Raw genomic sequence first — 265,238 nt, forward strand, 5'->3', positions numbered from 1 at the left:
CCCTTCCAGCTCTAAGAGTGCTAAGCAAATTTACAACAAAACCAGACACTGAAGTTTCCACCCATGGAAATGTCTCCATCCCAAATTTTAGCCCGAAGATGGGTTCATACAACATGCCACATTCAAACCCAAGAAAGTCCATATGGTTTGGAGCAATCTGTAGGCCAACCACTACAGTTTTAAACTATGTTTTATGGCTTAGTGGGCAATTTATTGTTAAACACATCATGGTCTTGATATTATTTCCATAGGGCCTCTTTATTCCAACAGTTTTCACTATTTTTTCCCCTGTTGATGGTGAGAATAGCACAGTCCAAAACTCCATTGCAATATCTTGACATACGGACAAATGTTGAGCAATGATTCATCTAAAAAGATGGTGTATTTCCATACCGCTTCAGATCGTTCATGCAAATGCTTTTGATATTATTATTATTGCCATTTCTAAACAAAACCCTTCATTCATTCCCAGAAATCTATGGGGAAGTAGAAGACAAGCAGCTGAGAAGGCAATATAATAACTTGCTTGTAGATAAAAAGGAAATTACACTTTTTCATGAACTGGCACTGAATATTGTATTATGTCATCTGCATTCTTTAATTATAGCCCAGGAGACATGAAAATATTTTGCTGAACCCTGCCCTCACTGTCTGTTTAATTAAAGGCTTGAATATGCATCCTAGTTTATGGGGGAAACAACACACATCTTTCTCTTAATCTTTCATAACAGCACCTTGGATAATAAACGCCGAACAAGAAGCAGCATTTAACACAGTTCCTTCTTGAGAAGCAAGAGCTTTTAAAGATCTATTATGGGCATTTCACAGGCTATAAAAAGCCTTTTAAAAATAATTATGGACTCTGAACTGTCATGGCTATGTTGTGCATTTGCACATATGTGCATCGACAATCCCTTACAGCTGGAGGCCTCTTACAAGTTGAGGCCAGAGGAAGCTCCATTGATGAAGACCATGCAGTTGGGAGCGATGAGCTAGAATCACACATCCCTGTTCAGTTAAATGTGATTTGTTTCATCAGCTGGAGTTACACAACATGCTAAACCGAAAACAAAGCAAGCCCACACGAGGACTGTATTCGGTGGCTAGGATTCCCCGAACAATAGGGTTTGTGCTGATAGAAGAGAATATTTGTAGCTCAGAGTTGAACTATGAGGTTCTTGGTGCTCTCTGAGCTTGGTGGTTTTCTTGCAGATGTTTCATTATCCAACTAGGTAACATCATCAGCAGTGGTGGTTTTCAATTTTTTTTGCTACCAGTTCTGTGGGCGTGGCTTGGTGGGCATGGCATGGCTTGGTGGATGTGGCTTGGTGGCCATGGCAAGGGAAGGATACTGTAAAATCTCCATTGCCACCCCACTCCAGGGAAAGGATACTGCAAAATCCCCATTTCTTCCCGATCAGCTGGGACTTGGAAGCAGAGAATAGATGGGGGCTAAGCCAGTCAGAATTTTTACTACCGGTTCTCCAAACTACTCAAAATTTCTGCTACTGGTTCTCCAGAACTGGTCAGAACCTGATGAAACCACCTCTGATCATCAGGGCTAGAAGCAGGAGTGAAATCTAGCAGGTTCTGACAGGTTCTGGAAAACCAGTAGCGGAAATTTTGAGTAGTTCGGAGAACCAGTAAATACCACCTCTGGCTGGCCCCAGAGTGGGGAAGGAATGGGGATTTTACAATATCCTTTCCCTGAAGTGGGGTGGGAATGGAGATTTTGCAGTATCCTTCCCCTGCCACACTCACCAAGCCATGCCTACCAAGCCACACCACATCCACCGAGCCATGCTCACAGAACTGGTAGTAAAAAAAATTGGATTCCACCATTGGCTAGAAGGAAGTCAGTTTTTGTTGGGAGTGCTGTTGTGGGTTCCTTGATTAGGCTGTTGTTTATTGTTAGCTTCCTTTTCTGAGTTGGTAGCCCTTGACTGGGATAATGTTTGTTACCTGATTGTTGATCCAGTGATAATTTATGGTGTTAATCTCTGCTAATCTGGGTATTGATTGCTGGTGAGGAATCTTTTTCATTTTGGTCTTTTGAGTGCCTCTTTTGAATCTGGTTTGTGCCGCAGAAATGATGAGCTTTGCTGAAGCCTATACATGAGGCCCTTCACTTGGGTAAGAGGATCTTTGCAACATAAAACACTTCTTCCAGAGTTTAACAAAGCTCCAAATCAGGGGTCCCCAAACTTGGCAGCTTTAAGACTTGTGGACTTCAACTCTCAGAATACCTCAGCCAGCTATGCTGGCTGGAGAATTCTGGGAGTTGAAGTCCACAAGTCCTAAAGCTGCCAAGTTTGAAGACCTCTGGTCCAAATGAACATCTAGGTCCTGGCAGAAGCCCATTTCCTCCCCCCAAATCAATGCCACTACCCCATTATTTAAAAGCAGGGGTGAGGGCTATGTGCCATTTGGTGAAGAAGCTTTGGATGGGCGCTCCAGATAACCAGGTGTCCAAGCAAAGGGAGTCTTCAAACATTTGCAGGGACCTCCGTGTGTAACTGGCTTTGTCAGCTGGCCATTATTTCTCTATCTGAGGTCCCTTTGCTATGTCATAGATGGAGCTTGTCCAGCAATCCATCATATTTTTTGTAGCAGGCTGTATCCCCGAGCAAGTGAAGTGAATTATGACTTACGGCCACTTCCGTCCCCAGGGGTGACCGACGTGACAGGCAGATGCATTGCAGAGCTGCCAATTAAGTGCGGGTATTGTTTGATGTCCTCAGTAAATTTCACAGCCAATTTGTAAAACAAAAGGATTATGGCTTATGCATCATGACAGAGAGCCGTTTTGATGATTTCCATAGATTGCAAGATGAGTAAAAAAAATCGCTGGCAGAGAAGGATGAGTATTGGCAATTGTGTTGAAGCCACATGGGCTGAAGGATAAATTGTAGCTGTAAGACACTTCAGTAAAGTTCAGCCATTGATCACCGGAATAAGTCATTATGAAGAAAGAGCGATTATCGGTGTTGTTGTTTCAAAATAAATAAATAAATGACAGTGTTAGCTCAGCTCTGCCTATTACCTACCCACCCCATTTCTAGGGGGTTTAACAAAAAAAGTACTCTTGTCAATTATTGGGTACTCAAAAACTCAAGATAGACACCACTATAATAAGTTGTCCAAACGTGCTTTGTTTTCAAGAGGCAGCTGGTCTTTCTTCAAAGAAACGTTTGAAGACGTTTCATTGAAGACGTTTCGCTCCTCATCCAAGAAGCTTCTTCAGCTCGGAAGCTTCTTCCGCTCGGAAGCAGAAGGGGGGTTTGGGACAGTGGCATCTGATGGGTATTTTTCCATAGAACACCTGAACAGTACTTTTCTATCCTGACTTCACAAATCTCAAAACGCTTTTTTCCAACACATATTTCTAAATAACTCCTCCTTCCAACTTCTTGGCTAATCGGAAGGCCAAGAAGAGTTGGCCTCGGGATCACCACGGATCAGATGGATCTGACTAGGGATGAGCTTCAAAAAATTTAGCAAGGGGTCCTCTGCCTGGCTGCTGGGTGGGCGTGGCCAGGGTGGGCGTGGCCTGCACCATGCTTCTAGAAAATGCATCTACTTTTTTTTCAACGCACTAGCCTTTAAACTAAGTTCTGACAGATGAAGTTTTCTCAAAACAGCTCAGCAGCATAAAGATTGTTGAGGCAAATATAATTGTGTTAAGGACAGTGTGCATTATCTCCCTATGTGGGTCAGCAATAAGACCCTGAAGCTTGATGAATTCCCTGAACATACTAAGAGAGAAAGCCGAATTTAAGCCAGACGTCTTTGCCATGAGTCAAGGTTCCACAGCAGACCTATAAATATTATTCTGTGGTGCGTGGAAATAATCTCCAGAAGAAAACAAAGATGCTGCCCTCACCCTTTGCAGGAGACCACTATAAATGACAAGTTTTTATTTCCAGATTCATTATTCTCAGCATAATGGAGGGAGAGAGGGAGAGAGAAGAGAGAGATACAGTAGATATATATATATATAGATTAGCTATATATATATAGAGAGAGAGAGAGGGAGAGAGAGAGAGAGAGAGAGAGGGAGGAGGGAGAGAGATCTAGATATAAATATTTAGATATACAGTAGATATAGATATAGATAGAGCTATAAGATAGATAGATAGATAGATAGATAGATAGATAGATAGATAGATAGATAGATAGATAGATAGATAGATAGATAGATGATAGATAGATAGATAGATAGATAGATAGATAGATAGATAGATAGATAGATAGATAGATAGATAGATAGATAGATAGATAGACAGACCGACAGACAGACAGACAGACAGACAGACAGACAGATAGATTGTAGATGTAGATGTAGATATATCGATATATGAATGGATTGGGGTAAATAAGTAGGGGAAGAAATCTTCAGCAGTTTTTGTATTTGTTTGAGGGGTACCACAAAGAAGAGGAGGTCAACTTATTTTCCAAAGAAACCAGAAGGCAAGACAAGAAACAATGGATGGAAACTAATCAAGCAGAGAAGCAACCTGGAATTAAGGAGAAACTTCCTAACAATGAGGACAATTAATTTACCTCCAGAAGTTGTGGGTGCTCCATCACTGGATGCTTTTAAGAAGAGATTGTACAGCCACTTGTCTGAAATGGTATAGGATCTTCTGCTTGAGCAGGGGGTTGGACTAGAAGATCTCCAAGGTCCCTTCCAGCTCTATTCCGATTAAGCTATTCTCCAAAACACCTGAAAGCAGGACAAGAAACTATGGATGGAAACTAATCAAGCAGAGAAGCAACCTGGAATTAAGGAGAAACTTCCTAACAGGGTGGACAATTAATTAGCCTCCAGAAATTGTGGGTGCACATCACAGGAGGTTTTTAGAAGAGACTGGACAGCCACTTATCTGAAATGGTACAGGCTCTTCTACTTGAGCAGGGGGTTGGACTAGAAGACCTCCAAGGTCCCTTCCAGCTCTATCCTGATCGATTGAGGATGTTCCTGGTTTCTATTTTCAACCACTCAGGGTACAGTTGAGACTGAAAGACCGACATTACCCATGCTGTGCCTACACCTCTCTCCTCGTCTGTGAGAATCCAGCATTCTTGACTAAAGAGCAAACCGGGGTTCTTCCCAAATGACTGGCAAGAGTGGTGAAAAGCACAGCTTCTCTTCTGTTTTTTCATAAGTACTGTTTTTAAGGCTCATAAAGGCCCCTGTCACAGCCTCTGGCAGTTTAAGTATGCTCCGCTTGTCAGACCTATTAGAGAGACAATAACCATGATTAGAAGGTGACATGCCAAAGGCATCAGTCTACCATTTAAAGTGTCTTGGCAAAGATGAATTCAAGGGGGGAAAAGAAGAAGAAGAAGAGAGGAAGGAAGGAAGGAAGGAAGGTTCCCAGCTGTACAAATCAAGGATGCTACTTTTCCTGGCAAGGTAATGCTACAACATTTGCATTTTATTCCATTTAGCTAAAAAGACCAAGGGGAATCGTAACAAAGCTTTATGGCTGCAATTCAAAGACACACAAAAAAGTTCCTTCCAGCTCTGGATCTTGGCCACTTCCACACAGCCATCATTTCTATTCCCCATCAGACCCTTAAAAATTATTCACCAAAGGCTCAGGGTGGATATGCAGCCCGTCAATCACCCTTACATATTTAAACAAACACTATTGATTGATGTGAAAGGTAGGAGGTTGTAGACAGGTGGATTTGTGCTAGACTGGGGTTTTTTTTTAAAATGCTCGTCTCATTAAATTCCAGCAGTTTGAACGTATGAACTTTTTAAAATATTGTGTGTGTGTGTGTGTGTGTGTGTGTGTGTGTGTGTGTGTGTGTGTGTGTGTGTGTGTACAGCTTTTAAAAAATTAGCTGAATACTGAGGCACGAAGAATGGCTGTAGCATAACATTTCACTCTGCTTCTGTGGAAATTGATTTCGGAATGATTATCTGTTTATCCTTCCAAGCTGCGGCATTAGTAGCCCTGGCCGGTTTCTCTCAGCTTTTACGTGTGAACCAGTAGTGGGTTCTAACCGGTGTAACCTCTGATTCCCATCGTGCATGCGTTTTGCGTGCATGCGCTTCACACAATTACATTGATTTTCTGAACAGCCGAGGCAATCCAATCCGCCTTTCAGCTGGGCTAAAAACAGAGGAATAAAGGTAGGCATAGCGCAGGGGTGGGCCGGGAGGGCCCAGATGATGGTTGGGGCGAACTGGTTCGCTGTCACTTCAACATCTCCGCTACCGGCTCTCGCGAACCGGGGAGAACTGGTAGCAAGCCACCACTACTGTGGACCAATTCTTGATGCCACCTTGTTTTAAATGGCAAGGATTGACCCTTGTCTTGCCTTGCCTTTTATTTTTATTTTTTTATCCAATTTATGAGCAGTATCGCAGCCTAGTGATGAAGACGCTCGCCTCCCACTCAGAAGGTTGAGATTTCAATGGAAGGCAGCAGCAGAAGTTTCTCTCCTTGGCCGCAAAAAAAAAAAAAATATCTGCTGTGAACTTCACGTGGTGTCAGGAAGGGCCTCCGGCCAGTAAAGGCTCAGCTCCATCCAATCGCCCCAACTCTACCCTGAATTAAGGGATTAAAAGGTAAAGGTTCCCCTCGCACATATATGCTAGTCGTTGCTGACTCTAGGGGGCGGTGCTCATCTCCATTTCAAAGCAGAAGAGCCAGCGCTGTCCGAAGACGTCTCCGTGGTCATGTGGCCAGCATGAGTCAACGCCAAAGGCGCACGGAACGCTGTTACCTTCCCACCAAAGGTGGTTCCTATTTTTTCTATTTGCATTTTTACATGCTTTCAAAACTGCTAGATGGGCAGAAGCTGGGACAAGTAACGGGAGCTCACCCTGTTACACAGCAGCACTAGGGATTCGAACCGCCGAACTGCCAACCTTTCACTTGACAAGCTCAACGTCCTAGCCCCTGAGCCACCGTGTCCCTGAATTAAGGGATTACAGGGTCATCAAAGGGGGGGTCTTATTTATTCAATTTATTGACTGCCCACCTTACCATTGAATATCTCTGGGTGGCTTACAATATTAAAAATAAAACTATACAAATAAAATGCCACATAAGTATAAAAATACAATAGCTGAAAGATGGGGAGGGAAGCAGTAGGATGGGCAAAGTGCAAAACACTAAAATGAGGCTCATTAATAAATATAGAAAGTCAGTTTGGTGTACGTATTGGTTAAGGCATCAGGGTAGAAACTGGGTGACTGTACATTCCAGCCCTGCCTTAGCCACGAAATCAGCTGAGTGACCTTGGGCCAGTCCCTCTCTCTTAGCCCTAGGAAACAGGTAATGGCAAACCACTTCTGAAAAAAAAAAACCTTGCCGAGAAAACATTAGGGAGTTATCCAAGCAATTGCCAGGAATCAAAAACTGACTTATACACACATACATACACATAATAAATATAAGAGGTTTATAAAAATAGATCCACATGATAATAAAACGGGGATTAAAATGAAATATGAGGAAACAGCAGCCTGGAAACTACTCAGTAGAAGAAAGAAAATGCAAATTCATAGGGAGGATAAATCATGCAAGATCCAGTTTGAATCATTGTTCAGACTCGGAAAGTGAATTGATGGAAACGTTTGTACACCGTGCCGAAGTCGGCTAAACTGCTGAATCAGTCCCAAGGCATATGGGAATTCATCTACTGCATTTAAATTGATAAAGTCTGAAGACCTGATTCCAGAGAGTGATCAAATCAAATGACCTGCAGACTGAATCTTTCCAATGAAAGATTCTAACAGTCCTTCAGATCAAAACAAACTCAGTTAATTTACTGCCTGCATTAGGAATAGGGATACATTCATTCATACATACATACATACATACAAACATACATACATACATACATTTGGCCAAGTGTGATTGGGCACGCGAGGAACTTGTCTTCGGGGCATAAATTCTCAGTGTACATATAAACAACAAAGTGGTAAGTCAGATCACAGATCATAAATCACCAGATACAATCATAAATCATAAGATGCAAACAACAAAGTGGTAAATCATAAGATACCAATAGGAGAAGATACTAGGAAAGATGAGAAGATGAGATGTATATTTCACCACGCCTGCTATTGGTGGTGCCATCTTGAAATGGATTATTTTATGAGATCTCCTCTACTCACCCAAAGCTTCTGAATTGATAGTCAAGTGCTGAAAAACTGAAGGAAGAAGGACAGGGAAAAAAAAGGCCTATGTACAGTTTCAAGAAGACTTCATTATTCTTCAAGGCAATTCCAAAGCAGTCATAACCTCATTGGTTTATGGAAATCCATACTTCGAAATCCACAGCTGGAGGAAATCCTTATTATGCCCAACCAAAGCATCATGCTTTCAAGGTTTCAGATTAGGACTACAGACCTAATTCTTGATTTATCTTCCTCTTTTTCTTAGTGTCTTTATTTATCATGCTGAAGAGTTTTGGAGAACGTGAAAGCTTGTACACCTTTAATGTTTCTTGACCGGCTTTACTAATATCACCCAGCTATGGATTGTGATAGACTATTGTTTACTCACACATCTATTGGTGTGAGATTGCCACACTGACATTAAATGATGTGCCATCAAATTCCAGAAACATTTATCAGAAATGGCGTAGGGTTGTCTCTTGCTCGAGCAGGCGGTTGGGCTAGATGACCTCTAAGGTCCCTTCCAACTCTTCTTGTTCTGTTATTCTGAAACATGAGCTCATTCTGGCCATTGGGGACTCACACACTTAAAGAAAAGGTCATATAATTTAGACCTCTTTGTATAGAGACCTCCTACTTTTTTTGTTGTTACCTCCCTTTTTTCAAAACCAAGAGGCTACCCATAATTTCCTATACATTCCGAAGTCCTCTGATTTAGTTGTGAAAATTCCTGGCATGATAATGAGCCAAAATGTGACAAAGCATCAATCAAAGCAGCTGATGGCTTTTGACCTTTTTCTAGGTTCACTTTCATAGTTTGAAGGTAGGAAAAGGAGACAAGATTTGACAGATGCTGTGCTTGGAAAAAACCACTTAGTCAATTTAATTCTGGTCACCTATCTGAGTAACTCAAGAGAACTACTTCAGCACATTTGAAAGTTTTCATTCCAGGAGCATCTCAAGATAAAAGTCCCAGTCCCTGGTGACACCTATTGTTTCTGCTCATGTACCCCGGAATTGTCAAGCCAGGGAAATCAGAAATCCAGGCCGTTCAAATGAAGATAATAGCGTATTGCAAGCTGGTGCTGTCTATAAGAATCTGAACTACTAACAGTTAAAGCAAATTGGCGGTAGATAAGATTCAACAGAATTCAAGGTGGGCTGAACTTCAGTTTCTTGTGGGTGCGAAGGGACTCCAGACTGATGACACATTTGACCCCTTCCCTCCCTCGGGCTCAGCTTGGGCATTTCCTACAAGAAGCTAGCAATGGATTGAAAACCTACAATCTCAAAACCTCATAAAGGTTTATTTCTTCGGATTGCAAAATCATTGAAAACTGTTGAAAGGAGAGAAGCAATCCATTCCTACCTTCAACAAACCCGTTGCAAGTATTTAGGAAAGCATAAATGAAACTGATCCCTGTTGGATTTGACCAATATGATGGTTCTTTATTGTCAATCAGGTATTCTGGAGACACCAACACCCAGTCATTTCCCACCATTATTTCTTGAAATGGGATAGATTGGTACATATTTGTAGAGTCACCTCTTCAGATAATCTGAGAGACCCCTCCCTCCTCCTTGTTTTGTTGTTATCAAATATAATAAATTATCTTTGTGTGTATCTTCCCTCACTAGTTTAGATCTTCTGCCATTGTGTTATTTATTTTAGCCTTTAGGAACAGCCTGCATTTTGTATTTGTGTATGAAAACTCCAACTAGATACTGTTAAAAATTAATTTATGAGGCCGTAGATGAATGATACAAAGCAAACGCTTCCATCTTCCTTTCCCCTGATACACAGAAATAGTTACTCCTGTTCAATGGTGGGATTCAAATAATTTAACAACCGGTTCTCTGCCTTAATGACCAGCTGGGTAGGCATGGCCATGATGGGCGTGGCCAAGGGTTGTGACAGGCAGCACTCGGCCTCCTGCACCCCCACCCCTTTTTAGGCCTATTAGGCCTCCCTGCAGCCTCCTGGGAGCAAAAACAGGCCATGGGGGGGACACCTGGAAGACGCGGGGAGGGGAGGCACCAGCCAGCAATTTAACAACTGGTTCAGCCAAAGTGGTGCGAACCGGTTGAATCCCCCCACTGCTCCTGGTTTTGTGACACGCCATGACCTCAAAACAGTTTCATTCTTCTGACACATTTACCTAATATAAGAGTCTGGATTCCTGGTTTCAGAAGTTTTATCTCTCTACACCACTTCCAGAACCTGCCAAGGTTATACACACACAATCAAAACAATTGGGAGAGAAAAATTAACACCTTTGCGTACAAGATATTTCCCTCTGCTCCAAATGGATAGAACAAAAGTTTATTGTGCAGGGGCTTTTTTGGCATCTTCTACTTCTTTTAATATAAGTCTCCAGGAATCAAAGTTATTACTATAGCACAACCAGCCTAAGGCCAAGAAGAAAAATTGGCCTGAACTCTCACAAGCTCTGTTCCCGGGAACTTTTTAGGAACTCCAGAATCTCTTTTCGTAAAATGGAGAGGCTAAGGCTCCACAATCAATTCTACTGTCAGAAAAGGTGGCCCTTGTGAAGAGGTTTTACCATTAACCAAACAGCATGTTCTCAAACATCAGCCAAGCTCTGTAGATCTCATAAAGCAGATATATATAGCAGATATATATGTGTGTGTGTGTATGTATGTGTGTGTGTGTATGTATGTGTATGTATGTATGTATATCTATATCTATATCTATATGTGTGTTCGTCAAACGTCGCCAAGACACTTCCAATTTTACGCGGGAAAAAACCCGAATAACCAAAGACCTACATATATATATATATGGCTTTATGGTTATTTCCATGGATTCTTCCTGGCAACAGCGTATGAATCCTTGTTTCCTTTTGAGATCATTTTCTCCTTCAATTTCCAAATTTAGCTTCCAGCGCTGAGATTTCCTGATGGGATCCCATCCACCTACAAATCAGGTCGAACTCTGCCCCTCTGCTGGTTCCATAGTCAAAATGTATCTGGTGGTCTTCATATCGGACAGTTGTTGTACACAAGTGTTGCAGGGGTAGGATTCAGAAGTTTTAGCAACTGGTTCTCTGCCCAGTTGCTGGGTCGCCGTGGCCATGGTGGGCGTGGCCTACTCTGCCTCCTGCACCATGGAGGGGTGTTTTCACCCTCCCCAGACTCCGGAGGGTTTTCTTGAGCCTCTGGGATGACAAAAACAGCCTCACCTGGGCTCCGGAGGCCTTCCAGAGGCCAGAAATAGGCCCTTCCGGAACCTCTGATAGGCCCATTTTTCACCCTCTCAGAGCCTCTGCACAGGCCTTGCATGAAGACTCCTGGGAGGGAAGGGGCAGGGTGGGTGGGGTCAACCAGTCCTTGCAACTACCAATTCAGTGAACCAGATTAAAATTAACATCTGGTTCATCCGAACCAGTCCAAACTGGTTGAATCCCACCCCTGAAGTGTTGTCAAGTGATGTTCCTTTGATCCTTTTCTTCTTAAGGTGAAATATTTCAGATGGGTCTACACAATCCCAAATGGGATGATTCGTGTCCTCATCCAGAAGTCACCTTTCCCAGTCAATTTAAAGCAATCTCCCATACATCCAACAAACAACCCCAAAATCACAAACGACTGAAATAACTTGGCAGAAGACAAAGCTGCCAAATCTCCTATGCACCACAGGAAAGGAGGGAAAAATGATATTTGTTAGCAACTTTCTGCCTATTAGAAAGAACCTTGAGTTGTCTTGGCATAATCAGCTGCCATATGGAGTGAGGTGTGACCTATGTTAATTTTCTAGGTATCAAGAGAGTTGGTTTAATCTTACCCTCTATGATGTAGTGGGAGTAATGGCCCATATGGTCACGTAGTGATATAGAAATGTACAGTTTTCTTTCTCTTGCTTCATTTTTTTAAAAAAAAATTATCCAAAAGAGCTGATTATTTTCCCCATCAAAATAAAATAAAAAGGCCCTTGGGTGGTTTGGCAGTTAGCAATTTGCTGTAGGCAAGTTTACAGAAATCAAAGTTGATAAAGTTTGATCATTCTAGGACTATTCCATATGGGGAAGGATCTGAATAAGATTTGAGGGAAAGCATATATGTGTGTGTGTGTGTGTGTGTGTGTGTGTGTGTGTGTGTGTGTGTGTGTGTAGGTCTTTGGTTATTCGGGTTTTCTCCCGTGTAAAATTGGAAGTGTCTTGGCGACGTTTTGACGAAGTCTCATTCGTCATCTTCAGGCTTCAGCTTCGTGCTTCTGGGAGCAATGTGTGATTGCAGCTGTTTCTTCCCTTTTAACTGAAACAGACACTTCCAATTTTACGCGGGAGAAAACCTGAATAACCAAAGACCTACATACAAACACCCGCGAAAACCTCAGAAAACATATATATATATGCAGGTTTTGGTATATTCGGGTCTTTTCCTGTGTAAGATTGAAAGTATTTAGGCCTAAATACTTTCAATCTTACACGGGAAAAGACTTGAACATACCAAAACCTCCATACATATACCCGTGAAAACCTACAAACACACACACACACACACACACATATATATATACATATACATATATACATACACATAAACGGACAGCGATGAGGCTGAGGTGGAGCCACAGCCATCAGGAAGTGAGGTGCGGACTCCAGAGCCTCCAGAGACTGATAGTAGTGAGGCAGAGGAACAGGAGGAGCCTGTTCCCAATGCACGCATGAGAAGAGCCCGGGAAGGCAGGCGAAGAGTGGCGAGGAAAGGCTGGCAAGGCGCTCCTCGATGTGAGTGACATCGAGTTGGCCACGCCCACCCAGTCACATGACCATCTTGCCACACCCACCCAGCCATTCATTAGGCAGATCATATTAATCGTCCACAGGATTTAAAATGATGAACTTAATGGAGTCCGAAAAGTTGGTGACCCCTGCTGTAGAACATTTCCTAATGCTGTTTCCAAGCAGCACTACGATGCACAATTTTATTACAGCGTGTACTAAAGAAAGAAGGCGCATGACTTCCTTGAGAAGGACTCGTATCAAGTTACCAGCATGTCATCCCTTCCCAGCAGAGTTCCAATCAATATCAAGTAATCACAGATCACTTCACATAGATCTCCGTGTCAATGCCTCAGCCGAATAAGATGTTACAGCTCCTGCCAACCTTTCTGGACTTCACGGGAGCCTGATTTTCAAATAACAATCAAGTTACATCAAGTCCCGATGACTTCGCTGACACTTGGTGAACCTTCGTCCGTGCTCCAAAGGATGGCTTGTGAAAAGGGTCAGACAGGAATGACCTCTAACAAAGAGATACAGTTACCTATCATCGGTTGGGTAAAAAGATAGCTCTGTTGCCCATCCACCCACCCACCCATCTCCCCTGAACTCCAAACCTTGATATTTGTCTTCTGCACGTGGACTTTCATATTCAAGGTTTGGTTTTTGCCACCATTCAGCGAAATTGTTTTTGGAGTTGTTGAAAGAGGATGGTGACTAAGGAGGTGGACAATGGTTTGGCAGAACCTTGTATGGCAGCATGATAATGGCTCGCTTGCTTGTTTGCTTGTTTATATATCAACTTTATTATCCTCTATAAATAGCTCAAGGTGACAAGCATACCAAATACTCCTTCCTTCTATTTGACCCAAAACCACCCAGCTGGCTTTCAGACCTAAGGTGGGACTAGAACTCCCAGTCTCCTGGTTTTTAGCCTGGTGACAAAATTAGCTCTCCTAGTACACATGTACAATATGTGCACTACTATCAGACTTTCCATGGATAATTAGGATTTTCATATATACCATCCACTTTTACATTCAACCATCTCTCTCCTCTCTCCTCTCCTCTCCACTCCTCTCCTCTCCTCTCCTCTCCTCTCCTCTCCTCTTCCTTCCTTCCTTCCCTCTCCTCTCCCCTTTCTTCCTTCCTTCCTCTCCTCTCCACTTCCTTCCTTCCTTCCTTCTCCTCTCCTCTCCTCTCCTTCCTTCCTTCTCCTCTCATCTCCTCTCCTTTCCCCTTCCTTCCTTTCTTCTCCTCTCCTCTCCCCTTTCTCCCTTCCTTCTCCTCTCCTCTCCTTTTCCCTTCGTTCCTTCCTTCCTTCCTTCTCCTCTCATCTCTAGTCCTCTCCCCTCCCCTCCTTCTCCTCTTCCTCCTTCTCTCCTTCATTCCCTTCATAACAAACTGACTGAATTTCTCTCCTAAATTAAAGGAAAATCCCCACTTTAATGTTCCAGGTCTGCACCCAAACCCATAAATTAAGGTCCTAAATGCCCCACCCAAAGTCCTTGCTAAACATTTATGTGTAATATAAGAGAAGGAGGAAATCCAGGAAGCATGGTTCTCTTAGCTTTATTTAATTCAGTCAGGAAGGATGGACTTTACTTTTTGTCTTGACATCTTCCTTTTTGTCCTAGCCTTCCCTATTCTGAAGAGTGTGACTCCCCCAGAAAGCCCTCTCAAAGCCCAGTCAGAACCCTTGGCCTGGAAAAATATGCACAGCCCTAACTTGAAATGTACTGCTGATCACATGACAGCCTGAGTTGGGGCATGACCTATTTTCTTTATTTACTTACCAGATATAGTGCCTTCAATCCTAAAACCCCAGAGCAGTTTCCAAAAGAAATTAAATCCAAGATAGGCAATTAAAATCTCATTAAAAGGTTCTGTCGGATTACCCCCAAAGTGTTTCTTTAGCCAATATTTGTACATCTGAAAACAAATGCACAAATTTGCAGAACGACATCTTTCCTTTCCAGGAAAGCTGGCCTGCCTTGGAGGATGGCTGAGAGCAGGTTAGAGATCAAGAGTTGGGAAAGGGGAATAAATTCAGAGTTATATCCCATAGTGAGCTTCTGAATCCGAGCCAGGTCTTGTAGCCAAGAAAGAAAAAACTCCAACCAGAGAAAGAACAGTTCTGAGTGAAACTATTTAGATTTAGAGAGGGGAAAAGGACAAAAAAAGAAGAAACCATGAAGTCTAAACTGGATAGGGTAGAATAGGGGAGAGGAGAGAAGAGAAGAGAAGAGAAGAGAAGAGAAGAGAAGAGAAGAGAAGAGAAGAGAAGAGAAGAGAAGAGAAGAGAAGAGAAGAAAAGAGATCAAGTGTTTCTGATGCCTGAGGAAGAAAACAGGTGATACCGCAGTCAGAAAAAACAGTGCCCAGAAGGGAAAAAACTGTTTAACCCACATGCAAAAACAGATGATAGGATGTGATTCGGGGTGGAATTCCATGCGGAAAAATGGTTTTCCTTGCAGTTTTTAAAAATCGAGTGTTTCTGGTCACCCAGGAAGAACACTCATGATGTCGCAATCAGAAAAAAAGGTGCCCAGAAGCGATTTTTTTTAAAAAAATGAGTTTTATTGAATTTTAACAACTAAACAATTCTTATTCAACTCTTCTGCATGACTGTGACCATTTACATATCATCGCACTAGTATTCACCTATTCTCTATATAATTTTACTAAATCTACTATCTATTATTTCCCCTTTTTTCGATTTTCGATCCAATTATAAGATTTCTCCCATATTACGTAAAAATCCAAATCCATCAGTCCTTTCAATTCAAGTGTCATTTTGTCCATCTCAGCGCAATCCAATACTTTTCTAATTATTAAATCTTCAGAGGGTATATTTAAGCTTCTCCAATATTGTGCAAATGCCAATCTTGCCGCCATTGTCATATGTAGAACAATATATGTTGTTGTTGTTTTCATATTTCCTTTTCATTATTCCTAGAAGAAACAGTTCTGGTGTGTATTCTATCTGGAAGCCTGTTACTTCCTGTATCCAACTATATATTTTCATCCAATATTTTTTTGTTTTGGAGCATAACCACTATGTATGAGAGAAGGTACCTTGCTTTTGTCCACATTTCCAACAATTGGGGTTTAAATCTGGATATATTTTTGCCAATCTAGAAGGTGCCAGATACCAACAGTAAAACATTTTATATTGATTTTCTTTGTATTTTGCCAATCTGGTTAGTTTATAATTTTTGTTACAAATTATTTCCCAATCCTCTAATTCGATATTATGCCCAATATTTCTAGCCCAAGCTATCACAGCTCCTTTTACTATGTCTTAAGCTCTATCGAATTCTAGTAAATAATTATAAATTTTGGTTATTAATTTTTCATCCGGGCCAATCAATATTTTGTCTAATTGTTATGGTGGAATTTCAATACCGTATTCATCTTTATCTTTTATATATCTTAATTTTAATTGTAAGCAGGGATGCTCTTATTTTAAAAAGTTTTTGGTATGCAGCTAGCTGACGCATCTTGCAAAAGTATAATGTACAAACCCAGTATACACAACCCTTGTGAATGGCTAGGGGACCTTTCTGCAATGAAACAAGGAATGTTTTGGTTTTTTTTTTAAATCGGCCTTTGAAGGCCAATTGAGGTGGGAAAAGGTGAGTTATAAGAAAGCAGTGACATTGCTCAAGGACATGGAACTGAAAATGTTCAGTTCTTTTTGCAGATCTTTTTTTTTTTAAACTGAACAGAGACTGAAGGGTTTTGTTTTGTAGCTTGTTTCAAAAAAAATCAGTGATGTTGAATTTCACAGCAACCAAGAGGGTCTTTGGAGAGGATAACAATGGGCTAGAGATTGACCGCTTTGGGTTATAGCCAGGGGTGGGCTTCAAAAATTTCAGCAAGGGGTTCTCTGCCCAGTTGCTGGGTTGGGCGTGGCCATGGTGGGCGTGGCCTAGTCAGCCTCCTGCACCACAGGGCTGGGTGGGAGGTGTTTTTGCCCTCCCCGGGCTCTGGAGGCTTTCCTCAAGCCTCTGGAAGGGCGAAAACAGCCTCCCCCAGGCTCTGGAGGCCTTCTGGAGGCCAGAAATGGACTCCTGGGATGGGAGGGGAGGGGTGGGAGAAGCCAGCCAGGAGTGGGATTTGGGGGTTATCTGAACTGCACAGAATCTTAGGTAGAGGTTCTCCTGAACCCCTGCGAACCCCTAAGCAGCCCACTCCTGGTTATAGCATATATTATCCAGCCCAAATGTGGCTTATTCACTAAACCATAATTCATCAAGGATTGGCTTAGCACAATATCAAACACTTATAAGAGACTCATCTGACGCTGTGAAGAATGATAAGAAATAGACTCTCAGAGTTGACCTCTGATTCCAAGCTATTAAAGACCCGTTGTGATCATTGTCTGCTTGTATTGACGGAGTACATCCACAACCATGAACAAAGAGACACAAGCTTAACTCCCACTGTTCAAGCACTCGGTTGCCATGATTACATATCAAGGGAAACTAATATCCTTCAGTGACAATCAATTGTTGGAAGCACATCACCAACCTATATTGATTTCTCGGTTTATTCCAGAAAGGAGCCGAGAACAAGTTGAACCTCAATGAGGGAGAAAAGTACAAAGCAAGAGAAATAGAGAAGATGGTTTCCTATCCCTTCAACTCATCCTATGGCTAAAATTCCAAAGTTCTCCATCGTGCCATGTACAGACTATGGACATATGGGCTTAGATTATATGAGGGATGATAGTAGAAACCCTGACAGTGGCTTCAGTGGTGGGATTCAAAAATCTTTACTACCGGTTCTGTGGGCGTGGCTTTGTGGGCATGGCCAGGGATGTGACAGGCAGTACTCGGCCTCCTGTACCACCCCTGGGAGCAAAAATGGGCTATGTGGGGGACACGCTGCCCCCACGCCCCCCATTTTGGGTCTAGGAGGCCTCCCTTCACTTACCTGGGAGCCAAAATGGGGCACATGGGGACTCCTGGAGTGGGCGGGGCGAGAACAGGCAGGGCCAGCCAGCAATTTAACTACCGGTTTGCCCAAACTGGCTGAATCCCGACACTGAGTGGCTTCAATCATCTTGAGATGAGGTGGAGTCCACCTTGCTGAATATTTTCAATGAGAGAATGCATAGATATGTTGAAGGGTTCTTGTTTGGATTCCTGAACCCAGCAACAGGGTCAAAGTGATGAACTCAGTCCCCTCTCTCCCAGTTCTGTCATTTCATGATTTCTGCTCTTAAAATAGCTTGGCTACTTTGGAAGCTGTCGATGTATATAGATGGTCTAGAATTGATTAATCAATTTGGCTGATTGATTGACTGATAGATCGATCGAGATCTACCAAATGACAGCTTTTATCTAAACAGAAAACAAACAAACAAAAACCCCTTTTTTAAAAAAAAAAGTGACTAAACAACTATCCACTTTATCCAGCAAGGCATAGATGATTTGATATGCCTAGCTTCGAAAAAGCTGGCACTGAATTTCTATGCATTCCATATATAGTATTAGAGAGAGAGAGTTCTCTAAATGATTTTAATTGTGATTTTTTTTTTATCATTTCAATGGCACACAAGTATACTACGATTCTTTCAATTTAGGGAACAGTTGTACCCACTGAAAGGGAAACTACTGCTGGGTGAGAATTTTAATGGTTCCATTGCAGGGGTGAAATCCAGCAGGTTCTGACAGGTTCTGGAGAACTGGTAGCAGAAATTTTGAGCAGTTCGGAGAACCGGTAGCGGAAATTTCGAGTAGTTTGGAGAACCGGCAAATACCACTTCTGGCTGGCCCCAGAGTGGGATGGGAATGGAGATTTGCAATATCCTTCCCGTGCCATGCCCACCAAGCCACACCCACCAAGCCATACCCATAGAACCATAGTAAAAAGATTTGGATTTCACATTGTTCTATTGGTTTGTGGTAAATAGTCAACCAATCTCTTCCTAAACCTAATGAAATTATAGATATTTAAAGCGTGCAATGAGAAAAAGAGGAGAAGGGCACATTGGCTTATTTTAACCAACGTTGGCATGTGAGCATCTGTCGAACTTCAACCCAGATCCAACCTTCCACTTGCAGCCTGTGGTGGCCAGCCCTTGGGAGTTGGACAGTTGAATTAGTCTTACAAAGTTTGCAAAGCACACTTTATTTTCGCTCTCCCAATGTCTCACATATCCCACTTCATTGTTTCCCGCTTATATTAATAGTGTTATGTACCAGGTAAAACAGTTTTGTGGCTCCCTCAGGATCCCAGGAAGTGCAAATCAGATGAGTCTGCGGTCCTTCTGCACATAGCAACTTGCTGAAAGCCATTTCGGGATAAGCAATGGATAAACAACCAGAGCACTCTTTTAAAAAAAACAACACAGCAGGGCAATCATTCTGTCCTCTCCTACTTGGGGGATGGACCAAAGAAAACTTCTCCTTATATAACTATCTCATTGACCTCTGCAGAAAGCTAAGAAATTCATTTGCTTTTTTTTGGAAAATATGAATTAAATCGTCAACCATCAAGCATTTTTAGGAAGAAAACACCCCAAATCCTGTTTTCACTTGGAATTACCAACCCCGTGCTACTGATATTTGTCATGGTGGCTCAACAGACCAATGCAGTCTGTTATTAACACAGCTGCTTGCAATTACTGCAAGTTCAAGTCCCACCAGGCCCAAGGTTGACTCAGCCTTCCATCCTTTATAAGATAGGTAAAATGAGGACCCAGATTGTTGGGGGCAATAAAAGTTGACTTTGTATATAATATACAAATGGATGAAGACTATTGCTTAACACAATGTAAGCCACCCTGAGTCTTCGGAGAAGGGCGGGATATAAATTCAAATATAAAAAAATTGGAGTATGGAAAGGCTGAGTGCCAAAGAATTGAGGCCTTTGAACTGGTGCTGGAGAAGACTCCTGCAAGTTCCATGGACTGCAAGGCGATTCAACCGGTCAGTCCTAGAGGAGACCAACTCTGACTGCTCTTTAGAAGGCCAGATCCTGAAGATGAAACTCAAATCCTTTGGCCACCTAATGAGAAGGAAGGACTCACTGGAGAAGAGCTAATGCTGGGAATGATTGAGGGCAAAAGAAGACGGGGACGGCAGAGAACAAGGTGGGTGGATGGAGTCACTGAAGCAGTTGGCGTGAGTTTAAAGGGACTCCAGAGGATGGTAGAGGACAGGAAGGCCTGGAGGAACGTTGTCCATGGGGTCGCGATGGGTCGGACACGACTTTGCAACTAATAACAATAACAATGGAAAAACACTGCTTGAACCCTTTCTTCATTTAAAGTTGACCCGATGCCAAAACGTCTAAAGAGCAAAAGAACAATGCCATTGCCTGGAGTGCTGGAATAAACAAACACAAGGAATAAATTTACACAATTGTCATCACGGTTGAGAGTATCCAATAAATTCAGTTGATTTACAATCTTCCGGCTTCTTCTTCTTCTTCTTCTTCTTTTCTTCTTCTTCTTCTTCTTCTTCTTCTTCTTCTTCTTCTTCTTCTTCTTCTTCTTCTTCTTCTTCTTCTTCTTCTTCTTTTTTTTTTTTTTTGCAGAGTGAGAAATCTTAGCAGTCACCCAAGTTTCCCTTGGCTGCCGTCCCAAATAGAAATGCTCAGAAGCAAAACTGAAAAGAGCATCATTTGAAAACTGACCTTGACTCACTAGGGCAGGGGCCTCCAACCTTGGCAACTTTAAGACTTGTGGACTTCAACTCCCAAAATTCCTCAGCAAGCTTTGCTGGCTGAGGTATTCTGGGAGTTGAAGTCCACAAGTCTTGAAAGTTGCCAAGGTTGGAGACCCCTGCACTAGGGTGCCTTCCAGGTGGATGGAATTTAACCCCCAAAACATGGCCAGTCACAAGATGGCTTTTGCTGAGAATTCTGGGAGTTGAAGTTCAGACCTCTAGAAGGGCACCTCAATTCAGCAAAGTCTGCTTTAAAGAAACATCTCTCCCCTGTTCTACCATTTGTCTTCCCAACACATGAAGAGAAAGGAAATTCTTGCGGGAAAGGAGAAAATTATATGTCAAGGGATTTTTGAGTTATGGAGCCAAGAATGGAGGGAGAATATGTAGAAATTCTTCTCCATTTCAGATTTGGATATGAACTGGAGAATAATTCACGATCTTGATATGTGTGGAAGAATTCAAGATTAGCTTGCAAAGTTCTTCTCCAAAGCCCACTCAGGATTGGGGAAATTTATTAGCAACCCATTAGGAAATGTTAGGAGCTTCTGAACTTAGGTATGATTATCTATCTATATCTATCTATCTATCTATCTATCTATCTATCACCTATCTATCACCTATCTATCTATCTATCTATCTACCTATCTATCTATCTATCTTATCATCAGCTATGTAGAGAGCATTAGAGAGCATTTCACCGAGGCAGCCTTCGTCGGTGCCATCTTTTTTCTTTTTTTTTTTTGTTTACATTTATACCCCGCCCTTCTCCGAAGACTCAGGGCGGCTTACAGTGTATAAGGCAATAGTCTCATTCTATCTGTATATTTTTACAAAGTCAATTTATTGCCCCCCCAACAATCTGGGTCCTCATTTTACCTACCTTATAAAGGATGGAAGGCTGAGTCAACCTTGGGCCGGGCTTGAACCTGCAGTAATTGCAGGCTTTGTGTTCTTAATAACAGGCCTTACCAGCCTGAGCTATCCGGCCCCTAGTTAATAATCTTGGAGATTATTTCCCTCAACACTGTCAAACTATTTACTAAATTTGCACTACTATTAATCTTCTCATCGTTCTCATCACCAATCTCTTTCCACTTATGACTGTATGACTATAACTTTGTTGCTGGCAATCCTTATGATTTATATTGATATATTGACCATCAATTGTGTTGTAAATGTTGTACCTTGATGAACGTATCTTTTCTCTTATGTACACTGAGAGCATATGCACCAAGACAAATTCCTTGTGTGTTCAATCACACTTGGCCAATAAAAAATTCTATTCTATGTATGTATGTATGTATGTATGTATGTATCTATCTATCTATCTATCATCTGTCTATCTATCTATCTATCTATCTATCTATCTATCTATCTATCTATCTATCTATCTATCTATCTAATCTATTATCACCTATGTATCGATGTATCTATCTACTGTCTGTCTGTATATCCATCTATCTATCTATCTATCTATCTATCTATCTATCTATCTATCTATCTATCTATCATCTATCTATCTATCTATCTATCTATCTATCTATCTATCTATCTATCTATCTATCTATCTAATCTATTATCACCTATGTATCGATGTATCTATCTACTGTCTGTCTGTATATCCATCTATCTATCTATCTATCTATCTATCTATCTATCTATCTATCTATCTATCTATCTATCTATCTATCTATCTACCTACCTACCTACCTACCTACCTACCTACCTATTATCTACCTACCATGTATCTATGTATCTATCTAACATTTATTGTCCATCCATCTTACCATAACGTAACTCTGGGCAGCTCACAGACATTAAAAAAAAACCCAAACGTCTACATTAAAACATGAATAAGTTAAAACCAAAGATTAAAATCTAAAGTCACGTGGGGAGGGTGGGGCAGGATGACGGGAGGTGGGATCTGTTATTAAGTCGATCAACCATCTCCACAGTGCTGTTCTCCCACTGGCCAACTGCCAAAGCCAGGTCTTCAGGCCTTCACAAAAGGATAGGAGGGTTGGGGGGCCAACCTCACACAGGTAGGCAAGACATTCCAGAGGATAGGACCCACAGCAGAGAAGCCCCTGCTCCTGGACCCCTTGGACTAACGGGACCCACAGCATGCCTCTTCGGCTGGCATGAATGGGGCAGGCCAACCCCAGTGTGATGAGACGGTCCCTCAGTTAAACTGGACCCATGCCCTGAAGGGCTTTAAAGGTGATCGCCAACACTTTCAATTGCACCTGGAATTTTTACCTGCTCCACGGTAACTACGACTTCCCCCCCCCCACAATTCTTTATAGATGGGGCTCAGTTGGCATCTTTCCTGCATGTAATCAATTCACCAATCAATAAACTGGAATGCAATTCTTCGGGGAGGTTTTATGGACTTCAGTAGCATGCTTTCAATCTCATAACCCTAAGTAAATTGTCGGTGCATGTATAAGATTTGCCTGGTTCCGAAAACTCTTAATTTTTTTTTTCCTATTACCCCTGGTCATAAAATGCAGAGAAACAACAGAGAACAAAACAAACTTAAATATTCCTTTACAAATCAAATGATATTAGACAGCGGGGAAAGGGAGGTAACATCACAGCTTCAGCTTTAAAAGCGGGGGAAACATACCAAACACGGAGAGAATAAAAACATTCTTTGAAACTTCGTGTCGGAAGCAAAACGGGCCAGTCTTCCCTAAATTAAATTACACCTCTCTATTAGCAATACAAATTCGGTATATAACTGAACCATCATGCATCTAAATGACAAGGTAAAAAAAACACAAAAAACAACACCGCACTTTAGACAGAGACTTGATCAAGACAAAAGCGAATCCCGCTCGCTCATATCTAAAACATTCTTTCATATATTTTTAATAAAACAACTGATTCAAATTCAAAACCGCCTTCATAAATCAAACATTATTCACCACACGAGGTTTCAAGGTTTCCTCCCCATCCCCACCCGCCCCCACCTCACTGAAGCATGCCTGTCTCTAAAAGAAGAGTCATTGGTGGTGGCTTCTAGAAGTGTGTGTGCGCGCGGGTTTGTCTGTGTGTGTTTCACATGAACGCTTGAGGTTTTATGAAAGGTTTATTGGATTTCATCGTCCCTTAAGGGGAAACCCTTTTAAATGTCTCCACAATTATAAGACTAATAACACTTTCGCTCCTAAGACACAGCCTTGACTTGACAAAGATAAGAAACTGGAAGTTACTCAGTCAATACAAAGCTATTAATCTCTGTCACCCGGCTGTCAGTGCATCCCAGAAAAAAAACAATGTCGTTTCTTGACCTATCCGGAGTTGTTCGGTGATTTTATTCAAGATGTCACTATTCATTGGGACGGGTTTTGTCACACCTGGACTCCTCCAAGAGACCCCCTCTGTTCTTTATCTTGACTATGCTGACACCCTTCAGATAGTGGTAGTTGGTTTCAGACTCAACTTATTGTTGTTATTTAGCAGTTTATTCATGGGTAGAAGACTTGGGGAAATAAAAATAGCTAGCCCCTGCCAATAAGGGAGAAAAATGGTGAGGCATCTGGAATTTATGGCTTAGCATAAATTCAGATACAGCCAGGGGTGGGGCTGCTGGGGGTTCGCAGGGCTTCGGGAGAACCTCTAGCTAAGATTCTGTGCAGTTTGGAGAACCCCCAAATCCCGCTCCTGGCTTGCCCGTTCCACCCCGCCTCTCCCAGGAGTCCCCACACGGCCCATTTTGGATGCAGGTAAGTGCAGGTTGCATATGGAGGCTTGGGGAGGGCAAAAACTAGGCCTACTGGAAGTTCAGGAAGGCCAGAAACGGGCTCTAGAGGGTCTCTGGAACCTGGGGAGGCCGTTTTTGCCCTCCCAGAGGCTCAAAAGGTTGGCTTAGGGCCCTCCCAGTCCCTAAGCCAACCTTTCAATGGTTTATCATCACCACTGTAGCCAATCCTCCTTACTATTAATCTCCCTACTATTAATCTTCTCATTGTTCCTGCCGCAATCTCCTTCCATTTAGGACTGTATGACTGTAACTTTGTTGCTTGTATCCTTATGATTTATATTGATATTGTTTCCTGATTGCTTATTTGTAAACTATGACTATCATTACGTGTTGTACCTTATGATTCTTGATGAACGTATCTTTTCTTTTATGTACACTGAGAGCCTATGCACCAAAGACAAATTCCTTGTGTGTCCAATCATACTTGGCCAATAAAAAATTCTATTCTATTCTATGTGCACCAAGACAAATTCCTTGTGTGTCCAATCACACTTGGCCAATAAAAAATTCTATTCTATTCTATTCTATTCTATTCTATATGCACCAAAGACAAATTCCTTGTGTGTCCAATCACACTTGGCCAATAAAAAAATCTATTCTATTCTATTCTTACTATTGGTTGTCCTCTTGTTCATCTTGCTTTCACCTTTACCATGTGTGAATGGTTCCAAACCCAGATGGTTAATCGTTGAATTTATATTAGATTATGAATGAGGTCCTACAATTCAGGTTCACATCATTTGTGAATGTTTGTCCCTGCTTCATTCTCTCAAGGGTCCTTTAAGTGAGAGACGGAGGAAACCACGTGTTCAGAGTACATATTTTTAGGGACCAACCTAATTTGTATGAATTAACCTAAGAAGGCAAATTAGAATATAGCGATCATTCAGATTCTGCCCTTCCTTGAAAGTTGAAATATTGGAGGAACTGCAAAAAAATAATAATTGTATTTTGGTGAATTGCCATGTATAATATGCTGACCGAACTTTGTTCCTGGGGTTGGGATACCTAAAACAAACGCAGCATTTGTCAACATCATACTACAAGCCAGGGGTAAAATGTTCCCGGTTCCGACCGGATCATGCGATCCGGTAGCGATTGTGGCCGGTGGTTCAGAAATCCAGTAGCGATGGAGAAGCAAAGCTCCGCCCACCCGCCCAGGTGTCATTACTTCCTGGTTGTAACCAGGAAGTAATGTGTTTTTTACCTTCTGCGCATGCACAGAAGGTCTGCGCGTGAATGTGATGCATGTGACATGTGCACTTCAGTAACAGAGTTGTTAATGCCTGGAATGCACTACCAGACTCTGTGGTCTCATCCCAAAACCCCCAAAACTTTAACCTAAGACTGTCTACTGTTGACCTCAGCCCATTCCTAAGAGGCGTGCATAAGAGCACCAGCGTGCCTACCGGCCCTGTCCTAATGTTCCCTTAATTGTATTCACGTTATGTATTCAATTCAGACTAATACTTATATATATTATCTAATATGTACTCGACAAAATAAATAAAATAAAAAATAAATAAACAAAATAAATGAAAGCTTGAGTGAGCCAAACATAGCTCATTCGATTTTTGCAAATGCACGCCTTGAGATATAATTACAGAAGCCTGAAAAATAGGAAACGATCTAAATTAACAAATTAACCAAGAATATTCCGAAAACAAACCTTCTCGCCTTTTTTTTTCTTTTAATTAGGGAATTTAAATAAAGGAATCGATGAATAAAAATGTGCGCCGAGCGAAAATCTCATTAAATGATTGATTATTAATAAGTTATGAATAAGGATGATTTGTCCCTGCGTTTCGTAAGACTGCCATTTTGCCTCACCCAACCGCTGAAACATGGCAAAATCGATTGAAACGATACAAGATCCTTCCCCCCCAAAAAAAGAGACTAGCCAGTTGAGGGGGTTTTAGCCATTCCAAAATTAGTCCCAGATGATGAGGAAGGAAAGAAAGGTGGAAGAATTTTTTTTTGAGTTACCACCACTACTACTACAACTACTACTTCCTCCTCCTCCTCCTCCTCCTCCTCCTCCTCCTCCTCCTCCTCCTCCTCCTCCTCCTCCTCTTCTTCTTCTTCTTCTTCTTCTTCTTCTTCTTCTTCTTCTTCTTCTTCTTCTTCTTCTTCTTCTTCTTCTTCTTCTTCTTCCTAGAATATTCCCGCAGGTGCAGGGTTCTCTTTTTGGATCATTGAACGCCACTTTGCACAGTCAACTGCATCTCAGGGCACAAGCCCACAGCTTGCATATCTTGTATATCAATGCCAGCCATTGACTTCTAGTTGATAGGCAGTCTTGGCCAGGGTGGAAGGTGGCCAGGGTGGAATGGACACGTCCAGTGGTGGGATTCAGCCAGTTCGCACCACTTCGGGAGAACCGGTTGTTAACTTTCTGAGCAGTTTGGTGAACTGGTTGTTGGAAGAAATCATGAGGGCAGAGAACCAGTTGCTAAATTATTTGAATCCCACCACTGGACACGTCCCTTTGGACGTGTCCATACCAGCGCAGTTGGCCTTCTCTCATCTTCTCTATAATTTGGTGCCTCACCAAAATGTTGTTGAATGGCGTCATTGGCAATGTGGTCAAGAAGGGAGATGCCTAATATCCAAGGGAGCCTTCGCATTTCTATGGCATGGAGATGGCTTTCGGTCCCTGTTGTTGCTGCCCAGCATTCAGTGCCATACAGTGCAACATGGCGGATGCTTGTCTTGTAAATCTTAGATTTAAGACAGGTTGGTCACATAACACACTGGTGAGTAACTGGAGGGGGGGAATTTTCCAGTTACGTCAGTTCCTAATCATATTTTTTATGTGCTTCCATCACAAAATGCCAGCATTCTACCATCAGAATTAGATGATATTCCAGAATCTGAACACAGTTAGGAATCAGGGGGCTGTTTTCAGAATTCAGAATTTTGAAGCTGGCCTTTATTTTGTTCTTACATTAAATCCCTGCTTTCTGATCCCCTTAAAATTTTTGATCCCATGCCAGAGACATGTTGGAGCTTGACCAAAAACTATTTTAAAGCTTCTTTGTCTACGCAGCTGTCATTTTTGCTTAGGCTCTTGGGCTCAAATTAAAAGTCAGAAGAGGGTGGGTTGAATTCAGACATGGAAAAAATCTGGGATAGAACGAGCGCTCGCGTTCAAATATTCAAAAATAATAATGATGATAATTCCCAAGAATAGCATTTTTCCCCCATCCCCAACTGTAATTTTTCTGTTTTCTTTTAGAACTATACATTTGTGTTTGTGTGCTTTCAATGACATTTTTTCAGAAGTGGTTTGCCATTGTCTGCTTCCTAGGGCAAAGAGGGAGTGACTGGCCCAACATCACTCAGTTGGCTTTGTGCCTAAGACAGGACCAGAATCTCCGGGTGATTGGCTCAAAGCCATCCAGATGGCTTCCTTGCCTAAGGTGAAACTAGAATTCACAGTCTCCCAGTTGATAGCCTGGTGCCTTAACCACTACCCAAACCTGGCTTTAAAAGTATACTTGAGTTGTTTTATTTGTATGAAATGAATAAAAGTTGCTGTTTTTCTAATTTGCTCATTTATTGACTTTCCAGGGTTATAAAGCTGCTCTGGGCCACAAGCTCTTCAGATGTCAATCAAATATTGCGTTTCAGGTCATACAGAAAATTAAAAACTCCATTAAATGGAAATATAATCAAAGGGCCTTAATTAAATTAAATGAAAGTCAGAAAAGAATGTAACTGGTTTGGAAGAACTGAAGGCTCTATAAACAGGACTGAAGACGTAGCAATCTTCTATTTAGCCTTCCTTCCTTCCTTCCTCTCCTTCCTTCCTTCCTCTCCTTCCTTCCTTTCCTTCCTCCTTCCTTCCTTTTTTCCTTCCTTCCCACTTCCCTCTTTACTTCCTTACTTCCTTCCTTTCTTTCTTCCTTCCTTCCCCTCATTCCACCTCCCTCTTCTTTATTCCTTCCTTCCTTTCAAAGGAGACAGATATAGATAGATGATAGATAGATAGATAGATAGATAGATAGATAGATAGATAGATAGATCGATAGATCGATAGATCGATAGATGATAGATCGATCGATCGATAGATGATAGATAGATAGATAGATAGATAGATAGATAGATAGATAGATAGATAGATAGACAGAGATAGAGATAGAGATAGAGATAGAGATAGAGATAGAGATAGAGATAGAGATAGAGATAGAGATAGAGATAGAGATAGAGATAGAGATAGAGATAGAGATATTTTTAGGAGATGCCAGAAGTGGAATGTTACTTTCCATCCTCCAAAAGTAGAAAAAAAATATATCTTTCTGCCTTCAGATATTTTGTCAATTCCTTGGAGGACAATTAGAAGAGAAAAAGATGAATCTGGCCCTTTTAACAAAAACCGTAGAGGCAATTATTCTTCACATCATAGTATAATTTAGTCTCATTGATTTCAGAGCTCAACTTCAAGTATGATTAAGTGTGGATTTAACCAAACACATAACCTTTCTTAAGGAAAAAATATATAAAATAAATTGATTTGTATTAAGAAATTTCCTCTCTTTTGGAAGGAACATTTATTGTCCCGTTTCTCATCCTCTCAAGAGTGATCAAATTTGAAGATATGCAAGAGAGTCTTAAATTCATCGCCTTAGGAAAGAGGCCTTTAAAATATCAGAGCATTTAAATTTTTAGTGTGTGTTAATGATTTGGGCACCGCCAATATTTCACTGGGTAATGAGTTAATTTGGAAGTTGTGTCATAAAAGCGAAAACTCCCCAAACCGTTTTTCCGTTTTTTATTGGACCAAACCTCCAAGCAGGTCTGGGAAGTTTCCTAGTTCTGGAGAACATAAATCAGCGCTGCAGCCTATGTAGAAAAGTAATGTCTCTCTTTCAAATGGCTGTAAGGAAAATGGCTCCATCTGCTTGCTACTGAGTAATAAATAATGCCATATAAATGGATTTTAGAATAACTGGGAGGGGGAGCTGTGCCTTTTTAAAGGAGGCTTGGTAGATGTGTGCGGGAGGAGCTGTTTCTGAAGAGTCACCACCGTCACAATGGATTCGCAAGCCAACCAAATTACTTCTGCCCAAATTTGTCCCATGTCAAATGGATCTAAAGATCTTTGCTTTGTTGCCTGCATTCATACAATCTGCTTATTCTGCTTAGAGGATGACCTATTGGCTGTATTGGCATGATATGTTAAACAGACTGAGTGTGGTGGCCTGTCGGCCCTTCCAGCAGCTGAATCAGAGGAGGAGGAGCTGTAGGAGTCAGCATCAAGGCAACCTGAGAGCTCTGAGGGGGAAGAGGGAATGGAGCTGGCCGAGAGAGAGACAGAGGCAGAGTGGGCCATCCATCAGCCCTCAGCTGGAGAGTGAACAGCCTCCAGGTCTGGAGGTGGCTGATGAGGAAGAGGAGGAACAGCTGGGTCCAATGCCTGACGTGTGGATGTGCAGAAGGCAGAGGAGAGGAGAGCAGTAGAAATCTATGGGCTGGTCCTTGGGATGGAAGAGCCACCACTGCTAGCAAAGCCTCACCCTAGCTCTTGGGATAAAAGGCAGGGGACGGAGATGAATAGATGTGGCAGACAACTATTCATCTTCTGGACGGATGGACTTGTTAGCCTGAGGTGAGAGAGAAACTTTTTGCCGGGGCTTCCGGCGCTCCTAATAAAAGAATCTTTAAGTTCACTTCAGAGAGTTGTGATGTTCGGGGAGCTGGGTCAGAACCAGGGGTGGGTTCTACTTACCTTTACTACCGATTTACAACGGGAGTGCGCGTGTGCGCTTCGCTTCGCTCACTCGTGTGTGCACACTTCTGCGCATGTGCAGATCGTCCATAATGACGTCAGGGCGGGTGGGTGGCGCCTCCCACCGCTTTTACTACCGGTTTGCAAGAACCAGACTCAACTAGGAGCAACTCACCACTGGTCAGAACACTGAGCTCGATTGGCAGCTTTGTGCTTCAGCATATTATCCAAAACCTGCAATACTGCATTCTAACCACTGTTCCACTACGGCCATCATGGTGATCTTCAGGCTATGGGACTGTGGCCAGCTTTCCCTTCCTCTCATTATTCATAGAACAGCCCACCCAAACCATCTGAAACCCAGCAGGCATTTAATTTAATCTCTTGGTTGCATTCACTGTCCATTTTTGTTTATGGGATTGCAAGATGGGGGTTCGTCTAGTTTTATATATATATATATATATATATATATATATATATATATATATATATATATATATATATATATATATATATATATATATATATATATATATATATATATATATATAATTTGGTTTCTCCTTTCCTCTCTCACACATAGAGAGGAGTTTCACTGGTCCGGGGAGATTTGACGGAGCAACAGATCTATATATTAGCTGCAATTAAAGAGTGGACCAGAATGTGTTCTTCCCAAGAAACCCTCCATGCCTGAATCCATCCAATTAAAAAAAGACGGTCTTTCAAATTAGTTAGGGTGGCCAGGTGGGAAAATAGAGTTCCATTCTCCCAGCTTGAATTGTGTGTTCCATGCCTCCATGTCTTCCTTTGGAGTAAGCTTCAGAAAGTGTAATTAAAGTTACGTGCTGGCAAGCCAGTGCCCAGATTAGGTGAGGGTCAGAGAAACCTGAGCTTGGGTTATGAGGTTTTTGAAGCCAAGCAGCCCAGAATGTGAAACAAAGGAATTGGATTATGTTTTGAAGCTAAGAAGATAAAGGTTTAGAAGGCGCAGCGCATCCTTGGTTCTATAATTGTATTTCGCAGAATTATTTTCGAGACCCATCACTTTCTGATCGCTTAAAAGTTTCCAGCTTTGCACCCCTCATGCTTCCATAATGTTTATAGGATAACAGAGTTTGGAAGGGACCTTGGACGTTTTCTAGTCCAACCCTTTGCTCAAGCGGGAGATCCTATATCATTTCAAACAAATGGCTGTCCAAGGTGTTGGTTACCACCTTTAAAGCGCTCCATGGCTTAGGACTGGGTTATTTACAGGACCGCCTACTGCCACCGTTTGTCTCCCACCCACCCATGCGCTCTCACAGAGAGGGACTCCTTAGGGTGCCATCAGCCAAGCAATGTCGGTTGGCGACCCCCACGGGAAGGGCCTTCTCTGTGGGGGCTCCTACCCTATGGAACAAACTTCCCCCTGGACTCCGACAACTCCCTGACCTTCGGACCTTCCGCCACGAGCTGAAGAGGTACCTATTTTTCCGCGCAGGACTGGCATAGAATTTTTAGATTTTATTATTGGGTTTTTTAATTTTTAATTGGGTTTTATGGTTTTAAATGTATTCTAAATTGGGGCCAAATTCGAATAAGTTTTTTAATTATTATTTTATTTGTATTGTGTTATTGATTGTTGTTTTACCTGGCTGTAAACCGCCCTGAGTCCTTCGGGAGAAGGGCGGTATACAAATTAAATTATTATTATTATTATTATTATTATTATTATTATTATTATTATTATTATTATTATTATTATTATTATTAAGCTCTTCTTAGAAACCTCCAGTGATGGAGCACCCACAACTTCTGAAGGCAAGCCGTTCCACTGCTTAATTGTTCTGTCAAGAAATTTATCCTTCGTTCCACGTTGCTTCTCTCCTTGGTTAGTTTCCATCCGTTGCTTCTTTTCCTGCCTTCAGGTGCTTTGGAGAATAGGTTGATCCCACTCTTCTTTGTGGCAGCCCCTGAGATTGGAAGGGGTTGCCACATTTCCAGCTAAGACTTACAGCTCTGATAGTCATCCCTTCCCACTTCTGTTCTATTGTCTTGCCAGTTCCTTTGACCTCTAAATAAATTGAATTTGGGTTAAAATTGCACAGATGCTGATTCTCCATATTTATACTGAAAAGACAAAGCGCTCAGAAGAAGAATCTCGGCATGCTCTACAAACTGGATTCCCCCCAAATGCATTAGCAGTTGTGTTTAATTTTTATTTAGTTCCCTTTTTTCCCCCCTTTGACACAGGAGCGATTGTAAAAGAAGAGCGTTCTTGGGAAAATACTCATAATTTCAGTAAGAGACCTGCTAACTAGGGCTAAACTGTTCATAATCTGCTGGTGAGGTGGAGTATGTGATAAATAAATACATAAGCAAGCAAATAAATAAATATGCTTGTCTTCATCTTGATTATTTTTCAGTAAGGGTTAAATTCAGGGGTGGGATTCAGCCGGTTCTCACCTATTCGGGAGAACCGGTTGTTAACTTTCTAAGCAGTTCGGAGAACCGGTTGTTGGAAGAAATCTTAGTGGTTTTTTTTCCACTTTACAGGGCTAATCCTGTAAGGAAGGCAGAAAGGAAACATTCTGGTGTTTCTAGCCTCATCTTTATTGCCCTGTTTACAGAAACTGCCTCTCTGTTTAACCCTTATTACATTGTAAAAATTAGGTGAAACACCTATCGACACGACCCACATGGTCATGTGACCATGTGGGCATGGCCAACTCAACGTCAGTGACGTTGAGTTGGCCATGCCCACATGGTCACAGGACCACCGAGCCATGCCTACCCAGCTGATCATTACAGCAGAGAACAGTTTGTTAAATTATTTGAATCCCACCACTGGTTAAATTCAGTTTCTACAAATCTGTATCGTGATGGTCACGTCAATAAGTAAATTCCTTATAGAGTTATCAGAGATGGCTAAATTGACTGTTTTGATTAAAGAAAAAACAACAACCACAAATACCTTTATTTTTACTTGGAAACCACTTCTGGACTTTGTGCTTGAGGTGGCAAAAAAACCTGAAACTTTGATTTTGGGTTTTACCGATTGGATAGATTTGTTTTTCTAGAAATGGCTAGTTTCTATGATTTTGAAAAAGTAAAAAGATGAGGATAGATGTTAATGCCTTATTTTACTGCATCAAATCAGTGATGAAATCCAATTATTTTTTTTTACTACTGATTCTGTGGACGTGGCTTGGTGGGCATGGTGTGACTTGGTGGCCGTGGTGTGACTTGGTGGGCGTGGCAGGGGAAGGATACTGCAAAATCCCCATTCCCACCCCACTCTGGGACTAGCCAGAGGTAGTATTTGCTGGTTCTCGGAACTACTCAAAATTTCCGCTACCATTTCTCCACAACCTGTCAGAACCTGCTGGATTTCACCCCTGCACCAAAGGAGTCGGAAGTCAATGCCTTTGTTTTTTTGTTTTTTCCTTTCCACCACTATCCACTATGCGGTAATTTCCCTAATATTTACTTTCATATTCTCTTTGTATGTCATCTTATAAATTAATAAAAACTATACAAAAAATAAGTAGATTCCTTTTCTTTTTTTAAAAAAAAATGCAAAAGTGACTGCTACATAGCAGTGCTAAGAAAGGATATTCTTTTTCAGCATTGGTTTTTCACTGTTTCCAAGCAAGCAAACGACCTGCTTTTAATCCTTAGGAGAAGCTCTGGGTGGCCATGGATGGTTTTTTTCTCTCTCTCTGCTTCTGATAAGTTTCCATAGTCTGAAATCCCATCTACATGCACAATGCATCCACTATCTTTCCCCGCGCACGTGCCTGGGGCCTCCTGCATCCTGTTTTGGCTTCCAGGTTGGTGCAAGAGACTTCCCAGGCCCAAAACGGGGTGTACGGGGTGTGTGCAAACCTCCAAAATGCAATGTGAGTGCCCCCTGTGCATGCGCCCCCGCAACCCCATGCATGCAAACGAGCATGCCCCATATGCTCCGTGCCCCCCCCCCACAGGCATGGCAAAGACCCAAAGACCAACTGGCTGGCAGGAGGTGCGTGCGTATGCACGGTAGAGCTGAGCTGGGGCGACGGCTGGCGTGCCCGGCGACATGGTTCTGTGCGCCACCTGGAGCACGCGTGCCATAGGTTTGCCATCACAGCTTTAGACCCTAGAGACCCACCATTTATCAACAATTGGCTCTGGATTGTTTAGGACAACAAACGATTCCTGACATCAAAGTCTTTTTTTTTTAATTTATTTATTTATTTCATTTTGTCACAACAGTATATACAATCATCAACATAAACAATAACCCATCATGAGAGAAAAAAGTATGTATAAGTAAAAGTATAAGTAAAAGTATGCATATAATACTATAATGAAGGGAACAATAGGACAGGAACGGTAGGCACTTTTGTGCTCTTATGCACGCCCCTTATAGTCCTCTTAGGAATGGGGTGAGGTCAATAGTAGACAGTTTTTGGTTGAAGATTTTGGGAGTTTGAGAAGAGACCAAAGAGTCAGGTAGTGTGTTCCAAGCGTTGACAACTCTGTTACAAAAGTCATATTTTCTGCAATCAAGTTTGAAGCGGTTGACACTAAGTTTGAATCTATTGTTTGCTCTTGTATTGTTGCGACTGAAGCTGAAGTAGTCTTTTACAGGAAGGATACCTGGACATTTCTGCGTTAACAGTCTCCTTAGCTCTCTTTCACTTCTGCCTTTTTTTGATTTGTATATGTCTTCCGGCTTGCCCTAAGGTGACCTTCTCAGATGACTTCTCCTTCAGTTGAAAGAGAGAAGTTAAAACTCTTTTAAGTTTATTCTAGCATTTGCCATCGGCAGAACCACTAGGGTTAAAGTAGCCCACTTATTTGCTTTTTTTTTTTTCCAATGAGTTTTAATTTAAAGGATGGAACGCCCCAGTTATTTGCTTTATCGCTTGCCTTCTCTTCTGACAGTTGCACTAACAGATCTGGTTCTATTTATGCAATGAAATTTATGAGACTTTACCATGGGGAAAGCTCATCTTTCTGCCAACCCACGTCAGCAGAATTATAAACCTGTCAAAGCCACAGTATTTCCAAAGTGACCTATGCTGGCTGTAAAAACCAATGCAAATGCTCCAGTAATGTATGACAAGCAATGAAACAATTCCTGGAGAATAATAATAACACTGCGAAATAAAAGAGGGCCATATTTTGGCATCTTTAGAATAATGAAGGACTTCTACACCAGCTTCATTGAGCTCAGTTAAATATTGCACTAGAGAGATTTTCTTTTTTAAAAAAGATCTTTGCATTTAGAGGATCAACATTAATTTGCCTTCCTTTTTTCTCTAAGGTCAGGAAGAATTAAACTTTTACTGCCGATAAGTAGAAACCACTAATTTTTGAAGTCTGCAAGGCTTGTCACCATAATGCCGCCTTCAGCATAACCTGAGTATAATTCATAAAATCATCTGCTACAACGTCCTTCCTGTCGAAGACTACTTCAGCTTCAGCTGCAACAATACACGAGCACACAATAGATTTAAGCTTAATGTGAATCGCTCCAATCTTGATTGCAAAAAATATGAAAATATAACAGAGTTGTTAGTGCCTGGAATCCATTGCAGTAATCCAAGTGAGAGGTAACAAGAGCATGATGACAAGCATGCTCTTTGTGACAAGGAGTCTGTTTCTAGCTTCTGTTAAGGTTGGGTCCGAACACGATCCTTCAAGCATACCAGAGATACCTCTGGAGTTCTTGCAAGTTTAGTAGGTATGAAATCATGGTTATTGTACTAAATTTCTCTTTAGGGCTTTAGAAGAATCCCATTTGTTGGGAAATTGCCAGCTAGGCTGGAAGAAAGGAGGAAGGGGTTATATGAGGGTCTAGCTTGGAGTCCTTGCACAGTCACCAACTGCATAAGGTTGATCTCCATCAAGATTCCTGAAGCCTTATCTGGTCAATCCCAGGGGAAGGTGAGAAGTTTGGTGAGATTCTTTTAATATAGATGGCAAACAATAAAGTTACTGATTTGTGCTCTTCCCGAGTAGTTCTGATTACTCGCACCTGACACTGCTGGTCCTTTCTGAGAAAATATCAAGTTCCAGAGCAAAATTGGAAACAATTCAGAAAAATGTTTCTAAAAGCATATTTAAATACTTAACATTTAAATTAACTTTTATTTGCTACCTTCATTTTTCCTCTGATTCTTTTTTTGCCCCCTAAACATACACCTATTTGCTGGTGGCCAAAAGTCCAAGTATTCCAGTATTACATATTCTAAATATTGTCTACCTAGGCATATTAATTATAGAAGAGCTCCAGGATCTTCCAATGAGAACCAGATACCCAAAAGTAATTAGTATAAAGCCAGAAGCAAGAAGTGAACTCAAAGATAAAACCCAGTCTTTATTCCCATCCCTTTGAATGGAAATGCCTTGCTAATAGAACGGAGTTCCATGAATAGCAATAGCACTTAGACTTATATACCACTCCATAGTAACTTTACAGCACTCTCTGGGTGGTTTACAATGTCAGCATATTGCCCCCAATAATCTAGGCCCTCATTTTACCAACCTCGGAAAGATGAAAGGCTGAGTCAACTTTGAGCCGGTCAGGATCAAACTCTTGGCAGTGGGCAGAGTTTGCCTGCAGTACTGCATTCTAACCACTGTGCCACCAAAGGCCCCTCAAAGCTTTAGCTATGGCTTCACCATCTTTCTTAAGGCTTCTACCAAATTCTGTTTCATTTGACAGACGACTGAAGTGACTAAAGAAATGACTGCAGAGTCATCACAAAGCTACAGAATAAAATAAAATAAATGAAATAAAATAAAAAACAGGCACGAAACTTGAGGGTTCCCCCCCACAACCTTTTCTGGTTCTTTAGAAGACAGGTCCTGGAATATCTTTTATGGAACATCAGCTGTAGAGAAGATAATGGATGAGTTTGCTTTTCTGGCATATTGCAAAGGTATACAATTACATATGGCTTGGCAAACACACACAAAGACACACACACAAACACACACACTGCATGCCAAAGTTTTGGGCACGACTCCAGAGATTCATTACATGTTTCATCTGAATAAAAAAATGGGGGAGGAGAGTGAATTATTCTTTACATGGCTGGAGAGGAACTATTTAAATTGAAATGTTTGAAACTTTGTTTTATCTTCTATAGTTGTCTGAAAGAATATCTTCTTCAATGTGCCACTCAGATCTGCAATAGGACTTCCAGCTTGGAAAAGTCAAAAATGTTCACCTTTCAATTATTTCGAAAGTCAGATCTGAAAAGAAAGGAACGCAATGTTTCATTGTTACCAGGGCTACTCGGGACATTCACCATAAATACATTATTAACTAACTTGCTTTAACTAATGTGTTGTCAAGGAATCCAAGGTAAACTTCTGAAAATTACATTGAGGCCTATTAACAGTTCTAAAATAAATCTGTGCCGCTTCTACTACTATAGTCTGGATGGTGTGCGTTGACCTTCAATCTTTTCCAGCACCATCTTTTTATGTTTTCATAGAATCTATAACGCAAAGGTGAAAAGGAATGTACTCGTTTCTCAACAGCTTCATTTCATATTCTTGACCCAAGATGTAAGTGAGAACATAACTGTCCTTCCAAATTTACATGTCTCCAATTTCTGCAATGCAATCTTTTAAAAAATGGGTATAAATATATATATATTCCATTAGTGAAAAGTTTGCACAGATCTACTTAATGCTAGGGAGATTAGCATGTGTTTGAACAGGAGAAACTGCTTGCTAAGATCAATGTATATATAAGACAAAATTGCCTCATATTTTTAAAAAAATCAGTGAAATGGAAACAGAACAAAATGAGCGAAATCAAAAGCCAAGATCAGCCTATTCCAAAATGATATTACTAAATCATATAATAAGATTACTCCCAATCTACCTCCTCTTATCTAGATTTTATACTCCAGAATCTTTTCTAATCTACTAATACACTCCTTCAATATACGTTGTGTCAGTTCCCCCCCACGTTCAAAAAAATAAAATCAGTGGTAGGATTCAGACGGTTCGCACCTATACGGGAGAACCGGTTGTTAACTTTCGAAGCAGTTTGGAGAACCGGTTGTTGGAAGAAATCTCCTTTTGTTTTTTTCCCATATTACAGGGCTAATCCTGTAAGGAAGGCAGGAAGGAAACATTTTGGTGGTGTTTCTAGCCTAATCTTTATTGCCCTGCTTACAGAAACTGCCTCTCTGGTTAACCCTTATTACATTGTAATAGCTAAGGCGAAGCGCTCATCGACGTGAGGGATGTTGAGCTGGCCACGCCCACAGGGTCATATGACCACCAAGCCACGCCTACCCAGCTGGTAATTAGGGCAGAGAACCAGTTGTTAAATTATTTGAATCCCACCACCGCCTATAATGTGATGTGAGAATATCTTTAAGAAACAAGAAGAAGAGCTACAACGAAGATAATGGTCAGATAAGAGAAATCGGAGTCTAAAATAGGAATGTAATTTGAGAAAACATCTTAGGCTTAATTCTCTCTCGTTGTCTTATACATAAAACAAAGGGAAGGGTAAACGCTTTTAAATTTGCAAGACTCTGTAACTGTAACAAAGCTATTAAGTTAGTAGTCACGACTTCAGTTCTGTAGTCCAGTCTACTTCAAAGGGCTGACACAAAGACACATAACTGGGTCTAACTGCAAACAAACACCACTGCAGTGGTACCTCAACGTTAATTGGTTCTGGGAGGCACAATGAGTAGCAAAAATGATGAGTACCAAGCAAATGTTTCGTGTAAGGAATAATGTAGTGAGTCACAAGGCAGATGACACCGACAAATTTTAGCTTGTCTGTTGAGAATCAAACAAACGATGAGTACCGGGACAAAACGTTCACGTCAAAATGCGTCAAGTATCAAATTTGATGAATTTCAAAGCAGTTGAGTACAAAGGTACCACTCTACTTTGAAACCTCTAAAAAAACCATATTTCTATTGCAGGAGCTGTGGTACAGTTAAATTAATGTCACCCCTGCAAATTAGCTCCATTTCTGAAGGCCCAGCAAATCTCTCTCTTTCTCTCATTTTCTAAGATTATGGAGGATTTGTGTTATATTGGCAGAACTACTGACACCTACATCTTTAGATTCCACATCTCAGCAAGCAAAGATTAATTCTATTAAATGATTAGGTACACTGGATCTTTGGTAAATGCTGTGAGGAACTAACCCCATCAGGGCACGTGATAAAACTTAAAATGTTAAATACTTAATCTTTTTTTTTCTTCTTATGCATTTTCTGATAAATGACAATTAGATGTCTCTCACCCACGTTCTTTACACATTTGGAAAGTTTGTGCACTGCTGAAGAGCTAGGTTCAAATTGGTGGGTCAGAAGCATGAAAAAAAACTGAAGTTTTGTGGATTGTAAGTTATATATAAAGAAGATGCAACAGTAAGGGTGAAATTCAACTAAACCTTACAAAACAATACAGGGATGGCACTCGTTAAATGTATCTTTTTGGAATAAAATCCATAGAGTGGAATTTTTGAACAAAAGGCCATTCTGGGGATCACAAGCACAGATTGCTCACTTTGGCAGAACTTGACTTGAGTCGGACACAACCGGACAGGGGAAACTTTCACCTTTAAATAGACAGTAGAAAGTTGCAGCTTGACTTTTGTGAGCCATGACTGAAGGAGAGGTGTATTCCGTAATAAAGATGTTAGTCTTTTTTTAATCCAATCTTTCTTTTTTCTTGGACAACTAGATGTCATCAGTAAGGCAACTTTGGTACAAATTAGTTTTAATTCTGTTAGGAAATTCTTATTTGTCTAACTAATTGGCCAGGCAATATAGAATAGAATAGAATAGAATAGAATTTTTTATTGGCCAAGTGTGATTGGACACACAAGGAATTTGTCTTGATGCAGATGCTCTCAGTGTAGATAAAAGAAAAGATACATTCATCAAGGTACAACATTTACAACACAAATGATGGTCAATATATCAATATAAATCATAAGGATTGCCAGCAACAAAGTTATATAAACCAACTATGTATGTTTGCAGTAAGAAAGGCATTATATTGCTTTAAGGCTGTGCTGCATCATCATGCATTCTGATTGGCTGAGCTCTGTAGCCAACGATGGTGCTGGAGAAGACTCCTGCAAGTCCCTCGGACTGCAAGGCGATCCAACCGGTCAGTCCTAAAGGAGAGGAGGTCAGTCCTAGAAGAGACTGTTCTTTAGAAGGCCAGATCCTCAAGATGAAACTGAAATACTTTGGCCACCTAATGAGAAGGAAGGACTCACTGGAGAAGAGCCTCATGCTGGGAAAGATTGAGGGCAAAAGAAGAAGGAGACGACAGAGAACGAGGTGGCTGGACGGAGTCACTGAAGCAGTCGGCGTGACCTTAAATGGACTCCAGGGGATGATAGAGGATAGGAAGGCCTGGAGGAATATTATCCATGGGGTCATGATGGGTCGGACACCACTTCGCAATTAACAACAACAACAATATGCTAGATAAACTTGGGAAGAAAGGTTGATAAAATGATAATTTTCATGGATATCACTCCATGCCAGGGGTGGGTGGTTGGGATAGTCCCTCCTATTCTAAAAGATGCACAAAATCTCCAGAAATTCTGATTCAAAAACATTTACGGCCCGCAGCCATTCCGATTCCAAACATATGCGTATGCCAAAATTCCCTTGGAAAGAGGCCCATTTGTTCATCGCAAAAATTGTTGACAAACCAGGCAGTTGAAAGGTACTGAAGTGATTGCCGCCTGTCTCTTTTGACTGATGCGTCTATAGGAGACACACAAAAAAGCACAGGCTTACAAAAGGCTGACCTTGCGCTGTGGGTGATCCGTCTTCATGGAACCTGTCATGTTCACACAAGGATCAATTTCAGACAAAAAGAACCAGGCCTGTAAAACAAGAGGTCCTTGGACATCCTTAAAGAGGGGGAAAAAATGTTTAAAAGCTTGGGAAGGATCTCACCTTACAGATTTTAAAAAAAAAAATTGGCACAAACCCCTGGCTGTTTTCTTCTACCTTCTAAACTGATAAACATGAATAAAGACTCCCCAGTCTGTGGATTTCCAATATTTCTCCCACACACACACACATCTTTTTTTTTACATCGTGGTGACCAAAACTGGATGCAATATTTCCAAGGGTGGCCTTACCAAGGCCTTATAATTAATTATAAAAATAATTAATTATGATTAGGGGACTGGAGGCTAAAACATATGAAGAACGATTGCAGGAACTGGGTATGTCTAGTTTAATGAAAAGAAAGACTAGGGGAGACATGATAGCAGAGTTCCAATATCTCAGGGGTTGCCACAAAGAGGGAATCAAACTATTCTCCAAAGCACCTGAGGGTAGAACAAGAAGCAATGGGTGGAAACTGATCAAGGAAAGAAGCAACTTAGAACTAAGGCGAAATTTCCTGACAGTTAGAACAACTAGTAAGTGGAACAACTTGCCTGCAGAAGTTGTAAATGCCCCAACACTGGAAATTTTTAAGAAGATGTTGGATAACCATCTGTCTGAGATGGTGTAGGATTTCCTGCCTTGGCAGGGGGTTGGGCTAGAAGGCCTCTAAGGTCCCTTCCAACCAGTGGTAGGATTCAAGTAATTTAAAAACCGGTTCTCTGCCCTAATAATTTCTTTCAACAACCACTTTGCCAAACTGCTCAGTAAGTTAACAACCGGTTCTCCCGAAGTGGTACGAACTGGTTGAATCCCACCACTGCTTCCAACTCTGTTGTTGTTGTTGTTGTTGTTGTTGTTGTTGTTATAATATAAAGTGGGTATTAACACATCACGTGATCTTGATTCTATCTGTTTTACATGGCATCGGGATGACTGTCTCCAAAGAAACTTGAAGTTGTCATCGAGTTTGGCCTTCAGAGCGTCCTTATTAAAAAAGAGATGAGTTTGATTGTTATGTAGGTTACCCTCAAGGAGTTCTTTTCTGTTTTTGTGATGCCCTATCTAATTCTGCATACCAATAGGAAGACGAAGGGTCGAAATCCATGGGATGATTTAATTGCTTTTGTTTGTTGTTGGTTTTTCTTGTTTTTGTTTTTATTTTAGTGAGGGTAAGCTGTTTTTATGTTTTGCACACATTGACAGTTCGAGCCGAGATTTCTCTCTGGATTCTGAAGTGGTATTAAAAAAAAAACCAGAGCAGACAAAACAGATCTGACGGGAAACATTGACTGATGTCCAATATTCACTTATTAAAGAATATAAATGAAGCAAGGAGGGTTGAAAGCGGATTTGATACGTCCATTTGGGATCATTTTTTGGAATGACAGGAATAGCAGCATATTATTAGATGCCAGAACACTGTTATTCTGAGCGATGCCAAGTGAATCGATATAATTCTGTCAGGGTGGGCGAAAAAGGAAGAGCTGAGCAAAAATAAAGAAGCATGCGTTGCCAGAATTTTAAAAAAAGAGGTGAGATATCCAGCGTTTGTCATCGTTGCTAGTCTTTTAGGATGAGGTGGAGGTAGGATATCCTTCAGCCAGTAGATGCTGAAGTCCTCGGCTTACAACAGTTCGTTTAGTGACAGGTCAAAGTTCGAACAGCGCTGAGAAAAGTGACCTATGACCATTTCACACTTATGACCCCTGCGGCATCCCCATGGTCACGTGATCCAAAATCAGACGCTTAGCAACTGATTCAGATTTATGATGGTTGTAGTGCCCTGGGGTTACATAATCCCCTTTTGCGACTTTCTGACAAGCAAAGTCAATGGGGGAAGCCAGATTCACTTAACGACCGTGTTGCTGACTTAACCATTGCAGTGATTCAATCAGGACCCAATTAGAATAGAGCTGGAAGGGACCTTGGAGGTCTTCTAGTCCAGCCCCCTGCTCAAGCAGGAGACCCTATACTGTTTCAGACAAGTGACTGTCCAGCCTCTTCTTAAAAACCTCCAGCATTGGAGCATTTACAACTTCTGGAGGCAAATAGTTCCACCGATTAATTGTTCTCACTGTTAGGAAGTTTCTCCTTAATTCCAGGTTGCTTCTCTCCTCGGTTGGTTTCCATCCATTGTTTCTTGTCCTGCCTTCAGGTGCTTTGGAAAATAAGTTGACCCTCCCTCTTCTTGGTGGCAGCCCCTCAAATATTGGAATACTGCTATCATGTCACCCCTACTCCTTCTTTTCTCATCAAAAAAGGTCATAAAAGTACCCACCAACTCGGCATCCCAAGGGCAGTGGTGACGTCACTGGCTAATCCTTTAAACCCGGAAGCATCACGTGCTTCTGACAAGCATGCAATGAATAAACAAACAAACAAACAAACAAACAAACATTCTAGCAACACTTAATCAAATTGGGGTTGAGAAGTATAACTGGAAGTCACCAAAATCTGATTCTATGCTAATTCCATTCCATCTCTTATGGAGGTTTCTTGGAAACGTTAAACAGAGGTGGGAAAACCCTGGAGTCTCACAGCAACTACCCTGGTACAGAAGGAACCCTGGGCTCAAATTTCCTCCTCCCTAGCGCAGTCTACCCTTGCCTCCATCCTATTTCCTTGGATAGACTTTTCTCCCAGAGAAGTCAGAAAACTGCTTCTGCTTTTTGTTGTCTCGCTCTCTTGATTGACGACAAAGTTGTTGTCTTCTGCTGTCTTGATGGATGAGCTTGCCTTAATATATCGTACCATATATAATCTCAAGCAGATACTACAAGCTACAAGTAGACATAGTAACACAGAACGGGGAGATGGGGGCGGGAACCGTACAGCAGGAATGATGCCGCATTGCATGATAAATTCTTCTCGCTATTATAGGGGTCGCAGGTGAACATTGGTGGCATAGATGCCCTTTCCAATAGCAGCTGTCACACTTCATCCCACCCAATCCGTTCTTTCCTATCAAAAGGTTTAATGCAACACGTCAAAGAGCCCCTATCTTTATTCTGAGTAATTAAGGGAGAATTATTGGCAGCTATGTAGGAGCCAGCTAACCAACCCATTCCCTTCCCACCAGAAGGAAGTAGATAAATCACGAGGAATAATGTCAACAAACTCCTGTGAACATCCAAAAACCCGCAGTGAAAGCAGATGGCAATAAAAGCAATGAGATAAAACAGCTTACTGGGAGTTTACCCAACACAAATGAAAACAAGGCATGTCTCTGTGTAGTATATGTGTGCGCGCGCGTATAGGTATGTGTATAGGTGTGCATGTGATATTTGTATGTGTGTATGTGTGTGGATAGATAGATGATAGATAGATAGATAGATAGATAGATAGATAGATAGATAGATAGATAGATAGATAGATAGATAGATAGATAGATAAATGAGAGAGAGAGAGACGACAGATAGACAGAGATGATAGAGATAGATAGATAGATAGATAGATAGATAGATAGATAGATAGATAGATAGATAGAAGATAGACAGACAGACAGAGAGATGAGAGAGAGAGAGAGAGAGAGAGAGAGAGATGATGGATAGATGGATGGATGGATAGATAGATAGATAGATAGATAGATAGATAGATAGATAGATAGATAGATAGATAGATAGATATAGACAGACAGACAGACAGACAGACAGACAGATATAGATAGAGACAGATAGATAGATAAATGAGAGAGAGAGAGACGACAGATAGACAGAGATGATAGAGATAGATAGATAGATAGATAGATAGATAGATAGATAGATAGATAGATAGATAGATAGATAGATAGATAGAAGATAGACAGACAGACAGAGAGATGAGAGAGAGAGAGAGAGAGATGAGGAATGGATAGATAGATAGATAGATAGATAGATAGATAGATAGATAGATAGATAGATAGATAGATAGATATAGACAGACAGACAGACAGACAGATATAGATAGAGACAGATAGATAGATAAATGAGAGAGAGGGAGAGACAGACAGACAGAAATGATATAGATCAGTGATGGCTAACCTTTTTGCTGTTGCATGCCAAAAGTGGGGGGAGCCCGGGGGGGGGGAAATCGCACATGCACATGCCCACACCCATAATTCAATGGGGCCCGTGCCCCCCCATGTTCGCCCCCCCACTTTTGGCACATGATGGCAAAAAGGTTACCGGTGAGCCTGGTCGGCCCATTTTTTGCCCTCTCCAGGGTCCAGAGGCTTTCTTGGAGCCTGGGGAGGGCGAAAATAACCTTCCACATATCATCGGAGGCTCTCTGGAGGCCAGAAATGGCCCATTTCCTGACTTCTGGTGGGCCCTGAAGCCCGAAAATCAGCTGACTGGCATGCGCATGTGTGCTGGAGCTGAGCTAGGTCAACACTCTTGTGCCCACAGATATGGAGGGAGATAGATAGATAGATAGATAGATAGATAGATAGATAGATAGATAGATAGATAGATAGATAGACAGACAGACAGACAGACAGACAGACAGACAGACAGACAGACAGACCGATAAATGAGAGACAGACAGACAGACAGACAGACTCAATGGGGAATCCAAATTCACTTAACAACCAGGTTACTAACTTATCAACTCCAATGATTCACTTAACAGCCGAGGCAAGAAAGGTCATAAAATGGGCCAAAACTCACTTAACAAAAGTCTCACTTAACAAGAGAAATGTCGGGCTCAGTTGAGGTCGTAGGTCGAGGACTACCTGCACTTAGAAAAAGGAGTTCTAACTACGGTGCGAAAGTGCCCTCCTTAAGCAACTTCATTTACACTTGATGGTCAAAAAGAAAACCTTCGGAGGTTTTGCAAAGCCACAAGACCCTGAAGTAAGCAAGGGACCGGTTACAAGAAAAGCAGGTTAACTGCAATTAGATGAGCTTGGAAAATAAGTCGAGTCTCTTCAGAGCTGAAATGTGCTGTTACAGAAAGAAGCAAAGGAAATTATTTTACACGGGGAAAGTTTCTTTGCCCTGTTCTGCACTCTGAGAAATAAAGGAGGCCGCTTAAGAGGAGCATATAGCATACCCCAAATTTCAAACAGCATAATTTCCTCTTGCAATCTGCATATGGACATTGGAACTCAAGGCCACTGGATGGCATGATTTGCCAGAAGTACAGTTGATTCATGGGAAAATCCACGGATCGTGCTAGGCATAAAAAAGTCAAAGTAACTTAACTTGACAAAATAAGTGGGAAATGAACTCGGAATAGCGCCATCTTAATCAGGCTAGGTCTAAGTCAGAGTGTATCTTAATTGTGTTAGATATCAGGTGAAGTAGAGAGGGGCTTTTCAGGATCCCAGGTTGTTGTCTTGTAATGTACATAGAGTGAAATTTGCATTTTTTCAATTCCTGGAGATGCTAAACTGATTTTTTTTATAAGGAGACCCCTGAGGATATGCATGATTTTAATCTTAATATTTTAATATGTTTTAACATTTTCTTTTGAGAGCAGACATCAGAATTTCATTTTTTAATGTGTCCAGTGTGTTCACAGAAAAAAATGACAGTAAAGCTTATCTTATCTTATCTTATCTTATCTTATCTTATCTTATCTTATCTTATCTTATCTTATCTTATCTTATCATCTTATGGGCCATGATGGCGCAGTTGTTAGAACGCAGTACTATAGGATAATTCTGCTGTCTGCCAGCAGTTCAGCAGTTTGAATCTCACTGGCTCAAGTTTGACTCAGCCTTCCATCCTTCTGAGGTGGGTAAAATGAGGACCCAGATGGTTGAGGGCATCAAGCTGACTTTGTAAAACTGCTTAGAGAGGGCTGTAAAGCACTGTGAAGCCGTATATAAATCTAAGTGCTATTGCTATTGCTATTGCTATTGCTATTGCTATTGCTATTGCTATTGCTATTGCTATTGCTATTGCTATTGCTATCCTATCCTATCCTATCCTATCCAGCTTCCATCAGGCTGGCACTCTGTAGGTGCACTGGGAAAGTGTGGGGAGGATTTCATTAAAACGAATTATTTATTTTTATCCATTTATACATCCAGCTAGATCACAATGTATTAGCTCAATGTTTCTTTTCTTCGCTCTCTTTTTTTTAATCTCCAAGGTCCCCTTCCCAGTCTTAAAAATTATGGAGGCTCCCAAAAGAGATTTTTGCTTTTTATGGTTTTTGTGTATTGATATTCTATCAAACATTCCTCCTTGGCATCTCTCCATCTCTTCCGCGCTGTGCCCTCAGTTTAACTGACGAGCACGCAAGATCTCACATAGGGTGATCTTCTCCAAAAGACATAACAAAAGGCTTAATCAAGTGTGACTTGTGAATGAGTTGCATATCCTAGCAATTTAACTAGATGTATCTGGAATGAAGGGAAACTAGCATCTGCTGAGGCTGGTAAGCAGGGAGCTTTATATAACTGAAAGAACGTGGTTAAGGGAGAAACGTTCAAGACAGGAGTGCAATTTGTATAAGAAAGTATTCTAGAGAGCGAAGCGTGCCTAAGATCAAGTAAAGATTAGCTTTCTTCCAGAAATTGTGATAAGAAGCTTCAACTTCCTCATCTCAAAGGTGCTTTTGCAAGAGGCAACGAGACTGTTTTTTCCCCTTGAGGAAGAAGAGGTTTTACTACTCATCTGAGAAGCTTCATCAGTTCTGGCATTCATGGCTAAAGCAGACTAGAAGTCACCATCTCCTGCAGTGGTGTGTTGCTACCGGTTCGCCCCATTTTGGGTGAACCGGTAGCGGGAGGCTCCGCCCACCCGCCTGGACATCATCAAATACGCTCTGCATGTGCGAGCGAACCGGTAGCAAAAGTAAGTGAAACCGACCATTGATCATTTGGTGATTGGCCCAAAATCACCCAGCCAGCCTTCATGCCCAAGGCAGAACTAGAACTCACCATTTCCGAGTGATTGTTCCCAAAGTCACTCAGCTGCCTTTCATGGCTAAGGCGGGACTAGAACTCATCATCTCCTGGTGATCAGCCCAAAGTCACCCGCCTCGCTTTCGTGTCTAAAGCAGGACTAGAACTCTTCTGGTTTCTAGCCTGTTACCTGAAGCACAGGACTAAACTGCTTCTCCGAATAGAAACGTAAAGTTCTCCCAGGGAATTATAGTTTGGGGGAGAGGAGGTTTAATATCATCCACCTAAGTTGCCTGCTTTGATTGCCCCTGATTCAGTGGTGAGATTCAGCCAGTTCACACCTATTTGGGAAAACCGGTTGTTAACTTTCTAAGCAGTTCGGAGAACCGGTTGTTGGAAGAAATCTTATTTTTTTTTCCACTTGACAGGGCTAATCCTGTAAGGAAGGCAGGAAGGAAACATTATGGTGGTGTTTCTAGCCTAATCTTTATTGCCCTGCTTACAGAAACTGCCTCTCTGGTTAACCCTTATTACATTGTAACAGCTAAGGCAAAGCGCCCATCGAAATGAGTGATGTTGATTTGGCCATGCCCGTACGGTCCCATGACCACCAAGCCACGCCTACCCAACTGGTCATTAGGGCAGAGAACCGGTTGTTAAATTATTTGAATCCCACCAGTGCCCTGATTGTGCACTGCAGAGGGCTGTTAAGTGCTCGTGCCTCCCCCATCCCACCCAGCCTGTCCTTTGAGGATCATGCTTTGATCGCGTTTGCCGTATAAAAGCTAACCGATGTTCTCAAGTAGCTGAGCTTTTACTGCCACGGGCCTGGAGGCAACGGATGACCTATTAGAAGAATTCCAGTTGACTACTTCCCTCCTAGCATTGAAGAAGAGATGCCAAGCATGTTAATTCTGGGGGTCACTTGGTGTTTGTGAGAAGATTGATCTTTACAATACATAGAGGACTCTCCCTTCCTCTCTCTCTTTTTCCCTAATGGTGTCTTTGCCCCGTCTATAAAATATATGTGCGCGCTTTTAATTTTCTACCGTTGAATTTCAAATAGCGATAAGATGCCCTGAGCTGGAAAGAGGTGGAATAAAAAAAAAAATGTTGCAAATAAATATGCACCACAAAATCTGATTAATGCAGCGTTATTGTAAAAGAAAATAGATATTTAAAAATATCACAGACCTTACTTATCATAATATCATAAACCTTACTTTTATAACGGGAGCATAAAAGAAAATACTTACTTAGTCAGCCAACGTTTCTGAAGCTCTTGATGTTTAGGGATGACCTTGTTTAAGAGAAAAGGCAGTAGGGTACCAGCTTGTGGAAGATCCATGGTTGTATCGCCTTCACTTTCACATTGGATGAGCAAGGACTCCTGGGTAATTTTGGGAGACAGCCAGTCGGTTACAGCTGGATTCTGCTCATATGATGCAGAAAGCCACAGGAGAATTACTGTCCTACCATCTTATATCACTATTGTTGTCAGCTCTTTATCCCGAGTTAGAAGTCCAGCTGAGCACATTATATACAACATTGTATCGCTAACTAGGGCATACAAAACCTTTGCCAGACCAGTTCTCGAATACAGCTCATCTGCCTGGAATCCACACTGTATATTGGACATTAATACGATTGAGCGGGTCCAGAGGTATTTCACGAGAAGAGTCCTCCACTCATCTGCTCACAATAGAATTCCCTATGCCACCGGACTTGAAATTTTGGGCTTGGACAATCTGGAACTGTGCCGCCTGTGATATGATCTAAGCACAGTACACAAAATTATCTGCTACAACGTCCTACCTGTCAATGACTTCTTCAGCTTCATCTCAATAATTCATCGGCAAACAATTGATACAAAGTCAAGGTAAACCACTCCAAACTTGATTGCAGAAAATGCAACTTCAACAAGAGTGGTCAACACCTGGAATGCACTACCTGACTCCATTGTTACATGCTCTAACCCCCACAGCTTCAAACTCAAACTGTCTATTATGGACCTCACCCCATTCCTAAGAGGTCCGTAAAGGGGGCGTGCATAAGCGCACCAGCGTGCCTACCGTCCCTGTCCTACTGTCCCTATTTATTTTTATTCATTTCTTTCATTCATATCCATGTTTATATTTATACCTGCTAACTTGCACATGTTTGACAAACTAATAAATACAAATACAAATACACAAGCCTGAAAACCTAATACCTATTTTGGATTTGCAGAGCCTGAAATTTGGAAGTGAAGGATACAATTTGGTACAGTAGTGTCTCATTACTCAAGGTTAATTGGTTCCAAGAGGTGAGTTTAGCATCAAAATCGATGAGTACCAAACACTTTTTTCCCCATAAAGGAAAATATAGTGAGTCACAAGGCAGCTGACATTGACACCTTCTAGCCTGTGCATTGAGTACCAAACAAATGATGAGTACTGAGACAAAATTTTCATGTCGAAATGTGTTGCATACAAAATTTGATGAGTTTCAAAGCAGTTGAGTACCAAGATACCACTGTATTTACCAAATTCCATTTTGATATTGAATAGATCTGCTTATCTTGGATGTATTTGCTGGTTGCCTACTCTGAATATATTCTTAATTTCCCACATATATTAAGGTGGGATGTACTGTAGAATGGTAATTGGAGAAGAACCCAAGCTAGTCTTTCTTTTTAATATTTTTTTATTTTATAAACAAACAAACATACAATACATAATCATTTAGTGTATCAACTAGATGTTTCTATTGTGTCTTCTTCTTCTTCCTCCTCCAACCTTCATCATTTCTTTATTTTTCTCATTTCTTTATTATAACATTCTCCCCATACTTCATTTATTATAACATTTTCTTGTTTACTATTAATACATTTATCTATATCTCTTCTCTAACCAATTGTAAAATTGTCTCCATATCTTGTAATATTATGAATCCTCTTTTTCTTTAATTATCAAAGTCAGTCTATTCATTTCTGCACAATCTAATATTTTCTTAATTACTTCAACTTCTGAAGGGATTTTCTCTACTTTCCATCTTTGTGCAAATACTATCCTCACTGCTGTTATTACATGTATAATCAGATATACCTTTTCTTTGCTAATTTTCTCTGGCAGGATACCTAATAGGAACAGCTCAGGTTTTAAATAAGTATGTTGTTCAAGCATTTCTTCTAACCATTTTTTAATTCTAATCCAATAATTTCTCACTTCTGGATATGTCCACCACCCTCTGCAATGTGCAAGAAAAAAACAATTAAACCATCCAGAAGAGGTGGTTGTCCAGACTTTCAAAAACCTCCAGAGATGGAGAAGCCACAAACTCAATAGGAAGACCGTGCCAACTGCTGTACAAAATATGCCACTCTAGTGTTGTTTGTTTCTGTCCCATTCTTTCAGTGCTGCCTATCCAACAAGTAGAGTAGTATATCAATGAAGTGCAGAATTAAAATCTGTGCAATAGACTCTTGGCTATAGAAACATTTCTCTTTTACCAAATTCCATGTGTAGCTACCTCTTGACCTCATTTCCTCCATTTTAATCTCTCCAGTCAACAACCTTTTACCATTTCCCTTTTAACAGACTCTTGAAACAGGTTTTTACTCAGGGGTGAAATGCTCCCGGTTCAGACCGGATCGCGCGATCCGGTAGCGATGGGGGCAGGTAGTTCGGAGAACCGGTAGCAAAAATCCCTGCCCCGCCCCCCCACTGCCCACGCCTCGCTGTTCCTCTTCTCTGTCCCTGAAGCGCTCGGTGATGATATAGCTGCAAATGGCCTTAAATGAGTGACGCGGCACTTCAAAGGGCCGCACTACAGCTGATTAGCACTGTAGGCATCTAGTAGACCAGTGCCTCTATTTTTAAAGAAGGTAGACCAGTGCCTGCCAAAAAAAGGCACTTGGTAGACCGGGGCCTCTATTTTTAAAGAAGGTAGACTGGTGCCTCCCAAGTTTTGTATACTTTATTATTTTTATTATTTATTATTATTGACCATGCCCATTCAGTCACCTGATCACCAAACCACACCCACCAATTAAGCCACGCCCACAGAACCTGTAGGGAAAATTTTTAGATTTCACTCCTGTTTTTACTCCATGTTTAAGTTCCAGAATGATTCTATTGTTATTTTAAATCCCCCTTGGGTTATTATTGTGTAGCCACCTTCCTGAACCGTCTTTTTTTTACAGTAGATGAACTTGTTGGAACAACCTTCCATGGAAGGATTCTTCTCTCCTGCTTGTTTCTCTTCCTCTTCCCCTTTTCTTTCTGGAGATTGTCTTTGACAACAGTCATTGGAGAGTTTTCTCTAATTAGCATGATGGAGAATTAAAAGGTGCAAGGGCAAGAGACTGCGGCAGGAGAATGACTTCTTAATAAGCATGAATTATTGGCTGTCCCTCCCTTTCCAGCCCTTGTCCTGCCCTCTCCGTCTCCGCCTGCTGCTTATTATAAAACAAGCTAAATTTGGGAGGGAGAAATTGTTGGTAGGGGACAAATCCAAAAAATACACAAAAGAGCAAAATAGAAAGAATCGAATGCCAAACTGGCACCCACTGAGTTCTCTGCCATGCCAAAAATGCTCATTAGATCTGCTTGAACAAAGTGTGAGGAACACACTGGTATGGCATCTGCTGCTGAATGTGTTAGTTTTGCAATGATGTATCAATGATGGATCTACAGTAGGGATCTTCTCTCCTCTCTCCTGTCCTCTCTCTCCTCTCCTCTCCTCTCCTCTCTCTTCTCCTCTCCTCTCTCCTCTCCTTTCCTCTCCTCTCCCTCTCTCCTTTCCTTTCCTTTCCTCTCCTCTCCTCTCTTTCTCCTCTTTCCTCTCTCTCCTCTCCTCTCCCCTTTCTTCTCTTCTCCTCTCTCCTCTCCTTTCCTCTCTCTCCTCTCTCCTCTCCTCTCTCTCTCCTCTCCTCTCCTCTCCTCTCCTCCTCTCCTCTCTCCTCTCTCTCTCCTCTCTCTCCTCTCCCCTCTCCTCTCCCCTCTCTCTTTCTCTCCTCTCCCCTCTCCTTTCCTTTCCTCTCCCTTTCTCCTCTCCTCTCTCTCCTCTCCCCTCCCCTCTCCTCTTTTCTTTCTCCTTCTCTCCTTTCTCTCTTGTCTCTCTCATCCCTCTTCTCTCCTCTCTTCTCTTCTCCTCTCCTGATATTCATAGTTCAGAAGAAACACTACTAAATATCCATGTCCAATAGCATGTTAAAAACCAATATTCTTTATTTCATGAAAAAAACAAAAGAACTCAGGTTGATTGGATCGACAGAATGGCTAATCCAATATCTTGGTTTGGAACCTGGTTTGCAATAGTTTTCTCTCCATGCTGGGTCATACCAACAGGACTTCAGAGATATCTTGTCTTGGAACAAGAGTTGTTCTTTTTTTTTAGGCATCATGACTGATAGCTATCTTACCTCTCCCCCCACCCCTACATTTGTCTTCCCCCTTGCCATTCATTTCACCCAACCCATCACCAGGTCATGTTGATTGCAAATTTCATGAATTAGCCTTTCCAAATCCAATATCTTCTAAATAGGTTGGGTCTATATTTGTCAGAATTCTCATATCTCCTGGTCAATTGATCCATCGTGACTTACAAGAGAAATTCCATGTTCTACAATAACCCTAAATCGAGGACTACTTGCACCTGCTTTTCATCTTTCCTTCCCAATTGTGCCCATTTTATTTCCCAGTGTCTTGGTATGATGTCCAGCAACATACACCAATGTCAATGTTTCTCATCTTGCTGACTGGGGAATTCTGGGAGTTGAAGTCCACACGTCTTATAGTTTTCAAAGTTGAGAAACACATAGACCTATGCACGTAGAATACAGCTCGCCTGTCTGGAACCCTCACCACATTTCTGACATCAATACAATTGAACATGTCCAGAAATATTTTACAAGAAGAGTTCTTCATTCCTCTGAAAACAACAAAATACCTTATCCCACCAGACTTGAAATCTTAGGCTTAGAAAACTTGGAACTCTGTCGCCTTCGACAAGACCTAAGTTTAACTCATAGAATCGTCTATTGTAATGTCCTTCCTGTTAAAGATTACTTCAGCTTTAATTGCACTAATACAAGAGCAACCAATAGATTTAAACTTAATGTTAACCGCTTTAATCTAGATTGCAGAAAATATGACTTCTGTAACAGAATCATCAGTGCTTGGAATACTTTACCTGACTTTGTGGTCTCTTCCCATAATCCCAAAAGCTTTAACCAAAAACTGTCTACTATTGACCTCACCCCATTCCTAAAAGGACCATAAGGGGCGTGCATAAGAGCACAAACATGCCTACCGTTCCTGTCCTATTGTTTTTCTTTTTTCTTCTTATATATATGCTTATACCTCCTAATATTTCCTCATATATATGTTTATATATTAATCGTTTCATAGTTCCTACTACTATATACTATTAATCATTTCATAGTTCCCATCACCAATCTCTTTCCACTTATGACTGTATGACTATAACTTGTTGCTGGCAATCCTTATGATTTATATTGATATATTGATCATCAATTGTGTTGTAAATGTTGTACCTTGATGAACGTATCTTTTCTTTTATGTACACTGAGAGCATATGCACCAAGACAAATTCCTTGTGTGTCCAATCACACTTGGCCAATAAAAAAAATTCTATAAAAATTCTATTCTATATACTATATAATCTTTTTTGTATGATACTTATATATATTGTTGTGACAAAATAAATAAATAAAATAAAATAAATAAATATGCCATCCTTGTGAGACAACCCAAACCTGTCAGGTGGCAGGCATTCCTTTGTTCCTGACCCAAACCAGCAAAGCTTTCTTGTTTGGCATGAACTGGCAACCCATTTTTACCAGCCTGGCACTTTGCCCTCTCAGGCCCAAATCAGAGCATGTGGGCTTTGCAAAATCAAATCAAGACAAGCAGCCACACTTTTCTAATCCATCTGTGCAGCTGCTGCTCCCCTGATTTGCAGCCCGACTTGGCGTTTTTTTTCCATGGTAAAAAGAGGGAGTAACTCATTTAGGCTGAATAATTTATGCATATGCAAAGCACGCAGCAGCCAAGAGCCAGAGAATTATGCCCTCCGGCCAAAATTACTGGTGGTTAATAAAAAATTATTTTCTTTTCATAGATCTTCAATTTGCCGATTGCTCTCTCACATTTTCTTTTCTTGGGTGAGATGTATTTTACACCTAAATGATCATCGCGTTGTGCAAAATGCTTTCAGCATCCTTCTTCCTTTCTTCTGAAGGTTTCGGAAGGAATAAAATGGAGAGAAGGGGGACAGTTTGTGGGAGAAGTGAGATGTCTTTGTGAAAGACATTTTGGGAGCTCTTTCGCTGGCAAAAGGGAAGGTGACTCGATAGAAATGAAATCACCTTTCCCAGACTGTGGGTTGGAGCTGGAGGACGTTCCTCGGTACTTCGCAAGCAAAGAAAGAAACAAAGAATGGGCTTGCCATCCTAAATTTAGGAAGCCACCAGAGGTGAGGACTTCTTCCCATACCAGACAAGCGAGTTGGGAAATTCTTAGAAGGAAAAAATCCAGACATCTAAAGGGGATCCTAATTGGGAGAAGGCCAGGTCAAGGAGATCTGGATTGAAAGGGGAGACCCTACTGACAAATTTCCTGAGTGTTAGATCAATTAATCAATGGAATGACTTGCCTCCAGAAATTGTGGGTGCTCCATCAACAGCGAAGGGAAAAAAAGCCCATACTAGTCTTCTTAAATCCGAAGTATGGGAGATACTAAAATACACCGCCTTATTGATCAATCTGATAGAATGGCACGGTGGCCTACAGGTGGAACTCTCGCCTCACAGTCAGCAGGCTGAAAGTTCGATCCTAAGAAGAGGCAGATATTTCTCTCTGAGCACAATGAGAATATATCTGCTGAAAAAAAACCTCCACATTGGCAACAGGAAGGGCATCTGGCCAGTAAACACTCAGCTCAGATGCCCAGACTTTAGCTCCCTCCCATATTTGGGCAGACCTGGTGCTTCGACAGAAAAACACTTAATCTCTCCCCTGGCTCAGCTGATAAAGGGAAAAGAACTTGTGGCTCATAGGTTAATACAACTGCCTAATATGTAAGCAGCCCAAATTCAAATCCAAGTAAGGGTATGGCTAGCTGATGAGAACTAAATAGCTTGAAATAGATCTATACTAATCTCCCTTTATTTCTTTATCAGCAAAATTTGGTTATATATATATATATATACACACACATACACACACACACACACACATACATACAGTGGTGGGATTCAGCCAGTTCGCTCCACTTCAGGAGAACCGGTTGTTAACTTTATATATATATATTTGTTTTCTGAGGTTTTTACGGGTGTTTGTATATAGGTCTTTGGTTGTGAAGATGACAAATGAGACTTCGTCGAAACGTCGCCAAGACACTTCCAATTTTACACGGGAGAAAACCCGCACAACCAAAGACCTATATATGCATGCCATTTTGACATTTATCTATGGCACCTCTACAAAAAGTTAGATTCACTCCAGTCTAGGACCAGAAAATGGTTTATTCTGTTCAGAGATAGAATAGAATAGAATAACAGAATTGGAAGGGACCTTGGAGGTCTTCTAGTCCAACCCCCTGCTTAGGCAGGAAACCCTACACCACTTCAGACAAATGGTTTTCCAACATCTTCTTAAAAACTTCCAGTGTTGGAGCATTCATAACTTTTGCAGGCAAGTTGTTCCACTGATTAATTCTTCTAACTGTCAGGAAATTTCCCCTTAGTTCTAAGTTGCTTCTCTCCTTGATTAGTTTCCACCCATTGCTTCTTGTTCTACCCTCAGGAACTTTGGAGAATAGCTTGACTCCCTCTTCTTTATGGCAGCCCCTGAGATATTGGAAGACTGCTATCATGTCTCCCCTAGTCCTTCTTTTCATCAAACTAGACATACTGATGTTCAGTTGGGATGAGTTATGGCCATTTAACTAATGAAATGATGATTTTTATTACAGTTGAGTAACTGTGATGGAGATCCATATTTATGATCATTGCATGCATTGTTTCTTGGATAATGCAACAACATTTTGCATTGTGCTAGTGTGACTCGCAGTATTATTGCAGCCAAGATCAACAATTCAAAAATCTCTGCAGTTAACAAAAAATGCAAGTCTCTAAGAGCAACATTTCAGGAGCCATTCTCCCAAAGCATACAAGTTTGTGACTTATGTTACTTTACCCTCTTCCCTGCCTGGCTGTCTCGATCTGATGGACGATGCCTGACAAGAGGAACCAGATATCACCAAAAGGTAGGTATTAAAGAGATCAAAGGCAGATGGATGCCTTGAATGAATGTTTCTGTGGCTGCTTAATATTTCTGTGAGGGATTGAAGTTTTGCTTTGTTTTGTTTTTTTACTTTTACTGTACATGGTTCTGACAAGACTTCATTTCTTTAGCATCGTTTCTGCTAAACATCTTGAGAAATGCTCAGCTTTGATTCTAATAGAGGCCTGTCCAAAGAGAGGTGGAGGTAAACATAGTGTGTCTAACGGTACAAAAGCATCGCCGGTGAGTCCAAGAATGGAACACACCCGGTGTGTCTTAATGGAACATATCAAAAGAATCAAAAATGCTGAGGTGGTAGACAACGGCGTGGGCAGAAACAGCTTTTAGTAAGGGTTAAGGGGGATCTGAAATCAAGAGGATACAAGGACCCCGTTCAAAAATTGCCCTATGATTTTATACTTTGGGAGACGCTATAGCAATTATTCCCCGCTAATCTACTTTCCCTCAGTTTTAGGCACTACAGCAAATGAAGGCAAACATACACCTCTCAGGATAATGTTGCAGGATCCAATCTGGGTTGGTTATGTTGTGTCTTGTCCGCTCTCACCGCAGCCGGGGTCTGCTTATCTGCTCCCGAACACGGAGGAATGTATGCCTCCCGGCCCCAGTCCTGGCTCCATGCCCAGACAAGCTGCAGAGGAGGGAGCATCCCCCGGCCCCAGCCCTGGCTCCATGCCCAGGCAAACGGAGCAGCTAGACCCCTCCCCCTCCTCCACAGCATGTGAGCCTGAGGAAAGTTTACTTCCAACAACAGCTGATTGGAGTGACCCTCGCATCAGAAGATTGGATAGGCGGAGGCAACAGAAGGAAGGGAGGGGCAGGCCTTAATGAGTGCTGAGTCATGGAGCCACACCCCATGGCCTATATAAAGGATCTGCTTTCTGGCAGTCTCTGAGTCAGGCAAAGTCGAACTTATCTTGCTGAAGTCACTTACTGGTCTCCTGCCTGCTCTGAGGACTTTGCTAGGACTTTGGACAGAGCTGCAGAGGCAAGCCTGATTCGGATTTCCCTGACCCGGCCGTCAGCGGAGGAGTGGGACATGACAGGTTACTAAAACCAGAGGTTTAGTCTTCCAGGCTTTTGGATACATGCTCCTAAGTATTGGTAAGCTGGTAGTAAATCAGCACTCCTGTTGACTGACAAAGGGTTCATTTCCAGTGGTGGGATCCTTCTGGTTTAACAATTGGTTCGGTGATTGCGTGCTTTGCGCACCCGCACCAGATAGATGTAAGTAAAGCACAGAGGCGGGTAGGCCCAGCTGATCGTCGGAGTGAACCGGTTTGCTCCCAGCTGATCGTCAGAGCTACCGGTTTGCCTGAACCGGTAGAATCCCACCCCTGCTTGTTTCCCAGGCTTCAATCACTATTTTTGTATCTACTCGTCAAACAATTTTAGCAGCTGCAAAATTGGATGAATGCCCTTGTTCTTTGCAATATGTGTTGTGGTCCACTGGCAGCCTGCAGAGCTGGCAGCAGAGTCAGACAGTGAGGAGGTTGGTGAGAAACATGGGCCAGTCCTGGAGTTTGGGGAAGGTTTGGACAAAGGCTCTGCGTTAGAGGCAGAGAAAGGGCCATCTGGGAGTATGTGCTGCCTCTGCTCAGTTTAAAGTCGGAAGCTCTGTTTGATTCTGGACTCTGTGTGGCTTTGCCAATAAGGTTTTTGACAGCGTGTCAAGGGAGATAAAGGTGCCTTGTCCTGAAGGACTCTTTACAACTGTTTGGGACTCACCCAGTGGTGGGATTCAGCCAATTCGCACCACTTCGGGAGAACCGGTTGTTAACTTTCTGAGCAGTTTGGTGAACTGGTTGTTGGAAGAAATCATTAGGGCAGAGAACCGGATGTTAAATGATTTGAATCGCACCACTGGACTCACCTGTGAATGATCCAAATTCTGTTGAAGTAAAAGAGGTTTTTGGGACTACTCATGTGTTTTACCGACTCAGGAAGCCTAGGTCAGAACAATATGAGGCTACCATGAGTTCAGGTTTCCACTCGCTTGTGTTCTTGTAATCTGGTGGTTCACTTCCTCCCCATTTGTCCTACATAGGTTTATGCACTATAGTTTAAGAAGTAATTTAATCGTGTGGATCATAAGCAGATAGGGGTGATAAAGACAGTGGAAAGACCTGGATAAGTTCTAAGAAAAGGATGAAAGAGCTGGTCTTGAGCAATTTCTTCAAATATTTGAACGATCGTTATATCGAGAATAAATTAGATACATTGTTTTAGAGGAAAGTATCAGACTAATGATTTCACATGACCCAAGAAATACTTTAGGCTTGAAATGAAATATTCCAATTTCATTTTAAATCATATTTTATTCCAATTTCATTTTAAATTGCATTTTATCCAATTCCATCTTAAATTGTTTTTAATCAGACGTTAGTAATAATTTGTGTCTGGAATTCTGCACTTTGATATTGCCCAAGGGCTAATCAATAAACTTAACTTAACTTAATTTAACTTAACAACTTAACTTAACTTTAGGTTAATTTTTAGGATCATGCACGATTGTCTAATCTCAAAAAGTAAGTGCTTAAATGCATTTGATTTGAAAGTGCACATTCTTCCATCTATTCTGGCTCACTTTTTACACTCAGAATTGTCTTGGAAAATTTAGTGGCGTGTGCAGCCTGAAGGATAGATTCCATTCCAATCTACCCGTTAAATCCGGGAGATTTGGTTTATGTCAATTCATGCCCATTTGCAACCTGATTGAAAGAGAGTAGAGCATCAGTAGGAAATAGGATATGTTATTTGGAGCTCACGAAAAGATCAGGGTGCTGGAGGGAAAAAAAATCAAGGTAAATATAGTGGGGAGGGAAAATGGAAATAAATGAAGAAAGCAAAGAAGATGGAAGGAAAAAGGAGCGATATTTTAAAGAAGAAACAGACAAAGGCAGTAGAACAGATTGAAAAGCTCTTTTCTCCATGGGATACCACTGGTCCATCACTGGTACATGATTAACTGGAATCCAACAACATCACTGGAGACATTGAACATTCAGCTACCAGACTTAACAAGCACTGGACATTACACATTACAAGACAATGATTGGTCTCGCAGGGCAAATTCCAACCCAGCAAGATTGTACGGTGTAGTCAATTCAAAGCCAAATTAAGACAAAGCCTATTCATCATATCCCTTGATTGTCCTTGTAAGCTGGATCGCATTCAGCTTCCCTGCCCTCTAATCCTAAAAGAAGAGCTAAATAATAATAATAATAATAATAATAATAATAATAATAATAATAATAATAATAATAATAATAATAATAATAATAATAATAATAATAATGGTTGAGAATTGGCTCACATTTTCAAGGATGACTTCCTTTGTTAGCTTTCTGTCTGTCATTACCACCAAAGATTTGGGGGGATGGGGGGGGCAGGAAAAGATTCGGTGGATTCAGATCACGATCAATGCTAACTCGATCGGGATGATTAATTTGTTTAGAATTCATTGTACTACAAGATTTAGAGCGGGAGATTAAAGAAAATGCCGTGATCAAAAAGCGACGTGTAATGAGTAGGGAATCGATACAAATTCCTTTATGGACACTACTGAATTCCTGTTCATCGATTGGAAATACACATTCCACCGTTAGTTGCTATTTGTAGCAAGAGAGAAGGAAGAAAAGCCGAGGTACTTTTGATCCGTGCCCTTGAAGCATCATTATCAAGCATTCAAATAATACGGTATGTAACAATTAATGTAACAGCTGCTTCACTACCTCCGTTTGTGGGTTGGCCACTGTGAAAAGAAAGAGGTATGAAATGAAACCCTTTTTAACCAGGAACCTATATACCCTTAATAATAATTATTTTTTAATCAAGTTTCTTATTTTAGATTACATATACATATCAATGCGTGAACAGTGTAACACCTGGGTGACATACATTTCAGTACAAATAAAACAATATTAATAATCATAGTTATCACATTCATCCAGCTTATATAGTTCTACTATTAATACACATTTATATCTAATTATAATCTTTCTTTATTTCATATTGTTTAAACATACATAATACTACCGCTGTTCAATTTCTAAACCTCTTCTTATCATTACCCTTATCTTATCAAAATGTGTATACGAATATCGCTTAATAATTATTGATGACTGCACTTGCCTGTACTTTAATAACGTGGTTTTTCTGAACAATGGCGGCATTCAGCCGGTTCTATCTGGTTCCGGAAAACCGGTAGCGGTGGTTGCTGGAGGCTCCGCCCACCCACCTGGACGTCATCACATCCCGTTTTTGATGCTCCATGCATGCGCAAAAGGTCCTGTGCATGCATGGAGGCAGCGCGAAAAAGTGAAGCGCGTGAGGGCGTGCTCACATTTGCGAACCGATAGCGAAGGTAAGTGAATACCACCCCTAGTTCTGGAGAATGTGGGACCTCGAATCCCATTATGAGATCCTAGACCAGCGGTTCTCAACCTGTGGGTCAGGATCCCATTGGGGGTCGAATGACGATTTGCCAGGGGTCGCCTAAGACCATTGGAAATATGGGAAGTATACTTGCGAGTCGAAGAATCGCGCTCCAATGGTTGACTCCACAAGCCAGCTGCAGGCTCTTCAAATCACTAGCCGGATTTGGCTTCAGGTGCGATGAATTAAAAAAGAGAGAAATCTTTGCTCTGATGTCTCCTTCTCAAGCCAGCTGCAATCACTCCCAATCGCTAGCCTAATCTGGCTTCAGGCGCGATTAACTTAATAGGGGAGGAGTCTCCACTTTAATGTCTCCGTCCTCAAGGCAATCGCAAGCAGTTCAGATCGCTAGCCAATACGGCTTCAGGCACGATAAATTCAAAACGAAAATAATTTTACGGTTGGGGTCGTCACATCGTGGGGAATTGTATTAAAGGGGTCGCAGCACTATAAAGTTTGAGAACCACTGTCCTAGACAGTGGTGGGATTCAAATAATTGAACAACCGGTTCTCTGCCCTAATGACCGGCTGGGGGGGGGCATGGCCACGGTGGGTGTGACAGGGCGTTGACTCAAGCCTTCCATCCTTCCAAGGTAGGTAAAATGAGGGCCCAGATTGTTAGGGGCAATAGGCCGATGGCGTAAACCAATTAGAGAGGACTGTAAAAGTGCTATGAAGCAGTATACAAGTCTATAGCACTATTGCTCTTTGCCCCAGCAAATTTATGCATTTCAACCAGCAAAGAAGGAGCCCGTTGAAAGATGATGGAGAGGAGTTTGGAACGAAGTGGGGTCCTCTTTATCTGTCCCGGTGACAGAAGTAGCAGAAGGGATACTAATTAGATGGTGAATTATGAGCTTCCCATGGTGCACTGCAGGGGCATTAAAAACGAGGGTAAGTTCTTGGGGTGGGGAGGGAGGATGCGTTTTATTTTGTTTGGTGATGGTAGTCCCAGTTTAATATGTTCCCGTTTCTAGGTGAACAGCAGGGGATGGGGGTTCCTTTTTTTTATGATTTAATTGTTGCATAATTACTGGCCTAAGGTTGCCTATTGTTAAATAAAACTGCTGAGACACTAATGTTTTATGGAACAGTACACGCAGCTAAAACCGTAATATATTTTCCTGAGTAACGTGGACTTTTTAAAAAAATCCGGAAAGGGTCTGACAAGCTAAGATATCTTAGGAAGGAGCTTTTTTTCTTCTCTCTTTCTCTTTCTCTTCCTTTCTTTTAATAGAGGGGGGGAGATACAGTTACAGTTCAAAACGTCCTGGAAACTTACACTTCATTTTTTTTAGAGCTAAAACTATTTATTTATTTATTTATTTATTTATTTATAAAACTTCTTTATTTTTTCACCTCCCACTTTGAGAATCTCCTTCCTCTTGTATCCAGTGAACAAAAGTCGAATATTTGTGAGGATTTCAGATTTTGTTCCTCCATATCTCGACACCTCCAGAGGGTTCCCTTTTGGTCCTTTCCAATGGTGACCAGATATTTAGAATTTAGAAATTTAGAAGTGTTGAAGCGAAATCATACGATGAAGAAAAGAAATGGGGGGACAGGACAACTGTCTTTCAGTATATGAAGGACTGTAGAAAAGGGATGTGGTGACTCAGTGGCTAAGATGCTGAGCTTGTCAATCAAAAGGTCGGCAGTTGAGCGGTTCGAATCCCTAGTGCCGCGCAACGGGGTGAGCTCCTGTTATTTGTCCCAGCCTCTGCCAACCTAGCAGTTCGAAAGCACGTAAAAAATGCAAGTAGAAAACAGGGACCACATTTGGTGGGAAGGTAACAGCGTTCCGTGCGCCTTTGATGTTGAGTCATGCCGGCCACATGACCACAGAGACGTCTTCGAACAGCGCTGGCTCTTCGGCTTTGAAATGGAGATGAGCACCGCCCCCTAGAGTCGGGAACAACTAGGGCATATGTGCGAGGGGAACCTTTACCTTTTTAGAGCAGAAAGAGAAGAGAAGAGAAGAGAAGAGAAGAGAAGAGAAGAGAAGAGAAGAGAAGAGAAGAGAAGAGAAGAGAAGAGAAGAGAAGAGAAGAGAAGAGGGTTTATCTTTCCCCCAAAGCACCTGAGAGCAGGATAAGTAAGGACAAATTTTCTGACAGTGAGATTAATTAACAATGGAATAGCTTTGCCTCCAAGAGTTATGGGTGCTTCATCACTGGAGGGTTTTTTTTTAAAAAAGATTGAGCAACCATTTTACTGGAATGCTTTAAAGTCTTCTTTCTTGAGCAAAGGTTGGACTAGAAATTCTCAGAGGTCCCTTCTAGCCCTATAATTCTACGTTCTATTATATAATAATAGATAGACCTCTTGCATCCTGGACATAAATAGTTTCAACTTCTACCCTCAAAACACTGCACACCAGAACAACTAGACACAAGGACAGTTTTTTCTCGAACGCCATCACTCTGCTAAACAAATAATTCCCACAACACTGTCACACTATTCACTAAGTCTGCATTAAGAATAGAATAGAATAGAATAGAATAGAATAGAATAGAATAGAATAGAATAGAATAGAATAGAATAGAATAGAATAGAATTTTTTATTGGCCAAGTGTGATTGGACACACAAGGAATTTGTCTTGGTGCATACGCTCTCAGTGCACAGAAAAGAAAAGATACATTTATCAAGAGTCATAAGGTACAACACTTAATTATAGTCATAGGGAAACAGTCAATATAAATATTAAGGATACCAGCAATAAGGTTACAGTTTTACAGTCATATGTGGGAGGAGATGGATGATAGGAACGATGAGAAGATTAATAGTAATGCAGACTTAGTAACTAGTTTGACAGTGTTGAGGGAATTATTTGTTTAGCAGAGTGATGGTTCGGGAAAAAACTGTCCTTGTGTCTAATTGTTCTGGTGTGCAGTGCTCTATAGGGTCATTTTGAGGGTAGGAGTTGAAACAGTTTATGTCCAGGATGTGAGGGGTCTGTAGATATTTTCACAGCCCTCTTTTTGACTCATGCAGTATACAGGTCCTCAACGGAAGGCAGGTTGGTAGCCATTGTTTTTTCTGCAGTTCTAATTATCCTCTGAAGTCTGTGTCTGTCTTGTTGGGTTGCGGAACCAAACCAGACAGTTATAGAGGTGCAGATGACAGATTCAATAATTCCTCTGTAGAACTGGATCAGCAGCTCCTTGGGCAGTTTGAGCTTTCTGAGTTGGCACAGAAAGAACATTACTATTAATCTTCTCATCATTCTTATCACCCATCTCCTCCCACTTACGTCTGTATGACTGTAACTTCTTGCTGTATCCTTACGATTTATATTGATTGTTTCCTAGTATGATTCAATTGCTTATTTGTATCCTATGAATATCATTAAGTGTTGTACCTTATGATTCTTGATGAATGTATCTTGTCTTTTTATGTATACTGAGAACATATGCACCAAAGACAAATTCCTTGTGTGTCCAATCACACTTGGCCAATAAAGAATTCATTCTTTCTTTCTTTCTTTCTTTCTTTCTTTCTTTCTTTCTTTCTTTCTTTCTTTCTTTCATACATACATACATACATACATACATACATACATACATACATACATACGGAAGAAGATTGGGGGTCACACTTTGGAAACGTAGTTTAGGTCACCGAAATGTCACTTGCACCACTTGGGGAAAAGACAACTGAAGCATGTGGTCTTATTTGTGCAGACAAACACACACATACAATATAGTTTACCCAATTTCTGTTCATGTTTTTATATTCTTGTTTTTATGGTGTTATAAGCCACTCTGAGGCACTCAGTAGTGAGATGGGCAGTATGTAAATTGAGTAAAATAAAATAAAAGATGACAGAAAAGAGTGGGTACTTTTGAGCTCTCCAAATGCAATGCAGATTTCCTTTTTTATATTCTTGTTTTTATGGTGGTGTAAGCCACTCAGGATCACTCAACAGTGAGATGGGCAGCATGTCAATAAAATAAAATAATAAAGTAACATTTGAGATGCTTCTTAGGTCTACAAATGCAATGCAGATTTTTCTCTCCACTAGAGAAAGAAACAAACAACATTCTTAATAAAAATGTGAAATAACCTTGGAAAAAATACAATTCTCTCCCATTTTCATTTTGCAATGGAATGGTTTATTATTTACCACCAACATTCCCCAAAAATAATTGTTATTAAATGGGATGCTTCGTTTTGGGGAGCGGCAGTAGGAAGTATAGCAAAGTAGAGACCTTAGAACCTCTGTGCCAACAAGGCTTGGTCTTATTCAACTCTAGAATTGGCTTTCAGCACCAGACATGTGATCTAGGACCATGAGACTAGAGGGATTGTGCTGCGTGGCAGAGGCTAAGCCAATGGATCTGATTGTAGAAGGCACTGCCAAGGCAAAGCTAAATTCTCTAGAGTGCCACACAACTGGCCAGTTCAGAAACTGCTTTGCCAGCTGTGCCAACACTGTTGGATTTGAATAAGTTGTAAAACTGATTAGAGTGGAGAGGACAACCTTAAATGTTCCTCTTTCTCCCCCTCCTCCTCCTCTTTAGTTCTCTTTTTCTTTTTCTCCTCCTCCTCCTCTTCCCTCTTCCCCTTCCCCTTCTTCTTCTTCTTCTTCTTCTTCTTCTTCTTCTTCTTCTTCTTCTTCTTCTTCTTCTTCTTCTTCTTCTTCTTCTTTTTCTTCTTCTTCTTCTTCTTCTTCTTCTTCCTCCTCCTCCTCCTCCTCCTTCTTCTTCTTCTTTTTATTTTATTTTGTCACAACAGTATACGCAAACATCAACATTAAACAACAACATATCATATAAACATATGTATACGCAAAAGTATGCAATAACTATGTTAATTTGATATAATGAAAAGGAACAATAGGACAGGAACGGTAGGCACTTTTGTGCTCTTATGCACGCCCCTTATAGTCCTCTTAGGAATTGGGTGAGGTCAATAATAGACAGTTTTTGGATGAAGTTTTTGGGATTTTGAGAAGAGACCACAGAGTCAGGTAGTGTGTTCCAAGCATTAACAACTCTGTTACAGAAGTCATATTTTCTGCAATCAAGATTGAAGTGGTTAACATTAAGTTTGAATCTATTGGTTGCTCTTGTATTATTGCAATTGAAACTGAAGTAATCTTCTTCTTCATCTTCTTCCTCCTGCTCCTGCTCCTGCTCCTGCTCCTCCTCCTCCTCCTCCTCCTCCAATACTAATACAAGCCTAGGGTTTGACAGGTTGCTACTCCTTTCCGCAGAATGCAAACATATACCTCTTTCATGCGGTATACTTATAAAAGGCTACAGTTTATATTACGTGTCAATGCCATTATTCGTCTTTAAGTGCAGAGTGTCTTCAGCAAATATTATGACAACCCAGCACTGGTGATCATTGCCTCTGTAAAGCCAAGCAAGAAGAAAGAACGTGCTTTCCTAGAACAAGGGGGTCTGAGCATATAAGTCATGCTGGTATTGTCTTCTTTGTACTCCTGTATCTAAAAGGGATGGAATTGTTCAGAATGGAAAGCTCCATTTCTTAAGCAGAAGGACAGGCTGTAAACATGCCCTACAAAGCTGGGGGGGGGTGGAGGGGGAGAATCATCCATTAAAACAGAATGGAAATGCTTTGGTGTCTCCCCCCACCAAGCCCCACCCCCCGCCCTCCTTTCAATAAAACAGCCTTGTAAGGCAGTTGCCAGGCTATAATTTAGAAGTGTCTTTATGGCAGAAAGAGAAAGAGATTCGGGAGATATTGAACAAACAGTGTAGAGCACATCTGAAATGCAAAAATTGGTCCCCGCTTCGTCTTGTATCTGGAAAATGTCAAGGAATTTTAATGCTTTAATGAGACTATCAAGCCTTGAACAGCTTGGCTGTAACATTTTCACTAATTGCCTACAATATTTACTTGCTTTGAGTTTTTTGTCCTTTAAAAGAAAAAAACACATACACACAAACACACACATCCCCCAAAAAAAACCTACAGAAAGGCCAGAGTATCGAGGATTTTCAGTGAATTAACTTTTCAGGAATACTAGAAATGGGTCTGCATCCAGTCAAAGCCATCATGACATCACTTGAGTCGTGCTACTATCTTGCAAATGATATGAATTGTGCGACTCATGTCATTTCAGTCACATCGGTTGCTTACCATAGTTTGTATGGTGACGTCACCACATCGGTTGCTTCATTTGCAGGAAGATAGCAGCGTTCCAATACCTCAGGGGCTGCCACAAAGAAGAATAGAATAGAATAGAATAGAATAGAATAGAATAGAATAGAATAGAATTTTTATTGGCCAAGTGTGATTGGACACACAAGGAATTTGTCTTGGTGCATATGCTCTCAGTGTACATAAAAGAAAAGATATGTTCATCAAGGTACAACATTTACAACACAATTGATGATCAATATATCAATGTAAATCATAAGGATTGCCAGCAACAAGTTATAGTCATACAGTCATAAGTGGAAAGAGATTGGTGATGGGAACTATGAAACGATTAATAGTAGTGCAGATTCAGTAAATAGTCTGACAGTGTTGAGGGAATTATTTGTTTAGCAGAGTGATGGCCTTCAGGAAAAAACTGTTCTTGTGTCTAGTTGTTCTGGTGTGCAGTGCTCTATAGCGTCGTTTTGAGGGTAGGAGTTGAAACAGTTTATGTCCAGGATGCGAGGGATCTGCAAATATTTTCAGAGGCTATTCTCCAAAGCACCTGAAGGCAAGACAAGAAGCAATGGATGGAAACTAATCAAGGAGAGAAGCAACCTAGAACTAAGAAGAAATTTCCTGATAATGACAACAATTAATCAGTGGAACAACTGCCTCCAGAAGTTGTGAATGCTCCAACACTGGAAGTTTTTAAGAAGAAATTGGACAACCATATGTCTGAAATGCTAATAGGGTTTCTTGCCTAAGCAAGGAAATTGCGACTAGAAGACCCTTCCAATTCTGTTAGTCTAGTCTAGTCTAGTCTAGTCTAGTCTAGTCTAGTCTAGTCTAGTCTATGATGACTTCACATTGGTTGCATTGGTTGCATGATAACATCACCATATTGGTTGCTTCATTTGCAGGATGATGTCACCACATCAGTTACTTCATTTGCATGATGACATTATCACATTGATTGCATTGTTTGCATGACATCATCATCATATTGGTTGCTTCATTTACAGGATGACATCACACACACATGATGACCCTTGCCTTCCTTCCCCCATCATATACTCTTTCCTCTCTGGTACCTGCAAAACCTGACTATAAATCAGTGGGGAAATTCAAATTATTTAACTACCAGTTCTGTGGGCGTGGCTTGGTGGGCGTGGCTTGTGGGCATAGCTGGGGAAGGATACTGCAAAATCCCCATTCCCTCCCCACTCCTGGGGAAGGATATTGCAAAATCCCCATTGCCTCCCCACTCCTGGGAGAAGGATACTGCAAAATCCCCATTGCCTCCCCACTCCTGGGAGAAGGATACTGCAAAATCCCCATTCCCTCCCCACTCCTGGGGAAGGATATTGCAAAATCCCCATTGCCTCCCCACTCCTGGGGAAGGATATTGCAAAATCCTCATTGCCTCCCCACTCCTGGGGGAAGGATACTGCAAAATCTCCATTCCCACCCCACTGTGGGGCCAGCCAGAGGTGGTACTTGCTGGTTCTCCAAACTACTCAAAATTTCCACTACCGATTCTCTAGAACCTGTCAGAACCTGCTGGATTTCACCTCTCCTACAAATCCTATTGACTGGCTTTACACAGTAAAAAAAAAATGAGTCAACTTCTTTTGAATCAGGATGCTGGGGGAGGAAGAGAGCCAACAAACAAGCATCAGCTCAAAAACGGCTAAAGAAAATAGATTTGTTTCATACACATAAGCCAATTTTTATGGCAAATTCTGGAGAGAGAGAGAAAGAGAGAGGAAGGGGAGGGAGAGATTTAAGGAGTACAAAAATGCACTTCCATAGAAACAGTGTTTATCAATAAAGCTCGTGGCTTAAAAATAAGAGGACCATTCTAACCAGGGATTAGAATAAAATCCAAATATAATTGGAGATGGGCAACTATGGGTGAACCAACAGATTTGGAATTACTGACCACGATTGTTATGACTTGCATTTCAACTCAACAGACAGAAAGAGCTTTTTACTACATGAGGTCGTCTACCCTCAAACTTTCCTCTGAAACGGTGTGCGTTCTGCCTCATAATTGTCATTCCACCCAACTGCAATCGAGGAAAGGCTGTCTCATCCCTTTATTTATTTATTTATTTATTTATTTATTTATTTATTTATTTATTTATTTATTTATTTATTTATTTATTTATTTATTTATTTATTTATTTATTGTTTCAATTTCTATACTGCCCTTCTCCCAAAGGACTCAGGGCGGTTTACAGCCAAAGTAAAAACAATTAGTACAATTTTTAAAACCAGTTTAAGGAAAATTTAGAGTTGGTTGAAGAACTTAAAACCAATAAAACCCCTTATTAAAACCCCATTAGGCCAGTCCTGCACGGGGAAACAGAAATGTTTTCAGCTCGCGTCGAAAGGTCCGAAGATCAGGGAGTTGACAGATACCTGGTGGTAGCCTGTTCCAGAGCGTTGGTGCCCCCACAGAGAAGGCCCTCCCCCTGGGCGCCGCCAGCCGACCTTAGTCCCATAGTCTACTTTTCCTGGTTACAGTGCAGAACGTGCATGCTTTAAATAAATTAGTAACAGGATAACAGAGCTGGAAGGGACCTCGGAGGTCTTCTAGTCCAACCCCCTGCTCAGACAGTAAACCCTATACTAGTTCAGACAAATGATAGGCCAGTCTTTTCTTAAAATCCTCCAGTGATGGAGCAGCCACAACTACCAGAAGAAAGCTGTTCCACTGATGAATTGTTCTCACTGTCAGGAAATTTCTCCTTAGTTCTAGATTCTAGGTTGCCAAGACCCGGTGGCCTAGAGGTGGAGCTCTTGCCTCACAATCAGGAGGTTGTGAGTTGGATCCTAGGTAGAGGCAAATGTAGGGTCTCCTGCCTGGGCAGGGGGTTGGATTTGATGACCTGCAAGGTCCCTTCCAACTCTGTTAATCTGTTGGATCTCTCCTTGATTAGCTTCCATCCATTGCTTCTTGTCCTATGATTCTTGGAATTTCCAACCACCATGCCTGTTGACTGGCTAAGAATTCAGGACTTGAATACCCATCACACACTTGGAAAAAAGATATCTTAAGAGCGGGCTCTTTTTTTTGCCTGTTGGTGTAAGAGAACGCAACTTTTCCTTTTATGCTCTTTCAGTTTGCAGGAATTGCTGCGTGGTGGTGATGCACTGGTATTCCAAGAGGTACAGATACAGATTAACAGAGTTGGAAGGGACTTTGTAGGTCATCTAGTCCAATCCCCCCCCCCAAAACAGGAGACCCTGCACCATTGCTGACAGATGGCAGTCCAGTCTCTTCTTGAAAGCCTCCAATGATGAAGCTCCCACAACTTCCGAAGGCAACTTCTGTTCCATGGGTTGATTGTTCTCACTGTCAGAAAATTCCTCCTTATTTCCAGGTTGAATCTCTCCTTGTTCAGTTTCCATCCATTGTTCCTTGTCTGGCCTTCAGGTGCTTTGGAGAATAGCTTGACCCCCTCCTCTCTGTGGCAGCCCCTCAAATATTGGAGCACTGCTAGCATGTCTCCCCTGGTCCTTCTCTTCCCTAGACTAGCCATGTCCAGTTCCTGCAACCATTCATTGTATGTTTTAGCCTCCAGTCCCTGAAAGTATGGTATGGTGTGGTATGTATGGGCAGACTAAGCAAAATAGACAGATATTCATCTTCATGGAAATTTTAATGCATCTTTGTACAGCTGATTTTTAATAACCAAATGAACAGAGGGTTGTTTTTTTTAAAGTGAAAGTTGCTCCATCTCAAACAGGGTTAACACCAAAGACAAATTCCTTGTGTGTCCAATCACACTTGGCCAATAAAGAATTGAATTGAATTCTATTCTATTCTATTCTATTCTATTCTATTCTATTCTATTCTATTCTATTCTATTCTATTCTGGCTGCATAGGGTCCTCATGCAGAGAGAGCTGCTGATCCAGGCTTCTCGTATTGATATTGGAAAGCATGCCACTTGCCTAATAGAGCCGCAAATCCTTTTTTGCAGAATGCTGAACAAAAACGAGCAAAAAGAAAACTTCTAAGAGAGGGAGGGAGGGAGGGGGAGAGAGAGAGAGAGACTCAGCAGAGACAAAAATAAAACTGCAAGACTCACCTGAGATGAAAACGAGTTTCGTTATCCCTGACAAACCACTAGGGTGCCATTATAAATAACTACATAAGTGTAGTTCAATTGTCCAATGCAACAAAAGGGCTTCCATGCTGTCACAGTAGCTCCTGTTTGCGAGAGGCCGCAAATTCCTGTTTTATTTCTTTGTCTCTTTCTGCAGCTGATAGCTGGCCTTGGACCGGTCTGACATTGAAAGAGTCTTCTAGAGTCTCAGGGAGCAAACTGGAAGACCTGTTGAGCGAGGTGACCCTGGAGAAGTGGGGACAACATTATGAACTTATAAAAATTGGTGACGAGAGGCTGGATCCTGGCTGGCAAAATCTCTCCAAGGAAAGGAGAGAGAGTGGGGTTGCCCACATAGACTCTGGATAGCTGCTCCTCAGGAGGAGACTGCAAGGACCAAGGTTATAGAATTTTCTTTTATTGGCCAAGCGTGATTGGACACACAAGGAATTTGTCTTGGTGCATATGCTCTCAGTGTACATAAAAGAAAAGACACGTTCATCAAGGTACAACATTTACAACACAATTGATGGTCAATATATCAATATAAATCATAAGGATTGCCAGCAACAAGTTATAGTCATACAGTCATAAGTGGAAAGAGATTGGTGATGGGAACTATGAAACGATTAATAGTAGTGCAGATTCAGTAAATAGTCTGACAGTGTTGAGGGAATTATTTGTTTAGCAGAGTGATGGCCTTCAGGAAAAAACTGTTCTTGTGTCTAGTTGTTCTGGTGTGCAGTGCTCTATAGCGTCGTTTTGAGGGTAGGAGTTGAAACAGTTTATGTCCAGGATGCGAGGGATCTGCAAATATTTTCACGGCCCTCTTCTTGATTCGTGCAGTATACAGGTCCTCAATGGAAGGCAGGTTGGTAGCAATTATTTTTTCTGCAGTTCTAATTATCCTCTGAAGTCTGTGTTTTTCTTGTTGGGTTGCAGAACTGAACCGAAGGTTAAAATTAGCTGGGATTTCCACCAAGATAGCTTTTTCCCTACTATGCGGAATATATGTAGAACTCGTTATGACTACCGTATTTTTTGCAATGTAAGATGCTCCAGAGTATAAGACGCACCTTATTTTGGGGGTAGGAAAAAAAGAAAAAAATCTGCTTGAGAGCTCTCCGTTTGGGAGGCTGCAAAGGGTGGGGGCTGGCAGGTGGGCAGAGCTACATTCGGTGTATAAGACACGCCCCCAAATTTTCACCCTCTTTTGGGGGTGGGGGATGCGTCTTATACTCTGAAGAATACGGTAATTTAAGTGAGTGTTTACACTGGGAAATTTCCAGATTAGATCAGTTGATAGTTTCCAGATCTAGCAACTTAACTTTTTACTCCTCAGCATTTCTCTCTATTACTATTTACAGAGCCCTTATTTTCCAAAACTTCAGACGGCAGGACAAAACAAACAAACAAACAACGGATGGAAACTAAACAAAGAGAGAAGCAACCTAGAACTAAGGAGAAATGTTCTAAGAGTGAGAACAATTAACCAGTGGAACAGTTTGACTTCAGAAGTTGTGGGCGCTTCCAACACTGGAGATTTTTAAGAAGAGATTGGACAACCACTTGTCTGAAATGATGTAGGGTTTCTTACTTGAGCAGAGGTTTGGACCAGAAGATTTCCAAAGTCCCTTCCAGCTCTTTTATTCTGTTATTCTGATATTCAAATATAGGGGTTTTGCTTGCTTTCAAACAGATTGTAAAGGTTTCTCTGAGCCTTTAAAATCACTGCAAGTTTAAAACATCTGGAGATTCTTCCTTTAGCTGGAAATGGTCAGCTATAACTCCTGCTCATCCAAGTGTAGTTACCAAGAGAATGAAGACAGGTCTGCCCTAGTGAACTCGGAGATAAATGGGGTCCTAAAACGGCAAGTGTTGAATTGTCAAGATTTATGTGACTTTACAAGACCTTTTCTATTTCAGTAAAGTAGGTAAGGAAGCCTAAGGTGGGTAGGTAAGAAATCTTCTGAGGTGTGTAATCAACTGTCAAAGGTTTGAGAAAAGTTAAACGTTCCTTGAATCTGTGGAAATCATTCCACATTATGTCTAAATGGAAGGAAGGGGTTGATCATCTCAAAATGTTGGCATTATAATATGAGCCACGGTGGCGCAGTGGTGAGAGTGCAGTACTGCAGGCTACTTCTGCTGACTGCCAGCTGACTGCAATTTGGCAGTTCGAATTTCACCAGCCTCAAGGTTGACTCAGCCTTCCATCCTTCTGAGATGAGTAAAATGAGGACCCAGATTGTTAGGGGAAAATATGCTGACTCTGTAAACTGCTTAGAAAGGACTGTATATACAGTAAGTCTAAGGGCTATTGCTATTGCTATAAAAAGGTGATCAGAACCCTTTGCTTTGTAATACAGTGGCACCTTGGCCCTCAACTGCTTTGAAACTCATCGAATTTGCTACTCAACATATTTTGATGTGCAAATTTTGTCCCAGTATTCATTGTTTGTTTGGTACTTGATGAACAAGCTAGAGCTTATTGGTGTCACTTAGTATTAGTATTAGTATTTATTGGATTTGTATACCGTCCTTCTCCCGAAGGACTCAGGGCGGTTCACAGCCACAATAAAACAATGACAATGTACAGATAAAACAATTGTTAAAAAACTTATTATATGTTTGGCCGAATTTAAAACATTTATACCATTAAAACCCCATAAAATTTGTATCAAATATAAATATTAAAATTTAAAACTATTTAAAATTTAAAATTTCTAAGCCAATCCTGCACGAATAAACAAATACGTCTTCAACTCGCGGTGAAAGGTCCGAAGGTCAGGCAGTTGACGCAGTCCAGGGGGAAGTTCGTTCCAGAGGGTAGGAGCCCCCACAGAGAAGGACCTTCCCCTGGGGGCCGCCAGCCGGCATTGCTTGGCGGACAGCATCCTGAGAAGTTCCTCTCTGTGTGAGCATACGGGTCGGAGGGAGGCATTCAGTAGCAGTAGGCGGTCCCGTAAGTACCCTGGCCCTTATTCACTTGGCTTGTGACTCACTATATTACTCCTTCTTGGAAATATTTGTTGAGTACTCATCCTTTTTGGTACTCAACGTGGCTCCCAGAACCCATTAACATTGAGTACCAAGGTACCACTGTATACATTGCACACAACATGTATAAGTGAAAATAAATTGGAGCTTCAACCATCCCAACTGTGCCTGCCATTTTGACTTTGTTTACAAGATGTATGTGGTCACCTATTTTGCCATATGGTTCTGGACAGCTAAAGCATAAATAAATAAATGATGAGACCGAATATGAATGCCTCTATGGCTAAGCCTTGACCTTAGCAATGGGTGACACTTTACATTTCAAAAGAGTCACGCAGAGGTCTGCTTGCTGGAATAGCCTTCCCTACAGGAAGATGTCTGAAGGCATGGCCCACGCTGGAGATCCACTCGTCAGCGATCACTTTGATGAACAGAGGGGGCTACATTTTAAATAAACCCATTTCGTCTCAGGCAGACTGGAAGCTGTTTGAGGGCCCTCTGCATGAAAAATAGCATAGAGATCTGACAAGGAGAGGCATAAAATAGAATGCATTAAAAAAAAAAAGCCATAGTTGGCTCCAAGTTCTAAATTGAATGAACAATTGAATGACACAGTATATACCAGGACTTTCCAAACTTGGAACTTTAAGAGTTATGGGCTTTGACTTCCAGAATTCTGGCTGGCTGGTTGTGAATGCTCCAACACTGGAAATTTTTAAGAAAATGTTGGATAACCATCTGACTGAGATGGTGTAGGGTTTCCTGCCTGGGCAGGGGGTTGGACTAGAAGGCCTCCAAGGTCCCTTCCAACTCTGATGTTATGTTATGTTATGTTATGTTATGTTAAATTCTGGGAGTGGAAGTTCACAAGTCTTCAAATTGTCAAGTTTGGAGACCGCTAGTATAAGGGGCGTGCATAAGAGCACTAGCGTGCCTACCGTCCCTGTCCTAATGTTCCCTTTAATTCATTTTATGTGTTCCATTCATGCTTCTACTTGTATATATTATCTAATACGTATTTGACAAATAAATAAATAAAATAAAAATAAATAAATATACTGTAGTATCCAAAATGGAGGATTAGAATTGTTTGCCTTTAAAGGGCTGTTGAGTAACACATACCGTTGCAATGTGGCATTCTGGCCCACCTATGCAATGCACTCTACCATACTTCATCCAGGATAGTGGTTGTGCAAACATGACTTGAACATGGTCGATTTTCATTTCCTTCTTTCCATCTCATTTAAAATAAAAATTGACACTTTCTTGATTGCTTGGGAGGGAAGTAAGGCCACATACCAGAGGCGGGTTTCGGCAGGTTCTGACCAAATCCTGGAGAATTGGTAGCGGAAATTTTGAGTAGTTCAGAGAACCAGTAGTAAAAATTCTGACTGGCCCCGCCCCCATTTATTCTCTGCCTCCCAAGTCCCAGCTGATCAGGAGGAAATGGGGATTTTGCAGTAACCTTCCCCTGGAGTGGGGAGGAAATGGAGATTTTACAATATCCTTCCCCTGCCATGCCCACCAAGACACACCCACCAAGACACACCCACCAAGACATGCCACGCCCACCAAGCCACGCCCACAGAACCAGTAGTAAAAAAAATTGAAACCCACCACTGCCACATACAGTACGTGCAGCGGTTTGGGCGAACTAGTAGCAGCGGCGATGGGAGGCTCCGCCCACCCACCTGGACGTCATCAAATACGCTCTGCGCATGCGAACCGGTAGCAAAGTGAAACTCACCACTGATACATGACCCACCCACCCAGAATTCAACAGCCCCTTTAAACCTCTTGCAGCTCACTAGTTTTCCACGGACATTAATTATGGAAAACGGTGAATTTCCGTCCACTGATCCAATGGGGAAAAATAGTTGATTTCCCAGCACGAATGGCAGCAGGAAAACTATCCATTGTTCGCGGGCCAAGTTTCCATTCTGACCACAATGTACCAGAAAACAAAGTGGTCCATGGAATGGCCAAGTGTCGGACACGATTGAATGGATAACATCATCAGAAAACAAAGCAATCCATGAATCCAATGCACAAAAGCAGCTTTCAGTCATAATTCTCTATTTCTGTCCATGACAATGTCCAATCAATTTATAACGATTACAAATATCATGTGAATAAAGCTATGGTAACATCACCATCTTTTCTTTCATAGTTTTTTTTTCCCAAGCACAGTGCATGTGTTATGTTGGATACACCACACCTCTCCCACGCTGAGTGATGGATATGTGTTGTTGGGTTTAGCCAGCTGATACCAGCTGGCCTTGTGCTGCAGCCAACTCATTCATTACAGCTACCTCGGTGCTCCGAATGAGATTCATAGACCAGGATCTTTGGCAAAACCCCTTTTATGAAACAGACTCACAACTGTTTGTTTCTTAAATTTATTTGCTGCCTGTCTCATCGCGGGGCTATTCTAGGCGGCTTACAATAATAAAAAGGAAGAAGAAAAAAAACGAAAAGGCACATCAACAGGAGTAAAATAATAGAACAATAAAGGAAAAACCCAACCAAGGTTTAATATAAATACATCAGTGTGATAACTAAAAAGATGGATGGATGGATGGATGGATGGATGGATGGATGGATGGATGGATGGATGGATGGATGGACGGACGGATAGATGGAGAGTAGAGAGCAAGGGGTTGGGGGAGGTGGATCCTGCCCTTAATCTGGCAGCCACCTCCAGTGTGGCTTTGGTTAATTGTAGATTGTTTGGTAGTGTAAGGTTCATTTATTAATATGTCTAAGCTCATAACTGCCAATCAAGAGACTTAAACAGAGGCTTGAGTAAAATAACATTTAATCTTGATCAAGCTTAAATGGTTAGCTGTTCCAAACACATACAAGATACATGCAGGGAAGAACTACGAATTCATGAGAGAAAGCCATGTCCTCTTATACCCAAAAAGTCATAAATCCTCAACTCTGGCATCTGCGTATTCTGGAATCTGGTTTGCACGTTCCCATAGTAGAAGTCAGTGAATGTAATCTAACTCTAGGCAGTGTCGTCTTTTCCCCCTTTCGTCTTCTTAATTACCACTTGATTTCCTGGAGGATGACATACACGTTCTCAGCCAGAGTGGGGTGGGGAGAGATCAAATGATGGACTCTGACAATTTCCAGAGACTGTCATTGGGATGAGGTTTCATTGGGATGAGGTTTCAATAACAATTCAGGAATTTAGCCAGTGTGACCTCAATAACCATCCATGATGGCATATTTATGTTCTAACCACAAAAGGGCACAATATATATATATGTCAGTGTTATACAAACAAGAGACCAGTCAGGTATACAAGACATCAAATATCATTAGCAGGTTTTCTACTAATCCTAATTCTAGTATTTCAGTATATATGCTCCCTTCACTAGGTTGCGCACAATTTTTTCCATGGGGGATGAGACCACACATTATGCAGGGAAGAAGTTCCCTGAGGATGAGCTCAGGAAGCAGTAACAGAATTGGAAAGGGACCTTGGAGGTCATCTAGTCCAACCCTCTGCTCACGCAGGAGACCTATACTAAGGATTCGAACTGCCGAACTGGCGACATTTTTGATCGACAAGCTCAGTGTCTTAGCCACTGAGCCACCTAGTCAGCTAGTCACCTAGTCAAGCTCGGAAGACTAAACCTCTGGTCCCAATGACCCACCCAGATTGGATCCTGCAACATTATCCTGGAACACATATATTCATCTTTCTTCATGAGACCAAATAGGCTACAGGTAGTCCTCAACTTACAACTGTTCCTTTAGTGTCGTTGTTTTCAACGGCATTGAAAAAAGTGAGTTATGTCCATTTTTTTTTTACAATTACGACCTTTGCGGGCACCCCAATGGTCACGTGACGTGATCCAAACTCAGATGCTTGGCAATCGGCTCATACTTATGACCATTGCTATGTCCCAAGATCATGAGATCGCCTTTTTTTTTGACAACCTTTTTTTTTTTTAATTTGTATTTATATCCCGCCCTTCTCCGAAGACTCAGGGCGGCTTACACTGTGTCAAGCAATAGTCTTCATCCTATTTGTATATTATATACAAAGTCAACTTATTGCCCCCAACAATCTGGGTCCTCATTTTACCTACCTTATAAAGGATGGGAGGCTGAGTCAACCTTGGGCCTGGTGGGACTTGAACCTGCAGTAATTACAAGCAGCTGCTGTTAATAACAGACTGCATTAGTCTGTTGAGTCACCAGAGGCCCTTCTGACCTTCTGACAAGCAAAGCCGATGGGGAAGCCAGATTCATTTAACAACCGGGTTACTAACTTATCAACTGCAGTGATTCACTTAACAACCATGGCAAGGAAGGGCGTACAAATAGGGCAAAACCAATGTCTCACTTAACGACAGAAATGTTGGGCTCGGTGGCGGTCGTAAGTCAAGGAATGCAGTACCGCAGGCTGCTTCTGCTGACTGCCGGCTGACTGCAATTTGGCAGTTCGACTCTCACCAGGCTCAAGGTTGACTTGGCCTTCCACCCTTCCGAGGTGGGTCAAATGAGGACCCAGATTGTCGGGGGCAATAGAATGACTCTGTAAACCACTTAGAGAGGGCTGTAAAGCACCGTGCAATGATATATAAGTGTAAATGCTATTGCTATTGCCTGTAGATATTTTTCTTTCTTTTAGAATAGAATAGAATAGAATAGAATAGAATAGAATAGAATAGAATAGAATAGAATAGAATAGAATAGAATAGAATAGAATAGAATAGAATAGAACTTTTTATTGGCCAAGTGTGATTGGACACACAAGGAATTTGCCTTGGTGCATATACTCTCAGTGTATATAAAAGAAAAGATACGTTCATTAAGAATCATAAGGTACAACACTTAATGATAGTCATAGGGTACAAATAAGCAATCAGGAAACAATCAATATCAATATAAACTGTAAGGATACAAGCAACAAAGTTACAGTCATACAGTCATAAGTGGAAGGAGATGGGTGATAGGAACGATGAGAAGATTAATAGTAGTGCAGACTTAGTAAATAGTTTGACAGCGTTGAGGGAATTATTTGTTTAGCAGAGTGATGGCGTTTGGGAAAAAACTGTTCTTGTGTCTAGTTGTCCTGGTGTGCAGTGCTCTATAGCGTCATTTTGAGGGTAGGAGTTGAAACAGTTTATGTCCAGGATGCGAAGGGTCTGTAAATATTTTCACAGCCCTCTTTTTGACTCGTGCAGTATACAGGTCCTCAACGGAAGGCAGGTTGGTTGCCATTGTTTTTTCTGCAGTTCTTTTTTCTGAAGTTTTTTGTTTGCGTCATTGATTGGCTCAAGTAGAAGGAACAGTCTGACTAGGCTGGCTCAGCCTTCCAGTTGGGTTGAAAGCAGGACTTTGTCAAGGCTGACTTATTTGGGCAATATCCATCCATCCCATCTTTGCAGCTGCTAAATCACAGCAGAGAGCAGCATGGCCAGCGTTAAGGAAAAGGGGGCCAAAGAGTATAGCGAGAACGAACATGTGCAGCTCATGATTAAATGGATGCAGCTTTCACGTTTCCCACCCCTGATATTGATGGATTCTGACGCCTGCAAACAGATTTTTCTTGTGCTTTCTGCTCTCTTCCCCCCCACCCCCACCCCACCCCCGTAGGTTAGAAGGTTTGATGGACGACAGAAGTCTTCTGGTCCATGGAAACCGCCCAACGATATTTTATAGGCATGTTTGGGAAGACTTCGGTTAAACGTCAACAATTGGATCAAGAGGCCTTGAGTCACATCGCCTTGATTCGGGAGAAGCAGGGAACGGAGCTTCTTCTCGCAAGGCGCCTCTAAGAGGAGAGGTAATAAACTGGAAGTGTTTAAATTGCCAAAGTTCATCAAAGATCACGCCCAATGTGCTTGTTTACGGATCAAAGAGAAGCTTCAGCCAGGCTGGCTAAAACAGTCTTTTGTAGAGGTTGAGAGAAGGTTCTTTGGCAGCAATAACGCAGAAAACAGGAAGAAGAAGATGATCCCTCGCTCGAAAAATCACAGCATTCAAAAGAGAGAAGGTGTCTTGTTTTGTTTTTTGCCTTCAGAAGATATGAATGGCAGCTGAGAAGAGATGCTGCAGAAATTCGCTGAATTTGCATTTTCTGAATGAGCCCAAGATTCGGGCTCCCCGTTCTTTGATAGCTTGTTTTTTTTTTTTTTTTTCAGTGCTCTCCAATAAAATAGATGCATATTAATTCGCAAGTTTAATTTTATTGACGAATGGATATGCTGACTCTGGATACCTGCCCATCTCTCTCTCTGGATATTAAAGGTTGTGTGGAATGCAGAATGTTTTCCTTGTCCTACATTGGTGTATTCCTCTGCAGCAGTGGTGGGTTTCTACTGGTTCACCCCGGTTCGGGTGAACCGGTTGTGGAGGCAGTAGGAGGCTCTGTCCACTTACCTGGATGTCATCCTGCTTTTAACCAGGAAGTAACCTGTTTTTTACCCTCTGCACATGTGCAGAAGGGTTTGCGCATGTGCAGAGGGGCCGTGTGCGCTCATGACGAGCACGCTTGCACTTCCGAACCGGTAGGGAAGGTAAATAGATTTCACCGCTGTTCCAAGGTCCCTTCCAACTCTGTTATCTGTTACTTCTTAGGATATCCTCCCACCCACCTCCCTCTTAAAAAATGATTTCTTTCATATCTAACCCTGGTAAAAATCTGCTTTGTCCTTTCTTCAAGCTTTTTTGCAAAATATGTTTTTTGCTAGCTTCTCCTCAGCACTTCTTAAAATATCTCTTGGAAGTATTGTCAACCTGCCTGGATGGTGGGAGATGCTAGAAGGTGGCAGGATGACTGTTACTTTTTTTTTCTTTTTTTTTTTTGATGTCCTCCTGGCCATCCTTCCAAATCCTCCTTGGCTGCTTGGATCTCAGGTGGTGGTGATGTCCAGTGAGAAGACTGCCCTCCTGAGGTCTTCTACTGGAAGTGAATCAAACAACGGGAAGATTGCAGAACGTTAGACAAATGCCTGCATAATGAAAAGGAAGACTGGATAGGGGACTCCCTGGGTGCTGCCTTGTAGCTAAATAAAGGCAGGAATGGCCAGTGGTGGGATCCTCCTGGTTTAATAACCGGTTCGGTGATCATATGCTTCACACAAATGGACATGCTTTACATGCATACATGCACAATTTGAAGAAATCTTCACTTCCGTGTTTCTTTGGAGGAGAAACACAGCTGAGGCGCAGCAATCTGCTCTGCCAGGTGAATCAGCTGAGGAGATAAAAGTAGGAAAATAGCATGGGTGGGTCCATCTGATCGTCTGGACAAACCGGTTCACTCCCAGCTGATTGTTGGAGCAACCGGTTCGCCCGAACCAGTCCGAACTGGTAGAATCCCACCCATGGGAGTGGCTCTCACAACAGTTCTTTTAGTGACGGTTTAAAGTTACAATGACACTGAAAAAAAGTGACTTATGACCGTTCCCTTCCAACTCTGTTATTCTATGTTGTGATGTTGCATCACCCACAGGTCTGTAAGGGGTGAAGTTTGCATCGTGACCTCACATGACCCGTTTCCTAACTCTTCCCACTTCCACTGGTCCTTCTGCAAATGCCTAAAGAGTATTTTCCAAACTTGGCAAATTTAACACGTGTGGACTTCGACTCCCCAGAATTCCCCAGGACAGCTATGCTTCTGGGAGTTGAAGTCCGCACGTGTTAAAGTTGCTGAGAAACACTGCTTTAGCTCTCATGTGATTGGCTGTCCAGCTATTCTCCCAAATTACAGAAAGCTTGCATTGGCAATATACGGCGTAAAGTGAATTAAAGGGGTTTTTTTTTTTCTGTTTTTCACAGGAGAAAAAATATTGCAGTGATGATGGGGGGAATCATGTTATAAGGCAGTTCCATTGGAGAGTAAAAATGTATTTTAATAAGACAGAAAACATATAACTGGATTAACATGACGTGAGCTCTCGGAATAGCGACAGTGTAATTAAGTATGTGTCTTACAGCTTGAGACAATAAAAGCAGATTTTATAGACCCCATGTTTAGTTAGCCATGTTTCCTCTCTTCTTTAACCAGATTCCTGTCAGAGAGACAGAAAAATAGAGAGAGAAGGAAGGAAGGAAGCGATGTTTACGTAGAGCTGGAGGGAAACGACCAAATATTGATTTGAGGAAGAAAGGTTTGGATTCAATAACCTTTTCCCAGTTTGTAAAAAAAAGAGAGACATACAAACAGGTATATACTTATGTACATATGTAGAAGCCAATTCTGGCATGGGAAAAGTGAGGTGAATGTGGAATTTAAATTTTCAAGACAATGTTTTAAGTTACGATTGTAAGGCTTCCAACAAACTATTTCATTCTTTTAAAATGCCTTCCTTAACTTACTTACTTACTCACTCACTCACTCACTCCTCCTTCTCTCCTCCTTCCCTCCTTCCCTCCCTTTCTTCCCTTTCTTCTCTTTTCCTTCCCTCGTCCCTTCCTTTTCTTTCTGTTCCTCCTCCCTTCCTTTCTTCCCTCTTCCCTCTCTTTTCCTCCCTCCCTCCCTTCTCCTTCTCTCCCCTCCCTCCCTTCTTCCCTCTTTCTTCTCTTTCCTTCCCTCCTCCCTTCCTTCTCCTTCTGTTCCCTCTCCCTCCCTCCCTTCCTTTCTTCCCTCTTCCCTTCTCTCTCTTCTCCTTCCTTCCTTCCTTCCTTCCTTCCTCCCTCCCTCCCTCCCTCCCTCCCTCTTTTTTCCCTTCTTTCATCTCTCTTTTCTTTCCTTCTTTCCTTCCTGTATGTACGATTGCAAAAATGCACAGGAAAATTTACTGAAGGCCAATGAAAAATATTGAAAGGTTTGCAGTGGGGCTAAGCAAAATAGTTTTCTCTGGATGGCTTTCCATACAGTTTGCAACACTGAGCTCCATCCATCCATCCATCCATCCATCCATCCATCCATCCATCCATCCATCCATTTAGCAGCACAGCATATTAATCCTTCCTTGCCTTTATTTGTTTTCTTTTTCAAGCACTTCACTGCCTGTTTGGCTCATTGGGAATTCCTCCATGCGAGTCCTTACCTCTCCCCAGCCAGTGGCATCCTTCCTTGCTCCACCGTCATAGAAGACAAGTTGCTTCTTCATGCAAAAGATTTCCCCAAAGAAATTGTGGATTGCTGAAGCCTGGGACCTTGTGAACAGAAGTGGGCTTCAAAAATTTCTCTGCCCGGTGACTGGATGGGCGTGGCCATGGTAGGCGTGGCCTAGTCCAGGGGTCTGCAAACTTGGCTCTTTTAAGACTTGTGGACTTCAACTCAGCTTTGCCGGCTGAGGAACTCTGGGAGTTGAAGTCCACAAGTCTTAAAAGAGCCAAGTTTGCAGACCCCTGGACTAGTCGGCCTCCTGCACCACGGTTCTGGGAAGGTGTTTTTGCCCTCCCGGGGTTCCAGAGGCTTTCTTCGAGCCTCCAGGAGGGCAAAAACAGCCTCCCCAGGCTCCGGAGGCCCTCTGGATGCCAGAAATGGGCCCATTTCTGGCCTTCCCAAACTTCCAGTAGGCCCATTTTTTGCTCTCTCCGAGCCTCCGCATGCCCCCTGCACTTAACTGCATCTAAAATGGCCTGCATGTGATCTCTTGGCAGGGGAGGGGAGGGGTGGGCAGGACGGAGTGGGGCCATCCAAGAGTGGGATTTGAGGGTTCTCCAAACAGCACAGAATCTTAGCTAGAGGTTCTCCCGAACCCCTGCGAACCCCCCAGCAGCCCACCCCTGCTTGTGAATCTCCATAGAGCTAAGAGATGAAATAAAGAAATAATTTTATCCTCCTTCAGTGTTGTCATTTCTAGGCGAACCCAGAGTTGGCACTGTTTCTATCTTTACATTGTGCTTGGACAAAGGACAGGTTTATAGTATCCAGGTTTTATTTTTGTGGTGTTTTTGTTTTTTTCCTTTTAAACCCATTTAGGATTCAAAATAGTCTAGTTCCCTTTTTAGAAAAGAGAGAGAGAGAGAAGTGTGCCCCTTGTCAATATTAAGCTGCAGCCATAAATGGGGAGGGGGGGTCTTAACGCTCCCCCCCCCTTCTCTTCTCTCTTTTAACAAGTATATCACAGCTGCTAAATCAAGCATTCCTAATTGGTGATTTAGCTAAAGACTCCTAGAGCGTATTCTGACCCTGAATTGTTGCGACTATTATCGCTTCTTGAAAAGGTGTCATTTTCCTTTTTATAGTGTCTTTGTTTCTCAGACTGTCGCGAAACAGAAAAGCGGAGATACACCAAGCATATAAATAAAGCTGGCCAGGTGGAAGATTCCCACCCTACTCTTTTTTTTTTTCCAGAGTGATCATCTGGAAGACTTTTCAGTGGTGGGGGGAGGGCATCTGGTCATAGACATAGACACACACACACACACACACACACACGCACACACATACACACACACCACACACACACACACACACATATTGTTCTGCTCACATAACATGTTTCCCCGTGGCTTCCTATCAGAGCTGGTATTCAGCTGGTTCATGTCGGTTCACACCGGTTCGGCCGAACTAGTAGCAGAGATCATGGGTGGGGTTCCTCTTAGCTCTTAGCTGCCTTCTCATGATCATTTCAGCATTTGCAAACCAAGAACTGGTAGCCCTACTTAAAACTAACTTTCTTTCTTACTTACTTACTTTCTTTCTTCCTTCCTTCCTTCCTTCCTTCCTTTCTTTCTTTCCAAAGAACCTGGGGCCAGGGGGATTATGGAGAGAGGTGGGCTGCTTTAACAAAGAGGCATTAGACTCAAGTAAGGTTAAAATGCTTCTTCCAAATCTTTTTCCAAAGCGCACATAGCTACAGGAAAGATTCACTTCCCTTTCTTGAGGCATTTAACTGTTAAAGGATTTTAGTATTAGGCAGAATTTTGTTTTTAATCTTTTCTATTGCACGTGAGTTTTATTTGATGAGCTGCAGTAAATGTATAATGAGAAATATGCTGGGAGTATAGATTGACTGACTGGCTGACTGACTGACTGAATGAATGAATGAATAAATGAATGAATCTGGGATGTCGGTTATTATTTGAAAGAGAAAACGGCTCACCAAATATCTCATAGAGTTTAATGTCAAAGCCTGCAAGATATGATTTTGCTGTTCGTGGGATAGTTGCTCTGAGCTTTATGCATCTCTTTCCTTTTAATTTTAAAACAACCACTTTGCCATCAGGGTTTATAGTTGCATTGATAATTTAAGTGCTTCTCGGCTGATCTAAGCGATCCTTCCTGTCTCATATAAAGGCCACACATGAGACTTTAAATCTGACATATGTCATGGCTGGGATGATAAATCTGAACTATCGTAAGCGATCAGCTACTCAGACTGGGATGGGTTTATTTAGCATGACAGCCAGACTGGGATTTTGACTTGGCAGCCCCAGAGAAACCTTGATTCATGAACCAAAACCAAACAGACTCACCTACAAATTCCAGTTTTGTGTAGCCTGCACCAGAAGTAAAACAGCTGCTTGGGTCATCCTGAGTTAGGATTCAATTCTCCCAAAGGTGCTTTCTTTCAAACATGCAACTGGGCTTTCTTGTTTTCGCTGGAAGACATTTTGCTTCTCATCCAAGAAGCTTCTTCAGTTCTGATTGAATGGTGGCGAATGGAAGGATTTATATTCCTTGCAGTCATGCGGTTGTTGTCACTCTTTCTGAGAGCCGTGGAGGCCACTTGGAGATTTATCTGTGCCCGCGGGGTCACCTGAATTCTCTAGTCTGCATTTTTTCCCCCTGGAGAAAATGCAATCCATCCATTCAATCAGAACTGAAGACGTTTCTTGGATGAGAAGCGAAACATCTTCAAGAGAAAACAAAACAAAACAAAGGAAGTCCAGTTGCCTTTTGAAAGAAAGCACCTTTGGGACAACCATGACCTGGATGACTGAGAATCTCCATAGACCTCTGATGGGGAACCTATGGCATGCATACCAGAAGTGGCACATAGAGACATCTCTCTGGGCACACGGAGCCATAGGCCCGTTGCTCTTCCGGGTTCCGCCGCACCAGCCAGCTGGTCTTCACGCAGGCAGGAGTGCCAGAAACTGAAAGAACAGTCACCAAGTGCGCATGCGCACGCCTGGAAGATGATCTTTTGGTTTCTGGCATGCACATGCGTGCTGGCCACCAGATCTTCTGGTTTCTGGCTCACATGCACACTGTCAGTTTTGGAAGGCAATTTTCTTTTTGCTTCTTAACTGCCACATATTTTAGCTGGGGAAGTTGGGTGGGGGTTGTTGTTGGAGCGGTAGAAAGTTAGTCATAACAACATGCCGTATTCAAGGACATCCAGCGTCTGATGTAGACTGCCTGAAGATTGTATCCAGTTGAGTGTGAAGAGTTGATTGGACAAGGTGATGAACTTGTGGGTGTGGGGTAGGGCTGTGAACTGTCAACTGGGTTTGGAAAACCTGGAAGCTTTCAGTTTCGGTTTTTCCCAGCTGTGCCAACATGACATCTCTAATAAATTGGAACTTTGAGGAACCTCAAGCCTCAGAGCTTTATTTCGTTGGGGGTCTTCCTTGGAACCCTGACACGCACATGAAGAACAGCTCTCGTGCCCAAAGACAAGGAGACAAGATCCCGGTGGTCGTTCCCTAGGGGAGCGGAGCTGTCAGCCAGGAGGGGCGGGGCGGGGCTTCCCTCGCTCCCTCCCTGCCTGAGGGAGCTTCTTGTGTGGCCCCAGTCCTCCAGCCCATATTGACGTGGAACCACGGTCCGTAGTGCTTAGCTGGATCAGACACCCCAGAAGAGCAGCAGCAGCAGCGCTGCTTGTTCTCGGTGGTGAGCGAGTGGGGACAGCAGTTCTCCAGAATCCCGGCCGCAAGTGGCAGGGTGAGAACCGCTACGCAGCTCTGCAGCCCCAGGAGAGTAGCAGGGGCAGCGCTGCTTGTTCTCGGTAGTGGGTGAGGGGGCATTGCATTATGGTTGTGGGCACATGCACATGTGACACCACCACCCCCGCGCTCCCCCCGCTTTTGGCACGCAACAGCCAAAAGTTTAGCCATCACTGCGATAAACACTTAAGATTCAATTGTTGAGATTTAGGACAGAAACCTGCTTATTATGTACTTCCATCCAAAAGCCCAACACAAACAACAACGGACACCTATTATAAACAAGATGTGGGAAATACCGATTCTCCCCCTCTTCTTCCATCCCACAGAGGTAATTCTCTCGCAGATATTTCGCTAGCTCTGCTGATGTAAGCACAATTAAAATTCAAAGACCTGAAAATTCTAACGCAACCGCCAAAAATTTTCAGCCTCCCATTTCCAAAGCGGATGTTGCTTTGCATGCCAAATGCATCGGGTTAAAAATATCAGAGCGAAGAGGAGGAGCAGGTATGTGAAAGGCAGAGCAAATGAAGTTTTCACTTGCTTTTCCTGACAGAGTTAAGACGTCTTCCATTGGAAGGAACTGACAGAAGACAGCAAGACTTAATCGTTCGAAGATACATTGCCTGTTGTTCAGCACAATTTCAACTTAGTCAAGTTTTCTTTCTTTGCACCTGTTTGCAGGGTGTCTTCTGCACTTCCGGGCCAAGGTAACAGGTGAAGCATCAGAAACTTGGATTCAGCATTTCACAGGAATCTGGTGATTGTCCTAACATCTTGTGTAAACCAGTTCATTAGATTACACCAGAGGTAGGAGTCAGCTGGTTCTGTCCGGTTCGGGAGAACCGGTAGTAGTAACTGAGGGAGGCTCCACCCGGACATAATGACGTCCTATTTAGTCAAGTTTTTGAGGTCAGATGCATGCCCAGAAGGGGCATGCATGAGCAAAGAGCATGCGCAGAAGGCTGTGTGCATACACGGAGGAGGCGCATGCGAGCAAAGCATGCGCGCATGCTTACTGTCAGTTTTGGAAGGCAATTTTCTTTCTTGCTTCTTAACTGCTACATATTTTAGCTGGGGAAGTTGGGAGGGGGTTGTTGTTGGAGCGATAGAAAGTTAGTCATAACAACATTCCATATTCAAGGACATCCAGCGTCTGATGGAGACTGCTTGAAGATTGTATCCAGTTGAGTGTGAAGAGTTGATTGGACAAGGTGATGAACTTGTGGGTGTGGGGCAGGGCTGTGAACTGTCAACTGGGTATGGAAAACCTGGAAGCTTTCAGTTTTGGGTTTTCCCAGCTGTGCCAACATAACATCTCTAATAAAGTGGAACTTTGAGGAACCTCAAGCCTCAGAGCTTTATTTCGTTGGGGGTATTCATTGGAACCCTGACACTCACATTTGTGAACCGGTAGGGAAGATAACTGAATCCCATCTCTGGATTACACTATCATACAGTGGATTGCTTGGTCATTGTATTTATATCAGAAGCACCGAGGTGTTTCCAGGTTGAAATGACATTGCCGTTGTCCAAGGCCCACCCAATTGGCGGCTCCTTTCATGTCTCCATTAATGAGCCCACCAAAGTAGTACCTATTTATCTATTTGTGTTCACAAACTCTCGAACTGCTAGGTTGGCAAGAGCTGGAGGAAATGATGGGAGGTCACCCCGCCACCCAGCAGCAACTGGGTCTTGAACATGAGTTTGCAGATTGTCAACCCAACATTCGAACCACACGTAAGCCACCGCACACCTGGATTGGTTGGTTTAAGGAGGACACATAGCAAGGTATAGGAACATAACCATTGTATTTTGCTAATAGATTTTAATCTATCAGTAAAAATATTATACAAAACCCTTTTTAATTAATAAAATTCAGTTTAAGAATGGAAGCTGGAGTATTTTTAACCTTCTGTTTAGCATATGCAGGGCCTTTAGGTTGAAGAAACCCATTTGGAATTCTAGGCTCAGTTTAGCTCCTGCATCAAAATTGCATTTTAAAATATGCAGATTTGTTTCAGCCATCAAAGCTAAGGCTTCTTTTGTAAACAGACAGAGAAGGGATGTGTTTGTGTATATATTTGTGTTCTTTTCCAGAAACCTGACATTAAAAAAATACATTTTTTTAAAAAAAGAACCATAAGTGGAAATGGAAGAAAAATATTTCCTTCAAATGCAATTCTGTAGGTCAATTGTTTGGCTAATCTTTCATCTTTACTGCTGCTTTAGGAAATACGGGGTATGAGGCAATAAAGATGGATATTTATTTATTTAGTGCATGGCATGTCATACATGGGCTAGCAATACGTGTGTGTGTGTGTGTGTGTGTGTGTGTGTGTGTGTGTGTGTGTGTAGGTCTTTGTTATTCGGGTTTCTCCCGCATAAAATTGGAAGTGTCTTGGCGACGTTTCGACGAAGTCTCATTCGACGAAGCTGTAAACTTCTCCTAAAAGCACGAAGCTGTAAACACCCAGCCTGAAGATGACGAATGAGACTTCATCGAAACATCGCCAAGACACTTCCAATTTTACGCAGGAGAAAACCTGAATAACCAAAGACCTACATACAAACACCTGCGAAAACCTCAGAAAACATATATATTTGCTCCCAGAAGCACGAAGCTGAAGCCTGAAGATGACGAATGAGACTTTGTTGAAACGTCACCAAGACACTTCCAATTTTAGGTGGGAGAAAACCCGAATAACCAAAGACCTACATATGTGTGTGTGTGTGTGTGTGTGTGTGTGTGTGTGTGTGTGTGTGTGTCTTTGGTTATTCGGGTTTTCTCCCACGTAAAATTGGAAATGTCTTGGCTTTCATCTAGATTAGCATCACACATTAAAATATAAATGTTACAAAGATCTATGTTCAAATACCAATGTCTAGGCCATCTAACCACTGAAACGCAGCCTCTTTTATATTTTTAAAAATCATACACTGGACCAGTATATGCCCTCAGCTTACAACTGGTCACGTTGTGATCTAGAACAGGGGTCTCCAACCTTGGCAACTTTAAGACTTGTGGACTTCAACTCCCAAAGGAATTCTGGGAGTTGAAGTCCACAAGTCTTAAAGTTGTCAAGGTTGGAGACCCCTGATCTAGAGTTTGACATGGGACCCCACAGACACACCGAGGGGAGGATATTGTGCCCCATTTATACATCGAATCATGTGAGGTGCAAATCCTATTCAGGATTGTGTGTGGCCATTCAAAGCTGGACACTTTTTTCTGTGGGGTCATTTATATGTCTTCCTAGGACAGGGCATTCAGCAACCCATTTGGCTTTCCCTTGGGAACTAATGTTAAAATTGTTGGGCAGATGTTGTACAACTGCCAGTTGTTGGGTAAATGTTGCACATTTCTGATCTAAATATCCCTGACTGTATCAACCCCCATTGAATTTGAATCAGCGGTGGGTTTCAATTTTTTTTACTACTGGTTCTGTGGGCGTGGCTTAGTGGGCGTGGCATGGCTTGGTGGGTGCGGCTTGGTGGGCATGGCTTAGTGGGCATGGCATGGCTTGGTGGGTGTGGCTTGGTGGGCATGGCAGGGGAAGGATACTGCAAAATCTCCATTCCCTCCCCAATCCAGGGGAAGGTTACTGCAAAATCCCCATTTCCTCCCAATCAGCTGGGACTCGGGAGGCAGAATATAGATGGGGGGTGGGGCCAGTCAGAATTTTTACTGCCGGTTCTCCAAACTACTCAAAATTTCCACTCCCGGTTCTCCAGAACTGGTCAGAAGCTGCTGAAACCCACCTCTGATTTGAGCCTTCCATGCTGATAAATGAGGAAGGTTGGCATACACTAGTAGGAGTAAATTGTTTGTAATGTTTCTGACGGATATGCTGGTCCCATACAGAGAGTTGGGGGATAGGGAGAGGGAGAGAGAGAGAGAGAGAGAGAGAGAGAGAGAGAGAGAGAGAGAGAGAATGAGAACAAAGAACCAAAACACTATCATAACAGTAAGATGATGAGTAGAATAACAGATTTGGAAGGGACATTGTAAGTCATCTAGTCCAACCCTCTGCTCAAGCTGGAGACCCGACACCAGTGATGGTTAACCTTTTCCGGACCTAGTACCCAAAGTACCCTCTGGAACGAACTTCCCCCTGGTTTGCGTCAACTACCTGACCTTCGGACCTTTCACCGTGAATTGAAAACGTACTTGTTTATTCAAGCGGGACTGGCTTAATTCTTAATTTTTTTAATTTTTAATTTTTTGAATTTTAATAATTTTAAATCGGGGTATTCTGTTTTATTGGGACAAATTTGACAGTTTTAAATTTTTCGGCCATTATAGAATATGTTATTTTAATTTGTTGTTTTAAAATTGTATATTGTATTGTTTTAATCTGGCTGTACACCGCCCTGAGTCCTTCGGGAGAAGGGCGGTATAAAAATCTAAATAATAAATAATAAATAATAAATAAATAAGTGCGTGCATGTGCATGTCCATCCGAACCACCAAAATACAATACATGTGCGGGCCCTGCACATGTGCCCAGCCGTCCATGCATGGATGCGTGGCTCCCCGCACACACCCCACCCTTCCATGCATAAATGACAGAGACCCAAAGATCAGGTGGACGGCAGGACGCGTGCGCACATGCACAGCAGAGCTGAACTGGGGTGACGGCTCGCATGCCCCCAGAGAGGGCACTGCATGTCAACTCTGGCATGGGTGCCTAGATTCGCCATCATGGCCCTTCACCATTTCTCACAGATGGCTGTCCAGCCTCTTCTTGAAAGCTTCCAGTGATGATGGTAGAGCAGCCTACCATCTTCGCCAATCTTTCCCTGTCTCCTGCGTTGGTATATTTTATTTTTCTTTTCCATCCTTTTTGTAGCCCTGTGTAAATTGGGCAAAATTCAATTCAGCTTATTGATTAACTCAGCAAAATCGATCTCATTTGATTGAGACATTTCAGAGACCGTTATTGAAACAGAACGATTCTACTCGAATTTCCAAATTGATTAAGCAAAAGCCTCTTTGAGCGTGCATAAAAACATCTCAATTGTCTAAATTAATTTGGAGGCATCCAACTGGATTGACAATTGGATTTGACTTTGATTTAGAAAGTTAATTGGATTCAGGGATGCCGTCTGGAGATTGGTTCACATTGCCTTTCATATTGAATTTACCAACACAAAATTTGCATATTGTTAATAATTTGTCCATCGCTGTCCATGGCCCAAGTAAAAGGAATTGGTTAGGGAAATCCAAATTACTAAATAACTCTTAGCAATTACATTTTCACTGATCAGCTTGGTTGACTTGAATGAAAACTATTAATACACCAAACCATTTCAAGGAAATATTTTAAACTGGCCTTAGGTTTGCAAGCAGTCCAGAGCCTTCATTACCAACCCTAAAAGAGGCCCCGTAATAATTTCTGAAATATAAACATGCTTTAATGCTAATGAAATTGAAATAAGGTTAAGCTTTCTTTAAAATATGGTTTAAGAAGAGACTGTGATGTGTAAAGCAGGGGTGAAATGCTCCCGGTTCAGACTGGATCGGCTGATCCGGTAGCGATGGCGGTGGGTAATTCGGAGAACCAGTAGCAAAAATTCCTCCCCCCGCCCCATGCCCACCCAATCGCCTGGTCACCCACTTTCCCGCTTCCCGCTTATTTTAAAAAATGCCTTTAAAAGGTTAAAAAAAAGGCTCTCAGTCATGTGCAGCCAGCGAACCGGTAGTAAACCGGTTCAGATTTCACCACTGGTGTAAAGAGACAGATTATTCTATAGTTGACAAGTTAGACTTTCTTCTAAGAATTGTTTGGAGAAGTAGCTTTCCCTCCAAAGAGTTGACTTTATCTGAGAAGCTGAGAAGCTTCTAGCTGTGCTGTGTCATTATATCCAGTCCTGTTGGTTCAACTGAGGTTCTGCTAGAGAAGGGCCATAAATCAGGAAGGTTCAAATATTAGATATTTGAGTTTTGAGCTGAGGAAATAGATCAAGGGTGGGCAACTAATTTTCTCAAGTGGACCGCATGCGAGATTAAGACTCTTGTGGTGGGCTAAACCAATAACTCCCAGCCGCACTCCATCTGCTCACTCACAAGGCTGCACTTCAACTGAGGCAGCAGTGAATGGCCGATTCCTGGTCGCCTCATGTGTTGACCATTGCCATCATCTCCTCAGGCTGCTCCAGGAGAAGGGTGAGCCCTGGGACAATTGGCCACAGGGACAATTGGCCGCAGCCACCTTATGGGACACAATGGGACAATTGGCCACTCCAGTCACTTCACCTCAGCGAACCCACCACAGCATCCCCTCCTGGTACCCCAGCTCCCCACTCCAGGATAGAAATAGATAGATATCTATCTATAGAAACTGGAAGGCTTTGAGTTCCTGTCCCACCTTAGCCATGAAAGCCAGCTGAGTGACATTGAGCCAGTAAGGTCATACTCTCTCGGTTCTTGCCAAGCAAACAGCTTCCAAAATCTTGCCAAGAAAACTGCAGGGACTTATCCAGGCAATCACCAAGAGTCAGCACTGCCTCAAAGATTATTGTTCTTAGTTGTGAAGTCGTGTCCGACCCATAGTGACCCCATGGACTATGTTCCTCCAGGCTTTCCTGTCCTCTACCATCCTCTGGAATCCATTTAATCTCACGCCTACTGCTTCAGTGACTCCATCCACCCACCTCATTCTCTGTCATCCCGTTCTTCTTTTGCCCTCAATAGTTCCCAGCATTAGGCTCTTCTCCAGTGAGTCCTTCCTTCTCATTAGGTGGCCAAAGGATTTGAGTTTCACCTTCAGGATCTGGCCTTCTAAAGAGCAGTCAGGGTTGATCTCCTCTAGGACTGACTTGCAATCCAAGGGACTTGCAGTCCAAGGGACTCGCAGGAGTCTTCTCCAGCACCAGAGTTCAAAGGCCTCAATTCTTTGGTGCTCAGCTTTCCTTGTGGTCCAACTTTCACAGCCATACATTGCAACTGGGAAAACCATTGCCTTGACTATACACACTTTTTCTGGCAGGGTGATGTCTCTGCTTTTTAGTTTGCTGACTCAAAGATGCAAACACACAAAAAACACCCTCCACTTTTGTGATCTGAATATCCCTGACAGTATCAACCCCTCATTTCTGCACTGATCAAGATAATGGCATGGTTCTCTTTGTGTTTAAAATGGGGTGGGGGGAATACCGTGAGTGAAGATGTTTTCTTTTTTTTTCCCCTGTAGGACTCCAGTCTATAAAAGGTTGAGTGTTTATTGCAGTGATGTTGAGAAATGTAATTCCAGGGGAAACAGGGAGGAGAGGTGTATCTAGGAAACGTTAAGAATTCAAGGGCAGAGGGTCCAAGGCAGCACTTTGTCATGGTTAATATAATGCCAAGGAACATTTTCTTTCATAAACAAGCCCAACTTCTCAGCAATCCTGTGACTTGCTTAGTGCCTACCTTCTCTAACCATGATCTCGCTCCTCATGCAAAGCCTTTGTTTCAGTAACCATTGAGTTAAGGTCAACGTTCAACGGCTTCTACATGGAAAGTTTTCTTTACTGCTAAGATGATGTATGGTCATGCATGTGAATCACAGAGACGTTTTTATCAGACATGTTTATTCCAGAGGATTCATGCAGAAATTACTGGGGGAGGAGCCAAGAAAAAAAAGCAGAAAGCTGACATCTGAGCTGATTAAAAGAAGCCTGGCCTTAAATCATGTTTCTGTTGTGGTCTCCCAGCAGCCTTCGGAACTGGCAGTGGAATCAGACAATGAGGAGGCTGGGGAGGACAATGGGCCAGTCCTGGAGGCTGGGGAAGGCCCAGACGAGGGCTCTGCATCGGAGGAAAAGATGGGGCCAGGGTCATCGGGGAGCAATGCACGGACTCTGGAGCCTCCAGAGGCAGGCAGCAGAAAGGCAGAGGAATAGGAGGAGTCTGTTCCTAGTGCATGTATGCGAAGAGCTGCCAGAAGGCAAGAGCAGCTAAAGCAAAAAGGACGACTCAGGAGTAAGGCCAGGAGATGATTGGCCCCTCCCATAAGGCTTAAAAGAGCAGCAACAGCTCTTGGGTTCTTTGTAGGAAAGCAATGTTGCTACAATTGTTCCTAGTCAGCATCTCGTTTCTGAACTTCATGAAGCTTTGCCAAGAAAAGCCTTTGGCAGGGTGCCAAAGAAGACAAAGGTTTTGTGATAAGGCCCAAAGGACTTTTTCTGAAGGATTTTGTTTTGGACTTAATTTGGACTAAGCTGAGAATGAAGTAATTCTCAGCCGTTCTAATAAAATATGTTTGTTTAGGACTGATTGTGTCTGGTAATAACTACTTGGGCCTCGGTCACAATAGTTCCCAGGTTGTGAATGAAAACCCATCTCTTGGGATGAGAGAAAGCTCTCTTCGTTCTCTTAATTCTTTTCCACTTTCCATCATCCACCAACTAGTAAGCAATGCTGTTAACTTTATTCTAATGAGGTCCTTCCAAGGATTATTAGGGGCCTCTGCGGCTCAGACTGCTAATGCAGTCTGTTATTAACAGCAGCTGCTTGCAATTACTGCAGGTTCAACTCCCACCCGGCCCAAGGTTGACTCAGCCTTCCATCCTTTATAAGGTAGGTAAAATGAGGACCCAGATTGTTTGGGGGCAATAAGTTGACTTTGTATATAAATATACAAATAGGATGAAGACTATTGCTAACGTAGTGTAAGCCACCCTGAGTCTTTGGAGAAGGGCGGGATATAAATGCAAATTTTAAAAAAAAGTAGACAATATTATAAGCTTGCAGCCCATCATTCCAAAGACCTTCTCAGGGCAAGTGGTTGATGCTCAAGAAAGGCAAGTAATCTATGCACAATGAAGTCACTGTTCCAAACTAGAAGATCAACGAGTAGAAGGACAGACCTATCTGCATCCATCTTGGCCTCTCATTCCAAGCAGTCGTTTCATCTCATTGTCCCAATGGTGCTTTTTTCAAAAGGCAACTGGACTTCCTTTGTTTCTCCCTGAAAATGTTTCACTTGTCATCCAAGAAGCTTCTTCAGGTCAGTTCAGAACTTCTTGGATGAGAAGCAAAAGGTCTTCAAGAAAAAAAAACCCTAAAAGATATCCAGTTGCCTTTTGGAAAAACACCTTTGGGACAACCATGACTTACATGACTTGAGAAACTCCATAGATGTTTCATCTCATTAAATATGATAGGCTTCTCATACCTTCTAATCTAGGACGAGAAACAAAGCAGAAAGAGGACCTGATCCTTGTTCATCAAATGAGGTGACAAAGGAAAAGTGAAATTGATGTTTATATAACATGTGGCTCTTGTTCAAATAAAGTTGGATGGCTGCATTTGAAAGAATCAGGGTGTGGAGAAGAAAAATGGAACCCTTCTGTAGTTGGCTGGATAGATGCAAATGAACTTGTTTACTTCTCAAAATGCTATCAAGATCCCAGAAGGAAGGAGCAGTCTAATTCCTTTTCTTTTTCTTCCTTTAAGCAAGACAGATTGCTTCGATGAAAATGTTTTTTTTAAAAAAAAAAAACAATCGGCAAGCACAAAAGGATACGTTTTCATTAAATAGCAGGACTTTGCTACTCTTAGTGGTTTCGTTCTATGAATTAATCATGGAGAATCCAAAGTGCAAAAAAATAAATAATAACAGAGCTCTCTGTGGTCCTGACATAACAAAATGAGGGTCATGGAGAGTATTTATGGTTAGCAATGAAAAAGGTCTTGTATCTGAAGGAGAAAACTGAGGTGTGTCACAAAACCGGTTGTTTAGAAGATAGAAACCATCAACCACCATCTGGCAAAGATGATATTTTGGACACATGAGTGGGGTTAGTGACAAGATGACAACTTTCTAGACTTGAGACTCTAGAAAGAATGCAGAGAAGAGCAACAAAGAGGATTAGGGGACTGGAGGCTAAAAGATATGAAGAACGGTTGCAGGAACTAGGTATGTCTAGTTTAATGAAAAGGACTAGGAGAGACATGATAGCAGTCTTCCAATATCTCAGGGGCTGCCACAAAGAAGAGGGAGTCGGGTTGTTCTCCAAAGCACCTGAGGGTAGAACAAGAAGCAATGGGTGGAAACTAATCAAGGAGAGAAGCAACTTAGAACTAAGGAGAAATTTCCTGACAGCTAGAACAATTAATCAGTGGAACGACTTGCCTGCAAAAGTTGTGAATGCTCCAACTCTGGAAATTTTTAAGAAAATGTTGAATAACCATTTGTCTGAAATGGTGTAGGGTTTCCTGCCTGGGCAGGGGGTTGGACTAGAAGACCTCCAAGGTCCCTTCCAACTCTGTTATTATTATTATTACTATAAGATGTTGATGTCTGCCAGCATAACACTCATCTGACAAAAGTTGAGCTAAGAACTAAGAATTAATTGGTGTCTTCTGTGGTGACACACTGGTGTGCATGTGCAAGCACACCAGAGCTGGCTGGCCTGTGCAGGCACACCAGCCAGCATGCGTGCATTCCAGTTTGGGCCGTCGGTCCTGAAAAGGTTCACCAACACTGTTCTAGACAGTGAGAACAATAAAGCAGTGGAACGGCCTGTCTCCAGAAGTTGTAGGTGTTCTAATACTCAAAAGTTTTAAAGAAGAGATTGGATAGCCACTGGTCTGAAAAGGTATAAGGCAGTAATATCTAACCTTTTTGCCATCATGAGGCAGAAGCAGCGGGGGGGGCACATGCCCACACCCATAATTCTATGTGCCCCGCCCCCACGCATGCACATGACCCCCCTCCCATGCTCCCCACGCTCTTGGCGTGCAATGGCCCAGTAGGCCCATTTTTCTCTCTCCAGAGCCTATCTAGGAGTCTAGGGAGAGCAAAAACGGCCTTCCCCACCCCCTGGAGTCCCTCCGGAGGCCAGAAACAGCCCATTTGCCAACTTCCGGTGGGACCAGAGGGCTGTTTTTTGCTGTCCTTGGGCTCCAGAGACTTTCTAGGAATCTGGGGAGGGCAAAAACGGCCATGAACGGAATCCATGGCCCGAAGCAAAGATTGACCCTGGTTAATGGAAGGCTTTGTCTGGTTCCTTTTCTATAATTTTCTCTGCCACAGAATCATTTTTACACCCTTTCTGAATGAAAGCCTGAAACAAGAAGAAAGAAAGAAAGAAAGAAAGAAAGAAAGAAAGAAAGAAAGAAAGAAAGAAAGAAAGAAAGAAAGAAAGAAGCACAGCTCCCTTAATCTGGGTAGTGAGAGAAAAGTGCAACGATGAACCTGAGCTATTCTAAAAAGGATGTCACCCGTAAAAGATCCTCAAGATTTGTTAATGAAACCAGCATTATGCACGGCAAATGGTATTGCTACACAGCTTTTATGTTACTTGCCATAATTAGCCAGACCGAAAGAGACAGACTGATAAACTTAGTGAACGTGTTAAAACAAAAAAAAAAAGGTAAGTTAAATGTCTACATTGCTACCTCTCGCTCCATGTTTCCAAACAATCAATTAATACCAAGCGACGTTCAGCCCAGGAAAAAGGCATGCTGGATGTGAATGAGTGTGCTCAGGAAGCATCTTAATTAAAATATAAAGGTGGCTAATCAAGGCGTAATTAAAAAGCGGGTGGCAGGGTCTCTTCTGGGCTCTGGAAACTGGGTTACAGTGAACAAACCTTTGGCCTCCGATGAACGCTTAACTTTCAAGCATGCATCTTTTCCAGAAAGAATCCACAGCGGCTTGGTGGTTGGTCATTATACAAAAAAAGCACCAAGAATTTCCACTCAGCTACCTTCTTCGGCCTCTTGAAAGAGCTCCACTTCTCTTTTTATTCGAGGCCCTTCCTAATTAATTAGGAAGCGAATTAACTCCTGGTGGCCGTAATCTAAACTTGACCAAGCCACACATTTTTCTTCTCCTCTCTGCAGTGATAAAAGAAAGAAACTTCTGGAAGAGGAAAGCATCTGCTGAGCTTTAAGAAGCAAAGGATACTGGCGGAGGAGGAACGTTGTGCATGTTGGGGTCCAATGTCCAGGAATTTTACTTAAAGGTCCAAGGGAAGGAGGCTTACTAGGGAGGCTTTGAAGAATCATTGCAAGATGGAATTAATAGAAATAGCCCTTACACTTACGTACCACTTCACAGTGCTTTACAGACCTCTCTAAGCAGTTTAGGGTCAGCATATTGCCCCCAATAATCTGGGTCCTCATTTTACCCACCTCGGAAGGATAGAAGGCTGAGTCGACCTTGAGCTGGTGAGAATCAAACTTCTGGCAGTGGGCAGAGTTAGCCTGCAATAGCACTTAGACTTATATACTGCTTCCCAGTGCTTTCCAGCCCTATCTAAGCGGTTTACAGAGTCAGCCTCTTGCCCCCAACAATCTGAGTTCTCATTTTACCCACCTTGAAAGGATGGAAGGCTGAGTCAATCTTGAGCCCCATCAGGATCGAACTCCTGGCAGTGACCAGAGTTAACCTGAAATAGCAATAGCACTTAGACTTATATACTGCTTCCCAGTGCTTTCCAGCCCTATCTAAGCGGTTTACAGAGTCAGCCTATGGCCCCCAAGAATCTGGGTCCTCATTTTACCCATCTCGGAAGGATGGAAAACTGAGTCAACCTTGAACCTGGTGAGATTTGAACTGTCAAATTGCAGGCAGCCAGCAGTCAGCAAAAGTAGCCTGCAGTACTGCACTCTCACCACTGTGCCATCTTGGCTCATCAAACCAACCTTGATTAAATTAAGTGGCCAGATAAGTCTAATCCAAAGGAGGCAGTATGGTCACCACATTATAAAAAAGATATTGGCTCTAGGGAGATGGCAGAGAAGAGCAACAAAGATGATTAGGGGACTGGGGGCTAAAACATATAAAGAACGTAATCAGAGCTGAAGAAGCTTCTTGGATGAGAAGTGAAACATCTTCAAAGAAAAACCAGAAAGTCCAGTTGCCTCTTGAAAAAGCATCTTTGGGACATACAATGAACGGTTGCAAGAACTGGGCATAACTAGTCTGGTGAAGAGAAGGACCAAGGGAGACATGATAGCAGCATTCCAATATTTGAGGAACTGTCACAGAGAAGAAGGGGTCAACCTATTTTCCAAAGCACATGAAGGCCAGAAAAGGAATAATGGATGGAAACTGATCAAGGAGAGATTCAACCTAGAAAGAAGGAGGGATTTTCTGACAGTGAGAACCATCAACCCATGGAACAGAAGTTGCCTTCAGAGGTTGTGGATGCTTCATCAGTGGAAGCTTTCAAGAAGAGACTGGACAGCCATCTGTCAGAAATGGTGAAGGGTCTCCTGCTTGAGCAAGGATTGGACTAGATTGACCTACAAGGTCCCTTACAACTCTATTATTCCGATTGTGATCACTGTAGTGTGAGACTAGACAAATATCTGGGAGCTCATTCGGGATTTTGGAGGCCTTTTAGTCGTGTTCTTATAAAATGGCTGTCCTTAGAGTGACTAACCTTGTCACAAAATGGCTGCCACTGGGGAGGCACAACTAGCAACAAAATGGCTTCCGGTCACTCAGCATCTACGTACTGGACATGAGCAGCTGGTATCACTCCCCGCTATCTAAAAACACTGTTTACTGCTGCAATCTTTTCTCAACAAAGAGAAAGACTCAAGGAAGCTTAAAAAGAGATGTAAATACATGCAATTTTTTTTTTCTTTCCTGTCTGCAGATTACCTGAAGTCCTTACTGCATTCCAGAACAAGGGGTCTCTCCTCCGACCATTTATGAAAAACCAAATCCTTATTTAACTAAGGGTCCTTTTGAAGAATCGAGCAGATGAATGGCTTCCCGGGATGCCAGAGGCAGCAGCTTCTGTTCAGCATCCAATCAATACCTGAATGGCTCTTGCATTCTCTAAGATCTCAAGTGAATCCTTTCCGCTCCTTTCTTTAACTAGCTTAGATGTTGGGCCTCGCCTTTTGATCGCTTTGTTTGAGGCGGCTGCACATTCCTTGCCTTTGTCCTTTGGAAAGCCAATCGAGATCTAAGGAAACCTGGGAGAAACCAGTTCAGGAGAAGATTTTACTTTTGGTATAGGTGGGTGAGTATAGGGAGTGTTAATTAAGCTGTGGTTATTTGCCAGTTTCTCAATCCAGGAACTTAAATTAAACTACATATAAACTACATCCCGGACAGGGGTGGTATTCATTTACCTTCGCTACCGGTTTACATGTGAGCATGCACACAAGCGCACATGCTATGTTCGCACACACCACCTCTGCACATGCGCAGAGACTTTCATGTATGCGCAGATCATCAAAAATGGGACGTGATGACGTTTGGGCGGTCCCGCAACCGCCGCTACCAGTTCGCCCGAGCCAGACAGAACCGGCCGAATACCATCACTGATCCCAGATATAAATTGTTTCAACTTCTACCCTCAAAATGATGTTATAGGGTATTCCGTCCCGAGAACGAATAAGAGGTCCGAGGCTATGATAATTAACAGGCTTTATTGTTAGCCAATATTAACAACAACACTCAGAGCCAACATGCTCAAAGAACAGCAACAACGTTCCCTCACTTGACAGCTGCTTAAATAGTTAGCTGTCAAGTCTGAAGAACCACTCAGGAGGCAGCCGGGTTCCCGCTTTTTAGCTAGCCGCGTCTTGACCAATCAGCGGTGGCTAGCAACAGGCAAAGGCTCCTCGGGTCGTAACTCCGAGGACATAACATAGGGCATTGCACACCAGAAGCACTAGACACAAAGACAGTTTTCCCCCCACATGCCATCACTCTGCTAAACAATTAATTCCCACAACACTGTCAAACTATTTACTAAGACTGTATTACTATTATTTTTCTCATCCTTCTTATTAACCTATCTCCTCCCACTTATATAACCTTGCTGCTTGTATCTTTATGATTTATATTGTTTTATTTAGTTTCCTAGTATGATTTATGTTGATTCTTTACTTAGTATCCTATGACTAAGTGTTGTATTTTATGATTCATGATAAATGTATTTTATGATGACTATGATCATGATTTATCACTGATAGCTTGTATGTATACTGAGAGCTTATGCACCAAAGACAAATTTGTGTCCAATCACACTTGGCCAATAAAGGATTTGATTTGATTTGATTCGATTCAGTTCCATTCTATATAGTCCTTGACCTACGATCATTCATTTAATGACTCTTCGAGGTTACAACAGCTCTAGAACAGGGGTCCACAACCCCCAGGCTGCAGCCCACTACCAGGTCACAGCCTGTCCAAAACCAGGCCATTGGACAAATGGGCAAGCACAAGCACATGAAGCTCCATTTGCACGAGTGGACGGCACTTGAACTTCCACAGATAGCTCCATTCATGTGAGCTTCACTTCACTTCACACATGAGCATAATTGCTCTCCACTCAAGCACCATCCATTTGTGTGAGTGGAGCTTCGTGTGTGAGTGCAAGTACCCTCTGCCTGCATGCAAAGTTCCATTTGTGCAAGTGGACAGCATGCACATCCTGCTTGCACAAATGAAGCTGTATACACGGCTCATGCACCTGCCACTCACATGCCGGGCCACCAAGCTGGAAAGGTTGGAGAGTGCTGCTGTAGAAAAAGTGACTTACAACCACTTCTCACACATACAATGGTCCTGTGAGCCACGGTGACGAAGTGGTTAGAGTGCAGTACTGCAGGCTACTTCTGCTGACTGCCGGCTGCCTGCAATTTGGCAGTTCGAATCTCACCAGGCTCAAGATTGACTCAGCCTTCCATCCTTCTGAGGTGGGTAAAATGAGGACCTAGATCCATCCTTCCTTCCTTCCTTCCTTCCTTCCTTCCTTCCTTCCTTCCTTCCTTCCTTCCTTCCTTCCTTCCTTCCACAGCCTGGAGTTTGATCCTGATTGGCTAAAGGTTGACTCAGCCTTCCATCCTTCTGAGGTGGGTAAAATGAGGACCTAGATCCTTCCTTCCTTCCTTCCTTCCTTCCTTCCTTCCTTCCTTCCTTCCTTCCTTCCTTCCTTCCTTCCACAGCCAGGAGTTCGATCCTGATTGGCTCAAGGTTGACTCAGCCTTCCATCCTTCTGAGGTGGGTAAAATGAGGACCTAGATACATCCATCCTTCCTTCCTTCCTTCCTTCCTTCCTTCCTTCCTTCCTTCCTTCCTTCCTTCCTTCCTTCCTTCTACAGTCAGGAGTTTGATCCTGATTGGCTCAAGGTTGACTCAGCCTTCCATCCTTCCAAGGTGGGTAAAATGAGGACCCAGATTGTTGGGGGCAATATGCTGACCCTGTAAACCGCTTAGAGAAGGCTGTAAAAGCACTGTGAAGCGGTATATGAGTCTAAGTACTATTGCTATGGCTACAACCATCACATCTTGAAGGTTGTGTGATCAAGATTTGGGAATTTGGCAACTGGCAATACAACTTTGTATACTGATCTAGAATCAAAAGCGGAGGTTAAAAAAAAGGCAAGATGGGGGTGATAGTCCCATAACCAAAGCTCTGCTTCTTTCTATGTGACAATAACACACACACACACACACACACACACACGGAGGAGTCGTTGGTTTCATCACACTTCATGAGTGCTTTTTAACCATTTTTGATCCCCTGCAGACCTCGATGAGAACAAGATCTTATTTTGTAAACTCAGAATAGCAACTGAGTTTTGTTTCGTTTTTGTTTTTAAAAAGGTTCTCCTGGAACAAACTATTGACAAAGCTAGTGACCTACAAATTGTATTATTACTTATGCTTTCTGCTCCGCTAGAAAACTTTAATTGAGGGGTCCTTGATGCTAGATAATGTCATGAGTGCTAGAAGGGAGGGGATAAATACAGGGAGAAGGAGGGGAAGATGATGGAGGAGGAGGAGGAGGAGGAGGAGGAGGAGGAGGAGGAGGAGGAGGAGGAGGAGGAGGAGGAGGAGGAGGACGACAATTGCAGAATTTTTGGTACTCTCTGAGCTTGGTTGTTTTCTTGCAGATGTTTCACTACCCAAACTAGGCAAAATCATCTGTGCCAGAAGGGAGTGTCTGATAGATTACCCAATTAGTATCCTCTTGCCAGCTTTGATGATGTTACCTAGTTAGGTAATGAAATGCCTGCAAGAGAGCAACCCAGCTCAGAGAGCACCAAGGACCCCTCATTTCAGCCCTGAGTTACAAATATTCTCCTTTATCAAAACCCCTACTTATTACATACGAACCATATCGTATCGCTGCACACCTCCTACCTGCCCTGAAATACAATAAGTGCATTAATGCATCTCCTAAAGTTCATGAAGATATCTGTGTGACGGATGGACTGCCCTTGAAAGGAAAAGTGTCTGTATAAATACATGAAGCATCAGGAAAGGGGCCGCACTATATCAATCACTTTCATACGTCTATATTACTGGAGAAAGCAGTAGTTGTGGTTTTTTTTTCTACTGTCAAAATGGTGAGGAGTTGGTTACACCACTGGTATGATTGAGAAGTGACATTGGGCATGCCGTAGTGCCACTCTGATTGGACAAAGCCTCATTTTTAAGAAGCGTTTTTTTAAAAAAAAAAGAAAGAAAAGAAGATCTAAATCATATTTTATCCTTAAGACGTCTGTAAGGCAGCTGCAGTTTTGTCATTTTCTTTAGACTGTCACATCTTGAAAGCTTATTTTTGGGGGAGAGTTTCTATGATGCTGTTTAAAAGAGGAATGCAGAGATTATTGCATTTATTTATATTTTATTTAATCAATGAATAGGCCACGCATCTCATATAAATGATGCTTTTGATACGTTTCTGGGCGGGGGGGTGGGGGAGGAGAATGACTGACAATGGTCCTGGGGGCAGAACAAAAGCTACCACACGTTAACTAAATTAAATTAAACGCATTCAAAATAGTTAATATGCTCCATCTCCATGAGTTTAATATTTCCCTCCAGTCAGAGGAAAATTATTATTTGCTGACAACTTTCTGAGAGTGACATCAATGTTTTGGAGGTTTCAGGAATCGGTGGGATCTCAAACAATGCACTCTTAGAATAAAAGGAACCACATTAATTTATTTAAAAAGAATAAAAGAATAGAATAGAATAGAATAGAATAGAATAGAATAGAATAGAATAGAATAGAATAGAATAGAATAGAATAGGGTAGGGTAGGGTAGGGTAGGGTAGGGTAGGGTAGGGTAGGGTAGGGTAGGGTAGGGTAGGCAGGGAAGGGAAGGGAAGGGTAGGTAGGGTAAGGTAGGGTAGGGTAAGATAGAATAGAATAGAATAGAATAGAATAGAATAGAATAGAATAGAATAGAATAGAATAGAAGTTCAGAGAGAGAGGATTTAAAATCATTGTTGTTGATCGTGGCCTTCCTATAATAAAGATGGAAGGCAGAATCAGCACCATGGACAGCTCAAAGAAGACCAAACTTCAGCTCTCTGTTTTATATTATTCCTTCATTGAAAAAAATCACTGCCTTGGAGCAAGCATTATTTCATCTTTCATTCTAGATCTTAAAAGATGGTTTTTTTAAAAATAGAAACTGTCTTGTGAAAGCTCAGTCCTAAAAATCATTACTGAAATGATTATAAATAAATACAATGTAAAACATCGCAGAAGTTGGAGGAGTCCTGCATCTCCTAATAAACCTGTTGCCTGGGCGCAGAATCCTATAGCCAATCCTAAACCCAAGATGTTCACCATTCTAAGTGCAGCAGGTCATGACTTTGCCTTATCAAAAATTAGACAGTGTCCAGGAAGATTATTTTTTTAAGACCTGAACTCGGTATCCACAATCTCCCCCCTCATCCCTGGCTGGAAAACAACTGCTACTACTACTACTACAACCACAACCACTACCAACCACATAGAGTTTGAAGGCATCTAAAACAGCCAGCTTTCCAATCGTAAGACCAGCCTTAAGTTTGAATTCTGTTTATGCTTGTACAACTCTTATCACCAATAAAAAAAAAAAGTATGTAACAGTATCTACTGCTATAGGAATATCAGATAGAATAAACTGGGCTTTGTAGCTAAAACTCACAGTACAAAACTTTTTGTAGCCAAAAAAAAAACACCCCAAAATTCAAGGAAGTATGCAATGCTTGCCTCACATTCATCTGCCCAACAAGTTCAAGTTATCTTGAGAAAGGTTAATCACTGTGAGTTAATAATTCATTTTCAGTCATCTTCTTTGCGGTATATATCAAGTTGATATTAACCTCTGCGTAGGCTTCAAATGCCAGCCTTTAAAAATAATAATAAAATAATAACATGCCCATACAAAGGAGGAGGCAGAAGTTGTTTTTGTTTTAGCTGTGAGTTTTTGAATAATTGATCAGCAAAGCATCCCTATCTTAGATTAGATATCTGACTAAACACAAGATTGAGGGTATTTTTGATCCATACCCAAACTGACCAATCACCCCTGTAAATAAAATGATAATAGACTCTAGAAATGCTAGGTGGGTAGGAAGCAAAAATGCAAAGGCATGGAAAGCAGAATTATTCATCCACTTATTTCCACAACCTTTCAATTCTCAGCCTTCCTTCCATCAATAATTGCTGTGCAGTCAAAAATATACAATAGCTTGTTATTGTAGTAATTCAGATTAATGGATGGGGAAAATTTGTGTTTTAAAAAAAACACAATAGAAAGAAAAAGACATACTTTTTGTCTTTCTTGTTTATTCGGGAACATTTCCAGACCATTTATTATTAAAAAGAAATCTGAAGCGGGTTACGGAATAAAACATGGCAAAATGTGAAAGAATAATCAAACGAGTCCAAACTGACAAATGGGGATTTAATAGAGTAAAATAGATAAGCACGAACCAGGCCTCAGTAGCACTGCCTGGCCTTGCCTGTTCGCCTTCTAAAGGAATGCCTTAAGCCTAATGCTCAGTTGTATCTCTGTGATCGGTTGTCAGCTGTGTAACTGTGTTGGCAGGGAAGTTATGTGAAGCATGAAATCTGTAAGGCAAAGATGGTGACCCTCAGTAGAATGTCTCTCAAGAGTTAATCTTATAGTAATAACAAGCTTGTGAAGCTGACAGATAATGACTTGCGGACATCACTCAGTAGCCTCCACACCTCAGTGAGAAGTTAAATCTGGATATTCCTAGTCTCTTCATGTTTTAATCACTCTACCTTAAAAGACGTTTAGAATAACCTCTGAGGTCTTCTAGTCAAACTTCCTGCTTAGGCAGGATATTCTACACCACTTCAGACAAATTGTTATCTGACGTCTTCTTAAAAACTTCCAGTGTTGGAGCATTTACAACTTCTGCAGGCAAGTTGTTTCACTGATTAATTGTTCTCATTGTCAGGAAATTTCTCCTTAGTTCTAAGTTGCTTCTCTCCTTGATTAGTTTCCACCCATTGCTTCTTGTTCTACCCTCAGGTGCTTTGGAGAATAGCTTGACTCCCTCTTCTTTATGGCAGCCCCTGAGATATTGGAACACGGCTATCATGTCTCCCCTGGTCCTTCTTTTCATCAGACTAGATATACCCAGTTCCAGCAACCGTTCTTCATATGTTTTAGCCTCCAGTCGCCTAATCATCTTAGTTGCTCTAAATGAAGCTCTAAAGGAAGGGGAGCTTCTGGATATTGGATTTTCAGTTCTGAGTCAATGGTGGATCTTAAGAAGATCAACCACCTTCTCATCATATCTGCTGGCCTTCACTTCCAATTTGTGCTGCAAAGAACACATATAATATCCTTTGACCAGCATTTCCAGTAACATAGAATAGAATAGAATAAAATAGAATAGAATAGAATAGAATAGAATAGAATAGAATTTTTTATTGGCCAAGTGTGATTGGACACACAAGGAATTTGTCTTGGTGCATATGCTCTCAGTGTACATAAAAGAAAAGATACCTTCATCAACATTTACAACACAAATGATGGTCAATATATCAATATAAATCATAAGGATTGCCAACAACAAAGATACAGTCATACAGTCATAAGTGGAAAGAGATTGGTGATGGGAACAATGAGAAGATAGAAAGCAGTAGTCCACCACTATATTTTAGAAATCGTGTTTTATGCCTGTTATCCCATAAGTTTTGTGTTCACATCCCTCACAATCAACATTTGCTTTAAAGATTCTTTACTGAATAAACCAAGTTCATTGGCTTTGTGCCATATATTGAGCAAAAAACCAAAGTACATCTAGTCCTTGACTTACAATCATTTAGTTTAGTGACTGAACTTACAACCGACTGAAAAAAGCGACTTATGACCATTTTGCACATTTAGGACTATTGCTAATTGCTTAGGACAAATGGTCCATTGCTTAGGACTATTGCTAATTTGATCACATGACACCCTCCCCCCCCCCAATGGTCATATGATCAAAATTCAGATGCTTGGCAACTGGCATGTATTTATGACGGTTGCAATATCCCGGGCTCATGAGATCCCCTTTTGCAATCTCTCCAGTTGGCTTTCAACATGCAAAGTCAATGGGGGAAACCAGGTTCATTTAACAACTGCATGATTCACTTAGCAACTGCAGTGATTTACTTAACAAATCTGGCAGAAAGTTTGTAAGATGGGGCAACTTACTTAGCAACTGTCTTACTTATCACAGAACATTTGGGCATAATTGTGGTCATAAATCAAGGACTATTGTAACCATATTCTGGTTTAACATAAAGAACAGATGTTGACCCTGGGAAAGAAATAAGTCTTGATGGAAGAGGGAATAAGATAGTGCTCTTCTACTAAGCAAGAAAATGGGCATTTATTACTCTAAGAAGCAGAACGGCACAGTTTAATTCTCAACCTCTTAAAGTGCAGCTTTGCATGTTCTGCAGAGCCACCAAGCAGTAGCTAGGCCAAGCTCACGGCACAGACCAGATTCAAGAGTTTAACCCGGGGCAAAATTTTTCTCAATGTAATCCTTTCATTAGCCAAAGGACGCAAACGTCTTTTGCAAAAGACATTTTTTTGCAAACGTCTTTTGCAAAAATTCGCTTTTTCTTTCCCACTTTTGATCAAGTGGGTTTTATTACCGACATCAATGGCAGAGGCTAACATAAACATTGTCTTCAATACGCCGTACTTATTACATCTTTCTGTGTTGTGCGCTTATTCCTCCTCCACTCACCCCCGCAAGGGGAAGGGGGGGGGAGAAATCTCCTTTAATGTGTTTGGATGGATAATTGCTTCCCTTCCCATAACCTCCTTCAGAAAACGCGCATGCCAAATTTACTCTTCAGAAGGCTGAGCGAGTCTCTGAGGTCACTGAGAAGAAAGACCCACCTAGAAAGTAGCAGCAGGGGTAGGAGAAGGAGAAATGTCTTCGCAGGAGTGATCTTTTAGATAATATCCACCATACAGAGCATCCTGGGGAAAGCAAAGGGGGAAAAAAAAAAGAAAGATAGAAGAGAGGGATTGATGTGCAGAAATTCAATAGCCTAGCAGGGAAGGAAGTTGCTCTCCCAATCACAAAGAAGAAAAGACACCAGGATCATGGAAAAATAACCCAAGCTGAACTTCACTGGAGGCAGGAGAATCGCACACACTTTTATTGTTGCACTTCTTACTAATATTCGCAAACCTGTGCGTTAATCCTAACAAATGCGCCTGGCATTTCATGACTATGTCTTTAAACTGCAAGCTTACCAGACAGGGAGTAGAGTAACATATGCCTGTCCAGTGGAAAGACTCGCCTCCAGAAGTTAGGGGTGCTCCAATGGTGGAGATTTTTAAGAAAAGGTTGGACAGGCATATGTTTGAAAATCGCAGCTAGCAATAGCCCTTAGACTTATATACCGCTTTATCATACTTTACAGCCCTCTCTAAGCCGTTTACAGAGTCAGCGTATTGCCCCCAACAATCTGAGTCCTCATTTTACCAACTTCGGAAGGATGGAAGACTAAGTCAACCTTGAGTCGGTCAGGATCGAACTCCTGGCAGTGGGCAGAGTCAGCTTGCAATACTGCATTCTAACCATTGCATCATTTCAATTAAAATGTTTCATCAAACTGACTAACGAGAAATTATTACCCCATGTGTACCCAGTAAGTTCCTCCTTTTTGTCAAATTCAGAAGCAACTTTGGGAGAGTCTAAAAAGCAGAACACAAAGCATGAAGGCTTCAGAGTTTATGATGTAAGGCAATAGCAATAGCACGTAGACTTATATAGCGCTTTACAGTATACTCTACAGCCCTATCTAAGCAGTTTACAGAGTCAGCCTCTTGCCCCCAACAATCTGGGTCCTCATTTTACCCAGCTCGGAAGGATGGAAGGCTGAGTCAGCCTTGAGCCCAGTGAGATTCAGTAGCTTGCAGTATTATATTCTAACCACTGTGCCACCACGGCTCATGTGCAATGTGCAAGCCTAGCCATTATAGTGTGCAAACTATGATTTACGGTTTAGTGCATTGTGTGAACCCAATCACAGGTTATTCAATAAATCAGAGTTTTTTTAAAAAACAACAACAACACTGGCTTAGCACAACGGGGATATCTTGTAACTAATTATCTGGATGCAACGAGGGCCAGGTTTGGACATTTTTCTCTGTCTTCCTGTTTAAAATGCAACTTACAGCAGAATGGGTGTATTGAAAGCCTGGGTCTGTTCTCAGACACACAATAACCATATACACTGAAAGTCAGGATATCAAGAATACATTCCAGCTTATTTCTCTTCAACATCTGATTTTTCTGCTGGTGGAAGAGGTTTCTGTGCGTGGGGAAGACAATGAATTCAACCCAGCCTTTTCCACATATGTACACAGTTCCATCAGTTAATCTGAACTGTAAGGAAGTCAAAATCATCTTTTGCAATATCCTTCCTATAAAAGACTACTTCAGCTTCAATCGCAATATTACAAGAGCAAAAAATAGATTCAAGCTAAATGTCAACCGCTTCAAACTTGATTGCAGAAAATATGACTTCTGTAACAGAGTTGTTAATGCTTGGAACTCATTACCCGACTCCATAGTCTCTACTCAAAATCCCAAAATCTTCAACCAAAAACTGTCTACTATTGACCTCACCCCATTCCTAAGAGGACTATAAGGGGCGTGCATAAGAGCACAAAAGTGCCTACCGTTCCTATCCTATTGTTCCCTTTATCATATCAATTTGATATAGCTGATGTATATTTTTTACATATATGTATATATTTTCTTCAAAATATGTTGTTCTATCTATGACAATTGTTTGTGCATACTGTTGTGACAAAAAGAAATAAAAAAAGAAGAAGAAGAAGGCAACTGTTGTGTCCTTCAGCAGCCTATGGAGCTGGCAACGGAGTCGAACAGCGATGAGGCTGAGGTGAGCTCCAGAGCCTCCAGAGACTGATAGTAGTGAGGCAGAGGAACAGGAAGAGCCTGTTCCTAATGCACGCATGAGAAGAGCTGCCAGAAGGCAAGAGCAGTTCAAGCAGGGAGGACAACTTGGAAGTAGGGCCAAGAGATGATTGGCCCCTCCCATAAGGCTTAAAACAGACCAGCAATGACGTTTGGGCTTTGCCGGAAAACAATGTTGTAGCTGCGCTTCTGCTCCATCTTCTGCTTCGTCTTCTACTCCGTCTTCTGCTTCATATACGTCTTTGTTTTTATGGCTTCTGGACGTTTGCCAGGAAGGGCCTTTGGCAGTTTGCCTAATTGGACCAAGGTTTGCGAGGAAGAACGACGCTGGGAATGAAGTAATTCCCAGTTGTTTGAATAAAGTTTGTTTCGTTTTTCCACGGATTCAGTTTATTACTATCTACTTGGGCCTGGGTCACAACAGAAACATGTTTCTATTTCAATCTGTTTTTTATTATGGTCAACAGACCAGTTTTACCATGTTCTTATTTATATATACATATATACACACACATACATACACACACACACACACACAATTTAATTTTTGGTTGAAAACTATGCACCCATGCTTTACTTTTTTTGGAATAAATACCATTTATTCTGCACATAGGGACACCTCTTTGTACGAGTATCACCTGATGGAGGTGCTTCATTTATCTGGAGATGAATTTATGGCTAGCAACAGTTACAAGAGTCATGGAACGATGCATTATATTTTATGGTGTAAAGTCAAAGGTTAAACTTATTATTGCTCGTGGCAGGTCAACCTTAACCTCAGAATTAATGCCCTAAACAAAACAAAAATGAAATTTAGTTAGTAACTACAACACTCAACAGGGTAAGGGAAAAAAAAAACAGTCTCTAAAGAGTTATGGTAGTGACATGATGCCCCCTACTGGTTCTTATACAATATTAATCAGGATGGGTCTTTCCAAAAAAAAAAAAAAAAAGGAATCCCTCCTGATAAATCCATTTTAGACCCAGATTTGGTGGGAAAAGACAAAATACCGAACCAAAAGCGTTAGAAAAGAGGAGTCTGATTTGTTCTAAATCGGTGTGGATCTGAATGTGTCTACTCAAAAGTCCGTCTCATTATGCATCAGTTCAGATGCACATTTTGTGTTTGCCTGCTAAGGTAGGGTTTTCTTGAGCTAACCAGGTTTTCTTGTTCAGAATTAGAGATGCTAAGAATAAAAGAGACATTACCGAGAAGAGAGGAATTGAGGGCCCTTGGTCCATCTCAGGAGTGAGGGATCACCCTACCAGATCAAACACTGATATCCTTACACGTTCCCAATGAAAACCGTTTCCTGGTCTACCTTGCCTTTTTTTTTTCTTGGCCGGCCAGTTGTGCCTGCAAATGCAAAGCTAAAACGAGGCAGAACCTTAGCGCGACACACCATACGGTGAAACGCCGAGGCTTTCTACACATCCCCAAACAGACCTCCCTGTGTGAACGCTGAGAAGCCAAGTCAGCGGATGCCAGAACACCTGCAGGTTTTAATACCTAATTAAGGCGCTTCGAAAAGTGCTCCAAGCACCATTCTTTAAAACCAGATGTGCCGTCCATTAATTAAAATTGCTAACACCCAGCCTCTGAGGCCACCGAGACTATAACCGAGGGGGAAATGTTTGGCTGCTCTCTCCTTTTAAATATTCATGATTTCCAACACCACCCCAAGCCCTTAGCAACCGGGTTAGAATATCCCAAGGCAAAATCAGGGAATTGTTTTGACAGCATTTCTCAAGCTGCATCCAAACTGGCAGAACTGGGCAGATTGAACCTATCCTGGCAACCCAATCCGGCTTAAATAAACACCGTTGCCACCAATGCCTTGTAATGCTTAGAGCAGGGGTGTCAAACTCAAGGCCCGGAGACCAGATCCAGCCCGCGGGCATGGGACCGGGATATTTATGGGGCCGCCTGCTGCCACCAGTAACCTCCCATCGACCTGTGCGCTCCCACAGAGAGGGCCTCCTCAGGGTGCCGTCAGCCGGACAATGTCGGCTGGCTACCCCCAGGGGAAGACCCCCCAGGGGAAGACCCCACACCCCTCTGTGGAGGCTCCGGCCCTGTGGAATGAACTACCTGTGGGGCTATGTCTTCTCCCTGATCTTCGGACCTTTAAGCACGAGCTCAAAACTTTCTTCTTTCACCAAGCAGGGCTGGCCTAATGATAAATTTTAATCGAGGGTTTATTAGTGGGGTTCTTAAGGGGTTTAATTATTTTATAATTTTTTACTTATTAATTTTAAATTTTCAGCTTATTGAATCAGATTTTTAATGAATATTGTATTTTAAATCTTCTTGATATTTATGTTTGAGTCTTCGGAGAAGGGCGGTATAAAAATACGAAAAATAAATAAATAAATAAATGCGTGGCCGACCTGGAAACAGTGGTCTGTGGTGCCCGTGATCCTCCTGAGCCCAATTTTCACTGACAGAGGGTTGCAGGAGGCCGTCGCAACCGAAAACGAAGCTCGGGAGCCCATTTTCGCTGGCAGAGCGCTCAGACCGCCATAGTGATGTCGAGCTGGACACGCCCCCACCCCTCCCTTCCCTGAGGTCAAACACAACGGTGTTTGATTCAGCCCTCAATGAAATCAAGTTTGATACCCCTGGCTTACAGAGTCTAGGTCAGGGGTGTCAAACTCAAGGCCCACGGGCCGCATACAGGCTCCGATGTGGTCGGATCCAGCCCGCGGGGCCATCCTGAACTACCCAATGAGAAGAGGAAACATGCCAGCAGTTTGGGGAGTGGTGTCAAGCTGGCCACGCCCACACCAGTGGAGTTGCTACCGGTTCTCCCCAGATCAGGCAAACTGGTAGCGGCCGCAGCAGGAGGCTCTGTCCACCACCCGGACGTCTCTGTGCATGCGCAGAAGCAAGCAAGCGCCCACGAGTGAACTGGTAGCAACAGGATTTGAATCGTACTACTGACCCACACAGTCAGCCATACACGCTCCCCCACCCTCAGGTCAACCACAGACCTGATGCGGCCCTCAATAAAATTGAGTTTGACACCTCTGGTCTAGGTGTTGAATTCACCCTTCTTCCCTCTAAGGAAATCCTATTTTTCCCAGCTGAAAATGGAATTCCTCCACCACCACCACCAGGAAATGGAAGCATACATGGGGCAAACTCCAATCACAGATTAAACTCTCTGGGTTTAGCAAGGCTAAAAGTAGAATGTCAGGTTGGCATTCATTTTATGGCTGGAAGCTGCACTGGCTCCATATTAACAGCTGATGGCAGCAACAGACTCAAAATTAGCCTGTCAAGAAAGTCAGCAGCAGTGGCAGTGAAAGTACAGAGGAAATGAATTAAGAAGAGAAGCTGGTATCCATGTCCTGTATTATCTTTGCATCAGGTATATTCTGTTGACAAGAACACAGCAAGGACATATCAATGCAGTTGACTCAAATTCTTTGCTTTTAATCTGATGGATATCAGGACAGGACAGGACAGGACAGGACAGGACAGGACAGGATAGGGTAGGGTAGGGTAGGGTAGGGTAGAATAGAATAGGATAGGATAGAATAATAATAATAATAATAGATTGGGATAGAATAGGAATATAGAATAGAATAGAATCTGGAAGGGACCTTGGAAGTCTTCTATTTAGAATAGAATAGAATAGAATAGAATTTTATTGGCCAAGTGTGATTGGACACACAAGGAATTTGTCTTGGTGCATATGCTCTCAGTGTACATAAAAGAAAAGATATGTTCATCAAGGTACAACATTTACAACACAATTGATGGTCAATATATCAATATAAATCATAAGGATTGCCAGCAACAAGTTATAGTCATACAGTCATAAGTGGAAAGAGATTGGTGATGGGAACTATGAGACAATTAATAGTAGTGCAGATTCAGTAAACAGTCTGACAGTGTTGAGGGAATTATTTGTTTAGCTGAGTGATGGCCTTCGGGAAAAAACTGTTCTTGTGTCTAGTTGTTCTGGTGTGCAGTGCTCTATAGCGTCGTTTTGAGGGTAGGAGTTGAAACAGTTTATGTCCAGGATGCGAGGGATCTGCAAATATTTTCACGGCCCTCTTCTTGATTCGTGCAGTATACAGGTCCTCAATGGAAGGCAGGTTGGTAGCAATTATTTTTTCTGCAGTTCTAATTATCCTCTGAAGTCTGTGTTTTTCTTGTTGGGTTGCAGAACCGAACCAGACAGTTATAGAGGTGCAAATGACAGGCTCAATAATTCCTCTGTAGTAATTTATTTTATTTATTTATTTTATTTGTTACAACAATATACATAAGCATCACACAAAAGATTATATAGTATATAAACATATATATGAGGAAATATAAGGAGGTATAAGTGTATATATATATAAAATATATAAAATAGGACAGGAACGGTAGGGACTTTTGTGCTCTTATGCACGCCCCTTATGGTCCTCTTAGGAATGGGGTGAGGTCAATAGTAGAAAGTTTTTGGTTTTTGGTCCCCACCCCAAAAAAATCCATTCCTCAAGCAGGATATATATCCTTTCTGATAAAGTTACATTTCCACCGCCCTCCAAGAATATAACTCCAATCCACCCCGGTTCACAACGGCAGCAACAAAGCCCCGCCCACCGCCTTGCCCTCACTCAACATGCCGGCCTGGACTTCCCTGCCGGGCGGGTAGACAAGGACGCACGGAGGGAGAGGGGCGCGCTTTGCGTCTGGCGGTGACGTCGGCCGCCGGCCCCGCCTTCCCTGTGTGTCGCGTCGGCGCTTCATGGTGACGTCACGGTTGCGAAGCGATGAGGCCTAGGCGCTTCCGGGGTGAGGGAGACGACGGCGACGGCGCAGGGGACTTTCCCGGGCTGTGGCGGCGCTTGGCGGGCCCGAAGCGATGGGAAGCGGCCGCGGCCGCCGCCCCCGTCGGTTCTCCTCCTCCTCTTCCTCCTCTTCGCCTTGTTTTTCCCGGAGCCGCCGCCGCTTGAGTCGCTCCGGCTGCGCGGGCCGCGGGGCGCCTCGCTAATGGCCGCCTTCCGCCCCTCCTCAGCCGCGCCGTCGGAGGAGCAGAGTCGCCTCGGCGGCGGCGGCGGCAACAGCAACAACCACCAGACGGTGCTGGATGAGTTCACGGCGCCGGCGGAGAAGAGCGGCTTCCTGGAGCGGAGCCGCGGCGGCCTCGAGCGGCTCTTCGGGGTTCGCCTGGCCTTCGTGGAGGCGGCGAGCAGTGGCGGCCCCGGCGGCTGGGTTCCCTCGGCCACCGGCGGGCGCCGGATCTGGCTCAGCCTGCTGGGCGAACCGGAGCAAGTGCGCAGCGCGAAGGTAAGGCCGGACGGGGCGGGCGGGGGGGAGTTGTGTGTGTGTGTGTGTGTGTGTGTGTGTGTGTGTGTGTGTAGATGCCTGTGGAGAGTCTCTCAAATCTTCCAGGTTTAGGTTTGTCCCTGCTAGTTACAGCTAGTCTGTCAAGACCTGGGAGACCTCGACTTACGACGGTTCGTTTAGCGACCGTTCAGAGTTACAAAGGGCGCTGCAAAAAAAAATATATAGCAGTATAGCGTTTACACTTACACGCCGCTTCACAGTGCTTTACGGCCCCTCTCTAAGCGGTTTACAATGTCAGCCTCTTTGCCCTAAACCAGGGGTTTGCAAACTTGGCCCTTTTAAAGACTTGTGGACTTCAACTCCCAGAGCTTTGCTGTCTAAGGAACTCTGGGAGTTGAAGTCCACAAGTCTTAAAAGAGCCAAGTTTGCAGAACCCGGCCCTAAACAATCTGGGTCCTCATTCTACCCATCTCGGAAGGATGGACGGCTGAGTCAACCTTGAGTCAATCAGGATCAAACTCCGGGGCAGTGAGCAGAGTTTTGCCTGCAATAGCAATAGCACTTAGACTTATATACTGCTTCACAGTGCTTTACAGCCCCTCTCTAAGCGGCTTATGGTGTCAGCCTCTTGCCCCCAACAATCTGGGTTCTCATTTTATCCACCTCAGAAGGATGGAAGGCTAAGTCCACCTTGAGCTGGTCAGGATTGAACTGCTGGCTGTGGGCAGAGCCTGCCATACTGCATTCTGACCATTGTATCATGAAGGAAAGGAGGGAGGAGAGGAATGAGGTGGAGAAGGAAGGAATAGCAATAGCATTTAGACTTATTTACAGCTTCACAGTGCTTTACAGCCCTCTCTAAGCGGTTTACAGAGTCAACCTATTGCCCCCAAGAATCTGGGTTCTCATTTTACCCACCTCGGAAGGACAGAAGGCTGAGTCAACCTAGCTGACCGTATGTCACACTTGTAACTGTTGCAGCATCCCCACAGTCACATAATCAAATCGAGTTTATTACAGTCAAAAGACCAGAGACCAGAATGTATAAATAAACTCAATGAATATCCAGTTAAAAATTTCTACATGAAATAATAAATGACAGATTAAAAATCCATATTAAAATCAGAATTTGGCATCCAGTCTTGTCAGTGACAGGTGGTCTAACAATGACGGGTCACAGTTTCCCGGGGTCACACAATCACCTTAGACAAGCAAAGCCAACCAGGTTCACTTAACAACCATGTTCCTAACTTAATACTTGCCATGCTTCGCTTAACAACTGTGGCAAGAAAGGTCGCACAATAGGGCAAAACCCGTTTAGCAGACGTTTTGCTTCGCAACGGATGTTTGGGGCTCAATTGTGGTCATACAATTGAATACCTGTGGTTCTCTAGGTTGTGAGTCAAAGAGTTTATGGAGATTCTCAGTCATCTAGGTCATTGGTTGTCTCAAAGGTGCTTTTTTCATCTTTCTTTGAAGAACATCTGTTGATTGTGTATTTTACGGCCTCTTGCATGAGATAGAGATTGTGGGGCAGCTGGGAGACAGAGAGAAGAGAGAGGAGGCATAAACAATTGAGAGATAATGGGAGCCAGTTGGGAGCTAATCTCAAAAGTGAATGCCAGCTTTGTCCAGATAAAAAGAGTCTCTCACTTCTCATCCAAGAAACTTCTTTGGGTCTGACTGAATAATGGGGAACAGAAGGATTATTTGCACTCTGTAATATTTTCAAGGGGGAAAAACCCTTGAAACGGTCAAAAGTCCAGTTGCCTTTTGAAAAGCACCTTTGGGATAATTTGAGGCACTGCCTTTCCCCGGTTCTGTCTCCCCATCCCAACAGGACCCTACCTGCTAAGGAGCTTTGTTTGATAGAGAGTCTTTTCTGCCTTGGCACCTGTTGGAACATCATTTCTCCCCCTATCTCGTCACCGCCCTGACCTATTGACTTTCCAGAGGGCCTCAACGAACATAGGTTTAGTTAGAAGAGGACTTTTTGTGGCTCAGGGTTGAACTTAGGGGGTCCTCGGTGCTCTCAATTTGGGAGATCAATTAAGCAGAAAACAATTCTCCAACTACAAAGTCAGACAAACACTAAACAACAGCCTAATCAAGGAACCCCTAGGAAGAAAACACTCTACCAACATTGACAGGGCAAGCTACTGTATTTTTCAGAGTATAAGACGCACTTTTTTTCCCCAGAAAAGAGGGTGAAAGTCGGTGCATCTTATATTCAGAATGTAGCCCCGCTCAGCTTCTCAAAGGGAGGTTTCAGGGGCTGAAAAAAGCATCAGAGATGAAGCTTTAGAAAAGAAGCCCCCAAACAGATCTTCAGAGGCTTTTTTTCTGAAGCTGTTTCAGAGGCTTTCAGAGGCATAAAAAAAAGTTTTTTCTGAAACAGAGTTTCAGAAGTTTCAGAGGCAGGGGAAAAAAAGCAAGTCACAGAGCTCACAACCAAGGAACCTGTTGCTAAAATTCACCTCTGGGAAGAGCTGTTTGGGGGTATTCTGGGAGGCTGATCCACCTGCCAATCAGCTTTTTTCTTATTTTCCTCCCCAAAAACTAAGGTGCGTCTTAGACTTCAAAAATACGGTACTTGTAGATAAACAGAGAGCAAACTGGACTCTCTTTTAGGACTGATGATGTTATCTAGTTGGATCATGAAATATCTGCAAGAAAATAACCAAGCTCAGTTACAGTTATCCCCTTCTATTGGCACTTTATTTATTTATTATTTATTTATTATTCAAATTTTTATACCGCCCTATCTCCCAAAGGACTCAGGGCGGTTTACAGCCTAATAAAAACATAAGAGTAAATACAAGTTAAAAACAACATTTAAAAAACTTATTAAATTAGGCCAAATTTAAAACTAACGTTAAAATAGTACTTGTATATAAACAGAGAGCAAACCCCAGTCCTTTCTAGCCCTGATGATGTTACCTAGCTGGGTAGTGAAACATCTGCAAGAAAAAGAAAAAAAAAATCCAAGCTCAGAGTCTGACCCAGTTGAGTGCTAATCTTGAGGGCAGTAATTTACCTCCAAGATTACGTGCAGGAAGGGATAAGATCTCATATTCGTGTACATCAGCACATTTCACACGTATGCCTCTTAAACATGTGTATCTGTGACAGAGATGTCTGCATCAACATAGAAGCATAGAATTCTTTCTTTATTGGCTAAGTGTGATTGGACACACAAGGAATTCATCTTTGGTGCATAGGCTCTCAGTGTACATAAAAAGACAAGATACACTCGTCAAGAATCACAAGGCACAACACTTAATGATAGTCATAGGGTACAAATAAGCAATCAAACCATACTAGGAAATATGAAATAAGAGGAAGTAAATGAATTACAATCTCTTATCTGAAAGACTCTAGGCTTGTGGCAGATCAATAACCAAATGAGTGTGAGACAGAGGTCCTTTTACTGAGATGGAACAATTCATTCAGTTCCCTTGGATTCCAAGCGAGTCAGTGCCATTTGGCTTTCGTCATTGGCTGAAAGAAAAGTGAGTGTCTCTTGAGAAGCTGTATTCTTCCTGCCTTCCAGAAAAATCTCCCTCTAACCCTTCACCAGCCCGACCTTTTCATTGGATACAGAGCCAAAACTGGGGCAGAACTTTCATAGCAGAAAAACACTGAACAAAAAAGCAGGAACACCTTGTTGTGATGCTGTTAGCAGCTTTGTTTATTGAGGGCTAGGCCTCTTTCGGAAAAGAAGAATCCCATGGTTTATTATAATGCTAAGCACGGATGTCCCATGTCTTGTCTGCTTTTTGCTATTGGAAAGATAATTCTTAGCAGGCAGGAAGAATAAGTCCATTTAGCTTAGTGGTGGTTACGCAAACCGGTAGTAGTTCCCCGGGTTCTGATTCAAAGACTTACCGTATTTTTCAGACTATAAGACGCACCGGAGTATAAATCCAAGATTTTGAAGAGGTAAACAAGAAAAAAAAAGTTTTTGCCCTCCCCAGCCCCCAGGAGCACTCTGCAGGCCTCCCAAACCCTCTGCGTGTCCCGTTTTTATGAAAACAGGACGCGCGGGGTGAGGTTTCAGGAGGCTATAAATGGCTGTATTCGGTGTATAAGATGCACCAACATTTTTACCCTCTTTTGCGGGGTGGGGGGAAGTATGTTTTATACTCCGAAAAGTACATTAAATGTTATGAATCCTTCATATTTAAGATGCCAGGCGTTGAACTTTGGATAATTTCATTTTTTTTTCTCTTGCATTGTACAGTGTCTGTAGAATTTGGATATTAGCCGGCTGTTTATTTTACATCTCTTGCAAGGGGTAGAGATTGTGGGGCAGCTGGGAAACAGATGGAAGAGAGGGGAGGCATAAACAATCGAGCGATAACACGGGTGAGGTAGTTGACAGCTTATCTCATCCGTGTTAGCTTTGTCCAGATGAAAAGAAATCTGGGAAGATGTTTTTTTCAAATCAAAGAGACTTCTATTCATTTACTGTAAATGCTCACTCACCATAAATGTTGCTGGGGAAATTTTCTTATTTACCCCAAATTAGCATTAAGGATATTTTACTGAAGATTTCTGTACAGTAGTTCCTCCTTGATTTTTCTTAGCTGTTTGATGTTTAACAGAGAGAGTGTTCAAGACTGCCTCTTGTGCAGTCACTTAACACTTAAGGCTCTCATAAGCCTTAAATAATAATAATTGTCATTTAAGATTCCACTATGGTTTGAAATAAAGGTTTAACTATTTTAGTGGAAAAAATGCAGGCCTTCTCTAATGGAGCCTTATAAAATCCCCACAAGACAGAGTTCTCCTAACCAACAAAGTTTGACAGTGAAATTGACCTCAATGTGGACCATAATTTCCTGGGTATTTTTGTTAATATAACAAAGAGTATGTCAGGTCTTTTATTTAGGACTTGTGATAGGTATTTCTGTTTTTGGAATGCCTGTATTAATACAACTATTTGAATTATTCCAGATTGTGGAGTGAGTAGGAGATTACTTTAAAAAAAAAGTACAGGGCTAAAAACAGTTGGTAACTGGTGAGCAAAGATTTGAGATGCCTTGCAGGAAAGTATGCATCTCTTAAGTATAAGAGGTGAAAGGGGAGAAAATTATAGACATGAAAATATTGTTTTGTTGTGCCTCTTTCTAAGGCTTAAGTGGTAAATTGTAATGGCTTAATTTCCAAGGGTAGGGCCAGAATCTTACCAGTTATGTACAGAAGTAGTTTATGCATTTTGAAATCCTTAGCCTGGAGGAAGGAAGAATTCTTAGCATGTGCTTTATAAGCATTATTTGACAATTAGTGAGTGCCTCATTTGCCTAAGGGCTTAAGCATTTGAGAACCAAAGTGCCACAAAAGTCTCATTCATCCAGAAACTGGAACTTGCACTCAGATGGCCAGACTTTGCTCTGTCATGCATTGTCCCTCTTAAAAGTCATAGTGAGGACAAAGGTTAGCACCAGAGTTGGGTTTCAGCAGGTTCTGACCAGTTCTGAAGAACCGGTAGTGGGCATTTTGAGTAGTTCAGAGAACCGGTAGTAAAAATTCTGATTGGCCCCGCCCCCATCTATTGTCTGCTTCCTGAGTCCCAGCTGATCGGGAGGAAATGGGGATTTTACAGAATCCTTCCCCTGCCACACCCACCAAGCCGTACCCACCAAGCCATGCCACACCCACCAAGCCACGCCTACAGAACTGGTAGTAAAAAAAAATTTAAACCCACCACTGGTTAGCACGTCCATTTTATGCAGGTCTTTTGGTCCCGTTGCTAATATTATTGCCTGAGAGGTTGAATTTATAATTATAAGGCACCCGCAGCTTCATTCGATTTGGAGAAATTCCTCTCATACTGGCAAAAAGAAAGAAAAAACTATGGAAAGAGCTTGGCACCACAATGTTTTCCTGCTTCTGTCTAAACTGCTCTAATATTGTCACTGTAATGTATGAAACAGGAAAGGAGATGATGAGCAGAATTAGTAATAATATGTCTAGGCAAGTGTGCTCTTCTGCATAGCGATCTCATGTCTTTGATTTACAGCAGAAATCCTCTCTCTGAAAGGGCCTGTGCTTTTTAGGATGCTTGCTGGGTTTGAGTTCAAAACCAAACTGATTTCATGCACATCTTCAAAAACAAAAGCACTTTGGAGCTTGAACGGTGTCTTTCTTTCACACATTAGGTGGGGAAAAATGTCATATGCCCAACTCAGGCTGTTCTGCATGTTCCGTGATTACTGTAGTGTAGGGGAGGGGGCTTTCATAACTAGGATTTCTGCCCCATTCTTTTAACCTTCCAGGAATCCAGAAATCTATATATATATATATATAAGCGAAAACCACTCACGCCGTAATCACGAACTCTCCAGAACCGTAAAGCTACAAACTTGAAATTTGCCACGTATGTTCCTCTTGGCTTCTAGGTACTCACTAAGAAAGGATTTTTCGAAATGACCATCAGAGCATTAGTATTTCCTATATTATTATAACACGCTCTGATGCTAATTGGTTAGACGTTCTACTCCCCCTCCCAACTTGAAAATAACTGGAGAGAAGGGGAGAGGAGAAGGGAGGTTTCTGTGGGGCAGGGCTGAGGGAGAGAAGGGGAGAGGAGAGGCTTCTGTGGGGCAAGCCTGAGGGAGAGAAGGGGAGAGGATAGGAGACATTTCTGTGGGGCAAGGCTGAGGGAGAGAAGGGGAGAGAACTACTCATTAATTTTCAAGCTGTAAGTGTCCATTTATCAAGCCCGAATAACATAGTTTAGTTGTGAAGCAGGGGGATCCAGCTAGTATAGACTGATTTGTTGGACAGCTCCTGTTTTGCTTTTCACAATTCATGAATCAACCTCGAGCAAGAGATTTGTTCAAATCGACGTAGTACAATATCGCCTTTTATAAATAGAATTTTAAAGGAAAGGGGCTTTCTCCTAGCCGCCATCAATCTAACATTTGAAGGTAGAATTATTCTAGATTCTCCTTTAGATCTCATGGCCATTTGTGGATTTTTCCCTGAAAGTTGGTATTGACTTACAACTAGACATAAACTAGGAATCTGTACACATCGTTTTAACTTGTGTTGTAATCATTCATCCAGGTCATCCCATACTTCGAATTAGTTAAAATTTGTGGACATGTCATCTTGGAGGATAGTGTCACGAATGGTTTATGGTTGACAATAAGAATCATGAGACTTTCCTGGGCCAAGCTGGATGCTCACCAGAGTTCACCTCTCCTGCTGAATAGCTTTTTGAAAACAGGAATAAGCGTACAAATTAGAAACCTCAGACTTTTGATATCAATCAGTTGCCCAACTAAGAAAGCGGTTGAGCTTACACAATTTTCACTAGGAACTCTTTTAAATTTCCAGGGTAAAACCGGAATGTTGCAATACTTATTGCTTCAGTGGTAAACATAAAAGATAATCTCTTTGAAAACCGTAGGCATGATAGAGATGTGAGAACTGTGGCTACTTCCGAAGCCAGTAGAATGGTCCATTTTTCAGAACCCGAAGGCCACTATAGCTGCTTCAGTTGTTTGTACTACAGAAGACATTTTCCTTTATATTTCCTCTAGCTCCATATTCTTTTACTAGTAAAATCTGGAATATGATCAGCTGTGTTAAAATGGTATAGGATGGGCGTGTGGGTCATAGGCAGAAACTACTATTAGCGGAAGCAGATTTTTCTCTTACGTGAAAACTCAAGTCCTCCTTTGCTGTTTCATAGGAAATGGTTTGGATTGTACAACAGTAAAAATCAGATGGGCACAGGCTATTTTTGGAATTTTGGCTTGGGTTAGGATTGGGCAATGCTTCCTAAGCAAGAGGGAAGCAAACCTTATTTTGAGTTGCAGCAGTGAGTTCATTGGACTGTGAAGAGCTTTTCCCATGGTTGCAATTGTGCTTAAAGGTGAAAAAACCAACCCTGGAATAATAAACAACAATAAGTGAGCAGCCTCTTTTGCAAATAGGGATAATTAGGGGATTGAAAGCTAAAACATAAGAAGAAGGGTTTGCAGGAATTGGATATGTCTAGTTCAATGAAAAGGTGGACTAGGGGTGACTTGATAGTGTTCCAATATTTGAGAGGCTGCCACAAAGAAGAGAAGGTCAACCTGTTCTCCAAAGCACCTGTGGGCAGGACAAGAAGCAATGGGTGGAAACTAATCAAGGAGGGAACCAGCTTAGAAATAGGAGAAATTTCCTGACAGTAAGAACAATTAATCATTGGAGAAGCTTGCATCCAGAAGTTGTGGGTATTCCATCACTGGAGGTTTTCAAGAAGAAATATGGGCCTCTGGTGGCTCAGACTGCTAAGACAGTCTGTTATTAACACAGCTGCTTGCAATTACTGCAGGTTCAAGTCCCACCAGGCCCAAGGTTGACTCAGCCTTCCATCCTTTATAAGGTAGGTAAAATGAGGACCCAGATTGTTGGAGGCAATAAGTTGACTTTGTATATAATATACAAATGGATGGAGACTATTGCTTGACATAGTGTAAGCCGCCCTGAGTCTTGGGAGAAGGGCGGGATATAAATGCAAATTTTAAAAAAATGGAAGTTATGGTAAGGAAGGGTATTGTAGATAATTCTATCGGGTGACGAAAATGTGCTAGCAATTGCATCCAAGCGATATTTCTGAATGGAAATGCCTTGGTTAAGTCATTCATTTCTCATGAAATTCATCATTCCAAGGGTTCTAAAAATAGGTCATCTGGAAATGAAACTAATGAGCCAGGTTCATTGGTGACTGAAATCTTGAATTATTCTCTCCCATATCCTGAGTGCAGACTTGTTTAAGACTTGTTATAAACAATAAATGGGATTAACATTTATGGGAAATGTAAACATTGAAGATTTATGGGATTAACGCAGATTTTTAAACTAATACGGATCTCCGAAGACGGTTCGTTTGTGGTCATCTACTTTTCTGCGCAATATTCCTTTGGTTTAGCAAAATGCATCCTTGTGAAAAGAGTCAGTTGACAGCAGGGAAGCTACATGATAATCCGTGTATGTTCTCATGATAATGTGTAGGCCTCCTCTGGTAGCCCTTCTGGAAAATGAAGACTTGGCTAATTATTTTCCCTGACACTCTCCTGAATAAGTTGTTTGCCTTCATGTACTTGCAGCTACTGTAAAAAGATCTATTTGGGGTACAATTCAATTATCATGATACTACATTTCTTCCTATTTTTCTCAGCACTCGAGTGTAAATGTTAGGCAATTAGATCCAGAAAGCTTTTTTTTTTTTTACGTTCTTAAGAATTGAAGCACAAAGTTAGCACAGAGCAACACGAACAAGACAAAGGGGCAAATTATACTTCAAGGCGCAATAAGACTCTTTCGTACGAGATTGACTCATTGGGCAGAAGTGTTTCTCCTTAGATATCTCCTAGAGGTTGACAACAGCCCAGGGTGGATAAAAATCGATGATTTTTAAAAAATATAAATAAATAAACAATTCAGATTTAAAAAAAAATTTTTTATCAAATTTATTTCAATAAAATGCTTCTGGAGTAAAAAAAATATAGTTTTCTATTTAAAATACATTAATAATTTAATTTATTGAGCATGAAATGGAGCTTAATTATGTAGCATGAGGCTGTATATTCTGCAATATTAGGACTGTCAGTGAGTCAACAGTGGGTCAGAGGTGGAGCCGCTAAGAGACGGAGATGACAGTTGCTCTTTAAAAATTATGATTTAAATCGAATTGATTTAAATCAAGCCTTTATACTAGTGATTTAAATCGACTTGATTTAAATCAAATCCACCCTGCAACAGCCTAATTTAAGGATTCTTCTCTTCTCTCCCCCATCCATTTTGTAAAAAAAAAAAAAAAGGAAGGATGATGGTCTTATTAAGATTGTTTTCACTTGTACTGTTTGCCTCCAATCTGGTCTCAGCTGCTCCAGGAGGAAGAGCAATAAAAACAACAGCAAGTCATCCTGTTGACAGAATTTAGAGTCGTAGCTTTAATAAGGCACAAATTTCAGAAGCTGAATTTGTCACCAGTTGCCTTAATTTATGCTTTCTCTCCCCCCTTCCCCCCCCCCTTTTGCAGGAATATATTAAAGGAATCTGTGAACCCGAATTGGAAGAGAGGGAATATTATCCCAAAGACATGCATTGTATTTTTGTAGGAGCACAAAACCTCTTCCTGAATTGCCTTATTCAGGGCACCTCTGCTGATATTAGCATAGTGGAGATCGGGACACTCGGTATTAAAGGCCGGACAGAGCCTGTGGTCATGGCCAGGAGTCACATCCAGCAGTTTGTGAACCTCTTCAAAAGCAACCTCAACGAGTTGACGGTCAAGGAATCGGAAGTGAAGAGACAGTTCAAACATCTCGTCGAAGCTCACGCAGATAAATACACGATGGATTTGTTGATCCTACCAAGTTCGCTCAAGAAAGAGCTGCTGAGTCTCACGCAGCACGAAGGCGGCAAAACGGAAGGCAGAACGGCAGATCCTGGCCCTTCCGATGCGGCGTTGAAACCCCCAACTCAGATGCAGAAACTACCTGTAGTAAGCAGCGATGGCAGAACAGGACAGGAGGAAGCAAGGAACAATGCAGGTACACCGGTCTCTGAATTAGCCAAGCAAATGGACACAGTTTTTCCCGATACACACGAAGGGCATTTCCTACCTATAAACGGTCTAACTTCTCTGGAGGCATCTGCCTCAAAAGAAAGGCAGTCATGTAAACGAAGATCCTCGGATGGCTACGAGAGGCTTCCCAAAAAACAGTTTTCTTTTGAAAACAACCATGAATGTAAGCAGATGTCCTGCAAAAGACGTGATGACATAGTGGTGATAGATCTGGTCTCGGATACAAATGAGTTACTTGATACTAAAAACGGTGATGAAATAAGCGAGGAGATGGAATACAAGATCCTGGTCAATTTTTTCAAAAGCATGGGCTACTCTGAGGAAATTGTAGAAACGGTGATCGTTGAACACGGACAGTTGGCTGAGCCCCTACTCCTCCTAGAAGAAATTGAGAAAAAGAGCAAGATGGCCACCGAAGAAGAAGAGAAGTCCAGAGCTAGCTCCCAGAATACTGAAGCACAAGCGAAGAAGAATAAAGGCAGCCCTGGCATCAGGGTCCACCCAGATCTAGGCTGTCAATCAGAGCCCCCCCAAAATGCAAACCTCGCCTCTGTTTCTCAAGCACCCCACAAAGACAAAATCCGCGGATCGGACCCTGAAAATCGGACCGTTCTTTCGGGTAACAAAAACTCGTCGAGTCAAGAGCTCAACAAAATACGATCAGGTTGTTCAGAACAGGGCAGCAAGGCGAGCGAGGTGGAAAGCGACGGTTTCATGAATGCACCCATGGCAACCAAAAACAAGAAAGCCAAAGATCCGATTTTGGTAGCCAGGGGCACCTGGGAGAGTGCACACCCACCTGTTCAGAAAGAAACCCTGGTCCTTCGAGGATGTTCCACCCAATCGCCTGCAACGTACGACCAACAGGAAAACTGCAATCCTGTACCACTCGGAGCCCAACAGTTCCCTTCCCAAAAGTCAAAGCACTTCGCAGACCCCACCCCTCCTCTGCAATTAAGAAGTTCTTATCCAGAAAAGAAAATGGGGGGACTTTACTGTCATCCTGCAGATCCTTCGGTCACCGGGGTTCAGCGGTTTCTAGAGGCGTTGAAAACACCGTACAAGCTGGAACTGAAAAACGAGCCGGGGAGACCCCACTTAAAATACATAGTCATCGATGGCAGCAACGTTGCAATTTCGTGAGTATGGACGATCCTTAGATTTCTAGAAGCCCATAGCGTGGAGAAGGATGGGGAAGGGGCAGGAAACGAAAGAAGGTGAAAACGATAAAAGAGGTTTTCTTTGGGGGTGGAGAGCGATTAAATGAGATGAGTTTCTGTCTTTAACTTGGGTTTGAAAGTGCAGCCTTTCTGGATTTCCTTCAGCAAGTTGAGCAATACTCGGATATTATATAAAAGAGAAAAAAAACCTGTTTGCTTCTCAAACTTGATTGTGATGCTTTAGCTCTAAAACCCAAAGCAGCTTCCCATAATTCATCCGTGGTTCCGAAGAGTACCATAAATGAATTAAAAATACAATGGAAAGGCTTATTAAACACTCATGTGCCATAGTTGGAATTTCCCATTAAGTTTATAGGTCTGTTGGTGTCCTCATCACCTTAAGAACGCATAATAATCCCTTAGGCTGCAACTGGCCCCTGCTTTCTTGCTCGTATTTACATCCTCTGCTACTTCCTTCCCCTACTTGCCTCTTGGATAATCCCCATGATACATCTTAAGCATGGGAGAGTACCTTGCACTGTGGTAACCATTGTTTGGATTCCATCCACTGACAGTTGAAATAAACCAAAGTTACACAGAAACATATTTGCACTGTTAGGTAACGTTATTTGTTTTAGCTGTATTTGCAGACGGTAACATTATTTGGGGATTTGTTTTATTTTTTTTCCCTTTACCAATAGCCCTTAGACTTATATACTGCTTCACCGTGCTCTGCAGTCCTCTCTAAGCGGTTTACAAATGTCAGCATCTTGCCCTAAACAATTTGGGTCCTCATTTTACCGACCTCGGAAGGATGGAAGGCTGAGTTCACCTTGAGCCAGTCAGAATTGAATTCCTGGTGTGAGCAGTGAGTTAGCCTGCAGTACTTACAGGGATTACTGCCACCGCTTTAGATGAAATTGCAGTTCTAAAAATAAAACTTGAAAATTGTGAGACCCTGAGGTAGGCAAGACTAGACAACCTGTGGCTTCTCGGGTTATTCTTCCAGAAAGATTTCTTTTCCAGATTCCTGAGGTCCTTCAACAGTGAAAGAGCTTCTAATATGCTGCCTTCATTGGAATAGCCGATATATATTCAGAGATGTCTATGTTTCTAAATTAGCCCTCATTGAACTGTACAGCACGGTTAAAATCAGCACAGGAAATGCTTTAGGACAGGGGTCTCCAACCTTGGTCACTTTAAGACTTGTGGACTTCAATTCCCAGAATTCAATTCAATTCTGGGAATTGAAGTCCACAAGTCTTAAAAGTGGCTAAGATTGGAGACCTCTGCTTTAAGACACTTCATATTTTGTCCTAAACTATTCTATTGATAACGTTTATGTCCTAAGGGACATGATTGTTGATCGAGTTCAGCGGTTCGAATCCCTAGCGCCGCGTACGGGGGTGAGTTCCTGTTACTTGTCCCAGCTTCTGCCAACCTAGCAGTTCGAAAGCATGTAAAAAATGCAAGTAGAAAAATAGGGACCACCTTGGTGGGAAGGTAACAGCGTTGCGTGCGCCTTTGGCATTGAGTCATGCCAGCCACATGACCATGGAGACGTCTTCGGACAGCGCTGGCTCTTCGGCTTTGAAATGGAGATGAGCACCGCCCCCTAGAGTCGGGAACGACTAGCACATATGTGCGAGGGGAACCTTTACCTTTACGCCCTAAAAAGGTTTTATAAAATCTGCCAAACTTTTAATTCCACAAAAGTCCTGGGTTCCCATTTTCTGGGTGAATATCTGTAAGTTAAGAGTACCTTGGTTCAAAAGGTTTTGCCCTGTGGCGCACTCTTTTTGCCCAGTGAAGGATTAACAGGAAAGAGTGTTTCAGTATTACACAGATAAGGTGCTGACTCAAAGGAAGGTGCCTTGAGGGTCCTAGAGGCTGACTTCACCTCGCCTCACCTCTAAAAACAATAGCGTGGGAAGTAGGACTTTGTGGTACACCAGGTATGTGCAAAACAATATTCTGATAGCTGGGAAAGAAGTTAGAACACAGAGTGTGTGGGGGTGCACTAATGTGCATGTGTACAGGGAATCCTATCCACACTTCCTCTTCGAAAACGTTGCTATTGCCATTAAGCTACCTTTTTATGTTTGGAATCCCGACAGCGGCGGAAAAATCCGTCAATGGAAACCGAATTTAGCACACGTTCCCTTCTGGGTTCATAAACCTTTTTCTAAAGATGTTTTTCTCCATCGCTGAATCTGGAGGTACCTTCTACAGGTTCTTCTTTTTTTAAAAGAACAGAACAATGGCCCCACTTATTGCTAAATGAATTTCCGAAAGGTTTCCACGCTTTGAGAAATGTGCATGTCACAATCAAGGTTGTGGGTCTTTTGTTGCATGTAACTCTTTTATGATATCGGGAAATGTTGTGTCTTTGAGCCCTAACTCAGGGAGGAGGTTTGTGTGAGAAAGCACATCCCTTAATATTGTTTTAAAGTTTCCTCTGGAGATCGTTGAAAGTTTCAAGGTCGCTAAAAACCTAAACATTGGAGGCTGGATTTTTTAAAAAAAAACCTTGTTAAATTGCAATCTTAACCTAAATTGCTTATGGCTTAAAATAATGGGATGAAATATTGGAAAAAGAGAGAAAATGTATTGGTGACTCGGCTCATATAATTCTGTCTCCCTGTTAATAAGAAAACTGAAACTTCAAGGAATGGCCCCAGTCTCTTGGGGTTGTTGGCCTAGAGTTTTTCCTATCTTGCAAAATTCAATCCAGCATCTAAAGTTAATGCAATCAGTTCAGTGTAGCTTGAAGCCGCGCCTATGGCATTCCCTGCTATAAGGCTCCCTCCAGGAATTGAAAGCTTAAGACCGTGAGGGCGAACTTATGGCATGCGTGCCCGAAGCTGCATGTGGAGCCATGTCGCCTGGTACGTGTGGCATCGCCCGTTCCTCTTCTGGCGCACATGTGCACGTGACAATCAGCTGGCCTTTGTGCATGCGGCAGTGCTGGAAACCAGAAGAGCTGGTTTTCCGGCATGACCACGTGCGTTGGCCAGCTGATCAGCGCATGGGCGTGTGAGGTAGTAACCAGAAGGCTTGCTGGCCGGCACACATGCACACGCCACAAACCGGAAGTACCTTATCCGGTGCATGCACGCCCTCTGGGCAGCTCCTCTTCCTGGTCGCGGCCCTGATGAGCATGCATGCGCAGCGCTCCCTTTTTGGCACTCGGTGCCGAAAAACCTTTGCCATCACTGGCTTAAGATATGTGCTTAGAGCGAGATTGGAGCTAAGTTAATAAAACTGCACTGCAAACAGGACTTCTATTGCTGTTGTAAGGCAGGGTTCTTTAATTCTTTAATTGCTCATTGGGATAAGATTGATGGCCGTGCCAAATTCAGGTGGTTGTTTTTTTTAACATCGCAGATTACTTGCCAGGTTTTAAAAAAAGAGTGGAGGGGAGGAAAAAAAGAGAATATTTTGCAGAACTGCCTTGCTTGCTTAAAAAACAGCCCGCCCAACTGAACTGTCATTCCCCTTTCTCTTACTTGACCCAAAGCTCGTAAAATACTTAACAGTAGCATTTATGATTCATGTTAAATTCAAGGTGGATTCTCCCAGGTTGAGGCTGAGGAGAAGGAACCAATCAAATATTGAAGCTGTGTCACACCATGCCTCCCATTTAATTGTGATCTCGTTAGAGGAAGTATACTGTTTAAAGGGTTTTTTTGATCTTTTGCAACAGTATCGAGAAAGATCAGTTTAGTTCACATTATTTGATACCTAAATCAATGGAAATACATTGTGGCTTTTTTTCCCCCTTGCCTCGGACTTTACTTTGCAATTTTCAATTCCTTGTTTTGTATATTGTACCTGTTACACGTAAGTGTGTTTACACATGCACACAAATGCATACACTGAGGTAGCTATTGAAATTCCGAATTTACCGTATTTTTCGGAGTATTAAGATGCATTTTCCACCCCCAAAAGAGGGTGAAAATTTGGGTGTGTCTTATACACCGAATGTAGCCCCACCCACCCGCCAGCCCCCACCCTTTGGCATCTGCCTCCCAGCAATTTACCTCCTTGCAACAAGCAGAAAACAGCCTGTTTCAGCTTCAGCACAGCCTGATTAGCACAAGCAGCTGATTGTTAGTTGGGTCGGCCATTGCCTCTTGCCACGGGGCCTCCGCTGTTTGCTGCAAGGAGGCAAATGGCTGGGAGGCAGATTTTTTTTCTCTTGTGCTAATCAGGCTGAGATGAAAATGAAAATGAAACTAAAGCAACCTGTTTGCTGTTTGCTGCAACCAAACAAATTGCTGGGAGGCAGAGGCAGATTTTTTTTTCTTGTTTTCCTCCCCAAAAAAGTAGATGCATCTTATAGTCCTGAGCATCTTATACTCTGAAAAATACGGTAGTTTTGTTCTCACCGTTATAAGCCACGAATGGGCATTTGATGGAGACAAGGGAATGAAGATGTACATTTTCAATCAATCAAAATAAAACTGGAAGGGGTCTTGGAGGTCAAGCAGGAGATCCTATACAGTTTGAGACAAAGTGGCTGTCCAGTTTCTTCTTAAAAACCTCCACTGATGAACTATTATGAGAACAGTGATGGGGGAAGAAAGTGCATTTTATTTATTTATTAAATTGACATGACACACGTCTCACTGTTACAAGCGACTCTGAGCAATACATTCTGACAGCATCGCACTAATGCCACAGCTGACATATTTGTGTAGGATATTCTGGCACAGGTCTGTCTAATTGCAGTATCTTGAGTGATGCCATCATGTGAGCGGAATACTTTTGGCATAATCACAGCTTCTATATGGATGCTGCTGTCAGAGAAACCGCTTTTCTTCTTTCACTAAAGTCAATTTTCCAAGTATAATATCTGATCAAAGAGGAATCATCTCTGCCTTTTAAAAATTTTATTTATTTCATAGTTAAGAGTGGCGTGGTGGCCTAGAGGTGGAGCTCTCTCCTCAGTCAGGAGGCTGTGAGTTCGATCCTAGGTATCGGCAGATATTTCTCTCTCTGGGCGCAGTGAGTAATTGCTGCGAACCCCATGTAGGTATCAGGAAGGGCATCTGCCAGTAAATGCTCGGCTCCAATCAAGTCGCCCCAACCTCACCCCAAAGCAAGGGATTGCAGGGTTGAAAGGAAAAAAATGCTTTTTAGTGAATGTCCTGTCTTCATATTAGCCAGTGTTTCAAGTGAATGAGGGAATGGATAGGGTTTGGTCTGGTTTCGCTTTAGCATGGCATAATAATAAGAGAGTGTAACTTTTATCCCTCATTGAAGAATTTGATAGTCGATTATGATAAATAGATTATGAAGATCAAGAAATAATACCGTTTTCTCTCTCTTTCGATAGCCACGGTCTGCAAAAATTCTTTTCCTGTCGAGGAATCGCAATTGCTGTCGATTACTTTTGGAAACGTGGTCACCGGAAGATTACAGTTTTTGTCCCACAGTGGCGAACACGGAAAGATTCCAATATCACAGGTAAGGAATAAAAACAACTCTATCTCGGACCTGTCGATTTAAGACAGACGCCTCCAACTTCATACCTTCCGCTTATCCAAATTTCAACTTTCACTTTTTCAATAAGTCCCAAGCTTAGCTAATAAATTAAAAAGAAGAGAAGTTTTGTGACTACAGAATGCACCTAAAACCCGGCTGTCAATCCTTAAATCTCTGGAAGTGCTTTGATGGCTAGATGAACTTAAAGTAGTCATTGTGCATTGTGGCTTATTTGGTGCCTTCCTGCCAAAATAAAATACTAGCTAGTCCTCGACTTGCAACCTACAATTGAGGCCAAAATTTCTGTTGCTAAGTGAGACATTTATTAAGAGAGTTTTGCTCCATTTTACAACCTTTCTTGCCACATTTCTCACGTGAATCACTGCAGTTGTTAAGTCAGTAACACGGTTGTTAAGTGAATACGGGTTCCCCATCGTCTTTGCTTGTCAAGTCGGTCACAAAAGGGGAATCACGTGACCCCTGGAACCCTGCAACCGTCATAAATATGAGTCAGTTGCCAAACATCTGAATTTTGATCTTGCGATCCCAGGGGATGCTTCAACAGTCATAAGTTTGAAAAAGGGTCATAAGTCACTTTTTTTTCCAGTGCCGTCGTAACTTTGAATGGTCGCTAAACGAACTGTTATACCTCGAGGATTGCCTGTGTATCCATGTCATTCTCTTTCTTTTCTTTCCCTTCTTTTTTTCTTTTCTTTTCATAGAGCAGCATTTCTTATCCCAGCTCCAAGACGTTGGCATTTTGGCACTTACTCCAGCAAGGGTCGTATGTGGGGCTAGAATTGCCTCTCACGATGACAGGTAAATAGGGTTTGTTCCCGATTTCCACTTCGGTGTCTCTGGGGTTGTTTGAACGAGAAGCTACTCAGCTGACTTGTCCTCTAGGAAGGTGTCCCTAGGGCCGTGATGGCGAACCTATGGCATGAGTGCCAGAGGTGGCACGCAGAGCCCTCTCTGCGGGCACGCAAGTTGTCGCTCCAGCTCAACTCCCCCGTGCATGTTCATGTGCCTCCCACTGGCCAGCTGGTTTTCGGGTCTCAGACGTGCCTGCGCGGAAGGCTGAGCGCATGCGGAAGACACACGCATGCACGGGGGTCACACGCGCATGTGGGGGGGGCAGGGCGCATGCAGGGGGTTGCGTGCACATGCATGGGGGGGGTGGGAGGCATGTAGGGGGCAGGGTGCTTGCAGGGCACTGGGGGTCACCTACGCATTGTATTATGAGTGTGCGCGTGCACACATGCGCACTTTCGACACTCGGTGCCAAAAAGGTTAGCCATCACTGCCCTAGTTTGGAAAGTTAAATATTTTAACATGTGTTGCCTGTCAGATGATGAACATACAATAAATGAATTTACTATTTAAATTTACTATTTTTTAAAAATAGGAGGTTTTTTTTCCATTAACGTTTTCATGAACCTCTCTTCGGCTATACCCGTGTTTCTCCAAAAATAAGACCAGGTCTTATATTAATTTTTGCTCCAGAAGGAGCTTATTAGGGCTTATTTTCCAGCTGGGTTTTATTTTCGGGGAAAACACAGTATTAGTTCCGAGGATGATTTCAAACTAAATCTCCCTCACCCCCACCCCTTCTCTTTTAAAAAAGTTTTTTAAAAAACTTTAAAATTATTCCAGAAACTGCTAAAATTGGATGGTGTGATCTGTGAAGATACCAGTAAGGTAGAAGCTGCATTTAAAACCTTATGTCAGCTTTGGAAGCCATACTAGGCCGAAGGCTTCCATACGCTGCCATTTTCTCCTCTGTGGGAAAGGAGGGGAGGAGGGTGGTGGTACAAGGGATGATTAGACAAAACAATATTCTTCCTGCCAGTCAAGGTCAGGCTGGGTTCGCATATGGAGAAGGAGTGGCTGGAGTGATGCTTCGACATGGGACGGTTGGAGCATGTGACCGGCAGTAGGGTCATGAGGGTGGAGATTTTAGGGTTTGTATTATTGAGGGAGGAACCAGAATCCCCAGTTTCAGTTTTCATCCAACTGTGCCAGTTTACCCATGCTAGTAAAAGAACTTTGAAAGATGTTGGAAGTTGGAACTTTGAAAGATGACTTTTCTGCAGGAGGGGTTTTCTGGAACGCTGACACCCTAAATGTTTAAAAAATAATTTGTAATTATTTGTATAAATTCAGTATCCCATTATGGAGTCATCAAAACTGGTGATTTTCTTAAAGATGTAGGGGCTTGTTTGCCGGTGGTCTGCTAAGAAACCATCCCATGTTTCTCTAAAAGGAAGGGAGTCATCTTGAAAATCGCTGCCGACAATATTCAGAGTCTTGTGTCTTTGTCACTCTTAACCACCATACATAAGCTCAAACCTGGGCTCCTAACCATGTTAACTCCTCAGTAAACCAAAGAGAATGCTGGAATCAGTATACCGAGACAGGCCACTGGGAGCAATATCAGCCAATATTCCCACAGGCATGCCCAAAGTCTCTACGTTCCGAAGCTCAGTGAGGGTTCTGGCTGAGCCGTGTTCCATTGTGTTAAAGAAAGTGCCAGTTGTAAACCAAGTACATCCCATTTGAATGCTAGGGTAGAGCATCCTAATTATTCCTTCCCTTTGCAGAGGTAAATCACTAGTTTGATGATAAGATGCAAACCAACTTTTTGCCCAGAAGCTGCACGTTAATCAGGCCTTCATCAGAGTTGATTTGAGTGCATTATTATTATGTTATCGTATGAAATAGCTAGAAATCTCTGTGAATCTCTAAACATGAATTAATATTGCTATCACCACCATTTGTCATTGTTCCAAAGATTAGAAGTATGTAATCCCACAATGGAAAAAGGAAAGATTAAAAAATAGAGAAAAATAATGAACAGAGTTCTGCAAATTTAATAAATGTTACAAAAAATTTAAATTCTTTGTTATAAACAAAGTAAAAAAAAAGATTTTACAATTTTAAAAAAATTAAATTTTTATTCTTTACTACTGTATCCCTATCTTTTTTTAAATGTAGCTCTTTATTCTGTTCCTTTAAATGATTCAATAAATTATTTCTTTAAAAAAAAGAATTTATTCAATGCTTGAGTACAGATTCTCCCAAATGTGTTGTAGATTTCTGCTGCACCTTGCTGAAAAAACTGGAGGTGTTATTGTTACCAATGATAACTTCAGAGAATTTGTAGATGAATCCCCACCCTGGAGGGAGATTATTCAAAGGAGGTACTTGCATTTTTGATCGCCTTGCTGGTGTGTGTGTATGTGTGTGTGAGAGAGAGAGTAACATACACAAGCACATAAACAGTGACATCTTTCTATAATATTTTAGTAGTTGCTTTATTATCCACCATATGTAATATGGCTCAGTGGTCAGATGCTGAGCTTGTCAGCTGGCAGCCCAAGTTCAAGACCTTAGTGTGTGAGATGGGGTGAGCTCTTGTTACTTGCCTCATCTCCTGTCCACTACCAATTCAAAAACATCCAAATGCAAGTAGATAAACAGGTACCACTCTGGTAGGAAGGTAGCAGCGTTCTGTGTGCCTCGGCATATACCGTATTTTTCAGAGTATAAGACACTCCAAGACTATAAGATGCACCTACCTTTTGGGGGAGGAAAACAAGAAAGAAAATCTGCCTCTGCCTCCCAGCAATTTGCCTCCTTGCAGCAATCAGCAAACAGCCTGTTTCAGTTTCAGCACAGCCAGATTAACTACAAGAAAAAAAAATCCTGCCCCTGCCTCCCAGCAATTTGCCTCCTTGCAGCAAACAGCCCATTTCAGATTCAGCACAGCCCGATTAGCACAAGCAGCCTATTGCCACCTCCGTTTTCAGCCTCCGAACACCCTATTTTCTGCCCGTTCCAGGCAGCGGGGATCGGAATGGGCAATAGGCAATGGCAATCCCTGCAGCCTGAAACAGCTGATCCTCGGGAGGCCGATCCAACCGACAATCAGCTGCTTGTGCTAATCAGACTGTGCTGAAACTGAAATGGACTGTTTGCTGCAAGGAGGCAAATTGCTGGGAGGCAGAGGCCAAAGGGTGGAGGCCGGCGGGCGGGCGGGGCTACATTAGGTGTATAAAGGTTAAAGGTAAAGGTTCCCCTCGCACATACGTGCTAGTCGTTGCCGACTCTAGGGGGTGGTGCTCATCTCCGTTTCAAAGCTGAAGAGCCAGCGCTGTCCGAAGACTTCTCCGTGGTCATGTGGCCGGCATGACTCAACGTCAAAGGCGCACGGAACGCTGTTACCTTCCCACCAAAAGTGGTCCCTATTTTTTCTACTTGCATTTTTACGTGCTTTCAAAACTGCTAGGTTGGCAGAAGCTGGGACAAGTAACGGGAGCTCACCCCGTTACACGGCAGCACTAGGAATTCGAACCGCTGAACTGCCAACCTTTCGATCAAAAAGCTCAACGTCCTAGCCCCTGAGCCACCGCGTCCCTTTTAGGTGTATAAGATGCACCCAAATTTTCACCCTCTTTTAGGGCACAGGGGAAGTGCGTCTTATACTCCAAAAAATACAGTAATCATGCCAGATACATGACCATGGAAGTCTCTTTGGTCAACACTGGCGCTCTCGGCTAAGAGTACTCCCCCTAGAGTCGGACACAGCTGGACAGGGAAAACCTTTGCCTTTATTTTTCTTATTACAACCCTCGCTCTCTTTCGCTGCTGCCTTAGGCTTCTGCAATACACTTTTGCTGGAGACATTTTCATGGTGCCTGATGACCCCCTGGGACGAAATGGACCTGGATTAGACCGTTTTCTTCAGGAGGCAGCTAGTTTCAGGTAGATTATTTCTGGTGGGGGGGGGGGTTCCCAGCTCTTTTTTTTCTTTCTCCTTTCTCTTGTCAAAAGAGGAAACGGAAATTAAAAAAGAAAAAGAAAGTTCTGCAGAGAACTGAAAAGATCACGAGATAAAGAAAATCGTGTCAGGCTTAGCACAAGCAGGAGTGGCTCTTCTGTCAGATTCGTGTTATCTTTTGTTGCCATAACTGAACGTACAAGGTGTGGGTCTATTTGCATCACACACACACAGACGGTTAAGATAAGCCAAGTTTAATCTCAGTAACAAGCCCTCTTGCGTTTAGAAACGCGGTAGGTTCCTTGTAAATACGACATTACCCCTGGTGTCGTAGAGCACGTAACAGATGGATCTGTGAGGCAATTATGTCAAAGGTTTACATTTAAGTTGTAAAACAAATCGTACCAAGTCACGAAGATCCAACAATTCTTTTTTTTTAAAGTTCTCTTGGCTGCTTATATCAAACGATGTCGGGTCTCCTGCTTGGTTGGACTAGAAGACCTCCAAGGTCCCGTCCAACTCTTTTATTGTTCTGTTACTCTGACAAAATGCAAATGAATGTAATTTTAACTGGTAGATGTCAGGTTCGTTAAGCCTATGGTAAGAGCAATATTAAGAGCTAATTAAGTGCAGTGTTTAAGCTATCAGCCTAGAAACCTGAAGAGTGTGAGGTCTAGTCCTTCTGAGGCTCAAAGGCAGCTGGGTAACTTTGAGCCAGTCACTCTCTTGTCAGCCCTGAGAAGGCAGTGGTATCTTCTGATATCTTGCCAAGAAAACCGCAGGGACCTATCCAGGCAGGTGCCAGGAGTCAACATTGACTCCAAGACACCAAACCAGTAAGATTATGAGCGCAGTGGTTAGAGTGCAGTACTGCAGGCTACTTCTGCTGACTGCCATTTGGCAGATCGAATCTCACCAGGTTCAAGGTTGACTCGGCCTTCCATCCTTCCCAGGTCGGTAAAATGAGAACCCAGATTGTTGGGGGAGCAAGATGCTGACTCTGTAAACCACTTAGAGAGGCCTGTAAAGCACTATATAAATCTAAGGACTATTGCCCTTCCTTCCTTCCTTTCCTCCTTCCTGGTTAGAATGCAGTATGTCAGGCTCTGCCCACAGCCAGCAGTTCAATCCTTACCGGCTCAAGGTTGACTCAGCCTTCCATCCTTCCAAAGTGGGTAAAATGAGGACCCAGATTGTTGGGGGGGGGGCAATAGGCTGACTCTGTAAACCGCTTAGAGAGGGCTGTAAAGCGGCATATAAGTCTAAGTGCTATTGCTGTCAAAATATTGGCTGTCTTTGTGATGACTGATGGTAGGCCATCTTAGATGGACAAGGTTGCTTGTTTGTTTACCAACCATAGACTCTCATACTGAATGCTGTTCTTTTTTCTTCTCCAGAGCTACGCCAACCCCGTACAGCCTTGCAAGCGGAAGCCATCTTCCTTTGGGGATATCCCCTTTCCTGATGCAGTCAGAAGGGAGTGGACAATTGCCCCCAAACCCCGTTTCTGGTCTCGTCCCTAACTTGCCTCGGTTTCCCATGACATCCCTGGTAAACTCCGGCCTCGCCCCATCTCCGAGATCGGCCACCGAAACGACCCATTTAAAAGAAGCCTTGAAAAAAATATTCCCAACTTCAGAGCAGAGGGAGAAGATCGAGGAAATCCTGGCGCAGCACCCACACATGAGAGACATGAACGCTCTGTCTGCATTGGTCCTTGATTTAAGCTGATGAACTAAAGCTCCCCCTCAAAACTTTTCAGTTTTGCAGTTTGGATTGTTAATGTAAAGAGATGCCTCTTAGAGTTGAAGTCAGGCCATCTGTGAATAGTCAAAACTTAACCCTTTTGTATAAAAACAAAAATGTGAATATTCAGAGGATTTGAGATGCCCTCTTTGTTCGCTTAAGTTAACATTTTGTTCCTTCCCCCCCCCCCTGTTCGTTTTACAAATTTATATTGCGTATTTTTTTGAATGAAAAAAAAAAGTATTTATTAACGAGTTGGCTTTAAATCATTTTGCAAGTTTGTTTTGAGAAGTGATCTGAAAGCGATCTCTAAATTCTACTGAAAGCAAATTCACACCTCTGGAGTAAACGGCAGGATAAATGGATTTAATTTCTTTATACATTGGATTCCCGTTGCTGAGCAACTCCTTATTAAACTGCCAAAGGAATGCGAGCAACTTGAGTTGTGCTTAGTAGGGGTGGAATGGGACAACTTGCCATGGGGCAATTCAACAATTGTATATAATTATTGAATATTTTTTTTAAAAAAAATACATTTTAATTTTTGTCATTCACCATTTTATTTTGTCCCTCCTTTTGCATCCTTTATTTAAGGATTTTGTTCCCTCGTTTCTTTGGTAGGGTGAGTTGGCCATGGCGAAATGGCCTAAACTCATGTAGTGGAACCTCTGAAGAACTGGTTCAGGCGATCTGATGCATCTTGTCTCCTCCTGTAATTATTATTATTTATTTTTTTTTGGAAGACAGATTACATTTGAGAGGACTTTATAGAGCATGTTAGCAAACTGCTAAGTTCAAAAAGCAAGGGGAACTTTGATCTGATTCCGTACGCTTACTCTTTATTGTGTTCTGTGCTCATCCTTGATTTTAGAAACAAAACAACAAAAACAGACATTTCATTCTCAGGGGGTTTTTTATAGAGTAATAAAACGTGGTGTTGTGACACACCTGAAACAAACATAGAGTTTGCAGAAAAATTGTGCCTTTTGGAAGTCCCGTAAGATCATCCTTGTCGGTGTGTGGAAGGGCCCCATAAAACTTGATTGTAATGTGCCACTTATCCATTATATGATATTGAGAGTTCTGAAATCAAAGCTTATTTTTTTAACGCAACTCAGAAATGGGTATCGGTGGACTTCAATAAGAGAGAGAGTAAATAATATAAGGTGCAGAGTTTGCACATAATACAAAAGTTTACAATGGGCTCCTCTTGAAGGATACCTATGGTTTTTGCAAGAGTCTCCTTGTAAATAAAATCATATTTTGGTAAGCTGGGAACTTACGTCTTCCTAGTATGTCAGAGATGGTAATTCATATGCAAAAAAAATTTCTAATTCATATTGGATGCCTGCAGTTAAACCCGGGAACATCGATGTCCGAAAATCTGGAGAATTAAGAACAAATAAGGACTGACAATTTTTTTTCTTTTCTTGCCTGTTTCTGCCATTTTAGCGCAAGACACTCAACACGTGTTCCAGTTCCCCAGGAAATCCTCTCTGCTTAAAAAAAAAAATGGTAAGCGGTGTTCACCAGTCTGTTATAACTGCAGACGTGTCTACTAGCTGTTTTGCTTACTCATCCTTCACTAAACAAAAATATTTTTTGCAAAGAAGCTCCTATCACGAGCAGGTTGCACAATCTGCTCCCATAAAGAAAATGTCTATATACAGTATGAGATTTTTGGATTATGCAAAAATCAGCTATTGACTTTGTTAATTAAGAACGCCGGCTAACGATGGGAATACAGGAACCAATCTTTAATGATCCATGAAATAAGAGTCAATTAAGGGGTGAATTGCCAGCAGAGTCTATTCACAGCAGGGTTGGACTGACTGTTATTTATGAAAACTTATCACGGTCCATTGGTGCTTTAAATTTTACAAAGCGGTCATTTGTGTTAAGTCATCCTGAGTGTGCGCTTTTGCATAACAAGCCAAGTGTTTCACAGTGCAATCTAGTAATTTTTAAAAAAAATTTGGCAAAAGCCCTTGCGAGTTTTCAACAGTCCATTGGAAGCTCACGTATGGATTAATGTGGTTTTGTAATTCTTTTTGGGCTACAGTCTAAAGCAGTTGGTAAAATGCACCTCAATGGAAGAAACATAGAAGCCTTTAAGTCAGGGGTGTCCAAACTGGGCAACTTTAAGACTTGTGGACTTCAAGTCCCAGAATTCCTCAGCCCGCAAAGCTTTGCTGGGAGTTGAAGTCCACAAGTCTTAAAAGTTGCCCAGTTTGGACACCCCTGCTTTAAGTAGAGTCCAAGGCAGTTTCTTAAAATTCAAGCTAGCCATGTTCCATAATAGAGCTACAGTAATCCTCAATTACAAATTCATTTCGTGATCCATTCAAAAGTAACATCACTGAAAAAAAGGGACTTATGACCATTTTTCACACTTGTGACTATTGCCACATTCCTATGGCCATGTGATCAGAATTCAGACTCTCTTGGTAACTGATGAATATTTATGACAGCTACAAGTGTCCCAGGATCACATGATCACCTCTGACAAGCAAACGCAACGAAGAAGCCAGATTTACTTAACAACCACGTTACTAACTTTTAACAACTGCAGTGATTCGCCTAACAACCATGGCAAGAAAGGTCGTTAAATGGAAACAAAACTCACGTCTTGCTTACCAGCAAAAATTTCGGGCTGAATTATGGTCATGTCAAACCATTTATCTGTAGTTCTCCATTTGAACATTGGGTGCTATCTAACAAAATGAAATTCAACAGTGAAAAAAGTAAGGTTCTACACTGAGGCAAAAAAACCAAAATGCACAGGTACCGTATATGTGGTACCTTGCTCAATAGTAGTACCTGTGAGAGGGATCTTGGAGTCCTAGTGGACAACCATTTAGATATGAGCCAGCAGTGTGCAGCAGCTGCTAAAAAAGCCAACACAGTTCTGGGCTGCATAAACAGAGGGATAGAATCAAGATCACGTGAAGTGTTAATATCACTTTATAATGCCTTGGTAAGGCCACACTTGGAATACTGCATCCAGTTTTGGTCGCCGCAATGTAAAAAAGATGCTGAGACTCTAGAAAAGAGTGCAGAGAAGAGCAACAAAGATGATTAGGGGACTGGAGGCTAAAACATATGAAGAACGGTTGCAGGAACTGGGTATGTCTAGTTTAATAAAAAGAAGGACTAGGGGAGACATGATAGCAGTATTCCAATATCTCGGGGTTGCCACAAAGAGGGAGTCAAACTATTCTCCAAAGCACCTGAGGATAGAACAAGAAGCAATGGGTGAAAACTGATCAAGGAAAGAAGCAACTTAAAACTAAGGAGAAATTTTCTGACGGTTAGAACAATAAGTGGAACGACTTGCCTGCAGAAGTTCTGAATGCTCCAACACTGGAAATTTTTAAGAAAATGTTGGATAACCATCTGTCTGAGATGGTGTAGGGTTTCCTGCCTGGGCAGGGGGTTGGACTAGAAGGCCTCCAAGGTCCCTTCCAACTCTGTTGTTATATTATTATATTATTATATTACTTAGGACGGTCCCTTAGCGACTAAAGTTATGATGAGATTCAGAATTCTGACTTCTGCCCAACCACTCCCCAAAGTCACATGAAAACATTTTGCCACCATTTTCAGTGCCCTGTGATCACATGACCCCAGTTTTGCCAGAAACTGGCCTTCCGGTTTCCCATTTTTAATGGAGCTATTTGTGTTTCAGTCTTTCTAACACTCTGAATTTCTTGAGTAAAATTCCAACAAAGTGGGATCGCATACAGGATGTGATTTTTTTTTTTTAATTGTCTCCCCGCTGAAAGACAAGTAAGACAAAACTCGAAAAAGGCTAACGTCTCATTTGCTAGTTTTCTTTACTTCGAAAAAGCTATAGGCCAGGGGTGTCCAATCCTGCTAACGTTTAAGACTTCAGCTCCCAGAATTCCCCAGCCAGCCATGACTTGAAGCCACCAGGTCTTAAAAGTTAAGTAAGGTTGAACCCTCCTGCTATATAGGCAAGATAATTTTGGTTGGTAAGTAATCCTTTCAACAGCTGCCAAGTACGTTTTCAAAATTTGTAAAAGATAAACAAACGTGCAACATTTTTCTCTACCTGGGAACAAGATAACCTTAGGGTTGGGTTGTTTTTTTTCAGAACAGAGATGGCCGGAGCTAGCAATCTTTGATTCCTAGATTAAGCTGTGAAATTCAGAACAAAAAGTTTTCTGTTTGATCTGCACACATACACACACACCCTAAAATTGTGTGGCGGGGTGGGGGGGAGAGGCAGGGGTGTTTGACTTCTCTTTCTCATAGTCAAAGCAAAGTTAAACCAATCAACACGAAAGGGTCTTTTTCATCTGAGTGAGCACGGGACGAATACAAGGAAGCGTACTCACAATTTGTCTACATAGGAATGGCCATTTGGCCAATTGAACTTGGTCCAGTCAGATTGATACGAGCCAAGTTGTGTTGTGAACACCTCCTTACAGAGACTTGGTATGAGGGGACCTTGGCGCTCTCTGAGCTTGCTTTTCTGGAAGACATTTCATTACCCTTACTCAGGGTGTCAGCAACCCGCAGCTCGGGAGCCGCATGTGGCTCTTTCGTCCCCCTGCTGTGGCTCCCTAACGGCTGAACCCCCCACTGGCTGGCCCCACCCTTTGCCCTTGCCTGGCCTGAGAGAGAGGAGAGAGGAGAGAGAGAAAGAGACACAGTGAAAGAGATACCTGTTTCCCACAGAAAACACTGGGAGCCACAAAACCTGGGTAGGCGTGGCTTGGGGGGGTGTCACGTGACTGGGTGGGAGTGAGTGATGTCGAGTTGGCCACACCCACCCAAGTTTTGTGGCTCCCGGTGTTTTCTGTGGGAAATGGGTCCAAATGGCTCTTTGAATGTTTAAGGTTGCAGACCCCTGCCCTAACTAGATAACATTCATGACCTGCGGTGGCGCAGTGGTTTGAGTGCAGTACTGCAGGCTACTTCTCCTGACTGCCGACTGTTAGCTGCAGTTCGGCAGTTCGAATCTCACCAGGCTCAAGGTTGACTCAGCCTTCCGTCCTTCCGAGGTGGGTAAAATGAGGACCCAAATTGTTGGGGGCGATATGCTGACTCTGTAAACCGCTTAGAGAGGGCTGTAAAAGCACTGTGAAGCGGTATATAAGTCTAAGGGCTATTGCTATCATAAGTGCTAGCATTGTGCTAGCACTAGCACTGATGATGTTACCTAGGTAATGAAACATCTGCAAGAATACAAGTAAGCTCAGAGAGCACCAAGGACCCCACAGTCTTTCCCTCCTTCTCCTTCCCCTCCACCTCCTCCATTCCACAAATCCGACTCCCTTCTACCACTGATGATTTTACCTAATTTGGGTAATGAAACATCTGCAAGAATACAAGCAAGCCCAGAGAGCATCAGGCCAGTAGTGAAATCCGAACCGGTTTGCAACGCTGGTCACGCACGCATGGTGCGCGTCAAGCAAACGGTGTGTACGTGCATGCACACCAAACATGTGCTGTGTGCACATGCGCAGTGCGCACCAAATGTGTGCTGCATGTTTCAAAAGCTACCGGTTGGGTCGAACCGGTAGTTAAAAAAAAGCTACGATCCAACGATCAGCTGTGCCGCGTGGTTTAGCTTTACTAGAAAGCAGGATTTCCTGCTTTCTAGCAAAGCTAAACCGCGCGGCACAGCTGATCCCTCCCCTCTGCTGTTCTACTTACCATCTCAAACCTCCTTTTGGTATGTGCTGCGCAGGAAGGTAAGTAGAAGAGTGAGGGGGGGGAATCAGCTGTGCCACGCGGTTTAGCTACTCCCTTCTAGCACTAATGATGTTACCTAGTTTAGGTAATGAAAAGTCTGCAAGAAAACAAGCAAGCCCAGAGAGCACCAAGGACTCCATAGTCGTCATCCTCCTCCACTTCCCCCCTCCTCCATTCCACAAACCCCTTTCCCAGTCCTCTGATTTAATGGGCTTGCAAGTCAAATTGCTGGAAATCACGATTATGAAAAGGAAGGACTGATATCTTTTCAGTCTTGTATTGATGTTGGGTACCTACCCTGGACAGACCTTGGATTTTGAAATGCTCCTCTGAAGGTTATCACAATTGCTTTGGTCGCTGCTCGCCCTCTGGACTGTCATACCATCCAGTTGAAACAGGCATGGCAAGTTTCCCAGGTCCCAGGGTCACATTTTCAGCAGATATGATGGTTCTTGGATATGATGGAGAGTGTTATGAAGAAATGACATCTATGGATTGTGACTGCCCCTCCAGGCTGCCAAGTTTTGTTTGCAGAGTTAATCTTAGAATCATCATGGAGCAAAACACCATGTCCTCAAAACAAACAAACAAGGAGAAATAAGCAATTGCTGTGTGAAGATCCTGGATCTCCTGCTACACCAGAGGTGTCCAAACCTTGGCAACTTTTAAGACCTTGTGGACTTCAACTTCCAGAATTCCCCCAACCAGCAAGATTGGCTGAGGAATTCTGGGAGTTGAAGTGCACGGGTGTTAAATTTGCCTAGGTTGGAAAGCCCCAGATCAGGTTAGGTCAAGGGTCGGCAACCTTAAACACTCAAAGAGCCACAAGGGTCCTAACCCCCATTCAATTCTGGAGCCAACCAGAAGTGCGGTTTCCCCACCCTAGAGCCTCCTCCTAGCACAGCGTCCTTTTTCTACCTGCCCCAACCGAAAGTCCTATCAATTGTGGAGCCAACCGGCGACAGGGAGCCGCAGCAGAGAGATGAAAGAGCCACATGCGGCTCCAGAGCCACAGGTTGCTGATCCCTGGGTTAGGTGATAACATAGCAGGTTGTATGAGCCTCTCGATTACAAAAATTTCTTTTGGAAACTCCTGCGGATGAGCTTAGGGGAAAAAAAGCATATATAAACTATTGCCACCAGATGGAGGTAGAACCTTGAAAATATCATATGCATTGAAGAAGCTGGCCTGGAGCAGCCACCAGCAAACAGCCTCAGGTAGCTCAAAGTTATTGCAAATTTGGCAGGAACGCAACTGATTATTTGGGGTTTTAAAAAAAATAAGAAACAGAAGGAGGAACAAAATTGTTCCCCGTGTCCATCATTTAAACCTCAAGAAATCCTGCAAACAAATACATATTCCACCAAGAGAATTCAGGCATCTTGGCATCGAAAAAACATCAGTGGTGGGATTTAGAGCACAGATCTCCAAACTTGGGAACTTTAAGACTGTGGACTTCAACTCCCGGAATTCCGCAGCCAGAATGGTTGGCTAGGGAATTCTGGGAGTTCAAGTCCGCAACCTTAAAGTTGCCAAGTTTGGGGACCCCTGATTTAGAGGTTGGGGGTGGAAATATTATGGGTGGGAAAGATAGAAAATTGCCTCCTACCTTGTTTCCCCAAAAATAAGACCTCCCTGAAAATAAGCCCTCCTCGAAAATATTTAAATGTATGCACAGCCAGTCCCCACCATTTCCTCTGGTTAGGGTTAGGGAGACAGAGGTAGAAATCAGGTAAGACGGCAAGAGGAGCCCCATCTTGCTCCACGCGCCCCAAAATAATAAGATCTTCCCGAAAATAAGGCCAAGCGCTTATTTTCGGGGTTCAAAAAAATATAAGACAGGGTCTTATTTTCTGGAAAACACAATATGTACTTCCCACTCCAGATCTCATACTTAACCATCTCCCAAAATTTCTGATGTGAGAGTCAGGGACATGGGGACCAAAAACATTCTTTTATCTATCATCTATGTATTTTTTACCTCTATCTTCCAGTTATCATCTATCGATCTGACTATCTCTATCCTTCTTTCTTTCTTTCTTTCTTTCTTTCTTTCTTTCTTTCTTTCTTTCTTTCTTTCTTTCTTTCTTTCTTCCTTCCTTCCTTCCTTCCTTCCATCCCTTTCCTTTCTTTCCTCTTTCCTTTTCTTTCTTTCCTTCCTTTCTCTTTTCTTTGTCCTCCCTCCCTCTCTTTCTTTCTTTCTTTCTTTCTTTCTTTCTCTCTCTCTCTCTCTCTTTATATATATATATCTACTCTATATCTCTATCTTCTATTTATTATCTGTCTCTTTCTTTATCTTATCTACCTTTTGCCCAGTGGTGAAATCCATTTTTTTTTTACTACCAGTTTTGTGGGCATGGCTTGGTGGGCATGGTGTGGCTTGGTGGGCATAGCAGGGGAAGGATACTGCAAAATCTCCATTCCCAACCCAACTCCAGGGGAAAGATATTGCAAAATCTCCCTTCCCACCCCACTCTGGGGCCAGCCAGAAGTGATATTTGCTGGTTCTCTGAACGGCTCAAAATTTCTGCTACCGGTTCGCCAGAACCTGCTGGATTTCACCCCTGCTTCTGCCTCCCAAATAATTTTGGTGCCATTCCAACATCCCGTTACTTCGTTTCTTGTATGCATAACCCAAACCGGGGCAGAATGTGGCTCTCGTGGAGTGAGGCAGCCATGCTTGGCTCGAAGCAGAGCATGAAAATGATTGAACAGCAAGACTATGAACTCCTGGATCCTCCTCCACTATCTAATGCCCCCTCCCTTCCTTTATTAGAGCAGCGGTCCAATCCAAACCCCCAAATGAAGACAAAAGAGGACCCCATGTTTTGAAGTTTTGCTGCTGAAGGACAGCAGATGGAGCCAGCATTCGGGACATTTGGTGACAAATCTTCCTGGCCTTGTTGAGATGTGTAATTAATCTTTCAGACCAGTCTGTACAATTGGAAGAATTTGATATTACTCAACCACAAGCATTTGGCGTGTGTAAAATAATAGAAGGCCGCTCGAAAGCTTTCTTTACTCTAAAAGGACCAAAGAGAACTGCCAAGAGACTTCTGTCACAGAGCCAACCAACATTTTGTGGCTGCACTGGGTGGGGGTGGGGGAGAGACAGTTTGGGGAGGGGTGGAGAGTGTCCTTGGCTGATACTTGCCTTGTTACACCATCATCTGCGGGATGCAACCCAGGCCTTCCCCTGGAGAGATTCTTACATAATGTGGCATCAATTGCTGGCTTGCAAGAAGCCATCCAAATGAATTATTTCATACCAAGAAGACAGCAACCACAATAACTGCTGCGAGGTTGTATGTTGCATGGAAATAAACACACAGCGTGCGTATATCTTCGCACGAGCTGCGTTCTGGGCTTGTTTCAACCAACTATCCAATGGACACAATTGAGCGGGGGAAGAGTTCACACACTACGCCGAATGCTAAGCTGGCCAGCATTTGGGAAGCTAGCTGGATGGGTGGGCTCAAAAGACGGGAAGGAGGCAAGTTGGGGACACATGTCTCTTCTCAGTGATGCCACTGACCCACAACTCACGCAACCCCCCCACAAACAACATTTCACCTTCCAATGATCCTCACCTGATGTGACCTCCCCGTCCCAAGATCCATCACAAGACCCTTGCCTGATAGGACTCACACCTGATCCATTACAAGACCTTCACCTGATGTGACCTTCCCCATCACAAGACCCTCACCTGATGGGACCCACACCTGATCCATTACAAGACCCTCACCTGAGGGGAACCTCACCTGTCATGCCCTCCCCATTACAAGACCTACTGACCAGAGAAAGCCCTTATAAGCAGAATACCAACACTGACCTTCCCCTAAACTCCACTGAAGATGTTACCTAGCTTGGTAACGAAACATTCGGAAACCAACCCACAAGCTTGAAGAATGAACCTCCACCCTCCTCCTACAGCCGAGCTACAGATATTCGCCACTCTCGCTAAACATTTCTCTTTGTTTAGCAGTACTATGACCATATTAGATTCAGAGTCTGGTCGAAAAATAAAGTCTCTTTCCAGCCTTGTGTAACTTTTGCTCACTTGAAGGACTTATCCAGAAGGCTTTTGGGGGAGAACAATACAGAAATTGTGGGTGGTTGTCTTCTTCTAGGAAGTTTCTTCAACTTCTCAGTCCAGCGTATAGCTCTGAGATTTTTCTAGCAATCCCCACCCAAGAACTAAGCAACCTATCCCTGGTTAGCTTTTAAACCCAGACAGGATTAAGCACGTACTCTTACGCCTGCTAGTTTTCGTGGAGCAAAGCAGAAACGATGGGAAGTGTTGTCCATTTCCAGCTGTTGAGTTGAAAGTGGCTCAAAGAACTAAAACGAGACCACCTTCTGCCACCGATAGCCTCCCAACGACCTGTGCGCTCCCACAGAGCGGGCCTGCTCCGGGTGCCATCAGCCAAACAGTGACGGCTGGTGACCCCCAGGGGGAGAGCCTTCTCTGTGGCAGCACCAACCCTATGGAATGAGTTACCTCCTGGGTTACGTCAACTTCCCGACCTCCGTACTTTCAAGCGGGAACTGAAGACTTTGCTATTCAATCGGGCGGGACTAGCCTAAATATTATTTTAATTTGATATTTTAGTTTAACTTAGTTTTTAATTGATTTTAAATTGTATTAATCTATTTATGATTTTATAGTTTAGGGTTTTATATCGGTCGTTTGACTGTTTTTAGTTCTAAATTGGCCGGTTAAATATTTCATTTTAAATGTATTTTAAATTTATTGTGTACCTATGTATTTTAATAAGGCTGTACACCGCCCTGAGTCCTTCGGGAGAAGGGCGGTCTAGAAATCAAATAAATAAATAAATAAATAAATAAATAAATAAATAAATAAATAAATAAATAAATAAATAAATAAATAAATAAATAGGACATCATGTGGGTCCTGGCACTGGTATCTGGGCAGGGAGAGAGCGAGATAGTGGTTCATGCCCTACCCTACACCCACAAAAGAGATAGGGCTTCACTCATGAACCTCCAACCAATATCTTACTTGGGGGGTGGGGACTCCTACCCCATTCCATCTGTGCTTATTTCCTGCAGTAGGCTAAAAATGGGTTGCTTGGTTACTGAGTCATTTACCTGTTAGAGCAGGAGTCGGCAACCCGTGGCTCTGGAGCCGCATGTGGCTCTTTCATCCCTCTGTTGCGGTTCCCTGTCACCGGTCAGCACCACAATTTTGAGAGGACCTTCCCGGTTGGGAGAGGGGAAGCACAGCACACCAGGAGGAGACTTCCGGTCAGCTCCAGAATTGAACGGGGGGGGGGACTTTCGGTTAGGACCTTTGTGGCTCCCGGTGTTTTCTTTTCAGTGGGAAACGGGTCCAAATGGCTCTTTGAGTGTTCAAGGTTGCCGACCCCTGTGTTCGAGAATAGAGACAAAAGCAGAGAAGACTGCTGTTTAAAAGAGTGGACGGTTAAATGGATTGTTAAACATGTTTTGTTTTGGTTTCTTTTTTTGGGCTAAGATTGCTGTTTTCATCCAGAAGGTTGAAGGTGAAGCCTTCGTCAAGAACCTGCGTCAAGACAATTCTGACTTCCATTTAGATAGACAGAGATGTTCCTAAGGCACTTTCCCTGACCTCCCCATTTCAAATTGTTTCAGTATTTGTCGTGTCCCACTCCTCCGCTGACGGCCGGGTCGGGGAAGTCCGTATCAAGCGTGCCTCCGCAGCTCTGCCAAAGTCCTATCAGAGTTCTCAAGGCAGGCAGGAGACCAGGAAGTGACTTCAGCGATCCAAGTTAGACTTTGCCTGACTCAGAGAATGCCAGAAAGCAGATCCTTTATATAGGCCATGGGATGTGGCTCCATGACTCAGCACTTATCCAGGCCTGCCCCTCCCTTCCTTTTGCTGACGCCGCCTATCAATTCTCCGGAAGCGAGGATCTCTCCAGGCTCCAGCTGTTGGTAATTCACATTCCTCAGGCTGTGGGGGAGGGGGAGGGGTCTAGTTGCTCCGTTTGCCTGGGCATGGAATCAGGGCTAGGGGCTGGAGGCATGTCAGGCCCTTCATCTTGCTCTGCCTGTCTGGGCATGGTGCCAGGGCTGGGGCCTGGAGGCATGCCAGGACATTCCTCAGCATTCGGCAGGAGATAAGAGGGGCCCGGCTGCGGGGAAAGCGAGCGAGACACAACAGTATTTTTATCCTGCCTTTTCTCTAAAAGCTCATGGGTTGGTGGGGCGGGGAGAACAGATACAACATGGCTGTCTGAGGGATTTTGGGAACTGAAGTGCGCAAGTCTTTTTTTTTAAAAAAAAACATTTTTGTTATTAGATTATTAAGTATTATAAAATATAAAATACAAAAGTGAATGAAAGAGCAGTGAGGAGGGAAGAGAGATTGAAAAGAGAAGCGAGGAAAGGTAGGGAAAAGAAAAAGAAAAAGAAAAAGAAGCATTGACTTCCGGCTCAGTAGGCTAAGACACTGAGCTTGTTGATCAGAAAAGGTCAGCAGTTCGGCGGTTCGAATCCCTAGTGCCTAGTCCCTTCCAACTGTTATTGTTACTGTTGTTGCTGACTTGTTGCAGTAGAATAGGGCATTAGCATCAAATTACAGCTTCTTGTTTTTACATAATAATATGAACAAGTTATTTCCAGGATGGATAAAAATCAATAATTTTTTAAAAAAAATCAAAAAATCGGATTTTTAAAAATTTAAATTGGATTTTTTTTTAAATCAAATTTATTTTAATAAAATCCTTTTGTAGCAAAAAAAAATCTATCTAAAGATAGTTTTCTATTTAAGATGCATTAATAGTTTGATTTATTCAGCATGAAATGGAGCTTTGTTACAGTATGTATCTCAATTCCCACCCAACTCTGGGGCCATCCAGAGGTAGTTTTTGCCAGTTCTCCGGACTGCTCAAAATTTCCACTATCGGTTTTCCAGAAATCCTGCTGGATTTCACCTCTGAGCTCACCCCATTACACGGCACTAGGGATTCGAACGGCTGAACTGCCGACCTTTCGATCGACAAGCTCAGCGTCTTAGTCACTGAGCCACCACATCCCTTTCTGTGTACATATGGAACTATAATTAAGCAGGATCCTCTCCTTCAGAACATCCCACGGATTCTCCCTTGAGAAGTTCAGTGTGCTCCCTCGAGACCGTGTGGATCTCGGAGAATGAGAAGGATATCATCCTTGACCTCAACAGGGAAACTCAGTAGCTCAGGCTGGAGTGCTTTGCATGCAGAAATTCCCCAGGGAATTCCTGGCATCTTCTGCTGGAATGACCACACAGCAAGGGAGGGGAACAATCTTGGCCAGAAACCCTGCTCTAAAAAGCCGTTTGCTCCTGTCAGGCACGCACCTGATTAACCAATAGCATAAACCGGGACAAAGACAAGTTACTGTATTTATAGAGTGATGTCACATCTATTGCAATACAATTCTAGAACCACAGGCCAAGATCAGAAGGCCCCTAGAAGATGTTTTCTGGTCATTATGCTCCAGAAGTCTGAAAGCTATCATTTTTTGGACTCACAAGGAGATGCATTCTGGAAGAGTAGAGTAGAGTAGCGTAGAGCAGAGCAGAGCAGCGCAGCACAGAGCAGCGCAGAGCAGTAGAATAAAATAATAATAGAATGGAATAATAATAGAATAGAATAATAATAGAGTAGAGCAGAGCAGAGTAGTATAGTAGAATAGAATAGAATAGAATAGAATAATAATAGAATAGAATAGGAGTACAGTAGAGTAGAGTAGCGTAGAGTAGAGTAGAACAGAGCAGAGCAGTAAATAATAATAGAATGGAATAATAATAGAATAGAATAATAATAGAGGAGAGCAGAGGAGAGAATAGTAGTAGAATAGAATAGAATAATAATAGAATAGAATAAGAGTAGAGTAGAGTAGAGTAGAGTAGAATAGAATAGAATAGAATAGAATAGAATAGAATAGAATAGAATAGAATAGAATAGAATAGAATAAACCAGACTTCCAATGTTGGAGCCTTCACAACTTCTGGAGGCAAGTTGTTCCACTGATTCATTGTTCTAACTGTCAGGAAATTTCTCCTCAGTTCTAAGTTGCTTCTCTCCTTGATTGATTTGTGTCCACCCATTGGTTCTTGTCCTGCCTCCATCTGCTTTGGAGAATAGCTTGACTCCCTCTTCTTTGTGGCAGCGCCTGAGATATTGGAAGACTGCTATCATGTCTCCCTTAGTCCTTCTTTGCATCAGAGACCAAGATAGTAAAAGCCTACATCAGACCTGTTCCAAGCATGATCTGAAAGAATCCAAGCCTCCAAATAGGTATTAAAATAAATTGGGTCTACTTAATTGGACAGCGATATTGATGTTGGGTGTTGGGTATTGGATTTGGTCTTGGACTTGATTTTAGATGGTCTTGGACTTCTAGATGCTTTAGTCTACAAAACATGTTTTCATGATTCCAGAGCTCATCAAGGACAACGGAGATTTTAAAGCCGCCACACTGAGGAAGACGGATGATCTTGACAGACGGCACTTCCTACCTTGCCTTCAAAGTGACAGCCTGTGACTCTGATCCGATCTGTTCATGGCATTTGCTAGCACGGATTAAGATTTGATCTCATCGCTTCACGGGCCAATCGGTAAGGCACATTCCATACGATTTGAAGCTGGCATTCTGCGCAGGTGTTTGGTTTTTACGGGTGGCAGAAAATGCCGTGGTTTTATATTTTAAAAGATTTATTTATTTATTTTGTCACAACAGCATAAGCATGAAATAACTATACAATATATAAGCATATATATAAGCATAAGTATGTAATACCTATATTAATTGGATATAACGAAAGGAAACAATAGGACAAGAACGGTAGGCATGCTGGTGCTCTTATGCACACCCCTTACAGACCTCTTAGGAATGGGGTGAGGTCAACAGTAGACAGTTTTTGGTTAAAGCTTTGGGGATTTTGGGAAGAGACCACAGAGTCTGGTAGTGCATTCCAGGCATTAACAACTCTGTTACTGAAGTCATATTTTCTGCAATCGAGATTGGAGCGGTTCACATTAAGCTTAAATCTATTGTGTGCTCGTGTATAGTTGCAATTGAAGCTGAAGTAGTCTTCCACAGGAAGGACATTGTAACCGATGATTCTATGAGTTATTTATTTATTTATTTATTTAAGATTGCTGAGAAGCCATTGAAAGAAGCTGTAGCGAAAGCTACCTGGCTGCCAGATTGTCACCATTACTTGGAAAACTTAAACGTTAGACGCTAATGCATTATTGAAGCGATGCCAAAAGATCCTTCTGCGCAGCCCAGGGGGAAAAAAAAGAAGCAAAACTGACAGTTTACTATGGGATCTGCTTCGTAGCATGTGTGCCATCCTGGGAAATGCCAAGATAACAAAGAGTGCACAGATAACCCAGTCAATTAGGAGTAATTGCTCAGTAGTTAGGATACAAGCACTCCCTTCATTGGGTCGGTGGGGGGGGGGCGTGTCTTTACAAGCATCGCGGAGATTGGCAGAAGAATAAAAATACATTTTGCAGGCGCACTCTAGAACGCCATATAGAGAATGCCACTTTTCATAGCCATCCAAATATCCTGCCATTCTTTTTTTTTTTTTAATTTAAACAAAAAGATATTTCAGTTGATATCGAACAAAAGAGCTCTTGATGGAAGCTGGATTGATAAGGACAACTTAAGGGGGAGTGGGAGGAAGAGCAGTAAAATATTAGCAGGTTGTTAAAAATTTCAACACTGTCCCAGGATTTTTTTTTTTTTTAAATCCAGTTTTTCTCCCCCAATCTATCATATTCAGGCAGCTGTTGACCCTCAAAAGATGGAGAGAAATAGCAGTCAATCAAGACGTCACGCTACTAACAGTTTGCAAGTTTTGAAGGTCTGATTTTCATTCTTACGATTTTTTTTTTTTTTTTTAAGAAAAGGAAACCCATACATAGAAAATGATGCCGGGTAATTAATTCTGAAAAGCGTCCCATGTTAAAAATTGGCCTGTGGAAAATTATCGAAATTAACTGGAATTTTCTAGAGTTGTCTGTCAGCAGTAAAGAACTCTAAAAAAAGAGAGAGACTCTAGAAAGAATGCAGAGAAGAGCAACAAAGATGATTAGGGGACTGGAGGCTAAAACATATGAAGAACGGTTGCAGGAACTGGGTAGGTCTAGTTTGATGAAAAGAAAGACTAAGGGAGACATGATAGCAGTGTTCCAATATCTCAGGGGTTGCCACAAAGAAGAGGGAGTCAAGCTATTCTCCAAAGCACCTGAGGGTAGAACAAGAAGCAATGAGTGGAAACTAATCAAGGAGAGAAGCAATTTAGAACTAAGGAGAAATTTCCTGACAGTCAGAACAATTAATAAGTGGAACGACTTGCCTGCAGAAGTTGTAAATGCTCCAAAACTGGAAATTTTTAAGAAAATGTTGGATAACCATCTGACTGAGATGGTGTAGGGTTTCCTGCCTGGGCAGGGGGTTGGACTAGAAGACCTCCAAGGTCTCTTCCAACTCTGCTATTCTATTTCTATTTCTAACATGTATTCATTAAAGGTGTTGGTAACGATGGGGTTTGGTCAAAGATAGCGGTCATGACTGCACAATTAAGCCCTTTCCATTTTAGTGAGTAGTCATATGGGTATAGGTAGTCCTCGACTTGCAACCACAACGGAGCCCCCAAATTTATGTTGCTAAGCGAGACGTTTGGGAAAGGAGTTTTGCCCCCATTTTACGGCCTTTCCTGCCACAGTTGCTAAGTGAATCTCTGCAGTTGTTAAGTTAGTGTTGTGTCTCGTCCAATCACACCTCAGCCGGGGTCTTCTTATCTGCTTCCGAACACGGAAGAAGAAATACCTCCAGCCCCCAGCCCTGGCTCCATGCCCAGACAGACTGAAGAAGAAGAAATACCTCCAGCCCCCAGCTCTGGCTCCATGCCCAGGCAAACGGAGCAACTAGACCCCTCCCCCTCCTCCACAGCATGTGAGCCTGAGGAAGGTCAATTGCCAACAGCTGCCGACTGGAGTGATCCTCGCGTCAGAAGACTTGATAGGTGGAGGCAACAGAAGGAAGGGAGGGGCAGGCCTGGATAAGTGCTGAGTCATGGAGCCCCACCCCATGGCCTATATAAAGGATCTGCTTTCTGGCATTCTCTGAGTCAGGCAAAGTCTAAACATATCTTGCTGAAGTCACTTTCTGGTCTCCTGCCTGCCTTGAGGACTTTGCTAGGACTTTGGCAGAGCTGCAGAGGCACACCTGATTCAAATTTCCCTGACCCGGCCGTCAGCGGAGGAGTGGGACACGACAGTTAGTAACACGGTTATTGAATGAATCTGACTCCCCCCCCCCCCCAATTGACTTTGCTTGTTAGAAGGTGGCAAAAGGGGATCACACATCTCAGGGACACTGCAACTGTTATAAAATGTGCCAAGGGTCCAAATTTTGATTGTTTGAACCACGGGAACACTGGAACAGTTGTAAGTGTGAAAAATGGCACTTTTTTTGTGTTGTGACTTTGGACAGTCGTTAAACAAACAGTTGTTAAGTCGAGAATTACCTGTAGGCGAAATTTGTTTTTGTGCAATTTTTAGTGGAAAACTTTTTATCCAGGTCTATCCTTCTAATAATATAATTAATTAATTTTATTTTATTTTATTATTTAGATTTTTATACCGCCCTTCTCCTGAAGGACTCAGGGCGGTGTACAGCCAGATTAAAAAACAGTACAATATACAAATTAAAACAAAAATTAAAATAACATACTCTATAAATGGCCGAAAATTTAAAACCATCAAATTTGACCCGTAAAATTCAAAAAATACCCCAATTAAAATTATTAAAATTCAAAAGTTTAAAAAATTAAGCCAGTCCCGCTTGGATAAACAAGTGCGTTTTCAATTCACGGCGAAAGGTCCGAAGGTCAGGTAATTGACGCAAACCAGGGGGAAGTTCATTCCAGAGGTTAGGTGCTCCAACAGAGAAGGCCCTTCTCTGTTGGAGCACCTACCATTCCCACCCCACTCCAGAGGAAGGTTACTGCAAAATCCCCATTTCCTCCCAATCAGCTGGGACTTGGGAGGCAGAGAATCAGTGGTGGGTTTCAAAAAAATTTTCTACCAGTTCTGTGGGTGTGGCTTGGTGGCCGTGTCATGGCTTGGTGGGCATGTGGCATGGCTTGGTGGGCATGGCTTGGTGGGCATGCCAGGGGAAGGATACTGTAAAATCTCCATTCCCACCCCAATCCAGGAGAGGTATACTGCAAAAATCCCCATTTCCTCCCCATCAGCTGGGACTTGGGAGGCAGAGAATTGATGGGGGCGGGGCCAGTCAGAATTTTTACTACCAGTTTTCCAAACTAATCAAAATTTCCGCTACCGGTTCTCCAGAACTGGTCAGAACCTGCTGAAACCCACCTCTGCCCTCCCCACTCAAAAGGGTATTAATGATTTTCTCTCTCTCTCTTTCTCTTATTGCTCCATTGATTAATTTCTTAGCTCAATAACAATTGGCTGCCCTGGGAAATGTTTGTGAATATTTTATGCCATGTAAAACATCTGGATCCAATTTAGCCAAGCAACATTTGTGAGTTAAGCTGGCGTTTTGCCAAACCACTCCAGGCAATTCAGATGCTCCCTTTGCATTTTTTTCCCCCTCTTTCCTTGGGAGATAAATTTACTATCAATTTAGTTTTGCCGCAAGTTATTTAGGATGCATGGTTGCCTTCGAGCAATTAGTACCCACCTTAGGAGCAACAAGATCAAACTGCCACTTCAAAGTAGGGCTCCTCTAAGGTGTAATGAGATACCTATCTAGGTATTGTGGTGGCTCAGTGGCTAAGACGTTGAGCTTGTCGATCGAAAGGCTGGCAGTTCAGCGGTTCGAATCCCTAGTGTCACGTAACGGGGTGAGCTCCCGTTACTTGTCCCAGCTTCTGCCAACCTAGCAGTTGGAAAGCGCGTAAAAAATGCAAGTAGAAAAATAGGGACCACCTTTGGTGGGAAGGTAACAGCGTTCCGTGCGCCTTTGGTGTTGAGTCATGCCAGCCACATGACCACAGAGACGTCTTCGGACAGTGCTGGCTCTTTGGCTTTGAAATGGAGATGAGTACCGTCCCCTAGAGTCGGGAACGACTAGCACATATGTGCGAGGGGAACTTTTACCTTTACTTCCCTGTCTAGGATCAATCGCGGAGGGGAAAAAAATCTTAAATTTCTTAAATCTGCAAAGGTAGTCCTCAATTTACAACCACAACCGAGCCCAAAATTTCTGTTGCCAAGGGAGACGTTTGTTAAGTGAGCTTTGCCCCATTTTACAACCTTCCTTGCCACAATTCTTAAGTGAATCACTGCAGTTGTTAAGTTAGCCACACGCTTGTTAAGTGAATCTGGCTTTCCACATTGACGGTGCTTGTCAGAGTCGCAAAAGGGGATTACGTGACCCCGGGACACTGCAACCATCATAAATATGAGTCATTTGTCTGAATTTTCATCACGTGACCATGGGGATGCTACAACGGTCGTAAGCGTGAAAAAGAGTCTTTTTTTTCAGTGTCGTGACTTTGAACAGTCACTAAATGAACTGTTGTGAGGACTTTCTATAAAGTGACTCAGACAATTCTCTTTGCATCTGAAGGGAAAGACGGGGATCACGCCAACAAAGCCATATACATCTTAGAGAGAGAGAGAGAGAGAGAGAGAGAGAGAGATAAGGTAGGTAGGTAGATAGAATGGATGGCTGGATAGATAGATGGATAGACAGACAGACAGACAGATATGATAGATATATAGATAGGGTAGATAGATAAGGTAGATAGATAAGAGATAATAAATAGATAAGATAGAGAGAGAGAGAGAGAGAGAGAGAGAGAGAGAGAGAGAGAGAGAGTAGATAGATAATTATTTATTATACATTAAACAGCAAGGCAAATTGAGACTTTTAGAGTATTGTTTTTAAGGGGGGAATAAGCAACATAATGACTGTAATCAGAAATATTTTTAATAAGCATGCTGGTATAATGGGAAGGCACAATGGGAGGGAATTTAAAACTATGTAGTTTTCCAATATTGCTTTTCTCTCTCTCTTTCTCTTTCATTTTTATTCCTTTTTTTTTTACAAGCATAGAGATTAATAGTTTTTTTTAATGACATAATGAACTTCAAATTCCATGAAAAAAATCTTAAATTTCTTAAATCTGCAAAGGTAGTCCTCAATTTACAACCACAACCGAGCCCAAAATTTCTGTTGCCAAGGGAGACGTTTGTTAAGTGAATCACTGCAGTTGTTAAGTGAGCTTTGCCCCATTTTACAACCTTCCTTGCCACAATTCTTAAGTGAATCACTGCAGTTGTTAAGTTAGCCACACGCTTGTTAAGTGAATCACTGCAGTTGTTAAGTTAGCCACACGCTTGTTAAGTGAATCACTGCAGTTGTTAAGTTAGCCACACGCTTGTTAAGTGAATCACTGCAGTTGTTAAGTTAGCCACACGCTTGTTAAGTGAATCACTGCAGTTGTTAAGTTAGCCACACGCTTGTTAAGTGAATCACTGCAGTTGTTAAGTTAGCCACACGCTTGTTAAGTGAATCACTGCAGTTGTTAAGTTAGCCACACGCTTGTTAAGTGAATCACTGCAGTTGTTAAGTTAGCCACACGCTTGTTAAGTGAATCACTGCAGTTGTTAAGTTAGCCACACGCTTGTTAAGTGAGCTTTGCCCCATTTTACAACCTTCCTTGCCACAATTCTTAAGTGAATCACTGCAGTTGTTAAGTGAGCTTTGCCCCATTTTACAACCTTCCTTGCCACAATTCTTAAGTGAATCACTGCAGTTGTTAAGTTAGCCACACGCTTGTTAAGTGAATCACTGCAGTTGTTAAGTTAGCCACACGCTTGTTAAGTGAATCACTGCAGTTGTTAAGTTAGCCACACGCTTGTTAAGTGAATCACTGCAGTTGTTAAGTTAGCCACACGCTTGTTAAGTGAATCTGGCTTTCCACATTGACGGTGCTTGTCAGAGTCGCAAAAGGGGATTACGTGACCCCGGGACACTGCAACCATCATAAATATGAGTCATTTGTCTGAATTTTCATCACGTGACCATGGGGATGCTACAACGGTCGTAAGCGTGAAAAAGAGTCTTTTTTTTCAGTGTCGTGACTTTGAACAGTCACTAAATGAACTGTTGTGAGGACTTTCTATAAAGTGACTCAGACAATTCTCTTTGCATCTGAAGGGAAAGACGGGATCACGCCAACAAAGCCATATACATCTTAGAGAGAGAGAGTAGATAGATAATTATTTATTATACATTAAACAGCAAGGCAAATTGAGACTTTTAGAGTATTGTTTTTAAGGGGGGAATAAGCAACATAATGACTGTAATCAGAAATATTTTTAATAAGCATGCTGGTATAATGGGAAGGCACAATGGGAGGGAATTTAAAACTATGTAGTTTTCCAATATTGCTTTTCTCTCTCTTTCTCTTATTGCTCCATTGATTAATTTCTTAGCTCAATAACAATTGGCTGCCCTGGGAAATGTTTGTGAATATTTTATGCCATGTAAAACATCTGGATCCAATTTAGCCAAGCAACATTTGTGAGTTAAGCTGGCGTTTTGCCAAACCACTCCAGGCAATTCAGATGCTCCCTTTGCATTTTTTTCCCCCTCTTTCCTTGGGAGATAAATTTACTATCAATTTAGTTTTGCCGCAAGTTATTTAGGATGCATGGTTGCCTTCGAGCAATTAGTACCCACCTTAGGAGCAACAAGGAGATCAAACTGCCACTTCAAAGTAGGGCTCCTCTAAGGTGTAATGAGATACCTATCTAGGTATCGTGGTGGCTCAGTGGCTAAGACACTGAGCTTGTCGATCGAAAGGCTGGCAGTTCAGCGGTTCGAATCCCTAGTGCCGCGTAACGGGATGAGCTCCCGTTACTTGTCCCAGCTTCTGCCAACCTAGCAGTTGGAAAGCACGTAAAAAATGCAAGTAGAAAAATAGGGACCACTTTTGGTGGGAAGGTAAGAGCGTTCCGTGCGCCTTTGGTGTTGAGTCATGCCAGCCACATGACCACGGAGACGTCTTCGGACAGCGCTGGCTCTTCGGCTTTGAAATGGAGATGAGTACCGTCCCCTAGAGTTGGGAACGACTAGCACATATGTGCGAGGGGAACTTTTACCTTTACTTCCCTGTCTAGGATCGATCACGGAGGGGAAAAAAAATCTTAAATTTCTTAAATCTGCAAAGGTAGTCCTCAATTTACAACCACAACCGAGCCCAAAATTTCTGTTGCCAAGGGAGACGGTTGTTAAGTGGATCTGGCTTCCCCATTGACTTTGCTTGTCAGAGTCGCAAAAGGGGATCACGTGACCCCGGGACACTGCAAACATCGTAAATATGAATCATTTGTCTGAAATGGTGTAGGGTTTCCTGCCTAAGCAGGGGGCTGGACTAGAAGACCTCCAAGGTCCCTTCCAACCGTGTTATTCTATTCTGTTCTATTAGCCCACCTGAAGCCCCTAGCATCTGTGGCCCTTCAAAATAAGGAACGAGCAGCAGAAATACTGCGAGTCTCATTAATTCAGCCTAGGTAAAAGATATTCGGCACTATTGACAGAGGGGATTACAAGCAATGAAGTTTATCCTGAACCCTTACCTGCTAAAACATATTCGGAGAAAGAACTGGATCAGTTTGAAGTGGAGAAGATTAAGAGGAAAAGACCCGAACATACCAAAATCTACATACATATACCCATGAAAACCTACGAAAACACACACACACACACACACACGTATGTATGTATGTACGTATGTATGTATATATATTTTGAGTGTGTCTAATTTCTAAATTTGTTCTCGTTATGTCCATTTTCACTGTCTCTTTTTCCTTCTTCTTTCTCTTTTGTTTTCTGTTTACCCAAACAATTTGCTAAACTCTCCAAGGAATCAAATCCAAAGATGTCAATTCCAGCTCTTTGGCAGGATATCAGCCCGTTCGATTGATAAAATAATAGATCAAAGACCAGTTCTGTTTGGCCAAGTTTCCATTTATCACCAGCGAATTGTTCCGGCTTTTTAATATCTAATCTTTTAAAGAGGATGGTAGTAGCTACATGTAAGGCTTAGCCGCTCGGCCAAAATCAACCTTTTGGGGCATTGCAGGCCTAGCTGTTGCAAGCCGATTGGTTGGCTGTGTTGCTAATTGGTTAATGGATTGATGTTTGTGTGGGGAGTAGCATTTTGGGCCCTGGTCTGGTTCCGAGTTCGAGGTCTTGTCAGCAGTTAAAATCCACACTTTGCTCACATAAGAACAAAGCCAAAGCCTGAAGATGATGAGTGAGATCTCACTCATCATCTTCAGGCTTGGCTTTGTTCTTATGTGAGCAAAGTGTGGATTTTAACTGCTGTTTCTCTATAAATACTGGTGGGGTGTGTGCTTTTTGAATTGCTGGCCTAGTTGTTGCAAGCTGATTGGTTGGCTGTGTTGCTAATTGGTTAATGGATTGATGTTTGTGTGGGGAGTAGCATTTTGGGCCCTGGTCTGGTTCCCAGTTCGAGGTCTTGTCAGCAGTTAAAATCCACACTTTGCTCACATAAGAACAAAGCCAAAGCCTGAAGATGATGAGTGAGATCTCACTCATCATCTTCAGGCTTTGGCTTTGTTCTTATGTGAGCAAAGTGTGGATTTTAACTGCTGTTTCTCTATAAATACTGGTGGGGGTGTGTGCTTTTTTTGAATTGCAGGCCTAGCTGTTGCAAGCCGATTGGTTGGCTGTGTTGCTACATATTGATTGGTTAATGGAGTTTTTTGAATTGCTGGCCTAGTTGTTGCAAGCTGATTGGTTGGCTGTGTTGCTAATTGGTTAATGGAGTTTTTTGAATTGCTGGCCTAGTTGTTGCAAGCTGATTGGTTGGCTGTGTTGCTAATTGGTTAATGGAGTTTTTGAATTGCTGGCCTAGTTGTTGCAAGCTGATTGGTTGGCTGTGTTGCTAATTGGTTAATGGAGTTTTTGAATTGCTGGCCTAGTTGTTGCAAGCTGATTGGTTGGCTGTGTTGCTACATATTGATTGGTTAATGGAGTTTTTGAATTGCTGGCCTAGTTGTTGCAAGCTGATTGGTTGGCTGTGTTGCTAATTGGTTAATGGAGTTTTTGAATTGCTGGCCTAGTTGTTGCAAGCTGATTGGTTGGCTGTGTTGCTAATTGGTTAATGGAGTTTTTGAATTGCAGGCCTAGCTGTTGCAAGCCGATTGGTTGGCTGTGTTGCTACATATTGATTGGTTAATGGAGTTTTTGAATTGCAGGCCTAGCTGTTGCAAGCCGATTGGTTGGCTGTGTTGCTACATATTGATTGGTTAATGGAGTTTTTTGAATTGCTGGCCTAGTTGTTGCAAGCTGATTGGTTGGCTGTGTTGCTAATTGGTTAATGGAGTTTTTGAATTGCAGGCCTAGCTGTTGCAAGCCGATTGGTTGGCTGTGTTGCTACATATTGATTGGTTAATGGAGTTTTTTTAATGACATAATGAACTTCAAATTCCATGAAAAAAAATTATATCCAGGCTATTCTTTGTGCAGATTCATATGATAAAAATTAGGGGCTAGATTCAGGCTATGTTCTAATAACAATAGATCCGCTTCAATCAATGGAACTACTCTTAAAGTTGGATCTAAGCCTATATATATATTTGTTTTCTGTTTACCCAAACAGTTTGCTAAACTCTCCAAGGAATCAAATCCAAAGATGTCAATTCCAGCTCTTTGGCAGGATATCAGCCCGTTTGATTGATAAAATAATAGATCAAAGACCAGTTCTGTTTGGCCAAGTTTCCATTTATCACCAGCGAATTGTTCCGGCTTTTTAATATCTAATCTTTTAAAGAGGATGGTAGTAGCTACATGTAAGGCTTAGCCGCTCGGCCAAAATCAACCTTTTGGGGCATTGCAGGGCCTCATTCCAATTTTGCAAATTCTGCTGGTGCCGAGTCAGCAACTATACCTGTGATGGCGAACCTACAACACACGTGCCAGAACTAAGGAGAAATTTCCTGACAGTTAGAACAATGAATCAGTGGAACAACTTTCCTCCAGAAGTTGTGAATGCTCCAACACTGTTAAGTTTTTAAGATGTTGGATAACCATTTGTCTGAAATGGTGTAGGGTTTCCTGCCTAAGCAGGGGGCTGGACTAGAAGACCTCCAAGGTCCCTTCCAACCGTGTTATTCTATTCTGTTCTATTAGCCCACCTGAAGCCCCTAGCATCTGTGGCCCTTCAAAATAAGGAACGAGCAGCAGAAATACTGCGAGTCTTATTAATTCAGCCTAGGTAAAAGATATTCGGCACTATTGACAGAGGGGATTACAAGCAATGAAGTTTATCCTGAACCCTTACCTGCTAAAACATATTCGGAGAAAGAACTGGATCAGTTTGAAGTGGAGAAGATTAAGAGGAAGGCAACGATATTCTTCAAACACTCAAAAGGCTATCCTGCAAAAAGGGGGGTACACAGTATTTATCTTTAAGTAATCTTGTATCCTAGATATTTTAAACTACAACCTCATTGAAACTTCAAGCTGCTGTGTTCAATCGAAGGACAATAGAAGCTGCTCTTTTGTAACTCTGGTTATTGTCTCCGTAGCTGGCAGATTTCGAGTCAAAAGAAAAAAAAAAGAATAACGTAGGGAAATGAAGAATTGTTCCAACAATGCAAGAGTTTGCCTTTGGAAATGCCAAGTTCTCCTTTGCTGGAGATCCTGATATGGAAACTGATGTGTGTTGGGCTATAGTCCTCGACTTACGACCACAACTGAACCCAACATTTAGGTTGCTAAGCGAGAAATTTGTTAAAGGAGTTTTGCTCCATTTTACGACTTCTCTTGCCACAGTTGTTAAGTGACCTTGTTAAGTTAGTCACACTGTTGTTAAGTGAATCAGGCTTCCCCATTGACTTTGCTTGTCAGAAAGGGGATCACATGACCCTGGGACACTGCAACCTGTCATAAATGTGAATCAGTTGTCCAGCGGCCGGATATAAAATAAGTACATGAATACATGCCAGTTGCCAAGTATCTGAGTATTGATCACGTGACCGCTTGGATGCTGCAACGGTTGTTAAGTGTGAAAAATGGTCATCAATCCCTTTTCTCAGTGCCGTCGTAACTTTGAATGGTCACTAAATGAACTGTTGTAAGTCGAGGACTACCTGTAGACCACCTTCAAAGCTCCTTTCCAACTCTGTTCTATGTTCTAAAATTCAAGGACCATTGGGTTTTCCATTTCAAATCAGCGGGTTGGATTAGATGATCTCTTAAGATCCCTCTTACCTCTAAACCCTGAATTTGAATTTCCCGCCTGAAGCTGGATGAGGGATTTGTATGTTCAGGCTGCCAAGTCTGCGTTGGGAAAAAGCTTTTGCTCAGCTTCCTTCGCCTGCCAATTTCCGGAGCGTTGTAGTCTCACGATGAAAGGTATTGCTGTTGGACGCAAGCAGAGCCATCGGAAACCCTGCCTAATTTCGTAAATATTTTCTCATTTTTACACTCACTGAGCGAAGGCCTCTCAATTGCCAATGAGAAAAAGGAACCACGATAATAGAGGAGGAGGGGGGTAGCCCCATTGGTGAGGATGATGAATATTCAGGAAAAAAATCTTGCTAAATTTGTTTGGGCTCTTTTTTTTTTAACACAATGCTTTTGAAGAGTTTGATTTTGTGCAGGCAACCCAGATTTATTTTCTTTTCTTTTTAATTTTCAAAAAACCTTTATTAAAATTTAAAATATTAAAATAATACAAATATATCTGTAACAAAAATACGTCCATGATCATTGTACAATTCAACGTCGTTCTAACAGTACACAAATCTTAACTCTATTCATATATTCTCAGCTATTCCTTCTCGATCAAATATATGTAAACACAATTTATGTCTTATTTTGATCTATATCTTTCCTATTTTTGTTTTTTGTTTTTTTAAATTTATTTTGCATTTATATCCCGCTCTTCTCCGAAGACTCAGGGTGGCTTACACTATCTTAAGAAATAGTCTTCATCCATTTGTATATTATATTCAAAGTCAACTTTTATTGCCCCCAACAATCTGGGTCCTCATTTTACCTACCTTATAAAGGATGGAAGGCTGAGTCAACCTTGGGCCTGGTGGGACTTGAACCTGCAATAATTGCAAGCAGCTGCTGTTAATAACAGACTGTCTTAGCAGTCTGAGCCACCAGAGGCCCCTCTATGTTTTCTATCCATTGATAACAGTTTTCCAAAATTGAGTATTCCGCGTCTTCCTTATTATTTAAATCTATAGTAAATTTGTCCATTTCTGCACATTCAAAAATTTTCTGGATTATTACAGAATCTGTCAGTATAGTGGACATTTTCCAGGCTTGTGCGAGTACAATTCTCGCTGATGTAGTAATGTGAATGTTCCTTTAATGATTCCTCAACCCAGATTTCTATGATGGGGTTAAACTAGATTATGAGATTAAGCTAGTCTGACTAGGTGACTCAGTGGCTAAAACACTGAGCTTGTTGATCAGAAAGGTCGGCAGTTTGGCGATTGGAATCCCTAGTACAGTCTCCAGCCTGAGCAAGGGGTTGGACTAGATGACCTCCAAGGTCCTTTCCAACTCTGTTACTGTTATTATTATTATTATTAGGAAGGCGAGAAAGGAATGGGGACTAGGAAAACCAGGGCCAAGAATTATAATTAGCGGCTTGTTTATTTGTACTTCCCATTGACCGTTTATTTGTACATCCCAAATGTCATATTTACTAAGTATTTACTTAGTAAATATTTGCTAAGACTGTATTACTATTCTTCTTCTCATCCTTCCTATTACCTATCTCCTTCTACTTATAACCTTGTTGCTTGTATCTTTACAATTTATATGGTTCTATTTGTTTCCCGGTATGATGATTTGGATTGCTTATTTAGTATCCTATGACAATCACTAAGTGTTGCATCTTATGATTCTTGATGAATGTATTTTTTAATGTACACTGAGAGTTTATGCACCGAAGACAAATTCCTTGTGTGTCCAATCACACTTGGCCAATAAAGAATCCTTATTATCAATCTGCTTTCCCAGGCCAAAATTTTTTTGAAGTGGCTGCCAAACAGCAGTAAATATAATTTTTAAATACTATTTAATATTGAAAATGCTAAGACTGCTCAGAAAATTTAGCAATTAATATGCACATGAAGATTTACAATACTATAAATAGAAATAATACTTTATTTTGTGTAGGTCAGATGCTTCCTGCAAATAAATAAATAAATTACACACACACACAAAGGTAAAAGTTCCCTTGCACATACGTGCTAGTTGTTGCCGACTCCAGGGGGCAGTGCTCATCTCCGTTTCAAAGCCGAAGAGCCAGCGCTGTCCAAAGACATCTCCGTTGTCATGTGGCCGGCATGACTCAACGCCAAAGGTGCATGGAATGCTGTTACCTTCCCACCAAAGGTGGTCCTTATTTTTTCTACTTGCATTTTTATGTGCTTTCGAAACTGCTAGGTTGGCAGAAGCTGGGACTGGTAACAGGAGCTCACCCTATTACACGGCAGCACTAGGGATTCGAACCGCTGAGCTGCCGACCTTTCGATCGACAAGCTCAATATCCTAGCCCCTGAGCCACCGCGTCCCATATACATACATACATACATACATACATACATACATACATACATACATACATATATATATACATACATATATATATATATATATATATATATATATATATATATGTTTTCTGAGGTTTTCGCGTGTGTTTGTATGTAGGTCTTTGGTTGTTCGGGTTTTCTCCCGTGTAAAATTGGAAGTGTCTTGGCGACGTTTCGACGAAGTCTCATTCGTCATCTTCAGGCTTCAGCTTCATGCTGAACCCAAATAACCAAAGACCTACATACAAACACCCGCGAAAACCTCAGAAAACATATATATATATATATATATATATATACACACACACTTATATGTTTTCTGAGGTTTTCGCGGGTGTTTGTATGTAGGTCTTTGGTTATTCGGGTTTTCTCCCGCGTAAAATTGGAAGTGTCTTGGCGACGTTTTGACGAAGTCTCATTCATCATCTTCAGGCTTCAGCTTCGTGCTTCAGCTCAAATGCCCCTGCATTTTTGAGTTGCAGGGCATTTGAGCTGAAGCCTGAAGCCTGAAGATGATGAGTGAGATCTCATCGAAACGTTGCCTAAATACTTCCAATCTTACACAAGAAAAGGCCGAACATACCAAAATCTACATACATATATATATATATATATATACATATATACATATATACATACATAATACATACATACATACATACATACATACATACATACATACATATATATATATATATATATATATATATATATATATATATATATATATTTGTTTTCTGAGGTTTTCACGGGTGTTTGTATATAGGTCTTTGGTTGTTCGGGTTTTCTCCCGTGTAAAATTGGAAGTGTCTTGGCGACGTTTCGACGAAGTCTCATTCGTCATCTTCAGGCTTCAGCTTCGTGCTTCTGGGAGCAATGTGTGATCGCAGCTGTTTCTTCCTTTTAACTGCTAGTGGGGGTTTGAACTGATTGGGTGGGAGCTTGGCTGTGCTCTGATTGGATGGGGCTTTTTTGTGCTCTGATTGGCTGGGGGTGTGTCCTGTGTTGGTGGGGGCTTGGTTGTGCTCAGTCTAGTCTGTGCTGCAGGGGGATTTGAGCTGGTGAGCTGCATAGCTGTTGTTTGGCTTTGTGGTTGTGCTACATCTTCATAGTGGGTGTCAGTCTGCTGCATGAATGGATTGGAGGGGTTTGAAATGGCTAATGTTGCAGCTGCGGTCTGGCTTCTGGTCCTTGGTCGTGCTTTATGATCAGTGTGGGCTTGGGTCTGCTTTCTGGGTGGATGTGCGGTGGTGACATCCTGTGTGGACCTTGTGAGTGTGGGTCTGGTGTCATTCCTCGTGTTAGGGACTCGTTTGTCAATAAGGGCAGGTTTCCAAATGGCTGGTAGGCGGGAGGTGTCATCTCGTTTGTTCATGCTGTGTGGGCGTTTTTCTATCTCAATGGCTTCTCTGATTATTCTGTTGTTAAAGTGTTCAGTTTTGGCGATAGTTCTGGTCTTTTTAAAGTCAATATCATGTCCTGTGACTTTAAAGTGTTGGACCAGGGAAGAAGTTGGTTCCTCTTTTTTGAATGAGTTCTTGTGTTCTTCAATGCGTGCACTTATTCTTCTGTTGGTTTGTCCAATGTATGTGGTGGGGCAGGCGGTGCATGGGATTTCATATACTCCTTGATTTTCTAACTCAATTTTGTCTTTGGGGTTTCTTAGGATGGTGGATATTTTTCTGTTTGTGCAGAATGCTGTCTTGATGTTGTGTTTGTGGAGGATCTTGCTGATTCTGTCTGTGGTGCCTTTTATATATGGGAGGAGGGCTGTGCCGTTTTCTTGTTCTCTGTCTTGGATTTTAGTGGGGGTTCTTTTGGATTAGCTTGGTAATCTTATTTCTTTGGAATCCATTGGATGTTAGTACGTTAGTGAGAGTGTCCAGTTCGGGTTTTAGGTGTTGTTCATCAGCTAAGCATTTTGTTCTGGAGATGAGTGTCTTGGCTACGGAGTTGATCTGTGCTGGGTGGTGGTGTGAGAGTGCGTGCAGATAGCGGTTTGTGTGTGTTTTCTTCTGGTAGATGGTGTGTCCTAGGGAGCCATTGGGTTTTTCTGTAGACTAAGACATCCAGGAAGGAAGTTGGTTATTAACTTCTGTTTCCATGGTGAACTGTATTTTGGGGTGTAGGCTATTGAGGTGTGTGAGGAAGTTGTCAAGTTTTTCTTTCCGTGTGGCCAGATTATGAAGGTGTCGTCTACATATCTGAGCCAGAGTTTGGGTTTGTGATCAGATTTTCTAGAGCTTGGGTTTCAAAGTGTTCCATGTAGAGATTGGCAATGACAGGTGAGAGGGTGATCCCATGGGTGCTCCTTCTATTTGTTTGTATTTTTGTCCATTATAGATGAAGTATGTGTTGGATAGGCAGTGGTTGGTCAGATCTAGGATGTGCTTGGGGGTTATATTTGTTTTGGATAGCTGTCAAGGCTTCTTTGATTGGCACTTGGGTGAAGAGGATATGACATCAAAGCTCACGAGTAGGTCGCTGGGCTGTAAGTTTTGTTTCTTTATGATCTCTATGAACTGGAATGAGTTTTTTACGTGTGAGGTGATGGATTCTGCATAGGGCTGTAGTTGTTTGGCGAGAAATTTGGCTAGGTTTTGTAGAGGTGAGCCTATGGAGCTGACTATGGGTCTGAGTGGGGTTCCTTCTTTGTGTATCTTGGGGAGGCCATAGAGCTTAGGGCATCTGGATGATTTCTCTCTGGGAATGATTCTTTGTTGGATTTCTTCGCTGATGGGGGAGGCTTTTATTTTGGATCTAGTGGTTTTTTCTAGGTAGGTGGTGGGGTCTGTGTTTAGGGGCTTGTATGCAGGGTCTTGGAGTAGGTTGGTTAATTTGGTTTGGTAGTCAGATGTGTTCATAACCACCGTGGCATTGCCCTTGTCTGCTGGTAGGATTATTATGCTGGTATCTTTTTTCAGGTTAAGTAGTGCTGTCTGTTCCTCTTTGGGTAAGTTGCTTTTGGGTGGCTTGCTGGTGCAGAGGATGTTGGAGATCTCGAGTCTGATTTTGTTAGCATCATCGGGGTTGATTTTGGTCAGGCTGGTTTCAACTCCGCATATAATGGTTTCGTGGGGATGTATTTGGGAGTGACTGCAAAGTTGAACTTTGGAAAGGACATCGGTTTCAGCTTTGGTGAGGATCCTATCTGAGATGTTATGCACTGTTTGTTTCATGTGTTGCTGTGAGGGTGGAGGGTTTGTTTCTGGCGTTCTTGTAGTCTTTGGAGTTTGTTGGTGTGCGTGTCTGTCTTGAGGGTGGTCTGTGTTTCGCCTCCAGACGGCAAGTTGTTTGGATTTGTCCCAAAGTGCAGGGTGCATCTTGTTGCTGAGTTTGAGGTGAAGTGTGAGGAGATCTTTGTTGATTTGATCTAGGAGGAATCTTTTGTGTGAAGTTCATTTCTGATTAAGGCCAATTCTGTTCTTTTTAGGATGCGTTTGGTGGCTGCAGAGTTGGAGTGGAATTTCAATTGGAAGCATTTGGGGATTAAATTTTGATCGCGGCAGTTTCGTAGGAATGCGAGGTCACATAAAATGGAAGCTCTTTGGACTTCTAGTTTTTCATAGGTCCTGGTCAGATGGTGGATTTCCTCCCCGTAGAGGTGCAATATTTGTTTTCTGAGGTTTTCACGGGTGTTTGTATATAGGTCTTTGGTTGTTCGGGTTTTCTCCCGTGTAAAATTGGAAGTGTCTTGGCGACGTTTCGACGAAGTCTCATTCGTCATCTTCAGGCTTCAGCTTCGTGCTTCTGGGAGCAATGTGTGATCGCAGCTGTTTCTTCCTTTTAACTGCTAGTGGGGGTTTGAATGGATTCCAAACAAATAAGATTACCAAGCTAATCCAAAAAGAACCCCCCACTAAAATCCAAGACAGAGAACAAGAAAACGGCACAGCCCTCCTCCCATATATAAAAGGCACCACAGACAGAATCAGCAAGATCCTCCACAAACACAACATCAAGACAGCATTCTGCACAAACAGAAAAATATCCACCATCCTAAGAAACCCCAAAGACAAAATTGAGTTAGAAAATCAAGGAGTATATGAAATCCCATGCACCGCCTGCCCCACCACATACATTGGACAAACCAACAGAAGAATAAGTGCACGCATTGAAGAACACAAGAACTCATTCAAAAAAGAGGAACCAACTTCTTCCCTGGTCCAACACTTTAAAGTCACAGGACATGATATTGACTTTAAAAAGACCAGAACTATCGCCAAAACTGAACACTTTAACAACAGAATAATCAGAGAAGCCATTGAGATAGAAAACGCCCACACAGCATGAACAAACGAGATGACACCTCCCGCCTACCAGCCATTTGGAAACCCGCCTTATTGAAAAACGAGTCCCTAACACGAGGAATGACACCAGACCCACACTCACAAGGTCCACACAGGATGTCACCACCGCACATCCACCCAGAAAGCAGACCCAAACCCACACTGATCATGAAGCACGACCAAGGACCAGAAGCCAGACCGCAGCTGCAACATTAGCCATTTCAAACCCTCCAATCCATTCATGCAGCAGACTGACACCCACTATGAAGATGTAGCACGACCACAAAGCCAAACAACAGCTATGCAGCTCACCAGCTCAAATCCCCCTGCAGCACAGACTAGACTGAGCACAACCACACCCCCACCACCACACGACACACCCCAGCCAATCAGAGCACAAAAAACCCTCCCTCCAATCAGAGCACAGCCAAGCTCCCACCCAATCAGTTCAAACCCCCACTAGCAGTTAAAAGGAAGAAACAGCTGCGATCACACATTGCTCCCAGAAGCACGAAGCTGAAGCCTGAAGATGACGAATGAGACTTCGTCGAAACGTCGCCAAGACACTTCCAATTTTACACGGGAGAAAACCCGAACAACCAAAGACCTATATATATATATACACATATATACATATAGATATATTTTTGTGCAATATTTTTTTTACCTTTTATTCCCCCCCCCCTTGATCTGGGCATCCTCCTGCTGGATTGGCTGACTAAGCCACCATTGCCGGACCAATAAACCAAGGTTTACTTCGCAAGGGCGAACTCCGACCTAACCAAGTCACCTCCCTCCCTCCAGCTCAGCCGGGTCCGAGTGCGCTTGCGCGTCAGGTGAAAGGAGGCGGAAGGCGGGGGGGGGTGGAGGGAGAAAGCGGCGGGGAGAGCAGCCTCGGGAAGGAGCAAGTGCCCGCGAGGCGGGTGCGCGCGCAGCCGCCGGAGAGCTTTCCCTCGCGCGCCCCCTCCCGCCTCGGCAGCGCTCCGGGGAGAGAAAGAGAGAGAGGGGAAAAGAAAAAAAAGAGATCGCCTCGTTCGGTCGGCCGCCTTTTTGTTTGTTTGTTTTTCGTCTTTTCGTTTTTCGCACTCTTCCTCGGCCGGTTCGTTCGTTGGTTGGTTCACCGCGGCCGCGCGCACGAGTCTTGTTCGCCCTTGCTTGAGGAGCCACGCAGCGCCCGCCGGCCGGCCGGCCCGCCTCCCCCTCTCGCTCCCTCCCTTTTTTTTTGTTTGTGTGTTTGCTGCCTCCCTCCCGCGTCTCTTTTTTCTCCTCCTCCTGCTCGTCGCCCTCAACGACGCCCGCTCGATCCTCGCGGACTCTCCGGGTGGGAGCCAGGCCGCGGCTCAGCCCAGCCCAGCCCCAGCGCCCACAGGTGAGGAGGAAGGAAGCCAGGCCGCCGCGCCGGCTTCCTTTAAACCCGGCCGGGCCTGGCCTGGCCTGGATTGCGGCGTTCCCCTCACGCCGTGGCCTAGCGGCGCGCGCGGGCCTCTTTCTGAGGAGAAAACAACGCCAGCCGGGCCTGGCGAAGCGGAGGCGCCCGAGCCTCTCTCTCTCTCTCTCTCGGCGGAGGGGCCTTTGCCTCAGAGGAGACCGGACCGGGCGGGAGGAGGAGGAGGAGGGGACCAGGCCGCCGAACAAAAGGAACCGCTCCGGTGGCGGGGGTGGGGCGGGGGAGAAGGCGGCTGAGGCGAGGCCGGCGAGGCCGAGACACGGACTCTCTCTTTCGCGAGCGCGCCCTGCGGAGGGGGGGGGGCGGCCCTGGGAGTCAATCAATCAGTCAGAATAGAGCTGGAAGGGACCTTGGAGGTCTTCTAGTCCAGCCCCCCCCCCCCCGGTCCAAGCTCCGCTCTCCCTTAACCCCCCTCCTCCCGCACACACATACGCCCGTTTTATTAGTTTAACTTGGTTTTTGATGGCTTTTGCAACAGGCCGGTCTTTTTGTGGGGGCGGAGAAGATAAAAGTGTGACTGTGTGGGCATAGAGGCCCCGTTCTATCTTATCTGATCTCCAGAAGAGAAGGGGTTGGACTAGAAGACCTCCAAGGACCCTCCAACTCTGTTACTATCCATCTATCTATCCATCCATCCATCCATCTATCTACCTATCTATCCATCCATCTATCCGCCTGCCCCCCCTCCATCTATCTATCATCTAGCTTCTATCTATCTATCTATCCATCACTCTCTATTCATCTATCATCTAACTTCTGTCTGTCTGTCCATCCATCTATCTCTCGCTATTCATCTCTACCTATCATCTATCTGTGTCTTATCTTATCTTTCTGTCTGTCTATCCATCCATCTCTACCTCTGTCTCTATTCATCTCTCAATCTAACTTTTTTTTATTACGATTTTCTTTTTTCATAACAATTGTACATATTCAACAGAACCGTGACATTATTGTATATTTCTGATCTACCTTCCATATAATTTATATATACATTATATACATCTAATCATCAATAGCCTTATATATATATATATTGTTTTCTATTTCTATTGATTGACCATGTGTACCAGTTTTCCCAGACCTCATAGTATTCTGATTATCAATCTAACTTCTATCAATCCATCTATCTATCTATCTATCTATCTATCTATCTATCTATCTATCTATCTATCTATCTATCTATCTATCTATCTATTCATCTATCTATCAACTTCTGCCTTCTATAGCTGTACTTACCTCCATTCATCCTCCATTCCACTCATCCATCCATTATCTCTGTTCTCTCCCTTTCTCTTGTATTGTAGCCTTATGGCTGAGAAGGACTCAAGATGCCCTTTCCCACTTTCTTTTCTTTTTCTTTTCTTTGGGAGGCTTTCATCCTTATCCTAAAGAAATGAAATCAGGAATGGGGAGGATGGGGATTGATAATTTTCCTCCTCTCATTCCTGACTTTAGAAAACCTGCATCTTCAATCCAGGGGTTTCCTCTCTGGATGATGTATGAAGACAGACAGAGAGATGGGGGCGGGGGAAGGGTCATGGGAAGCTTCATTGCTTCTCTTTCTGGGGCCATTAAAAAAAAAAACAGCTGCCATTTGCTGGATGGCAGTTCTACATTTTGGCTTCAAGGTAAATCCCACTGGGTACTTTTGTTTTGGTGGAGTGAGGTTCAGAAACTCAGTTTGACTAGGTAGACTGATTATTTGGAAGTAAATCCCACTGGGTTGAATAGAGTTTTCTCCCAGGTAAATGTACCTGGGACTGTAGCTCTGGTTATAAGCTTTGGGTGGATCTTTGCAAGCTGTCCTCATCTCTAATTGTCTTACCAGAGATCTCCTTTCTCTCTTTCCACCTTAGTTCATTTTCTCTGTTCTTGCACAATACCATGCCTATCTATGATACACGTTGCTGTATATTTCTTGATGTAAATGCACAAGTGTATCTTTACCTTTGTGGAGAAGGAACAATTCAGGGCTAACATTGCATTGGGGAAAAATTGGCAAGTGCCACAGGTACTGAAATTCAGGGTGGTGAAATCTAGAAAACTTTCTATTTCTTCCCCTCCAAAAACAGATTTTTAAATGTCAAAGAGAGGGACAGGGGACTTGCGTGTGTAAAATAGAAGTCCAGCTATCCCTTGGGCTGTGCAAGATACTTGAATAATTTGGATCTTGGCCACCACTTTTAAAGTTAGCAGCATCCTTCACTATTGTGGAATCAATGGAATGTATGGGCACATTTTCTATTTTAACTACTGATGAACAAAGTAACTCTTGTTCAGTTCAAAACTTGTGCTTATGCTTTGAAAGATTCAATACATCTTTTTGTTTTGTTTTTATGTAACTTGTAAATAATCTTTGAATCATATGAAAATGTTTCTTTTGGAGCAGTTTTATGGAGTGGTGTTAAGTGGTAATGGTAATCACCTGCCTGAGTTTATTGTGTTATTTTCTCATTTTTATCTGTTTTGTCAGTCTATATTAAAACATTTATATCCATGCTTGTAAAAGTGAGAGTAGGGATACTGCAGGAATACTGCAGTTTTTCAGGATCAGACTTTAAAAACAAGCTACTGGATACATATTGCATTGAGGTTAATTGTTCATTTTTATATTTAAAAATCCTGATCAATTGCACCACAGATTGATTTCTGATGTTAATTGTATATAAAGATAGCTCATTTCTGTTTTAGATACAAGTAATAACTTACTAAAAGAAAAAAAGCCAAGTTCTAACTATGGAATTTGAAGACAAACCCATTCCTCATTGAGACCTGTATTGAATTTGCTTTGACATTAATGCACATAGGATCTTCAGAAATACGCATATATAAACTGCAGACCAAATACAAATCATTTTCAGGCTCCTGATTATAGTTTGTAAGAAGATAATGAACATCATGGAAAGTTCATTTCAAACTCACACAGCTTTCCAAGATTCCAGGGAGATAATGCTATACTGAAGCAAAATTGAGTGTGCATGACTCTTTGTAGTTAATTGAAATACAAACTGCTCCACCACCATCACCCAAAAAACCCAGTACATGTGGGCACTTAGGTATTAAGTTTGATATCCTACTATTGGACGTAAAGGAAAAGCTTGAGGAAAAGTGCCCTAAAATTGGGATGGATGCTGACCACAAGAAATTTGGACTTAAGAAATTGCTACTAGTTCTTCAACCTGAGTCCATACACTACCTATTACGTGATAAGTTTTATTGTGATTTAGCTCCTACATTTTATAGCCTGCTAGAAGTTCTGTTATTACAGTTTGTATGTATTTCACGTCAATTCTATCCCGAAGTATCTTTTTAAAGGAAGATTTCAATAACATTGAAATGCATTTATTTATAGCCTGCTTGGGTAACAAATATGGTTGAAATATCATCAGTCTTATGGCAGACCACCAGGAAATATCATTGGATGTGTATGAAAATATATTTCTTATGAACCTGGAAGTCCTTCACAGCTTTTCTATGAGAAGTTAAAAGAAAATGTTATCTGGCTTGTGTTACAGATGTATGTGGATGCTGCAATCTTTATCTTAATTGAGTTGCTAATTGTTAATTCCAAGTTTCTTGTTCAATCTATACATGTGTATGTATAAATTTACATACCAGTACTAAAGTGCATGCAATATTTGTAGAGTAATGGGATTCAAGAAAACTCTGAAACATTACTTTTCAGACTTCATTTTTGTAAGTGATGTCTCCCTTTCAGTTGAACAGGTGACTTAAATTGATTTTCTTGATAATCAGAAAGTGACTTGTCTTGTGTTTTCTTCAATGTTTTTTCAGGTTTTTAATTTAACTTACAGCACTGATATTTTCTAAAAGTGTCCCATTCATACACTAAAGACAAGTAGTTGTCACATTTTGGTATGTGAAACCCCCATGGAAAATTCCAACGGAGTATTATTATAAGGCATGTTACAGAATGCTATTTCTTCAAGGGAAACCTCAAAAGCCCTGAAAATGTTGCCTCCATCATCACACAAGACTTCCTCAAAACAGGGGATAGAGGCAGGAAATGAGAATGCAGTTTTGGAGCTGGCCTGACACAGAAAAGAATTTAGCTTTGAAAGAGGTGACATTTTTAAGACCCCATTGCCATTCAGTGACCTTCCTGTTAGGTGTTTTTCTGGAGCCTCCAGTACACATAGTAGTAATTGTTACACAACCTGAAATGGCCTTCCAAAGAAAAATGTACTTTCAGTCTATCACCCCATCCCCTAGTTTCGCAGTGCTATTTTTAAAGGCTTAGTTTATATCATTTAACCACTTAAAATTGTTTAATTAACTAAATCCATACACACTATTAATACAGATGCTTATACCTTTAGGTTTAAAGCTATAGGAACCCTAGGAATTTGCAGCTGTTTGTTCCATGCGTCATCAGATAAGTCGTGTTGTATCTGGTGCTATTCCTGGCATTCAGTGCATCAGAGGAACAAACTTTTTTTTGGAAGCTGCATACTAAAAGTGAGTGACAGGGCCGAAAGAGAAACCCAATTTGTTTTGATCTCACGTACACCAAAGTAAAATTAAATATGGTTACTAGTAATTCTGTCATACATTTAATACAATATATAATATAATATAATATAATTAATATAATATAATATCAGAGTTGGAAGGGACCTTGGAGGTCTTCTAGTCCAACCCCCTGCTGAGGCAGGAAACCCTACACCATTTCACACAAATGGCTATCCAACATTTTCTTAAAAATTATAGTTTTAAATGCTAATGTAACATAAAGAAAAATAATTTCTTTATGTTACATTAGCATTTAAAAACTTTTGGGGACATCCTTGGAGAGTTACTCAGAGCTTTCAAATCTCCTTTTGCATCACCTTTTGCCTGCCTCTCCTTTTGTCTGCCTGCATTGAACTGCAGAATGTGTTGTTCTCTGCACTCCTTTATATTGAGGAATCCTGGAATTTAAGTTGATTTACTGAGATTTGGCTTGTTTGTCTTCATCTGCACAGCTCCAGTAGAAATTATTGCTCACCTCTTTCAGGTTTGCATGTGTGTTTTAAATACACCTCAGTATAAACAGCTGTTTTCACGGGAAATCTCCTTAGCCCGTGTAAAATACCTTGTGTTCCGTTCTTGGCATTCCCAGGTATGGCAGGCACTCTTCAGTAGCTATCAGCCTGTGGGCAACTTGGAGAGAACTAGTAGTCTTAACAATCATAAAAGGGATTATTTATTCCAAAATAATGTCCATATTATAATTTAGTGAGGGATGTGGTGGCTCAGTGGCTAAGATGCTGAGCTTATCGATTGAAAGGTTGGCAGTTCAGCAGTTTGAATCCATAGTGCCGTGTAACAGGGTGAGCTCCAGTTACTTGTCCCAGCTTCTGCCAACTTAGCAGTTCAAAAGCACGTAAAAATGCAAGTAGAAAAATAGAGACCACTTTGGTGGGAAGGTAACAGCATTCTGTGCGCCTTTGCCGTTTAGTCATGCTGGCCACATGACCACGGAGACATCTTTGGACTCTTCGGCTTTGAAACGGAGATGAACACCGCCCCCTAGAGTCAGGAACAACTAGCACATACGTGCGAGGGGAACCTTTACCTTTACCTATAATTTAGTGAGTTGAGCTTATCTGGAGAGAGCTATGCCGTTTCCTCACTATACAAGAGATTTACCACTGTGAGAATATTGTTTTGTTGACTTTTCACTCCCCTGGGATTTCCTGGTGGTCTCTCTTCCAAGTATTAAACCTGCTTAGCTTCCAAACCCAGATAAAGTCTGCCCCCTGCTGGATCTTTTTAGGAAGCACGGGACTGGGTATAGGAAGGAGAGGATAAACAGCCTGGCTGCTGGATAAAGAGCCTCCTTGGTTTCAGGGAAGACTGCTGGCCTTGCTGCTCTTTCTGTTCCACATTAAACCCTCTTTGCAGGAGGGCCACTAATTAAACTCACCAGCTGCTTGTTGGAGACAGTCTGGTTCTCGGAGGGCAGGGAGGAGGGCAGGTCTGTAGTTTGCACTTTGCCTTGAGCTCCTCTCTTAGGCTGGCTGGGGTTGGGGTTGGGGAAGGGCCCAGGGCTCCTTTTTCCCAGCCTTTCTTTCTCTGCATTAAGCAGGCTCTGCTTTGATGGATGCCTGCATTAGTTGACTGCATGCAGAGTCCAGCTGGTCATGTGAGGCTGATACGCCCGTTGGCTGGCTGGCCAGCCTGCCTGCCTCTTCCTTCCCTAGGCCGAGGTGAGGCACCGCCTCTACTCCGTGGCTCCCTCCCCGATGTGTACGAGGAGCCGAAGAATAGCAGACTCAGGGTTCCTTCAGCAGCCAGTGGCTTTGCTGCAGAAGGCACTGGGCTGAATTCTGGAGGAGCTGCTGCGGCGTTTAGATTTGTGCCATCGCTAGCTCTGATTCTTGAGATCACCCAAGATTACAAAAAGGCTGGTGGAAGTGACAATGCAGGAACCATCCTAAGAAGCTTTTCTGATCAAGGTGGATCTAACCGGAGACTGGCCGGATTTGCAACTCCATGACTCTCACCTTTGCTTTCCCCACACCCTTCTTTTTCCCAGTTGGTTTACGCTCAGGATTACTTCTGAAACTTTACTGAAAAAGAAATGTTGGGTTTCCACGCCCTGGCCGTGTCCGGGAAACTGCCTGCCTTTCATGGATTTGTGCCCCCTTCTGGGTATTGTGTTTGCGCTGGCTGTCTGCAAGCCTAGGAATTTCCAGGAGGGGCCTCTGTTGTGGATTGTTTTTGTTTCTATGGAGAAACGCAATGAGCTGTTTTACTCCTGATGACGGGGAAATCCGCCTTCAGTTTTCTGTATGCTTGGAAAGGAATCCTTGATACATGTCTGCCAGGGAATAAAAGCAACAAAAGAAAAGGTAGCGCATTTTTAAGCTGGCATTGTTTGGAGTCTCATATTCAAGAGTTGTAGAAGTCCATTGTGTGGCCCTGGCATATCACAGGCATTTGTCTCATTTGCTTTAAAGAAATGTGAGAAACACCTGTAAGTTTTCAGCAGATGGTAATTTGGTTGAATCGGTCCTCCTTGTAAGCGGCAGAACCACATACTGCTATCACAAATAAAGTCACGTGCTTTAAATGGGAATGGTATAATTGCTAATGTTTTGTTTTATCTCAAAATTCACTGTATGTCTAAAATGTGACAGAGAGTGGAATCACTATGTAATACGTTTGCAATACATTATTAAGTAATTGCATCGGTTTGGAATTTGGCATGCCCTGATACGCTAATCCAAAGACATATAATTTGGCAATTTGTATTTGAATTCTTGAGATCTTTCCAAGTATTGTGCCAATTAAAAATCAGCATCTTTTATGGGGTTAAAAAATCATGGAGAAGCATTGGCACATAGTTGTCTAATTGTACTTGATTTTAATTGTAATTGTACTTGATTTTTTTTTTCTAATACCAAAATAGAGCAGGATCCCCTTTCTACTAGAGCAGAAGCCCTAAAAATACTATGCAAGATAGAATTTTGGAATCTCAAGAAGTAGATTGTATTCTCACATAATTGCTGACTGTTGAAAAATAGTGATTTTTAGTATAGGTAGCAAGTAAAGTATTGATGTGGTCAGAAAACAGATCTACATACATTGTATAACATTGGAGATCTGTTTTACAGTTGGGCATGATCTGACATGCTCCATGATAATGAGGCAGGATCCCACATTCATCCACACCCTGTCATTTGTATTTTGAGAAAGTATACAAAACACTTAAAAGTGGTGAGTCACTGGCTGGATAAAGATTAGTTTCAGTTCTCTACTCCCAGCACAGCAGGCTTTTTTGCATGTATTTCCATCCGATATTGATAGTTTGTTTTTGAAGATTTAAAGATGGGGTGGGGGGAATGGGGAATACTTCCAGCTGTTAATAACTGGTACTTTGCGTGTGCTAATACTTTAACTGATATATTAAACCTGGCCTATAGATAAAGGGAGTAAGGAACAGTAATTGGAATCAGATTCTTTTTCATGCATTACTTTATATAACTATTTGATAGTAATTTATACCTGGAATTTTTGGCACAGAAGTGCTTAAAAAACATTTCATAATAAAGCTTGAGACCTACAATAGCATATAAGCCAGTTCTTAGCAACTAATATGAGCACAATTATACTTAAAGGAATTGGAAAATCAGTTTTTAAATAGGTCAAATAAGAACTTAGTACTTTAATAACATGCCCAGATTTTGCAGTTCTAGAAATGAAATATTTCAAGCAAGCCAGATATTTAAGTTTGCAAAACATGTTTTTAGTAAAGCCAGTTTAGTTTAAATTGAAAGAGCCAACATACTGGTTAGGGTGTTGGACTATGACTCAGGATTAGATTCAGATCCACACTCAGCCATGAAAATTCACAACCTGTCCTTCACAAGATATTACAAGGATGAAAGTGGAGAAAATTCTAGATGTTGCTGAAAGAAGTTAGATGAATACATAGAAACTTGTCCTGTCCATCTAGATGACTACAGTGGTGATCAGTTTCAGCCAAATGGATTAAGGATTTTGTCACATGAGGGTTTTCTATTCTGGCAAATGATTGGCAATACGGAAAACTACTGAGTTATTTTAAGCAAGCTCAATAAAACTGTGTGTAAAACATTTATATTAATATGTTTAATATAAAATAACAATTTTATATATATTGTTCCATGAGGCCACCCGAATGACCTAATTATAAATTGGCAAAGAATTTAATTAGAAAACTTTTCTAGAGCATGTTCTTGTCAATATAGATAAAGAAAATTTGTATGAGAATGCGGTCCCATCCTCACTTTTCAAGAACCAGTAGACTCTTGATGGATAATAGAATCCATCAAGAATCTACTGGTTCTTGAAAAGTGAGGATGGGAATAATACTATAGAATAATACCCCTATAAACTTAGTGTGGGAATTGTTTCACAGCAAGTGTAAAACCCGTATGATTAATCTCTTAGCATACGAAATAACTAAGGCTGAACTTTGATAAACTTGATAAAAGTAGTTGGAAGCACTTGCCGTCTGATTAAAGGGTGTGGAAATGTGATTTCTAAATCACTTTACAGGATTGTGTATTATGAAATATGTGGCCTGGTTGAGTGTGGCTATAGGTGTGTAATGCCCAGCTTTTTGGGTGTGGGTGATTTACACAACAGGGTAACCAAATACATGTTTGACCATTCTCTCATTATAATACAGTTGATTTAAGGAATGTCTTCTTTGGTAATAAACAGTTCTGGAGGAAATTTATTTAGTGTTCATAGGCAGAAGAGGCATTACCTCTATTTTAACAAAAAGGAGAAATGCTGTCCTTGCCTTTTTAATTACAGCAGCTGAAATATAGCAGTACATCGCTTTAACCATGTTTTTTTTCCAGAGGAACTAGTTGCCAAATAAATGGGGATATTGTTTTAATTTGAGTACTTTTAACTGCTGAATCCTACTCTATTAATTGGTTTTACCATACAGTACTTTTCTGGGGTTTGCAGATGCTTCTTGGCATGCACAGTGAGACTGTTACCAGCCTACTGAGGTTAGTTATATTTAGATATAGGTATTTAATAGCATTTCAGCCACGCAAAACATGTAGCCAGATGGCCAGGGAAAATATTTGATGAAAATGTTCCGATTACTATGAAAAACAAAACATAAACTGTCGTTGTTGGAATGTGGCACCTTCAAAATATTGATATTTTGGTCCCACGTGTTTAGGAAGGGGCTGCTTTCCCATCTTTTGTTTAAATCCCTATAAAGCATAATATACTGAAACATTGGCTAAGGGTGCTGCTATTCCTCCTGGGCATAACGCCATTGCTTACCTCCTAGGTGTTTGTCACTAAGATGATGGCAGTTTTTGCATTGCAAGAGGCCTGGCAGAATAGCTAATTATCACCCAGGGGTTCTTGAGGAAAAGCTCCGTGTATCCGGAAGTAGTTTCTTCAACAGCAGGTAGCTACTCAGGGAACCTTTTTATTTTTAACTTAGCAGCTAATTTGAAGATGTTGGGAAATCCTGACTGAGCTTGATTGTCAGCAATAGGCAGTTCCTGTCAGTTTGGGATTAAAAAAAAAGATGCCAGAAAACAAGCAAAATTTGATTACAAAGACTGCTAGGTTTTTCTTTTACAGTTTTGGCAAGAGTTTTGTTGTGGTTCTATCTAGGGTGTGATTTCAATCACAAGTTTTGAACCTCTGGAAGTTTTCTTGATATTCCCAATTCCAAGAATACTTACAGATCCTGTTTAATTAAGCAAATCATAACCAACGTTTTGCCATATAAAATATTTTTTGAGTTACTCATTGATACCTTTAATTCACCAGTTTGTAAACTTCATAGGTACTTGGGCTGAAATGCAGGCTTGCTTTAAAAAAAGAGAGATTGAAAGTGTTCTAAATCAGCTTACTAGAGTTAGTATTTAAATGAGCACTCTTTTTAAATATTGTTTATTTAATAGCAATCCTGGGGAGAAAAAAATGAGGAAAATGTTCCTATAGTGATTCCATTTCAGGTAAAACCTGTTGCTGTTATCAAAATCTCTTACTGTCTTTTAGAGCACCTTCAGAGCAGATTTGAGACCTCACCATGGAAGGTAACTATTTTAGCAGCTAGTAACTATGGAACATTTTAGAGGCCATGCACATTTAAATATCAGTTGTTCAGAGAAGTATATAACCTTTATTGTTCTCTTTATCATCATCTGAAAGCCACTGTGACAAATAGTTGAACAATGGGCCATTCTATGGATCGGCCCATTGTTAAATTTGATCTTTTCCCCATAAAAAAGTTTGGGATGATTGTTGCTAGTTAAAAGGAACTCACTTTGGTTTTGGTTTTGTTCGTTTCTTGCAGAAATGAGTCGTCAGACTGCCACAGCACTTCCGACAGGTACCTCCAAGTGTACACCGTCCCAAAGGGTACCTGCTTTGACAGGCACCACCGCTTCCAACAATGACTTGGCCAGCCTCTTTGAGTGCCCCGTCTGCTTTGACTATGTGCTGCCACCTATCCTCCAGTGCCAAAGTGGGCACCTCGTTTGTAGCAATTGTCGCCCCAAGCTCACCTGTTGTCCCACCTGCCGAGGACCGTTGGGTTCCATTCGGAACTTGGCTATGGAAAAAGTTGCCAACTCCGTATTGTTTCCTTGTAAATATGCCTCCTCCGGCTGCGAGATAACTTTGCCGCATACTGAGAAAGCTGACCACGAAGAGCTTTGTGAATTCAGGCCTTACTCTTGTCCGTGCCCTGGGGCCTCTTGTAAGTGGCAAGGCTCTCTGGATGCTGTCATGCCACACCTCATGCACCAACATAAATCAATAACAACGCTACAGGGAGAAGATATTGTTTTCCTTGCTACAGACATTAATCTTCCCGGAGCTGTCGACTGGGTTATGATGCAGTCTTGCTTTGGCTTTCACTTCATGTTAGTACTGGAGAAACAGGAGAAATACGATGGTCACCAGCAGTTCTTTGCAATCGTACAGTTGATAGGCACGCGGAAACAAGCTGAAAATTTTGCTTACCGCCTCGAGCTAAATGGTCACAGGCGGCGATTGACTTGGGAAGCAACCCCGCGATCGATCCATGAGGGGATCGCAACCGCCATCATGAATAGTGACTGCTTAGTTTTTGACACCAGCATTGCACAGCTGTTTGCAGAGAACGGCAACTTAGGTATTAATGTGACAATTTCAATGTGCTGAAACCCCAATCTGACATTTTCAGGGCCAGTGTCTAAAATAATAATAATAATAATCACCTCAATCCAAATCCGCTGCATTGGGTTTCGCAGAAACCTTGGTAAACATCTGACTGCTTAGGTGTGAACAATTGGGAGGGAGAGGCCAGCATCAATGAAGGTAAATTAATGAGAAGACTGTTCAGGTGCAGATAACAGTTGCATGTAATAACACTAATATATTTAAATGAGTCAGCAGTAAACCACTGAAATAAATATATATATATATATATATGTATGTATATATATATATGCATATGTGTATATATATATATATATATATGTATATATATGTATATATACATACATACATATATGTGTATGTATATATGTGTGTGTGTGCGTATATATATATATATATATATATAAATTATATTATATATATATATACCCGAAATGGGCATCCTTTTGTATTAAGAATTGATTCTATGAAAAGCGCTGTAAAATAATTCTAAACTTCTTTGTAGATTAATTGTACTTTTGAAAAAGGATACTGTTTTGTGTTTTCATTTGTGTTTCTTTTGACTGACAAGCCATGCACAGCGGTTTGGGGTTTGACCGCTGTTTCTCCCGTTCCTTCCTTTTCTCCCTTGCTTTTTTTTTTCTTCCCAAGTCACTACATAGTATTGCTGCTGTTCTTGTATAAATTTTCTGTGTATTTGCTAATTTTTATTAACTTCTAGTTTTTCATTAAATAAATGATTTTTCTTTCCTGTGATTCAGGGTTTTTTTTCTCTTTCCTTTTTGCTTTTTGGAAGGGGACCTTTTGAAATAGCTTATGGGTGTCATCTTCTGATACACAGCAAAATTGCTTTATGGTTAAATGTAATTTCCATATATTGGTAATGTTTTTAAGGGTGCTGTTTTGCCACGAAGAATGGTACATACAACTTGAAGAAGAGAGACACCATTAAACAAATTTCAAAATAGTCATCTTTTAGATTGTAGATATCCTTGCATTTTTATTTCAAACTTGATTTTGAATGTTTCATAATGTTATAATTTATTTTAAGTTAGTGGGAAATTCAGGCCAATTTTCAAAAGAATTTGAGAGATCTTGAAACATTTTGAGGTCATTCTTGTATTAATTAGTTATGCAATACAAGAAAGCATAGTTTACAGTATTTGTAACTATAAATATAGACCATTTGTTTAAAGGAGACAGTTGAAATAAACCTGTTTTGGTCTTTTTAAAAATTCTGTCATTAAAAGAATTTCTGGCAAACTGAAATATCTTAAAGTGATTTGGCTGGTCTGCTTTGTTTTTTGGTTTAGCAATAATGGAATGAAAGCAAACGAAAATGGAAGTATTCCTTGCTGTTTCACCTTTAATGCTAGGTTCCTGCAGCAGGATCCTTTGGTGCCAAGGATCTTCTTCCAGCAGGCTACTCTGTGAATGCTTATCTGCCTTACTTCCTTTGAGCCATTTATAGATGGGAACATCCGGGAGAAATGTGAGGCGTGGTCTCTCACACACTTCGTATTTATTCCTAGAAGCCAGGCATGTTAGCACATACTGCACCAATACCTTGTTTTTAAAGTTATCTTAAGATGAAAAAAAAAAAATTCAGATGACTAAAGGAACCATCATCAATGATTCTTTTAACAACGAGATTTGAGGCAACAAAGAGGGAAGTGAATGGGAGAAGTGCTGTTTACAGTAGCCCTCGACTTACAACCACAGTGGAGTCTGGAATTTTGGTCGTAACTCAGATTGCCATGGGACTGGTCTTGATTTCACAATCATTTTTACAATGGTTCCTAAATGAGCAACCGTACCCATTAAGAAAAACAAATGGTTTTAAGTCCAGCTCGTCCAATGGACATTTTTTTTGCCAGAAAGTAGAAAAATGCAATCACATGATCCTGAGATGTTGCAACTGGTTGTAAATGCGAGCCAGTTGCCAAGCACCAAAATACAACCACACAGCCATGGGGAAAGGGTGCAGTAATCGTAACTTAGAAGACAGATTAAGTAACTTTTTCCAAGTCCGTCTTAACTTTGAATGATAGTTAAGTGACCAGTTATAAATCAAGAACTACCAGTATGAGATTTAGGCTACTGGATATAGGGATTAGCAAGGCATATAAAGCCTCTATTAGGAATGTCTGGATACACCTGGACATTATATAGTTATGGAAAGTTTTTGTTTGCAGTGCATATCATGTCTTGGCTGCGAGGAACGGCATGTGCTCCATGTACATAATAAACAAGTTGCATAGATAGATATCGGCTTCATGACATTTGACAGTAGTAGTAACCAGTTTTGACTTCAAAGGAGACAGCTGCGTTTAAGTTACGTAGGCTTGCAATTAAGCCTTTTGCTTAATGAGATGGCAAGGCATGCACGAGTCAGGCGTTGTCAAATGATCTTTATATCATTCGATTTTGAGTATTTCCCTCTATTTTTAAATTCACGAAACTGCACAAAGTAGAACAAAGCTGTCATATACATTTTTAGTTGCCCGTTGAATGCTCTCCAAGGGTGCATCTGTCTAGAGGAAAATTGTCAATCTTTTAAAGAAGTACTGCAGGGCCAGGATGATTTCACAAGCTTATTTAAGTTGTTCTTTGAGTCAGCAATTCTCAGGGCAGCAGTGAAAGGGCAGTTGGACGTTTGCCCAAAAATTTAGCTCGGTTGTTTGCATATGATACTTAGGAACCCACCTTGAGTCATACAGTACAGCCAACTGTCCCGGCTATAGCAACAGTACTTAATAGAACTATTGAACTCTTCTGCTAGTCTTGACAAAGTATCTAGATTATTATTCTGCCCTTTCGCATGAGACATATATATATATGTTTTCTGAGGTTTTCACGGGTGTTTGTATGTAGGTCTTTGGTTGTTCGGGTTTTCTCCCGTGTAAAATTAGAAGTGTCTTGGCGACGTTTCGACGAAGTCTCATTCGTCATCTTCAGGCTTCAGCTTCGTGCTTCTGGGAGCAATGTGTGATTGCAGCTGTTTCTTCCTTTTTAACTGCTAGTGGGGGTTTGAACTGATTGGGTGGGAGCTTGGCTGTGCTCTGATTGGATGGAGGGGTTTTTTGTGCTCATTGGCTGGGGGTGTGTCCTGTTTGGGTGGGGGTTTGGTTGTGCTCAGATTAGTCTGAGTTGCAGGGGGATTTGAGCTGGTGAGCTGCATTGCTGTTGTTTGGCTTCAAGGACAGGACACACCCCCAGCCAATCAGAGCACAAAAAAACCTCCATCCAATCAGAGCACAGCCAAGCTCCCACCCAATCAGTTCAAACCCCCACTAGCAGTTAAAAAGGAAGAAACAGCTGCAATCACACATTGCTCCCAGAAGCACGGTTGAAGCCTGAAGATGACGAATGAGACTTAAACGTTGCCAAGACACTTCTGATTTTACACGGAGAAAACCCAACAACCAAAGACCTACATTTATTTATTTATTTATTTATATATATATATATATATATATATATATATATATATATATATATATATATACACACACACACACACACACACACACATACACATATATATACACACACATACATATATATATATATATATACATACATCATACATACATACACACACACACACACACACACACACACACATATATATATTGTACTTTTCAATGTACTCTGAATTCCCAGAGATTGCTATAAAAAACTTGCTTACCTTTGTTGCATCATCTACCTTCAAACGTGTAACCCTTGGTAAAAAGAAGTTTCTATAGGTTCAGCTAGTATGCTAGTACAACCAACCACTAGAGATCTGAAACAAAGCCTCTGTCTGGTCATATCTGATTCTAGAGAGCATTGCTCACCTCTTCTTCTTAGCCAATAAAACCAGTGTTATCCAAACACATTTCTGTGGTCATGGCTCATATGACTATATGCTGAAGTGCATGGAACGCTGTTACTTTCCCACCAAAGTGGTACCTATTTATCTACTCACATTTGCATGTTTTCAAACTGGGCAAGACCTGGAGCAAGGAACGAGAGCTCACCCTGTTGCGTAGTACTTGGGTCTCGAACCTAGGCTGTCAGCTTTGCAGCCAACAAGCTCATCCTCTTCATGCCTCAAGTATATCAATACTCCACATCTTTTTCCTTCCTATTCTATCCTACGTTGGTTGTCTTGGGGCAATTATCTTAGTTGGCGTGAAAACTCGTAACCATTGCAGCATCCCCATGGTCATGTGATCAAAATTTGGATGCTTGGCAACTGACTCCTACTTATGGCAATGGGGAAGCCAGATTCACTTAACAACTGTTAACAACTAACTTTAACAATTGCTGGGATTCACTCAACAACTGCGGCAAGAATGGTCGGTTTAACCAAACTCATTTAACAATTGTCTCAGTAGCAGAAATTTTGGGCTCCATTGTGGTCGTAAATTGAGGACGACCTATATTGCCAAGGAAACATTACTGTGCAGTTGGGGGGGAGAGAATAGCACCTAATCTCCCAGCGTTCCCCTTCAACATGTTTCCCAAGTCACTTCCTTTCACAAGTAAAATGTTACGGAAAGATAAGTGGCTGAGCTTCCTGTTCCAGCACAGCCCAAGACGTATTTTCAGATTTTCTCAGATGTCACCAGACTGGCTAGTAGGAGGACAAAAGGTTGCATTCGCATTCCTTAGCTGTGACAGTGGGAGGATATAAATTCCCACAAGATTTGCACTGTGGGATTAAAGGGAGGTGGAAATCTGTTGTAGATCAGGCCACTGTTAAAGCAGGAAGATCTACTCTAAACAGACGTCAGTAAAGAAGTAGAATTTAAGAATGATATCAGAAAAGGCAGGGGAGAGGGAGTATAGGGAGTGATATGTCTGAGAGATAAGTTCCTGTTGTATTTAAGATGTCTCTTCTCTTAACGGTGGATAAAAAGGAAATTTAAGACAACGCAATCAATAAGGAAGCTGTCCACCTCTAAAATAAGGGTTGTTTTAAAACAGCCTGAAATAATGCAGCTGGCATAGCAAAAACCTGATTTCTGGAATTCTTTTTCAAGGAAAACTCCAGCAAAAAGGACCGAATGCTCCAGCCAGCTGGGAATTAAAGTCTACAACATCTTTAAAACACGCTAAAGTTGGGAAACACTGGTCTTGAGGATGTCAGAGCAGTCTCAAAGCTACGACGTTTTGTTAGAGGTCATGCTTTTCACAAAAAAGGAGAAAGCTGTTTTGATTGGAGTAGAAAATGGTCAAGAAGAGTTTAGTGTCGTAAGCTAATAGTCATATAGATTATACAGCAATATGGAGATGATAGCGTGGTTATCCTACAACAGATGCTTCATTTAGGCCTGTCTCTTAAATCCTAATCTTGCTCAAATATCCAGGGTGCCTCAAAAGTTGCTTTTTCAAGAGGCAACTGAATTTTCTTTGCTTTTCCTGGAAGACCCCTTCTCATCCAAGAAGCTTCTTATAACTGAACTGAAGAAGCTTCTTGGATGAGAAGCAAAACGTCCTCAAGGAAAAACAAAGGAAATCCAGTTGCCTTTTGAAAAAAAGCACCTTTGGGACAACCATGACTTACCTGGATGACTGAGAATCTCCCTAGACACTCAAATCTAGAATTTTTTTTTATTTCCATGTTAAATACTGTGGACTTTGGCTGGTTCTCAATGAATCCTCAAATTCATTTTAAATGAAAACTTTTGCATTCAAAGCCTTTAAAAACACTGGGCAGCTGCCTTGGGTTGCTTTTTTTTTTTTTTTGGTGCAAAGCTTTTGGACCATTTTGATTTTGGAGAGTGGGTGAAAATGAATAGCAGCTGGCCTCTTTAAATATGTCTTGTTTTGCAAGCCAGCGCATTTTTCTGTAGGTGTTGATATATTGACAAAACAAAGGGTGCGCCAAATGGTTCACACACACACACACACACATACTGACCCAACTGGTACCACTTGAATCTAGCATTGATCAAGTAACCCAAATGATACGAAGAGGTAATGACACTTGGAAGGCTGTTTGTGACCAGAATAGACTTGCAGGACAAGCATGGAGTCCGAACAGCTGAAAGCAATAAATAAAATGCAGGGGAAAATAATCCAGCAGTTAAAAGCAGATTGATTGTAGGGCATGTTAGAGGAATACATACAATTCCACGCTCATTCGGGTTATAGACACACAGTTAATGATATAGTTAACTGTATTGCTATTTCTGTTTCTGTTTTGCTTTATATGAATGGTGACTTAGATTTGCAGCTGGGAAGTAATTTAGAGTGTTGGGACAAGATCTGATTTAAGCTAATTACAAAGAACTCTTTGCACAGTGTCTGTTGCCCGAGTTGTGTTCATCTTAGTACTTTGCGGAGGAGATCCAGTGAGTTGGTCCCCCCTGGAGATGGTACTTAATAGCATGTAATAACATACTGTAATTTATTAACCTGTTTTATACTACTAGGTTTTGGCTAGGTTTTCCACACATATATATTAAAGCATCCTAAAAATGTATCTAAATCTTGCAAAAGTGACCTTTTATGCTGATCAAGGTGTCCTCAGAAAGTGTGCCCTCCCCCTCCAAAAAAAAGAGGACAAGGTGCCATCGAGCCAATGTCAACTTTCAGCAGCTATATAGATTTCCTCGTTGGGGGAAAAAAAAGATGATTAAATAAAATTAGGTCTAAAATCCGACGTTCACATTGGAAGAGCGCACATTTGCTCATAAGATTCAACAAATGCATTTGCTTGCCTGTTACAAAGAAGAGTTTTTACTGTGTGTCGCATTTTTGCATTCACAGAACAAGTCGCCAGTTCGGGGGGGGGGGGGGGAAGAATTGTCTTCATGGATGCCTGTTTATCAACCACAGTTGATAGTTGAAAGTTATCTGCGCTGAGAACGTTAAAAAACGCTCAGAGTCTCGGGAGCTAAACGTTCTGTGGCTCTCAGTGCACTGTTGTGGGACGTGTGGCCGAACCCACAAAGGAATCTCTTCCAACTTCCACAAAGGAAGTTGTCTCTTGGAACTTCCTAATGCACCTGAACTTAAAATGGTACAACTCCAGTAAACGAACCCTATGGTAGATGTTGAGAAAATTTAATTTTCAACGAAGCATTAAACAGCACCGTTTACCTGAAAGAAACCAATGGCTTCTTTGCTCACCACCATTATTAATTTTCAGGAGTTTAGAAAACAGCAGCTGGGGCAGGAGCTAAGAACTCAGTTCAGGTATCATTGCAAAGAATTTAATACTTCCTGGTGGCCTCACGAGCCACTTGTCTAATGGCCGGGTCTGTTTTTTGCACATTCAGACTCAAAGAGTATATTTTTCTCCGCACTGGCACTACAGCTGGAGAGAGGGACTCGTCTCAGGATTATGCTTGCAATGCTTCTTCCTTTACAGGAAAGGAGAAAGCTCTGCCTGGCAACAACAGTCATTTGACAAGGACTCTGACATTCCAGCAAAAAAAAAAAAAAAGTTCATTGACTGAATTTAACAGGGGGAAGAAAAAAGCTTTCCTGAAGGTTCATGTGCTTAGCGACTGCTATGCTGTCTGTCCAGGTGTAAATCTATCTCATAATAGCATTGGGAAATAATCATCATTAAGAGTTTAAGCGTTCAGATCTCTCTCTGCGGAGCTACTATGCCCATGAATGCAGAGTAGGGCCCATCAGAAGCAGCAGCAAGAATCATCATTGTTCCCTTAAAAGTATTCCTTTTTCTTCTTAAAACGTAAAAATAAGCAACTAATGTCGGATAGCCTGTTCTTGCCCCCTTTAACCCGCACTTGCGTTTACAGGCTACTAGGTAAATCTCGGCTTTGTCGTTCGTTCTTTCGGTCAACTTCATCCGCTCGTTGTTGTTTTTTAGAGTTTGCTATTCAAGTGATCGAGCCTGGCCTTTGTGGAAAATCCCCCATCGAAAGCTGAATTGAGGACGTCATCCAAGGTGCTGGCCATCACAAAATTGAGATCCTGCCGTACGTTGGCAGGGATTTCTTCAAGGTCCTTTTCATTCCTTTGAGGGATGATGACGCTCTTCAAACCAGCTCTGTGCACGGCCAAAACTTTATCTTTTATTCCGCCGACCTATGAAGAAGACAGGGAGCATCAGAACAAGAGAGAGAGAGAGAGAGCGCGAATGAGAGAGAGAGAATGAGACAGAGAATGAAAAAGAATGAGAGACAGAATGAGAATGAAAGAATGAGAGAATGAAAGAGAGAGAGAATGAGAGAAAGAATAAGAGAGAATGAGATAAAAATGAAAAAAAATGAGAATGAAAGAATGAGAAAGAGAATGAGAATGAAAGAGAGAATGAGATACAGAGAAAGAGAGAGAGAGAGAGAAAGAGAGAGAGAATGAGAAAGAGAAGAATGAGAGAATGAAAGACAGAATGAGAGAGACAGAGAAAGAGAAGGAGAAAGAGGAGAATGAAAGAATGAGAGAATGAGAAAGAGAATGAGAATGAAAGAGAGAATGAGATACAGAGAAAGAGAGAGCGAAAGACAGAGAGAGAATGAGAATGAGAAGAATGAAAGAATGAGAGAATGAAAGACAGAATGAGAGAGACAGAAAAAGAGAGAATGAGAAAGAGAAGGAGAATGAAAGAATGAGAAAGAGAATGAGAATGAAAGACTGAGAGAATGAAAGAGAGAATGAGAGTGAGACAGAGAAAGAGAGAAAAAGAGAGAGAAAAAGAGAAAGAGAAAGCAGAAGCCTTTCAAGCAAGAAAGGAGCCATTTGGGGACTCATGTCCAGAGAAGGCCCATTGCATTCCCAATCTGGGTAATTCTCTCTTGTTAACTGAATTTTATAAACTATGTTCAGGACAGCAGCTGCAACCTTATTCTGACTCCAGAGAAAAAGACACAGCAGCTTCCTACTGTGTCTTCAACGGAGAGGCAGGAGGGGAAGCCAAAGATGGGATGCATAACAAAGGAACTCCAGCAACTGTTTTTGTGTGTGTGTGTTTCAATAGGAAGCTGCGGATATAAATACAAGAGACAAATCCTTTTGGTGCCCTTTTGTCTTGCACATCTTATCTCATGGGTGGGAGACCCAGTTTCCACTCTTGGATCCATTGGCAAACTACCGTGTTAAGAACTAACTTTCGCAAGAATATGCTACCTTCTTTGGAAAATAAAAATATCTATAAAAAGAACATGCTGGCTGGGGAATACTGGGAGTTGAAGCCCACACATCTGAGTTGTCAAAGTAGAGAAACAGTGCTCTATGGTAACGTTAGGAAACACTTCACTTTGAAGGCCACGTTTGTTCATTGGTTTGACCACCTATCTCACGCACAGTGATGGAAAACCAAACCATTTCAAGGATCACCCATTCATCTACGAAAAAATCGAAATTGCAAATTTCAAATCGTAAATGGGGCTTAGCTGACGGGACGGAGAAAATTGTAGTGGGGGACAATGCTGAAGAATATAATTCTGGAGAGTCAGGGAAATCTTGCATCCTAAGGAGCAGTTTCTTTGAGAAATGCCAGGATTTTAAAACCCCTCACTTATTTTCAAAAGCTTTCAAGCCTGAGATGAACGTGCTGTTAATTTACAAGAAATGACCTCTTTGGTATGTTCATTAAGGAACTGGAAAGATGCTACAGATCTTATCCAGATCTTTCTACAGCAATCCTCCATATCTGCCTGCACAGATAGAGCTTCATCCTTTTAAACAGCGGGGCCAGGAATTGAGTGTGAAGTTTTTGGAATGCAAAGCAGAGCCCCTAACCCTGACTTGTAAGAGTCCTTTTGCATGGGACAATTTCAAGGTACTGGATTAGAGGAAAGGTTAAATGAAGGCTGCTTTGCTTGTCCTTCGACAATAAAAGCTCTGGTAAGAAGTATTAATTTCAGAGAGGCAGAAACCGTCAGCGAGCAAGTTAAGCCAGCAGAAGCCACCACCTCTAGCTTTGCAAACATATTCACGGTATTCAGTTACTGTGCTAAGCCATGTTTGAATGAATCACAATGGACTTCAGTTGGTGGGGCACGGAAAGCCAAAACTAACAAGCTTATGCCTTAATATGCTAAGTAAAGCCGGTTATTAAATGGCCCCATTACTAGGTGAGAGCTGGTTGGCTCTCTTCAGCTTTTATCAGTCACGTATTGTACGGGGGTGGGGGATGGTTTACGGCTGGCTAAATTTGGTTAATAGATAGATAATAGATAGGTAGAGATGATGATAGATAGGCAGGCAGGAAGGCAGGCAGACGATAGATATATAATATACAGACAGACAGATGAGATGGATGGATGGATGGGTGGGTGGATGGATGGATGAGAGAAAGATTAGATAGATAGATAGATAGATAGATAGATAGATAGATAGATAGATAGATAGATAGATAGATAGATAGATAGATGAGATGAGTGGATGGAGACAGATAGACAGACAGACGAGAGAGAGAGAGGAGATGGATGGATGGATGTATAGATAGAAATGATAAATAGATAATAGATACATAGATGATAGATAGATAGATAGATAGATAGATAGATAGATAGATAGATAGATAGATAGATAGATAGACAGATAGATGGAAAGAAGCAATTATCTGCCTGTCTCTAAGCAGGTGTTCTCTTCTGCAAGTTACTGGCTGCCTTGCTGTAATCCATACTCATGCCAAGAGTTCTCTCTCTAGATAGAGATCCAAACCATATGCCACACATCTCTTTAAAAAAAAACTTGACATTTTTCCATCGCCTGTTCCAGTTTGCGCTAAACACCACACCTTCTCATTCTGAAAGGAGATCCATTTTAATTAAGGAAATCTAGATGCTTATCCCATTTCCAACCACAGTGCCTCTCAAGAATGAGAACGTTTCTGGGGCCTTCTAGATGCGAACGGAGACAGGGATACCTTCCTTCACAGGCCCCTGAGCTTAAGAGGAGTGACATCACCAGAGCTTCCAGTTAAGCATCATCTGACGACGGGAAACCCTGCAGTTGCAAGAAATCGCCGGGCTCTGATCTTCCCTGAATCTCGCCATTGCCATTGGGATGCTGGCTTACTCCAATGTAAAGGAGCTGCACCAAATCTAGTGGCGCAGCCCTGCAAAGCAGAGATCTAATAAGGGAAGGCTTCAGAAAGCTCTCTAGGAAATGAAGGTTGCCAGGATAGGTATTCTTAAAATAAAGAAGGGGGGGAAAAAATCGGAGCTGATCCGGGGGCGGTTAAAAGCTTTAACCCATCATGATCTCTAAACAATACTTACTGGAAGAACAAGTCCTCTTAGCGTAATTTCCCCAGTCATGGCTACATCTGAACGCACCAGCCGCCCACTGAAGAGGGAGGCAAGGCAGGTTACTATGGTAACGCCCGCAGATGGTCCATCTTTTGTGACAGCTCCAGCTGGGAAGTGCAGATGGATGTCTGTGTTGTCAAGGAGATCAAAACTTCCAGAAGCTTTAAGAAAGAGAAAGGGGTTTGCAGATTGGTGCTAGGCCAGTCTTTGTTCTAAAAATAAATAAAAGAAACCCACCCCAGGCGCTGGAAGGCTTGAATTCCTAACATGTTTCCATTTTGGAAGAAAACCTGTATTGAAAGGAGAAGAAGTACCAGCGAAAGGAGGAAGGGGGGGAGGTGAAAAACACCTGCATCAATATACACACTTCTAGCTTTTAGAAAAGGGGAAAAAATTAACCTGCCCTAGGTGAAGATTAGATTAGATTGATGGCAGAAGGAAGTTAGTGCCTTTCTGGTGTAATGATGCATGCTAATGAATCCTACCTAAAAACAAACAAACATTTTATTTACCCTTCAAAATCACTACAATTTATCGTTTATTGATGAAACGTATCTGCCCTCCATTTAGCTGGCACGTGATTCTAGGCAGCTTACAATCGGATAAAACTATAGTATAAAAGTGAAAAGAGTAAGTAATGAAGCCATAAATACATTAAAATGGGCAAGATATAATTATAATCGTTGTTGTTCTTATCGATCATCACACAGCCAGATGTTCAGACTGGGTTTGGCATTTCTGTCTACCTATCGAGTCATTATTATTATTACTACTATTATTTTATTCATTAAACATGAAACTCAAGTCAACTGAACATTTAAAAATGTAACACAAATATGATTGACCGGTACTGATGGTTGATATGGGTTGCTGCCAGCATCCTAGGTATCAACCAAGTATCTTCTTAAAATGTATTGTTGTAATAATAATAATAATAATAATAATAATAATAATAATAATAATAATAATAATAATAATAATAATAATAATAATAATAATAATAATAATAATTTAATTTGTATACCGCCCTTCTCCCAAAGGACTCAGGGCGGTTAACAGCCAGATAAAATAACAGTCAAGATACATACAATATTACTAAAAACAATAATTAAAAAAAATATTAAATTTGGCCCAAATTTTACAATACTTTCAAACCCTATAGAACTGATTAAAATTTAAAACCCATAAAATCATCTAAAAAATTAAAAAAAATTAATTTTAAAAAATTAAAGCGAGAGAGCGGGTCACCCGAAACAGGGCAGCCGGGCAATTATCTGCCGATGCAATAAGGGAGGAAATGCAGGTACGCTTAGCCTCCCTCAATGCCACCAGATAGGTCTGAATAAATGATCTAACCCGTGTTCGGTCAGCTTCTGAACGGCTGGACCTCCAGGCACTCTCTAGGCATCTTTTCTGGCGCTTCATCTCCCTCAGCTCCTCAGAGAACCAAGGAGCTGGTTGAGACATGCGCCGGGTCAGAGGCCGCAAAGGCATGACACAGTCCAAAGCCCCAGCCGCGGCCCGTTCCCAGGCCGCGACTAGTTCTTCAGCCGTGCCGCGGGCCAGGAAATGGCCCAAGCTCCGTCAGGAACCTCTCTAATGAACTTTTATTCATTAGACATGAAATTCAGTCAACTGAACATTTAAAAATGTTGTCACAAATACCATTGACTGGTATCAATGATATCATATCATCATCATCGCCATCATCATCATTATTATTGGTAAAAACGTAACTAACCAAGGACCTAGGAGCTGTTAAGGTAGCATCTGAGTATATAGGCAGTTCCAAGTAATTATTATTATTATTGTTGTTGTTGTTATTAAACTTATTTGTCACTGATCTTGCCAACATAAGCCACAACTTTCTCCTAGCAATGGTAATGCTTCATTCCAAACAAAAAAAGATGACTGGTCTATAAGATCTATAGCGAGACGCCGCTAAAAGGACACATCGGGTTGGCACCAGCCTCCCCTACCGTTGGTCAGTTGGTATCTCTTGGCGTTGCTCCGCAGCCAGCTGATGGCGAGGTGGGCCGATTCCTTCATGACGTCCCCCAACTGCCCGGTTAGGGTCAATTGGCCTTCCCCATCCATCCGACTGGCTTCCACAAACATGATCTCTCCGCCTAATGGCGTCCAGGCCAAGCCTATCGCTACGCCTGGTTGATTCAGCCGCACGGAGACCTGGAAGGAAGGAGAGGCCGGATGCTCACAAGTCATTTCATCTGCATCTAAAATACAGCATAAAATGCTAAAAAACCTGCAGCTGCCAAAAATGCCAACACAGTTCTAGACTGCATAAACAGAGGGATAGAATCAAGATCATGTAAACTCTTAATACCACTTTGTAATGCCTTGGTAAGGCCACACTTGGAGTCCTGCATCCAGTTTTGGTCGCCATGATGTAAAAAAAAGATGTTGAGACTATAGAAAGTGCGCAGAGAAGAGCAACAAAGAGGATTAGGGGACTGGAGGCTAAAACATATGAAGAATGGTTGCAGGAACTGGATATGTGTAGTGTTATGAAAAGGACTAGGGGAGACATGATAGCAGTGTTTTGATATCTCAGGGGCTGCCACAAAGAAGGAGGAGTCAAGCTATTCTCCAAAACACCTGAGGGCAGGACAAGAAGGAATGGGTGGAAACGAATCAAGGAGAGAATCAACTTAAGAACTGAGGGGAAATTTCCTGACAGAACAATTAACCAGTGGAACAACTTGCTTCCAGAAGTTGTGAATGCTCCAACACTGGAAGTTTTTAAGAAGAGATTAGATAACCATTTGTCTGAAGTGGTGTAGGATTTCCTGCCTGGGCAGGGGGTTGGACTAGAAGACCTCCAAGGTCCCTTCCAACTCTGTTATTATTATTATTACTATAAGATGTTGATGTCTGCCAGCATAACACTCATCTGACAAAAGTTGAGCTAAGAACTAAGAATTAATTGGTGTCTTCTGTGGTGACACACTGGTGTGCATGTGCAAGCACACCAGAGCTGGCTGGCCTGTGCAGGCACACCAGCCAGCATGCATGCATTCCAGTTTGGGCCGTCGGTCCTGAAAAGACCTCCAAGGTTCCTTTCAACTCTGTTATTCTATTGTAAATTCTTGGGTACAGAAGTGGCCAAAATTTGAAATGTTAAGCTATAAGGACTCAGATGGTTGGGGCCAAGAGGCTGACTCTGTAAACTGCTTAGAGAGGGCTGTGAAAGCACTGTGAGGCGGTAGATAAGTCTAAGTGCAGTTGCCATTTGCTTTGGCACATGAGTAACCCAATACAGCTTTTTCAGGATTGGGTGGGCCAGGCCAGGCAGAATACAACTCGCTGGTTCTTAATGGTATTACAGGCAATCAATGTGCAGTACAGGTAGTGCTCGACTTACAACAGTTCATGTAGTGACAGTTCGAAGTTACAACGGCACTGAAAAAGGGACTTATGAGCGTTTTTTTCAAACTTATGGCCATCTTTATGGTCACGTGATCAAAATTCATTTTGCCACCTCCTGAAAAGTGAAGTCAATGGGAAAGCCAGATTCATTGAACAACCATGTTACTGGCTTAACAACTGCCGTAATTCACTTAACAGCTGTGGCAAGAAGGATTGTAAAAGGGGACAACTCTCACTTAACAAATGTCTCACTTAGTAACAGACATTATAGCCTCAAAAAAAGAACTACCTGTATTTCTGAACATAAGTCATTCTGCTTTGAAACTTTAAAGCCCCTTGCAACTTGGGATGTAGACTATAAATGTCAGTGCGCACATACCCTCCATGTAGTCCAACTACAGCCATATTTGAAGATCCTTCTCCAGATGCTGTCACCTCATTTTGCCATGAAGATAATTAAAAAGGACCTTTTCAATTGCAACTCTTTAATTATGTTTAGGGTCAGATCTAATTACCGCGTGGGTGCAAGCTCGCCAAGGAATCTCAAGGTTGCAGGAATGGAAGTTGAGAAGACGACAACACCATCCCTCGCCCACTTCTCCATGTGGATGTATCCGTATAATTCCCAGGAATTAAGCTCACCTTAACTCTTTTATATGGGACACGGTGGCTCCTTGGCTAAGATGCTGAGCTTGTCGATCAAAAGGTTGGCAGTTCAGCGGTTCGAACCCTACTGCCGCCTAACAGGGTGAGCTCCTGTTACTTGTCCCAGCTTCTGCCAACCTAGCAGTTCGAAAGCACGTCAAAAAATGCAAGTAGAAAAATAGGGACCACCTTGGTGGGAAGGTAACAGCGTTCCGTGCGCCTCTGGCATTGAGTCATGCCGGTCACATGACTATGGAGACAACTTCGGACAGCGCTGGCTCTTCAGCTTTGAAATGGAGATAAGCACCCTAGATTCGGGAACGACTAAGACATATATGCAAGGGGAACCTTTACCTTTACCTAACTCTTCTTTCTTTTAATATGCCTTATATATATCACTGGTCCAATATCTGCAATAACTTTGCAAAACAGTTCTTTCAAATCCAGGTCTCCCCACCCCCCCAGCTTTTATTTCAGAATTCGACTCAACATATCCAGATTGCACAGCTCCCTTCCTTTCCCTAAATGAGTAAAGTTTTGATTCTGAAGTGTCCCGGTTCCTTTTGCAGGAACTGCATAGAGTACCAGCGCTTGCAAGCTCACGGGCCTAAGGTATTTGTTTTAGAAATATTTCATGGGTGGAGGGGAGGCCTGCTTCCCTTTCCAGAAGGCTAATTGATTCAATTAATTTCGGTTTTGGGTTTCTCTTCCTCCGGCCAAGCGCTGCCAAGATTTCCAGCTAGTTATTGATGGCAGAGGGGAGGTCAGAGGTTAAAACTCTCCGAGCTGAGGAGGAGAAAAAAAAAAAGAAAGAAAGAAAGAAAGAACGAGAGGCCCACGGCAAGCTGGAGGAAAGACAAACAAATGGAACCAAGGAGGAATGTTTTCCACTGAGACCCCAAAAGAGAAAAAGACACGGCAGTTAAAGTAAGGCCAAGGAAGCTGTTTCAGCACTTATTGTTTGAGGTTGCTACCTAGTGATGTTGGCCAATGGCCACATTCAGATGGTGGCCATCTGGAGCTGTTTTTAACTCTCCGCTGGTCCAGAATGTGTATATGTTTCTTGAAGGTTTAATCTGTGGTTCCAAAGTCACCAGATCCCTTCTAGCCCCACGATCTATATTTTAACGGAGCTATCACAGGTAGGAAAGGGCTCAGTGGCTGACGCTGAGCTTGTTGATCGAAAGGTTGACAGTTCAGCGGTTCGAATCCCTAGTGCCGCGTAACGGGGTGAGCTCCCGTTACCTGTCCCAGCTTCTGCCAACCTAGCAGTTTGAAAGCATGTAAAAAAAATGCAAGTAGAAAAATAGGGACCACCTTTGGTGGGAGGGTAACAGCGTTCCGTGCGCCTTTGGCGTTTAGTCATGCCGGCCACATGACCACAGAGATGTCTTTGGACAGCGCTGGCTCTTCGGCTTTGAAACGGAGATGAATCAAGCAACAACTGATCTGCACAAGCCGTGAGGCCAACCAAGAAAAGAAACAGAACAGAAGCAGCAATGGAAGAAAACCAAGAAGTACCTCCAGTTCATACATCGGTGGCCCCAGGATGTCCTTCAAGGCATGGAAGTCAATTAAAATGGGCATTTCAGGGGGCAGAGCTAGGTCGGAGGCGTCATGGAGGGTTTCCGATTTCGGCTCTTCTGCGATGTGTTCTTTCCAATCTGGAAGATAATTAAAAGGGGGGGGGGGAAATATTGATCACTTTTCTATCTGAAAACAGGGGTGGGGGGTGGGGCGGGAAACATTCTGATGACAACTCCCAAAGAGCATGATGCTATTCCATTGAAGAAGAATCTACAGTTAGTTCTTGACTTAACAATAGATCGTTTAATGACCATTCAAAGTTACAACGGTTCATTCAGTGACCGTTCAAACTTACAGCTGCACTGAAAAAAATGACTGTTTTTTCACACTTACGACCGTTGCAGCATCCCCACAGTCACGTGATCAAAATTCAGTGATTCACCTAACAACAACTGTGGCAAGAAAGGTTGTAAAATAGGGCAAAATTCACTTAACAGATGTCTCACTAAACAACAGGAAATTCGGGCTCAATTGTGGTCGTAAGTCGAGGACTACTTATAATAAGCCAAAATATGACTAATACTTTGGGTCATGCATGCAATCTGGACAAGCAAACATTGTTTAAAACCCGGCAGAATATAATCTTGCTATAAAAAGTTGTGCTCCACGAAAATGAATTCACCTAAACCAAGTTTTGTTCCAGACAAGTTGAAGACAGACTGGGGTTCGATACCACACAAAGCCATGGTTTGTTGAATAAGCCAGGATTCTGTCTTTCAATCAAAGCAAACTAACCACGGCTTCCTTAGCCAATTTCTGATTTGTTCTCCCTCTCCGCGGAGACCTGTTTCCACTTGGCAATTTTCTAGCCTGGAACAAACCAGTCATTAAAACTAACCACAAATAAACCATGCAGCTCGTCTTCACACCCTGGCCTAAATTACAGCATCGGTTGGTTAACCCACAATTAACTCTGGTATCAACCTGATTTCTTGCCTGCACATGCGCTACTATTATTCCCTCAGCCTTGTTTGCACATTATGTTATTCACAAAAGCACAGTGGGCTGAGCTTCAAATAGTACCTTGGCCATAATACAATTTCCTTTTATTATTTTTGGCGTAACGTGAGGGCCAAATGGAGAGAAAATTCACTTTCCAGTTTTGCTCTTGTTTAGTTCGGACTTTTGAATTAATCCCTCATGGAAAACATTTTTTGGGTGGATTGTGCCAGGTTTGGGGTTCTTTTAGGGCAGGGTTCTCCAAACTTGGCAACTTTTAAGACGCATGGCCTTCAAATCCCAGAATCCCCGACTAGCCTTTAATTAGTTTATAAGTAATTCAAGTACCTAATACTCCTTCCTTCTCCTGTTTTTCCCAAGACGACAATCCTGAGAGGTGAATTGGGCTGAGGTTGACTGCCCGAAGTCACCCAGCCTCCTTTCGTGCGCATGGAAGACCATCTCGTGACAATTGGCCCAAAGTCAACCAGCCAGCTTTCATGTGTATAGAGGGACTAGAACTCCCCGACACCTAGTGATTGGTCCAAAGTCACCCAGTTGGCTTTCATGCCTAAGGTGAGGGTGGAACTCACCATCTTCTGATGATTGACCCAAAGTCACCCAGCCAGTTTTCATATCGAAGGCAGTACTAGAACTCATAGTCTCCTGGCGATTGACTCAAGTTACCCAGTTGGCTTTCATACCTAAGACAAGAGTAGAACTCACCATCTCCTGATTTCTACCCTGGTACCTTATTAACCAGGACCTATTGAGGGTACAGCAAACCTCTCTTATTTTTGCTGCCTACCCAACTGGAATTGGAATTGAAGCAAGCTTTGACCAACCAGAATCCGTGGCCACGGAGCTGGATTCAGCTTTTCTCCATGACAAATTCCACATTCAGGACAAATCCGATTCACTCCGGCATTGGCCCAGAATCATCTTCACCATCTTCATCATCTTCTTCTCCTTCCTTTTTTTCTTCTTCCTCTTCTTCTTCCTTCTTCTCTTTCTCCTCCTCTTCCTCTTCTCCTTCTCCCTCTCTTCCTTTTCCTTCTCCTCCTCTTTTTCCTACTACTACTACTTTCCTCCTCTTCTTCCTACTACTTCTTTCTTCCTCCTTCTCTTCTTCCTACTACTACTACTTTTTTCTTTCCTCCTCCTTTTCCTTCTCTTCTTCCTACTACTACTATTTTCTTCTTTCCTCCTCCTCCTTTTCCTCCTCTTCTTACTACTACTACTACTATTTCTTTCTTCTTTCCTCCTCCTCCTCCCTAATTTTTCAAACAAAGGGAAAAAAAACCCCGTGCTTGTTTGGAAGACGGGGATGCGATTCAAATGCCAGCACCAGGCAAAGGGCAAATCCTTCCCCTGCCCATTTTGCCAGCTTCCCTTTCATTGCTCCGTTTTGCCGGCTGCCATTTCAGACCACACCAAGGCAGCTGGGTCGGCAACAGTCATGCGGTAGGATTTCCTCCAAATGGTCAAAAACAAAGACCAAAACGGGGTGGTAAAAAACAAAAAAAGAAAAAAAAAACCTTGAATTTTACACCATTCGGAAAACATTCCACTTGCTGTTTCTTTCCTTGCTGGCAGCAATTTCCAGCTCCAGTTTCTATCCTGTAAATAACTTATTTTGTTGAATTGTGGTGGTGGGGAGAAGGGCGGGGAGGAGTCACAGAAGACAAAGCTGCCTTTTTGTTCTGCATTTAGTAGTAAACATGTCCCTCTAAGGTTGCAAGGGAGAAGCTTTCGGCCTCTTCCACTGGTAACCCCAGAAACCTAAAAAATAATAATAATAAATGCATCTGGAGCCCGTGAGGTTTTGCAAGGGGATGAGAATTGACTTCAGAATCGGACTAGATCTGGAAGGGACCTTGGAGGTCTCCTAGTCCATCCCTCTGCTCAAGCAGGAGATCCTGTATCATTTCAGACAAGTGACTGTCCTAGTCTTTTCTTAAAAACTTTGAATGATGAAGCACCTACAACTTCTGGAGGCAAGCCGTTCCACTGGTTAATTGTCCTCACTGTTAGTAAGTTTTTCCTTAGTTCTAAGTTGCTTCTCTCCTTGATTAGTTTCCATCCACTGCTTCTTGTCCTGCCTTCAGGTGCTTTGGAGAAGAGCTTAATCAGAATAGAGCTGGAAGGGATCTTGGAGCAGCGGTGCGTTTCAAATTTTTTTTACTACCGGTTCTGTGGGTGTGGCTTGGTGGGCGTGGCAGGGGAAGGATACTGTAGAATCTCCATTCCCACCCCAATCTAGGGGAAGGTTACTGCAAAATCCCCATTTCCTCCCGATCAGCTGGGACTTGGAAGGCAGAGAATAGATGGGGGCGGGGCCAGTCAGAATTTTTACTACCGGTTCTCCGAACTACTCAAAATTTCCGCTACTGGTTCTCCAGAACTGGTCAGAACCTGCTGAAACCCACCTCTGCCTTGGAGGTCTTTTAGTCCAACCCTTGCTCAAGCAGAAGATCCTATACCAGGGGTCTCCAACCTTGGTCCCTTTAAGACTTGTGGACTTCAACTCCCAGCAAAGCTGGCTGAGGAACTCTGGGAGTTGAAGTCCACAAGTCTTAAAGGGACCAAGATTGGAGACCCCTGTCCTATACCATTTCAGACAAGTGGCTGTACAATCTTTTCTTAAAAGCATCCAGTGATGAAGTACCCACGAATTCTGCTGGCAAGCTATTCCCCTGGTGAATTGTGAAGTTTCTCCTCAATGCCAGTTTGCTTCTCTCCTTGCTTACTTTCCATCCATTGCTTCTTGTCCTGCCTTCGGGTGCTTTGGAGAATAGCTTAATCAGAATAGAGCTGGAAGGGACCTTGGAGGTCTTCTAGTCCAACCCTCTGCTCAGTCAGGAGACCCCATACCATTTCAAACAACTAACTGTCCAGTCCCTTCTTTAAAACCTCCAGTGATGGAGCATCCACAATTTCTGGAGGCAAGTTGTTCCACTGGTTAATAGTTCTAAATGTCAGGAAATTTCACCTTAGTTCTAGGTTGTTTCTCCCCTTGGTTAGTTTTCCATCCATTATTTCTTGTCCTGCCTTCTGGCGCTTTGGATAAATAAGGGGACTATCAACATTTGGGCTTGAATATGGGTCTTCCTCGAGTTACAACCATAACTGAGCCCAACATTGATGTTGCTAAGTGAAACATCTGTTAAGTGAGTTTTGCTCCATTTTTCTTTTTTTTTTGGCCAAGGTTAGGGTTAGGGAATAGTTGATGTAACAGAAACAAGAGCTTCATTGCACAGGGCAACCAGGTTTTGTATGCAAACCTAGATCAGGGGTGGGGGAACGATGATCTTCTTTACGACCTGTGGATCTCGACTCCCAGCCGTGGAATTCTGGGAGTTGAAGTCCGCAGATCGTAAAGAGGCATTCGCTCCCCATCCCTGACGTAGATTGGAAAAAAAAAACCCACAACTTTTTTTCCCCTTTAATTTGAATTTATATCCCGCCCTTTTCCAAAGACTCAGGGCGGCTTACATTGTGTAAGGCGATAGTCTCATCCTATTTGTATATTTATATACAAAGTCAACTTATTGCCACCCCCCAACAATCTGGGTCCTCATTTTACGTACCTTATAAAGGATGGAAGGCTGAGTCAACCTTGGGCCTGGTGGGACTCGAGCCTACAGTAATTGTAATTGCAGGCAGCTGTGTGTTAATAACAGGCTGCATTAGCCTGGTGAGCCACTTCCCAGCCCAACTTGTAACATATACCATGTTTCCCCGAAAATAAGGCCGAGTCTTATATTATTTTTTGCTCCAAAAGATGCATTGGGACTTATTTTCTGGTTGGGTCTTATTTTTGGGGAAATACGATACTAATTGAGTCCGTCTGGCTGACAATCTTAACTGGGGCTTATTTTGGGGGGCAGGGCTTATATTACAAGCATCCTGAAAAATCATGCTAGGGCTTATTTTTCGGTTGGGTCTTATTTTCGGGGAAGTTTCTTACCAGTCCCATATGATAGCACTAAGAGTTGTTAACCTAATCTCGTGTAGCTTCTTCTCTGGTAATATTGGACTACTAACTAGAGCATACAAAACATTTGCTAGACCAATTCTTGAATACAGCTCATCTGTCTGGAACCCGCACTGCATATCGGACATTAATACAATCGAGAGAGTCTAGAGATATTTCATGAGAAGAGTCCTCCACTCTTCTACCCGCAATAAAATACCTTATGCTACCAGACTCCAAATTTTGGGCTTAGACAACTTAGAACTAAGCAGACTTCAGTCTCACCTAAGCATAGTACATAAAATTATCTACCACAATGTCCTACCTGTCAATGACTACTTCAGCTTCAACCACAACAATACACGAGTAAATAATAGATACAAACTCAAGGTAAACCGCTCCAAACTCGATTGCAGAAAATACGACTTCAGCAACAGAGTGGTCAATGCTTGGAATGCACTCCCTGACTCTGTAATTTCTTCCCCAAACCCCCAAAACTTTAAGTTTCTACTGTCTACTGTTGACCTCACCCCATTCCTAAGAGGTCTGTAACGGGTGTGCATAAGTGCACCTGTGTGCCTTTCGTCCCTGTCCTAATATTCCTTTTTACTTACTTCTTTCATGTATCTAAATTATGTTTATACTTCTACCTGTTATGTTATATATGATTGACAAATAAATAAATAAAAACAAAAGGTGACTACTTTGATTTGCCAATCTTGTTTTCAGGAGGGGATTTTAAGCTTCTTCCCCTTTTTAGCTGGGCCTTTTGACTTCGGCTAAGAATAAATCCAAACTCTTTAATTGCTCGATTCTTTCTCCTTTGGAAGTAAAGAGGGCTGGGAACAGAAATATGACATAAATAATTAAAATGTGCTTTAAAAGTTGCTTTCGAAATATATGGCCGCAATTATTAGATGCTAACGTAGGCATAGCCAGTTAAGAAAACACGAGGAATATGCCAATAAAAATAATTGTGAAAGACGGGGGCTGACATCTGTTTCTCTCTAGAATGCGAGTGTGTGAGTCACACGAACTTGCGGGTAGTGAACTCTGCATCAACATCTCTCTGTTGCCACCCAAAAGAGTCCCATCTTTAAAAAAAAAAAGATTTGAGGTACAAGTTCAAGAGGTTAAAATGTTCTCACGTTGCACAAAATTCTGTAAAAATAAAAGCTCCAAGTTTCCATATGGTGACAGGATACGTTCTCTTCAATGTCTAACAGGCTTTCAGCCAGACGTAAAAAAAGCGTCTAGAATAATGCTAAGTCTGCAGCCAGTATAAATATGCCTGAATAATCAGTGAGTCTTAAATCTCAGGTTATATGAATATGTGGGAAACACACATGGGCTCAAAGTTTTCAACATAATGAAGACAGGCATATTTTTCAAGAGAGCTGGTAAAGAATTCCGGAACGTACATATTGTAAGTGTTGGAGCCCGTAGATAAAATAGCAATAGCACTTAGACTTATATACTGCTTCATAGCAGTCCCCTCTAAGCGCTTTACAGAGCCAGCCTATTGCCCCCAGCAATCTGGGTCCTCAATTTACTGACCTCGGAAAGATGGAAGGCTGAGTCAACCTTGAGCGGGTCAGGATCTAACTTCTGGCTGTGGGCAGAGTCACCCTGCAATATAGCATTCTAACCACTACGCCACCATGGAAGAAGGAAGGAAGGAAGGAAGGAAGGAAGGAAGGAAGGAAGGAAGGAAGAACAATAGCCCTTAGACTTATATAGTGCTTTACAGCCCTCTCTAAGCAATTTACAGAGTCAGCCTCTTGCTCCCAACAATCTGGGTCCTCATTTTACCAACCTCACAAGAACGGAAGGCTGAGTCCACCTTGAGCCTGGTGAGATTCGATCTGCCAAACTGCTGTCAGCCGGTGATCAGCAGAAGTAGCCTGCAGTACTGCACTCTAACCACTGCGCCACCGTGGCAAATACCTGCTACCTGCTATGACAGGTAATTTTCTGTTTGTATAGCAACCCACTGGAACAAATACAAATCTCCAGCAATGCTATTGGGATCAAACTCCAAAACAAATCAGAACTGGATTTGGAAGGTGTTTGTTTTTAGCCCCAAACAATTTTTTATCTCGTGAGGATGGACAGGAGATGGAAGGCAGGGTGAACAGGGAGAAGTCTCTTCACAGTAACAGACAAAGTTAAACCAGATATTTTTTAATTCTTTTTTTTTTCTTCCAAAAAATTTAACTTGCAGAAAATGACTGCTTTACTTCATGCCGATAGGGAGGCTATCGAATAAATCAGTTGGAAGGGACCTCGGAGGTCTTCTAATCCAACCCGCTGCTCGAGCAGGAGACCCTATAGACTTTCAACAAATGGTTGCAGTCTCTTTTTGAAAGTCTTTGGTGATGGAGCATCCACCACTTCTGAAGGCAAGCTATTCCGTTGGTTATTGGCTCTCACCGTTAGGAAATCTCTCCTTCATTCTAGATTACTTCTTTCCTTGATTAGTTTCCAACTATTGTTTCTTGCCTTGCCTTTTGGTGCTTTGGGAAAAAGTTTGACCCCTCGTCTTTGTAGGAGCCCCTCAAATATTGGAACAGTGCTATCATGTCTCCCCTAATCCTTCTTTTCTTAGGCGTTGTTAGTTGCGAAGTCGTGTCCGGCCAATCGCGACCCCATGGACAAAGTTCCTCCAGGCCTTCCTGTCCTCTACCATCCCCCGGAGTCCATTTAAGCTCACGCCGACTGCTTCAGTGACTCCATCCAGCCATCTCGTTCTCTGTCGTCCCGTTCTTCTTTTGCCCTCCATTGTTCCAAGCATTAGGCTCTTCTCCAGGGAGTCCTTCCTTCTCATTAGGTGGCCAAAGTATTTCAGTTTCCCCTTCAAGATCTGGCCTTCTAAAGAGCAGCCAGGATTGTTCTCCTCTAGGACTGATCAGTTTGATCACCTTGCAGTCCAAGGGACTCGCAGGAGTCTTCTCCAGCACCAGAGTTCAAAGGCTTCTGTTCTTTGGCGCTCAGTCTTCCTTATAGTTTACTTAGATTAGACATACACAATTCTTGTAAGCCTTCTTCATACGTTTTAGCCTCCAGCCTCTTGATTTTTTGCTCTTCTCTGCGCTCTTTCCATAGTCTCAATTAATAATGAAGAGTTAATAATAATTAAGATTAGTATTCTGCTTGCCCCTGGATAGCAGCTTATGGGCTGGAAGCACAGCCTTTGAAAAGTAACACAGGAAGGAGGAAGCAAAGGGAGAAACTCACAACACATGGAAGTTGAAACCCACCCCTGGCCTCAGAGATCAAATTGTGAGCCAAGCAACTGCTTCAGTCACGCATTTACCTCTCAGCTAAGATTTCCTTCTGCCAGCAGATGTGGGGCAGATAATTCTGTTGTCCTCCGTGAGAGATGCAATGCCAAAAACCGGGAAATGGTGTGGTTTTATTTTAGTGAAGGACAAAACATATGCAAATCTAAAACTCAAAACACAGCAAGGCCCCTTCTTGGGAAACTACCCAAGCCAGAAAGCTGGCGAGAGCCCGAGATCGGCCAGAATTTTTAAGAAAGGAGAAAGACGAAAGCAAAACAAAATAAAATAATAATAATAAAGCAGCTTACAAACCTCCTTCTGTCCCTTCCGAGCGATCCGGCCTTGTCTCCTTGTGCTGGCTTTCAGCCACTTTGACAGCCACTGCCCGGCAAATGGCTCCGAGTTTGCGATCCAGAGAGCGAACCCCAGCCTCCCGGGTGTACCTAGCCAAAAGCAACGGACAAGGATACCCTTTTCAGTGTGTGAACAGAAGCAAATATCTTCCAGGGATCTGTTGTGACCCAGGCCCAAGTAGGTAATAGGAAACTCAGTCAGTGTAATAACAAACAAACTTTGTTCGAACAGCTGAGAATTACTTCATTCTCAGCGTAGTTCAACTAAATTAAAGCAAATTCCTCCCAACACAAATTCCTCAATCCTATCACCAACCTTGGTCCAATTAGGCAAACGGCCAAAGGCCTTTCTTGGCAAAAGTTCAGAAGACATCGATACAAAATAAATGCAAGAAGACAAAGCTATCAACATTGTTTTCCGGCAAAGCCCAAACACCGTTGCTGGTCTTTTAAGCCTTATGGCAGGGGCTAATCATCTCCTGGCCTTACTCCCGAGTAGTCCTTTTTGCTTTAGCTACTTTTGCCTTCAGGCTCTTCCTGTTCCTCTGCCTCACTACTGTCAGTCTCTGGAGGCTCTGGAGTTCGCAACTCACTCCCAGATGGCCCTGGCCCCACCTCAGCCTCCAACGCAGAGCTCTCATCCAGGCCTTCCCCAGCCTCCAGGACTGGCCCACGGTCTTCCTCAGCCTCATCGCTGTCCAACTCCGGGGGCTGCAGAGGTTACTAGCTATCCTGAGTTTGGTGAAGAGGGTTCTGCAAATTATTTAAATTGCAAAACAATATAGGCCAAGGGTTGCAATACACCCTAAATTTCTGCACATCAGTAGTTCTGCGGAGGATGCCGATTGTGTTCCCTTGCAGTGGTGGTGGCGAAACGGACAATGAAAACATGGCAGAATTTGTTTATGGAGATTCTCGGTCATCCGGATCATGGTTGCCCCAAAGGTGCTTTTTGCAAAAGACAACTGGGCTTTTGTTTTTTCTTGAAGATGTTTTGCTCCTCATCCGAGAAGCTTCTTCGTTTCTGACTGAATGGTGGAGGATGGAACGATTTACATCCCTTGCAGCCATCGTCCACCGTTCAGCCAGAACTGAGGAAGCTTCTTGGATGAGAAGCAAAACGTGTTCAAGAAAAAACAAAAGCCCAGTTGTCTTTTGAAAAAAAGCATCTTTGGGGAACAAGGCAGAATTTGGCTCTCAAAGTAACACAAAGATAACCGTAGATGATAGGAAGCACACAAACTGGAAATGGTAAGCCAAGATCCCTAAACTCTACTGCTTCTTCTAAGACAAATACCATCCCCCCACACAAACACATTTCTGTTGTCTTCCAGTGTTGCTTCTCTCCTTTGCAAATAATAACACAAGGGCTATCAATAGATTTAAACTCAATGTAATTCGTTCTAATCTTAATTGTAGGAAATATGACTTCTGCAATAGAGTAGTTAATGTCTGGAACGCTCTACCTGATCCTGTTGTTAGTGTCTCTAATCCCCACACCTTTTACCTTAAACTGTGTCCTGTGGACCTTTCCATGTTTCTTAAGAGGTCCCTACGGGGGCGTGCATAAGCGCACCAGCGTGCCTACCATCCCTGTCCTACGGTTCCCAATTATATGTAATCATTCTATGTGTTTATGGCTATGTTTTGCCTATTTATATCCTTTTTTTGTGTGCCAATTTTTTTTTCATGTGTCCATGTCTATGTCTATTCTGTTACTTGTTTTCTTGTTGACAAATAAAATAAAATAAATAAATAAATCTCTTTTCTGTTTCTGAAACCCAAAATGAAGAGGTCTGTTCAAAGACTCAGCGTGAAAAAGTCATTATCTTTGCCCGTGGATTTTTTTTTTTAAAAAAAACCAGAGTCTGCCTTTTCTGCTAATCATTCCACTAGTAATCATAGATAACTGATGTTCAATATTATTGCTACTATTATTGTTATACCGTCTGAACTCCCAATGACCCTGGGAGTTTTGCATAAATTCAAAATACAATTAAGGATGAAGATCTTGTATTAATGAGCAGAGGCACCGATGTTGCAAAAACCCTGCTCTTCGAAAACTCTTGGATAGTACAATATTCCAAATTTAGAATTACTCATTTCCCACAAGCAAAAAAAGTAAATAAATGTGGTACAGAATTGAAAATGCAGAAAATCATTACCGGGTGATGATCACCAGCGTCGCTTCTTGGGGAATCTGAATCTGTTGTGGAGTCAGCCCGTGCTGTTCCAGCTGTTTCGGAATCAAATGCCGGTGTGCAATTTCGATCTTCTCTTCTTGGGTGTATCCTTTGAAAACGGTTCATGAGAAGGAACATTTAGAAATGCCCGTTTTAAAAGAGGGTTGAGACAGCAACCTTGGTTTGAAAGTAGAGAGAGAACGCCCGAGACGAGATATTCCAGATGCCGTATGACAGCTAGTTCTCGACTTACAACCGGGATCACAATTTCTGTTCGCTTAGCAAGTTGTTGAGGGAATCCTGTTCAATTTTATGATCTTTTCGCCATGGTCATTAAGCTCATCCACTGCAGTTGTTGAGCGAATCACGCAGTCATTAAGTGAACTTGACTTTCAATGACTTTATTTGTCAGAAGGCCTCCTGGAATGGGACAACTCGCAGAGGCTGACTGGTCCCCAGCCAACTTGACCCCAGGAAAACTCGCCGCAGGACAATTCAACGTGGGATAACTCAAGGGAGGGACAAGTAGAATTGCAACTCTCACCCCCCCCCCCCATTGTCAAGGACTTCTAACCTGAGAAGGTTCAAACCTAAAGCAAGAAAAGGCCCATTGCAATTCACTTATCCCTTTCTTGAGTCATCCCGTATTTGAATTGTTCCGCGATGGGTTTTTCCATGGGGAGTTGTCCCACACTGAGTTGGCCAGGGAGAGTTGGCGGGGGTGAACTGTCCTAGCACCCCCTCTCAGGAAGATTGCAAATGGCGATAACGTGATGCTGGGATGCTGTAGCCATTGTAAATACGTTGTCAACCCCGAAGCCATTTTGGGAGCATCCTCAGGGCTGCCACAGCTACGCTGGTTGGAGCTGTGGGAACGGGAACAGGGTGTAGAGATAGCTGGGGACTTGTAGCCAAAATAAAATTCTTTCTCTTGGGAATCAAGGACGTTCTTACTGGGTGCTGGGGAGGCATGGACTGAAACCAACTGGAGTTGGGGAGGTGACCAGATTGGACCCTGTGATGGACATATAGATTGGTGGGGAAAGAACTTTGACTTTTAATGTGGGTGGGGAAAACCCACTGGGGAAATCCTCCGTGTTTTGCCACTGGTTTGCGCATGCGTGGTGCGCGCCAAACGTGTGCCACGCAGGCATGCGCAGTATGCAGTGCACATCAAACGCATGCTGCATGCGCATGCATGTAACACGCCAAATGCATGCTGCATGCACATGCGCAGTGTGCACCACACATGCGCTTCACACGGAAAAAGGACACCTAACAAGGTAAGTAGAATAGCGAGGGGGTAACACCTGTGCTGCGCTATTTAGATTTGCTAGAAAGCAGGATTTCCTGCTTTTTTTAGTGAATATAAATCGCACGGCACAGCTGATCGTCGGACGTACCACTTCGGACCAACCGGTAGCTTTTATCACTACCGGTTCGCCTGAACCGGTGTGAACCGGTAGGATTTCACCACTGGAAAAACTGCCAGACCTTCTGAGTCGGGTTTTCACCAGATGTGCCAATATGATATGCCTAATAAATCTGTACTTTGAGGAACACCTACGCCTCAGAGGTTTGATTGCGTTGGGTCTGTTACTTGGAACCCTGACATACGTCCCCTCCCTCTGAAATGTGTATTACCTGGAACCTGAATGATCTCCATTCTGTCCAACAAAGCAGCTGGAATGGTGGCAGTGGTATTAGCGGTAGCTATGAAGAGGACTTGAGACAGATCGAATGCTACGTTTAAGTAATGGTCGGTGAAATTATGGTTTTGCTCAGGATCCAAGACCTTTTAAAAGCAGAAACAAAACAAAAAATAAGTTTTTTTTAAAAAAAAAATTACCTTGCCTATTTAATTCATCTCATTTGGCTATTTTTTTTATGGATCATAAAAAAAAGGCCTCTGGTGGCGCAACAGACTAATGCAGTCTGTTATTAACACAGCTGCTTGCAATTACTGCAAGTTCAAGTCCCACCAGGCCCAAGGTTGACTCAGCCTTCCATCCTTTATAAGGTAGGTAAAATGAGGACCCAGATTGTTGGGGGCAATAAGTTGACTTTGTATATAATATACAAATGGATGAAGACTATTGCTTAACACAGTGTAAGCCGCCCTGAGTCTTCAGAGAAGGGCGGGATATAAATTCAAATAAAAAAAAATCATCATGCAACACAAAAACACAGATATAATTTTAGGATGATTTCTAAACAGTAGCCGAAAAGATCTTTTTTTTTTTAACTGAAGTGAGCAGATGGCTTGCCCATGGCAATAGCCTCTCTGTATTTCTAGATATGCAGTATATTTCAAATTCTATTGGTACTTTTCAGTTGTTTTTAGTTGTCTGTTTGCCTCTTTGGAAGAAAATGTGCTTCAGGGATGGAAAGAGAGTTGAGTTCAGAGAAGGCAATTGGGTCAGGGGGATTTTATTTAAGTGGACCCTTGTAAAAGGACTAAGATGGTAGAAATATGGATCATACCATTTCAGTCCAGAGAGGGGACTGAAATGGTACGGTCCAGATACCTTTCAGTTCTTCAACACTGAGAAGAAATTTGAGCATTCCAACACTCCTAGATGAGAAACAGTCCCTAGGCAGAAAATACAACCGTGTAAAATTAGGATATGGTATATGGTATCAATGGTTTGGGGTTTTTTTGATCCTCCCAAGATCTGGATGATCCCAGGGATGAGCTCTGTTACATTAAGACATGATGAACAAGATCCACTCCCAATGGGAGGACAAGACTTCGCAGCTGCAGCTTTGTTTTGGAAGAAGGCACTCAACCCACAAATCCGGAGAACTTGTCCTCAACAAAACTGCTGGAGGGCAAGAGAAGAAGACACCCAAAATGAATCACAAGGGATTTAATTTTCCATACGTGGAAAGAAGCCAGAAACTCTTGATAGCTTTCAGAGTCTATGCTAAGATCTCTAGCAACCTTCCGTAACGTCCAGATTGGTTAGGATTATACCTTCAAAGCAGAGGCGGCATTCAGCCGGTTCAGACCGGTTTGCCCGAACCGGTAGGAGAAATCACAGGTGGGCCTGCCCACCCGCACCGGCTCTATGCCATCCTATTTAGGCACATTTTTTTGACACCGGGCGCATTGCGCGGAAGGTGTGTGCATCAGCAAAGCGGGCATGCTCACATTTGCGAACCAGTAGGGAAGGTAAGTGAATTCCACCCGCTTCAAAGCCAACGTAGAGAAAGCTGCTTCTCAGAAAGGATTCCCAACTTTACATTGATCGTGCTCGCTGGCAAAGTATTTATATCCTTCTTACAACCCCTAATCATACAGCTACTACAGGTTAGTCCTCGATCTACGGCCACAACTGAGCCCAAAATTTATCCCGCTAAACGAGACCGTTGTTCAGTCAATTTTGCCCCCCTTTTACGACCTTTCCCGCCACCGCTCTGAAGTGAATGGCCGCAGTGATTTAAGTCGGCAACAGCGGCAGTTAAGTGAATGCGGCTTCCCCATTGACTCTGCTTGTTTGAAGGTCGCAAAAGGGGATCGCCTGACCCCGGGACACTGCAACCGTCGTAAATACGAGCCAGTTGCCAACCGTCTGAATATAAATCACGTAGCCATGGAGATGCTGCAACTGTCATAAATGTGAAAAATGTTCGTAAGTCACCTCTTTTTTTTGGTGCTGTTGTAACTTTGGAGGATCACCTGTATATGAGCATACAGATTCGTGACATCTCGCCTGAATTACTGCAACGCTCTCTACATGGGGCTTCCCTTGAGGAGCACCCGGAGGCCCCAGTTGGTCCAGAATGCGGCTGCGCGGGTGATAGAGGGAGCCCCTCGTGGCTCCCATGTGACACCTCTCCTGCGCAGACTGCACTGGCTGCCTGTGGCCTTCCGGGTGCGCTTCAAGGTTTTGGTAACTATCTTCAAAGCGCTCCATGGCTTAGGCCCGGGCTACTTACGGGACCGTCTGCTGCCACCGATTGCCTCCCACCGACCCGTACGCTCTCACAGGGAGGGACTCCTTAGGGTGCCGTCCGCCAGGCAGTGCCGACTGGCGAAGCCCAGGGGAAGGGCCTTCTCTGTGGGGGCTCCCACCCTCTGGAATGAACTTCCCCCGGGACTCCGTCAACTTCCTGACCTTCGAACCTTCCACCGCGAGCTTAAAACACATCTATTTATCTGTGCAGGACTGGACTAGAATTTTAATTTTAAATTTAATTTGAATGGGGTTTTTATCATTTTAATTGTAATTTTAAATTTTGGCCTATTTCAATAAGTTTTTTAATTTAGTGTTTTATCTTGTATTATATTTGTATTTTTATCGGGCTGTAAACCGCCCTGAGTCCTTCGGGAGATAGGGCAGTATAAAAATTTGATTAAATAAATAAATAAATAAATAAAGATTACACACACACAATCTACAAAATATGGATGACGGCCAGGAACCAAGCCAAAATCTCACCTCAGTATGTTGATGTTTGAGAGGGCAGCTCCTCCTGCAAATATGAGGTACCCGTGGAACACTTGACACAAGGAGACCTCTATGAAAAGGCGCCAGTCGCCTCTTAACATATATATTTTTAATCTATCATTTAAATCTACTTGATTTAAGCCTACAACTCGAATTTTATTGCTGCATCGTAATGATTTTGTATTCTGTCTGCGTACCACTTCAAGAAACATAACATAACATAACAACAGAGTTGGAAGGGACCTTGGAGGCCTTCTAGTCCAACCCCCTGCCCAGGCAGGAAACCCTACACCATCTCAGTCAGATGGTTATCCAACATTTTCTTAAAAATTTCCAGTGTTGGAGCATTCACAACTTCTGCAGGCAAGTCGTTCCACTTATTAATTGTTCTAACTGTCAGGAAATTTCTCCTTTGTTCTAAGTTGCTTCTTTCTTTGCTCAGTTTCCACCCATTGCTTCTTGTTCTACCCTCAGGTGCTTTGGAGAACAGCCCGACTCCCTCTTCTTTGTGGCAACCCCTGAGATATTGGAACACAGCTATCATGTCTCCCCTAGTCCTTCTTTTTGTTAAACTAGACATACCCAGTTCCTGCAACCGTTCTTCATATGTTTTAGCCTCCAGTCCCCTAATCATCTTTGTTGCTCTTCTCTGCACTCTTTCTAGAGTCTCAACATCTTTTTTACATCGTGGCGACCAAAACTGGATGCAATATTCCAAGTGTGGCCTTACCAAGGCATTATAAAGTGGTATTAACACGTATACGGAAAACGATGTAAATCACATCGGAGAAATAAATAATGAAACTTATGGTTTGGCCTCTTGACGTTCCCTCGGCTTTCTCATTGTTCGGTATTAATTTTCCCTTTTCACTCCAGCCGACAACCGGCATTCTTGCGATTCATGCTTTTCCACTTCTGTATTTCCGATTCCCTCTAAAGCTCTCGCTTGAAATGTGTTAAGCGAGCCATGTTACGTTACTGGGAACAATTCTCACGTGATAACAGGATGGAACGTCCACAATGCCTGAGCGACCGGGCATGCATGTTGCTGTCAACATAATTTATCCTTTCCATTATGGAATGAACACACTTCCTTTTTTGCTTATCGGCTTGAATTATGGCCTGGAAGAGTGCTGCTAATTAAAATTATATATCACACATGGACAGTGCCAGGGGTTTGAACATTTGTCAAAGACAGAAAGCCATCTCAATTAGCTTTTCTTACTACAACTTTTAAAATGAATAGAATACACTGGAAGAGTTGAGGGAGAGTCAACAGAGATGGGTCAGAAGTTCTGCCAGAGAGCTAATATTTCAGCCAAATCGCAGTCTGTATCCAAAGCTTGTTCCACAGCCGTTCAAAATAGCAGAAAAGGTACCAGACAATTCTTCCTACCCCGTCTTTGCAAATAGAAATCAGTTACTTGATCAAACTTTTACATTGCAAAGATCTGAAATTAACCACTAGCTATTGAGACACAAAGGTGTTTTGTTTTTCAAGAGGCAACTGGACTTTCTTCTTTTTACTTTACTTTACTTTACTTTATTAGATTTTTATACCGCCCTTCTCCCGAAGGACTCAGGGCGGTGTACAGCCGAAATAAAATACAGAGTATATACAATTAAAAGAAATTAAAAGAGACTATTAATAAATGGCCGATAGTTTAAAAATTTACAAATATTTAAAATCTCTAAAACCCCAATTTAAAATCAACTATTTATGCCAGTCCTGCTTGAGTGAGTAAGTATGTTTTTAGCTCACGATGAAAGGTCCAAACGTTTTCTTTGAAGACGTTTCACTTCTCATCCAAGAAGCTTCTTCAGCTCTGAGTGGATGGTGGGGCAAATCGAAGGATTTATACTTAAAGATTCCCCACCACCCAGTCAGAGCTGAAGAAGCTTCTTGGATGAGAAGTGAAACATCTTCAAGGAAAAGCAAAGAAAGTCCAGTTGCCTCTTGGATGACTGAGAATCTCCGTAGAGAAAGCTTAAAGAGTTATTTGCAATTTCCAGCAGCTTCCCTTCTCTCAGAGCAAATGAATTTTTCATCCACAGGGTTCAAGACAGAATCACAAGCTTTGCACCGAGTCTGTCGGCGTACAAGTGAGATCGCTTTTTTTCTAAGAACCTTTAAATTAAGTTTTATTTAGCTTGACGTTCGGTTTTCAGCGGAGCCTTTGCAAAAGTCATAAAGAGGGTGTGAAGGTAATAATCGGCCCCATTTATTTTACTATCAAGAGACTGTTTTCAAATACGAAAAGATTCAAGGGGCTGTTGGCGATCCGTGATCATCTGAGCACGAAAGAAAGACAAATATCCGTCTTCAGGCTCTTTGTTGCAATGTTGTTGTTGTTTGGGGTTTGTTTGTTTTTTGCACGAAAATAAGACTTAAAAAAGCAGCTTTTTGGCGCATCCGAAATTCCTATTCCCATAAACAGGCAGAATAATCTCTGCGAAAACATTCAGAGGCTGCCCGATACTTTCTGCACGATTTCTCTTGCCTACAAATGTTCTCCATTAAGAAACACTCGGATTCCTTTCTCTCCACTCTGACCTTCAAGAGAGGACATCTAAATATAGAATGAATGTTCCCTTGTTGACAGAAGGGAACTGGAAATCAGAAGACATTCCGCTCTGATCAAGCAACCAATGCACCTTGACCTTAAGCAGAAACTATCAACACGTTGAAAAATCCCAGCCCTTTTCCCCAGCTACATATGGCAGAACGTATTTATTGAACATTCGGGCAAGTTAAACCCCATTTTCCTGAACTCTTCAGGTGTGGTTAGCAGCCTTCTGAAATATCGTAGCTGATGGTGTTGTGGCCCGCCAGAGGAGCTGGGGGCAGACCCAGACAGTGAGGAGGCTGGGGAGGAACATGGGCCAGTCCTGGAGTCTGGGGAAGGCTCTGATGAGGGCTCTGCGTCAGAGGCAGAGATGGGGCCGGGGCCATCCGACGATTATCAGCTGCCTTCAGGGTCAGATATCAGTGGGGCAGAAGAACAGCTGGAGCCTGTTCCCGATGTGCGCATGCGCAGAGCTGCCAGGAGAAGGGAACAGCTGAGGAACAAGGGCCGACTCAGGAGTAAAGGCACAGGTGGACGGTGAATGGCCCCTCCCATAGGGAATAAAGAGGAGCGAAGGGGAGGGGAGTTTGCAGGAGACAATTAGTTCAATTCATGAGGGTGAAGATCTGTTCCTGACTTCTTGCCAAGTAACTGCTGCTACAGCCTGGCGTTTGGAAGATATTGGCCTGGCAACTCTCCAAGCCTGATAAAGGTCTGCAATTGTGAAATCTCATGAAAAGACTGTTTGCCGGGACTTTGCTGGAAAAGAATTTCCCTTTAACCTAAATAAAAGAGGTTTTATCGGGATGAGGAGTCGGCTTCATGATCTTGGGAGGCCTAGGTCAGAACAGATGGGTGACTCGATGTTGGAATTTAGGAAGCAAACGTATTTCCTCACCTGTCTAAGTGCAGGTTGTTGCCAAACACTTGTGGAAATGCTTTGACCATCTTAAGCAGTTTTCAGAAATATGAAATAAATTAATCTAGGGATGCCTCCTATAAAACAGGGGTGAGCAGGCTACGGTTTATTTTTAATATAACTCCGTGACCCAGAGCATAATGCAAACATATGTTTACTCAGAATTACTCAGAAGAATTACCAGCTCGGGAATTTGCTTTTGAAAGCCAAAATGAAATGCACAGCAACCACAATTCTTCCCCACACTAATAAAATCCTGGTTATCCACACCCTCCACAAGTTTTTTTTTAATAAATAAATTTCAGCACTATATAAAGACGGGATATAACGTTTGTTGCAGACACTATTTAACAACTGGGAGTCAGAGATGTTAGCAAGCTACTTCAAACCATATAGAAGATCCAGATGTAGAATCTCTCTGATTTAGCCACAAGTAGCTAATAATCCTCTCTAAATTCCTTGTCCCAACAGAGGCAGCTTTGTGACATAACCCACTGAGAAAGTAAACAGAATGACTTTTTACGCCTAATTATAACCATTCTTAACACCATAGCAATGCCAACTTTGCACCAAGCCATCCATCTTGTTTCTAAGTGAAAACAATGGATTGCTAATACGATGGGATTGTAGCACTTGAGAAGTATTTCATGGGGGGGAAAAAAACCTTGTCTGACAAATGAGTTGTAATTTTGTCCAGCACAAAATACTTGCTATTTCACCAATGCTGCTGATCCGTTCTCCCTTTCTATTCCTGTTAAAAATAAAAATGCCCATCCTTAAGAATATTAATCCCACATGCTTAAGTGATTACTATCATGAGCTTCTGATCCGAAATAGCTATCATTCTTAACATGTTCTCCTATATTAACTTAATTGAACTTTTTTTTAAAAAAGAAAATAATAAACAGTCTCCAGTTTCATTCCTCTACCGCGGAAAGCCAATATGGATGCAAGCAGGGATGTTCTGCTAGAATTGATTAATGGATTGAAACCAGCATGCTGTTCATTTGACTTCAAAAAGCTAATCATTTCCTGTTTTAATACGGACAAACTAGAGATTGTCCTGTCTTGAGAACTCAAAACAGACATCAGATATCCAAAACGTAATATTCTTTATAACATGTTTTCCTTAAGAGGTGAAATTTACCTCAGACTTCTGTCAGAAAATCCACGTCTTCTCTATCTAGTGGCTAAAAATTTACAGCAATAAATTATTGGAGGATTTTAAGAAGAAATGGGACAACTGTTTGACTGAAATGGTATAGAGTTTCCGTCTCCAGCAGGGGTTTGGACTAGAAGGCCTCTAAAACCTTCCAACTTTATTATTCTTTTCTGTTCTTTTGTGTCAAAGGTTTTTAACTGATAGTGCTGCGGCAGCCAAATTTGGACTTTGTAGGTCTCCTGCTTGAGCAGGGGGTTGGACTAGAAGACCTCCAAGGCCCCTTCCAACTCTGATGAGGTTCTATGTTCCAATGCAGGGGTGTCAAACTCAAGGCCCGAGGGATGGATCCGGCCCACAGGCCACCCTGGAAAAGAGCAAAGGTGCCTGTGGTGCCTCTGCCAGCGAAAACGTTTTCATTGGCAGAGGGTTGCAAGAGGCCGTCCCAGCCGAAAATGTTTTTGCTGGCAGAGTGCTTGGGCTGCCACAGGCGCCCCCGGCACGAGTGATGTTGAGCTGACTACACCCAACCGGGCCATGCCCCCCCCATCCCCCACGAGGTCAAACACAACCCTGATGCAACCCTCAGTGAAATCAAGTTTGACACCCCTGTTCTAGCATTGTTCTGTCCTCCCTCGCCTCCGTCCGAGTGATGGCTTAATTAGCCGGCACTATCAGCTCTGGCAGCAGAATAGCCAGCGTCCGCCAAGAGCCTCCGTTATCTTCCACGACGCTGGTGAGTCACCCAGGAACAAACTTCAACTCTTAGTCAATCAGTGGATTTGCCTGTTACAAAGAGACACAGCAGCTCTCGCTGCTTTTTATATCCTGTGGGGTGTGGCTCCATGACTCAGCACTTCCTAGGCCTGCCCCACCCCTGCTTCTGTTGTTCCCTCCTCTCCTGCTTACGAAACCTAGGGTCCAACTAAGCCGGATTGCCATCAGCTGGGACTGAAGGTGTGGCCTGGGGGGGGAAAGAGTCAGGAGAAGGAGGCCTCGTTATCCCTTTCGCTTGGCCTGCTTCTGGCTCCTGGAGCTGATCCAAGGAAGCCAGTCCTCCCGAGGTAAGTCCTGACGGCCCTTCCCCCTCACTGTCCAAGTCACTTTCTGGCAGCAGGCCCTGCTCCAAGTCACTTTCTGGCAGGAGGGTCGGCTCGGGGGGCGCAGACACAACAAGTGTATTCCATATATGATGGGTGTGCAATTTCTTCTCCAGAAACACTACACTACTAACCAGAGCATATAAAATATTTGCTAGACCAATTCTTGAATACAGCTCGCCAGTCTGGAACCCATACCTCATTTCGGACATTAATACAATTGAGCGTGTCCAGAAATATTTTACAAGAAGAATTCTCCACTCCTCTGAGTGCAACAAAATACCTTATGCCACCGGACTTGAAATCCTGGGTTTAGAAAATTTAGAACTCCGCCGCCTTCGACATGACCTGAGTTTAACTCATAGAATTATCTGTTACAATGTCCTTCCTGTCAAAGACTACTTCAGCTTCAATCGCAACAATACACGAACACACAATAGATTTAAGCTTAATATGAACCGCTCCAATCTTGATTGAAGAAAATATGACTTCAGTAACAGAGTTGTTAATGCCTGCAATAAACTACCTGACTCTTTGGTCTCTTCCCAAAATCCCCAAAGCTTTAACCAAAACCTATCTACTACTGACCTCAACCCATTCCTGAGAGGACTGTAAGGGGCGTGCATAAGAGCACCAACGTGCCTACCGTTCCTGTCCTAATGTTCCCTTTGATTGTATCCAATTTCTTATAGTTATTACATACTTATGCTTATATATATGCTTATATATCGTATAGTTATTTCATGCTTATGCTTATATATACTGTTGTGACAAAATAAATAAATAAATAAAAAATAAAAATTTCCAGAATTTTGGTGGGAGAATGTTGGAACTGAGGTCTTGACTCACCTGGAGAGCATGAGGTGAGAATCCAGGGTCCGGTCCTTGTTTGTCAGAACACATCCCAGTTCTTACCTCAAGTAATGCAGCTGCAGGATCGCCTTGCAAGCTCTTTCCAAGCTTGTCCACCTCGTCCAGGAGAAAGACAGGGTTGTTGACTCCAACAGTCTTCAGGCCATTGATGATACGGCCAGGCATGCTGCCAACGTAAGTGCGCCTGGTGAAAAGGACAAAAGGGGAAGGCTGAAAGGCAAGGCAATGAGAGTATTGAAAAACTGAAGATGCGAGCACAGTTCAAGTTATGCGCACACACCATCCCACAATGGACAGATGGCTGCCAAAGTTGATGGGAGTTTAGCAAAGACGGCTAAAGCGACTGCTTTGATTAAAGAAAAGAACACAATGAATCTTGTTTCCATTTGGAAACCGCTTCTGGACTTTGTGCTTGAGGTGGGGAAAAAAAATGAAACTTTGATTTTGGGTTTTGCCAATTAGATAGGTTTGGTGTTACAGAAATGGCTAGGATATGCTATTATATAGAAGTAAAAAGTTGAGGTTTTATGTTATCACCAAAAGGAAGTCTGGAAGTCAATGCTTTTTTTCTTTTCTTTCCCCCCCTCTACCCTACACTTTTTTTCCTCTTCCCTTTTCCTCTCCCATTTTACCTTTCTTTTTTCCTACATTTTTGTATTTTATGCTTTGTTAAAACTTAATAAAATTTTGAACTAAGAGTTATGCAAGCACATCCATCAGCAAGAGTGAGAAATTGCCCGAAAGGACGAAAAACACATAGAATATGTTGTGATCCTGAGAACAACTTATACAGATGAAGAAAACAACTTATACAAATGAAGTAACGGCTATGAAAACGTATCTTAGAGCAGGGGTCTCCAACCTTGGCAACTTTAAGCCTGGAGGACTTCAACTCCCAGAATTCTGGGAGTTGAAGTCCTCCAGGCTTAAAGTTGCCAAGGTAGCATTTCAACATCTCAACAAAGGGTCTCTCAACAGCCCCCAAATTAAGCATCTTTGTGAAATGGCCCATCAGTTCTAAGTGCGGGCAAAATTGGACATTCAGACTTACTCAGGTGTCTTTTTGAATGATGGTGCTACAGATTTCCTTTACATTGTGAGTTTGATTAAATAATAAGAGGACCAGCTCAAATCTGAATCAAAAACAAAACAAAACTGACAGCTGGAGAGCAAGCCTGGATATAAGAAGGGGTATAATCAAGCCTGATGATGAATCGTACTTTATTGTAGCAGAGATAAATTCAGTCTCTCCTTAGACTTTGGGACAAGAATGTTTTTTTTTATTTATAATAAAAAATGTTTGTGTATATGTGTGTATGTACATAGAGTGACTTATTCTTACTTGCAATTTATGACATATTGTCACTAAAAATACCCAATAACTTTATGTAGTAAAAAGAGTTCATGAATTTCCCACAACTAAATCTCACGCACGCAAAACATAAATCAAGTAAGGTGGTGGATGATTACACGCCCCATGTAACTTTCATTTAGCTAAAACATGGAGAAAATGCTGTGTTATATAATGGGGTGGGCTAATAAAATCCAGCTGGGGAAGGAATGTTTTGCCAGCCTCCTTCCCAGGACCCAAATGATGTCAGAGGGCAGGATATAAGCCAAGCTCCACCCCAAGTACTGAAAGAGAAAGAGAGAGAAAGAGAGAAACACAGAGAGAGAGAGAAACACACACAGAGAGAGGAGAGAGAAAGAGAGAGAGAGGGAGGGGGGGAGAGAGAGAGAGAGAGAGAGAGAAACACACAGAGAAAGAGAGAGAGAGAGAGAAACACAGCGAGAAACAGAGAGACAGAGAGAGAAAAAGAGAGGGAGAAAGAGAGAGAAAGAGAGGGAAAAAGAGAAACAGAAAGAGAGAGAAACACACAGAGAGAGAAACAGAGAAAGAAAGAAAGAAAGAGAGGAATAAAGAGAAACAGAGGGAAAAACACACACACACACACACACACAGAGAGAGAGAGAGAGAGAGAGAGAGAGAGAGAGAGAATATCTCTTGTTGCTTCTGCATTTTTTACTGCTCAGTGAGAGATTAAAAACTTTTCTCCCGCATGGAATAGGACCAATAATAATTCTTCAAAGCGGCTGACTTGTTGGTATTCTCCTGCAATTTGTTTTCCCCCTGCCTGTAGCATCCGAGCAGCCTGCCCAAAAGGCTCAGAGGGTGTGTACACAAACAAGTTCCTAGCCCCTTAGGTCTATTATTAGACCTAAAGAATGTAGACAATAAAAAGAGTCATTTTCTTTTCCTTGGCCTGGCGCTGGCCTGGCTGGTTACGACTACAAAGCCTCTGGGTTAGCTGTCTCCCAGGATCGAAACAACAAAACAGAACTAACATCCAACTTCACCCAGACAAGATCCAAGTCTAAGATTTTCACCCTCTCTCTCCCCTACAACTGGAGGAATTTAATAAGGATATGTTGTTCCGAAGGGATAAATGGTAAGAAACTTTCTAAGCTCTGGAGCAAAACCATTTAATATGTGTTTTCACAGAAGGGGAGGAAGAGTCTTCCTGTCAGTTGAAGCAGGCTAGGTAATGTGAGATTTTGACTTTTTTTTTTTTTTGCTAGAAATAACAAATACAGGTGGTCCTCGACTTACGGCCACAATGGAGCCCAAGCTTTCTGTTGCTCAGTGAAAAGTTAGGCGAGTTTTGCTCCCTTTTATGACTTTTCTCGCCTTAACAACTGCAGTGATTCACTTATCAACGGAGGCAAGAAAGGTCACAAAAAGGGGGCAAAACTCCCTTAACAACTGTCTCGCTTAGCATCAAAAATGTGTAGCCGTTAAGTCGAGGACCCCTTGTATAGGGAGTTAAAAAAAAATTATCGGGTTTTCATCAGGAGCCATTTTTAAGCCCTGGTTTTTTTGGAACAAGCCCAAGAGCCCGAGAGGACAAAAAACGAAGCTAAGGCATAAAGTACAGATTTCCATTTGCCATGCTTGGGCTGTCACATACGCTGAAACCGAATTAAACAAACAGAATTCTGGCTTAGCTGTCAGATCTGAACCCAACCAATCTGTCCCAACTAAAACAAAATTTATCTGAAAAATCCGTAAGCAGTTGAAAGCCAGCGCACAAGAAATCAGACAATTCTCCTGCTGGACTAGAAAACCTCCAAGGTCCCTTCCAGAGTCTCGTCTCCTCTATTCTTATTCTTATTCTTTTTATTCTACTCTACTGTAGTCTAGTCTACTCTAGTCTAGTCTAGTCTAGTCTAGTCTAGTCTAGTCTACTCTACTCTACTCTACTGTAGTCTAGTCTACTCTACTCTAGTCTAGTCTAGTCTACTCTACTCTACTCTACTGTAGTCTAGTCTAGTCTAGTCTAGTCTACTCTACTCTACTCTACTCTACTCTACTCTACTGTAGTCTAGTCTACTCTACTGTAGTCTAGTCTAGTCTAGTCTAGTCTAGTCTAGTCTACTCTACTCTACTCTACTGTAGTCTAGTCTAGTCTAGTCTACTCTACTCTACTCTACTGTAGCCTAGTCTAGTCTAGTCTACTCTACTCTACTCTACTCTACTGTAGTCTAGTCTACTCTAGTCTAGTCTTCTAATTATCAGACCTGGGAAAGTCAGGAAGGAGGAAATTATTATAAAATGTACATGCCCTAAAACACTTCCTCTATTTTTTTCACTTACCCAAACCCAAACCTATTAAGACGACTTATTGTGGATAAAAAGGATTTTTAGGGACGGGCACCAGAGAACAGTGAACGTCACAAAGCAGTTCAACAACACCTATTCCCTTTAAATCTACAGCAGCGAAACAAATCCACCAGAGGTTATAAGTGATTTGATTTTAACTGGATCAAAATCCTACTAAGCCACTAAGGTCGCTCTGCACCTCTCTCATTTTACTCTCTTTCCAAATTAGTTATTATTATCGGATTAGTTATCCGAGTTATTGCAGGGAAATTCCGCCACGGAAGGGGCGGGGGAGGGAGATTTCACCTCCATGCCTAACTTTTAGAGCCCCTTGGAAGGGGAGGGTAACTAAATTGTGAATAATGCTGCTGCAAATCGCACTCATGGAGTCAGAGGCTTTAAACTGCAGCAAGGAAAAGCTCTCATTACATCCAAAGCACATCCTGCTTCATGTACATAAACAAAACATATCAAAAAGGCATCCTGATTGACGGAAGCATATTTGTTCCGTCGGGGATGTCCCTTCTCACAATTCAAACTTATTTTCACTTGGTGAGCTGGTGGACAGACCCAAGAGCTTCATACAAAACTTTACAAAGTGAAAAAGGAAGACAAATTAAAAGGCAAAGAAAGGGGGGGAAAGCTTGTAGTTAAAGAGTTAAAGAAATTTTTTTATTAGATTTAAATCAGCTTTATTGGCCAAATATTCTGTCCTAGCCATTCCCTCGCAGACTTTTAACCCTATGTAGATTTCTATTACTTTATAATGCCTTGGTAAGATCACACTTGGAATATTTTTGCTCACCATCATATAAAAAAGATGTGGAGACTCTAGAAAGAGTGCAGAGAAGAGCAACGAAGATGATTAGGGGGCCGGAGACTAAAACATACGAAGAACGGTTGCTGGAACTGGGTATGTCTAGTTTAATGAAAAGAAGGACTGGGGTAACATGATCACAGTCTTCCAATATTTGAGGGGCTGTCAGAGAAGAAGGCGGTCCAGCTATTCGCCAAAGCCCCTGAAGGCAGGACAAGAAGCAATGGATGGAAACTAATCAAGGAGAGATGCAAACTGGAACTAAGGAGAAATTTTCTGACAGTTGGAACAATTGCACTCTTCAAAATACTCATTGTCTTTAGGTTCTTCAATGAAAGGCATAGAACATCCTCTAGTGGTCCCCACTTGAACAGCAAGACCATGTTCTGCTTTTCAGAAGTCTAATCAACAGAGATTTGTAAACCAAGTTGCCAGCTTCCCCCTATGCCTGCCATCAACATAGGATGTGACAAAATTGGAACTGAGCAAATGGCAATTGCACATGTAACTGTATTTATAATGTATCTGACTTTACTGGGAAATACGTGAACATCAACTCTTGGAAGCCCTTGTCATACATTCCATCAGGTTTCAGGTAGTAACAAGGATTACCTGTAGCCCCACTCAGCCCCACTGTCTCAGTTCCCAACTTTCCTGCACTGGATTCGAGAATCCATTGAGGAATTCTAGGTGTCTTTGATAAAATGCATCCACTGGGAAACCAAGAAGCTCTCTGCCAGTGTTTATCAACCACCACAACTTTAAGATAGATGGACCTCAACTCCCAGAATTCTCCGGCCAGCATGGCTGGCTGGGGAATTCTGGGAGTTAAAGTCCGACTATCTAAAAGTGGTCAAAATTGAGTAACACTGCTCTATGGTATTTGCCTGAATAAGTGTACAACATTCATTCGCAGAACAGTTAGTAGAAGTAGTGCAAGTGTTCTAACAAGCTAACCTGAAGCAGGCTGACATGCAATCGTTATTAAGACATGGTGGTTTCATAGATCAGGATGAGAAGAAGTAGTGTAGCAGAAGCTGATAACCAACTTCCAGCAGAGGTAGCGGGTCAGTCATCAGTAACTGGGTTTAGACATGCTTGGGATAAACACATGTCCATCTTCCGGCAAAAATTAAAAACATTTAAATAAAATATAAAAATAATTAAAAAGAAGGAAGGAAGGAAGGAAGGAAGGGAGGAAGGAAGGAAGGAAGGAAGGAAGGAAGGAAGGAAGGAAAGAGAGAGAAAGAAGGAAAGAAAGAGATGGAGGGAGGGAGAGAGAGAGAAAGGAAGAAGGGAAGGGAAGGGAAGGGAAGGGAGGAAGGAAGGAAGGAATTGAGAGAAAGAAAGAAGGAAAAAAGAGGGAGAGAGAGAGAGAGGAAGGAAGGAAGGAAGAAAGGAGAAAGAAAGAAGGAAAGAAAGAGAGGGAGGGAGAGAAAGTAAGTAAATAAGTAAGTCAAAGGGCAAACTTGAGGGACCACTGGGTCTTTTTTTGCCCCCAGTTTTCTATGTTTCTATGAGATTTTCATAGAAAGGTGATGACCAGCAGTGCAAATCCGAGCTGCCCCCACCATGAACAGAAGGGGCCTCACTGCATGGAGAAGAGCGAAGGCCTAGTTTTGCTTGGCCAAGGTTGCCTTTCTCTCCTTGCCCAAACCCTAGGCTTCTGGGGATCACACACACACACACGCACACTCCATTCAAATATTCACCTCCACCCTAATAACACCTTATATGTTGCCATACACTTTCGTTTACCCTGTTCCAACTTGCAGCCGTGAACATAAATTTCAGTGCCCCAGATGATTTGGGCAATGCTTTTAACTTTTTCTCCCAGTCAGCACATCCTGTTCCAGTTGAACACCGAATGGCAGCTGTCAAAACTAAAAACTTGCTCAGCCTCCTCTTTCATCCCCTTCAGAGCTTCTGCAATGTGTCTTTTCGATGGCGATTCTGAACCGTCTGTTTAATGCCCCACACTTAAACAGCCCCCCAAGTCCATCCCTACAACGATGACTGCTACAACTAGATCCTTGGCTCTACTTGTACTCCTTAAACTTTCTCTATAATCTTTCTTTAAATAATAGCTGTCTACTGTCACTACAGTTACCATGACTGCCATGGGATTAATTTTGCCCTACTTGGGATCTGTTGAACATAGATAGCCGGATGCTGTTCTATGGGATTCAAATCCTCTACCATGAATTGAACTCACGGATATCTCTTCTGTAGAGTTTTAGACGTGTCCAGGTGTCACATTCAAAAGTAGCACGATTGGATATATAGAATCTATATAGCGGAAGGGTATATACAGCCCACCTTCGCTTTAGCTGTCTGGGCAGACAATTGGGGTGGGAATGGAGATTTTACAGTATCCTTCCCCTGCCATGCCCACCAAGCCACACCCACAGAACCGGTAGTAAAATAATTTGAATCCCACCACAGATTTCGATCAAGGCTAAGCATGGTTCTAGTAGACAAACACCATACACAAATCAACAGATCTCAGAATTGTGCTGAAAGGCGACAAATGAAAATAATTTAAACACTTAAAAAGTTTTTTTGATATTCAATGCAATGTATTTTCTTCTAGCAGGTTTTAAGTCGTGTAAACCTAAACTGTAATTATAAATTAAATACATGACAGTACTCGGTAGGCTTTGCTTCCAAGAACGGCATAAATAAAATCTCAAAAGAGATTATACGCTATTGTGCTTTTTTTCCCCCCTGCATCTTTCTTCTGAAGCCGTTTCTCCACGGAAATAGAAAGAAAAAAAAATTGTGGTTGCGTACGAATGACAGTGTGTCTTTCTCCATTAAAGGCAAGCCAATTATCAGTGGGAAGAAGCTGGGATGCAAGTGAGAAAATAGGATGAATGTTTTTTTCCACAGCATCTAAATCAGGGGTCTCCAACTGGGTCCCTTTAATAGAATAGAATAGAATAGAATAGAATAGAATAGAATAGAATAGAATAGAATAGAATAGAATAGAATAGAATAGAATAGAATTTTATTGGCCAAGTGTGATTGGACACACAAGGAATTTGTCTTGGTGCATATGCTCTCAGTGTACATAAAAGAAAAGATACGTTCATCAAGGTACGACATTCACAACACAATTGATGGTCAATATATCAATATAAATCATAAGGATTGCCAGCAACAAGTTATAGTCATACAGTCATAAGTGGAAAGAGATTGGTGATGGGAACTATGAAACGATTAATAATAGTGCAGATTCAGTAAATTCAGATTCATCAGCCAGTTTGCTGGCTGAGGGACTCTGGGAGTAGAAGTCCACAAGTCTTAAAGGGACCCAGGTTGGAGACCCCTGCTCTAAATCACGACAATAAGAACAACAACAACAATAGACTTAAAATACCTGTGACCTCGGATGTCAGACTGGTCGCACACTCCACCCAATGCGATGCGGTGGAACTCTCGGCCCAAAGTCTTGGCCACCGATCGCCCCACGCTTGTTTTCCCAACTCCAGGGGGTCCCACGAAGCAAAGGATGGGCCCTTTTAAATTGTTCTTCAGTTGCCTGACCGCCAAATATTCCAACACCCTCTTCTTCAGTTTTTCCATGGCATAGTGATCGTTATCCAGAAGAACTCTGGCGGCACGGATATCCAGGCAATCTGTTCATCCAAACAATAAAAACCTTTTTTTTTTACACCCTTGAGCTAAGATCCTTCCTCTGGCAACCAGAAGAATACCTTTGCAGGTAGTCCTCGACTTAACAACAGTTCATTTAAGGACCGTTCAATGTTACGACGACACTGAAAAAAAGTGACTTACGACTTTTTTCACAGGACTCCTGTGGTCACGTGGTCAAAATTTGGACGCTTGGCAACCAGCGTCTATTTATGACGGTCATGGTGTCCCAGGGGAGGTGGGGGGTGTCACGTGATCCCCTTTTGTGACCCTTTGATAAGCAAAGTCAGCGGGGAAGGTCGTAAAATGGAGCAAAAGGCACTTAACATCCGTCTCGCAAATTTGCGGCTGAACTGTCGAGGACTACCTGTTTTTAAATAGAGGATGTTTCTTTAAAAAAAAGAAACTACCTGTATTTAAAAAGAGGGTGTTTGTTTAAAAAAATATGGGATTCTCATCCTAAGGAAATATCCACTGACCTTTGGTACTCTTGCTCCAGGGTAATTCCACCATCAGTTCCAAATAATTCCGGGTTAAGGCATATTCTGGCATGGATTGAGGCATCTTCTTTAACCTAGAAAAGTAGACAAGACCTGTTAACTGAAGGACCGAAATCAAAATTTACAGACAAAACTGCAAAGAAATGAAAGTACGTTATCGGAATACTTGATGACACTAATATGACACTGTATTAGCTTGCACTAACACAGGCAGTCCTCGCCTTACGACCACAACGGAGCCCCAACATTTCTGTTGTTGAGTGAGACATTTGTCCAGGGAGTTTTGCCCCATTTTTAAGACTTTTCTTGCCATAGTTGTTAAGGGAATCACTGCAGTTGATAAGTTAGTCACCCAGTTGTTGTGAAGCTGGCTTCCCCATTGCGTGCCAGGTTGCAAAAGGGGATCACGTGACCTTGAGACACAGCAACAGTCATAAGTATGAACCGGTTGCCAAGAATCAGAATTTTGATCACATGATCATGGGGAGGCTACTTAGGTGGTCAGTGTGAAAAACGATCATAAGTCACTTTTTCAATGCCGTTGTAACTTTGAATGATCACTAAGTGAACTGTTGTTAAGTTGAGGACTACCTCGATTTAAAATTAACATTCAGTTTGTCTTTGTCTTAATGTTCAGAATGTTTGCAAAAGCTTACAATTGGCGGGTATTTAATGCTGCCAAATAGGCACAGGTCTTAAATATAACTGAAAAGGGATATCTTCTGTACTTAAATAAATTAGAAGCATTTCTAATTCACAATATAGCAACAGCACTTAGGCTTATATACCGCTTCACAGTGCTTTTACAGCCCTCTCTAAGTGGTTTTTACAGAGTCAGCCTGTTGCCCCCAACAATCTTGGGTCCTCATTTTACCAACCTCAGAAGGATGGAAGGCTGAGTCAACCTTGAGCCGGTCAGGATCGAACTGCTGGAGTGAGCAGTGAGTTAGCCTCCAGCATTGCATTCTAAGCACTATCCAGCTCTTACAAAATCCTATTTAGCGTAGGTGAAACAATAAACATAAAAACCACATCTCAAGAGCAGCATTACGCAACTAAGACTATAATCCCAAGCCTGCTTATTTGGAAATAAGATTTATCAAACTTAATGGGCATGTCTTCACAGCACAGCTGGCCTTTGATGCCTGTTTTATTTCTTATTTGTTAGAATTATACCCCCACCCACCCTTTAGGTATTCGGGATTACACCAACACTTAAAAACATGCACGGAATAAAGAGAGGCGACCTTCCCAGCGAATACTAAAACCAAAGGCCAAAAAAACACTAAACTAAACTGAAAATGTATGCTCTGGCCATCAATCAATAACCCGTGCTCCGGAACAGAAAAGAAGCTGCCTGGAAGTAATGACAAAACTCACTGGACCTTTTAACTTCCTTGATACAGACTTTGAGAGCTTGCTCGGGCATGCGCGAGGCTCGGATTTTTTTTTCGAGCATGATGATATCATCGTGATCTTCGTCCTCATCCTCATCTTCCATAGCACCTGGAATGTGGCCAATCCGCCGCATAGGACGTATTGCTATGATCTAGGAAATTGAAAGGTGGGAAGAGTACAATCAATCAACCAACCAATCAATCAATCGATCAATCAGAATAGAGCTGGAAGGGGCCTTGGAGCTCTTCGAATCAAGCAGGAGACCCTGTACCAGTGATGGCTAACCTATTCCAGACCGAGTGCCCAAAGCGTGTGTGTCCCAACCCCCAGTGGAGTCCCCGTGCATGCGCCCCACCCCACCCGCATGTGTGGCCCCCGCACGCCCCCACACATGTGTGCATCCTCACATGCGCCCCAAGCATGCACGTGCGGCCCTGTGCATGCACCCCACCCCCCCGTGCATGTGCGGCAGAGATCTGACAACCAGCTGGAGGGAGGTGCACACCATGAGTGGCGGAGCTGAACTGGGGCGACAGCTCGCGTGCCCGCAGAGAGAGCACAGCATGCCACCTGTGGCACCTGTGCCATAGGTTTGCCATCACGGCCCTATACCATTTCAGACAACTGGCTGTCCGGTCTCTTCTTAAAAACCTCCAGCGATGGATCACCCACAACTTCTGAAGGCAACTTCCATTCCACTGGTTAATTGTTCTCCCTGTTAGGAAACTTCTCCTCAGTTCTAGCTTGGTTCTCTCCTTGGTGAGTTTCCATCTATTACTTCTGGTCCTACCCTCAGGTGTCTCAGGAGAACAGAATAACAGAATTGGAAGGGGGCTTGGAAGTCTTCTAGTCCAGCCCCCTCCTCAAGCATGAGATCCTATCACCATTCCGGACAAATGGTTTTCCAATCTCTCCTTTAAAACCTCCAGTGATGGAGCACCTACAACTTCTGAAGGCAACTTCCGTTCCACTGTTTTAACTGTCCTCATTTACAGGATATTTCTCCTTAATTCCAGGTTGTTTCTCTCCTTGATTAGTTCCCAATATTTCTTCTTGGGCTTTGGAAAATAAGTTGACCCCTCTTCTTTGTGACAGCCCCTCAAATACTGTAACAATGCTATCATGTCACCCCCTAATCCTTCTTCTTTCTAGACTAACCATATCCAATTTCCTGCAACCGTTCTTCATATGCTTTAGTCTCCAGGCCCTTCATCATCTTCTTTATCGTTGCTCTTCTCTGCACATTTTCCCCAAGTCTTGACATTGTTTGACCAAAACTGGGATGCAGTATTCCAGGTGTGGTCTAGAACTAGGATCAAAAGTGCTCACAATCCTCTAACATGAAACATGGGAATACTAAACCCTGCATCCTATATTAAAAGTGGGAAACACATTCCTATATCAAGTCAGACCATTCTCTATCTAGCCCAATCATGTCTCTGTTACCTGCTTGCAGTTCTCCCGTTTCAACCAGGCTTGCCTGGCCTTGTCTGGAGATGAGAAGGCTGAACTGGATTCCCAAGGACAATATGTATTCTACTGCTGAGTTACAGCCCCAGTTTAGTTCGCCTCCTTATTGCTTTTTGCTATTGCTAAATCAGTCCTGTTGCTAATACTTATCCTCTGCCGAATAAACTACACCCGCACAGGAATATTCAAACACCTTGATCGTTTTATTACAAACAAAAATACCCTTTTGTCGTCGTCCTGCTTGTGTTTTCTGGTCTTCTGCAGAAGCTTCAAACCTTCAATTTGCCTAACGAGCAAGGGTATGGTCATCTTGAATCGCTCTTCTAAACCCACAGCATCCAGGATCTAACAGAAAAGGACAAAAAAACTATGAAGTGTGCGTTCCTTGCTTTCTTGTCAGATTCTTAGAACACCCCAGATTTCACCACAAAATGTGCTTGCCTAATTTGAAATGGATCAGAGAAAACGAAAGCACCATAAGCTATCGGAATCCATCTTGTTTGAGCTCCTGTTCCACCACTATTGTTGTGGTCCGCCAGCAGCCTGCGGAGCTGGCAACAGAGTCAGACAGCGATGAGGCTGAGGAAGAGCGTGGGCCAGTCCTGGAGTCAGGGGAAGGCCCGGATGAGGGCTCTGCGTTGGAGGCAATGATGGGGCCAAGGCCATCTGGGAGCGATGCGCGGACTCCGGAGCCTCCAGAGGCAGACAGAAGTGAGGCAGAGGAACAGGAAGAGCCTGTTCCTAGTGCAAGCATGCGAAGAGCTGCCAGAAGGCAAGAGCAGCTAAAGCAAAAAGGATGACTCGGGAGTAAGGCCAAGAAATGATTGGCCCCTCTCATAAGGCTTAAAAGACCAGCAACGGCATTTGGGCTCTTTGCCGGAAAACAACGTCGATAGCTTGTCTTGTTGCACTTGTTTTATATCGGTGTCTTCTGAACTTTTGCCAAGAAAGGCCTTTGGCAATTTGCCTAATTGGACCAAGGTTGGTGATAGGACTGAGGAATTGTGTTGGGAGGAAATTGCTTTAATTTAGTTGGACTACACTGAGAATGAAGTAATTCTCATCTGTTTTAATAAAGTTTGTTTGTTTTTACACTGACTTGAGTTTCCTACTACCTACTTGGGCCTGGGTCACAACAGTGATCCATCAACTGCTGGTATATTTATTGTCATATATGTTTTTCATGGGTGAAAGATCACTACACCAATGCTTGGGTAACACATTTGTTAAGTTAAAAGGGAATTGACAAGAAGCCTTTTTGTTTGTTTGTTTGTTTGTTTGTTTGTTTTAGCTTGGCAGTGTTTTAGTAGGGCTAAACATTCAAAATTAAAATGGCCTTCCTCTGTGAAGCCAGAACGGAAGCAGTGCCTGATACCTGAAGCTTCTCCTGGTTGCTGGTACGGATGATTGAGGTGACAATATCTGGCAGAGCTTCTCTGGGTAGGTTGTCCAACAAGCGCCTCAGTTTTGCCACCGCCGGGATGGACATATCCAACATCTCCACCAGCTTGGTCAAAGATGGGGAGGGGGGTGGAAATGTAGAGCAAAATTTTAATACTTTTATTTATTCGTTTCACTGCACACCAAAACAACTAGACACAAGAAGAGTTTTTTTCCCAAACGCCATCACTCTGCTAAACAAATAATTCCCTCAACACTGTCAAACTATTCACTAAGTCTGCATTACTACTACTATTAGTCTTCTCATCGTTCCTATCACCCATCTCCTCCCACTTATGACTGCATGACTGTAACTTTGTTGCTTGTATCCTTACAATTTATATTGATTGTTTCCTTGTATGATTTGATTGCTTATTTGTACCCTATGACTATCACTAAGTGTTGTATCTTATGATTCTTGACGAATATATTTTATTTTTCCTTTATGGGCACTGAGAGCATATGTGTTGTGTCTTGCCCGCTCTCACCGCAGCCGGGGCCTTCTTATCTGCTTCCGAACACTGAGGAATGTCCTAGTATGCCTCCCGGCCCCAGCCCTGGCTCCATGCCCAGACAGGAGGAAGCACCTCCCGGCCCCAGCCCTGGCTCCATGCCCAGACAGGAGGAAACACCTCCCGGCCCCAGCCCTGGCTCCATGCCCAGGCAAACGGAGCAACTAGACCCCTCCCCCTCCCCCACAGCATGTGAGCCTGAGGGAGGTCAATTACCAACAGCTGCCGACTGGAGTGACCCTCGCTTCAGAAGAATTGATAGGCGGCGGCGTCAGAAGGAAGGGAGGGGCAGGCCTGGATAAGTGCTGAGTCATGGAGCCACACCCCATGGCCTATATAAAGGATCTGCTTTCTGGCATTCTCTGAGTCAGGCAAAGTCTAAACATATCTTGCTGAAGTCACTTTCTGGTCTCCTGCCTGCCCTGAGGACTTTGCTAGGACTTTGGCAGAGCTGCAGAGGCACGCCTGATTCGGATTTCCCTGACCCGGCTGTCAGCGGAGGAGTGGGACACGACAATATGCACCAAAGACTAATTCCTTGTGTGTCCAATCATACTTGGCCAATAAAGTATCTCTTCTCCTCTCCTCTCTCCTCTCCGCATGATAAACCAATACTACTAGACAACAACAAAACAAGGACCCATCCATTTCTTGTATTTCAGCTGTGCCATGGTCATTTGTTCTGGATCGACTTGCTCAACCACCAGAAGAAGGGTCAAGTCGTCTGTGAACTCTGATGTCTCAAAATCCAAAGGATGCTTTTTTTTCTATGCCACCCGAGCCCCTTTTCAGACACATCTGCAGGATTCACACTTTGCACCCGTGAAACTTCTTCTTCCTGGGGGCAAGCAGCAGCTGTTTGAGAATGAGGACAGGAATCTCATCGTCAAACAACTTTATCGGAGAAATGAAGTAATATGCTTTTTGTGCTCTTGGTCAAGGAAGCAAGCATTTAAATGCTCAGTTCTGACTGTCAGAACTCAATTCAGTTCAATTTATTATTACAGTCTTAGTCCAGAGACCAGAACAAATAAAAGCCCTCAGTATATATGCACTTAAAAATACTAGTACAAAATACCGTATTTTTCAGAGTATAAGTTTTTGGGGAGGAAAAAAAAAAAGCTGATTGGCAGGTGGATCAGCCTCCCAGAATATCCCCCAATCAGCTGTTCCCAGAGGTGAATTTTAGCAACAGGTTTGTTGATTGCGAGCTCTATGCCTTGCTTTTTTTTTCTGCCTCTGAAACTTCTGAAACTCCTTTTCAGGGGAAAAAAAATTATGCCTCTGAAAGCCTCTGAAACAGCTTCAGAAAAAAAAGCCTCTGAAGCTCTGTTTGGGGGCTTCTTTTCTGAAGCTTCGTTTCTGATGCTTTTTTCAGACTCTGAAACCTCTGTTTGAGAAGCTGGGCGGGGATACATCAGGAGTATAAAACTCATCCAGATTTTCACCCTCTTTTTTGGGGGGAAAAGGTGCATCTTATACTCTGAAAAATACGGTAATAAATAACAACTAAAATCTATAATAAAATCCAGTGTCAATTATACATGGTCTGACTATACAATAGTTGCAATTCCTGTGTGACCCATGGTAGATTCAACACTAAAAGGGAAATGACTAAGCAGTGCAAAGGGTTTGCCACAACTGTTATATAACATCTCTATGGCGGTGGAGAAGACACGTGTTCAGTTCTGTTTCAGTCAGAACTGAAGAAGCTTCATGGATGAGAAGCGAAATATCTTCAAGGGATAAACAAGAAAGCCCAGTTGCCTTTTTGAAAAAGCACCTTTGGGACGTTTGTACTGGATCCAACCTCTCTGGCATGGCCTGAGCTCTTTTTTTGCAGCTTGGATGAAGATGTGCTCTCCTTATCTACATGAACGTGTCCTCCTGATCCCAAACGCATGAGAACATTTCAACAGGAAAAGTAAACACATTGCATCAGCAACAAAGCGTGCACTTTGCCTCAATTCCTTTACACACAACGACCGTCGTAATTTCCTCAACGGATAATTCAGGTATTTAGCACCATTTCAAGGCCCCTAACCTGAACTGCATATTTATAGAATTGCTCCGGCAGCTCTCCCAGCTCCTCCTCGGACTTGTTGGTAAATTGTTCCAGCCGATCCAGCTGTTCAACATCTGCAACGGGATAAGGTTTCTCCTTCACCAGCTGCAAAATCTGGAACCTGCAGAGGCCCGTTAACAGCAACGTATAATGAGGCTTCGGCCAGTTGCTGCCAACCACCTGAATGGCCAGCGCGGCTGTGCCAATCCTGAAATGATCAAGGAAAAAAGCAAACGTTATTTGCCATGCCACAATAGGAAGACACTTGAGCAGGAGTTTGATATCTATGGAGCTGTTTTGGAAGATGTTGTCCCTAGCAAAGGAGCAAGCATTATTGGTAAACCTCAACTTAGGACAATTGAGCCCAAAATGTCTGTTGCTAAGCAACACAGCGAAGTGAATTTTGCCCCCATTTCAAGACCTTTCTTGCCACAAGTGAATCACTGCAGTTTTAAAGTGAGCAATTTGGTTGTTCAGTGAATCTGGCTTCGCCACTGACTTGGCTTATCAGAAGGTTGCAAAAGAGTCACACGACCTCGGGACACTGCAACCATCATATAAGCCAAGTGTCTGAATTTTGATCACATGACCATGGGGATGCAGCAATGGTCCTTAAGTGTGAAAAACGGTCATAAGTCACTTTTTTCAGTGCCGTTGTAACTTCAAACGGTCACTAAACGAATGACTGTAAGTCAAGGACTACCTGTCTCCACAGAGCTGTTTTAGAAGGTGTTGTCCATGTCCCATGATAAAGGGGTTAACATTTACCATGTTAGCAATGTTAGTCCTAGCCACAGGAAATACATAAAAGATACTTTGGAAAACATTCCTATTTTAGACAGGCATTTTGCTTAGAGATGTCTGTGATTGAATATGGAATATTTTCAGGGAACCCTTTCAATCTTCTCGACAAGATGAAGCATTTGACCATTTATAAATCTAAATTCAAGCATTAAAAAAAGCAATACAAACTTTCGTTCATTGCATTTCTGCAGCCACTTTTCTTGCTGAAAAAGAAAGCTGCTTTTTCACCTGAGCACTCACTTGCCTTCTCACCAGTGGCAACTTCAGTTGTATGGAGTTTTTTTCCTTAAAACTATGTCTCTCCTTGAGGGCCTGACCCATTGGTGAAATCCATTTTTTTTTACTACCGGTCCTATGGGTGTGGCTTGGTGGTGTGGCTTGGTGGAAGGGGAAGGTTACTGCAAAATCTCCATTCCCACCCCACTCCGGGGGAAGGATACTGAAAATCCCCATTCCCTCTCGACTCCTGGGGGAAGGATATTGCAAAATCTCCATTCCCACCCCACTCTGGGGCCAGCCAGAGGTGGTATTTGCCTGTTCTCCAAACTACTCAAAATTTCCGCTACCGGTTCTCCAGAACCTGTCAGAACCTGCTGGATTTCACCCCTGGCCTGACCTACATAAATGCCCATAATTTCTCAAGCCACTTTCAAGGAGAGAACACAGATTCTGACTGATGCCTGTGCATTTTCCAACACCATTTCATCCAAATCCATTTCCCAAAGCAAAGTTTCTAAAACTCGCAAACACTTTTTAAACACCTATTTCTACAAACTTCGCTAGTTACTGCCATCGAAACAGAAAGTAAACTTCTCATCCTAGCTGTGCTCCATTCCTTAAGCAGCACGAAATTGCTGCTGTTCAGCAAATTCATAACCTACTGATTTATTAAATTTCCATAGCTGCCTAGAGTCACTTTAATATGGAAGGCGGTGAGGTATAAAAATGTAATCAATAAATAAAATATCACACACACGAGTGTTGCTGTTTATGCAACAAAGACTAAGGCAACTGCGGGCCAACAGAAAAATAAAGGGATAATCCAAAATCCCTGCCAGGAGATGGGAGGAGATGGGCAGCTATGAAAATGGATTAAATCAGAAATAAAACTCAATGTTTCAACTCTTTCAAGGTAACAATTAGCCCCAATTATCCAAGGAGCAAAGAGCATCCTTAGCCAGAAAGGAGCGAGGAAGGAGGGGGGGCTGCAGTCGCCATGGCAACGGTGAACCTAGGTGTGATAGGCGGCCGGAGGAAAAAAGGGAGGGTAGCTCCCTGGCAACAGGCCCGACGGTGACCATGGCAACGCAAAGGAAGGTCTTGGGGATTAAGACAGGTGGCATTGAGGGGGAACGAGGGGGCGTGGCCTCCCTGACGTCACGGACGCCATGTTGGGGAGGGCAACCGGGGAGAGCTGGAGGGGGGGGCGCCTGTTGCCACAGCGACCGCGGCGGCCAAGGCCGGATGCCGGACCTGTGGAGCGGCGGGAGGGCGTCGAGGTCGCTGAGCGGGTCCTTCGTGTCAGGAATTACGCCGAGGATGGTGCTCTTGAGCGACGTGCCCTTCAGCAGCCGGCTCCGCACCAGCTGCATGTTCCGCGGAGAATCCACGCTGGCGCGCATGGTGGAGCCCGGCAGCAGCACGGCTTCGGGCGTCAGCAGCAGCGGCAGGCGGGTCGGGATTTGAATGGCGCTGCCCGAGGACGACGCCATGGTCGGAAACCGGCACCTTCGAGTTCGCCTCTCTCTCTCTCGCGAGCGCAAGCAAAGCTCGTCGCCTCCGCTTACAGGCCGCGCTACGGCGAGCGGCGAGGGGCAAACGGCGCGAGCCGCGCGTGCTTGCTCAAGGCCGCCCCCTCTGGCCGCGGCTGGCATTCCGCCGACTCTTTTTAAGCGTGGAGAAGCGAAAACAATTCATTTAAATTAAATCAATTCATTAAACAATTCATTAAATTAAAAAAAACAACAACAGAGCAGTATCAGTGGAGGGTACATTTTAACGACGTTTCTTGCCACATTGGTGAGGTAAATCCCTTGTTAAAATTCGTAACATGGTTCTTAAGTGAATCTGGCTTCCCCATTGACTTTGCTTGCAAAGGGGATCACAGGACCCCGTGACACGGCGGCCCGTCATAAATACGAACCAGCTGCCAAGAATCCAAATGTAAATCACGTCACCACGGGGATGCTGCGATGGTCATAAGTGTGGGAAATGATCATAAGTCACTTTTTTTCGGTGCCGTTATAACGTCAAACGGTCACTAAATGAACTTTTAAGATGAGGGCTATCAGGCGAGTTATTAAAAAAAAACATTAAAAGCGTTATTTGCTGTGCAATCAATTGCGCCGCAATAGGGATGCTTCAATGCAGTAGTTACAACTGGCAAGAACCAGTCACGTCACTTTTTTCAGGGGCCTTGAAACTTGGAACGCTTGCTAAATAAATTGTTGTAAGTCAAGGACTTCCTGTACATTTTTAAGCCTTCAAGACAAGGAAATGCAGAGTTGCGAGGAGCAGTTAAAAAGTTGATGACCAATATGGAGATTGGACTGCCTGCAATTTGGCTGTTCAATCTCACCGGGTCAAGGTTGACTCAGCCTTCCATCCTTCCGAGGTTGGTAAAATGAGGACCCAGTTCCTTCCTTTCTTCCTTCCTTCCTTCCTTCCTTCCTTCCTTCCTTCCTTCCTTCCTTCCTTCCTGGCGTCCACAGCAGGAGTTTGATCCTGATGGGCTCAAGGTTGACTCAGCCTTCCTTCCTTCCGAGGTCGGTAAAATGAGGACCCAGATTTTTGGGGGGTTACTATGCTGACTCTAAACTAACTAACTCTGCGTAGCTTCTTTTCCAAAAACTACACTACTAACCAGAGCATTCAAAACATTTGCCAGACCCATTCTTGAATACAGCTCACCTGTCTGGAACCCATACCACATCTCTGACATTAATACAATTGAACGAGTCCAGAAATATTTTACAAGAAGAGTTCTCCACTCCTCTGTAAACAACAAAATATCTTATTCCACCAGACTTGAAATCCTGGGATTAGAAAACTTAGAACTCCGCCGACTCCGACAAGACCTGTGTTTAACACACAGAATCATCTATTGCAATGTCCTTCCTGTTAAAGACTACTTCAGCTTCAATAGCAATAATAAAGAGCAAACAATAGATTCAAACTTAATGTTAACCGCTTCAATCTTAATTGCAGAAAATATGACTTTTGTAACAGAGTTGTTAATGCTTGGAATACACTACCTGACTCTGTGGTCTCTTCCCAAAATCCCAAAAACTTCAACCAAAAACTGTCTACCACTGACCTCACCCCATTCCTAAGAGGACTATAAGGGGCGTGCATAAGTGCACAAAAGTGTCTACCGTTCCTGTCCTATTGTCTCCTTTCAATATATGTGCTTGTATATAATGTTGTGACAGAAAAAAAACTGTTTAGAGAGGGTTGTAAAGCACTATGGAGTGGTATATAAGTCTAAGGACTATTGCTATTCCTTCCTTCCTTCCTTCCTTCCTTGGTGGTTAGAATGCCATATTGCAGGCTGATTCTGCCCAAAGCCAGGAGTTTGATCCTGATGGACTCAAAGTTGACTCAGCCTTTCATCCTTCTGAGGTCAATAAAATGAGGACCCAGATTGTTGGGGGCAAGAGACTGACTCTGTAAAACACTTAGAAAGGGCTGTAAAGCACTATAAAGCAGTATATAAGTCTAAGTGTTAGTGCTATGAAAGAGATACAACTGCACTGGTCAAGGAACCAATTATTTTATTTGGAAAAATTCTATATACTGTGAAACAAGTCCAGACTCTCTCCTGTTGCTATATCAGTTTATGATCACAAGGTGTCAGGGCATCACACATTATTTGATTTCCTGAGCTTTAATAAATTGGATGGTTTTTTTTAAAACTTATCAGCAGATGGCACTTTTTTTTGATTAAATAAATCTTTTAAATGCATTATGGAGACCCACTGAAATTGGCTCTAGTTAACTGAACCTGGTTTCATTATGCATATGTACTAGCTCAAGAAAATAAAAAATTAACTCATGCAGACACACACTGGTATTTAAACTCAACAGGGTTCCAGTGTATCAAAATCAAATGGAGAGCTTTGATCAAGGAAAAAAATACAAATACCGTTGTTTCTACTTGGAAACCGTTTCTGGACTTTGTGCTTGAGGTAGAAAAGAAATGAAACTTTGATTTGGGATTAGATAGATACAGTGTTACAGAAATGGCTAGTTTAAATTACTATGTAAAACTAAAAAGTTGTGGTTTGATGTTATTACCGTATTTTACCGCACCAAAGGGAGTCGAAAGTCAATACCTTTTCTTTCTTTTTTCCCCCTTTCTCTTCCACACTTTTCCCTTCCCTATTTCTCCTTTTTTGCTTTTGTATTTTTTTCTGTATGTTATATCATAAATCGTTATAAACACACACAAAAATAGAAATCGAATGGAGCGCTTGATAGGATAGAAACATGAAGTACACACACTTTGAAAGGAAAGTGAAAATAATGAAATTGGCAACCATGACATGAAACCCTGTTTTGATTTATTTGTGGTTTTATAATGGATGCTCCTGGTAGCGTCTGTGTGTGTGTGTTTGTGTGTGTGTTGACTTTCTAGGCATCTCAAAGCCGTTATGTGACACTTTCCTTGTTCCCTAAATTCATTGGCATTTTGTACTTCTAGGGCAATCTCTGTGAACAATTAAATGCATCGATTAAGGTTAAAGAAACAACAAATGGTGCCTTCTAGAAAACCGAGTCGAACCTAGGATCGAGTTCTTTTCACTCTTATTTATATATTTTTATTTATTTTTATTTTGTCACAACAGTATACACAAACATCAACATAAAACAACAACACATCGTATAAACATATATATATAAGCAAAAGTATGCAACAACTATATTAATTTGATATAATGAAAGGGAACAATAGGACAGGAACGGTAGGCAATAACTAATTACTGAAAGACAGTGGTTTTGTGTAATCCTCTCACCAGCTTCATCTCCTGCTGGTTTCACATATTGTGCCACGCCATGGTTTATTCAACCATAGTTTATTGCCTTAACCATCATTAGCAGCGGTCCTAAAACGCCATAAGCCATGTTTTATTGATTGTGGTACGTGTGAGCCAAAATGAAACAGTCCACCCTGTGGTTTAACTAATTCTGTAAAGCCAACTTTAGAGAACGGCTAGGAGTGACGCAATGCACCCTATCCACATGGGCTCTCCAAAAACATTAGCCTTGGGACTCCTGAAGGTCTTTTTCACGAGGCAACTAGACTTTCTTTGAAGATGTTTCGCTTCTCATCCAAGAAGCATCTTCAGCTCATCCATGACTTGATGACTGAGAATCTCCATAGACATTTAGCCTTGGGACTGGTCAGCCATTTGGGCCATTCCTTCCCAATCATCAGTCTCCTTTTTCCTAATGGCCACAGGCCTGAGAATTTTACCAATCTATGCACCTAGAACTGCCCAGATCTAAGAAGACTCAACCAGTGACTTCAAAGACTTTAAGAACCAATTTCTAGACTTCTCTTAAATGGCCAGGTATCAACTATCCACCTTAGCATTTCTATAATAATAATAACAATAACAACAACAGCAACAACAACAACAGAGTTGGAAGGGACCTTGGAGGCCTTCTGGTTCCCTTCTTCCTTACTTGCAACTCTCAAAAATGCTTTCGAATCAGGAATATTCCAGTTCCACCTATATACTTCCCAAGGGGGCATCTTCCGGTTCTTTTGTTTGCTGTTACAAAACGTACTCTTTGGTTCTGACTCTGCAAAAACCCAAAGTCAATGATTACAAAGGTTTCCAATTAGAATTGATAGAATGGGGTCATTTAAAAAAAACAAAAAACCAGACAGCAAAAATAAAGCACTTAACTTTCTCACTGATAATTTGATCTGAAACACATTAATCAGCCATGAAGCTTGAGTACTATGATGAACTGCCGTTCTGGGTAGAACTTAAAAGTTGCTCAACCGAGGCTGTACAAAATGTTTGTACGGTAATGCAGAAAAGTTCACCAAGGAAGCCTGTTCCTTAGGGGGTGGGAGACGTACCCTTTGAAAGATGTGTTCTGACAATCATCGGATAGGAATGACTTGATTTAGATTCTTGTAACAAGCAGAGAATTGATATTCTAAACTGTCTCGACCGATTTTATAGTTTCATGAAATATTGTCAGTCCAACTAGGTATTTATCCAACTGGATAAATCAGAGCAGGAACTCAACTTTACAAGAAGACTAAAGTTACTTGGACTGAAATTGGCTATCATGACACAACCTTGCCAGTCTGCTTGTGCTCCTCCTTGTCCTCCTCCTTAAAAATGGTAAAGGTTCCCAACTCTAAAGGGCGGTGCTCATCTCCGTTTCAAAGCCAAAGAGCCAGCACTGTCCAAAGATGTCTCTGTGGTCATGTGGCTGGCATGACACCAAAGGCGCCCAGAACGCTGTTCCCTTCCCATCAAACGTGGTCCCTATTTTTCTACTTGCATTTTTTACATGGTTTCGAACTGCTAGGTCGGCAGAAGCCAGGACAAACAATGGAAGCTCACCCTATTATGCGGCACTAGGGATTCAAACCGCTGAACTGCCGACCTTTCGATCGACAAGCTCAGTGCCTTAGGGTTCAGTAAATTAGGAAGGCATCTGCCTGAGCCATTTCTGAATGTTTATCTTCTGGATTTTTTTTTTTAAAAATACATATTTCAGCTCTCTTGTCTAGGCAACAAATATACCTTGATAAGGTCATCTTCTTTTACCCTTTATTTTTGCTGCTACCTGAGAAGTAACAACTAGACAGTGGAAGAGAACGCTATATACTAATAGGAGATCCCTCAATCTATTACTTAGCTTGGTAATGAAATATCTGCAAGAAAGCAAGAAAGCTCAGAGACCACCAAGGACCCCCAGTTGTCGTCTCCATCGTCCTCCTCTTCCTCTTCCTCCTCCTCCTCCCATTTTCTTCTTCTCCACTCTGCAAACCCTATCCCCTTCTTTCACTGATGATGTTATCTAGTTGGGTAATGAAACATCTATAGGAAAACAACCAAGCTCAGAGAGCACCAGAGACCTCACAGTTGTCATCTCCTCCTCCTGCTCCTGCTCCTCCTCTCTGCAAACCCCATCCTCTTCTGTCACTGATGATGTTACCTACTTGGGTAATGAAATGTCTGCAAGAAAACAACCAAGTTCGGATAGCACCAAGGACTCCACCAAAAGCTATTATGCCATGTGGCTAACCTTGCACTTCTTCAGCAATACCAGTCTTGTACATTCATCACAAGCTGAAGAGTCTTGGGGTTCTACTACAAGATGAAACAGATCTCCCAAGCTTGAATTCTTCTCATCCTTCTTGCTATCCACTCACCAGCCAGAACCTCAATATCTCAAATGATCTAAATGAGATATTTGAATGTCTCAATCGATCTAAGTGCCAGAGCTCACTGTAACAGTATTGCCAAAAAGGCATTAAGAGTTGTAAACCTAATCTTGTGAAGCTTCTTCTCCGGTAACATTGTACTGCAAACCAGGGCATACAAAACCTTTGCTAGACCAATTCTCGAATACAGCTCGTCTGCCTGGGATCCGCACTGTATATCAGACACTAATACAATTGAGCGAGTCCAGAGGTATTTCACGAGAAGAGTCCTCCACTCCTCTGCTCACAACAAAATACCTTATGCCACCAGGCTTGAAATTTTAGGCTTGGACAACCTACCAAAGCATAGTACGCAAAATTATCCGCTACAACATACTACCTGTCAATGATTACTTCAGCTTCAACTGCAATAATACACGAGCACAAAATAGATACAAACTTAAGGTAAACCACTCCAAACTTGATTGCAGAAAATACAACTTTAGCAACAGGATGGTCAATGCCTGGAATGCACTACCTGACTCTGTTGTTACATCCTCTAACCCCCAACTTTAACCTTAGACTGTCTACTGTTGACCTCACCCAGTGGTGGGATTCAGCCAGTTCGCACCACTTCGGGAGAACCGGTTGTTAACTTTCTGAGCAGTTTGGTGAACTGGTTGTTGGAAAAAATCATTAGGGCAGAGAACCGGTAGTTAAATTATTTGAATCCCACCACTGACCTTACCCCACTCGTGACGTCTCGCCTGGATTACTGCAATGCTCTCTACATGGGGCTCCCCTTGAAGGGCATCCGGAGGCTACAGTTAGTCCAGAATGCGGCTGCGCGGGTGATAGATGGAGCCCCTCGTGGCTCCCGCATAACACCCATCCTGCGCAGGCTGCACTGGCTGCCTGTGGCCTCCCGGGTGCGCTTCAAGGTTTTGGTGACCACCTTTAAAGCGCTCCATGGCATTGGGCCGGGTTATTTACGGGACCGCCTACTGCTACCGAATACCTCCCACCGACCCGTGCGCTCTCATAGAGAGGGTCTCCTCAGGGTGCCGTCAGCGAGGCAATGTCATCTGGCGACGCCCAGGGGAAGAGCCTTCTCTGTGGGGGCTCCCACCCTTTGGAACGAACTACCCCCCGGACTCCGTCAGCTTCCGGACCTTCGGACCTTCCGCTGGCTTAAAACATACTTATTTAATTGTGCAGGACTGAGCTAGATTTTAAATTTGGTTTTAATTGGGTTTTAATTGGATGTTTTAATTAACGGGCTTTTTGAATAAGTTTTTTAACTGTTTTTATACTGTATTTATATGTTTTTAAATGCCTGTAAACCGCCCTGAGTCCTTCGGGAGATAGGGCGGTATATAAATATGATTAAATAAATAAATAAATAAATAATAAATTCCTAAGAGATCTGTAAGGAGCATGTCTAAGCGCACCAACATACCTACCATCCCTGTCCCACTATCCCCATTTATTCATATCCATTTCCTCTATTAATATCCATGTTTATACTTATTCCCGTTATCTCCTACATGTTTGACAAACCAAATCAATAAATAAACCTGGTTTAGAAAATTCAGCAGAAGTCAGGACGGAGAGCAGCAAGCGTTCTAGAATGTTCTTTATGCATCCAGAGTGGCAGTTGAGTCAGGCAGTTGCGGAAAGAGAGAGAGGCTGCACCAGTTTGAAGGATCAGACAAAAAAAAAATACTTTCGGGTGGAAGCGAATTGAAGGTGTAGCAATACGAAGGGCGAGGAGAACATCATATATTCAGTCCAGCGGTGAAATGTAAAATGTGTTCTGTGGGCGTGGCTTGGTGGGGGGTAATGTGCCTGGGTGGGCGTGGCCAACTTTTTTTTTTTTTACTTTTAAAAGCATTTTTTCCACACAACCTCTCAGACCTTTTGCTCTAAGCTGTTCTTTCAAAGCGGAACATATGAAGAATTGGGGAAGGGAGGAGATGAGAAGTAGGCCACACAGAATAAGGGGACAGCCTTTCATTAGGTTATAAACACGTGGTGCCTAGTTGCTTTGGTCTCGGAAAGTAGAGGACGGTGGCCAAACAGGTTCAATCAACTATGCCCTATTGATAAGTATTTGGGACCCTTCCATTTTTGCTGCTGAAAAAAATTGACTTAATGCCTCTGAAATTAACATGGTGTCAGCGTTCCAGAAAACCCTCCTTGCAGAAAAGACTCTGAGGCCAACGTCTTTCAAAGTTCTTTTACTAGCATAGGTAATCTGGCACAGTTGGTTGGAAATCCGAATCTCGGGATCCGGGTTCCTCCCACAGTAATACAAACCCCAAAATCCCCACCCTCATGACCCCTCTGCCGATCACATGCTCCAATCTTCAACCGTCCCATCTCGAGACATCACTCCGGCCACTCCTTCTCCAGATGCGAGCTCAGCCTGACCTTGACCAGCGGGAAGAATGTTGTTATGTCTAATCATCCCTTGTACTACCACCCCACTCCCCTCCTTTCCCACACAGAAGAAAGTGGCAGCGTGGGGAAGCCTTCGGCCTAGTATGGCTTCCAAAGCTGACACATGGCTTTGCAAGTATATGCAAGTATATCTGCCATTATCTTTGACTGGCAAAGATTTCTGTTCCTCTTCTGATTCCAAGTCTTCCAGCTTCTATTTTTTTTTCTTTTTTTACCAGAAAGGAAAATGAAAAGAAGTGGTTGTTCAAAATTAACCCCCTTCTCTCTCTTTTTTTCCCCCCTTAAAAGCAAAAAAAAAAAAATGGCTGAGGACAACAAGCCCTGGTACCTTCAGAATGACAGTATAATATTGGAACATTATTTGCCTCCTGGTGATTTGAACAAAACAAATATTGAAAAGACCTTCTACCAGAAATATTCACGAAGCTTAAAAACCATGATTCCCATCCGCTTAAGAGCAAGGCAAGTTCTGGGTTCTCGTACTTAGAATATCGCGCTGAATAATAACCCTATGATGGTCACCGTGAATGAATCAATCCTTATCTAACTTATGACTATCAGAGACCTGGTTTCAGTTATTCCCATACATAGAGATGTTGTCGTGTCCCACTCCTCCTCTGACGGCCGGGAATCCAAGATGTGACTTCAGCAACCAGATTAGACTTTGCCTGACTCAAGGAATGCCAAAAAGCAGATCCTTTATATAGGCTGTGGGGTGTGGCTCCATGACTCAGCACCTATCCAGGCCTGCCCCTCCCTTCCTTCTGCTGACGTCGCCTCTCCATTCTCCGGAAGTGGGGATCTGTCCACGTTTTGTCAGCTGCCGGCAATTCTAGCTCGTGGCTGGCTTCTTGCTCACACGCGGTGGGGCGGAGGTTTATTTGCTCAGTCTGTCCGGGCATGGTGCCAGGGCTGGGGGTTGGAGGCATGCCAGGCCATTCTTCTTCACTATCAGTCTCTGGCTCAGATAACAGGAGATGGGAGGGGCCCGGCTGCGGAGAGGGGGGCGAGCGAGGCACAACAGATGTAGTAGATAGGCAGAGCACTTAAATTAGCCTCATAAATTGGCATACAGTTCTTCAAAAACATCAAGGGTGATCAACGTGCAAACAAGGTGATCACGATTCTGGACTGAATTTTATTGGCCCTTGACTAATTTCAAATTGGCTTCGAGTTCAGATTTGTAAAAAGGGCAACCTGCCTGTTTCTTGGGCATTTATGAGGCAGAAGCAGAGGTGGTATTCAGCAGGTTCTAACCAGTTCTGGCGAACCGGCAGCAGAAATTTTGAGTAGTTCAGAGAACCAGTAAATACCACCTCTGACTGGCCCTGCCCCCATCTATTCTCTGTCTCCCAAGTCCCAGCTGATGGGGAGGAAATGGGGATTTTGCAGTATTCTTCCCCTGGAATGGGGTGGGAATGGAGATTTTACAGTAACTTTCCCTTGCCACGCCCACCAAGCCACACCCACAGAACCGATAGTAAAAAAAATTGAATCCCACCACTGGACAGAAGAGTTGAGAAGATAAAAAGGCAATAAAAAGGCCTATCAAAGTTGGAGAAGGAAGTCTTCCTCACTTTAAAATCCCTACCTTCTGAATACATCATCTTCACTCATCATGGGCACAAAGTTTTCAATAGACTCCCTTTAATAGTAAGAAGGTTGCTCGCCCCAATCTAAGCCTTTGGCCTGCAGCACTTTTTCTGGCTGCTAAACTCACCTTACTTATTTATTTTTATTTATTTATTTATTTATTTTGTCACAACAGTATATATAAGCATAAGCATGAAAGTAACTATATAATATATAAGCATATATATAAGCATAAGCATGCAACAACTATATTAATTGGATATAATGAAAGAAAACAATAGGACAGGAACGGTAGGCACGTTTGTGCTCTTATGCACACCCCTTACGGACCTCTTAGGAATGGGGTGAGGTCAATAGTAGACAGTTTTTGGTTAAAGCTTTTAGGATTTTGAGAAGAGACCACAGAGTGAGGTAGTGTGTTCCAAGCATTAACAACTCTGTTACAGAAGTCATATTTTCTGCAATCAAGATTGAAGCGGTTAACATTAAGTTTAAATCTATTGTTTGCTCTTGTATTGTTGTGATTGAAGCTGAAGTAGTCTTTAACAGGAAGGACATTGCAATAGATGATTTTATGAGTTAAACACAGGTCCTATCGAAGGCGGCGGAGTTCTAAATTTTCTAAACCCAAGAATTCAAGTCTGGTGGCATAAGGTATTTTGTTGTATTCAGAGGAGTGGAGAACTCTTTTCGTAAAATATTTCTGGACGCGTTCAATTGTATTGATGTCTGAAATGTGGTATGGGTTCCAGTCAGGCAAGCTGTATTCAAGAATTGGACTAGCAAATGTTTTATAAGCTCTGGTAAGTAGTGTAGTGTTTCTGGAGAAGAAGCTACGTAAGATTAAGTTTACAACTCTTAAAGCTTCTAAGTGTTGCCCTAGAAGGCCGCATTCTAGGTGTATCTATCAAGGGGAAATCAGGAGATTCAGGAAGTTCAAATGAATTATAGAGATTTATTGCAAGCTTAAGCTGTCTACAAGAATCTGAGCTACTAACGTTCAAGGGAAATCAGCAGGAGAGGCATTCAAGGTGGGCTGGACTTAAATCTCTTGCGGGAATGCAGGGATTTGTGATTGATGATGCGTTTGACTATAGTGACCAGACGTCCCTCTTTTGGCGGGACAGTCCCGCTTTTTAATAATTTTTCCCGTGTCCCGCGGCATTTCAAAAAAGTCCCAATTTTTTCCCCCACTCCCATTCTGAAAATGGGAGGCGGCAACACAAGAGGAGGAGGAGGAGGCGGAGAAGGGGGAGTGGCAGAGAAGGGGGCGCGAGATCGCCCGCTGCCTGGAAGAGCCGAGAGGAGAGCCGAGGAGAGCCGAGCCTGCCTGGAAGAGCCGAGAAGCAGCAGCTCCTCCTCCTCCTTCAGCCAGGTGGCGAGACTCAGCATGCATGCGCAGCCTCCCCCTCCCCCCCATCAATGGTGTCCCGCTTTGCCATCGCTGAAATCTGGTCACTTTACATTTGACCCCTCCCTCACCCTCAGCCTGGTCATCTCCTGCAGTATCTTTCCCTTCTTTTGCCCATCCAAAATTGCAATTTCCAGGTAACCGATAAGCTTTTGATGCCTCCTTAAATTTCTGGAGGGGAAGCAGGCTAGCATGTTGGTCTGGGATCTTGGGTTGTGCCAACTTGTGGAAAAATATACAGCTGGTTTTTGGAATGGGAAAAGCACGGATGAACCAGTAAAGGGGAAACTTTCAAAAAAAATAACACTATGTCCTGGGAAAGAAAAAAGCATAAGAAAGAACCTCAAGATAACCCTATTTTGATTTTTGTGTGGGATGAGAAGGGGCAGAGAGAACTTGATACCGGAAGTGCTCAACGTGAGACCACAAATGAGCCCCAAATTTATCTTGCTAAGCGAGACATGTGTTAAGTGAGTTTTAGCCTATTTTGCGACCTTTCTTGCCACAGTTCTTAAATGAACCGTAGCAATTGTTAAGTTAGCAACAGCGTTGTTAAGGGAATCTGGCTGAGCCACTGACTTTGCTTGTCAGAAGGTCGCAAAAGATGATCCCATGATCCCATCGTAAGCATGAAACCATTGCCAACTGTCTGAATTTTGATTGCGTGATCACAGGAATACTGCAACGGTCACAGGTGTGAGAAACAGTCTTAAGTCACTTTTTCCCATGCTGTTGTAACTTCGAACAGTCACTACATGAACTACGAGGGCTACGTGTACTTTTTATTTTTTTTTAAAATACCCCTTAGTTTGCTCAGTGGTTCCCCATTCCCAAGGCCATCTTTACATTCTTCACAAACACACAGCCCGATTTTACACTTATTGTGGAAATTAAATGATTGGCAAGCACGGAGAGAATTGTGGAGAATTCAAAGCCAGAGTGAATGAAAAAACGTACCTTGCCTGTTTCACTGTTGAAAAGACAACCCAGGAGGTTGACTTCTCGGAGACAGCTATTCGATATCCAGTGAAAAGATTAGCGAACTCTTGCTCAAAGGCCGTAGCTGCCGGGGATGAGGAAAAGGTCTCGCTGATGAACAAGTGCCAATCAAAGAGATGATTAGGAGCAGGGGTCCCCAACCTTTCGACTGGAGGGGACCACCAAATTCATAATTTAAAATCCTGTGGACCACTAATATGATCTGCCTAATGACCGGCTGGGTGGGTGTGGCTAGGTGGTCATGTGACTGGGTGGGCATGGCCAACTCAATGTCACTCACATCGAGGGATGCCTCCCCAGCCTCTACTCACCCCTCCCCTCCCAGCCACTCCTCGCCTGCCTGCCTGGGCTCCTTAGGGCCCCAACAGGAAGCAGTTGTTTGAGCTAAGCAGCCATTATGAGAAAGAGTTGGCAAAACAGCTGGCTCAGTTCAAATTGGATCTGGCCGAGAAGGAGGCTCACCTCACTGAGGACTATGAGCATAAGCTTTCCAAGCAGAGGGAAGACCTGTGAGAGTGCAAGGCCAGGTGCCTTGAGGCTCAGCAGGCTGAGATGGTCAGCCAGTTCCAGGCCATGATGCAGTCCCACTGGAACAAAGTCCTCTGGCTCTTTGCCACCAGCAGTGCTTCCCTTCAGCCTTCGCCCAAAGCCCTGCACCAGGAGGCTGAAGCAGACCCCAAGTCAGAATTTCTGCCCCCTTCCAACCCACACAAAAAGACCCCGATGGGGGGAGACTCTCTGCAGCAACATAAACATTCATTGCACGTATCCTGCCCAGGGAGCCGTAGTTTGAGGACCCCTGATTTAGTGCAATATTAAAAATGCAAATAATTTTTCTGCGGACCACCAAGTTTTTCTCGCAGACCACCAGTGGTCCACGGACCATCAGTTGGTGACTGTTGATTAGGAGGACCGAATGGGCAACGGTCCAAGGCAGAAGACAGCTTTTGATTCTCCCTTCTGAGTCCCTCTTTCTGCCCGACCTACAGGTCTTCCAAGAATCCAGTGGACAATGCTGGACTTTTCTCCTTTGCGACCTATTCTTGGTTTTCCTCTCTAATGCTCCAAGGATACCGGCACAAAATCAATATAGCGACGTTGCCTCCCATCTCTTACTACGACAGTGCCGAACCGAATGCCAAAAGGTAATTGTTGTTAAAATCTCTCTCGACCCACCCCAATCTTCCTAGAGAGAAGGAGGTGGCCCTCATTTCCATTCGTTGGACTTTGAAGATAACAAATCTAACACCCTGAAAATAAGACCTAACAATAAGATAAAAATAAAAATAAGACGTAGCATGATTTTTTTAGGATGCTCATAATATAAGCCCTATCCAAAAAATAAGCCCCAGTTAAGATCATTAGCCAGACGGATGGATATTAGTACTATATTTCCCCAAAAATAAGCCCTAACAAGAAAATAAGCCCTAGATGCATTTTTTGGAGCAAAAGTTAATATAAGACCGGGTCTTATTTTCAGGGGAAACAGTTGTTTGTAACAAAATAACAGGGCTGGCGGTGTCCTGCTATATCTTTCCTAAAAGGAGAAGGAAAGATCCGAGATGGCGCAGTGGTTAGAGTGCAGTCCTTGCAGGCTACTTCAGCTGACTGCTAGCTGCAGTTTGGCAGTTCAAATCTCACCAGGCTCAAGGTTGGACTCAGCCTTCCATCCTTCCGAAGTTGGTAAAATGAGGACCCAGATTGTTGGGGGCGATATGCTGACTCTGTAAACCACTTAGAGAGGGATTGTAAAGCACTGTGAAGTGGTATATAAGTCTAAGTGCTATTGCTAGTCCTTCTTTCCTTCCTTCCTCCCTCCCTCCCTCCCTCCCTCCCTTCCTTGCACAGAGGTTAGAATTCAGTATTGCAGGCTGATTCTGCCTACTGCCAAGAGTTCGATCCTGACTAGCTCAAGGTTGACTCAGCCTTCCATCTGTCTGAGGTTGGTAAAATGAGGACCCAGATAGTTGGGGGCAATATGCTGACTCTGTAAACCACTTAGAGAGGGCTGTAAAAGTGCTATGAAGTGGTATATAAGTCTATTTCTATAAAGCAGGGCAGTGGGCCAAAGCAAGACCCTCTAATTTCTACATGATTTCGGTTGCATGTGGAAAGTTATCATCCTAGTTTAAGTCTTCCTTTGCAGACATTCTTTGGAGAAGGTGTGCATTAAGAAGAGATTGGACAACCATTTGTCTGAAATGATATAGGGTTTCCTGCCTGAGCAGGGGGTTGGACTAGAAGACCTCCAAAGGTCCCTTCCAACTCTGTTATTCTCTGCAAAGTGGAAGACCAGTAAAACAGTGAAGTAAAATACCAACTTTTAGATAAGGCACTGGCCAAGCCTTGATTGATGCTTACCCAATACTAGATTTGAATGTCTGTTTAAAGCAAGGTACCCTATTATAACTTCTCAATTTTCTATCTGGCCTCTGTATTAATTAATTGACAGCAGTGACTTTAACAAGCGTAGGTTGCGGAAGAAATATGTAACGTGAGTTGTTTGCTTTTGTTTTTACAGATTTCGACTCCTTTGGGAAGCCGAGGTTGCCAAAGTCGGACTTGAGAAAGCTTCTTTAGGCAGAGTGTTCTTTCAGTTTCAAAGGACAAGGATTTTCATGGACATAATTGCTAATATTTTTTATTCCATTTTTGGTGTTTTGGGGCCAGTGAGTAACCTGGAAGCACATGTTATGAGAGCTGACAACCGATAACTTTTCAAAAGATTTTTTGAAAGAGAATTTGATGGGGTGATTTCTCAAAAATTTCTCCGGGGGGAAAGAGGACATTTCAAACCTTTGTTTGAGGCAGAACTTTTGATAAATCCACCCCTCAATCAAAAGGCTACCCTGGAGTAGTTTCTGATGCCTTTCTTTCGGGTTGAAAGAATAGGTGGGAAGCCAGAGAGGCTGGAATGGGACAACTTGGGACAGCCAATGCGCCAAGGCCAACTCAATGCGGCCAACTTAATGTGGCCATCTCGCCACGGTCAACTTGCAACAGGATGATTCAACAGTTCAATTTAAGCGTTTAAAATAATTTTAAATTTATTTTAATTTTTGTCATTCACATTTCATTTTGTCCCTCCTTTCCCAGTCTTTCTTTAATGATTCGATTCCACTATTTCTTCGATAGTAGTGTAACTCTTGTCCTGCAGTGAGTTATCCCACGGCGAGTTGGCCATGGACAATTGGCTATGATCAGTTGGTCATGGCAAGTTGGCCAAATTGAGTTGACCATGCTGTAGACCTGATCTAAGAGCAGGGAGAGAGAGACAGAGGGAAGGAGGGAGGGAGGGGGAGAGGGAGAGGGAGGGAGAGAAATGGAGAAGGGAGGGAGAGGGAGAGACAAAGAGACAGAGAGAAACTTACTTCACTTTTAAGACACTCATTGCAATTGGCATCTGCTTTGGAAGAAATTTCAAAAGCAAATTCTCTCTCATCAAATTGAATGAGAATCGATAGACCAGGCACAGGAGAATGCCTCTGCCTACTGCTATTGCATTTATAAACCATTTAAAAAAAAAAAAGATCTTATTTCAGTGTAACACTCATACCACATGCAAAAAAATCCCACTTTTTGGTCTTTGGCCCAAACGTGATAGGAATCTTTTCTTAGTCTAAGAATCACATCAATTTGGCATCGCCATCATCCTGAGTGATCTGGAACCACAGCTCAAGCTTGTGATTTTCCTAACAGAACACTGTTTTGATGATGATGATGATAAGGATGATGTCAATTCCAATAAACCAAACATTGCTAAAAAACATCTTCTCCCAATGCTTCGAATTGTGGGAAAACACTCAAAAAAAGAAATCTGCCAAAAAAACCCATGAGAATTCAGGTTGCAAATAATCCTAGACCAGATGATCCCAATCCTCTGAAATTAGGATTATTTTGTGTTTGGCAGAGGGATTGTAAATTGCCTGGGAAACTTGCATAGATTTTAAACTGTGGGGCAGGAGGGGAAATAAATCAGGTGGTATTGAATAATATTGACTGCTTTAATAATATATCAACTTAACAACACACATTTCCCCAAAAATATTATATGTTTATGTTTTGGTGGGTTTGTTTTTGCCAGACCCTGATCTTTCATAATATTCTCCAGTACACGGACAAAGATTCGAGGGACTTGCTGGAGGGTATTGGCCTCTGCATGGCTCTTTTTTTCACCGAAGTTTCAAAAGTTGTGTTGTGGTCATTGACGTGGGCTATCAACTATCGCACAGCTGTCCGGGGGAAAGTGGCTGTGACAACTATCGCATTTGAGAACCTGCTGGCTTGTAAATCCTTGAAACATGCGTCTTTAAGCAAGGTAAGGTAATCTAATGTTGCGTAGCTTCTTCTCTGGTAATATTGTACTGCTAACTAGAGCATACAAAACATTTGCTACACCAATCCTTGAATACAGCTTGCCTGTCTGGAACCCGCACTGCATATCGGACATAAATACAATTGAGAGAGTCCAGAGATATTTCACGAGAAGAGTCCTCCACTCCTCTGCTCGCAATAAAATACCTTATGCCACCAGACTCCAATTTTTGGGCTTAGACAATTTAGAACTACGCAGGCTTCAATCTGACCTAAGCATAGTATATAAAATTATCTAAATCAAAATTAAAATTATCTACCACAATCTACCACATGTCAATGACTGCTCCAGCTTCAACCACAACAATACATGAGCAAATAATAGATACAAACTCAACGTAAACCACTCCAAACTTAATTGCAGAAAATATGACTTCAGTAACAGAGTGGTCAATGCCTCTGTAGTTTCTTCCCCAAACCCCCAAAACTTTAAGCTTAAACTGGCTACTGTTGACCTCACCCTGTTCCTAAGAGGTCTGTAAGGGGTGTGCATAAGTGCACCCGCGTGCCTACCGTCCCTGTCCTAATATTCCTTTTTACTTACTCTATCCAAATTATGTTTATACTTTTACCTGTTATCTTATATATGATTGATAAATAAATAAATAAATAAAATAAAATAAATAAGGTAAGATTGGGAGGTCACATCCTCATCTGATTTCCCACAAACATTTAATTTGCAAAACGCACATGGTGGTTGGTTTTCTTCAAAGTTAAAAGATTAACAGGCGGAGTCAACAATTAACCTTTGAATAGTCACTAAACGAACTGTTGGAAGTCAAGGACTACCTACCTACCTACCTACCTGTTTGGACTTGCAAGTGTGTGTTAGTACAATTCTTGCAATAAAATGGAATTAGGTCACCTGGTCAGGTTGGCTGTTTAGTCTATCTGGGGAGGTAGACGTTATCCAAGGAGTAATGAATGTACATCTTCATCTGTGGTCTTTAGAGTTGACCATACTAGACATAGGAATAGGCCATTCTGATCCTGCCATTCACATTGATCGATGACGATTTGGAAAACTTTCAACGCAGGATCATTTTTGAGCAGTTTCCTCCTTGCCTTTCAGTTGATTAATTTCTTAGCCAACGATGGTTTTCGGATATTTGAAGCTGCCTTGTTCGGCCCCATGCCCATGTCGGCACCTCTTCTGATCGTGGTTTGCACCATCTATTCCTGTGTCCTCCTTGGCCCGACAGCACTGATAGGAACATTCATTTATGCTGCGTTTATACCGTTGCAGGTAAAACATTTTCCTTTTCTACAAAATGATGATGGCTTTATACCAGTCCTCTCTCTGTGTTATTAAAATAAGAAAAAAAATCCCTCCCATGTTGCCTTGGTGCATATGCTCTCAGTGTACATAAGAAAAGATACATGTGATCATGCGATCAAAAGAAACTTGTGATCATGTGATCAAAATTCAGATGCTTGGCAACCGGTTCATACTTAGGACCGTTGCTGTGTCCCAAGGTCATGTGATTCCCCTTTTGCGAACATCTGACAAGCTGACCCGATGGGGAAGCCAGATTCACTTAACAACCATATTACTAATTTATTAATAATAATAATAATAATAATAATTTAATTTTTATACCGCCCTTCTCCCGAAGGACTCAGGGCGGTGACAAGCCAAGTAAAACCATACAATATATTACAATAAAAACTATTTAAAAAACTTATTCCATATGGCCTAAATTTAAATATAAAATACATAATATAAAAATAAACCCCATTTAAAACGAATTAAAAACCCCTATTAAGCCAGTCCTGCTCGGAAGAATAGGTATGTTTTCAGCTTGCGGCAAAAAGTCCGGAGGTGTCGTGTCCCACTCCTCCGCTGACGGCCGGGTCAGGGAAATCCGAATCAGGCTTGCCTCTGCAGCTCTGCCCAAAGTCCTAGCAAAGTCCTCAGAGCAGGCAGGAGACCAGTAAGTGACTTCAGCAAGATAAGTTCGACTTTGCCTGACTCAGAGACTGCCAGAAAGCAGATCCTTTATATAGGCCATGGGGTGTGGCTCCATGACTCAGCACTCATTAAGGCCTGCCTCCTTCCTTCTGTTGCCTCCGCCTATCCAATCTTCTGATGCGAGGGTCACCCAATCAGCTGTTGGTAATAAACCTCCTCAGGCTCACATGCTGTGGAGGAGGGGAGGGTCTAGCTGCTCCGTTTGCCTGGGCATGGAGTCAGGGCTGGGGCCGGGAGGTGCTCCTTCTTCTGCAGTTTGTCTGGGCATGGAGCCAGGACTTGGGCCGGGAGGCATACATTCCTCCGTGTTCGGGAGCAGATAAGAAGGCCCCGGCTGCTCTGAGGGCGGGCAAGACACAACAGGAGGTCAGGAAGTTGTCGAAGTCCTGGGGGAAGCTCGTTCCAGAGGGTAGGTGCCCCCACAGAGAAGGCTCTCCCCCTGGGGGTCACCAGCCGACATTGTTTGGCTGACAGCACCCTGAGGAGACCTTCTCTATGGGAGCGTACCGGTCGGTGGGAGGCATGTGGTAGCAGAAGGCGGTCCCGAAGATATCCCGGTCCTATGCCATAGAGCACTTTAAAGGTGATAACCAACAGTTAGCTGCAGTGATTCACCTGAGGCAAGAAAGGTCGTAAAATGGGGCAAAACTCACTTAGTAAATGAAACGTTGAGCTCAATTGTGGTCGTAAGTTGAGGACTACCTGTACTCACAGCCTAAATCTGAACAACAGAAGGGATGTCAACAAAGGAGAGTATTTGTAGCTCAGGGTTGACATGAAGGTCCTCTCTGAGCTTTGTTGTTTTCTTGCAGACGTTTCATGACCCAGCAAGGTAACATCCTCAGTGCTAGTCACAGAAGGGATAGCTACAATTATGAAGACTCTTCAGTCTTTAGCCGTGGGTTTAGCTGTCAGCCCTGTAATGAAATCGGTGCTGTGGCTCACCTTTTCCTCCCCTTCCTTGCAGATGTTGATGGCCAAATTAACTTCTGTTTTCCGAAGACAGTCTATTTTGCTGACGGACAAACGTGTGCGAATCATGAATGAGGTTTTGACGTGCATTAAGATAATCAAAATGTATGCCTGGGAAACATCGTTTGCAAAAATTATCACAGGTACCTGGAGTGGGGAGGCAACTACGGTAGTTGGTCTGTGTTTCAGTGGAGTGCTTTAACTAGATCCTCTGTGCCCCGATTTATGATTCACCTTTAATTGAAGGCGTACAGGATTGCTGTTGTTGTTGTTAGTTGCGAAGTCATGTCTGACCCATCGCGACCCCATGGACAACATTTCTCCAGGCCTCCCTCTCCTCTACCATCCTCTGGAGTCCATTTAATCTCACGCCGACTGCTTCAGTGACTCCATCCAGCCACCTCGTTCTCTGTCGTCCCGTTCTTCTTTGCCCTCAATCGTTCCCAGCATTAGGCTCTTCTCCAGTGAATCCTTCCTTCTCATTAGATAGCCAAAGTATTTTAGTTTCATCTTTAGGATCTGGCCTTCTAAAGAGGAGTCAGGGTTGATCTCCTCTAGGACTGACTGGTTTGTTCGCCTTGCAGTCCAAGGGACTCACGGGAGTCTTCTCGAGCACCAGAGTTCAAAGGCCTCAATTCTTTGGCGCTCAGCCTTTCTTATGGTCCAACTTTCACAGCCGTACATTGCAACTGGGAAAACCATCGGGTATAATTTTTTTTTTTTTTTGCATTTATATCCCGCCCTTCTCCGAAGACTCAGGGCGGCTTACACTATGTCAAGCAATAGTCTTCATCCATTTGTATACTATATACAAAGTCAACTTATTGCCCCCCAACAATCTGGGTCCTCATTTTACCTACCTTATAAAGGATGGAAGGCTGAGTCAACCTTGGGCCTGGTGGGACTTGAACCTGCAATATTGCAAGCAGTTGCTGTTAATAATAGGCTGCATTAGCCTGTTGCGCCACCAGAGGCCCTTTGCCAAATCATAGACCGTGGTCTAGAAAAAAATTATCTCTTCATTCCACCGGTGTTACAGGATGATATCTTTTTTACCCTTTGCAGGCATCAGGGAAGCAGAAAGAAAAATACTGGAAAAGGCAGGATACTTCCAAAGTGTGAACTCTGCTCTTACCCCGGTCGTTTCCACTCTAACCATCGTTGTGCTGTTTTCCTTCCATACCCTGTTAAAGCGTGAACTAACAGCTGCTGCTGTAAGACGATATTCCTGTTTCATAATTTCCCCCCGCCCCCATTGGCATTTTATGATAGCTATCAACCCCTAACCAAGATGATCCTAAAATGACAGATCAACAGTCCTAGGTTGCATTAACACAGGGATAGAATCAAGATCACGTGAAGTAGTTAGCACCACTTTATAATGCTTTGGTAAGGCCACACTTGGAATACTGCTCCAATATTGGTCACCTAGGTGTGTGTGTGTGTGTGTGTGTGTGTGTGTGTGTGTATTGCCATCTTCTTTTAATGACCCCATAATCCCTTGTGGGATGGAGTCAGAGCAACTGAATGGAGCTGAGTGTTTACTGGCCGGATGCCCTTCTCATTGTGCCCAGAGAGAGTATGTATGTATGTATGTATGTATGTATGTATATATGTATATATGTATATATATATATTTTATTGGCCAAGTGTGATTGGACAGCCATTTGTCTGAAATGATAGTGGAATGAAGTGGGTTAGGGTTAGGGTTAGGTCCCGCTCAACTTTGTTACTCTGTTTACATCCCTATGGTCATGGGATCAAAATTCAGATGCTTGGCAACTGGCTCCTATTTATGACCCTCTGATAGGCAAAACCAACGGGGAAACCACTGGGCAACCATGTCACTAACTTAACAATTGCAGTGATTCCCTTAACGATTGTGATGAGAAAAGTCGCAAAATGGAACAAAACTCAGTTAAGACCCGTCTCGCTTAGCAAATTTTGGGCTCAGTTGTGGTCGTAAGCCAAGGACTACCTGTAATGTGTTAGTAATTTTGGGAAATTGACTTCTGAGACGAATTTAAGACTGAATAGCCATCAATGTGGAGAGTCTAGCCAGTTTAGCGGCACCAAGTTGGAGTAATCTATGACACCAAATTAGGAAATAGACTCTTAGGGGTTGGAAGCTGGAAATTCTGACTCTCCTGGATGAATTGCCCTCTTATGTGATATTAAGAACTTTAATTCCTTCTCTTTACAGGCCTTCAGTGTGATTTCAGTCCATTTAATCTCACGCCGACTGCTTCAGTGACTCCATCCAGCCACCTCGTTCTCTGTCGTCCCGTTCTTCTTTGCCCTCAATCGTTCCCAGCATTAGGCTCTTCTCCAGTGAATCCTTCCTTCTCATTAGATAGCCAAAGTATTTTAGTTTCATCTTTAGGATCTGGCCTTCTAAAGAGGAGTCAGGGTTGATCTCCTCTAGGACTGACTGGTTTGTTCGCCTTGCAGTCCAAGGGACTCAC

General features: G+C 42.5%; 4 protein-coding genes and 1 long non-coding RNA gene across 12 annotated transcripts in view; 3 read left to right on the forward strand and 2 right to left on the reverse strand.

Annotated features, from left to right (window-relative positions):
• Positions 1-116,380: 116,380 nt before the first annotated feature.
• On the forward strand, positions 116,381-141,387 carry N4BP1 (NEDD4 binding protein 1). 2 transcript variants are annotated; one of them, XM_058155655.1, is made up of 7 exons: positions 116,384-117,065; positions 127,111-128,798; positions 134,161-134,291; positions 135,032-135,128; positions 137,402-137,509; positions 138,966-139,073; positions 140,487-141,387. In XM_058155655.1, exons 1-7 carry the CDS (start codon positions 116,769-116,771, stop codon positions 140,818-140,820), a joined length of 2,763 nt encoding a protein of 920 aa, XP_058011638.1. In that variant the 5' UTR covers positions 116,384-116,768; the 3' UTR covers positions 140,821-141,387. The 2 variants fall into 2 exon arrangements, with proteins under 2 accessions (XP_058011639.1, XP_058011638.1); XM_058155656.1 differs by lacking the exon at positions 138,966-139,073 and having other exon boundaries at positions 116,381-117,065.
• Positions 141,388-144,798: 3,411 nt separating this feature from the next.
• On the reverse strand, positions 144,799-180,089 carry LOC131184427 (uncharacterized). Of its 2 annotated transcripts, XR_009151968.1 has the most exons (4): positions 180,038-180,089; positions 151,676-151,952; positions 146,857-147,132; positions 144,799-144,996 (listed from the first exon to the last, which is right to left on the reverse strand). It is a non-coding gene; the product is annotated as an uncharacterized LOC131184427 (long non-coding RNA). The 2 variants fall into 2 exon arrangements; XR_009151967.1 differs by lacking the exon at positions 144,799-144,996 and having other exon boundaries at positions 146,641-147,132.
• On the forward strand, positions 174,394-187,377 carry SIAH1 (siah E3 ubiquitin protein ligase 1). Of its 6 annotated transcripts, none has more exons than XM_058155662.1 (3): positions 174,394-174,864; positions 185,476-185,513; positions 185,774-187,377. In XM_058155662.1, the coding sequence occupies exons 2-3, from the start codon at positions 185,507-185,509 to the stop codon at positions 186,622-186,624; spliced, it is 858 nt and encodes a 285-aa protein (XP_058011645.1). In that variant the 5' UTR covers positions 174,394-174,864; positions 185,476-185,506; the 3' UTR covers positions 186,625-187,377. The 6 variants fall into 6 exon arrangements, with proteins under 6 accessions (XP_058011645.1, XP_058011646.1, XP_058011641.1 ...); XM_058155661.1 differs by lacking the exon at positions 174,394-174,864 and adding an exon at positions 181,207-181,799; XM_058155660.1 differs by lacking the exon at positions 174,394-174,864 and adding an exon at positions 183,790-184,873.
• A 2,840-nt stretch (positions 187,378-190,217) lies between these two features.
• LONP2 (lon peptidase 2, peroxisomal) lies at positions 190,218-243,394 on the reverse strand. Its single transcript, XM_058155657.1, has 15 exons — positions 243,067-243,394; positions 240,769-240,997; positions 238,148-238,279; positions 236,995-237,117; positions 235,290-235,453; positions 233,884-233,978; positions 233,130-233,388; positions 225,312-225,453; positions 215,842-215,992; positions 214,180-214,306; positions 211,974-212,104; positions 203,397-203,539; positions 199,823-200,030; positions 197,814-198,004; positions 190,218-194,673 (listed from the first exon to the last, which is right to left on the reverse strand). Exons 1-15 carry the CDS (start codon positions 243,303-243,305, stop codon positions 194,452-194,454), a joined length of 2,556 nt encoding a protein of 851 aa, XP_058011640.1. The 5' UTR covers positions 243,306-243,394; the 3' UTR covers positions 190,218-194,451.
• An 8,359-nt stretch (positions 243,395-251,753) lies between these two features.
• Positions 251,754-265,238, forward strand: part of LOC131184281 (ATP-binding cassette sub-family C member 12-like) — an 84,469-nt gene continuing 70,984 nt past the window's right edge. The window contains exons 1-7 of the mRNA XM_058155403.1: positions 251,754-251,914; positions 256,445-256,600; positions 257,977-258,124; positions 259,540-259,773; positions 260,902-261,075; positions 262,769-262,916; positions 263,839-263,987. Of these exons, the coding sequence (XP_058011386.1) occupies positions 251,754-251,914; positions 256,445-256,600; positions 257,977-258,124; positions 259,540-259,773; positions 260,902-261,075; positions 262,769-262,916; positions 263,839-263,987 (1,170 nt within the window). The remainder of the gene's footprint in view (positions 251,915-256,444; positions 256,601-257,976; positions 258,125-259,539; positions 259,774-260,901; positions 261,076-262,768; positions 262,917-263,838; positions 263,988-265,238) is intronic.

The sequence above is a fragment of the Ahaetulla prasina genome, chromosome 12 (genome assembly GCF_028640845.1).
Source record: "Ahaetulla prasina isolate Xishuangbanna chromosome 12, ASM2864084v1, whole genome shotgun sequence".
NCBI classification, from domain to species: Eukaryota; Metazoa; Chordata; class Lepidosauria; order Squamata; family Colubridae; genus Ahaetulla; species Ahaetulla prasina.

Coding starts and splice junctions, on each gene's coding strand:
- N4BP1 (XM_058155655.1), top strand. CDS start 116,769: ATGGCCGCCTTCCGCCCCTCCTCAGCCGCGCCGTCGGAGGAGCAGAGT. Junction 134,292..135,031: donor GAAAGATTCCAATATCACAG/GTAAGGAATAAA, acceptor TTCTTTTCATAG/AGCAGCATTTCTTATCCCAG. Junction 139,074..140,486: donor CAGGAGGCAGCTAGTTTCAG/GTAGATTATTTC, acceptor TTTCTTCTCCAG/AGCTACGCCAACCCCGTACA.
- LONP2 (XM_058155657.1), bottom strand. CDS start 243,305: ATGGCGTCGTCCTCGGGCAGCGCCATTCAAATCCCGACCCGCCTGCCG. Junction 203,540..211,973: donor CTCGGAAGGGACAGAAGGAG/GTTTGTAAGCTG, acceptor ATTATCTTCCAG/ATTGGAAAGAACACATCGCA. Junction 198,005..199,822: donor GAGATACCAACTGACCAACG/GTAGGGGAGGCT, acceptor TCTTTCTTAAAG/CTTCTGGAAGTTTTGATCTC.
- SIAH1 (XM_058155658.1), top strand. CDS start 181,709: ATGACGGGGAAATCCGCCTTCAGTTTTCTGTATGCTTGGAAAGGAATC. Junction 181,800..185,773: donor TAAAAGCAACAAAAGAAAAG/GTAGCGCATTTT, acceptor CGTTTCTTGCAG/AAATGAGTCGTCAGACTGCC.